At 46.6% G+C, this 288,358-nt stretch overlaps 4 protein-coding genes across 8 annotated transcripts in view; 2 read left to right on the forward strand and 2 right to left on the reverse strand.

The window, feature by feature from the left end:
- The window catches only part of wdr4 (WD repeat domain 4), a 24,259-nt gene extending 15,260 nt beyond the window's left edge, over positions 1 to 8,999 (reverse strand). The window contains exons 1-4 of one of the 2 annotated variants that reach the window (XM_080182554.1): positions 8,819 to 8,999; positions 8,685 to 8,720; positions 7,738 to 7,881; positions 7,482 to 7,638 (exon numbers count right to left, since the gene is read on the reverse strand). In XM_080182554.1, coding sequence (XP_080038680.1) covers positions 7,482 to 7,638; positions 7,738 to 7,881; positions 8,685 to 8,720; positions 8,819 to 8,898 — 417 coding nt within the window. In that variant the 5' untranslated portion in view covers positions 8,899 to 8,999. The remainder of the gene's footprint in view (positions 1 to 7,481; positions 7,639 to 7,737; positions 7,882 to 8,684; positions 8,721 to 8,818) is intronic. The other variant, XM_080182555.1, reaches the window with a different exon arrangement.
- ndufv3 (NADH:ubiquinone oxidoreductase subunit V3) lies at positions 8,968 to 22,491 on the forward strand. Its single transcript, XM_080182553.1, has 4 exons — positions 8,968 to 9,062; positions 10,722 to 10,803; positions 16,152 to 17,243; positions 22,196 to 22,491. The coding sequence occupies exons 1-4, from the start codon at positions 9,018 to 9,020 to the stop codon at positions 22,375 to 22,377; spliced, it is 1,401 nt and encodes a 466-aa protein (XP_080038679.1). The 5' UTR covers positions 8,968 to 9,017; the 3' UTR covers positions 22,378 to 22,491.
- A 5,013-nt stretch (positions 22,492 to 27,504) lies between these two features.
- On the forward strand, positions 27,505 to 230,750 carry pknox1.1 (pbx/knotted 1 homeobox 1.1). Of its 2 annotated transcripts, XR_013885386.1 has the most exons (12): positions 27,505 to 27,583; positions 60,052 to 60,155; positions 82,790 to 82,923; positions 98,880 to 99,051; positions 100,624 to 100,794; positions 116,859 to 116,991; positions 129,746 to 129,840; positions 132,387 to 132,518; positions 193,936 to 194,012; positions 195,547 to 195,722; positions 219,426 to 220,658; positions 229,301 to 230,750. XR_013885386.1 is itself a non-coding variant. In XM_080182556.1 (11 exons), exons 2-11 carry the CDS (start codon positions 60,108 to 60,110, stop codon positions 219,635 to 219,637), a joined length of 1,350 nt encoding a protein of 449 aa, XP_080038682.1. In that variant the 5' UTR covers positions 27,505 to 27,583; positions 60,052 to 60,107; the 3' UTR covers positions 219,638 to 222,897. The 2 variants fall into 2 exon arrangements, 1 of the variants encoding a protein (XP_080038682.1); XM_080182556.1 differs by lacking the exon at positions 229,301 to 230,750 and having other exon boundaries at positions 219,426 to 222,897.
- Positions 230,751 to 241,990: 11,240 nt separating this feature from the next.
- On the reverse strand, positions 241,991 to 278,009 carry cbsa (cystathionine beta-synthase a). Of its 3 annotated transcripts, none has more exons than XM_080182546.1 (16): positions 277,952 to 278,009; positions 277,146 to 277,318; positions 273,724 to 273,830; positions 268,275 to 268,409; positions 268,113 to 268,192; positions 267,338 to 267,472; positions 266,660 to 266,729; positions 266,358 to 266,449; positions 264,989 to 265,114; positions 264,754 to 264,838; positions 262,951 to 263,056; positions 252,214 to 252,291; positions 251,387 to 251,521; positions 246,228 to 246,336; positions 243,294 to 243,378; positions 241,991 to 242,677 (listed from the first exon to the last, which is right to left on the reverse strand). In XM_080182546.1, exons 2-16 carry the CDS (start codon positions 277,310 to 277,312, stop codon positions 242,571 to 242,573), a joined length of 1,617 nt encoding a protein of 538 aa, XP_080038672.1. In that variant the 5' UTR covers positions 277,313 to 277,318; positions 277,952 to 278,009; the 3' UTR covers positions 241,991 to 242,570. The 3 variants fall into 3 exon arrangements, with proteins under 3 accessions (XP_080038672.1, XP_080038673.1, XP_080038674.1); XM_080182547.1 differs by lacking the exon at positions 241,991 to 242,677 and adding an exon at positions 245,426 to 245,486; XM_080182548.1 differs by lacking the exons at positions 241,991 to 242,677; positions 243,294 to 243,378; positions 246,228 to 246,336 and adding an exon at positions 246,337 to 246,451.
- Between the last annotated feature and the right edge of the window lie 10,349 nt (positions 278,010 to 288,358).

Genomic DNA, 288,358 nt, shown 5'->3' on the forward strand with positions numbered 1-288,358 from the left:
TAAACAACGGCGTAACATTAGCCGTTTTCCAATCCTCCGGCACTTCCCCGGAATCCAGCGACGTCTGGAAAATAACCACCAAGGCATCCACTATCACCTCCGCCATTTCTTTCAGAACCCTCGGATGCATTCCATCCAGTCCTGGGGACTTGTCCACAATCAGCCCCTCCAGTCTGTCGAGCACCGCCTCTCTAGTAACAGTAATGTCATTAAGACCCTCCAGTCCTAACTCCTCCATCCCATTTGACCTGCCAAAATGGACCACTAAAACGAAGAACAAAAACAGCCCGGGAAACAGGCCCTTCGGCCCAACGAGCCCATGCCGCTATCTCAACACCACCAGGCCCCCTCTCCACCCACGACCCCTGTCTAATGTTTTATGGCTATCCACATTGAGGGAAACTGATTTCGGGACAATTTATTCCTGCCAATCAGCCTAATAGCACATCTTTGGGGTGTGGGAGGAAACCGGAACACCTGGAGAAAACCCACACAAGCACGGGGAGAATGCGCAAACTCCCACAGACACCGGCCCAAATCCATGTGTCTGCACAGCAATCAGCGATAGTCACTGAGCTGTCGTCTTGCCCAGTATCTGGTCCAGTTTAGGCACACACTAACGACATGAAGCACTAGGCCAATCTCGAACAACCAAGAGCAGCCCCAGTACGACCTATCGCATGTATGCCCCTCGTTGGACACGAGGCGGACCGACTTAAAACCTGTGAATGAAAAGGGAAAAAAAAACATTATTATTATACCATATCCATTTACCTTACCAGGGACGCCCCAATGCTAATGACCCTTATTTAAAAGGATCTCCTATATCCACCCATCTCCATCCCACTCATGTGCCTGTCTAAGTTACTCTTAAACAACTCTAGCATGTTTGCCTCCACCACCTTACTTGGCAGAGTATTCCATACCCCCACTACCCTCTGTGTGAAAAACCTCCCTCTAATATCTGTGTTGTACCTCTCCCCCCTCACCTTAAGCCCATGGCCCCTTGTCCTACGTGTCTCTATCATAGGAAATAGCTTACCTCTGTTTACTCTATCTATACGCTTCATAATCTTATATACCTCTATTAGATCCCCCTCAGTTGTCGTCTTTCAAGGGAAAAGAGCCCCAATTTCTTCAATTTTTCCTCATACCCCAGTCCTTCCATACCAGGCAACATCCTGGTAAACCTCCTCTGCACTCTCTCCAGAGTCTCCACGTCCTTCCGGTAGTAAGGCGACCAGAACTGGACGCAGTACTCCAAATGCGGCCTAACCAATGTTCTGTACAACTGCAACATTAGACTTCAGCTCTTATATTCTATACCCCTTCCTAGAAAGGCTAACATACCATAGGCTTTCATCACCACACTCTCCACTTGCACTGCCACCTTCAAAGACTTGTGCACTTGCACCCCCAGGTCTCGCTGCGATTCTATACTCCTTACGGGCTTACCCTTTACCATATAACTCCCTCCTACATTATTCCGGCCAAAATGCATCACCTCACATTTATCTGGATTAAACTCCATTTGCCACGTATCTGCCCTATCAATATCCCGCTGTATTGCCAGACACTGCTCCTCACTGCCCGCCAATCCAGCCATCTTGGTGTCATCAGCAAATTTGCTAATCACACCACCTACTCCTTCTTCCAAATCATCTATATACACTACAAAGAGAAGAGGTCCCAGTACCGAGCCCTGCGGCACACCACTAGTGACAGACGTCCAGCTAGAAAAGGACCCCTCCACTACTACTCTGACTCTTCTTTGCAAGCCAGTTCTCTACCCATCTAGATACCTGACCACATATCCCATGAGCTTTAATCTTCTGAACCAACCTACCATGAGGGACTTTGTCAAACGCCTTACTGAAATCCATATAGACGACATCAATGGCTCGTCCTTCATTGACCGTTTTTGTCACCTCCTCAAAGAATTCTACCAGATTCGTAAGGCAAGACTTCCCCTTTACAAAGCCATGCTGCGTATCCTTAATCAGAACGCAACACTCTTAAGTGCTCATACATCCTATCCCTAAGAATCCACTCCATCAACTTACCTACCACTGACGTTAAGCTCACCGGCCTATAGTTACCTGGGCTATCCCTCCTACCCTTTTTAAACAACGGTACCACGTTCGCTATCCTCCAGTCCTCTGGGACCTCACCTGTGTCCAAAGGAGAGACAAAGATTTGCGTCAGAAGCCCAGCAATCTCATCCCTCGCCTCTCTAAGCAGACTCGGATAAATGCAATCAGGCCCCGGAGATTTATCGGTTTTAATGCCAGCTAAAAGCCCTAACACTTCTTCTCTCGTAATCGATAGATCTTTCAATTGGTCTACCGCTCCCTCAATGACCGTACCAGACATCAAGCCCCTCTCCTTCGTGAGTACCGACGCAAAGTATTCATTCAGGATCTCCCCCATTCCCTCTGCCTCTAAGCACAATTCCCCACATCTGTTCCTGAGAGGACCGATTTTACCCCTAGCCACCCTTTTGTTCTTAAGATAGGAGTAAAACGCCTTTGGATTCTCCCTAACCCTACCTACCAAAGCCATCTCATGCCCCCTCTTTGCTCTCCTAACTCCCCATTTGAGATCCCTCCTAGTCTCTCTGTATTCCTCCAACGCTCTCTCCGTTCCCAGTTGCTTAGACCTGACATACGCCTCTCGTTTCTTCCTAACCAGGTCTTCTATATCTCTAGTAATCCACGGTTCCCTAATCCACCTTTCCCATCCTTCCTCCTAACCGGCACATGCCTTTCCTGCACCCATTCCAGTTTTCCCTTGAAAGACTCCCACATGTCTAACGTGGTCTTGCCTTCCAACAGCCTATCCCAGTCAGTATCCCTAAGCTCCTGCCTAATCCGGCTGTATCTAGCCTTCCCCCAATTTAGCACCCTCCCCTTAGGACAGCTCTCATCTTTTTCCATTCGTATCCTAAAGTAGACAGAGTTGTGGTCACTATTAACATAAGAACATAAGAAATAGGAGCAGGAGTAGGCCATCTAGCCCTTCGAGCCTGCCCCGCCATTCAATAAGATCATGGCTGATCTGTTGTGGCTCAGTTCCACTTTCCCGCCCTCTCCCCATAACCCTTAATCCCCTCTCTTATCAAGAACCCATCAACCCGCTTCTTAAAAATATTTAGCGAGGCAGCCTCCACCACTTCAACGGGCAGAGAATTCCAGAGATTCACCACCCTTTGAGTGAAGAAGTTCCTCCTCAACTCCGTTCTAAACCGCCTCCCCTTTATCTTGAGGCTGTGCCCCCTAGTCCTACTGTCTTTTTTGAGCGGGAAGAGTCTCTCCACCTCTATCCTATCCATCCCATTCATCATCTTATACGTCTCAATGAGATCTCCCCTCATTCTTCTAAACTCTAACGAGTACAAGCCTAGTTTATTCAGCCTCTCCTCATAGCTCAATCCCCTCAACTCCGGTATCAGCCTAGTAAACCTCCTCTGCACCCCCTCCAGGGCCAAAATATCCTTGCGCAGGTGTGGCGCCCAAAACTGCACACAGTACTCCAGCTGCGGCCTCACCAATGCCCTATACAGCTGCAGCAAGACCTCCCTACTTTTATATTCAATCCCCCTCGCTATGAAGGCCAGCATCCCATTCGCCTTCCTGACCACCTGCTGCACCTGCAAGCTGGGTTTTTGCGACTCATGCACAAGGACCCCGAGGTCCCTCTGCACCGTCGCCTGCTGCAGTTTTTCGCCACGTAAGTAATAGTCCTTCCTACCATTCTTCCTACCAAAGTGGACCACCTCACACTTGCCAACATTAAATTCCATTTGCCATTTCCTGGCCCATTCGCCCAGCCTATCTAGATCCTTCTGCAGACTCTCCACACCCTCCGCACAATTTGCCGTTCCCCCAATCTTGGTGTCATCAGCAAATTTCGACACCCTGCACTCGGTTTCCTCCTCCAGATCATCTATATAAATGGTAAATAGCTGAGGCCCCAGCACCGACCCCTGGGGCACCCCACTAGTCACCAACCGCCAATCCGAATAGCACCCATTGACCCCCACTCTCTGCCTCCTATTTGACAACCAATCCTCTATCCACGCTAACACCCTACCCCCAACTCCATGTCCCACATTAACCACATGTTCACCTACCGCAACCTCAACCACCTGACCCGGCTCATTTCCCAGAACTAAATCCAGTATAGCCCCCTCTCTAGTCTGGCTATCTACATACTGTTACAAGGATCCTTCCAATACACATCTTACGAATTCCTCCCCATCCGACCCCCCCAGCTCTAGGCACCTTCCAATCCACCCCAGGGAGATTAAAATCTCCCACTACAACAACCCTGTTCTTCCTACACTTATCCAAAACGTCCCTACATATACCCTCTTCCACTGCCCGTGGGCTATCGGGCGGCCTATAGTACACTCCTAGCATAGTAATGGCCCCCTTCCTATTCCTCAACTCCACCGACAGAGACTCAATTCCCAACCCCTCCATGTTATCCTCCCTCTGCACTGCTGTGATCTGCTCCCGAACTATGAGCGCCACTCCCCCTCCTCTTTTCATCCCTCCCCTATCACGCCTAAAACACTTATACCCTGGAATATTTAGCTGCCAGTCCTACCCCTCCTTTAACCACGTCTCTGTCACTGCCACCGCATCTAAATTCCTCGCGAACATCAAGGCCCTAAGTTCATCCGACTTTCCCGTCACACTCCTCGCATTAAAACAGATGCACCGAAGACCCTCAGGCCCACTCAGATCCTCCTTCTCCTGGGAGATTTTCCTATCATCTAGACTTACTCTGACCTCCAACTCACTCCCACTACCAGTGCCTGAGCTGTCTCTCTCCTCCCCACCCCCCCTCCATATTAGTTTAAACCCTGCCAAAACACTCCAGCCAGCCTCCCAGCTAAAATATGTGTACCCTTCCCATTTAAGTGTTCCCTATCCCTCTTATACAAGTGCCCTTCCTTTGCAAAGACTTCCCAATGGTCAACAAAACTAAAACCCTCTGTCCTGCACCAATCCCTTAGCCACGCATTCAGCTGTAGGATCTCGTTATTTTTATCCCTGCTATTGCTGGGCACTGGCAGCAGCCCAGAGATCGCCACCCTGGAGGCCCTACACTTCAGCCTGGCTCCCAACTCCCTGAACTGCCTACGTATTTCCCCCCTACTCTTCCTTCCTACGTCCTTCTCACCTGCGTGTATAATTACATCTGCCTGGGCCCCTTGGCCATTGAAGATTCCCTCTACCCTCTCCGACACATCCTGTACCCCTGCTCCAGGGAGGCAGACTACCATCCTGGAGTCCGGCTTTTGCCCACAGAACCGCCTATCAATTCCTTTAACCCTCCCGTCCCCCACCACTATCTCACATCCAGCCCCCTTCCTTCCCTCTGAGGCATTTTCCTCTTCCCCTCGTGCCCTTTCCACCTCAGTTGGTGCCTTACCCCTGCTATCTTGAGAGACTACCCCTGGTGTAGCCTTTGGAACATTACTCCTCTTCTTTTTCCCCTTCCTAACTGTAACCCACCCATCCCACCTCCTTGACTCTGGGATCCCCTCCTGAATCTGGTTTCTATTCATTAGCACCTCATTTTCCCTCACTAAAAATAAATCCCCCAGCCTCAGCTCCAGTTGCCTGACCTGGGCCCTCAAACGCTGCAACTCCAGACATTTGGTGCAGATGTGGACTCTCTGGAGATGCTGTGTCTCCAGGAACTCCCACATATTACACCTTACACAGCTGACTCACCTCCCCAAGTACCCTGCCATTTATTTGACCACCCTTAAGACCTATGGACACAGTTAGAAAAATTTGACCAGTATCTCACCTTGCCTAAGCCTGCTCTCGCCTAAGCCCTGTGAGCCAAAGCCCTTGCAGTACTCACTCAGCACCCACCTCACTCCGCTGCCCGCTCCCTATGCTGCCCGCTGTCTATTGTGGCCTTGTTTTTGTACTCCCGCGCTCCCTTCCCGACTGCCCTTGAGCCTAGGCCCCGCTACGGAAAGCGCAAAAGGAAAAAAAAACGCACGACCCAGCAATGCAATTGAAAAAAAAAGTACACTCGCAGTTTACACTCACCAGCCACCAGTACACTGCTCCGGAGAACAATGAGCTACACATTTATCCAGGTTGAAGTCCATCTGCCACTTCTCCACCCAGTCTTGCATTCTATGTTCTTGGATTGCCCCACAAGAGGAAGCATTCTCTCTACACCTGCTTTGTCAATACATTTTATCATCTGATATACCTGTCTGTGCTCTCCTCTCGCGGTGGTACAATGGTTAGCACTGCTGCCTCACAATGCCAGGGACCCAGATTCAATTCCTCGGGTCACTGTCTGTGCAGAGTCTGAACATTATCCCAGCGTCTGTACGGGTTTCCTCCGGGTGCCCCAATTTCCTTCCACAGTCCAAAAATGTGCGGGTTAGATGGATTGGTCATGCTAAATTGCCCCTTAGTGTCAGGGTGACTCGTGGGGTAAATATTTGGAATTATGAGGATAGGGCAGGCTTGTTGTCGATGCAGGCTCGATGGGCCAAATGGTCTCATTCTGCACTTTAGGGATTCTACAATTCACATTCTTCCAAACCCTAGACAGTATAGACCTAAACTGCCCAATCTCCCTTCAAAAAACTTTGTAATTAACCTAGTGAACTTTCTCTGAATGGCCTCCAAAAACACTACATTCTTCCTCAAATAAGACTGTTCCAGATGCAGTCTCAGTAATGCCTTGTACAGTTGCAGCAACACCTACTTATTTTTACATTCTATTCATTTTGCTATAAATGCCAAGATTCCATTTACTTTGTCTGACATTCCTCGTTAGTTGTTGTTCCTGATTTAGTGTCACCACCATTTCTGTGTTCCCCCACTATTAACTCCCCAGTCTCAGCCTCCCAGGGGACCAACATTCACTGGAGCTACTCTCGATATATCTGGGACAGAGCTAAGTGGTTTGTGGATAACAAAGGGCTGGAATGTTATTGATACTGAGCAGGGATGTGGAGCTGAGGCTTTGATCAGATCAACCATGATGATGTTGAATGGCAGGGGGAGGGTAGGGTTCGAGGGGCCAAGTGGCCTCTTACTGTTCCTAACTTTTATGTTTGTGTGTGTTGAAAGCAAATCTTGGACACAGCGCTCATTTCCCTCCCTTTCTCCTCTGCCACCATCTACCTACCCTGAACTCTCCAGGCTGACTTTGCAGTTCAAATTTCAAGGTGGGATGGTCATTGAGTGAAATCCCGCAGGTATATTCACTCCCGCCGCAGTAAGAGTGACTGTGGATTTATGTAGGCCTGGGCGCGGGGTCAATGTACACAGTGTTGTGTAGGATTTAAAATCCTGGCATGATGATGCTGTGCCAAGAATCACGTCGATTACGGGCCCCAAACAAACTCGATCAGCAGATAGCGTGAGTGGAATTCCCTGATTTTCCAGAGCAGTGCACGCTCCTCAGATCCACCCCTCCCCACACCTTACCACAGCAAGCAACATAGAGAGGTGTCCAAGTCGGAGCTGCCCTGGACTGTGTGGCTCGCTGATGGAGAAGCTATAAACATCCCCAGATTTATCAGCCAACAGGATCTGGTCCTCTGCTCCTGTGATGGTCAAAGAGGTGGAACGCCGCAGCGCAGAGCTGTAGTGAGAGGACAAGAGCAATCAGAAAAACCATGGGGGCAGGAATCTGACAGAAAGAGATAGAAAAGGAGATCCATCTGTTTATTGTGTCACATACCGCACACTGAGACACTCCCAGGGTCTGGTACGAAACAGCAGCAGCTGCTTGTTGTCAGCAGTCACAGCAACATAGGATCCTGAGGGGGAAAAGGTAAAAGCCACAATACCATTGTTTCCCATGTCAGCTGAAGATTCTTCCTGACTGAAACACAAAGAATTGCCTCAGGTTACATCGCAGACAGGGAAGCACAGGAATGATCCACAGAATAACACTCACACACACACAGGCTGCCCAACGTAGCCCACACCTACATTATCCACCCATTACATTGCTGCTTATGGGATGTTGCCGTGTGCAAATTGACTCATGTCCCCTACATTACAACGCCTCCCTGGGCACCCCCCCCCAAACACCTCCCTGGGCATCCCCCCCCCCCCCCCTCCCCGGGCGTCCCCCCCACCCTCCCCCCCCCCCTTCCCCGGGCGTCCCCCCCACCCTCCCCCCCCCCCCTTCCCCGGGCGTCCCCCCCACCCTCCCCCCCCCCCTTCCCCGGGCGTCCCCCCCACCCTCCCCCCCCCCCTTCCCCGGGCGTCCCCCCCACCCTCCCCCCCCCCCCTTCCCCGGGCGTCCCCCCCCACCCTCCCCCCCCCTTCCCCGGGCGTCCCCCCCACCCCGGGCATCCCCCACCGGGCACCCCCCCGGGCACCCCCCCCCCCTCCCCGGGCATCCCCCCAACCCCCCCTCCCCGGGCATCCCCCACCAGGCATCCCCCCCCCCCCCCGGGCACCCCCCCCCACACCCCCCCACCCCCGCGCATCCCCCCCCCACCCCCCCCGGGCATCCCCCCAACCCCCCCCCCCCGGGCATCCCCCCAACCCCCCCCCCCTCCCCGGGCATCCCCCCAACCCCCCCCCCCTCCCCGGGCATCCCCCCCCCCCAACACCCCCCCCTCCAGACATGGGCCTCTCCCCGGCTGTTACGGACAATGTGAGCTGAGATATTACCTCTCACTCCGAGTACAATCATAAACAAAGGGCTCCCTGTGGAAAGAGAAAAAAACCTCAGCAAAGAATAAACTCAGATCCTCTCACCCTGCCTCCACCCCTCCCCCCGTTTCCTCTCTCACTCTGTCCCTCACCCTCCGTCCCTCAGGTTAATTCCTGCCAGTCGCGGTCCGCCGCTCACAAACACCAGCGAGCCCGCGCGGCCCAGCGCCATCTTGCCCACTTTACTTCCGGGGTTACAACCTCTGACCCTCCGGGTTCTGGATCTTCAGGTCCCCCGGGTATTTCCGGTATCTGGTGCCCCCATTACTGGTGTCCGGGTTGCTCGGGAAGATGGCGGTGTTGCTGCGGGCGCTCGGAGTCCGCGGCCTGCGGCAGGTACCGAGCCGGGGGGAGGGTGTCCGCGGGAGGACATTCGGCCCGTCCGTTTCGTGCTGGACAGTTTCTGGCTGGGATTTCTGTCAGTGAGCGGGTTTATTTAACATCACAACATCAAAGTGTGGGATCTTGCTACGCAGTGACCAAGTGCCCCACCTCCTGTTGACCTTTTGACCTTGGGGGCGGGGTCTTGATGTTTTGGTCGGTCTGCAGGAGGCTGGGCCTTGATTGGAATGTTCTGGAATTCCAGCCCCGAGTCCTGACATCCATTAGAATAAGAGAGCAGCTGCTTCCCAGAGCAAAGTGACAGCTCAGGCTCACTGATCCCAATTTCAACATGTTTGTTAATACAAGTTATGTGGTTTCAGTTGTTTGTGGTTTTTGAGACTTTAAAGAGCTAAGGACGGTTGATTAACTTGTATCTTTTTTCAACAGGAGAAACGTTTTCAGGAATAACCTTTTTCCAAGTTTTTTTAAAAGACATCCCACTTAATTTGTTCGAGAAAGTGTTAGTTGATCAAAGGGGATAGGAATAATATAATTTGGCATGGTGGTGGATGGAAGGAGAGTTGAATGTAGAGGTTTATAGTGTATGGGTGGAGGGGTATGAGGTAGGATGACTGGGGCTGAAGACTGAAGATAGGGTGAGAGATGGAGGGCCTTTATTTTAGCTAAGACAAGGTCCCATAAAGCTAGGGTGGGCCTACCTCCATACCCTGCAGCTCCTGTGGCTGCCTCCAAATTTCTTCCTGGGTCCACTTATTTTTTTACAGGATGTAAGCATTGCTGGCAAGATGAACATTTGTTGCCTTTCCATATAATTCACTATCTCTCTGACAGAGCGTCCATCCCAGGTCTACCCTGCCCCATCCCAGTACTCCATGCATTTACCCCACTAATTCCTCTAACCTACACATCTTGGGACATTAAGGGTCAATTTAGCATAGCCAGTCCACCTAAACTGCACATCTTTGAACTGTAAGAGGAAACTAGAGCACCCAGGGGAAACCCACACAGACACAGGGAGAACGTGCAAACTCCACACAATCACGCAAAGCTAGAATCAAACACGGGTCCCTGGTGGTGAAAGCAGCAGTGCTAACCACTGTGCTGTCTTAATTGCCCTTGAACTGAGTGGTTCAATAGACTTTCAGAGGGCAGTTGAGAGTCAAGCACATTGCTGTGGCTCTGGAATTACATGTAGGCCAGACCAGGAAAGGACAACAGATTTCTTTCCCTAAAGGACGTTTGTGAACCAGATGGGTTTTTACGACCATCGACAATGGTTTCGTGGTCATCGGTACTGAGACTAGCTTTTAATTCCAGATTCATTAATTGAATTCAAATTCCACTGGCTGCTGTGATGGGATTTGAACAGGGGTCCCCAGAGCATTACCCTGGTTCTCTGGATTCAAGTCCTGTGACATTATCACAATGCCACCATCTGACTTGACTCTAGTCTGCACCCCCCCCCCCCCCCCCCCGCAATGAAGATTCCTTTGTTGCGAGTGTTTATCTTGAGGTGAGTAGGTTAAGCCAGTAATTTTCCTGACTTCACCAACCCAGCTTGAGAATGGAAATCCTGGCCGAGTCTCTCGTTTCAGCAATATAGACTATATTTTAACATTCAGGAAATATTTGATTATTTTGGATTCTCAGGTGTTAATGGAGCGATCGGAGCTTCAAGCAGTGACTCTCACCACCAAAGCAACAGAGCCACAGAAGAAGAAGAAAGTGAAGGGTAAGGGATATTAATATTATTCCTAACCAGTGTCTGTTGCTTCATACTAGATACTTATCTAACTTCCTGGAATAAATAAACAGCTAAAATATTTCCCTTTCCCCTCACAGTAAGCTGACGACATTACATTCACTGACCTCCATTTAGATTCTGCAGGGTCACTCAGCTCCTGACCTCATTACAGCCTTGGTTCAAACATGGATAAAAGAGCTGAATTCCAGAGGTGAGGTGAGAGTGACAGCCCCTAACATCAAGGCTGCATTAGACCCAGTGTAGCATCAAGGAGCCCGAGTGAAACTGGAATCAATGAATATCAGGAGGCAAACTCTCCACTGGTTTGAGTAATACCTGGCACGAAGGAAGATGGTTGTGGTGTGGAGGGTCAGTCATCTCAGTTCCACGACATCACTTCAGGAGTTCCTCAGCATTAGTGTCCGAGGCCCAACCATCTCCAGCTGCTTCATCAATGACCTTCCCTCCGTCGTAAGCTCAGACGTGGGGATGTTCGCCAATGATTGCACAATGTTCAGCACCACTCGCGACGACTCAGATATTGAAGCAGTCCATGTCCAAATGCAACAAGATCTGGACAATATCCAGGCTTGGGCTGACAAGTGACAAGTAACATTCACACCACACAAATGCCAGGCAGTGACTCTCACCAATGAGAGAAAATCTAACCATTGCTTTTTGATACTCAATGGCATTAATATCGCTGAATCCCCCATATCAACATCCTGGGAGTTACCATTGACCAGAAACTCAACTGGACTCATAAGTATTGTGGCTACACTTGCAGATCAGAAGCTGGGAATCCTGTGGCAAGTAATTCACTTCCTGACTTCCCAAAGCCTGTCCACCATCTACAAGGCACAAGTCAGGAGTGGGATGGAATACTCCCCTAGAAGCTCGACACCATCCAGGATAAAGCAGCCCTCTTGAATGGCACCCCTTCCACAAACATCCACTTTCTCCACCACTGACACAGTGCCAGCAGTGTGTACCGTCTACAACATGCATTGCAGAAACTTACCAAGGTTCCTTAGGCACCTCCTTCCAAACTCTCAATCTCTACCATCATGAAGGATAAAGGGCAGTAGATACCTGGGAACACCACCACCTGGAAGTTCCCCTCCAAGCCACTCGCTGTCCTGACTTGGAAATATATCACTGTTCCTTCACTATCACTGGGTCAAAATCCTGAAAGTCTCTCCCTGACAGCACTGTGGGTGTACCTACACCTCAGAGATTGCAGTGGCTCAAGAGGGCAGCTCGCCACTATCTCTTCAAGGGCAATTAGGGATAGACAATAAATGCTGACCTAGCCAGTGACACCTACATCCCATGAAAGAAGTGTGTGTCTATGTGTCTGTCTTGTGAATGTATGTGTGTTTGTGAAGCATGGGGTGGGTGTGTGTAGTTTGTGTGTGCATGTGTTTGAGTATATTTGTGTGCATATGAGTGCGTGTATGTATACATGTGCACGTGAATGCCTATGGGTATGTGTGTCCGTCTGTGTTTTTGTATGCCTAAGTGTGTCTGTATTTGTGTGTGTGCCTCTCTGCGTGTCTGTATGTGTGTGACTGCCTGTCTGTGGATGCGTGTGTCTTAGATTTGATTTATTGTCACGTTCAGTGAAAAGTATTGTTTCTTGCGCACTATACAGACAGAGCATACTGTTCATAGAGAAGGACACAAGAGAGTGAAGAATGTAGTGTCAGTCATAGTCCCACATACCTGCTCTTTCTCTGTAAACCTGACAGATCTTCATTCTGAAAACCCTTTGAAAATTACTGATGGAATTAGCTTCTGTCACCTTCTCAGTTTGCCTGTTCCAATCCCAACAATTCTGAGTGAAAAATTCTCTCTCCTTCTCTCCAGATCTTTTTCCAGTGATTTCTGATCCATATTCTCTAGTTATTGACTCACTCCCCAGAGTGAAGAGTTTTTCTTTATTTACTCCGTAGAATCTATAAAGTGCAGAAGGAGGCCATTCAACCCATCGAGCCCACACTGACTCTCCAAAAGAACATCTTACCCAGGCCCTCTCCTCCACCCTATCCCCATAACCCTGCGTAGTTACTGTGGCTAGTCCACCCAATATGCACATCTTTGGACTGTGGGAGGAAACCAGAACCTCCGAATTTGATTTATTGTTGTCACATGTGCTGGGATACAGTGAAAAGTATTATTTCTTGAGTGCTATATAGACAAAGCTGACTGTTCGTAGAGTACATAGGGGACAAGGAAAGGCATAGGTGCAGAATGTAGTCTTACAATTACAGATAGGATGTAGAGAAAGATCAACTTGATATATGGTAAGTCCATTCAAAGTCATAGAGATTTACAGCATGGAAACAGGCCTTTCAGCCCAACTTGTCTATGCCGTTTCTTTTTTAACCATAAGCTAGTCCCAATTACCCACATTTGGCCCATATCCCTCTATACCAATCTTACCCATGTAACTGTCTAAACACTTTTTAAAAAACAAAATTGTACCCACTTCTACTACTACCTCTGGCAGCTTGTTCCAGACACTCACCACTGTGGAAAAAATTACCCCTCTGGACTTTTGTATCCCTCCCCTCTCACCTTAAACCTATGCCCTCTAGTTTTAGACTCCCCTACCTTTGGGAAAAGATATTGATTATCTAGCTGATCCATGTCCATCATCATTTTATAGACCTCTATAAAATCACCCGTCACCCTCCTACGCTCAAAGGAAAAAGTTCCAGTCTATCCAGTCTCTCCTTATAACTCAATCCATCAAGTCCCGGTAGCATCCTAGTAAATCTTTCCTGTATTCTGTAATATCATTTCTATAGTAGAAATACTGTAAACGGTATGGCCTTACCCATGTGTGGCCTTAACTTCAACAAGACATCCCAACAAAGTTCTGATCAATGAAACCAAGCGTGCCAAATGCCTTCTTCACCACTCAGTCCACTTATGACTCCACTTTGTTCTGTAACTCTCCCCAGTGCTCTAGCATTAACTGAGTAAGTCCTGCCCTGGTTCGATTGACCCAAATGCATCACCATCCCATTTGTCTGAATTAAACTCCATGTGCCATTCGTCAGTCTACTGTCCAATTGATCAAGATCCCGTTGCAATCCGAGGTAACTTTCTTCACTGTCCACTATGCCACCAATCTTAGTGTCATCAGCAAGCTTACTAACTTGTGCAGACTAAATCCTCATCCCAATTATTAATATTAATGACAAATAACAATGGACTCAGCACCGATTCCTGAGCACACTGCTGGTCACAGGCCTCCAGTTTGAAAAACAACGCTCTGCCTTCTGTCGTCAAGCCAATTTTGAGTCGACTTGGCTATCTCATCCTGGATTCTGTGAGATTTAACCTTATGCAACAGCCTATCGTGCGGTACCTGGTCAAAGACTTGCTAAAGTCCATGTAGACAACATCAACTGCACAGTCCTCATCTACCTTCTTGGTTACCCCTTCAAAAAACTCAATCAAATTTGTAAGACATGACCTTTCACTCTCTAAGCCATGCTGATTGTCCCTAATCAGTCCTTGTTTCTTTAAATGCCTTTAGCTCCTGTCTCTCAAAATGCCTTCCAACAATTTATCCACCACAGATGTGAGGCTCACTGGCCTGTAGTTCCCAGGCTTTTCCCTACAGCCCTTTTTAAACAAAAGCACAACACTTGCCACCCTCCAATCTTCAGGCACCTCACCTGTGGCTATCGATGATTCAAATATCTCTGCTAGGAGACCTGCAATTTCCTCCCCTAGCCTCGGATACACTTCTTCAAGTCCCAGGGATTTATCTACCTTGATGCGCTTCAAGACTTCCAGCGCCTCCTTCTCTTATATGTACACTCTTCAAGACATCACTATTTATTTCCCCAAGTTCCCTAGCATTCATATGAGAAATATTCACTTAGGATTTCACCCATCTCTTGTGGATCTGCAAACAGATGACCTTGTTGATCCTTAAGAGGCCGTACTCTCTCCCTTGTTACTCTTTTGCCCTTTATGCATTTGGAGAAATACATACAGGTCTGATAGCAGCAGGGAAGAAACTGTTCTTGAGTCGGTTGGTGGAAGCCTGTGCAGACGGGGAGAATTTGTGTGAATCTTGCACACTGTCACCAAGGCTGAAATTGGACCCAGGTGCTTGGTGCTGTGAGACAACAGAGCCAACCACTGTGCCGTCCCAATTCTGTCATCATTTTAAAATTGAAAAGCTCCATTATCAGATAGCTCTTGACCATCTCTGTTCCAAGGAGAACAATTCAAACTTTTCCATTCTTTCCTATAATTGCAGTCCCTCATTCCTGATAACATCCCGCAAACCATCACTCTTGTTGTATTCACGCTTTTACATTTTTCCTCAATTGTGGCGCGCAGAAGTTTCCACAAGACACTAGCTGAAGCCTAACTAATGATTTATAAAAGTTTAGTGTGTTCTCTTAGATTCTATTCTATTTACAACCCAGGAAACACATTTACTGCTTTAGCCACCTTATTAACCTGTCGTCCACCGACAGATGTGTGTCCCTGGATATCACTGACGTTAATAGTAGAATGCCCTTATTCAATCTCCCAAAGGGCAGCACGTTACACACAACCTCATTCACGTGCATCATCCTCTATACAGCTCACCATCCTGTCTGTGACATTCTGAAGGTTGGAACAATTCACTATCTATTACATGTTCTAATGCTGCTCTCCACATCCGAGTCTAGTCTCTTTCCAGACACTGCAAAGAGCTAGGAGACCAAACTGACTTATGGAGAAATATCATTGCAAAGCACCGTCCGCTCTGACAAACAACACCACCATCAAGCTTTGCTTCTGCTGCTGAACAGATTCTTGCTGTTTAACCACCACATTCCTCTGCAATCAATTGCTTTAACCTTCTGCTAAACCTCCTGTACAGCTCTTTGTCGAGTACCTTTCCTCTCTCCTCCTTCTCTGCCTGCCTTCAAAATCTGTGTCCCCCTCCCACATCCTTTCCCCATCCCCCTCCCACACACACCCGCACTTCCTCCACATCCCCTGCCCGCTCCCCTCGCCCTTGCCCTTTCTATCTCCCCCTTTCCTCTCTCTTCCCCTCTCCGTTATTCAGAGTTTGAATTCCAGTTTCTTTGGGATTCACTGGAGGAATGGATGCAGCTCTTGCTCCATGATTCCACAAGGGAATTCTCCACTCTGTCATTTTACACTGCCCGAAAAGTTGAGAAGACAGAATTGTCCCAGTTTGCGTTTTGCTGATATAGCAAAGCTATGGTGGCTGCAGTAGATTGAGTGGGTTTGCTTAGCAGTGAAATGTCAGTGGTGCGTGCTCACCTTGTCCTTCACTGTGTCTGTCACAGGCGCTGAGATCCTGAACAAAGATTCTCCAACTGCAGAGATAACCAGCACACAACGAGCAAACCTCTTATCCAAGAAAACACAGCTGCTTTTCCCCACCAAAGCTCTTGGCCCAATCCCATTATCGGGAGAGACACTCAGCTCCACACAAAACACTATGGAAGATGGTGAGTCATCAGTGGCAGCCAGTCACACAGATGCCAGCAGAGACTCTGTGGCCAAGATACCAGTTAGTGCTGAGGAAGAGGCTGACTCCAGCTCGGACTCCAGCTCAGACTCCAGCTCAGACTCAGATGAAGAAAGTGTGGCTGAAAATGATGGACAGTCTTCTGCTGAATTGCCAAAGTGTGCTCCTGTCCGCTCCAGCACCGACAGAGCTACTGAGCGTGATCCTGTCCGCTCCAGCACCGACAGAGCTACTGAGCGTGATCCTGTCCGCTCCAGCACCGACAGAGCTACTGAGCGTGATCCTGTCCGCTCCAGCACCGACAGAGCTACTGAGCGTGATCCTGTCCGCTCCAGCACCGACAGAGCTACTGAGCGTGATCCTGTCCGCTCCAGCACCGACAGAGCTACTGAGCGTGATCCTGTCCGCTCCAGCACCGACAGAGCTACTGAGCGTGATCCTGTCCGCTCCAGCACCGACAGAGCTACTGAGCGTGATCCTGTCCGCTCCAGCACCGACAGAGCTACTGAGCGTGATCCTGTCCGCTCCAGCACCGACAGAGCTACTGAGTGGATAAGTGATAGCAACAAGGAGCCAGGGGGAGAGTCACAGGAGTTCTCTGTAGAAATCAAAGCACCCGTCTCCAAGGACTCGACTTGCACGGGGTGGAGTAGTGGGGAGGAGAGAACGCAGAGGAAGCAAGTATGGTCAAGCAGCCAAGCCTGTACTGGAGTCAAAGCCACAGCAACAGAATCTGGAGCAGGTTCTGTCCCAATAACCAAATCCATAACTCCAGAACCCACAGCAAGTAGCCCCCTGAGAGAATGGGTGCTGCCAGCGCAGAGTGAAATGTCAGAACGACAGCACCAGGCAGCTAAGGAGGGAACTCCAGAAGCTACTCCCCCACCACTGGCAGAGACACCACTGGGTACTCAACTCCTTCCATCACCTGAATGTGCTTTATTTATTGCAGTCAGGGAAGACTGAGGGCAGCATCCAAAACTGAGCATTCTCAGTATGGAGCGATTAAGAAAGCACTTCACACAAGCTTTGAAAATACTGGGAGGAAAAGCACTGGCTTCTCCAACCCACCACCCACAGCCTACACTGTGGTCTGCAAAGCCCCTCTCTGTGGGCCCCACAGTAATTGTTGAAAATGCTGTTGAGAAGGCTCAGTATGTTCATAGGGGGTTAATGGGTGCTATTCGGATTGGCGGATGGTGACTAGTGGAGTGCCCCAGGGGTCGGTGCTGGGGCCTCAGCTATTTACCATTTATATAGATGATCTGGAGGAGGGAACCGAGTGTATGGTGTCGAAATTTGCTGATGACACCAAGATTGGTGGAACGGCAAATTGCGTGGAGGGTGTGGAGAGTCTGCAGAAGGATCTAGATAGGCTGGGCGAATGGGCCAGGAAATGGCAAATGGAATTTAATGTTGGCAAGTGCGAGGTGGTCCACTTTGGTAGGAATAATGGTAGGAAGGACTATTACTTACATGGTGAAAAACTGCAGCAGGCAACGGTGCAGAAGGACCTTGGGGTCCTTGTGCATGAGTCGCAAAAACCCAGCCAGCAGGTGGTCAGGAAGGCGAATAGGATGCTGGCCTTCATAGCGAGGGGGATTGAATATAAAAGTAGGGAGGTCTTGCTGCGGCTGTATAGGGCATTGGTGAGGCCGCAGCTGGAGTACTGTGTGCAGTTTTGGGTGCCGTACTTACGCAAGGATATTTTGGCCTTGGAGGGAGTGCAGAGGAGGTTTACTAGGCTGATGCCGGAGTTGGGGGGGTTGAGCTATGAGGAGAGGCTGAATAAACTAGGCTTGTACTCGTTAGAGTTTAGAAGAATGAGGGGAGATCTCATTGAGACGTATAAGATGATGAATGGGATGGATAGGATAGAGGTGGAGAGACTCTTCCCGCTCAGAAAGTACAGTAGGACTAGGGGGCACAGCCTCAAGATAAAGGGGGACGGACGGTTTAGAACGGAGTTGAGGAGGAACTTCTTCACTCAAAGGGTGGTGAATCTCTGGAATTCTCTGCCCGTTGAAGTGGTGGAGGCTGCCTCGCTAAATATTTTTAAGACGCGGGTTGATGGGTTTTTGATAAGCGAGGGGATTAAGGGTTATGGGGAGAGGGCGGGAATGTGGAACTGAGCCACGACAGATCAGCCATGATCTTATTGAATGGCGGGGCAGGCTCGAAGGGCTAGATGGCCTACTCCTGCTCCTATTTCTTATGTTCTTATGAATCTATACAGTGCCAAAGGAGGCCATTCAGCCCACTGAGTCTGCACTGGCTCTCTGAAAGCACATTCTACCTAGCCCCACTCACCTGTCTTACCACTGTAACCTGAACATTCTTTCTTTTCATATAACAATTCATCTTCCTTCCTAATATCTCAATTGAAGCTTTCTCCACCACTCTCTGAGGAAGTTTATTCCCTCTGGGTGAAAACTATTCTCCTCCCAGCACCTTTCCTCCTTTTGCCCATTATTTTGAATTTGTGACCTCCTAAGATTTTGAGCTCTGAGTGGGAACAGTTTCTCATTTTCTACCCTGTCCCGTCGCTTCAGGGTCTTCAGTACCTCATATCAAATCTCCTTTCAGACTTCTTCTCTCCAAAGAAAACAATTTATCTCCGGTCTATTCTCATAGCTACAGTTCATTATCCCTAGAATTTCTGTGATTCTTCTCTGTAATCGCTCCAATGATTTCACAGTTTTCTTCAAGTACCCAGAACTGGACATAGTCTCCTCATGAGGCCTAACTAATGTCTTATACAAGTTCAACATGACCCCCTACCTCTTGTATTTCATGCTCCTATTAATAAAGCCTAAGGTACTATATGCTTAATTAATTGCTCTCTTGGTATGCCCTAACTTCAGTAATTATGTACATACACACCAAGGTCCCTGTGTTCCTGCACCTTCTTTAGAGTTTCTCCATTAGTTTTATATTGTCTTATCCATGTGCTTCCTGCCAAAATGAATCACCTCACACTTCCCTGCATTGAACAGTATCTGCCACCTGTCTGCCCAATCCATCAACATGTCTATCTCTTACCCATCTGTCTGCCCAATTACTTTGTCTGAACAGAGAAAATTACAGCACAGGAACAGGTCCTTCAGCTCTCTAAACCTGCCTCAACCATGCTGCCTCTCTGAACTAAAACCCCCTACCCTTTGGGGACCATATCCCTCTATTCCCATCCTATTCATGTATTTGTCATGATGCCCCTTAAAAGTCACTACCGTATCTGCTTCCATTACCTCCCCTGGCAACGAGTTCCAAGCACCCACTATGTGTAAGAAAAAAACTGCCTCGTACATCTCCTTAAACCTTTCCCGTCGCACCTTAAACCTGTGCCCCCTAGTAATTGACTCTTCCACCCTTGGAAAAAGCTTCTGACTATCCACTCTGTCCATGCCCCTCATAATCTTGTAGACTTCTATCGGGTCAGCCCTCAACCTCCGTTGTTCCAGTGAGAACAAACCAAGTGTCTCCAGCCTCTCCTCATAGCTAGTGCCCTCCATACCAGGCAACATCCTGGTAAAGTAGGGAGGTCTTGCTGCAGCTGTATAGGGCATTGGTGAGGCCGCAGCTGGAGTACTGTGTGCAGTTTTGGGCGCCGCACCTGCGCAAAGATATTTTGGCCTTGGAGGGAGTGCAGAGGAGGTTTACTAGGCTGATACTGGAGTTGAGGGGGTTGAGCTATGAGGAGAGGCTGAATAAACTAGGCTTGTACTCGTTAGAGTTTAGAAGAATGAGGGGAGATCTCATTGAGACGTATAAGATGATGAATGGGATGGATAGGATAGAGGTGGAAAGACTCTTCCCGTCAAAAAAGACAGTAGGACTAGGGGGCACAGCCTCAAGATAAAAGGGGGGCGGTTTAGAACGGAGTTGAGGAGGAACTTCTTCACTCAAAGGGTGGTGAATCTCTGGAATTCTCTGCCCGTTGAAGTGGTGGAGGCTGCCTCGCTAAATATTTTTAAGACGCGGGTTGATGGGTTTTTGATAGGAGAGGGGATTAAGGGTTATGGGGAGAGGGCGGGAAAGTGGAACTGAGCAGCGACAGATCAGCCATGATCTTATTGAATGGCGGGGCAGGCTCGAAGGGCTGGATGTCCTACTCCTGCTCCTATTTCTTATGTTCTTATGTTCTAAATCTTTTCTGTACCCTCTCCAAAGCCTCCACATCCTTCTGGTAGTGTGGAGACCATAATTGAACACTATATTCTAAGTGCAGCCTAACTAAAGCTGTAACATGACTTGCCAATTTTTAAACTCAGTGCCCCAGCCGATGAAGGCAAGCATGCTGTATGCCGTCTTGACTATCTTCTCCACCTGCATTGCCACTTTCAGTGACCTGTGTACCCAGATCCCTCTGCCTATCAATACTCTTAAGGCTTCTGCCATTTACTGTATATTTCCTATCTGTATTAGACCTTCCAAAATGCATTACCTCACATTTGTCCAGATTAAACTCCATCCATCATCTCTCCACCCAAGTCTCCAACTGATCTATATCCTGCTGTATCCTCTGATGGTCCTCATCGCTATCTGCAAATCCACCAACCTTTGTGTCATCTGCAAACTTACTAATCAATCCAGTTACATTTTCCTCCAACTCATTTATATATATTACAAACAGCAAAGGTCCCAGCACTGATCCCTGAGGAATGCCACTTGTCACAGCCCTCCATTCAGAAACACACCCTTCCACTGCTACCCTCTGTCTTCTTTGACCGAGCCAGTTCTGTATCCACCTTCCAGCTCACCTCTGATCCCATGCAACTTCACCTTCTGCACCAGTCTGACGTGAGGGATCTTGTCAGAGGCCTTACTGAAGTCCACGTAGACAACATCCACTGCCCTACCCTCATCAATCATCTTCGTCACTTCCTCGAAAAACTCAATCAAGTTTGTGAGACACAACCCCCCCTTCACAAAACCATGTTGCCTCTCAGTAATACGTCCACTTATTTCCAAGTGGGAATAAATCCTGTCTCGAAGAATCCTCTCCAATAATTTCCTTCCCACTGATGAAAGGCTCACTGGCCTGTAATTACCTGGATTATTCTTTGGAGATATCTGCAAGCATCAGCTCCTCCAATCACAGCCTATTTTTCTCCCGTGTTTGCTGCTGATAGGCTCACTATTGAGTGCTAGAGTGAAACAAGGTTTGATTGGAGGAGCATTGGACACTGCGTATGGGGAGAGCAAGAGTTGCGCAAGCCCCACCCCCGCCAAACTTTTCAGCCACTTTCACCTGGCAGCCCAGCCCAGCTGCGACCATCCACCCCTCTGGCTCTTCCTGCATATCCCCCACCACCCCCATACCCCCTGGCTCACCCTGCATTCCCCACTCCCCAGTCCCTCCAGCTCTTCCTGCTGTCCCCTGTAAGTTTTGAAGAGGATATGAGGAGAGTTGGACAGGTTAAACAGATGCTGGAAACCAGATTAATCTTGCTTCCTAATGAACCAAATACAGCTGCTTTCATATTGTACAGAGCGTGTTTATCCTGTTTCAGACTTGATGTAGAATTTAAATTTAAACAATCATTTTAGTTAAATGTGAATGCAAACTAGAGTGGAATCACTCCCCAATCTCCCAGCTGCTTGCTTGGGAAAGTTACATTCTGCTCGTATGCTGTTCAATTGCGGAAGGTGGTGCACGGTGTACTTCCAGCTACATTTCCAGTTGGACACATGCATCATTCCTGAGCAGAATTGTGGTGACTCAGGCCCAGTTATGAGATGAAACATGAGATCCAGAAGATTGGACCGTCCGGGAAGCGGGATCGTCGAGGAAGTGGGATCGTACGGGAAGCGGGGATTCTTGGTGTCTGGTGAATAATTGTCTTCTGTTTTGTGCAGAGCCAATGGGAATGCCTGTGGAGTCTGTCAAGGAATCTGCTGAGGAAGTGTTGGACACGTCCACCTACAAGAACACCCAGCATCATGATTATACCCCACTAACCTTCATCGATCTGGACATGGAGATGGCAAAGTACCGGTTACCTCAGCCCTCTTCAGGAAGGCTGTCTCCTCGACACTGAGTCCTCACAACCTGTGATCAGATGGCCCCTCAAATAGACAATAAAATAGATGGAACATGAGGTTGAGATAAACGTAAATAAAAGTCTTCTGTTCAAATATCTGCTTAATATCAACATCCTTCCTCCTGGTTCACTTCTTTGTAACACATTGCTGACTGAGTCTAAATGGCTGTCACTGGAAAATGGGCAAATTCTTCCTTCCCTCAGCGAGGGGGATTGTGTGGAATTGCCGTCACCAGGACACAGCTCTCAGCACTGGGGTTGATTTCTGGAGCTAGAATAGGTTAATATTACAATGACAGTGTTGGTAATGGGGACACAATTGAGTCAGCACAATCCTGTGTTTGCAGCCTCACCATCAGGCCTGAAGTGTTTCTTTGCTGAATAAAACTGAAGTTAAAAGCAAAATACTGCAAATGCTGGTGTTAAAGACCAGATCAGAAATTCTGAGGTATTTTGTGAAGTTAGCCTAGTCCCTAACTTTTACGTTTGATTTTGGCATTGGAATGAGCATAAGGTGTTTCACTGCAAATATGATTCAAGTGACCCCTATGGAACGCTTGATCAAAATGAACTTCATTTAAGAACTCAGTTTGAATATAACAAAAAAAATTAGTATCGCTTTCACTAATTAAACATAACAAAAGTATAATTCTTAACAGCTAGCTATCTCTGTTGTTCCAATTTAGCAGTATCCTCCAGTGACATTGGTTTATGGCATCATGGTGGTTAGCACTGTTGCCTCACAGCGCCAGGGACCTGGGTTCATTTCCGGCTTCGGGACAGTGTGTGGAATTTGTACACTCTCCCTGTGTCTGTGTGGGTTTCCTCAAAACAACAGCATTCTGCATTAGTTCAAGTCAAAACAAATAGCATCAACGCAGATCAGTTTTGTTGCTGCAGTGACAATACAGTGCTTCTGGATCCAGACATGATGGTTCCAATAAAATGGAACTGACAATTAAACACATTCAGCACAGAAACATGACTAAAATACATTTCTTAAAGGCACAGTATCGGCACACGAGCCATCTGAAATAAAAAAGTGCTGGGAAAAATATCAGGTCAGAAAACATTTTTATTCATTAAAGGGACATGGGTGCGACTGGCTGGGCCAGCATTTATTGTCCATCCCTAATTACCCTTGAGAAGATAGTGCTGAGCTGCCTTCTCTAACTGAGCTTTCGGAGCGCTGTTCCATCATCACCTGATGAAGGAGCAGCACTCTAAAAGCTTGTGCTACCAAATAAACCTGTTGGGCTTTAACCTCGTGTTGTGAGACGTCTTACTGGAATTAATCAAGAACAGTCAGCATGGTCTGGTTACGGGGCAGTCATATCTGACTAACTTAATCGAGTTTTTCAAAGAGATGACAGGTATATAGACACAAACAATGCTTATTTGGACTCCAGCAAGGCTTTTGACAAGATGCCACATGGGACTCTGAAAAGCCCATGTGTCCAGGGAAATTTGGCAATTTTGATCCAGAATTGCTGTGTATTTGGGATGGAGGACTGTGTCCAGTGGGGTCCCACCAGGATCAGTGAAGGGAGCCCTGCTGTTTGTGCTTTATATAAATGAATTAGACTCGAATGTAGCAGGGTTGCTCACTGAGGTTACAAATGATGCGAAAATTGGTTGCGTGGTAAATAGATTGTCACATGAAGATTTTTTAAAATCATTTGCGGGACATGGGTGTCACTGGATGACCAGTATTTATTGCCCATCTCTAGAGAGTCAACCACATTACTGTGGCTCTGGAATCACATGGAGGCCAGACTGGGTAAGGACGGCTGATTTCTTCCCTAAAAGATATTAGGACTCTGCCCAAGTCTCCAACTAATCTACATCCTGCTGTATCCTCTGATAGTCCTCATGACTATCTGCAAGATGGGTTTTTCTGATAATTGACAATGGCTTCATGTCATCGGTAGATTCTTAATTCGAGATTTCAAATTCCACCATCTGCCGTGGCGGGACTCAAACCGAGTCCCCAGAACATTAGCTGAGTTTCTGGATTAATAGTCCAGCGATAATACCACTCGGCCATTGCTTCCCCTAGACCAGCTGATCAGACTGGTGAATCAATGGTAAATGGGATTCAATCCGGATCAGTGCGAGGCGATGCACTTGGGCAGGACAAAGAAGACAAGGGAATACAGGATGAACAGCAGGCCTCTGGGAGGCACTGAGGATCAGGGGGACCCTGGCATGCAGATACACTGGCTCCTTAAGATGGCAGGACAGGTGGATAAAGTGGTTAAGAAGGCATGTGGTTTACTTGCCTTTATTAACAGAGGCATAGAGTTTAAGAGCAGGAAGGTTTTGCTGGCACTGTACAAAATGTTGGTTAGGCCACAGCTACAGCACTGTGTGCAGTTCTGGAATCCATATTATAGGAAGGATATGATAGCACAGGAAAGGGTACAGAGGAGATTTACCAGGATGTTGCCTGGATTGGGGAGTTTTATAGAAATTGGTACACTGGGGTTGTTTTCAAGAACAAAATAAAGAACAAAGAAAATTACAACACAGGTCCTCCAATCCTGCACTGACCGTGCTACCAACTGAACTAAAACCCCCTACCCTTCAAGGGACCATATCCCTCCCTTCCCATCCTATTAGAACATAGAAAAACTACAGCACAAACAGGCCCCTCAGCCCACAAGTTGCGCCAATCATATCTCTACCTACTAGGCTTACCTATAACCCTCAATCCTATTAAATCCCATGTACTCATCCAAAAGTCTCTTAAAAGACCCTATCGAATCCGTCTCCACCACCACTGCCGGCAGCCAATTCCACTCACCCACCACCCTCTGAGTGAAAAACTTACCCCTGAGATCTCCTCTGTACCTACTCCTCAGCACCTTAAACATGTGTCCTCTTGTAGCAACCATTTCAGCCCTGGGAAAAAGCCTCTGAGAATCCACCTGATCTATACCTCTGAACATTTTATAAACCTCTATCAGGTCACCTCTCATCCTTCGTCTCTCCAAGGAAAGAAGACCGAGCTCCCTCAACCTACCCTCATAAGGCATGCCACCCAATCCAGGCAACATCCTTGTAAATCTCCTCTGCACCCTTTCTATGACTTCCACATCCTTCCTGTAATGAGGTGACTATTCATGTATTTGTCAAGCTACCTCTGAAAAGTCACTATCGTATCTGCTTCCACTACTTCCCCGGCAGCAGGTTCTAAGCACAAACCACAGTCTGTAAAAAAATCTGCCTCGTACATCTCCTTTAAACCTCGCCCCTTACACCTATGCTCCCTAGTAATTGACTCTTCCACCCTGGGAAAAAGCTTCTGACTATCCACTCTGTCCATGCCTCTCATAATCTTCTATCAGGTTGCCCCTCAACCTCTGTCATTTCTGTGAGAACCCCCAAGTTTTTCCAACCTCTCCACATAGCTAATGCCCTCCATTCCAGGAAACATCCTGGTAAATCTTTTCTGTACCCTCTCCAAAGCCTCCACATCCTTCTGGTAGTGAGGCAGCTAGAATTGAACACAATATTCCAAGTTTCTATAAAATGGTAACACGACTTGCCAATGTTTAAAATCAATACTCCGGCTGATGAAGGCAAACATGCCGTATGCTTTCTTGACTATCTCCTCCACTTGCATTGCCACTTTCAGTGACCTGTGTACCTATACACCCAGATCCCTTTGCCTATCAATACTCTTAAGGCTTCTGCCATTTACTGTATATTTTCTATCTGTGTTAGAGCTTCCAAAATGCATCACCTCACATATGTCCGGATTAAACTCCATCTGCCATCTCTCTGCCCAAGTCTCCAACTGATCTATATCCTGCTGTATCCTCTGATGTTCCTCATCGCTATCCGTAAACCCACCAATCTTTGTGATATCCACAAAGTTACTAATCAAACCAGTTTCATTTTCATAAGAACATAAGAAATAGGAGTAGGCCATCTATCCCTTCGAGCCTGCCCCGCCATTCAATAAGATCATGGCTGATCTGTTGTGGCTCAGTTCCACATTCCCGCCCTCTCCCCATAACCCTTAATCCCCTCTCTTATCAAAAACCCATCAACCCGCGTCTTAAAAATATTTAGCGAGGTAGCCTCCACCACTTCAATGGGCAGAGAATTCCAGAGATTCACCACCCTTTGAGTGAAGGAGTTCGTCCTCAACTCCGTTCTAAACCGCCCCCCCTTTATCTTGAGGCTGTGCCCCCTAGTCCTACTGTACTTTCTGAGCGGGAAGAGTCTCTCCACCTCTATCCTATCCATCCCACTCATCATCTTATACGTCTCAATGAGATATCCCCTCATTCTTCTAAACTCTAACGAGCACAAGCCTAGTTTATGGGATGCTGGCCTTCATCGCGAGGGGGATTGAATATAAAAGTAGGGAGGTCTTGCTGCAGCTGTATAGGGCATTGGTGAGGCCGCAGCTGGAGTACTGTGTGCAGTTTTGGGCGCTGCACCTGCGCAAAGATATTTTGGCCTTGGAGGGAGTGCAGAGGAGGTTTACTAGGCTGATACCAGAGTTGAGGGGGTTGAGCTATGAGGAGAGGCTGAATAAACTAGGCTAAACTACTCCTATTTCTTATGTTATTCAGCCTCTCCTCATAGTTCAACCCCCTCAACTCCGGTATCAGCCTAGTAAACCTCCTCTGCACTCCCTCCAAGGCCAAAATATCCTTGCGTAAGTACGGCGACCAAAACTGCACACAGTACTCCAAATCATTTATATATATTACAAACAGCAAAGATCCCAGCACTGATCCCTGAGGAAAACCACTTGTCACAGCCCTCCATTCAGAAACACACCCTTCCACTGCTACCCTCTGTCTCCTTTGACCGAGCCAGTTCTGTATCCACTTTGCCAGCTCACCTCTGATCCCCTGCAACTTCACCTTCTGTACCAGTCTGCCATGAGGGACCTTGTCAAAGGCCTTACTGAAGTCCATGTAGACAACATCCACCGCCCTACCCTCATCAATCAAGCACCTCCCCTCCCCCCCGCGGCTCTGTGCCCCCTCCCCGGGCCCCGCTCTCTGCCGGCGGGCAGTCCAGGTGGGCAGGGTCTGATCGTGCGTCATGAATATTCAACAGGCCGCGTGCCGTGCGTCATGCATATGGAGCCGGGTGCGTGCTGTGCGTGGTGACGCAGGCCGCTCACTGGGGCTGATTGCAGCAGCGGCTTGTCAGTCTGATGAAGATTGGCATTCAGGTAAGCTGTCACTCAGCGCCCGCGGCCGGCCCCGCTCCCCGCCGACCGCCCGCCCGCCGACCGGCCCGCTCACCGGCCCGCCACACAGGCGGCCAGCACAGCGCGCTCCGCCTGCCCTCAGCACCGCGCCCACTCCTCCCCGCCGAGGGAGCAGCCGCTGGCGGCCCGGGGCCGGGCCGGGGCCTTTCCCTTTGTTTAGCCGCCTGCGGATGGTGGAGGGCGCGCCCCCGACTCACGCTTGAACGCGCCCCCGCCTGTTGGCAATCGGGACCGCGCGGGGAGGGGGTGGGGTCGTGCGCGCGCTCCTGTCCCGCTTCCTGATTGGCTGGAAAATGGCGCAATCCGACAATGGCGCCGAGGCGGGCGGGAGGCATTTGGTTTAATGGCGACGGAGGGCCCGCCCGCACCAACCAACCCGTCCCGCCCCGCCCGCAGCAATCAACCCGTCCCATTCCCGTCCGCTCCTACCAGCCCGCCCCGCTCCCGCCCGCACCAACCAGCCCGCTCCCGCCCCGCCCGCACCAACCAGCCCGCCCCGCTCCCGCCCGCACCAACCAGCCCGCCCCGCTCCCGCCCGCACCAACCAGCCCGCCCCGCTCCCGCCCGCACCAGCCAGCCCGCCCCGCTCCCGCCCGCACCAACCAGCCCGCCCCGCTCCCGCCCGCACCAACCAGCCCGCCCCGCTCCCGCCCGCACCAACCAGCCCGCCCCGCTCCCGCCCGCACCAGCCAGCGCGCCCCGCTCCCGCCCGCACCAGCCAGCGCGCCCCGCTCCCGCCCGCACCAGCCAGCGCGCCCTGTTCCCGCCCCGGCCCCGGCCCGCTGACCCTCCCGGGTCAGTGAAAGGGGCAGTGAGTCGGGCTGATGGTGCCAGCCTCAGTGGCTGCTTTACCTGGGCAGCTGGAAACCTGATCCTGCAGTCAGAGAGCAGTTCCTGCACTGACCTTTCAGCCAGGGTGATCCAGGTCACAACAAGAGAATTGGTGTATATCAAAGCCTTCATAATCCACATGGATTTGGAGACAGTTTAATCAACCTTCATTAATTGACGTGCGATCTGAAAGAGTAGATAAAGGCGACTGCAATTAATGTAGTTTATAGCAACTTCAAGAAGAAGAGACTCATGAGAAAGCTCAAGGTGTGCAATAGTTAAGCCAAGAAACTGAACAGATTAAAAGATGAATTCAAAACACAAACACAGTAGCAATTGAGACATTACTTATTCTGGCAGAAAGCAGTGTAAGAAGTCTCACAACACCAGGTTAAAGTCCAACAGGTTTATTTGGTAGCAAACGCCAGTAGCTACCACTTACTGTGTTTACCTCAGTCCAGCACCAGCATCTCCACATGCGGAAGCGGTGTCACAGAATTGTTATGGCACAGAAGGGTAGGCATTTGGCTTATGTGCATGCAGCAACAAATATCCATTGACCATGACTCTCTGTTCCCTGTTATCCAGCAAGTTTTGTACCATTTTGCTATTGTCCCATTTATTCCATCAGCTATAAAATTTACAGATGATACAAAACTAGGAAGCATTGTAAACTGAAGAGGACAGTGTAGAACTTTGAAAGGCCATAGACAAGTTGGAGGAAAGGGCAGATATCTAGCAAACAAAGTTTATCATCTGTAAACTTTGAAGTTGTACCCTACGCACCAAGTTCTGAATTATTAACATATATGAGGAAAATCAAGTGTCCCAGTACTAACCCATCAGTAGGTTCCACAATATGCCTTTGGTGGGCCCAAGTGGAAGACATTGCAGGGCATTCATGTTTGTATAAAAACAATTTTTGGGACCTGTGCTAAATTCTTCCCCCACCTGGTAAGGAACCCATCAGAGAAGGCCTAGGATAATTTCATACAGTAACATTGATTTAAACAATGGGGGGAGGGGAGATTTTCTACCGTGAGGACAGGAATGGAGTGGGTGGAGAATCAAGCAGGAGTCCCAAAATGGTTTTTATGCCAACGGAATTTCCTCACTCGATTGACCAGCTGAGGGGGGAGTGGATGGACTCATTCAGAACCTACCCTGCCAGCATAATATCATGGGACCACCCCCTTGATTTATTTTAAAAATTGCGAGAAAAGCCAACAGTGAGCTCCACCCAGCTTTCCCCACCGAATTTGACACATGATCAAAATAAAGCAACATTGTGCCCTATATTACTATCTCCTTTACTCTGACCCCATCTTTTAACTTATTTTTTACTCTATTGCTATCTGTCGTTCCAAATATTTTGCATCCCTTTTTAACTCTAGTACTAATCTCCTGGTTTCCAACTCATGTTGCATTAGTTTAAACTCTCCCAGCAGCACTGACAAAACATCTTAGTGCCAGCGATCCAGCTTGTGTGAGTCCCATCTTCCCTGGAGCCTATCCCAAGAATATAAACCCATCCTACTAGAAAGATGTGGAGGCTTTGGATGGTACAGGAGAGATTTGCTAGGATGTTGCCTGGTTTGGAGGTATCTAACTTAGCTATGAGGAAAGATCGGATAAACTTGGTTTGTTCTCACTGGAATGACAGAGGTTGAGTGGTGATAGAGGTCTATAAGATTAAGTGGCATGGACAGAGTAGATAGTCAGATGCTCTTTCCTAGGGTAGAAAAGTACGAGGGGACATAGGTTTAAGGTGCATGGGGAAAAGTTTAGAGGAGATGTGCGAGGCAAGATTTTTGCACAAAAAGTGGTGAATGCCTGGAACACACTTCCCGGGGAGGTGGTGGGAGCAGGTATGATAGTGGCATTTAAGGGGCCACAAGATGAATATGCGAATAGGATGGGAATGGATGGATCCGGACTCCATAAGTGCATATCTTTTATGGTTTTAGTTTAGGCAGGCGTCATGATCAGCACAGGCTTGGAGGGCCAAAGGGCACTAAGTCATGATTGTTCGGAGAGTTGGTGCAGACATGATGGGCCAAATGGCCTCTTTCTACATCATGATAATTCTGTGAGTGATTGTGTGAGTGTTGAATGGCAGGTTAAATTTAGCTCAGAATTCAAGTTGTTAGAGGAGCATAGAGGTCAGTTCGAGTTCAGGAACAGGGATGGACTGTTGCAATTATACAGGGCTTTGGTGAGGCCACACCTAGAATATTCTTCTCTGAGGAAGGATGTTCTTGCTCTCAAGGGAGTGCAGCAAAGGTTTACCAGGCTGATTCCGGGGATGGTGGGACTGATGTAGGAGGAGAGATTGACTAGGTTAGGATTGTTTTCACTAGAGTTCAGACAAATGAGGGGGGACCTCATAGAGACTCATAAAATTCTAATAGGTCTAGACAGGGTCGATGCAGAGAAGATGTTCTCGATGGTGGGGGGAGTCCAGAACCAGGGGTCGCAGTCTGAGGATTCAGGGTAGACCATTTAGGATGGAAGTGAGGAGACATTTCTTCACCCAGAGAGTGGTGAGCCTGTGGAATTCATTCCCACAGGAAATAGTTGATGCCAAAACATTGAATGTATTCAATAGGTGGCTGGATATGGCTCTTGTGGCGATTGGGATCAAAGGTTATGGGGAGAAAGCAGGATCAGGCTATTGAGTTGGATGATCAGCCATGATCGTAATGAATGGCGGAGCAGGGCCGAATGGCCTCCTCCTGCTTCTACCTTCTTTGTTTCTATTATTCCCTGGAAAAGAGGAAAACAACTGGGTTGGAGGAGCAAAGCAACCAGTGAATACAGTTGCACAAATGGTGAAAGTTGTGATACAGGTCAGTAAGTGCAATCCGTGTACTGGGTTTTATTGCTAACAGAATATGAAAAGTGAGGTATTGTTAAATTCATATAGAACTTTAGTTAGATGCCACTTGTAGTAATGGCTGCAATTCTGCTGGAATATCCAATGTACAAAATAGATCATAAAAAAAGATGTAGGAGTGAGCCTTTCAAGCAATTGAACCTGCTCTACCATGGAATAAGATCCTTGCTGATCTGATTGTGACTTGACCTTCACTCTCCTGCCCATCCCACCTCATTACCCTTGACTTCCTTGTAGATCAAAAATCCATCTAACTCAGCCTTGAATTTATTCAATCACCCACCTTCCACTGCTCTCTTGGGATGAGATTCAACAGACTTAACAGTTCTCTGCGAGAAGAAATTCTTCAAGCCTTAAATGGGAAATCCTTATTCTTAAACTGTGCTCACTAGTTTTAGATTCTTCCTCAAGAGGAAACATCCTCCTAGCATTCACCCCTCAGAATCTGATGTGTTTAACTTAGATTACCTCTCATTCTTCCAGCTCCAATGAATATAGGGCCACACTGCTCAAGCTTTCCTCATAACACAGCCCCATCATCCCAGGAATTAGTCCAGTGAACCTTCTCTGAACTGCTTCCAATACAAGTATATCTTCCCTTAAATAGGGAGACCAAAATTGTGGACAGGATCCAAGGTGTCATCTTACCAATGCCCTGCACATTTGTGGAAAGACTTTGTACAGAAATTGCATCTGGGCAATTGGTAATGGAAAGTAAGGTATGGCGGGTGAATCTGAAGGCTCTTGACAAGGTCAATGCGGGAGAATCTAGAATTAGGGGGCCACTGTTTAAAAATAAGGGACTGCCCATTTAAAACTATGAGAAATTTCTTCTCTTAGGGCCGTGAGTCTTTGGAACTGTCATCCTGAAAAGGCGGTGGATGCAGAATCATTGAATATATTTTTAAGGTTGAGTGGATAGATTCTTGTTAAGGAGTGATAGGTTATGAGGGGAGTGGGGGTTGAAGATTTGAGGTTACTGTCAGATCAGCATGGTCTTATTAAATAGTCGACTAGGCATGAGAGGCCGAATGGCCTACTCCTTTTTCTTGTTCATATAAGCAAGTCTAGCTTTTAATTTCAGATTTATTAATTGGATTGAAATTCCACAACCAGCTGTCGTAGTGGGATTTGAACTTGTGCTGCTAGAGTATTTGCACAGGCCTTTGGATTACTAGCCCAGTGGTATTACTGCTACACCGCTGCATCTCTTTGTTGTTGCATTTAATTTCCCTGCAAGTCAATTATCTGTTGGTTTGAGTGCATTTTTGTAATACAAAGGCAGAGCCACGAGACATTCCACGGAAACAAAACTGTAGAGATACATAAGAACATAAGAAATAGGAGCAGGAGTAGGCCATCTAGCCCTTCAAGCCTGCCCTGCCATTCAACAAGATCATGGCTGATCCGTCGTGGCTCAGTTCCACATTCCCACCCTCTCCCCATAACCCTTAATCCCCTCTCTTATCAAAAACCCATCAACCCGCGTCTTAAAAATATTTAGCGAGGCAGCCTCCACCACTTCAACGGGCAGAGAATTCCAGAGATTCACCACCCTTTGAGTGAAGAAGTTCCTCCTCAACTCCGTTCTAAACCGCCCCCCCTTTATCTTGAGGCTGTGCCCCCTGGTCCTACTGTCCTTTCTGAGCGGAAAGAGTCTCTCCACCTCTATCCTATCCATCCCATTCATCATCTTATACGTCTCAATGAGATCTCCCCTCATTCTTCTAAACTCTAACGAGTACAAGCCTAGTTTATTCAGCCTCTCCTCATAGCTCAACCCCCTCAACTCCGGTATCAGCCTAGTAAACCTCCTCTGCACTCCCTCCAAGGCCAAAATATCCTTGCGTAAGTGCGGCGACCAAAACTGCACACAGTACTCCAGCTGTGGCCTCACCAATGCCCTATACAGCTGCAGCAAGACCTCCCTACTTTTATATTCAATCCCCCTCGCTATGAAGGCCAGCATCCCATTCGCCTTCCTGACCACCTGCTGCACCTGCAGGCTGGGTTTTTGCGACTCATGCACAAGGACCCCAAGGTCCCTCTGCACTGTCGCCTGCTGCAGTTTTTCGCCACGTAAGTAATCGTCCTTCCTACTATTATTCCTACCAAAGTGGACCACCTCGCAGTTGCCAACGTTAAATTCCATTTGCCAGTTCCTGGCCCATTCGCCCAGCCTATCTAGATCCTTCTGCAGACTCTCCACACCCTCCGCGCAATTTGCCGTTCCACCAATGTTGGTGTCATCAGCAAATTTTGACACCCTACACTCGGTTCCCTCCTCCAGATCATCTATATAAATGGTAAATAGCTGAGGCCCCAGCACCGACCCCTGGGGCACTCCACTAGTCACCAACCGCCAATCCGAATAGCACCCATTAACCCCCACTCTTTGCCTCCTATTTGACAACCAATCCTCTATCCACGCTAACACCCTACCCCCAACTCCATGCCCCCGACCTTCTGCAATAACCTCTTGTGAGGTACCTTGTCAAACGCCTTCTGAAAATCAAGAAAGACCACATCCACTGGCTGTCCTCTATCCACTGCCCTAGACACATCCTCATAGAACTCCAGTAAATTTGTTGCAGTGATGGTCAAACCACTCCCAGAGTAACATTACTGCTAAATGGGCCAGTTATTGTTTAATTGCTGAAGGAAAGCTGTGAATGGCCAGAGGTAGCTACAAATAAATATACTCAATCACAGAATGGTTACAAAATACAGAAGGAGGCCTTTTGCCTTATCACAGTTGTGCTGACTCCCTGAAGAAACAATTTGCCTAGTGTTATTCCCTGCCTTCTCCCCAGAGCCCTGCACACTTTTTTCAGATAATCTAATTCCCTCATGAATGCATTGATATGACCCCTCCTCCACTACACTTCCAGGCAGTGCATTCCAAATCCTAGCTCTGTGAAAAAGCTCTTCCTTCCCAATGCTGCTTTTGCCAATCACCTTAAATCTGTCTCTTCTGGATCTCAATACTTTTGATTTATTACTGTCACATGTATTAGTATACAATGGAAGGTATTGTTTCCTGTGCGCTATACAGACAAAGCATTGATTTCATAGAGAAGGAAAGGAGAGGGTGCAGAATGTCGTGTTACACTCAGCTAGGATATAAAGAAAGATCAACTTAAAATGAAGTAGGTCCATTGAAACATCTGATGGCAGCAGGGAAGAAGCTGCTCTGGAATCATTTGAAATGTGATCTCAGACTTTCATATCTTTTTCCTGATGGAAGAAGGTGGAAGAGAGAATGTCCGGGGTACGTGGGGTTCTTGATTATGCTGGTTGCTTTTCCGAGGCAGTGGAAAGTGTTGACAGTGCCAATGGGCGGGAGGCTGGATGGGATGGACTGGGCACCTTTCATGACCCTTTGTAGTTTTTTGAAGTCTTGGGCAGAGCAGAAGCCACACCAAGCTGTGATACAACCAGAAAAATGCTTTCTATGGTGTTTCTGTAAAAGTTAGTGAGCTACTGATGGGAACACTTTCTCTGCATCTACCCTGGTGCATCTTGATCCCTCCTGATTTGAACAGCTGTATCTAATCTCTCAACTTCTCCAGGGAAAACTGTCCCAACTTCTCCAGTCTACGTAACTGATGTTTCTCATCCCTGGCACCATTCCTGTGACTTTTATCTCTAATGCCTTCACATCCTTCTTAATGTGTGGCACCTGCAACTGTTTGCAGTACTCCAGCTGAGGCTGAGCTGGTACCTTGTACAAATTCAACATAACCACCTTGCCCTTGTACCCCATGGGGGCGAATCTCCCAGCTCTCTGCATCTGGCGCTGATCCCACCGATAGCAAGTGGGAATAAAAATTTGTTTTGCGACCGGTGCAAAAAAGTTTACAAGCACGGTGGTTAGCACTGCTACCTCACATTGCCAGGACCCGGGTTCGATTCCAGCTTAGGGTCACTGTCTGTGTGGAGTTTGCATGTTTTTCCCGTGTCGGGTGGGTTTCCTCCGGGTGCTCTGGTTTCTTCCCACAGTCTGAAGATGTGCAGATTAGTGGATTAGCCATGCTAAATTGCCCCTTAGTGTTAGGGGGCTAGCAGGCTAAATATATAGGGTTAAGACTTGGGTGGGATTGTTGACAGTGTGGGTTTGATGAACTGAATGGTCTCTTACACTGTAGGGGATTCTGTCATCCCAGATCCTTTCTGGTGTGTGAACCAGATCATGCAGGAAAGGGCACATGGCTAATTAGCATGAGATTGTTTGGATTTCACTCTTATTAGTGAGTTTGGCATGCAGTCGTTTTCCTCCTTGCCGGAATGTTCCCACCTCGGGCGGGAGGTCACACTGGCACAAATCAGTGGAGACCTGGTGCAGTGATTACACTGGGGAGTTCTAGGGGCCATTGAAGCCCTGGGTGGTTGGGGTTATGGCCAGGCAGTGACCATCGGACATTCAGGGATGGGAGGGGGGGATCTGTGATTATTTATCCGCACATTCCACAAACTTATTTATGTCCTTTTTGAAGTTCTATGTTATTCTTTACAGTTCACAATACTTCCAAGTTTTATATCATCTGCAAATTTTGAAATTGTGCTACATATCGCACAGTTAAGGTTATCAATATTGTTTGTAAGAGCATGAGTCCTAACCCCCACTCCTGAGACCTCCACCACAAACTTCCTTCCACTCCAAAAAACATCCATCAACAATTTCCTGGTTGCTATTACTGCAAACGTTGTCTGAGTTTTCAGGTGAGCCAAAATGTTGGAGAGTTTTCCTCTTGAGCTGCTGCTGAAGTTGGGTGAAAAGGAAAATAAATCCTAATGTTCTGTAGCACTTTTCATGGCTTCTAGACTTCGCAAAGTACTTTACAGCTAATAGTTCACACAGGGTCCAAAGACCAATTATCTCAAGCCTTTAATTATAGCATACAATTTACTTTATAAATATGGAAATAGTGAATAGAAGCTTCTCTTTGACTTGTCCAACTGAAAAGAATTTTGTATTTCACACAATTTTGATTAGCATTAATACATGCGTACAAGAACTCTGTTGGTTTATACTGGGTGATGAAGTGTAAACCTGTCCCACTTTGCTTCTCTGAACTACAAAGGCAATAACAGGAGTGCGAATGATTCTCATTAATGAGATTTAACGACTGTCCAATCCATGGGAAGGAAGCAGATTTTTCTCAAGATGCTGAAAGCATGAAATGGGAAATCCATCTGATGCTGTGCGCTAGTTAAAGGGCTCCCTGCTGTAAAGAAAGGGCTTGCATATATACAATGCCTTTCCTGCTCAGCGGACAACTCAGAGCGCTTCACAGTGAAATACTTTTGAAGTATATTCACTGTTTTGACAAACCTGATAGTCAAATTGCACACAGCAAGCTCCCACATTTTCAGCAATATGTTAATAACAAACATACCAAATAACAACAGAAGTGGGCCATTCAGCCCCTCAAACCTGCTCCATCATTCAGTAAGATCTTAGCTAATCTGTTTATGTTTTGAATTCTATTTTCCCATCTATCCTTGATAACCGCTGATTTCCTTGCCTGATAAGTATCTACTTCCACCTTCAAAATATTCCTGCTTCCATCACCTGAGACAGAACGTCCCAAAGTCTCACAACCCTCAGAAAAAAATTCTCAACTCTGTCTGGAAAGGGCGACCCCTAATTTTAAAACAATACTTCATATTTCTGGACTTATCCACAAGGAGGAAACATTCTTTCCACGTCCACCTTGTCAGGACCGTTCAGGGTCTTATATACCTTAATCATATCACTCCTCACTCTTCACACACCAATGTAAAGAAGGCCCAGTCTGTTCAACCTTGCCTCACAATACCAAGTTAAAGTCTAACAGGGTTATTTTGTAGCATAAGCTACAAGCTTTCGGAGCACTGCTCCTTCATCAGGTGAGTGGGAGTTCTGTTCACAAACAGGGCATAGAAAGACACAAATTCAATTTACAAAATAATGGTTGGAATGCGAGTCTTTACAGGTAATCAAGTCTTAAAGGTACAGACAGTGTGAGTGACGAAGCGTTAACCACAGTTTAAAGAGATGTGTATTGTCTCCAGCCGGGACAGTTAGTGAGATTTTGCAAGCCCAAGCAAGTCATGGGGGTTACAGATAATGTGACATGAACCCAAGATCCCGGGTGAGGCCGTCCTCACGTGTGCGGAACATGGCTATCAGTCTCTGCTCAGTGACTCTGCATTGTCGTATGTCGTGAAGGCCACCTATGCTGACCCAAAGATCAGAATCTGAATGCCCATGACTGCTGAAGTGTTCCCCAGCAGGAAGACAGCACTCATGCCTGGTGATTGTTGAGCAGTGTTCATTCATCCGTTGTAGCGTCTGCATGGTCTCCGCAATATACCATGCCTCGGGACATCCTTTCCTGCAACGTATCAGGTAGGCAACATTGGCTGAGTTGCAAGAGTATGTACCGTGTACCTGGTGGATGGTGTTCTGACATGAGATGATGGCATCCATGCCGATGATCCGGCACGTTATCACAGGGTTGTGCGATGACGTGGTCACTGTTGTCCTATGGACATCCCCTACCGACAAGCCCTCTGTATACAGAGGATCTGCTCAAGTGAGGAGGATCGCAACAGCCACCTCCAGATGCTGAATGATGCCCTTGTGAAAACAGGATATGGCGCTCGACTCATTGATCAATAGTTCCGATGCGCCACAGCAAAAATCCACACCGACCTCCTCAGAAGACAAACACGGGACATGGTGGACAGCGTACCCTTTGTTGTCCAGTGCTTCCCTGGAGCAGAGAAGCTACAACATCTTCTCCAGAACCTTCAACATGTCGTCGATGAAGATGAACATCTGGCCAAGGCCATCCCCACACCCCCACTTCTTGCCTTCAAACAACCGCACAACCTCAAACAGACCATTGTCCACAGCAAACTACCCAGCCAAATTGACAGCCGAGTTCCACACACATGAGGACGGCCGCAACCAGGATCTTGGGCTCATGTCACACTATCTGTAACTCCCATGACTTTCTTAGGCTTCCAAAATCTCACTAACTGCCCTGGCTGGAGACAGTACACATCTCTTAAACTTGTACTTAACCCTCTCTCCACTCACATTGTCTGTCTGTACCTTTAAGACTTGATTACCTGTAAAGACTCGCACTCCAACCATTATTTTGTAAATTGAGTTTGTGTCTTTATTTGCCCTGTTTGTGAACAGAACTCCCACTCACCTGATGAAGGAGCAACACTCTGAAAGCTTGTGGCTTGTGAAACCAAATAAACCTATTGGACGTTAATCTGGTGTTGAGATTTCTTACTGTGCTTACCCCAGTCCAATGCCAGCATCTCCACATCATGGCAAGCTTTCCTCATCTGACAGCCTGCTCATTCCAGGTATCAATCTGGTAAATCTCTGAACCACCTCTACTGTGGATCCAGGGTGAGGTAGCCAATTGGATATAAAATTGGCTTGAAGACAGAATGTGGTTGTAGAGGGTTGGCTTTCAACTGGAGGCCTGTGACCAGCAATGTGCCTCAGGGATTGGTGCTGAGTCCACTGTTACTTATTATTTGTTGGTGATTTGGATAAGAATTTAGGAGGCACGGTTAGTAAATTTGCAGATGACACCAAGATTGGTGGCATAGCGGACAGTGAAGAAGGTTATCCAAGATTGCAATGGGATCTTGATCAATTCGGCCAGTGAGCTGACGAAAGGCAAATGGAGTTTAATTTAGATAAATGTGAGGTGATGCATTTTGGTAGTTCGAATCAGGGCAGGACCCACTCGGAGTGCTGTACGGTATTGGGGAGAATTATAGAACAAAGAGATCAAGGGGTATATGTTCATAGCTCCTTGAAAGTGGAGTCACAGGTGGATAGGGTAGTGAAGAAGGCATTTGTTTCATTGGTCAGAACATTGAATCCAGGAGTTGAGACGTCTTGTTGAAGTTGTACAAGACATTGGTAAGGCCACACTTGGAATACTGTGTGCAGTTCTGGTCACCGTATTATAGAAAGGATATTATTAGACTAGAAAGAGTGCAGAAAAGATTTACTAGGATGCTACCAGAACTTGATGGTTTAACTTATAAGGAGAGGCTGGATAGACTGGGACTATTTTCCCCTGGAGTGTAGAAGGCTCAGGGGTGATCTTATTGAAGTTTATAAAATAATGAGGGGCACAGATCAGATAGATAGTCATATCTTTTCCCAAAGGTAGGGTAGTTTAAAACTAGAGGGCATAGTTTAAGGTGAGAGGGGAAAGATACAAAAGTGTCCAGAGGGGCAATTTTTTTACAGAGGATGGTGAGTGTCTGGAACAAACTGTCACAGGTAGTAGAGGTGAGTTCAATTTTGCCTTTTAAAAAGCACTTCGATATTTACATGGTAAGATGGGTATAGAGGGATATGGGCCAACGCAGGCAATTGGGACTAGCTTAGTGGGAAAAACTGGGTAGCATGGACAAGTTGGGCCAAAGAGTCTGTTTCCAGGCTGTAAATCTCTTAATGATCCTTCCTGAAGTAAGGAGACCAAAGCTACACAGTATTCAAGATGTGGCGCCACCAATGCTTTGTATAAGTGAAGGATAACGTCCTAACTTTTATAAAAGCAAACAACTGCGGATATGGAATCTAAAATAAAAGTATAAAAGTCATCCTATTTTCTGTTGTCTTCAGCTCTGATGCAGGATCATCTAGGCTCAATGTTAGATTTGTTCTCTCTCCACAGATGCAGTCAGATCAGCTGACATTTTCCAGCATTTTCTGTTTTTGATCCTTTTATGTTCAATTCTTCTCCTAATAAAGATGTGGAGCTACCAGTGTTGCATTGGGGTAGACAAGGTAAGAAGTCTCACAACAACAGGTTAAACCTAACAGGTGAGTCACCTGATGAAGGAACAGCGCTCTGAAAGCTCATGATTCCAAATAAAGAACTTTAACGTGATGTTGTGCGACTTCTTACTGTTTCAGATAAAGGTTAGCATTCCATTGGCCTCTTTGAATACTTGCTGTATCTGCATACTAACTTTTTGTATTTATGCACTGGAACACCAATATCCCTCTGCACCTCAGAATTTTGCAGTTCTCCCTTTAAGTAATTTCCTGATGAAGGGGCAGTGCTTCAAAATCTTGTGCGACCAAAAAAACCTGTTGGACTTTAACCTAGTGTTGTAAGACTTCTTACTGTGCCAGCCCCAGTTCAACACCAGTATCGCTACGTTATGTCACAGTCATAGCTAGGGTGTAGAGAAAGATCAACTTACTGCAAGGTGGGTCCATTCAAAAGGCTGACAGTAGCAGGGAAGAAGCTGTACTTGAGTCGGTTGGTACGTGACCTTAGATTTTTGTATCTTTTTCCCAATGGAAGAAGTTGGAAGCGAGAATGTCTGGGGTATGTGGGGTCCTTAATTATGCTGGTTGCTTTGCCAAGGCAGCGGGAAGTGTAGATGGAGTCAGTGGATGGGAGGCTGATTTGTGAGATGGGACTGGGCTACATTCATGATCCTTTGTAGTTCCTTGCGGTCTTGGGCAGAGCAGGAGACACACCAAGCTGTGATACAACCAGAAGGAAGGCTTTCTGTGGTGCAGCTGTAAAAATTGGTGAGAGTCATAGTTGACATACCAAATTTACTTAGACTTTTGAGAAAGTCGAGGCATTGGTGGCCTTTCTTAACTATAGTGTTGGCATGGCGGGTACCAGGACAGGTTGTTGGTGATCTGGACACTTGAAAACTTGAAGCTCTCGACCCTTCCTACTTTGTCCCCATTGATGAAGACAGGGGCATGTTCTCCTTTATGTTTCCTGAAGTCAGTGACAATCTCCTTCATTTTGCTGACATTGAGGGAGAGATTGTTGTTGCTGCAACAATTCACCAGATTTTCTATCTCATTCCTGTACTCTGTCTTGTCATTGTTTGAGATCCGACCCAGTATAGTGGTGTTGTCAGCAAACTTGAAAATCGATTTGGAGTGGAATTTGGCCAGTCATTGGTGTATAAGAAATATAATTGGGGGCTGAGAACACAGCCTTGTAGGGCACCGGTGTTGAGGATGATCATGGAGAAGGTGTTGTTGCCTTTCCTTATTGACTGTGATCTGTGGGTTGAGAAGTTCAGGATCCAGTCGCAGAGGGAGTATTTAGTGCCTTAATGACGTTATGTGGATGGACAGGAAGGAGTTACTGAGCCTGGCCTGGCATTGCAAGCTGGGGTCTGAATTTAAAACCTACAGAGTTGAAAAGAGCAGAGAACTGAATGACCCTGGCTATCAGTCAGTACAGTTATTTAGGCTGTGCCTGAGGAAGTCAACTAGATCCTTTCTGTTTATCGTAGAAACATTGGCCAGCTTCCCATCTGAATCTAATCATTTTTGTGAATAGAAAAAATGAAACTGAAAACGGACAGCAATTGACCAAGTGGCAGGAGTGGAACATTCCTCACAGGGTATGATCAGGCTGTGTAACCCGCGGGCGTTTGGCAATGTGGCACAAAATGTGGGTTCGGAATACTCGAGACGTGGCCCCAGCACAGAATTTCATGACACCTCACCAGGTTGCTGGAGTTTGGGAATCACACTTTGTCTTTTCTATGTTAACCAATTTGTCAATCTACTTCAAAAACTGAACAAGTGCTCATCCAGGTACTTTTTAAAGGATGTGAGGCAACCCGCCTCTACCTCTGTCCCAAAGCGCATTCCGGACTGTCACCATCCTCTAGGTAAAAACATTTTTCCTCACATCCCAAGTAAATCTCCTGCCCCTCGCCTTGAACTTGTGTCCCCTCATGACTGACGCTTCAGTGAGTAAAGCTGCTCCATATCCACCCTGTCCTTGCCCCTCATAATCTTGTACATCTCAATCAGGTTGCCTCTCAGTCTTCTATGTTGCAATGAAAGCAACCCAAAACTATCCAACCTCTTCCATCCCAAACAACATCCTGGTGAATCTCTACTGTAATCACATCATTCTGATAACGTGGCAACCAGAACTAGACACAGTACTCTAGCTGCGGCCTCACCAAAGTTCTGTACAACTCCAACATGAGTTCTTTGCATTTGTAATTGTCTTGATTGATAAAGACCAGTGACCCATATGCCTTTTTCACTGCCCTACCAACATACCCTTCTGTCTTCAAAGATCCATGGACAAACACACCAAGGTTTCTTTGTTCCACAGAACTTTTTAGTGTGATGCTGTTCATTGAATAGTTCTTGACATTGACATTGTTCTTGATAAGAGAGGGGATTAAGGGTTATGGGGAGAGGGCGGGAAAGTGGAACTGAGCCACAACAGATCAGCCATGATCTTATTGAATGGCGGGGCAGGCTCGAAGGGCTAGATGGCCTACTCCTGCTCCTATTTCTTATGTTCTTATGTTCTTATGAATATTTCCTTGTCAAATTATTCCTTCCAAAATGTATCACCTCACAATTTTCAGGGTTAAATTCCATCTGCCATTTATCTGCCCATTTGATCATCCTGTTTATTTCTTCTTGTAGGCCAAGACACTCCGTCTCACTCTTAACCACGCAGCCCATGTGAATTCACCCCATGTGAATTTATCTTCTTTACAAGTCTCCCATTTGGACCCTGTCAGAGGCTTTGATCAAATCCATATAAATTACATCAAATGCACCACCTTTATCTACACACCTAGACACTGCCTTAAAAAATTCTATCAAATTTGTTCGGCATGACTGCGCACTGACAAAGCCATGCTGACTATCCCTGATCAAACCTTGCCTCTCCAAGTGGAGATAGATTCAGTCTTTCAGAAGTTTCTCCCAATAGTTTCCCTACCACTGACATGGGACTCACTGGTCCATAGTTCCCTCGTTTATCTCTACAACCCTTTTTAAATAGCGGAACCACATTAACTGTTTTCCATTCATCTGGTACCTCCCCTGTGATGTGGAGATGCTGGTGTTGGACTGGGGTAAACACAGTAAGAAGTCTCACAACACCAGGTTAAAGTCCAACAGGTTTATTTGGTAGCAAAAGCCACTAGCTTTCGGAGCACTGCTCCTTTGTCGGGCAAGTGGGATTTCAGTTCACAAACAGGGCATATAAAGACACAAACTCGGTTTACAATTTAACAGTTGGAATGCGAGTCTTTACAGGTAATCAAGTCTTAAAGGTACAGCCAGTGTGAGTGGAGAGAGGGTTAAGCACAGGTTAAAGAGATGTGTATTGTCTCCAGACAGGACAATTAGTGAGATTTTGCAAGCCCAGGCAAGTTGTGGGGGTTACAGATAGTGTGACATCAACCCAATATCCCGGTTGAAGCCGAGCTCATACATGTGGAACTTGGCTATCCGTCTCTGCTCAGCGACTCTGCATTGTCGTGTGTCGTAACCCTCTCTCCACTCACATTGTGCCCTGTTTGTGAACTGAAATCCCACTCACCTGATAAAGGAGCAGCGAGCATTCCAAAAGCTTGTGGCTTTTGCTCCCAAATAAATCTGTTGGACTTTAACCTGGTGTTGTGAGACTTCTTACTGTGTTTACCTCCCTGTGGTCAGAGAGGAATGAAAAATTTGTGTCAGGGCCCCTGCAGTATCCTTCCTTGCCTCCCACAGCAACCTGGGACACAATTCATCTGGACTGGAGATTTGTCCACTTCTAAGGCTACCAATACTTTGTACTTCCCTATGTCAATTTTCTCAAGAACCTCACAGTCTCTCCCTGAATTCCATACCTTCATTCTCATTCTCTTGGGTGAAGACAGATGTCTTTGGTGCAGCATGATGGCACAGTGGTTAGCACTGTTGCCTTACAGCGCCAGGGACCCAGGTCCAATTCCCAGCTTGGGTCACTGTCTTTGTAGAGTTTGCCTGTTTTCCCAGTGTCTGTGTGGATTTTGTCCGGGTGCTCTGGTTTCCTCCCACAATCCAAAGATGTGCAGGTCAGTTGAATTGGCCGTGCTAAATTCTCCTCAGTGGACCAGGGGCTGGAGCGTGGCGACTAGGGGATTTTCAGTGACTTCTTTGCAGTATTAATGTAAGCCTACTTGTGACTAATAAATAAACTTTAACTTTATATGAAGTATTTGTTCAACACTCTCCCAATGCCCTTTGGTTTCACCCACAGATTGCCCCCTTTCTCCTGCTCTTCTAGGTGTTGCTGACTGTCTCTCGGTCATAGAGTCATAGAGGTTTACAGCATAGAAACAGGCCCTTCAGCCCAACTTGTTCATGCGGCTCTTTTTTTAAAATCCCGTAAGCTAATCCCAATTGTCTGCATTTGGTCCATATCTCTCTATACCCATTGTACCCATGTAACTATCTAAACGCTTTTTAAAAGGTAAAATTGTATCTGCCTCTGCTACTACCTCTGGCAGCTTGTTCCAGACACTTACCAGACTCTGTGTGAAAAAATTGCCCCTCTGGACCCTTTTGTATCTCTTTCCCCTCTCCCCCTTTGAACCTACGCCCGCTAGCTTTTGGCTCCCCTACCTTTGGGAAAAGATATTGACTATCTAGCTGATCTGTGCCCCTCATTATTTTATAGACCTCTATAAGATCACCCCTCAGCCTCCTACTCTCCAGAGAAAAAAGTCCCAGTCTACCCAGCCTCTCCTTATAACTCAATCCATCAAGTCCTGGGAGCATCCAAGTAAATCTTTTCTGCACACTTTCTAGTTTAGTAATATCCTTTCTATAAGAGGGTGACCAGAATTGCACACAGTATTCCAAGTGTGGCCTTACCAATGTGTTGTACAACTTCAACAAAACATCCCAACTTCTGTATTCAATCTTTAGGTTATGGTTATCTAAATGTCCTTTTACAACTTCCTTAATGATGGAGTCTGGCATTTTCCCAATAACAGATGTTAGTCTAACTTGCATTTATTTTCCTGCATTCTGCCTCTTTCCCTTCTTGGATAGAAGTGTTACTCTTGTGATTTTATTTCTTTTTCATTTGTGGAACATGGGTATCATTGGCTGGTCAACATATTTTGTCCATCCCTTGCTACCCATTTCAATAAGAAATTAGTGATTAGGTATAGCTCTTGGGACTAAAGGGACCAAGAGATATCAAGAGGGGGAGCAGGGGGTTAGGCTATTGAATTTGATGATCGAAAGGAATGGCAGAGCAGGCTCGAAGGGCCGAATGGCCTGCTCCTGCTTCTTTTTTCTATGATAGTCAACCACGTTGCTGTGATTCTGGAGTCACATGTAGGCCAGACCAGGTAAGAATGGCAGACTGCTTTCCCTAAAAGGCACTAGTGAACCAGATGGGGTTTTTACAATAATTGACGATGGTTTTCTGGTCATCAGTAGATCCTTAATTCCAGATCTTTTTTTGGGATCATTCCAGAATCTTGGGAATTTTGGATGATTACAAACAATCCATTCACTATTCATGCAGTAGCCACTTCCTTTAAGACTGTAGCTGACTGACCAGCTTGTCAAGGGGACTTGTGAGCCTTTAGTTCCATTAGTTTTCCCAGTACTTTTTTTCTGGTAATACGGTTAAAGTTAAAGTTTATTTGTTAGTCACAAGTAGGCTTACATTAATACTGCAATGAAGTTACTGTGAAAATCCCCTAGTCGCCATACTCTGGTGCCTGTTCGGTTACACTGAGGGAGAATTTAGCATGGCCAATGCACCTAACCAACACGTCTTTTGGACAATGGGAGAAAATCGGAGCACCCGGAGGAAGCCCATGCAGACACGGGGAGAATGTGCAGACTCCACACAGATAGTGACCAAAGCCGGGAATCGAACCTGGGTCCCTGGCGTTATGAGACAGCAGTGCTAACCACTGTGTCACCATGCTGTCGGTTTTAAGAAAGAAAGATACAAAATAATTGTTTAACATTTCTGTCCTTTCTTTGTTTCTCATTATTAATTCTCCAGTCTTGCTCTGTAAAGGACGAATACTCACCGTCACTTTTTTATATGCTTGTACAAGCTTTCCATGCCTGTTTTTATATTTCTAGCTTGTGTTTTCTTGTACTCCAATTTTTCTCTTTTTTAAAGTCAACTTTGTTCATTTCTAAACTTGCCCAATTTTCTGAGCACGATTCTTTGCAGCATCATACACCTTTTCTTTCAATTTGGTCTCATCTTTAACTTTCTTAGTTAGCCATAGAACATAGAATATTACAGCGCAGAACAGGCCCTTCGGCCCACGATGTTGTGCTGACCAATTAAAAAGCAATGACCTTCTAATCTAAACCAATCCCTTTCCATCCATAAACCTATCCACAGATCTCTTAAACGCCCCCAAACTAGGCGCATTTACAACTGCAGCAGGCAGGGCATTCCAATCCCTCATCACCCTCTGGGTAAAGAACCTACCTCTGACATCCGTCCTATATCTACCACCCCTTAATTTAAAGCTATGCCCCCTCATGCTAGCTTTCTCCATCCGAGGGAAAAGGCTATCACTGTCCACCCTATCTAAACCTCTAATCATCTTATATGTTTCAATAAGGTCCCCTCTTAGCTGCCTTCTTTCTAACGATGCAGCCATGGATGGTGCATCCTTGTGGTAGAGTCTTTTTGACTTATTGTCCTATCATCACCCAGTGTACTGAGAGAATCAATAAAAATGGAATGAAGAGGTTGACAATTGAGGCAAAGCTTAAATTCCTTCCCAGTCCCAAAGAGTGGAGAAAGCTCGAGGAGCTTACATTAACACTGAGTCTGCTTATTTTCAGCAAACCCACAGCCTACCTTCTATATTTTGAAATATTCATCCATCTCAGAACTTATTCAGTTCCTGTTTTAATGATTGTAGGAATAGATGTTCAACAAATTTCAATAATCTCATTGGGGAATGAAGAGAAATATTTCCTTGTATTTCCTCTGCCTTTTCTGAATTTATAATTACCCGTTTTATTGCTCCTATTATATAAATACAGAGCTGGCAACCTTTCAATCAGTGTAATTCAGCCAGCCAATAAGATTGTAAAATCCTGCTATTGCAGCATCCAATTGTTTGAGTGCATGTGTGTAAAGTACGAAGTATGGGTAGTGAACTACCCATAAATAGCCACATGGAAATAGAACATAGAACACTATAGCACAAACAGGCTCTTCGGCCCACAAGTTGAGCTGATCATATCCCTACCTACCAGGCCTATCTATAATCTTAATCCCTTTAAATCCCATGTACTCATCCAGAAGTCTGTTAAAAGACCCCAACGACTTCGCCTCCAACACCACTGACGGCAGCCAACTCCACTCACTCGCCACCCTCTGAGTGAAAAACTTACCCCTGACATCTCCTCTGTATCTACTCCCCAGCACCTTAAACCTGTGTCCTCTCATAACGACCATTTCAGCCCTGGGAAATAGCCTCTGAGAATCCACCCTATCTCTACTTCTCAACATCTTATAAACCTCTATCAGGTCGCCTCTCATCCTTCGTCTCTCCAGGGAGAAAAGACCTAGCTCCCCCAACCTATCCTCATAAGGCATGCCTCCCAATCCAGGCAACATCCTTGTAAATCTCCTCTGCACCCTCTCAGTAGCTTCCACATCCTTCTTGTAGTGAGGCGACCAGAACTGCACACAGTACTCCAAGTGGGGTCTGACAAGGGTCTTACAAAGTTGCAGCATTATCTCCCGACTTCTAACTCAGTCCCTCGATTAATGAAGGCCAGTACACCATACGCCTTCTTGACCACATTCTCCATCTATGAAGCCGATTTAAGAGTCCTATGGACCTGGACCCCAAGGTCCTTCTGATCCTCTACACTGCTAAGAGTCCTACCCTTGATATTATACTCCTTCATCTCTTTAGACCTGCCAAAATGGACCACTACACATTTATCCGTGTTGAAGTCCATCTGCCACTTCTCCGCCCAGTCTTGCATCCTATCTATATCTTGTTGCAACTTCTGACGTCCCTCCAGACTATCCACAACACCACCAACCTTCGTGTCATCAGCAAACTTACCAACCCATCCCTCCACTTCCTCATCCAGGTCATTTATGAAAATGACAAACAGCAAGGGTCCGAGAACAGATCCCTGGAGCACTCCACTGGTGACCGAACTCCATGCAGAAAAAGACCCATCCACAGCCACTCTCTGCCTTCTGTGGGCAAGTATTATTTCTAAGTATTATTTAAGAATAGGAACCAGAGTAGACTATAGGATCCTTTGAGCCTGCTTTGCCATTCAATATCGTGGTGGCTGATTTTTTTGCTTCAACTCACAGGCTCTCCATAACCCTTGATTCCTAAAGAAATAAAGCCTTGGATATTTTATGAGCAATTACAACTCTCTGGGGTAGACGATTCATGATCCTCGGAGTCAGAATCTTTCTTATCTCAGTCTTAAAGCATTGATCCGTTTCTCCTGAAACTGTTGCACTATAAACATAGAAGATAGGCTTAGGAGGAGGCCATTCAGCCCTTCGAGCCTGCTCCGCCATTCATTACAACCATGGCTGATTATCAACTGAATAGCCTAATCCTGCTTTTCCCCATAACCTTTGATTCTATTTGCCCCAAGTGCTATATCTAGCCACTTCATTCAAACATTCAATGTTTTGGCATCAACTACTTCCTGTGGTAATGAATTCCACAGGCTCAACACTCTTTGGGTGAAGAAATCTCTCCTCACCTCTGTGCTGAATAGTCTACCCTGAATCCTCAGATTGTGACCCCTGGATCTGGACTCCCCCACCATCGGGAACATCCTCCCTTCATCTACCTGGTCTAGTCCTGTTAGAATTTTATAAGACTCTATGAGATTCCCCCCCACCTCAATGGCTGGTGAAAACAGTGAAAACAATCCTAACCTCATAGAGTCACAGATCCATAGAGGTTTACAGCATGGAAACAGGCCCTTTGGCCCAACTTGTCCATGCTGCCCCTTTTTCTTAAAAGTCCTAAACTAATCCCAATTGCCTGCATTTGACCCATATCCCTCTATACCCATCGTACCCATGTAACTATCTAAATGCTTCTTAAAAGACAAAATTGTACCCACCTCTACTACTACCCCTGGCGGCTTGTTCCAGTCACTCACCACCCTCTGAAACTTTTTTTATCTCTCCCCTCGCACCTTAAATTTATGCCCTCTAGTTTTAGACTCCCCTACCTTTGGGAAAAGATATTGACTATCTAACTACCTAATGCTCCTCATTATTTTATAGACCTCTATAAGGTTACCCCTCAGCCTCCTACGCTCCAGAGAAAAAAGTTCTAGTCTATTCAGCCTCTCCTTATAACTCAATCCATCAAGTCCTGGTAGTGTCCGAGTAAATCTTTTCTGTACTTTTGCTAGTCTAATAATATCCTTTCTATAATAGGGTGACCAGAATTGCACACAGTATTACAAGTGTGGCCTTCCTAATGTCTTGTACAACTTCAACAAGACGTCCCAACTCCTGTATTCAGTGTTCTGACTGATGAAACCAGGCATGCTGAATGCCTTCTTCACCACTCTGTCCACCTGTGACTTCACCTGCAAGGAGCTATGAACCTGTACACCTAGATCTCCTTGTTCTGTAAGTCTACCCGGTGCCCTACCATTAACAGAGTAAGTCCTGTCCTGGTTCAGTCTACCAAAATGCATTACCTCGCATTTGTCTAAATTGAACTCTATCTGCCATTCGTCAGCCCACTGGCCCAATTGATCAAGGTCCTGCTGCAATTGGAGATAACCTTCCTCACTGTCCACTATGCCACCAATCTTGGTGTTATCTGCAAACTTACTAACCATGCCTCCTATATTCTCATCCAAATCATTAATATAAATGACAAATAACATTGAGCCCAGCACTGATCCCTGAGACACACTGCTGATCACAGGCTTCCCATTCGAAAAACAACTCTCTACAACCACCCTCTGGCTTCTGTCAAGAAGCCAATTTTGTATCCATTTAGATACCTCACCCAGGATCCCATGAACTTTAACCTTATGCAACAATCTACCATGCAGTACCTTGTCAAAGGCCTGGCTAAAGTTCTTGTAGACAACATCAACTGCACTGTCCTCATCTACCTTCTTGGTTACCCCTTCAAAAAACTCAATTAAATTTGTGAGACATGATTTGCAGTCACAAAGCCATGCTGACTGTCCCTAATCAGTCCTTGCATCTCTAAATGCCTGTAGATCCTGTCTCTCAAAATACCTTCCAACAATTTACCCACCACAGATGTGAGGCTCACTGGCCTGTAGTTCCCAGGCTTTTCCCTGCAGCCCTTTTTAAACAGAGCACAACGTTTGCTGCTGTCCAATCTTCAGGCACCTCACCCGTGAACTATCGATGATTCAGATATCTCGGCTAGAGGATCCGCAATTTCCTCCCTAGCTTCCCACAACGTCCTGGGATTTACCTCATCAGGTCCCACAAATTTATTTACCTTGACGCATAAGAACATAGGAAATAGGAGCAGGAGTAGGCCATCTAGCCCTTCGAGCCTGCCCCGCTATTCAATAAGATCATGGCTGATCTGAAGTGGATCAGTTCCACTTTCCCGATTTCTCCCCATAACCCTTAATTTCCTTGTCTATCAGAAACCTATCTACCCATGACTTAAATATATTTAGCGAGGTAGCCTCCACCATTTCAACGGGCAGAGAATTCCAGAGATTCACCACCCTTTGAAGAAGTTCCTCCTCAACTCTGATCTAAACTGCTCCCCCCCGCTTATTTTGAGGCTGTGCCCTCTAGTCCTGCTATCCTTTGTAAGCGGGAAGAATCTCTCTACCTCTACCCTATCCATCCCTTTCATTATCTTATATGTCTCTAAGATCCTTTTAAGACGCACTTTAAGACTTCCAGCATTTCTTTCTCTGTAATATGTACATTCCTCAAGACATCAATATTTATTTCTCCAAGTTCCCTAACATCCATGCTTTTCTCAACAGTAAGTACTAATGAGAAATATTCATTTAGGATCTCACCCATCTCTTGTGGATCCACACATAGATGACCTTGTTGATCCTTAAAAGGCAGTACTCCTTTCTATAATAGGGTGACCAGAACTGTGCACAGTATTCCAAGTGTGGCCTTACCAATGTCTTGTACAACTTCAACAACGCGTCCCAACTCCTATGTTCAAAGTTCTGACCAATGAAACCAAGCAAGCTGAATGCCTTCTTCACCATTCTGTCCACCAGTGACTCCACTTTCAAGGAGCTATGAACCTGGACCCCTAGATCTCTTTGTAACTCTCCCCAACGTCCTACCATTAACTGAGTAAGTCCTGCCCTGGTTCAGTCTACCAAAATGCATCACCTAACATTGTCTAAATTAAACTCCATCTGCCATTCATCAGCCACTGACCCAATTGATCAGGATCCCATTGCAATTGGATATAACCTTCCTCACTGTCCACTATGTCACCAATCTTGGTGTGATTTGCAAACTTACTAACCATGCCTCCTGTATTCTCATCCAAATCATTAATTCAAATGACAAATAACAGTGGGGCCAGCGCTGATCCCTGAGACACACCACTGATCACAGGCTTCCAGTTTGAAAAACAACTCTCTACAACCACCCTCTGGCTTCTGTCAAGCCAATTTTTGAATCCATTTAGCTACCTCACCCTGGATCCCGTGAGATTTAATCTACCCTGTGGTACATTGTCAAAGGTTTTCCTTAAGTCCATGTAGACAACATCAACTGCATTGCCCTCATCTACCTTCTTGGCTACCCTCTTCAAAAAAACTCAATCAAATTTGTGAAACATGGTTTTCCACTCAAAGCCATGTCAATCTATCCTGATACATCAGTCCCACCATGCTAGGAATCAGCCTGGTAAACCTTCTCTGCACTCTTTCTCGAGCAGGAACATCCTTCCTCAGAAAAGGAGACCAAAATCCATACAATACTCTAGGTGTGGCTTCACTAAGACCCTGTATAGCTGTAACAACACATCCCTGCTCCTGTACTCAGAACCTCTCACAATGAAGGCCAACATCCCATTTGCCTTCTTTATCACCTGCTGCACCTGCATGCTTACCTTTAGTGGCTGGTGCACAAGGACACCCAGGTCCCTCTGCACACTCCCCTCTCCCAATTTACAGCCATTTAGGTATTCTGCCTTTTGTTTTTGCTTCCAAAGTGAATAACCTCACATTTATCCAAATTATACTGCATCTGCCATTGATTAGCCCACTCACCCAACCTGTCCAGATCATTCTGAAAGAGTATCATCTGCAAACTTTGAGATATCACATTTTGTTCCCTCATCCAAATCATTAATATATATTGTGAATAGCTGGGGTCCCAGCACCGATCCCTGTGGCATCCCACTAGTTACTGCCTGCCAATCTGAAAAGCACCCATTAATTCCTACTCTTTGTTTCCTCTCTGCCAACCAGTTTTCTATCCATCGCAGTACGCTTCCCCCAATCCCGTGTGCTTTAATCTTGCACGATAATCTCTTGTGTGGGACTTTGTCAAACACTTTCTGAAAGTCCATATGTATCACATCTACTGGGTCTGTCTTGTCAACTCTACTCGTTACATCTTCAAAAAATTCCAGCAGATTTGTCAAGCATGTTTTCCCCTTCATAAATCCATGCTGACTCTGTCTGATCCTCCCACTGCTTTCTAAATGCTCTGCTATAAAGTCCTTAATGATGGATTTGAGAATTTTCCTCACTAATGACGTTAAGCTTACTGGTCAAAAATTCCCTGTTTTCTCTCTACCTCCCTTTTTGAATATTGGAGTGACATTCGCTACCCTCCAATCTGCAGGGACTGTTCCAGAGTCTATAGAATCCTGGAAGATGACCACCAATGCATTCACTATTTCTAGAGCCACTTCCCTCAGTACTGTGGGATCTAGATTATCAGACCCTGGGGATTTATCCGTCTTCAATCCCATCAACTTCCCCAGCACCATTTCTCTACTAATATTGATCTCCCTCAGTTCTTCCCTCTCACTAAATCTTGCATTGTCCAACATTTCTGGCATCTGATTTGTGTCCTCTTTTGTGAAGAGAGAACCAAAGTATGTTTTCAGTTGCTCGACCATTTCTTTGCCCTCCATTATACGTTCCCCTATTTCTGTCTGTAGGGGGACCTACATTTGTCTTCACCAATCTCTTTCTCTTCATGTATCTATAGAAACTCAGCGTCAGTCTTTATGTTCCTTACAAGCTGACTTTCATACTGTATTTTCCCATGTTCTAGATTCCATAATCTGGAGAAACAATCTCTCTCCAATCAAAACTGCAAGCAGTTTTCCAGGTGTGGTCTCACCCTGTACAATTACAGCAGGAGTTCTTATACTCCAGCCTCCTTACAATACAGATCAACACTTCATTTACCTTCCTGTTGTGGAGAAAGAATCTGATCCAAGCTGATAAGAACCTCACTAACTGCACTTTACCTTTACTACAGGGAATCTGTGAAACATTACTGAAAGAAAAGACATTGGATAGGCAATGGTAGGCATTTAACGATCGAATAGGTGAACTCCAGACGCTGTTTATTTCTGTTTGGCGCAAGAGTAATAAGGGAATTGTGGCCAAACCATGGCTTACAAGGGAAACTAGAAATAGTATCAGATTTAAGGAACAAGCAGACAAATTGGCAAGAAAAAGCAATAGGCCTGACAGGGATTGGGAACAGTTTAAAATTCAACAAAGTAGGACCAAGGGATTGATTAAACAGAGGAAAATAGAGTATGAAAGTAAACTCGTGGTGAGTATAAAAACTGACAGTAAAAGTTTCTGTAGATATGTAAAAAGAAAAGGATTGACAAAAATGATTGTGGACCCCTACAGTCAGTAACAGTAAAATTCATAACGGGGAATAAAGAAATGGCTGAGAAATTAAGTTCACACTTTGCTTCAGTCGTCACAAAGGAAGACATGAATAATGTACCAGAAGTTCTGAGAGAAACCAGTTTTAACGAGGAGCTGAAGGAACTCAGCATTAGTTTTGGGGAACCTATGGGATTGAAGGTGAATTAATCTCCAGTTCCTGAATTTTCATCCCAGAGTACTTAAGGAAGTGGATCTGGAAATACTAGATCCATCAGTGGTTATTTTCCAAAATTCTTTGGACGCTGGAATAGTTCCTACAGATTGGAGGGCAGCTGATGTAAGCCCGCTATTCAAAAAGAGAGGTAGAAAGAAAACAGGGAACTATAGACCAGTGAGCCTAACGTCGGTACTGGGGAAATTGCTGGAATCTATTATCAAGGATTTCATAATTCGGCATTTGGAAAGCAGTGGGATAATCAGACAGCATAGGTTTACGAAAGGGAAATCATGCTTGTTGAATCAATTAGAATTCTTTGAGAATGCAACTAGTAGAGATGTACAACGAGAACTAATGGATGTGGTTTATTTAGACTTTCAGAAGGTCTCACAGAACACATCTGTTCTGTGAGACCTTCTGAAGTTTTATATAAACTTCATGTAAAGTTAAAGCACATGGGATTGCAGGTAATGTCTTCAGATGGATAGAAGCTGTTAGCAGTCAGGAAGCAAAGAGTTGGCATAAATGGGGCTTTCCTGATCAGCAGTCAGTGACTGGTGGGGTTCTGCAGGGATCTGTGCTGGGACCCCAACTGTTCACATTATATATTAATGATTGGAGGAGGGAACTAAATGTATTATCTCCAAATTTGCAGATGATACAAAGTTGGGTGGAAGGGTGAGCTGTGAGGAGGATGCAGAGTTGCTTCAGTGTGATTTGGACAGGCTGAGTGTGTGGGTATCTGCATGGCAGATGCAGTATAATGTAGATAAATATGAGGTTATCCACTTCGGTAGCAATAGCGGAAGACAGATTAGTACTTGAATGGGTGTAAATTGAGAGAGATGGATATTCAGCGAGACCTTGGTGCCCTTGTGCATTACTTGCTGAAGGTATGAGGGGCATGGACAGAGTGGACAGTCAGAAGCTTTTTCCCAGGATGAAGAGTCAATTACTAGGGGGCATAAATTTAAGCTGCAAGGGGCAAGGTTTAAAGGAGAAGTACAAGGCAAATTTTTTACTCAGAGGATGATGGGTGCCTGGGACTCGCTGCTGGGGAGGTAGTGGAAGCAGATACAATATAGTGATTTTTAAGGGATGCCCAGACAAATACATAAATAGAATGGGAATAGAGGGATATGGTCCCCAAAAGGGTAGGGGGTTTTAGTTCAGTTGGGCAGCATGGTCGGTGCAGGCTTGAAGGGCCGAAGGGCCTGTTCCTGTGCTGTAATTTTCTTTGTCCTTTGTAAGCATGCTGGTACAGAAGGCAGTAAAGAAGGCAAATAGTATGTTGGTCTTCATAGCAAGAGGATTTGAGTACAGGAATACAATTGTATAGGTGGTTTGTGAGGCCACACCTGGAATATTGTGTGCAGTTTTGGTATCTGAGGAAGAATGTCCTTGCTATAGAGGGAGTACAGCAAAGGTTTACCAGGCTGAACCCTGGGATGACAGGTCTGTCATATGAGGAGAGACTAAGCTGGTTAGAAATGTATTCACTGGAGTTTAGAAGAATGCGAGGGGGGAATCTCACGGAAACTTATAAAACTCTAACAGGATTAGACAGGGTAGATTCAGAAAGAATGTTCCCGATGGTGAGAATCCCACAGATTCATCAGTTTCTGAGTGAAGAAAGTTCTCCTCTCCTCAGTCCTAAATGGCCTATCACAGATCTTGAGACCATATCCCGTTGTTCTGGATCTCTTGAGCAAAGGGAAACCTCTTGCCCAGCCCCGTCTGAATGTTATTTGTTTCAATTAAAGGCCCCTTTCCAGTCAACCCAGTCTCCTCATATAAGGTAATTCTGCCATTCTAGGAATCAATCTAGTGAACATTTGCTGTGTTCCCTCTATGACAAGTATATCTTTTCTTGTATGAAGAGACCAAAACTGCATGCCATCCTCCAGATGTGGTCTCACCAAGTCGCTGTATAGCTGCATTAAGACATCCTCCCTCCTGTGCTCGAACTTTCTTGCAATCAAGGCCAACATACCATTTGCCTTCTGATTTGCTTGCAGTACTGCAGGCTTGCTTTCAGTGACTGATGCACTTGGCTTCACTAATCTTTTTCTTTTTATATACTTAAAGCAGCTTTTACGGTTTCCTTTTATGTTCTTTGCAAGTTTACTGTCATACTCTATTTTCCCCTCTTAATCAATCTCTTGGTTCTCCTTTGCTGAATTCTAATCTGCCCCCAATTCTCACTCAGGCATGCAACTTTTTCAAACAACTTTATATGACTCCTCTGGCTCTAATACTATCCTTAATTTCTTTTGTTCACTGTGGTTGGACTACTTTTCTTGCTGTGTTTTTTTCACCAGAAAGGAATGTATAATTGTTGCAATGCATACATTCATAGAATCGCTACAGTGCAGAAGGAGACCATTGGGCCCATCAAGTCTGTACTGACCACAATCCCACCCAAGTCCTATCCCCATAATCCCATGTATTTATCCTGCTAATCCCTGTCACTAAGGGGCAATTTAGCATGGCCAGTCCACCTAACCTGCGCATCTTTGGACTATGGGAGTAAACTGGAGCACCCAGCGGAAACTCACGCAGACACTGGGAAAATGTGCAAACTTCACACTATCCATACTTGAGATAGTGACCCAAGGCTGGAATTGAACCTGGGTCCCAGGCGTTATGAGGCAGCCGTACTAACCACTGTGCCACCGTGCTGCGCTTTCTTAAATGTTAGCCATTGCCTATCCACCTTCATGCCTTTTAATGAAGTTCCCACTCTATCCTAGCCAACTCACCCCTCATCCTTTCTAACTTGACTCAATGTGTTTAGATTTAGGACCCTAGTTTCAGATTGGACAATTTCACTTTCCATCCTGATGAAGAATTCTACCATGTTATGTTCACTGTTCCCTAAAGGACTCGGCACAAGATTATTAATTAACCCTTTCTCTTTGCACAATACCAAATTTAGGATAGCATGTTATCTAGTTGGTTCCTCAAAGTACTGGTCATAGAATCATAGAGTTTTACAGCACAGAAATAGACCCTTCAGTCTATTGTGCCTGCATCAGCTGAAAAGCACCAGGTCAAAAAAAATCTCATATACACTTTGGGACTTCATCCACCACAGTATTGCTGGTTTGATTTGCCCAACTTATTTGTAGCTGAAAGTCACCCATGATTACTGTAGCACCTAGCTACAAGCACGTCTAATTAAAGCATCTTTAATTTCCTGTTTAATATCATCCCCAACCTACTCATTCGCCTTCGGATTCCAACAACTGTGAAGAAGCTTCACATCATCCAGGGCAAAGCAGCCCACTTGATTGCTGCCCTTTCCACAATCCACCACCAGTGAACACTGGCAATTGTGTATACATCTATAAAATGCACTACAGGAAGTCACAAAGGTTCCTTAGGCAGCACATTCCAAATTCAAAACCACTACCATCTAGAAGGACAAGAGCAGCAGATACCTGGGAACACCAACATCTGAAATTCCCCTCAATTAGGTCAGGTTTGGAATATAGCATTAAAATTCTGGTTGCCACACTAGAAGGATGTGGAGGCTTTGGAGAGGGTACAGAAAAGATTTACCAGGATGTTGCCTGGTGTGGAGGGCATTAGCTGTGAGGAGAGATTGGAGATACTTGGTTTGTTCTCACTGGAATAACAGAGGTTGAGGGGCGACCTGATAGAAGTCTACAAAATTATGAGCGGCATGGACAGAGTGGATAATAAGCTTTTTCTCCAGAGTGGTATAGGTTTAAGGTGCGAGGGGCAAGGTTTAAAGGAGACATATGAGGCAAGTTTTTTATACAGTGTAGTGGGTGCCTGGAACTCACTGCCGGGGGAGATAGTGGAAGCAGATACGATAGTGAGTTTTAAGGGGTGTCTTGATAAATACATGAATAGGATGGGAATAGAAGGATATAGTCCCCTGGAAGAGTTAGGGGTTTTAGTTCAGTCGGGCAGCACGGTCAGTGCAGGCTTGGAGGGCCGAAGGGCCTGTTCCTGCACTGTAATTTTCTTTGATCCAAATCACACACCATCCTGACTTGGAAATATATCATCATTCCTTCTCTGTGAGTGAGCCACAATTCTGGAACTCTCTCCCTAACAGCAAGATGCATGTACCTACACCTCAGGGACTATAGTGGTTCAAGAAGACATCCCACCACTGCCTTCTAGAGGGCAGTTAGGGATGGGCATTAAATACTGGCCTAGCCAGTGATGCCCACATCTCATGATGATAAAAGAATTTAAAATTTTGCCTTCTCATTCATTTCCTCATTTGCCCATTATCTTTGGAGATTTGTGGATAAGCAAACCTCTGATTCCGTACGCTTATCAGTATTTTCCCACTTGTTGCGCATACCCTTATCTTATTTCTGTTCCCCAAATGCATTATCTCACACTTCTTCCTTTTAAATAGTTCTTCTTTCTTTGTTGTTTTTACACAGCATTGATGAACTCCAAAGTCTATTCTGCTGAAATCCAAATTCTTTATTAGTCATAGAGGTTTACAGTATGGAAACAGGCCCTTTGGCCCAACTTGTCCATGCTGCCTTTTTTTTTGAAACTCCTGAACTAATCCCAATTGCCCGCGTTTGGCCCATATCCCTCTATATCCATGTAACGATCTAAAAGCTTTTTAAAAGACAAAATTGTACCCACCTCCACTCCTATTTCTGGCAGCTTGTTCCAGACACTTACCACCCTCTGTGAAAAAAATTGCCCCTCTGGACACTTCTGTATCTCTCTCCTCTCACCTTAAACCTACGCCCTCTAGTTTTAGATCCCCTACCTTTGGGAAAAGATATTGACTATCTAGCTGATCTGTGCCCCTCATTATTTTATAGGTCTCTGTAAGATCACCCCTCAGCCTCCTACTCTCCAGAGAAAAAAGTCCCAGTCTATCCAGCCTCTCCTTATAACTCAATCCATCAAGTCCTGGTAGCATCCTAGTAAATCTTTTCTGCACTCTTTCTAGTTTAATAATGTCCTTTCTATAATAGGGGGACCAGAACTGCCCACAGTTTGCTTTTATAATCTGCAAACAATTGTTTTTATAATCTGTTCTGTGCTAATTTTAATTATAAAAGTTAATAATGCAACCATAAATAACCCCCAAATGCTCCTATATATCAATCTAACTATTTAATCCAGTCTCATTAATTAGAATTAAATCCATTATTTGCTCCTCTCTGGGGGTTTCATTGCAAGCTATTTAAGAAATGATTCTTTAAGTATTTCAATCAAGCTCCTCAAAAATAAATTGTTCCTATAATAAATCTGCGTGTGACAGGGTTTACAACTTCGACCTTGGCTCTAATGTTTGGGTCACCTCTGCAGCCATATAACCCCTCTATTTTATTCTCTGGGGTTATCTAGTGACAAATTCATAACATTAAGACTTTCCTTTCATATGCTTTCAGACTCTGCCAGTTCCTAACTTACTTTCCACAGTAATATATAAAAAAAAGTAATAAACTGTGCCTCTACATTGTCACTTTTGTAAGTTAGTGATGGCATTGTGCATTTCTGAGCCTTCTCTCGCTACCCCACTTCCCACCGAGCACCATTCCGTTAGGGAATGTGTTTGCTCTTGCAGTGCTTTGAGTATTTTTGTAGGGGTACGAAATGTACTGGTTTAATGCTTTTGAACAATGGTTCACAGGGCTACAGAGTGGATGAGAATGTGATTTGTAGAATATGGGCAAAGACAGAATTCTGGCTCTATGCCCTTTGTCAGAATATACTGGTTGTCATGGAAAATTAAAGGAAAAAAGCAAAAAAGTATGAACTGTTTCTAAAATCACTGTCTCACCTTTCTGTAATTTCAGGATCACCATCTTCCTTCCTTCATGATGCAAACATCGCTCTGGCTTTCTTTAGAACCATGATGGCAACGCAGCCAATTACCCTCGATTCCTACCCGGAGCAGCCGGTAAGACAGCTGTAATGTAATACCTTTGTAACCGAGGCTGTCAGCTTCTACTAGTACTTTCTCAACAGCCGAGACAAGGTGAGAGGAATTGCTGAGTACAACTATATGAGGGAGCAGGGTACAGCAAACAGTGGCACTGTGATGGGAGTGACAGTGTGAGGGAACCGAACTAACATCAGTACCGATATAGTCAGTAACACAGGGTGCTGGAGGGAGAGGGGTTACTGAGTGACAGTGTGAGGGAGCTGGATTAACATCAGTACAGATACAGTCAGTAACACAGGGTGCTGGGGGGAGAGGGGTTACTGAGTGACAGTGTGAGAGAGCTGGATTAACATCAGTACAGATACAGTCAGTAACACAGGGTGCTGGGGGGAGAGGGGTTACTGAGTGACAATGTGAGAGAGCTGGATTAACATCAGTACAGATACAGTCAGTAACACAGGGTGCTGTAGGGAGAGGGGTTACTGAGTGACAGTGTGAGGGAGCTGGATTAACATCAGTACAGATACAGTCAGTAACACAGGGTGCTGGGGGGAGAGGGTTACTGAGTGACAGTGTGAGGGAGCTGGATTAACATCTGTACAGATACAGTCAGTAACACAGGGTGCTGGGGGAGAGGGGTTACTGAGTGACAGTGTGAGGGAGCTGGATTAACATCTGTACAGATACAGTCAGTAACACAGGGTGCTGGGGGGAGAGGGGTTACTGAGTGACAGTGTGAGAGAGCTGGATTAACATCAGTACAGATACAGTCAGTAACACAGGGTGCTGGGGGGAGAGGGTTACTGAGTGACAGTGTGAGGGAGCTGGATTAACATCTGTACAGATACAGTCAGTAACACAGGGTGCTGGGGGGAGAGGGGTTACTGAGTGACAGTGTGAGGGAGCTGGATTAACATCAGTACAGATACAGTCAGTAACACAGGGTGCTGGAGGGAGAGGGGTTACTGAGTGACAGTGTGAGGGAGCTGAGTTAACATTGATGATGATACCGTTCAAAGTCAAGATGATATGTGATTTCGAGGGCAACTTGAATTCAGTGGTGTTCCCATATGTCTGCTGCCTTTGTCATTGTAGGTGGGAGATTTTGTGAGTATAGAATTAGCCTTGGTGAGTTGCTGCAGTCCAACTTGCATCTGATACACACTGCTGCCACTATGTGTCAATGATTGAGGGAGTTGCTGTTTGCGATCGTAGATTGGTGCCAATCAACTGGGGTTGCTTTGTCCTGGATGATGTTGAGCTTAAGCGCACAGGTACAGCAGGTAGTAAAGAAGGCAAATGGTATGTTGGCCTTCATAGCAAGAGGATTTGAGTATAGGGACAGGGATGTTTTGCTGCAATTGTAACATGCGTTGGTGAGGCCACAACTGGGATATTGTGTTTAATTTTGGTGTCCTTAAATGAGGAAGGAAATCCTTGCTATAGAGGGAGTGGAGCGAAGATTTACCAGGCTGATTCCTGGGATGGCATGTCTGTCAAATGGGGGGAAACTATATTGGTTAGGATTATATTCACTGGAGTTTAGAAGAGTGAGAGGGGATCTCATGGAAACTTATAAAATTCTAACAGGATTAAACAGGGTTGATTCAGAAAGAATATTGCTGATGGTGGGGTCGCCAGAACTAGATTTCATAATTTGAAGATAAGGGGCAAACGGTTTAGAACTGAGGTGAGGAAAAATTTCTCCACCAGGAGAGTCATAAATGTGTGCAATTCACTAACACAGAAGGTAGTTGAGGCCAAAATATGTGATTTCAAAAAGAAATTGAATATGGCTCTTGGGAGTACAGGGACCAAGGGATATGGGGGGAAGGGTGGATCAGGATATTGAATGTGATGATCGGCCATGATCATAATGAATAGCGGAGCAGGCTCAAAGGGCCGAATGGCCTGCTCCTGCTTCTGTTTTCTATGTTTTTATATTAAGAAATTGCTCATATTTCATATGAGTTAATTCTTGAGGTATAAAAGCAGAAGTTTTGAAACACAAGTAAACAGCAAATGTGGTTTGGGGCATTTGATGACATTGATATCAAGTTTGTTTTTTTCTGATGTTAAATGACAGCTAAATCATTTCCTCTGAAAAAGGTCGATGTCAGTGGCTAAATGATTGCTTTTGAGCACAATTGATGTCAAAATGAGTGCAAATGAATGCTGTTGAAAACAAAATGGTGTCAACATTTTCAGGTTAGGATTCTTTGACTCCAGCTCCCTTGCAGTGAAGGCTAGCATAAGACCACAAGACATAGGATCAGAAGTAGGCCATTCGATCCATCCAGTCTGCTCCTCCATTCAATGAAATCATAACTGATCTAATATGATTACCCTCAACTCCACTTTCCTGCCTTATCCCCATAACCCTCGATTCCCTTGCTGATTAAAAATCTATCTATTTCAGCCTTGAACCAATGACTCAGCCTCCACAGCCCTCTGCGGAAAAGAATTCCACAGATTCACTTCCCCCTGAGAAAAGAAATTCCCCCTGATCTCTGTCTTAAATGTGCGACCCTTCACTTGTGAGATTGTGCCCCCTGGTCCTAGACTGTCCCGCAGGCAAAGTAACCTCTTAGTATCTTCCTGTGTCAAGCCGTCCTGAGAACCCAGTAGTATTGAGAGAGGCTGAAGAACAACAGGAGGAAGCTCTACCTGAGGATCCTATATGTCTCAATAAAGTTGCCTCTCGTTCCTCCAATCTCCAGTGGGTACAATCTAATCAACCTCTCCTCATAAGAAAATCCCTTCATATCCAGGATCAACCTGGTGCACGCCTCTGGACTGCCTCCAATGCCAGTTTAACTTTCCTTAGGTAAGGAGGTCAAAGCTGTTTACAGTATTCCAGGTGTAGCCCATCTAGTGTCTTATATAGTTTTAACTTCCCTATTTTAATACTCCGTTCTCTTTGAAATAAAGGCCAACGTTCCATTTGCCTTCCATATTACCTGCTGAACTTTGCACACTAGCTTTTTGTGGTTTATGTGTGAGGACCCCCTAATCCCTCGGTGCTGCAGCTTTAGAACCATAGAAAATTTACAGCTCAGAAACAGGCCTTTTGGCCCTTCTTGTCTGTGCCAAACCATTTTTTGCCTAGTCCCACTGACCTGCACTTGGACCCTATCTCTCCACACCCCTCTCATCCATGAACCCATCCAAGTTTTTCTTAAATGTTAAAAGAGACCCTGCATTTACTTTATCCGGCAGCTCATTCCACACTCCCACCACTCTCTGCTTGAAGAAGCCCCCCCCTAATATTCCCTTTAAACGTTTCTCCATTCACCCTTTACCCATGCCCTCTGGTTTTTTTCTCCCCTAGCCTCTGTGGGAAAAGCCTTCTTGCATTCACTCTATCTATACCCATCAAAATCTTATACACCTCTATCAAATCTCCCCTCATTCTTCTACACTGCAGGGAATAAAGCCCTAACCTATTCAATCTATCTCTGTAACTCAGCTTCTCAAGTCCCGGCAACATCCTTGTGAACCTTCTCTGCACTCTTTCAACCTTATTTACATCCTTTCTGCAGTTTTTCTTCATTTAAATACTATTCAGTCCCATTATTTTTCTTACCAATGTGCATAATGTCTTGCACTGTATTCCATCACTTTACCTGCCTATTATCCCTCTGTGTCGTCCTCACTAATTGCCTACCCACTATTTGTGTGTCATTTGCAATTTTGGCAAATAGTAAATTCACTTCCCTCATCCAATTCATTAATAAATATTGTAAATAATTGTGACCTCAGAACTGGTCTCACTGGTTACAGTTTGCCATCCTGAAAATGCCTCTTCTCTAATCTCTGTCTTATTAGTTAGCCAATCCTCTAACCATGCTAATATACCATCCCCAACACCATGAGCTCTGATCTTATTAAGTAACCTTATCAAACGTATTTTAGAAATCCAAGTATACCTACCTACTGAACAAAGAACAATACAGCACAGGAACAGGCCCTTCGGCCCTCCAAGGCTGCGCCGCTCATGAGCCCAGCTAGACCATTCGTTTGTATCTCTCTATTCATGTGGCTATCTAGATAAGTCTTAAACGATCCCAGCGTGTCTTCCTCTACCACCTTGCTTGGCAGTGCATTCCAGGCCCCCGCCACCCTTTGTGTAAAATACGTTCCTCTGACATCTGTGTTGAACCTTGCCCCTCTTACCTTGAACTTGTGACCCCTTGTGTTTGTCACCTCCGACCTGGGAAAAAGCTTCCCACTGTTCACCCTATCTGTGCCCTTCATAATTTTATACACCTCTGTTAGATCACCCCTCATCCTCCTCCTTTCCAGGGAGAACAACCCCAGTTTACCCAATCTCTCCTCATAGCTAAGACCCTCCATACCAGGCAACATTCTGGTAAACCTTTTAGAACATAGAAAACTACAGCACAAACAGGCCCTTCGGCCCACAAGTTGCACTGATCATATCCCTACCTATGAGGCCTATCTATCACCCTCAATCTCATTAAATCCCATGCACTCATCCAGAAGTCTCTTAAAAGACCCCAACGAGTTCGCCTCTACCACCACCAACGGCAGCCGATTCCACTCACTCACCACCCCTCTGAGTGAAAAACGTACCCCTGACATCTCCTCTGTACCTACTCCCCAGCACCTTAAACCTGTGCCCTCTCGTAGCGACCATTTCAGCCCTGGGAAATAGCCTCTGAGAATCCACCTGACCTATACCTCTCAACATCTTATACACTTCTATTAGGTCACCTCTCATCCTTTGTCTCTCCAGGGAGAAAAGACCTAGCTCCCTCAACCTATCCTCATAAGGCATGTCACCCAATCCAGGCAACATCCTTGTAAATCTCCTCTGCACCCTTTCAATAGCTTCCACATCTTTCTTGTAATGAACATAAGAACATAAGAAATAGGAGCAGGAGTAGGCCATCTAGCCCTTCAAGCCTGCCCCGCCATTCAGTAAGATCATGGCTGATCTGTCGTGGCTCAGTTCCACATTCCTGCCCTCTCCCCATAACCCTTAATCCCCTCTCTTATCAAAAACCCATCAACCCGCGTCTTAAAAATATTTAGTGTGGTAGCCTCCACCATTTCAACGGGCAGAGAATTCCAGAGATTCACCACCCTTTGAGTGAAGAAGTTCCTCCTCAACTCCGTTCTAAACCGCCCCCCCCTTATCTTGAGGCTGTGCCCCCTAGTCCTACTATCCTTTCTGAGCGTCAGGTGAGCAGAACTGCACACAGTACTCCAAGTGGGGTCTGACTAGGGTCTTACAAAGCTGCAGCATTATCTCCCGACTCCTAAACTCAATCCCTCGATTAATGAAGGCCAGTACACCATACGCCTTCTTGATCACATCCACATTGGCGAGGCCGATTTAAGAGTCTTATGGACCCGGACCCTAAGGTCCTTCTGATCCTTGACACTGCTAAGAGTCTTACCCTTGATATTATACTCCTTCATCCCATTGGATCTTTTCTGTACTCTCTCCAAAGCATCCATGTCCTTCTGGTTGTGTGGCAACCAGAACTGGACGCAGTATTCCAAATGTAGCCTAACCAACGCTCTATATAGCTGCAACATTATATGCCAACTTTTATACTCTATGCCCCATCCAATAAAGGCAAACATGCCATTTGCCTTCTTCACCACCCTCTCCACCTGTGCTGCCAACTTTAAGGATCTGCGGACTTGCACACACAGGTCCCTCTGTGCATCTATACTCTTGAATGGTTCTGCCATTTATTGTATAGCTCCCCCCCACCTTAGATCTACTGAAATGCATCACTTCACATTTATCTGGATTAAATTCCAGCTGCCATTTCTCCGCCCATTTTCCCAGCCTATCTGTATCCTACTGGTTCCCCTTCATCTACCCTGCTCGTTACCACCTCAAAGAATTCTAATAAATTTGTCAGCTATGATTTCCCTTTGGTCAAACTATGCTGACTCTGCTTGATTATATGATGTATTTCTAAATACCCTGCTTTTACCTCCTTTATAATGGACTCTAATATTTTGACAGTGATAGATTTTAAGCTCACTGGCTGATTTCTGTCTTGCTTCCTTTTGGAATAATTGTGTTGTTACTTCGACAGTTATTGAATCTTCCGGGACTTTTCCAGAATTTAAGAATTCTTGGAAAGTTACTACCAGTGCATCCGCTATCTCTGTAGTGACTTGCTTTAATATCCTAGGATGCAACCCATCCGGTCCAGAGGACTTATCAGCCTTTCGTCCCGCTAGTTTCTCTAATACCTCTGCTCTAGTGATAGTTATTGTATTTTATTTCCTCGCTGTTTTTGCCTCTTGATTATTTAGTATTTTTGGAACGTCTTCAGTGTCTTCCACCATGAAGATTATTTGTTTAACTCCCCTGTCATTTCCTGGTTCCCCATTATTATTTCCCCAGTTGTGTCCTCTAACGGGCCTCTCTCTTCCATTTTATATATTTAAAGAAACACTTGTTGTCTATTTTTATAATATTTGCTAGTTTGCCCTCATTGTTTATCTTTTCCTGCTTTATTATTTTTTTGGGTATCCTTTGTTGGATTTTAAAACTTTCCCAATCCTCTAATCTTTGCCACGTTGAACATTTTTTCTTTCATTTTAATACTATCCTTTACTTCCTTGGTTAATCATGGTTGACACGTTCCCTTCCTCACTGAAATATATCTTTGTTGTGAGTCATGAATTATTTCTGCCTGCACCAACAACAACTCCACCCTAGCTCTATCTCATAACCCCACGTATTTACCCTTCTAATCTCCCTGACACCATGGAATAATTGAGCATAACCAACTAACCTAATCCGCACATCTTTGGAGTGTGGGAGGAATCCAGACCACCTGGAGGAAACCCACGCAAACAGAAAGAGAATGTGCAAACTCCACACAGACAGTTACCAGAGGCCGGAATTGAACCTGGATCCTGGGTGAGCACTTGAAATGCCATAGCATAGATGGCCAAGGACCAAGTGCTGGAAAATGGGGTTAGAATAGATAGGTTCTTGGTTGCTGGTGCTGTTCGGAAGGACTAATTGCCTCTTGGAATGCTGGAAAACTTTATGATTCTATGGGCGAAATCTTCCCAACAAAATGCGAAGCGGGTGATCTTGTGAAAAAATCAAAGTCCAGAATGAGCATGAAAACGGGTGAGTCTCTGATTTGTTTTTTCGACGAGTCCAATTCTGGTATCTTATACACTTCGTGCAGAAAAAAAGCCTTGAAATCTGCTTCTTGCCACTAAGGGTAGGAGGCAGAGCCTAAATTGCCTGAAAACCAGCCAATAACAGCCTAGAGCACAATTGTGCTTGTGCAGTTCTCTCTGCTCTGAGCAGCAGAGAAACCTGTCAAGACCTGTGCAGCTTTCAGCTGGCATCCGTGGCCCAAACCTCGAAACCCCACCCCTGTGGAGGTCTGTGACTAATCACGACCCCCCCCACCGGCCCTGACTGGTTTTCCCCCCTTTCCCCTCACTGATCTCAAACGCAGAGTGGCAGTGGACGCCCAAGGGGCATCACCTACTTTGCCCCTGACCTCCTGGGAGACCTCAATGGTCTCTGGTTCTACCAGCGAGGCCACCACGTCTGGTCCCTGTTAGTGGGGAGCAGCTGTAATTCTCACCGGTAAAGAACCTGGTGGGTTCTTGATGGGCACTGCCTGATGGGCCATCCCCCTGAAGACCTGGGGGCTTCAATGGCCTCTGATTCTCCCTGGCATTGCCATGGTGTCTGGTCCCTGCCACTGCAGAGCTGTAGTGATTCGAGGGGAGAAGCAGCTGTGTGGGACCAAGTAAATCCTTTTTAACTTCTGTTAGTTTTATGTTCATAGGCATTGTGCCCTCCCTGGACATGAAGCTGTTCTCACTGGCAAAACATGACCGGGAGGATACAGAATGGGTGTGAGACCGATTTCCCCCTGCATGCTATCTTCCCGGTTCACCTCGCTGATTGACCAGAGCAGCGAGCCGGTAAGATCATGTCTGTAACTCAAAGAGCTTTATATCCACTGAAATACTTAATCGCTGTTGTAGGAAATGCAATAGCACATTTGTGAATAGCAAGCTCCCACAAACAGCATTGGGCAGATAACCTGCTGATTGAGGGATGAATATTAGCCAGAACACAGGGAGAAGATCCTTGCTGCTCTTCAAAATGCTGCTATAAGATCTTTTACATTTGCCTGAAAGAGGAGGTGTTGATTTAACACCTTGTCCAAAATATGGTACTGTCAGTAGTGCGGCACTCCCTCAGTGTTGACCCTCTGACAGTGCGGCACTCCCTCAGTACTGAACCTCTGACAGTGCGGCACTCCCTCAGTACTGAACCTCTGACAGTGCGGCACTCCCTCGGCACTGACCCTCTGACAGTGCGGCACTCCCTCGGCACTGACCCTCTGACAGTGCGGCACTCCCTCAGCACTGACCCTCTGACAGTGCGGCACTCCCTCAGCACTGACCCTCTGACAGTGCGGCACTCCCTCAGCACTGACCCTCTGACAGTGCGGCACTCCCTCAGCACTGACCCTCTGACAGTGCGGCACTCCCTCAGCACTGACCCTCTGACAGTGCGGCACTCCCTCAGCACTGACCCTCTGACAGTGCGGCACTCCCTTAGCACTGACCCTCTGACAGTATGGCACTCCCTCGGCACTGACCCTCTGACAGTGCGGCGCTCTCTCAGTACTGACCCTCTGACAGTGCGGTGCTCCCTCAGTACTGACCCTCTGACAGTGCGGCACTCCCTCAGCACTGACTCTCTGACAGTGCGGCGCTTCCTCAGCACTGACCCTCTGACAGTGCGGCGCTCCCTCAGTACTGACCCTCTGACAGTGCGGCACTCCCTCAGCACTGACCCTCTGACAGTGCGGCACTCCCTCAGTACTGACCCTCTGACAGTGCAGCGCTCCCTCAGTGCTGACCCTCTGACAGTGCGGCACTCCCTCAGCACTGACTCTCTGACAGTGCGGTGCTCCCTCAGTACTGACCCTCTGACAGTGCGGTGCTCCCTCAGTACTGACCCTCTGACAGTGCGGCACTCCCTCAGCACTGACTCTCTGACAGTGTGGCACTCCTCAGCACTGACCCTCTGACAGTGCTGCACTCCCTCAGTACTGACCCTCTGACAGTGCGGCACTCCCTCAGTACTGACCCTCTGACAGTGTGGCACTCCCGCAGTACTGACCCTCTGACAGTGTGGCACTCTCTCGGCACTGACTCTCTGACAGTGTGGCATTCCCTCAGTCCTGCTTTGGAATATTAATGATCACATCTGTGCTCTAGTCCTGGAATGGGATTTAAGCTCACAGGTTCAACTAAGCCCGTACTGACAAATAGTGCAAGAGAGCCTGAGAGACTGCTTGGTCCCGATTGTGAGTGCTGCTTTTGGACATCAGGACTGGCATTTATCTCTCCTTCTGTCCCCTCCAATCCATTTGGAATATGCAGCCTGTATTGAATAATTTCAGCCATTTACTTGAATTACAGTAGATAGTCATGGCAGCAGAATTTTGCCATAGGGTGTACAAAGTATGTATCAAAAAGTCATTACAGAGTTGTAAATGTATTTTCATACAACTATTCATTGTTCCTGCCTGTGAGAGGAGCAATGACGACTTTGCTTGCCATATTACAGGCAGTCAGCTGTTGCTGCTCAGTCTAGGGTCTAGATATATTGTCCGAGTACTCCCAAGAGGTTAGCAATGCTTTAACTTGGAGTGTGGAGCTATGCTGTGAACAGGCAACATATTTCAAAGGTTGGTGTTGTCATCTTATAGTTCAACTTAAAGTAATGCTGGAACTTTAGTATTGGCAGCATTTGGCTGGACAAAAATATGGTTATTGAGTTCCAAGGGGAAAGTATGTGTATTTTTAGAAGAAAGTATTTTTAGTCCTTGTTTGGTCTTTACGTAGAATTGTGAATAAGTTCCCAAACGCTTTGTGACCCAATTGTTTGTTCATAATAAGCTTGACTTTTGAAAGTGAATAAAATGTAGCTTAACTTGCAAAGGTTAGATTGGTTTAACTCCATTTTCCTTTGAAAGATTAGGAAATTGAGTAGAAACCTGTTTGTAGTTGAAATGTGAATATTCAACAATTTTTGAATAATATTGTGAAATCTCTGTGCAGCTATTTTTACCTTAGCAAATAGAGCCTTCTATCTTCAAGAGATAGTTTGGGTGCAACCAAGAGCTTATTGACAATAAGACTTTTCTAGTCACTTTAAGAGCAGAATGTTTCAGGTGATAGTCAGATGCTGACTGTTACGTGAAGAGAGATCAAAGCAGAGTTGACGAGATTCTCACATTACGCTTAGATTTGCACTGTGTCCAGTTGCATACTGCAGGCCCCATATAATGATTGCTTGAAGCAGGGTTCTGATGGTGCTTCTATTGTATTGTACATTGTCAGTATTCATTGCCACTCTTAGTACATCCCTGATTTGGTTGCAGATCTCGTTGGAATTGCTGTCTTGTTTTAACAAGTTGAATTAAGGAGGAAATGCAAAGAATCCATTTGAAGCTGAGGAATTGGGATACATGTAGTTGCATTGAGGCAGACAGTCAGGTTGGACAACTCCCTCAGTCGCCTGCTGCCTAGACCTGTAGATGACACAGTTTGCCAGGCCCAGAGGCAGGTTCACGAGAAGGTCCTCCTCCTTCCCTGTCCCCTCCACACCAGATGCCCATAGATAAGGAGCGTGAGACAGCAGTGCAAACAAAACATCAATAGAAGTTTTTTGAGAAAACTGAAAAGGGCATTCAGGTTATAACACAGAACATTGACAGGGTCCGCAGACTCCACAAGGTTACAAAATGGGCATGTTTAGGAGATTGTGAACCACCTTAATCTTTTGTTGTACAGGACTGCTGCGTGCACCATGCTGCGGCTCAGGTCCCCACGATAGGCTTCAATCAGGGAGTTCATTTACCCCATATCTCTGGACTCCCCCACCATCGGGAACATTCTTTCTGAATCTACCCTGTCTAACCCTGTTAGAATTTTATAAGTTTCTATGAGATCCCTCTCACTCTTCTAAACTCCAGTGAATATAATCCTAACCGACTTAGTGTCTCCTCATATGACAGACCTGCCATCCCAGGAATCAATCTAAGGACCAAGGCGTTGATTAAGAAGGGGAAAATACAGTTCAAAAGTAAGCCTGCGGGGAACAAAAAGATTGACACTAAGAGTCTCTGTAGGTATGTGAAGAGAAAGAGGTTGGTGAAGACAAATGTAGGTCCCCTAGAGGTGGAAACGGGGGAATGTATAATAGGGGACAAGGAAATGGCTGCGCAACTGAATATATACTTCGGTTCTGTCTTCACAAAAGACGACACAAATCAGATGCCAGAAATGTTGGACAATGCAAGATTTAGTGAGCGTGAAGAACTGAGGGAGATCAATATTAGTAGAGAAATGGTGCTGGGAAAGCTGGTGGGATTGGGGGCAGATAAATCCCCGGGGCCTGATAATCTAGATCTCACAGTACTGAAGGAAGTGGCTCTAGAAATAGTGGATGCATTGGTGGTCATCTTCCAGGATTCTATAGACTCTGGAACAGTCCCTGCAGATTGGAGGGTAGTGAATGTCACTCCAATATTCAAAAAGGGAGGTAGAGAGAAAACAGGGAATTTTTGACCAGTAAGCTTAACGTCATTAGTGAGGAAAATTCTCAAATCCATCATTAAGGACTTTATAGCAGAGCATTTAGAAAGCAGTGGGAGGATCAGACAGAGTCAGCATGGATTTATGAAGGGGAAAACATGCTTGACAAATCTGCTGGAATTCTTTGAAGATGTAACGAGTAGAGTTGACAAGGGAGAACCAATAGGTGTGCAGCAGGCGACGGTGCAGAGGGACCTCGGGGTCCTTGTGCATGAGTCGCAAAAACCCAGCTTGCAGGTGCAGCAGGTGGTCAGGAAGGCGAATGGAATGCTGGCCTTCATAGCGAGGGGGATTGAATATAAAAGTAGGGAGGTCTTGCTGCAGCTGTATAGGGCATTGGTGAGGCCGCAGCTGGAGTACTGTGTGCAGTTTTGGGCGCCGCACCTGCGCAAGGATATTTTGGCCCTGGAGGGAGTGCAGAGGAGGTTTACTAGGCTGATACCAGAGTTGAGGGGATTGAGCTATGAGGAGAGGCTGAATAAACTAGGCTTGTACTCGTTAGAGTTTAGAAGAATGAGGGGAGATCTCATTGAGACGTATAAGATGATGAATGGGATGGATAGGATAGAGGTGGAGAGACTCTTCCCGCTCAAAAAAGACAGTAGGACTAGGGGGCACAGCCTCAAGATAAAGGGGAGGCGGTTTAGAACGGAGTTGAGGAGGAACTTCTTCACTCAAAGGGTGGTGAATCTCTGGAATTCTCTGCCCGTTGAAGTAGTGGAGGCTGCCTCGCTAAGTATTTTTAAGAAGCGGGTTGATGGGTTCTTGATAAGAGAGGGGATTAAGGGTTATGGGGAGAGAGCGGGAAAGTGGAACTGAGCCACAACAGATCAGCCATGATCTTATTGAATGGCGGGGCAGGCTCGAAGGGCTAGATGGCCTACTCCTGCTCCTATTTCTTATGTTCTTATGTTCTTATGTATATTTGGACTTCTGAAAAATGTTTTAGACCTGATAGAAATCTACAAGATGAGAGGCATGGACAGAGTGGATAGTCAGAAGCTTTTTCCCAGGGTGGAAGAGTCAATTACTAGGGGGCTCAGGTTTAAGATGCTAGGGGCAAATTTTAAAAGAGATGTACAAGGCAGATTTTTTACACAGAGAGGAATGGGTGCCTGGAACTCGTTGCCGGGGGAGATAGTGGAAGCGGATACAGTAGTGACTTTTAAGGGGCATTTTGACAAGTACATGAATGAGATGGGAATAGAAGGATATGGTCCCCTGAAGTGTAGGGGGTTTTAGTCAAGTCAGGCAGCGTGGTTGGTGCAGGCTTGGAGGGCCAAAGGGCCTGTTCCTGTGCTGTAATTTTCTTTGTTCTCTTTTGTTCTTTGTTTGATAAAGTCCCACATGAGAGATTATCATACAAGATTAAAGTATATGGGATTGGGGGTCGTGTATTGAGATGGATAGAAAACTGAATGGCAGAGAGGAAACAAAGAGTAAGAACAACAACAAACAAAGAACAATACAGCACAGGAAACAGGCCCTTCGGCCCTCCAAGCATGTGCCGCTCAAGCGTCCAACTAGACTATTCGTTTGTACCCTCCATTCCCAGTCTGTTAATCTAGATAAGTCTTAAACGATCCCAGCGTGTCCGCCTCTACCACCCTGCTTGGCAGCACATTCCAGGCCCCACCACCCTCTGTAAAATATATCCCCCGACATCTGTGTTGAACCTTGCCCCCCCCACCTTGAACTTGTGACCCGTCTTGTTCGTCACCTCCGACCTGGGAAAAGGTTTCTCACTGTTCACCCTATCTATACCCCTCATAATTTTGTACACCTCTATTAGGTCGCCCCTCATCCTCCATCTTTCCAGGGAGAACAATCCCAGTTTACCCAATCTCTCCTCATAGCTAAGACCCACCATACCAGGCAACATCCTGGTAAACCTCCTCTGCACTCTCTCCAAAGCCTCCACGTCCTTCTGGTAGTGTGGTGACCGGAACTGGAAGCAGTATTCCAAATGTGGCCTAACCAACGCTCTATATAGCTGCAATATCATATGCCAACTTTATACTCTTATGCCCCATCCAATAGAGGCAAGCATGCCATATGCCTTCTTCACCACCCTCTCCACCTGTGCTGCCACCTTTAAGGATCTGTGGACTTGCACACCCAGATCCCTCTGTGTGTCTATACTCCTGATGGTTCTGCCATTTATTGTATAGCTCCCCACTACATTAGATCTACCAAAATGCATTGCTTCGCTTTTATCTGGATTAAATTCCATCTGCCATTTCTCCACCCAATTTTCCAGCCTTTCTATATCCTGCTGTATTCTCTGACAATGTTCATCATTATCAGCAACTCCAGCAATCTTTGTGTCATCCGCAAACTTACTGACCACACCAGCTACATCTTCTTCCAAATTATTTATATATATCACAAACAGCAGAGGTCCCAGTACAGAGCCCTGCGGAACACCACTAGTCACAGACCTCCAACCGGAAGAAGACACCTCCACTGCTACCCTCTGTTTTCTATGGCCAAGCAAGTTCTCCACCCATTTAGCTGGCTCACCTTTTATCCTGTGAGATTTAACCTTTTGTACCAACCTGCCATGAGGGACCTTGTCAAACGTTTTACTAAAATCCATATAGACGACATCCACGGCCCTCCCCTTGTCAATCGTCTTTGTCACCTCCTCAAAAAACTCAACCAAATTTGTGAGGCATGATCTCCCTCGTACAAAACCATGCTGTCTATCGCTAATGAGATTATTCAGGTCTAAATGTGCATGTATCTTATCTAAGAAACTTCTCCAAGAATAGCAACTGTACAGGGCACTGGTGAGGCCTCATCTGGAGTACTGTGTGCAGTTTTGGTCGCCGCACTTACGCAAGGATATTTTGGCCTTGGAGAGAGTGCAGAGGAGGTTTTAGTAGGCTGATACCGGAGTTGAGGGGGTTGAACTATGAGGAGAGGCTGAATAAACTAGGCTTGTACTCGTTAGAGTTTAGAAGAATGAGGGGAGATCTCATTGAGACATATAAGATGATGAATGGGATGGATAGGATAGAGGTGGAGAGGCTCTTCCCGCTCAGAAAGGACAGTAGGACTAGAGGGCACAGCCTCAAGATAAGGCGGGGGGGGGGGGGCGCAGTTTAGAACGGAGTTGAGGAGGAACTTCTTCACTCAAAGGGTGGTGAATCTCTGGAATTCTCTGCCCGTTGAAGTGGTGGAGGCTGCCTCGCTAAATATATTTAAGACGCGGGTTGATACATTTTTGATAGGCAAGGGGATTAAGGGTTATGGGGAGAGGGCAGGAAAGTGGAACTGAGCAACGACAGATCAGCCATGATCTTATTGAGTGGCGGGGCAGGCTCGAAGGGCTAGATGGCCTACTCCTGCTCCCATTTCTTATGTTCTTACGTTCTTATTTCCCTACCACGGACGTCAAGCTCACCAGCCTACAATTATCCAGGTTATCCTTACTATCCTTAAATAATGGGACCATGTTTGCTATCCTCCAATCCTCTGGGACCTTACCTGTGTCCAGTGAAGAAACAAAGATTTCTGTTAGAGGCCCAGCAATTTCATCTCTTGTCTCCCTGAGCAGTCTAGGATAGATGCCATCAGGCCCTGGGGATTTGTCTGTCTTAATGTTTCCCATAAAACCTAACACTTTCTACCTTGTAATTGAGATTTTTTCTAACGGGTCAACACATCCCTCTGAGAACTACCAGTCAACATGTCCCTCTCCTTTGTGAATACTGATGCAAAGTATTCATTTAGGATCTCACCTACTTCCTTGGGTTCTAAGCATAATTCTTCTCCTTTGTCCCTGAGAGATCAGATTCTTTCCCTGACAACTCTCTTGTTCCTAACTTATGTATAAAGTGCCTTAAGATTCACCTTAATCCTGTCTGCCAAGGTCATTTCGTGAGCCTTTTTTGCCCTTCTAACTCCCTGTTTGAGTTCTTTTCTACTTTCTCAGTATTCCTTCAGTGCTCCATCTGTTTTTAGCTGCCTGGGTGCTTTCCAAATTGACAGGCAGTAACTAGTGGGGCTGCCACAGGGAACGGTGCTGGGACCCCAGCTATTCACAATATATATTAATGATTTGGATGAGGGAACAAAATGTAACATCTCAAAGTTTGCAGATGATACCAAGTTGGGTGGGAGGGTGAACTGTGACGAGGATGTAGAGATCCTTCAGAATGATCTGGACAGGTTGGGTCCAGATGCAGTATAATTTGGATAAGTGTGAGGTTATTCACTTTGGAAGCAAAAACAAGAAGGTAGATTACTACCTGAATGGCTGTAAATTGGGAGAGGGGAGTGTGCAGAGGGACCTGGGTGTCCTTGTGCACCAGTCACTGAAGGTAAGCATGCAGGTGCAGCAGGAGGTAAAGAAGGCAAATGGGATGCTGGCCTTCATTGCGAGAGGTTTCAAGTACAGGAGCTGGGATGTGTTGTTACAATTATACAGGGCCTTGGTGAGGCCATACCTAGAGTATTGTGTGCAGTTTTGGTCTCCTTTTCTGAGGAAGGATGTTCTTGCTTTTAAGGGAGTGCAGTGAAGGTTTACCAGGCTGATTCCGAGAATGGCGGGACTGAGGTATGAGGAGAGGTTGACGAGGTTAGGAATGTTTTCGCTGGGGTTCAGATGAATGAGTGAGGTCTAATAGAGACTTACAAAATTCTAACAGGATTAGACAGGATAGATGCAGAAAGGATGTTCCTGATGGCAGGGGTCACAGTCTGAGGATTCAGGGTAGACCATTAAGGATGGAGGTGAGGAGACATTTCTTCGCTCAAAGAGTGTTGAGCCTGTGGAATTCATTACCACAGGATGTAGTTGATGCCAAAATATTGAATGTATTCAAGAGGTGGCTGGATATAACACTTGGCGCGAATGGGATCAAAGGTTATGGGGAGAAAGTGGGTTTAGGCTATTGAGTTGGATGAATGATAGAGCAGGCGCGAAGGGCCAGATGACCTTCTCCTGCTCCTGTCTCCAAGTTTTCAATGTAAATCTTTGTTATATTCCCTCTATAGCAAGGACATCCTTCCTCTGATAAGGACACCAGAACTGCACACAATACTCCAGGTGTGGCCTTACCAACACCCTGTACAATTGCAGCAAAACATCCCTCACCCTATACTCAAATCCTCTCGCTTTGAAGACCAGCATACCATTTGCCCTCTTTACTGCCTGCTGTATCTGTGCGCTTTCTTTCAGCGACTGATGCACGAGGACTCCAAGGTCTCATTGAGTATCCACCTCTCTGTTTACACCCATTCATGTAATAATCTGCCTTCCTATTATTGCTATCAAAGTGGATAACCTCTCATTTCTCCACATTATACTGCATCTGCCATGCAGATGCCCACACACTCAGCCTGTCCAAATCACACTGAAGCATCTCCACATCCTCCTCACAGCTCACCCTCCCACCCAACTTTGTATCATCTGCAGATTTGGAGATAATACATTTAATTCCGTCTTCCAATCATTAATATATAATGTGAACAGTTAGGGTCCTAGCACAGATCCCTGCAGAACCCCACCAGTCACTGACTGCTGATCAGAAAAGACCCATTTATGTCAACTCTTTGCTTTCTACCTGCTAACATCCTTTCTGTCCATCTGAAGACATTACCTGCAATCCTATGTGCTTTAACTTTACATAGTAATCTGTTATGTGAGACCTTGTCTGAAAGTCTAAATAAACCACATCCACTGGTTCTCCTCGGCAGCTGGAGTACTGTGAGCAGTTTTGGTCGCCGCACTTACGCAAGGATATTTTGGCCTTGGAGGGAGTGCAGAGGAGGTTTACTAGGCTGATACCGGAGTTGAGGGGGTTGAGCTATGAGGAGAGGCTGAATAAACTAGGCTTGTACACGTTAGAGTTTAGAAGAATGAGGGGAGATCTCATTGAGACATATAAGATGATGAATGGGATGGATAGGATAGAGGTGGAGAGACTCTTCCCGCTCAGAAAGGACAGTAGGACTAGGGGGCACAGCCTCAAGATAAAGGGGGGGCGGTTTAGAACGGAGTTGAGGAGGAACTTGTTCACTCAAAGGGTGGTGAATCTCTGGAATTCTCTGCCCGTTGAAGTGGTGGAGGCTGCCTCGCTAAATATTTTTAAGACGCGGGTTGATGGGTTTTTGATAAGAGAGGGGATTAAGGGTTATGGGGAGAGGGCGGGAATGTGGAACTGAGCCACGACAGATCAGCCATGATCTTATTGAATGGCGGGGCAGGCTCGAAGGGCTAGATGGCCTACTCCTGCTCCTATTTCTTATGTTCTTATGTAACTCTATTGGTTACATCCTCAAAGAATTCCAGTAGATTCGTCAAGCATGATTTCCCTTTTGTAAATCCATGCTGACTTTGTCTGATTATATCATTGCCTTCCAAATGCTGAGTTATGAAATCCTTGATTAAAAAGTTAAAGTTATTATTTATTAAACCCCCGAGTGGCCACAGTTCAGCATCTGTTCGGGTGCACTGAGGGGCACGGTGGCACAGTGGTGAGCACTGCTACCTCACAGCACCAGAGACCCTGGTTCAATTCCCAGCTTAGATCACTGTCTGGGCGGTGTCTGCATATTCTCGCCATGTCTGTGTGGGTTTCCTCCGGGAGCTCCGGTTTCCTCCCACAGTTCAAAGATGTGCATGTTAGGTGGATTGGCCGTGCTAAATTCTCCCTCAGTGTACCCAAACAGGTGCTGGAGTGTATTGACTATGGGATTTTCACAGTAACCTCATTGCAGTGTGAATATAAACCTACTTATGACTAATAAATATACTTTACTTTAATGCACCTAACCAGCATGCATTTCAGACTGTGGGGGGAAACCAGAGCACCCTGAGGAAACCCAAGCAGAAATGAGGAAAATGTGTGGATTCCACACAGACAGTGACCCAAGCCAGGAATTGAACCCAGGTCCCTGGCGCTGAGGCAGCAGTGCTAACCACTGTGCCGCCCAATAATAATAATAAACTCTAGCAACTTCCCCAGTACCAACTTTAGGCTCACTGCTCTATAGTTCCCTGCTTCCTGTCTACCTCCCTTTTTGAATACTGGGCTTACATTAGCTACTCTCCGATCTGTAGGAACCAATCCAGAGTTAAAAGAATCTTGGAAAATAACCACTAATGGATCTTCTATTTCCAGGGCCACTTCCTTAAGTACCCTGGGATGAAGATTTTTAAGTGCTGGAGGTTTATCCACCTTCAATCCCATCAATTTCCCCCAAACCATTTCTCTACTAATGCTGATTTCCTTTAGCTCCTCACTGAAACATGTTTTTTGCAGAACTTCTGGTACATTATTCATGTCTTCCTTTGTGAAGACTGATGCAAAGAATGAATTTCATTCCTCAGCTATTTCATTATTCCTCATTATGAGTTTTCCTGCTTCTGATTGTAAAAGGCCTACAGTCTTTTTTGACAATCTTTTTCTCTTTACATACCCGTAGAAATTTTTACAGTCAGTTTTTTAATGTTCCCCATCAGTTTACTTTCATAGTCTATTTTTCCCTTCTTAACCAATCCCTTGGTCTTCCATTGCTGAATTTTAAACTGCTCCCAATCCTCAGGCCTATTGCTTTTTCTTACCAGGGCTTCTTCTTGAACCAGATACTATTTCTAGTTTCCCTTGTCAGCCATGGTTTGGCCACAATTCCCTTACCACTCTTGCACCAAGCAGGAATTAAAAACTCCTGGAGTTTGCTGATTCGTTCTTTAAATGCCTGCCAATGCCTGTCCACTGTCTTTCCTTTCAGTAATGTTTCCCAGTCCATCTTGGCCAGTTTATGCCTCATAGTTATCTTTACTGAGATTCAGGACTCTGATTTCAGGATCAACTACATCATTATTCACCTTGACAAAGAATTCTACCATATTATGGTCACTCATCCCCAAGGATTCTCTCAGAACTAGATTGCCAACTAATCCTTTCTCATTGCACAACACCGAGTCCAAGATAGCCTGTTCCCTTGCTGGTTCCTCAGTGTATTACTCCAGAAAACCATCCTGTATGCACTCCAGAAATCCCCCCTCTATTGTACTGTGACTAATTTGATTCACCCAATCTATATGCAGATCAGAGTCTCCCATAACCACAGATAGTGCTTTATCACATTCATCTCTGATTTCCTGTTTAATGCTTCCATTTCTGAGGGCATTTGAGAATCAACCACATTGTGGTTCTGGAGTCACATGTAAGCTATGCCAGATAAGGATGCAGATTTCCTTCCCTAAAGAACATTGGTGCCCCAGATAGTTTTCTTGGATAATGAACAATGGCTCAATGGTCACCATTATACATTTTAACTTTTTTTTTATTGAATTCGAATTTCACTATCCACCGTATTGGGATTTGAACCCAGGTCCCTAGAGCATTGCCCTGGGTCTCTGGTTCCCTCAATAAGTGATTACAACACTGCCTCATTATTAATTATTATGCAATATAGGTTATACAAATAGATTCAATGTTTGAATACTTTTCCACTGGAGCTGATGACATGAAGAATTGTAATAAATATTGATTGATTGTTTGCAGTGATTCATGTGATATAAATGAGGGACCCAGATTTAAAATAATCAGAAATTAAATTCAGGGAGAGATTTGAAAAAGAGCACTTGAAAGTATAGGTGGGGAGTGCTGTGTCACTAGCCATCGTTGAAGCAGAATTCAAAAAAATGTTCCTTAAAAAGATGGAAATAAAAATTTATCAAAGGGAGTGGGAAGTTCTTTGGAAATTGGGGTTGGTGCACACTACTTTCCAATATGGGCAGACTGCTTATGGGCCAGGCACTGAAACAGGTCGCCCTTTTAAGCACAAGTGGTGCCTAGCCCAAGACAGAAAGTATAAGATATTTATACAGCCTTCTGGAAAAGGGCTCAGCTGATTTAACTAGGAATGTGATGCTCCCTATCCGCAGGTGGAGGATTCCTACAATTTGCTTTGGGTTAATTGAACTATGGAAGGTTAAAATGAGCCAGAGTTCTCAGTCTTGGTTACTCTCTAGTGAGCACTACTAGAAAGAGAGTATGAATAAACACTGGTGAGAGCAGATTTGAATTTGATTGTGAAAATCTCTGTGATCAGTAGACTTACTGTAGGCATACTGTGATTAGTAGGGGGCAGCACTCTTCTTGTTCACTGCTAAGCACTAAGAAAATTACAGCACAGGAACAGGCCCTTCGGCCCTCCAAGCCTGCACCGACCATGCTGCCAAACTTAACTAAAACCCCTGGTTCTTCTGGGGACCATATCCCTCTATTCCCATCTCCTTCATGTACTTGTCAAGACGCCCTTTAAAAGTCACTACCATATCCACTTCCACTACCTCCCCCGGCAACGAGTTCCCGGTGCCCACTGCTTTCTGTGTAAAAAATTTGCCTCGTACATCTCCTTTAACCCTTGCCCCTCGCACTTTAAACCTGTGCCCCCTAGTAATTGACTCTTCCAGCCTGGGGAAAAGCTTCTGACTATCCACTCTGTCCATGCCCCTTGTAATCTTGTAGACTTCTGTCAGGTCGCCCCTCAACCTCTGTCACTCCAGTGAGAACAAACCAAGTTTCTCCAACCTCTCCTCATAGCTAATGCCCTCCATACCAGGCAACATCCTGGTAAATCTTTTCTGTACCCTCTCCAAAGCTTTCACATCCTTCTGGTAGTGTGGCGACCAGAATTGAACACTATATTCTAAGTGTGGCCTAACTAAGGTCCTATAAAGCATCAACATGATTGCCAATTTTTAAACTCAATACCCCAGCTGCTGCCTCAAAGCACCAGGGACTCGGGTTCGATACCTGGCTTGGGATCCTGTCTGTGTGGTGTCTGATGTGGGTGTGCCGGCGTTGGACTGGGGTAAACACAGTAAGAAGTCTGACAACGCCAGGTTTTAGTCCAACCGATTTATTTGATAGTAAACTCACAAGCTTTCGAGGGGACTGCCTCTTCGTCAAGTGAATGGAGAGTTCTGGCCTCGGACAGAGCATATAAAGCACAGACAGTTTAGATCAGTAATCAGTAATCTCTAAACTGTATGTGCTTTATATGCTCTGTCCGAGGCCAGAACTCACCATTCACCTGACGAAGAGGCAATCCCCTCGAAAGCTTGTGAGTTTACTATCAAATAAATCGGTTGGACTGAAACCTGGTGTTGTCAGACTTTTTACTGTGTGTGGTGTCTGCTCATTCTCCCCGTGTTTATTCCGGGTGCTTCGGTTTTCTCCCACATTGTGATAGACGTGCTATTTACGTGCATTAACTGTGCTAAATCCTCTCTCAGTGTACACAAACGGGTGCTGGAGTGTGGTGACTCAGGGATTTTCACAGTAACTTCATTGCAATGTTGATGTAAGCCTATTTGGGACACTAATAAATAAACTTTAAAAAAAACTTTAAAATAAGCTGCTGAAATTATCTAGTCTGACATGGAGAATAAGCAATTGAGAAAAGTACATCCAGCAGTATGTACCTGAGTTTGTACTCTAATAAGGGTCAGTGCTCCCACTGAATTAGCAGGAACAAACTGAACGAAGGAATCACATTCAATTATGCCATGGTTTTCTGGTACTTGTCAGGCATCTGGCTTTCAGATATTTAAAATTTACTAATGTCACAAGTGCCATTCAGTGAGATAATGGTTGATTTGAATCTTGACTCCATTTACCCACCTTATTTGCTTGATCCATGATGTTATGTACTCAAGTGAATGCAAGCCTCATCTTTGCAATCTGTCATCCTTTTTCAAAACAACCCTTCAGACCTGGGATAATATTTAACCTGTAATTTGGTTCTCATCATTCAGGATTGTAAACTCGGGAGTGATGGGTTTGGGAGACCTGAAACAGGCATTGGTGCAGGGAAACTCAACAGCTGGGTCAAGAAACTAAAGTTACTGATCTGAACCACTGTTAGCAGCTGATGATGCTGTAAAGTTGTCTCTTATTCAGATTTGTCATTTGGTTTGTGAGGTGTTGAAAGGGAAACTGAACTGCTGTGTTTGATCTCTGTATTTCCAGATGCCAGTCATACCCCAGATGTCCAGCAACACTGAAGCAGGTCCAAGCTGCACCAAGACTGATCCTGATGCCTCGAGCCCTGTTCCTGCTGAATCTCAGACCTCTATGGAAGCCGATAAAGGAGCAATTTACAGGTAGAGCTGCACCAAATCATCCTGCACTTTGGCAACAGTTGCATCATTCAAATCTAAAAATAACTGCCAGTGTTGGAAAAATGGGCTAGTAGGTAGCTAAAAAACTGAATTAATAGTGACAAATAAAACCTTCATCAGCTGAAAAGTTGCCAGCTCTACCAGTCTGTATAGAGACTAAAACACTTTATTTTCACTGATGGATCAACTGTGTATTTCCAGCATTTTCTGTATTCATTTATATCATGCTGGAAAGACATATCATTTTAAATGTACAAAGAACAACACAGCACAGGAAACAGGCCCTTCAGCCCCACAAACCCATGCCGCCATTTTAACATTGTGAGTTCCCTCTTCTACCTATTACCTTTGTCTACGCCTATTGGACTCCACAATAAAGGATCCATAACTAGATTGAGGGACGTCTAATTTAGGGACAATTTGTTAACACCAATCAGCCTAAGAGCACGTTTTTGGGATGTGGGAGGAAACTGGAGCACCCGGAGAAAACCCACGCAAGCACGGGGCGAATGTGCAAACCCCCACAGACACTGGCCCAAATCCATGTATTTGCACAGCAAACAGTGAGAGTCACTGAGCTGTCGTGTTGCCCGTCAGTTGGTCCAGTTTAAGCGTACACTAACGACGTGAAGCACTAGGCAACTCTCGAAGCAACATCCAAGAGCAGCCCTCGCACGACCCACCGCCTGTATGCCCCTTGTTGGACAACAAGGCGGACCGAATCACCTGTGGATTAAAAAAAAGACAAAAATCAACATGCACAACTTATACAGACATTCACGGAATCCCCAGAAGCTCAAACGTAAGACAAGTGAGCCACAAAATATGTTGGACGGCCCATAGGAATCACTTGATTCCCAGGAACGTCCTAAGGCTCTTGATCCTTATTTAGAACAATCTTTTGTATCCTTCCATCTCTAGTCCGCTCATGTGCCTAGTAAGTAAGCCTTAAACAACTCTAGCGTGCCTGCCTCCACCATCCTACTTGGCAGTGCATTCCAGGCCCCCACAACCCTCTGTGTGAAAAACGTCCCTCTAACATCTGAATTATACCTCGCACCCTCACCCTAAGCCCGTGGCCTCTCGTAATTTTTGTATCCAACCTGGGAAAAATCTTACCACTGTTCACTCTATCTGTACCCTCCATAATCTTATGTACCTCTATTAGATCTCCCCTCATTCTCCGTCTTTCTAAGGAGAACAGCCTCAATTTGCCCAATCTGTCTTCATAGCTCAGTCCTTCCATACCAGGCAGCATCCTGGTAAACCTCCTCTACACTCTTTCCAGGGTCTCCATGTCCTTCTGGTAGTAAGGCGACCAGAACTGTACGCAGTACTCCAAATGCGGTCTAACCAACGTTCTATACAGCTGCAACATCAGACTCCAGCTTTTATACTCTATACCCCTTCCTATAAAGGCTAGCATACCATAAGCCTTCGCCACCTTCTCCACCTGTACTGCCACCTTCAAGGACTTGTGCACTTGCACCCCCAGGTCCCTCTGCGTTTCTATACTCTTAACAGTCGTACCATTTATCGTATAACTCCCCCCTACATTATGTCTTCCAAAATGCATCACCTTGCATTTATCTGGATTAAATTCCATCTGCCATTTCTCTGCCCAATGTACCAGCCAGTCTATATCCTGCTGTATTGCCTGACACTGCTCATCACTATCAGCAAGTCCAGCCATCTTCGTGTCATCTGCAAACTTGCTGATCACACCACGTACTCCCTCTTCCAAGTCATTTATGTATATTACAAATAGCAAAGGTCTCAGTACTGAGCCCTGCGGCACACCACTAGTGACAGACCTCCAGCTAGAAAAAGACCTTTCCACTACTACCCTCTGCCTCCTGTTACCAAGTCAATTCTCAATCCATCTAGACACCTGTCCCTGTATCCCATGAGCCTTAACCTTTTCCATCAACCTACCATGAGGGACTTTGTTAAACGCCTTACTGAAATCCATATAGACGACATCCACGGCTTGTCCTTTGTCGACCGTTTTTGTCACTTCCTCAAAACATTCTGCCAGATTTGTAAGGCACTACCTCCCCTTTACAAAGCCATGTTTCCTGTCACTAATTAGATTGCCGTGTTCTAAATGCGTATACATCCTATCTCATAAGAATCCTTGCTAACAACTTCCCTACCACTGACGTCAAACTCACCGGCCTATAATTACCCTTTTTAAACAACGGTGCCACGTTTGCTATCTTCCAGTCCTCTGGGACCTCACCTGTGTCCAAAGAAGAGACAATTGTAGTTACAATTGACTTAAGACGTATCAATCAACTCAAACATCTGAGTAACTGTGGTATTCTAAAAAACAAACGTGACGGGAATTTAATGTGGAATTTAACCAGGAATGATACAATTCTACAATGAGAGCGACAAGAGGCAGAATTACACAGTCCCCTGCCAGTAGGTTTGCGGGAGGTGGGGGGTAGCATTCTGTGTGTATCCTGCCCGCTGCCTACCCACTCACCCTCAGTGTGTGTATCCTGCCACTGCCTACCCACTCACCCTCAGTGTGTGTATCCTGCCCACTGCCTACCCACTCACCCTCAGTGTGTGTATCCTGCCACTGCCTACCCACTCACCCTCAGTGTGTGTGTCCTGCCCACTGCCTACCCACTCACCCTCAGTGTGTGTGTCCTGCCCACTGCCTACCCACTCACCCTCAGTGTGTGTGTCCTGCCCACTGCCTACCCACTCACCCTCAGTGTGTGTGTCCTGCCCACTGCCTACCCACTCACCCTCAGTGTGTGTATCCTGCCACTGCCTACCCACTCACCCTCAGTCTGATTGTCCTGCCCACTGCCTACCCACTCACCCTCAGTGTGTGTATCCTGCCCGCTGCCTACCCACTCATCCTTACTGTGTGTGTCCTTCCATAAGACATAGGAGCAGAATTAGGCCACTCGGCCCATCGAGTCTGCTCTGCCATTCAATCATAGGCATAGAACAATACAGGCCCTTCAGCCCTCGATGTTGTGTCGAGTTTTGTCTGAAACCAGGATCAAGCTATCCCACTCCCTATCATTCTGGAGTGCTCCATGTGCCTATCTAATAACCGCTTGAAAGTTCCTAAAGTGTCCGACTCCACTATCAGGAGGCAGTGTATTCCACACCCCAACCACTCTCTGAGTAAAGAATCTACCTCAGACATCCCTCCTATATCTCCCACCATGAACCTTATAGTTATGCCCCCTAGTAACAGCTACATCCACTTGAGGAAATAGTCTCTGCACGTCCACTCTTTCTATCCCCCTCATTATCTTATAAACCTCTATTAAGTCGCCTCTCTTCCTCCTCCGCTCCAAAGAGAAAAGCCCCAGCTCCCTCAACCTTTCCTCATAAGACCTACCCTCCAAACCAGGCAGCATCCTGGTAAATCTCCTCTGCACTCTCTCCAATGCTTCCACATCCTTCTTATAGTGAGGTAACCAGAACTGAACACAATATTCCAAATGTGGTCTCACCAAGGTCCTGTACAGTTGCAGCATAACCCCACGGCTCTTAAACTCAAACCCCCTGTTAATAAACACTAACACACTATAGACCTTCTTCACAGCTCTATCCATTTGAATGGCAACCTTCACAGGTCTGTGGATATGAACCCTAAGATCTCTCTGTTCCTCCACATTCCTCAGAACCCGCCGTTGACCCTGTAATCTGCATTCAAATTTGTCCTACCAAAATGAATCACCTTGCACTTATCAGGATTAAACTCCATCTGCCACTTTTCAGCCTAGCTCTGCATCCTATCAATGTCTCTTTGCAGCCTGCAAGAGCCCTCCACCTCATCCACTACTCCACCAATCTTGGTGTCATCAGCAAATTTACTAACCATCCTTCAGCCCCCCTACTCCAAGCCATTGATAAAAATCTCAAATAACAGAGGACCCAGCACTGATCCCTGTGGTACACCGCTGGTAACTGGCCTCTAGTCTGAAAATTTTCCATCCACCGCCACCCTCTGTCTTCTGTGAGATATGATGTGGAGATGCCAGCGTTGGACTGGGATAAATACAGTCAGAAGTCTGACTTATCACACTTCTTTCTGTGAGATAGCCAGTTACTTATCCAATCGGCCAAATTTCCCTCTATCCCACACCTCCTTACTTTTTTCATGAGCCTATCATGGGGAACCTTATCAAACACCTTACTAAAATCTATGTATACGACATCAACTGCTCTACCTTCATCTACACACTTAGTTACCTCCTCAAAGAATTCAATCAGATTTGTGAGGCAAAACTTACCCTTCACGAATCCGTGCTGACTATCCTGGATTAAGCGGCATCTTTCCAAATGGTCATAAATCCTATCCCTCAGGACCTTTTCCATTAACTTACTGAAGTAAGACTGACTGGCCTATAATTACCAGGGTCGTTCCTATTTCCTTTCTTGAAGAGAGGTACAACATTCACCACTCTCCAGTCCTCTGGCACTATCTCCGTGAACAGTGAGGACCCAAAGATCAAAGCCAAAGACTCTGCAATCTCCTCCCTGGGCTCCCAAAGTATCCTAGGATGTATCCCATCTGGCCCAGGGGACTTATCCACCCATAGGTTTTTCAAAATTGCTAATACATCTTCCCTCAGAACATCTACCTCCTCCAGCCTATCAACCTGTATCACACTCTCATCCTCAAAAACATGGCCCCTGTCCTTGGTGAACACTGAAGAAAAGTATTCATTCAACGCCTCTCCTACTTTTTCTGACTCCATGCACAAGTTCCCATTACTATCCTTGACTGGCCCTAACCTCACCCTGGTCATACTTTTATTTCTCACATATTTCTCATATTATTTCTCCTGGCTGATATTTTTCTCATCCCCATTCTCCTGCCTTTTCCCCATAATCCCTGATCTCCTTATTAATCAAGAACCTATCTAACTCTGTCTTAAAAACACGCAATGACCTAGCATCCGCAGCCTTCTGCTGCAAAGAGTTCCACAGATTCACCACTCTCTGGCTGAAGAAATTCCTCCTCATCTCTGTTTTAAAGGATCAACCCTTTAGCCTGAAGTTGTGCCCTCTGGTTCTAGTATTTCCTACTATCTGGAAACATCCTTCAGGCCTTGCAGTACCCTGTAAGTTTCAGTAAGATCCTCTCTCATCCTTCTAAACTCCAATGAGTTCATGAATCCCACTGCCTATCCACCCACCCTCAGTGTGCGTGCGTCCTTTCTGCTGCTGACCCATCTGCCCTCACCTGAGTTGAGACCCTTAAGTGAACACTTAATCAGCCTGGTAAACCTTCGCTGTCCTCCCTCGAGAGCAAGAACATCCTTCCTCAGAAAAGGAGACCAAAACTGTACACAATACTCTAGGTGTGGCCTCACCAAGGCCCTGTATAATTGCAGCAACACATCCCTGCTCCTGTACTCGAAACCTCTCACAATGAAGGCCAACATACCATTTGCCTTCTTTACCACCTGCTGCACCTGCATGCTTACCTTCAGTGACTGGTGCACAAGGACACCCAGGTCCCTCTGCACACTCCCCTCTCCCAATTTACAGCCATTCAGGTAGTAATCTACCTTCTTGTTTTTGCTTCCAAAGTGAATAACCTCACATTTATCCAAATTATACTGCATCTGGACCCAACCTGTCCAGATCATTCTGAAGGATCTCTGCATCCTCGTCACATTTTGTTCCCTCATCCAAATCATTAATATATATTGTGAATAGCTGGCGTCCCAGCACTGATCCCTGTGGCACCCCACTGCCAATCTTAAAAGCACCCACTAATTCCTGCTCTTTGTTTCCTCTCTGCCAACCAGTTTTCTATTCATCTCAATACAATCCTCCTAATCCCATGTGCTTTAATATTACACAATAGTGTCTTGTGCGGGACTTTGTCAAACACTTTCTGAAAGTCCATATGTATCACATTGACTGGCTCCCCCTTTCAACTCTACTCGTTACACCTTCAAAAAATTCCAGCAGATTTGTCAAGCATGATTTCCTCTTCATAAATCCACGCTGACTCTGTCTGATCCTGTCACTGCTTTCTAAATGCTCTGCTATAAAGTCCTTGATAATGGATTTGAGAATTTTCCCCACTAACGATGTTTCTTGAGTAAGAAGACCAAAACTATTACAGGACTGCAGGTGTGGTCTCACCATGAGCCTATGCAATTCGAGCAAAACACCCCTAGTATTACAGAGTGAAAGACTTTTATGGCATAAAAAGAGGCCCTTCAGGCCATCGTGTTTGTATTGGCTCTCAAACACCAGTCTATTCTAATCCCATTTTCCAGCACTTAATCCACAGCCTTTTATACTACAAAATGCTTCTTAAATGTTGTGAGGGTTCCCACCATACCATCCTTTCAGACAGTGAGTCCCAGATTCCCACCATCCTCTGAGTGAAAAAGCTTTTCCTCAAATCTCCTCTAAGTCTGCTGCCCCTTAACTTAAATCAATGTACTCTGGTTATTGACTGCTTTACTTAGATGGAATTGTTTCTTCCTATCTACCTTATCAATGTGATTCATAATTTTCTACACTTTGATCAGGTCTCCCCTCAGCCTTCTCTGCTGTACGGATAACAACCCAAGCCTATCCTAACTCCAGCCTCTCCAGCCCCTCTTCATAGCTGAAATACTCCAGCCCAGGCAGTATCCTGGTGAATCTCCTCTGCACCCTCTCTAGTGCAATCACATCCTTTCTATAGTGTGGTGGCCAGAGCTGCACCCAGTTGTGACTTAACAAGTGTTTTAAATGGTTCCACCATTACCTCCCTGCTCTTGTATTCTATATCACGGCTAGTAAAGGCAAGTATCCCATGTGCCTTCTTAACCACTTTATCTCCCTGTCCTGCTGCCTTCAGGGATCTATGGACATGCACCCCAAGGTCCCTCTGGTCCTTTGTGCTTTCTAGCATCCTCCCATTCATTGTGTATTCCCTTACCTGGCTAGTCTCCCAAAATGCGTCACCTCACACTTTCCAGGGTTAAATTCCATTTGTTACTGTTCTGTCCATCTGACCAGCCCGTCTATATCATCCTGTAAACCAAGCCTTTCCTCCTCGTTATTTACCACACTATCAATTTTCATGTCATCTGCATCTTAAAGTTTAAAATTTATTTTTATTAGTCACAAGTAAGGCTTACATTAACATTGCAATGAAATTACTGTGAAGTTGTCCTAGTCGCCACAGTCCGACGCCTGTTTGGGTCGATGCACCTAACCAGCACGTCTATCAGAATGTGGGAGGAAACCAGAGCACCCAGAGGAAACCCGTGCAGACACAGGGAGAACGTGCAAACTCCAACAGGCAGTGACCCAAGCCGGGAATTGAACTTGGGTCCCTGACACTGAGACAGCAGTACTAACCACTGTGCCACCGTGCCACCCCATAACCTCACATTCATGCCTAGATCATTAATGTACATCTCAAACAGCAAAGGTTCCAGCACCGATTTGAGGTACTTCACTGGATTCCATTCCCTTGCAATAAATGTCAACATTCTATTTGTTTTGCTAATCATTTGCTGTAACTGCACGATTCATGTACTGGGAAACCCAGATCCATCTGTACCTCAAAGGGTCTGCGGTCTCTTTCCACTTAAATACTTCCTGTCAAAGTGATCAAGTTCATATTTTCCCACTATTACTCCATCTGACAAATTCTTGCTGACTCACCTATCCTATTTTTTATCCCTTTGCTTCTTTACGACCTCTTCAACTTAATTTGCTACTTATTTTTGCGACATTGGCAAACCTAGCTGCCATACATTCAGTCCCAGCATCCAAGTTTTTTTATTCGTATATGGGACAGGGCGTTGCTGGCTGGCCAGCATTTCTTGCCTATCTCTAGTTGCCCTTGAACTGAGTGGCTTGCAAGACCATTCCAGAGGGCAGTTGAGAGTCAACCACTTTGCTGTGGCAATGGAGGCCAGACCAGGTAAGGACAGCAGATTTCCTTCCCTAAAGGGCATTAGTGAGCCAGATGGGTTTTTCTGACAATCAGCAACGGTTTCCTGATCATCAATAGATTTTTAATTCCAGATACTTTTTATTGAATTTAAATTCCACTATCTGCTGTGACAGGATTTGATCCCAGGTCCCCAGAACACTTGCTGGGGCGCTGGATTAATAGATCATAGTAATACCACTAGGCCGCTGCCTCCTCTAAGTCATTGATATAAATTGTAAATAGTTGAGGACCCAGAACTGATCCCACGAATAAACAGCCTGCCGGCCGAAAGATGCCCCATTCCTGTTAGCTAACTAATCCTCTATCCATACCAATATGTCACCCCTTCATCATGAGCTCTTATTTTGTGCAGTAACCTTTGGAGTGTCAAATATCTCTTGGAAATCTAAGTACACCATATCCCCTTCATCTATGTTGCTTCTTATGTCTTTAAAGAACTCATAACAATGAATTCCACCTCCAGTTTCAGTCAACTGACCTACGTTGGCAAGACGAATTTCGCTCAGGGCTGCACTGTCAATGTTGTATCTTGCAAGCTCTCTGGCAACTAAGGCTGTTCTTCTCTCTGGTCTGTTTATTGTAGGGTTGTCCCAAAGTGTGCGCACATTCCAAGTCCCAATGGTGAGCGGTGTCACCTTGTATTTTGTTTTGTGTGTTCGACCGCAAGATGGGATCCCCACCAGCTGCGGTAAACTGGCCAGGGTGTAGTGAAGTAGGCAATGTTTAGGGCACCTTTTCTAGCCCCTTCCTCATTCTACAGAGGTGAGCAATGAGTTCCTGAAGAAGCTGCTCAGCTGCCCAGGTAGACACCGAGTTCCACTGCTGCTTCAGTCAGCGGAAAATGACCCTTAGACCTGAGCTGCCTGCATGCAGGTCCGTGACTACAGTTCCCAGTGTATCCACACCTGCTGCTTCATCACTCACCCATCGCCACAGGACTTCAAGGGTTGAACAGGACAGTGATGATGATGATGATGGTGTCGAAACTAGCGCTTGATTTGAATTAAAGTGAGAGAGAGTTGCGCAGCATAAGCCTCACTCTCTCTTTTGCCAGTTCCCATCTAGATCCAGTGGCAAGACAAGAGTCAAGACGGCTGGAGATGGGACTAGGCACAGTGGATGACGGGGACGTCTTCTGTGTTTTGTCCCGCTCTTTGCGTTCCATGGCACTTACAGAGACCGCCTTCTTGACCGTTGGACCTTCCATTGGTTTCGTCCGCTCAATCCGCCGGACTCTGTCTTCACATGCTGGGATAGACATCTCCCTATCTCACCGAGGGTTGAGACCCGTCGGCTACCCTCACTTGGTTTAGAATCATAGAAAAACTACAGCACAAACAGGCCCTTCAGCCCACAAGTTGCACCAATCATATCTCTCCCTACTAGGTTTACCTATAGCCCTCAATCCTATTAAGTCCCATGTACTCATTCAGAAGTCTCTTAAAAGAGCGTAACGAATTTGCCTCCACCACCACCAACGGCAGCCGATTGCACTCACCCACCACCCTCTGAGTGAAAAACTTATCCCTGACATCTCCTCTATACCTACTCCCCAGCACCTTAAACCTGTGTCCTCTTGTGGCAGCCATTTCAGCCCTGGGGAAAAGCCTCTGAGATTCCACTCGATCAATACCTCTCATCATCTTATAGACCTCTATCAGTCCCCTCTCATCCGACGTCTCTCCAAGGAGAAAAGACCAAGCTCTCTCAACCTATCCTCATAAGGCATACTCCCCAATCCAGGCAACATCCTTGTAAATCTCCTCTGTACCCTTTCTATGGCTTCCACATCCTTCCTGTAATGAGGCGACCAGAACTGAGCACCGTGCTCCAAGTGAGGTTTGACCAGGGTCTTATAAAGCTGCAGCATTATCTCCTGACTCCTACAATCAGTTCCTCAATTGATGAAGGCCAGTACACCATACGCCTTCTTAACCACAGCTTCAATTTGAGTGTCCTATGAACCCGGACCCCAAGATCCTTCTGATCTTCCACACTGCTAACAGTCTTACCCTTAATATAATATTCCTTCATCCCATTGGGACCTGCCAAAATGGACCACTACACATTTATCTGGGTTGAAGTCCATCTGCCACTTCTCCACCCAGTCTTGCATCCTATCTATGTCATGCTGCAATTTCTGACATCCCTCCAGACTATCCACAACACCTCCAACCTTGGCAAACTCACCAACCCATCCCTCCACTTCCTCATCCAGGTCATTTATAATAATCGCAAACAGCAAGGGCCCAGAACAGATCCCTGGGGCACTCCACTAGTGACTGACCTCCATGCAGAAAAAGGCCTATCTACAATCGCTCTCTGCCTTCTGGATCCACAAAGCAACGTCCTCTTGGATCCCATGCCCCTCACTTTCTCAATAAGCCTTGCATGGGGGACCTTATCGAATGCCTTGCTGAAGTCCAGATAAACCTCATCCACTGCTCTTCCTTCATCAGTGTGTTTAGTCACATTTTCAAAAAACTCAACCAGGCTCATATGGCACAATCTGCCTTTAACAAAGCCGTGCTGACTACTTCTGATCATATTATATTTCTCTAAATGTTCATAAATCCTGTCTCTCAGGATCTTTTTCATTAACTTACCAACTACTGAGGTTAGACTTGTTGGTCGATAATTTCCTGGGATATCTCTATTCCTTTTCTTGAATAGAGGAACCACATCCGCAATCCTCCAGAACCTCTCCCGTCTCCATCGATAACACAAAGATCATCGCCAGAGGCTCTGCAATCTCTTCCCTCACCTCCCACAGTAAAGTGGGGTACATCTCATCCGGTCCCGGCGACTTATCTATCTTGATGCTATTCAAAAGCTCCAACACATCCTCTTTCTTGATGTCAACATACTCAAGCTTTTCAGTCCACTGCAAGCCTGCACTATAACCACCAAGATCTTTTTCCACCATGAATACCAAAGTAAAGTATTCATTGAACACCTCTGCTATTTCTACTGGTTCTATACAAACTTTCCCACCATCACATTTGATAGTTCCTATTCCTTCACATCTCATCCTTTTCTTCTTCACATATTTGTAGAACACCTTAGGGTTTTCCTTAATCTTACCTGCCAAGGCCTTCTCATGACCTCTTCTCATGAACCTTCCACACACCTGACGAAGGAACAGCGTTCCGAAAGCTTGTGAGATAACTATCAAATAAACTGGTTGGACTTTAACCTAGTGTTGTGAGACTTCTTACTGTGTTTACAGGGGAGGTCATAGTGGATTGGAGAATAGCCTATGTTGTTCCTTTGTTTAAGAAGGGTAGCAAGAATAATCCAGGTAATTACAGGCCGGTGAGCCTTACATCAGTGGTAAGGAAGTTATTGGAGAGGATTCTTCGAGGCAGGATTTATTCCCACTTGGACGTAGTGAGAGGCAACATGGTTTTGTGAAGGGCCTCTCAAACTTGATTGAGTTTTTCGACGAAGTGACAAAGGTGATTGATGAGAGTAGGGCAGTGGATGTTGTCTACATGGACTTCAGTAAGGCCTTTGACAAGGTCCCTCATGGCAGACTGGTACAGAAGGTGAAGTTGCAGGGGATCAGAGGTGAGTTGGCAAGGTGGATACAAAACTGGCTCGGTCAAAGAAGACAGAGGGTAGCAGTGGAAGGGTGTGTTTCTGAATGGAGGACAGTGACAAGTGGTGTTCCTCAGGGATCAGTGCTGGGACCTTCGCTTTTTGTAATATTTTTAATGATTTGAAGGAAAATATAACTGGTTTGATTAGTAAATTTGGGGACCACGGTGGATTGATTGGTGGATTTACGGATAGCGATGAGGACCATCAAAGGATACAGCAGGATACAGATTAGTTGGAGACTTGGGCGGAGAGATAGCAGTTGGAATTTAATTCAGACAAATGTGAGGTAATGCATTTTGGAAGCTCTAATACAGATAGAAAATATACAGTAAATGGCAGAACCCTTCGGAGTATTGATAGGCAAAGGGATCTGGGTGTACATGTACACAGGTCACTGAAAGTGGCAATGCAGAGGGAGAAGTTAGTTAAGGCATATGGCATGCTTGCCTTTATCAGCCGGGGCACTGAGTTTAAAAATTGGCAAGTCATGTTGCAGCTTTATAGAACCTTAGTCAGGCCGCACTTGGAATATAGTGTTCAATTCTGGTCGCCACACTACCAGAAGGATGTGGAGGCTTTGGAGGGGGTACAGAAAAGATTTCCCAGGATGTTGCCTGGTATGGAGGGCATTAGCTATGAGGAGAGGTTGGAGAAACTTGGTTTGTTCTCACTGGAACGACGGAGGTTGAGGGGAGACCTGATAGAAGTCTACAAGATGATGAGAGGCATGGACACAGTGGATAGTCAGAAGCTTTTTCCCAGGGTGGAAGAGTCAATTGTGAGGGGGCACAGGTTTAAGGTGGGAGAGGCAAGGTTTAAAGGAGATGTACGAGGCAAGTTTTTTACACAGAGGGTGGTGCGTGCCTGAAACTCGTTGCCAGGGAGTCGTGGAAGCAGAAACAATAGTGACTTTTAAGGGGCGTCTTGACAAGCACATGAATGAGATGGGAGTAGAGGGACATGGTCCCTGGAAGGGTAGGGGGTTTTAGTTAAGTCTGGCAGCATGATCGGTTCAGGCTTGGAGGGCCGAAGGGCCTGTTCCTGTGCTGTAGGTATCTTGTGATTAACTCACAAGAAAATTCCAGCACAGGTCTACCCCTGGGGAGACCCTCATGACACGTTCATGTCTGTGTGAACCTCTTGTATGTTACGGCAGTGTGGTGTCAATATACACTGCAGAGGTGTCAATATCTGACATGGGTGTGCGTTATTAATATTTAAATACATTCAAATCAATGCAAAACAGCTTTTTGCTGGTATGGTTGTGAGGCTGATGACATTGTCAGTGAGGGACAGGAATGATCTGAAATCACGCTCTCCCTGGCGAGAATTGTGTCTTGTGAATCTTCAGCCCCCCGCCGGCATCACATTGACAGTGAACGCGGGCTCAACATCTGGAGTGTTGCGTATAGTCTTGGTCTCCTTGTTTAAGGAATGCTGTAAATGCATTAAGAGCTGTTCAGAGATGGTTTACTAGACTAAAATCTGGAGGAACATTGGACAGGCTAGGCTTGTATCTGCTGGAGTTTACAGGAGTAAGGGGTGACTTGATGAAAACATACAAGATGTGAATGTAGGGGTCTGATCAGTAAGTTCACAGATGACTTGGAAATTGTGGTAAATAATGAGGAGGAAAGGCTTGGTTTACAGGATGATATAGACGGGCTGGTCAGATGGACAGAACAGTAACAAATGGAATTTAACCCTGGAAAGTGTGAGGTGACGCATTTTGGGGGACTAGCCAGGTAAGGGAATACACAATGAATGGGAGGATGCTAGAAAGCACAAAGGACCAGAGGGACCTTGAGGTTCATGTCCATAGATCCCTGAAGGCAGCAGGACAGGGAGATAAAGTGGTTAAGAAGGCACCTGGGATGCTTCATTGTTTTGCTATTAATCCAGAAACTCAGCTAATGTTCTGGGGACTCGGATTCGAATCCCGCCACGGTAGATGGTGGAATTTGAATTCAGTTTCAATCGGTTCAAAAAAAATCTGTAATTAAGAATCTGTTGATGACCATGAAACCATTGTTGATTATCGGAAAAGCCCATCTAGTTGACTAATGTCCTTTAGGGAAGGAAATCTGCGTTTGTACCTGGCCTGGCCTACATGTGACTCCAGAGCCACAGCAATGTGGTTGACTCTCAACTGCTCTCAGGCAACTACAGTGAAAATCCCCTAGTCGCCACACTCCGGCACCTGTTCGAGCATACTGAGGGTGAATTCAGCATGGCCCATACATCTGATCAGTACGTCTTTCAGGACTGGGAGGAAACCAGAGCACCCGAAGGAAACGCATGCAGAACTGGGAGAACGTGCAAACTCTGCACAGACAGTGACACAAGCTGGAAATCGAACCTGAGTCCCAGGCATTGAGAGGGCATTGAGAGGGCTGTATAGGGCATTGGTGAGGCCGCAGCTGGAGTACTGTGTGCAGTTTTGGGCGCCGCACCTGCGCAAGGATATTTTGGCCTTGGAGGGAGTGCAGAGGAGGTTTACTAGGCTGATACCGGAGTTGAGGGGGTTGAGCTATGAGGAGAGGCTGAATAAACTAGGCTTGTACTCGTTAGAGTTTAGAAGAATGAGGGGAGATCTCATTGAGACGTATAAGATGATGAATGGGATGGATAGGATAGAGGTGGAAAGACTCTTCCCGCTCAAAAAAGACAGTAGGACTAGGGGGCACAGCCTCAAGATAAAGGGGGGGCAGTTCAGAACGGAGTTGAGGAGGAACTTCTTCACTCAAAGGGTGGTGAATCTCTGGAATTCTCTGCCCGTTGAAGTGGTGGAGGCTGCCTCGCTAAATATTTTTAAGAAGCGGGTTGATGGGTTTTTGATAAGAGAGGGGATTAAGGGTTATGGGGAGAGGGCGGGAAAGTGGAACTGAGCCACGACAGATCAGCCATGATCTTATTGAATGGCGGGGCAGGCTCGAAGGGCCAGATGGCCTACTCCTGCTCCTATTTCTTATGTTCTTATGTTCTTATGAGAGACAACAATACTACCCTCTATGCCGCTGTTAGGCCACAGTTAGAGTACTGTGTGCAGTTCTGGTCACCACGCTATGAGAAGGATGAGATTACACTGGAAAGGCTGCAGAGAAGATTTACCAGGATGCTACCTGGGCTGGAGTGTTGCAGATACGAAGAGGGACTGGTTAGGCTGGAGCTGTTTATTTTAGAGCAGAGGAGGCTATGTTGAGGATCTGATCGAAGTGCAAAAGAATGAGGGTCATGAATTGGGAGAAACTTTTCCACCTTAGTAAAGGGGTTACTAACCAGGGGACAGGCTCTGAAGGTAAGAGACAGGAGATTTAGAGGGGATTTGAGGAAAAGCTTGAGGGAATCTGGAACACTCTGCCTGAAAGGATGGTAGAGGCTGGAACCCTTACAACATTTAAGAAGCATTTACACAAGCACTTGAAACGCCTCAGCACACACGGCTGTGGAGCAAGTGCTGGAAAATGAGATTAGAATAAATAGATGTTAGATGGCCAGCACAGACACGGTGGACTGAAGGGTGCCTCTTTGTGCTGTAAATCTCTATAACACTATGACTAACATCCTAAGGGGTCCGTGTGGATATGGAGAGGATGTTTCCTATTGTGGGAAAATCCAGAATTAGAGATCACTGTTTAAAAATAAAGGGCCACCCACTTAAGACCGAGATGAGAATTGTTTTAGAACCATGGAATCCCTAGAGTGCAGAAAGAGGCCGTTCAGCCCATCAAGTTTACACCAACCCTCAAAGAGCATCCCACTGAGGCTGCCCCCTCTGCCTTATTCCCATAACCCCAAGGATTTATCATGGCTAATCCGCTTAACCTACACATCTTCGGATTGTGGGAGGAAACCCATGCAGACACGGAGAGAACGCGTAAACTCCACATGGCCATTCACCCAAGGCTGATACTCCTGTGAGGCAGCAGTGCTAACCACTGTGTTGCCATGCCACCCATCAGTGTTGTGAGTCTTTGAAACTCTGTGCCTTAAAAGGTGGTGGAAGTCGAATCATATTCAAAGCTAGAGAGGTCCTTGGTAAGCAAGGGGCTGAAAGGTTACTGGGGTGGGCAGGAATGTGGGGTTGCAGTTAAAACCAAATGGGCCATAATCTTTTTGAATGGTGAAGCAGGCCTGAGGGGCCGAATGACCTTCTCCTAATTTGTATATTTGTACAATTGGAGAAGTCTTCCATTTCTCAGCCCTTGTTTCCTTTTTGTGAAGAACACAGAACATCCCAAAAAATGGTAAAATTATATGTTGGTGATTACATTAAATGTTATTTGTCCAGAGCATTGCCTCAGGGTTTCAGTATTGAGAGAGTGTGAAAGTTTGTAACAGACCGATGTTTATAATGTCCTGTATTTGTTTGCAGACATCCTCTATTTCCACTCTTGGCTCTCCTGTTTGAGAAATGTGAGCAGTCGACCCAAGGCTCTGAGTGCATCACCTCAGCAAGCTTCGATGTAGACATTGAAAACTTTGTTCGCAAACAGGAAAAGGAAGGGAAACCATTTTTCAGTGAAGATCCAGAAATTGATAACTTGGTGGGTTGTGATGTATTTGGAGCTACCTGTGCATAGCCTGGGCCTCCATGGGAGTCCATACCTTCGATGTTGTACTTATTGCTCTCTTCAGAAACCTTCCCAATGCTTCACTTTTAAGTAATTGACAGGTGCTGTGCCTTAAGGGACAGGTTAATTAACAGGTTAATGTGGTGGTTTTCAAATTCTGTTGGTTGTTTGCAAGATATTGTATTCACAACAATGATAGCAGGCAGACATGGTAGTTTGAAGCTATCCACCGTTTGTTCAGGGAAGTGGACTTTATTGGACTTCTTAATGCACACCATAAGTGCAATTAATTATAAAAATGATGCTTTTGTTAAAACTAAAGGCCACAAATAGATAGCTACTTTTGGTTAATCCTGTCTATGGCCCTGCCTTCAGTATGCTGGTGCTAAATCTGTCAGGTTCTAAATGGGCTGAGTGGCGCTCCTGCTTACATATAACAGACATTTGTGATTAAATGGAGAGAGAGGTGCATTACTTGCATTAGGGAACTGGTTTCCTTGTTGACACGACAGAGTCTAGAATGAATAAGAATGATTATGTTTTCAATTTACAATGTTCACTATTAATGTAATCAGAATATTTGTTCAGACAGAAGCCATAGAACCATAGAAAAATTATGGTGCAGAAAGAGGCCATTCAACCCATTGTCTTTGCATTGGCCAAAAAAGAGGAAAAAAGAAACAAGCTGCTGGGGGTATAGATGAGGTAGATAGTTAACATCTTTCCCCAAAGGTAGGGGAGTCTAAAACTAGAAGGCATGGGTTAAGGTGAGTGGCAAGAGAAATAAAAGGGTCCAGAGGAGCAGTTTTTTCACACAGAGGGTGGTCAGTGTCTAGAGCAACCTGCCAGAAACAGTAGTAGAGGCAGGTACAATTTTATCTTTTAAAAAGCGTTTAGACAGTTACAAGGGTGAGATGAATAGATGGATATGGGCCAAATGCAGGCAATTGGGACTATCTTAGTAGTAAAAACTGGTTGGCATGGACAAGTTGGGCTGAAGGGCCTGTTTCCATGCTGTAAACCTCTATGAGCTGCTCATTTTAATCCTGTTTTCCAGCACCCATTCCATAACTTTGCAGATTCCAGCACTTCAGATGTAGATCCAAGTGCCTTTTACAGGAGTTGAGAGTCTCCTCCTCAGCCACCAATTTAGGCAGTGAATTCTCGACACCCACCACCCTCTAGGTGAAAAAGATTTTCCTCATGTCCCCTCTAAACCTTTTACTAATCACCTGAAATTTGTGCCGAATGGCAATTGACCTCTCGGCCAAGGGAAATAAGTCTTTCCATGTCTACTTTATCTAGGCATTTGAATTTTTTCACACGTCAATTAGAAACAGACTCTCCTTAGTCTGTAGAGGTATGAATACAATCGCTAACTTCTGTCTGTTGGATATGATTGCAAGTATTGTAGCTGTTATTTACTCTTATTTTGTCCCGGTTACTGTAAGGAGTTCACAGACATTTACATGAACTTTGATTAATTAGCTCAGGTTTATGGTACTATCTGCTATTTACTTCATCTTTCGTTTTTGCATTATGTAGATGGTGAAAGCAATCCAAGTATTGCGTATTCATCTTTTGGAGCTGGAGAAGGTTAATGATCTGTGCAAAGATTTTTGCAACCGTTACATTGCTTGTCTGAAGACTAAAATGAACAGTGAAAACCTGCTGAGTAGTGATCCAAGTGGTCCTTATGCATCTGTTCAGACACAGGTAAGGAACGGTGTCCCCTCTATAAAGTGTCTCATCCTCCCCTGGCACTATCCACCATGGACAGAATTTTACCGTTATGTCCACCTGAGGTTTGTACAGTCCCGCCTGAGGTCAATGGAGAATGCTGTTCTCCGGGCCTCACTGTCCCCAGAATTGGGGCTGGCGTGCTGGTAAAATTCCGGCACATTAGTTTGCTAACTTCAGGTTTTAAATTCTACAAGTATCTAATTTTCTGACAATATGAGAAAATGATTGTTCAGGAAACTGATGCAAGTACTGCAGGAACGTTAATTGAGGTATATAATATTAAACTTGAAGGTAAGAAGAAACTTGTAATGGTTTTATATTCAGTAATTGAGCTGTGGCTTACTGTTCCCACAGACTGTTTCAATGGCTTTGGAAATCTCTGGGTTGTTTTAGAATCACAGAATCCTCACAGTGCAGAAGGAGGCCATTTAGCTCATCGAGTCTATACCAACCACAATCCACCCAGGCTCCATTCCCGTAATCCCACACATTTGCCCTTCTAATCCCCCTGATATTAGGGTCAATTCAGCATGGCCAATCCATCTAACTCGCACATCTTTGAACTGTGGGAGGAAACCGGAGCACCTGGAGGAAACTCACGTAGGTACAGGGAGAATGTGCAAACTCCACACAGTCAATGACCCAAAGCCGGAATTGAACCCGGGTCCTTGGTGCTGTGAGTCGGCAGTGCTAACCACTGTGCTCCCTTGCTGCTCAACTTTAGATGAACTTTTTTCCCATAACTTTTTTCTCAAATATTTGACAGAATGTCATGAGGTTGTAATAATTTCCACCATTAACAGCTGGTAGAAAAGCCTCATGGTAATAGTTCAGAATATAATTCCATCCTCCCAGATATATTTAGCAATATGAGGTATAGTACCTCAAAACCGACTGCCCAAAAACCACTCATGTTTTATAAGCAGATTATGCAAGAATACTCCATGAAGACAACACATAATTAAAAGTTTAAAAATTTGAACATTGAGCCCCCAAAAGATTTGTGGTATTGTTAGTTTTGGTTAATTAATTAAGCACAAATCCACAATAAAAGGCAGAATTTCAAATGTGTCAGAGCAGAATGAGAAACAAAATCAGTGCAGTATTGCATGCCTCTTGTTTCCCGCACTCAGAGATGTTGGATGAGAATTTTTAAATTAAGGCATTTTTGTATTTGAAGCATAGGTCAGTGAGCACGGGGTAATGGGTGAATTAATTAGGAGATGGCAGCAGAGGTTTGGATGAGCTCACGTGTAGAACGAGTTGAAGATGGGAGGGCAGACAGCTGGACCTGGAAGTAGTGAAGCTGTGGATGAGAGTTCCAGCTGAGGCAGAGATTGGAGTTGGATGAGGTTACAGAGGTGATAGTAGCAATCAGACAAATTCAGTTCCTTCTCTTCAGACTAGAGTTTCTGTCAGCTCAGCTGTCTCCAAGAGCCCCAGCTAACAATGCATCTGAGAAACTCCTGCAATGTTAGGACCATTAGAGTTTGTCAAGTAAAATGTGGCAATTCAGCCCTTTTGTTTGTGAAATCCAGGAAATTATAGGCCAGTAAGTTTGACGTTGGTGGTGGGCACGTTATTGGAAGGTGTGATAAGAGATAGGATCTACAAATATTTGGATGGACAGGGACTTATTAGGGAGAGTCAACATGGCTTTGTGTGTGGTAGGTCATGTTTAACCAATCTATTAGAGTTTTTCGAGGAGGTTACCAGGAAAGTGAATGAAGGGAAGGCGGTGGATGTTGTCTACATGGACTTCAGCAAGGCCTTTGATAAGGTCCGCATGGGAGGTTAGTTAGGAAGGTTCAGTCGGTAAGTATACATGGAGACGTAGTAAATTGGATTAGACACTGGCTCAATGGAAGAAGCCAGAGACTGGTAGCGGAGGAACATAAGAACATAAGAAATAGGAGCAGGAGTAGGCCAACTAGCCCTTCGAGCCTGCCCCGCCATTCAATAAGATCATGGCTGATCTGTCGTGGCTCAGTTCCACATTCCCGCCCTCTCCCCATAACCCTTAATCCCCTCTCTTATCAAAAACCCATCAACCCACGTCTTAAAAATATTTAGCGAGGCAGCCTCCACCACTTCAACGGGCAGAGAATTCCAGAGATTCACCACCCTTTGAGTGAAGAAGTTCCTCCTCAACTCCGTTCCAAACTGCCCCCCCTTTATCTTGAGGCTGTGCCCCCATTTCTCTCTGAGTGGAGGCCTGTGACTAGTGGAGTGCTGCAGGGGTCCGTGTTGGGTCCGTTGTTGTGTGTCATCTATATCAATGATCTGGATGATAATGTGGTAAATTGGATCAGCAAATTTGTTGATGATACAAAGATTGGAGGTGTAGTGGACAGTGAGGAAGGTTTTCAAAGCTTGCAGAGGGGCTTGGACCAACTAGAAAAACGGGCTGAAAAATGGTAAATGGAATTTAATGCAGACAAATGTGAGGTATTGCACTTCGGAAGAACAAACTAAAGTACAATGTACAGGGTAAATGGTAGGACTCTGCAGAGTGCAGTTGAACAGAGGGATCTGGGAATACAGGTACAGAATTCCCTAAAAGTGACGTCACAGGTGGATAGGATCATAGAATATAGAACATAGAACATTACAGCGCAGTACAGGCCCTTCGGTCCTTGATGTTGCGCCAATCAGTGGAACCAATCTAATGACCCTCTAACCTAAACTATTCCAATATTATCCATATGCCTATCCAATAACCATTTGAATGCCCTTAAAGTTGGTGAGTCCACTACTGCTGCAGGCAGGGCATTCCACGCCCTTACTACCCTCTGAGTAAAGAGTGCTTTTGGTACATTGGCCTTTATAAATCAGAGTATCGAGTATAAAAGTTGGAGTGTTATGGTAAGGTTGTATAAGACATTGGTGAGGCTGAATTTAGAGTATTGTGTACAGTTTTGGTCACCTAGTTACAGGAAGGATGTGAATAAGGTTGAAAGAGTGCAGAGAAGGTTCACGAGGATGTTGCTGGGACTTGAAAAGCTGAGTTACAGAGAGAGATTGAATAGGTTAGGACTTTATTCCCTGGAGCTTAGAAGAATGAGGGGAGATTTGATAGAGGTGTATAAGATTTTGATGGGTATAGATAGAATGAATGCAAGCAGGCTTTTTCCACTGAGGCTAGGGGAGAAAAAAACCAGAGGGCATGGGTTAAGGGTGAAAGGAGAAACGTTTAAAGGGACTATGAGGGGGGGCCTCTTCACGCAGAGAGTGGTGGGAGTGTGGAATGAGCTACCAGATAAAGCGGTAAATGTGGAGTCACTTTTAACATTTAAGAAAAACTTGGACAGGTACATGGATGAGAGGGGTGTGGAGGGATATGGTCCGAGTGCAGGTCAGTGGGACTAGGCAAAAAATGGTTCGGCACAGACAAGAAGGGCAAGAGGCCTGTTTCTGAGCTGTAATTTTCTATGGTTCTGGAAGTTTGTTTGAGCAATTGGAAAACAAATCCACTCTGTCTCCGTGATCCTGGGGCCTGGATTTTGTGTCCGCGAATGGTGATTGGGGTGCAAATCATGAGAACCAAAAAATGGGAATCTCGCCATGAAATCTCATTCTCAGATTTTCCCCGCAAGTGACATAACAAGGTTCCCATCCAGAATGATCTAATATTAAAGGGCTTCCCTGCCAACATGACACCATGATGGCAAAGTTTACAGCAGTTTTTTTGAAATGGGAACCAGTCAAAGGGAACCCGCTGGGGAAGCAGAGGTAAGTACAGTCCTGGGGGAGAGGGACATGCCCAGGCAGCGTGCTGGCATTGCCCTGGCACTATTGCAGTGCCCCCTCAGAAACCCCTCGGGGGAGCTCTATTTGGGGGTGGTTGGCCCATATCCATGGCAGGGGGAGGTGAGGAAGGGTGTCTCAGTGGGTGGGGTTCTTGGTGTGTGTGAAGGTGTATTCCTATTTTTATTGCAGCTCGAGTCTTTAAAGAACATAAGAACATAAGAAATAGGAGCAGGAGTAGGCCATCCAGCCCTTCGAGCCTGCCCCGCCATTCAATAAGATCATGGCTGATCTGTCGCTGCTCAGTTCCACTTTCCCGCCCTCTCCCCATAACCCTTAATCCCCTCTCCTATCAAAAACCCATCAATCCGCGTCTTAAAAATATTTAGCGAGGCAGCCTCCACCACTTCAACGGGCAGAGAATTCCAGAGATTCACCACCCTTTGAGTGAAGAAGTTCCTCCTCAACTCCGTTCTAAACCGCCCTCCTTTTATCTTGAGGCTGTGCCCCCTAGTCCTACTGTCTTTTTTGAGCGGGAAGAGTCTTTCCACCTCTATCCTATCCATCCCATTCATCATCTTGTACGTCTCAATGAGATCTCCCCTCATTCTTCTAAACTCTAACGAGTACAAGCCCAGTTTATTCAGCCTCTCCTCATAGCTCAACCCCCTCAACTCCGGTATCAGCCTAGTAAACCTCCTCTGCACTCCCTCCAAGGCCAAAATATCTTTGCGCAGGTGCGGCGCCCAAAACTGCACACAGTACTCCAGCTGCGGCCTAACCAATGTTCTATACAGCTGCAGCAAGACCTCCCTACTTTTATATTCAATCCCCCTCGCTATGAAGGCCAGCATCCCATTCGCCTTCCTGACCACCTGCTGCACCTGCAAGCTGGGTTTTTGCGACTCATGCACAAGGACCCCGAGGTCCCTCTGCACCGTCGCCTGCTGCAGTTTTTTGCTTCCTACCATTCTTCCTACCAAAGTGGACCACCTCACACTTGCCAACATTAAATTCCATTTGCCATTTCCTGGCCCATTCGCCCAGCCTCTCTAGATCCTTCTGCAGACTCTCCACACCCTCCGCACAATTTGCCGTTCCCCCAATCTTGGTGTCATCAGCAAATTTCGACACCATACACTCGGTTCCCTCCTCCAGATCATCTATATAAATGGTAAAAAGCTGAGGCCCCAGCACCGACCCCTGGGGCACTCCAGTAGTCACCATCCGCCAATCCGAATAGCACCCGTTGACCCCCACTCTCTGCCTCCTATTTGACAACCAATCCTCTATCCACGCTAACACCCTACCCCCAACTCCATGTCCCTCGACCTTCTGCAATAACCTCTTGTGAGGTACTTTGTCAAACGCCTTCTGAAAATCTAGAAAGACCACATCCACCGGCTCTCCTCTATCCACCGCCCTAGACACATCCTCATAGAACTCCAGTAAATTTGTCAGACACGACTTCCCTTTAATGAAACCGTGCTGCGTCTGCTCTATCAAGCAATTCCCTTCAAGATGCCTCGCAATTTCCTCCTTAATGACGGATTCTAACATTTTACCTACCACAGACGTTAAACTAACCGGCCTATAATTCCCCGCCTTTTGCCTGGCACCCTTCTTAAACAACGGCGTAACATTAGCCGTTTTCCAATCATCCGGCACTTCCCCGGAATCCAGCGACGTTTGGAAAATAACCACCAAGGCATCCACTATCACCTCCGCCATTTCTTTCAGAACCCTCGGATGCATTCCATCCGGTCCTGGGGACTTGCCCACAATTAGCCCCTCCAGTCTGTCGAGCACCGCCTCTCTAGTAACAGTAATGTCATTAAGACCCTCCAGTCCTACCACCTTTCCATCGCTAACACCCGGCAAATTATTCACGTCCTCCTCCGTGAAGACAGAAACAAAAAAGTTATTCAATACATTAGCCATATCCCCATCCCCTACCACTAGGTCCCCTTTCTCATCCTCTAAAGGACCAACATTCACCCTAGCCAGCCTATTCCTTTTTATATATTTATAAAAACTCTCGCTATCCTTTTTTATATTAAGCGCTAGCCCAGCTTCATAGTTTCTCCTACCCTTCTTTATCAACTTCTTTGTCAATCTTTGTTGACATTTAAACCTCTCCCAATCCTCTTCTCGCCCACTACTCTTACCTACTCTAAATTCCTCCGCTTTTAGTTTAACACTTTCCTTCACCTCCTTCGTTATCCATGGCTTATTACCTCTCCTCCTACTATCCTTTTTGACCATCGGAATAAATTTCCGCTGAGCACCAAGAAAGATCTCCTTAAAGATCCTCCACTGCTCCTCAACAGACAATTTACAGGGAATCAAGTCTTTACAGGTACAGACAATGCGAGTGGAGAGAAAGTAAAGGCGTTGGAGGACTTTCTTAACTATAGCGTCCACATAGAGAGATCAGGACAAATTATTGGTGATCCGGACGCATAAAAATTTGAAGCTCCTGACCATTTAATGGCTTTAAATTAAGGGGGGGTAGCTACAGGACGGATGTCAGGGGTAGGTTCTTTACCCAGCGGGTGGTGAGGGATTGGAATGCCCTGCCTGCTGCAGTTGTAAATGCGTCTAGTTTGGGGGCGTTTAAGAGATCTCTGGATAGGTTTATGGACGAAAAGGGATTGGTATAGGCTAGTGGGTCATTGTTTTTGTAACTGGTCGGCGCAACATCGTGGGCCGAAGGGCCTGTTCTGCGCTGTAATGTTCTATGTTCTATGTTCTATTTCTACTTCATGCCCGTTGATGTAGACAGGGCATGTTCTCCTCTACGCTTCCTGAAGTTGATGACAATCTCCTTTGCTTTGTTGACATTGAGGGAGAGATTATTGTTGCCGCACCAGTTCACCAGGTTCTCTATCTCATTCCTGTACTCTGTCTCGTTATTGAGATCCGACCCACAATGATGATGTCATCAGCAAACTTGAAAATCGAGTTGGAGGGGAATTTGGCCAGACAGGCAAAAGTGTATAAGGAGTATAGTAGGGGGCTGAGAACACAGCCTTGTGGGGCACCGGTGTTGAGGATGATCGTGGAGGAAGTGATGTTGCCTGTCCTTACTGATTGTGATCTGTGAGTTAGGAAATCTAGGATCCAGTTGCAGAGGGAGCAACCGAGACCCAGGCCGCGAAGTTCGGAGATGAGTCTCGCAGGAATAATGATGTTGAACACTGAGCTGTAGTCGATGATTAGGAGTCTGGCAGAGGTGTCTTTGTTATCTAGGTGCTCCAGGGTTGAGGGTAGGGCCAGGGAGGTGGCGACTCCGTGGACCTGTTGCGGTGATAGGTGAACTGTAGTGGATCCAGGCAATTTACTCCAGACTGAGACAAAGTGATGCATTTTGGAAGATCAAATTCAAGTGTGAATTATGCAGTAAATAGCAGAATCCTTAAGAATGTTAGCGTACACTCCACAGATCTCTTAAAGGGTGGCACGGTGGCACAATGGTTAGCAGTGCTGACTCACAGAGCTAGGGACCCGGGTTCTAATTTCCCTGCTTGGATCACTATATGAAGTTTGCACCGTCTCCCTGTGTCTGCATGGGTTTCCGCCGTGTGCTCTGGTTCCCTCCCACAGTCCAAAGATATGCAGGTTAGGTGGACTGGCCATGCTAAATTGCCGCTTAGTGTCGGGAGATTAAAAGAGTAAGTACATAGGGCTGTGGGAATAGGGCCCTGGTGGGATTCTTGTCGGTGCAGGCTCAATGAACTGAATGGCCTCCTCCTGCATTGTAGGGATTCTATGAAAAAAGTGGCAACACTGGTGGATAGAATGGTCCAGAAGGCATACAGCATGCTTGCCTTCATCGGCCAGGAGATCGAGTAAAGTTGGCAAGTTATGTTACATAGAACATAGAACATAGAACACTACAGCACAAACAGGCCCTTCGGCCCACGAGTTGTGCCGATCACATCAACACCTACCAACCTACAGACCTATCTATAACCCTCAATCTCATTAAACCCCATATACTCATCCAGAAGTCTTTTAAAAGACCCCAGCGAGTTCGCCTCCACCACCACTGACGGCAGCCGATTCCATTCACTCACCACCCTCTGAGTGAAAAACTTACCCCTAACATCACTTCTGAACCTCCCTCCCCGCACCTTAAATCTGTGTCCTCTCGTAGCAACCATTTCAACCTGGGGAAATAGCCTCTGAGAATCCACCCTATCTATTCCTCTCAACATTTTGTAAACTTCTATTAGGTCGCCTCTCAACCTTCGTCTCTCCAGGGAAAAGAGTCCCAGCTCCCTCAACCTAACTTCATAAGGCATGCCTCCCAGTCCAGGCAACATCCTTGTAAATCTCCTCTGTACCCTCTCAATAGCTTCTACAGCTGTATAAAACTTTAGTTAGGCTGCATTTGGAGTATTGCGTGCAGTTCTGGTTGCCACAATACCAGAAGGACAGGGGTGTGTTGGAGAGGATGCAAAGAAGGTTCACCAGAATGTTGCTTGGTGTGGAGGGTTTTAGGTAGTTTAGTTTATTTATTTATTAGTCACAAGTAGACTTACATTAACAGTGCAATGAAGTTAATTGTGAAAATCCTCCTGTCGCCACACTCTGGCACCTGTTCCAGAGAGAGAATTTAGCCTGGCTAGTGCACCTAATCTGCACACCTTTGGTCTGTGGGAGGAAATCGGGGCAGCTGGAGAAAACCCATGCAGACATGGGGAGAATGTGCAAACTCCACACAGACAATAACCAAGTTGAGAATCGAACCTGGGTCCCTGGCGCTGTGAGACAGTACTAACCACTGTGCCACCATGCCGCCCCCTGCATGAGAAGAAGTTGGATAAATTTGGATTGTTTTCACTGGAAAGACGGAGGCTGAGGGGAGACCTGATAGAGGTCTACAAAATTATGAGAGACATAGTCAGGGCGGATAGTCAGAGGCTTTTTCCCAGGGTGGAAGTGTCAATTACAGGGGGCACAGGTTTAAGGTGAGAGGGGGAAAGTTTAAGGGAGATGTGCGGGGGATGTTTTTCACACAGAGGATGGTGGGTACCTGGAACATGCTGCTGGAGGAGGTGGTGGAAGCAGACACATTAGCAACGTTCAGGGTGTATCTTGATAGACACATGAACAGGAGGCAAACAAAAAGATAGAAACCGTGTATTGGCACCGGCTTGGTGGGCTGAAAGTTCTGTTCCTGTGCTGTATTGTTTTTTATAACTGCTTAAGGGCAAGTCATGTTTGTTCTAAGAAATGTTTCCTTGGGTAAAAAGTCATGCAATAAGCAATAATTTAGGTCTAGCCACTTTAGTAGCAATAATAGGAAGGCAGATTTTTACTTGAATGGGTGTAAATTGAGTGAGGTGGATACTCAGCAAGACGTTAGAGCTCTTATGTATCAGTTGCTGAAATAAGCACGCAGGTACAGCAGGCAGTAAAGAAGGCAAATGGTATGTTGGCCTACAGAACGAGAGGATTTGAGTTTAGGGATTGGAACATGTTGCTGCAATTGTATAGGGCATTGGTAAGGCCACACCTGGGGTATTGTGTGCAGTTTTGGTGTCCTTATCTGAGGAAGGATGTCCTTGCTATAGTTGTCGGCTTTTTGGTTTAGTTGTTCGTCCATCATCGTCGATGAGGACTTTGACACCATTAGTCTTTTTGAGGCTGGTTGCGGTGTGTCCGAAGATGACTGATCAGGCCAGTTCAGGCACGGAAAGTCCTGGCACATATTGGACAGATGTGTAGACACTGTAGTTGTTGCGCTGGTGGCTCTGGACTTGCGCAGCTCACGCTTAAGTTATGCTTCAGCAATACATCTGGCTTCGTGAGCTTGACAGCCTTTGTGGATGAGGCAGCACCAGGTAGGGCGGTTTTGTGCCAGTGTTTCCCAGGTGATCGTGTCTATGTCCAGCGACTTCAGGGAGGCTTTGAGTGTGTCTGTGAAATGTTTCTTCTGCCCTCCATGCGAGTGTCTTCCAGCAGAGAGTTCCCCAAAAAGGAGCTGCTTGGGTATGCGCTCGTCTGACATGACCTGCTCACTGGGCCTGTGCTCTCATCAGCAGCGTGTGGACTAATTGTAGACTTGCTCTAGAGAGAACTTCAGTGTCTGGTACTTTGTCTTGCCATCAATTCTGCGAAGACAAGTCATGTGGAAATGATTGCGCTGTCTTGCATGCCTTCGATACATACAGGCATACAGGAGGGTAGTGAGTACTGCGGCGCTGTAGACCTTCAGTTTTGTTGCTGGGCTGATTCCTCGACGTTCCCAAACAGAAAGCAGAACTTGCCTTTGCCATCCTGCAGTTAACTTCTGTATCAATAGTCACTGCTTGGAAGAGGGTGCTGCCAAGATAAGTGAACTGGTCCACTGCCTGTAGTTTCTGCCCTGTGATTGTGATTATGGGTTCTGTGTACGGTGCATGAGGAACAGGCTGGTGCATGACTTCGGTCTTTTTAATGTTGATAGTGAGTCCAAAGTTGTCACAAGCCATGGAAAATTTGTCCATACTGACTTGCATCTCTCGCTCTGAGCCAGCATACAGGGCGCAGTCATCGGCAAAGAGGAAATCTCTCAGAACAGTCTCCTTCACTTTGGTAATAGCTTGAAGTCTCCTCAGGTTGAAAAGCTTCCGATCCACTCTGTACTTGAGGCTGATTCCAGCAACACTGTCCTGGAAGGCATCATTCAGCATGGCAGTAAACATCATGCTGAACTGTGTGGGTGCGAGCACACAGCCCTGTTTGACGCCATTGGTGACTGGGAATGCCTCAGAGGATTCTCCGCCATCCAGTACTCTGGCCATCATGGAACTGGCGTACCATCTGAGTGAATTTGGGAGGGCAGCCGAACTTTGACATGATCCTCCACAGGCCTTGTCAGCTTACAGTGTCGAAGGCTTTCGCAAGGTGAACAAACCTTGCTATAGAGGGAGTACAGTGAAGGTTTACCAGGCTGCTTCCTGGGATGGCAGGTCTGTTATATGAGGAAAGACTAAGTTGGTTAGAATTATATTCGGTGGAGTTTAGAAGAGTGAGAGGGGATCTCATAGAAACTTATGAAGATCTAAAAGGGTAGATGCAGAAAGAATCTAGTCTTTCTAGAAAGTCATAGTTTGAGGATAAGGGGTAAACCTTTTAGAACTGAGATGAGGAGGAATTTCTTCACCCAGAGGGTGGCAAATGTGTGGAATTCATTCCCACAGAATGTAGTTGAGGCCAAAACATTGTCTGATTTCATGAAAGCATTAGATATAGCTCTTGGGGCCAAAGGGATCAAGGTATATGGGGGGAAGGAGGGATCACGAAATTGAATTTAATGATCAGCCATGATCAAGATGAATGGTGGAGCAGGCTTGAAGGGCCGAATGGCTTGCTCCTGCTTCTAGTTTTTATCTGTGCTAATAAATCTTCATTTCTAAATGGTCATCAATTGGATCCCAAATATTGGATGAAGTGTTTGTTCAAATCTAACATCAGACCAACTGTCAAATAACAGTAAAATGCTGCAGTGCTGGAAGCGTCTGTTGGATATGAACAGATGCTGGAGAGGAACAGAGTTACTTTGAGTCCGATATGACCTTTAATGGCACCATTATCACCCCTTTGCCTCAGCTCTGTGATGTCTTTGTCAATCTCTGCATGGTTCTGACCTCTCCCTGACCTTGCATTCTGTCCCACTCCTCCAAGTATACAATTCATTACATTACCCTCTTGAATACTGTAGTTGCATCATATGGACTCAACGTTAGTTCCGCTTCTGTCTCCAGAGATGCTGTCAGACTGACTGAGTTTATCCAGCATCTTCTGTTTTTATAAAAGACAGAGAGTAGCCATTGGAAGGGTGTTTTTCTGTAACTAGTGGTGTTCCGCAGGGATCAGTGCTGGGATCTCTGCTGTTTGTAATATACATAAATGACTTGGAAGAAAACGTAGCTGGTCTGATTAGCAAGTTTGTGGATGATACTAAGATTGGCAGAGTTGCGGATAGTGATGAAGATTGTCAGAGATTACAGCAGGATATAGATAGGTTGGAAAATTGGGCAGAGAAATGGCAGATGGAATTTAATCCAGACAAATGCAAGGTGATGCATTTTGGTAGATCCAGTTCAGGTGCGAGCTATAAAATAAATGGCAGAACCATTAGAAGCAAAGACACACAGAGAGATCTGGGAGTACAGGTCCACAGATCCTTAAAAGTGGCAGCACAGGTGGAAAAGGTGGTGAAGAAGGCATATGGCATGCTTGTCTTCATTGGCTGGGGCATTGAGTATATAAATTGGCAAATGATGTTACAGCTATATAGAACATTGGTTCGGCCACATTTGGAATACTGTGTCCAATTCTGGTCACCACACTACCTGAAGGGTGTGGAGGCTTTGGAGAGAGTGCAGAAAAGGTTTACCAGGATGTTGCCTGGTATGGGGGGGTATTAGCTATGAAGAGAGATTGGGTAAACTGGGGTTGTTCTCCCTGGAAAGACGGAGAATGAGGTGAGACCTGACAGAAGTTTATAAAATTATGAGAGGTAAAGATAGGGTGAACAGTTGGAAGTTTTTTCCCAGGGCAAAAATGACAATCACAAAAGGGGCATAAGTTCAAAGTAAGGGAGGCAAAGTTCAGTGGAGATGTGCAGGGGAAGTTTTTTACACAGATGTTGTTGAGAGCCTGGAGTGCACTGCCAAGTGATGAGGTTGAGGCAGTTACATTAGCCACATTTAAGACTTACCTTGATAGACACAGGAACAGAAGTGGAATACAGAGATACAGGCGGTTGGTTTAGACAGGTAGGTGTGATCGGTACAGGCTTGGAGAGCCGAAGGGTCTGTTCCTGTGCTGTACTGTTCATTGTTCGCTCCTCAGTTTATTCTTTTGTCTCTTCTTAAATAGAGATGCTAATTTCCCGGCACACGTCACTAGAGCTTGTAGTTTAAGGGGTACCTCTCCATATCAAATGTGGCTAATCGGGGACACCCCCACTTGCTGCATGTCATCAGCCTATCAGCAGGATTTACAGGCTGATAATCAACCTGTTAGGCCACATTATGAATGCATCTTCTGTAGCCCTTAAGTGGGACTCAAATCCAGAGCTTCTAGCTCAGGGGTAGGGACATTGCCACAAGATTTCCACTAATAGCTGCAGTGTGAGAGAAATCACTTGCTTTTCTTTTAGCTGAAGCTGTTTAATAACCTGGTGAGTACAGGGAAGAGATAGAAGATCCAGCATTACTACATTCACAAAACTTAAAACAAACTTTGCGTAAGCCTTTAACTCTGAATACTTAATTACAGAGCACAAATTTGGGTTTTCCTTAGATACTACCCTGGCTCACTTCGAAATTAATATCCAAGTGGTTTGAACATCTTTTATTGATGCTTTGTCATAAGACCCTATTTTTGTTTTACAATACTGTGATCTGAAAAGGGAGGGATAACTTTAACATTTTGCCCAAGGCATATATTCCAGCAGACAAAGTTTGATATAAATTATTAAACTGTACGAAGGTTCACCAGGATGTCTTGAGGGTGTTGACTACGAGGAGAGGTTGAATAAACTAGGATTGTTTTCACTGGAAAGATGGAGGCTGAGGGGAGACCTGATGGAGAGCTGCAAAATTATGAGAGGCATAAACAGGGTGGATAGTCAGAGGCTTTTCCCAAGGTGGAAGTGTCAATTACAAGGGGGCACAGGTTCAAGATGAGAGGGGGAAAGTTTAAGGGAGATGTGCAGTGGAATGTTTTCATGCAGAGAATGGTGGGTGTCTGGAACGCACTGCCAGAGGTGGCAGTGGAAGCAGGTACATTAGCAACATTTAAGAGGCATCTGGATGGGTACATGAATAGAGGAATACGGACAGAGTAAGAGCAGGGTTTTTTTTTAGTTTAGTTAGGGCATCATGATCGGCACAGACTTAGAAGGCTGAAGGGCCTGTTTCTGTGCTGTACTTTTCTTCATTCTTTGTTTAATTTTAGAACATGTGAACTTGTAAAGCAACAATTTTGATTGGATTCATTTGATTCGATCACTGCCATTTATCCTTATTGAATAATAATTAACATTTCCTGTTGTCTCCATCATTGGGTCATTTTGAAGATAATAATTGCTACATGTTATTGGCAGTGAACTTGGCTGAACTGTGAGAGCAGTGAGTGTGGATACACTAGAATGTCAAATTAGCTCTCAGTGTGGACAGTACATTGCTTCAGTGAGGAAACCTGTTCTTCACCCATATTTCCCAGCCCTACACTCCTGTGAATTTCAACCTTTCAACTGAGTTTATCTCTGAAGTCAAATTTTTAACATCATGCCTAGATCTCCTGTGGGAGCATCTGTATGCACTGCAGCAATTTGCCCAGGCTTATAGAGTCTTAGAGGTTTACAGCATGGAAACAGGCCCTTCGGCCCAACTTGTCCATACAGTCCTTTTTTATAAACTCCTAAGCTAGTCCCAATTGCCTACCTTTGGTCCATATTCCTCTATACTCATCTTACCCATGTAACTGTCTAAACGCTTTTTAAAAGATAAAATTATATCTGCCTCTACTACTACCTCTGGCAGCTTGTTCCAGACACTTACCACCCTCTGTGAAAGAATTGCCCCTTTGGACACTTCTGTATCTCTCCCCTCTCACCTTAAACCTATGCCTCTAGTTTTAGACTCCCCTATCTTTGGGAAAAGGTATTGACTATCAAGCTGATCTGTGCCCCTCATTATTTTATAGATCTCTATAAGATCACCCCTCAGCCTTCTAGACTCCAGAGTAAAAAGTCCCAGTCTATCCAGCCTGTCCTTATAACTCAATCCATCAAGTCCTGGTAGCATCCAAGTAAATTTTTTCTGCACTCTCTCTAGTTTAACAATATCCTTTCTATAATAGGGTGACCAGAATTGTACACAGTATTTCAAGTGTGTCCTTACCAATGTCTTGTACAACTTCAACAAGGCTTCCCAACTCCTGTATCCAATGTTCTGATCGATGAAACCAAGCATGCCAAATGCCTTCTTCACTACTCTATTCACCTGTGACTCCACTTTCAAGGAGCTATGAACATGTACCCCTAGATCTCTTTGTTCTGTAACTCTCCCCAAGGCCCTACCATTAATTAAGTCCTGCCCTGGTTCAGCCTACCAAAATGCATCATCTCGCATTTATCTAAATTAAACTCCAGCTGCCGTTCGTCAGCTCACTGGCCCAAATGATCATGATCCCATTGCAGTCAGAGATAATTTTCTTCACTGTCTGCTATCCCACCAATCTTGATGTCATCTGCAAACTTACAAACCATGCCCCCGATATTCTCATCCAAATCATTGATATAAATGACAAAAAACAGTGGACCCAGCACCGATCGCTGGCCATAGGCCTCCAGTTTGAAAAGCAACTCTCTACAATCACCCTCTGGCTTTTGTCATCAAACCAATTTTGTATCCATTTAGCTACCTCAAGTTAGATCCCATGAGATTTAACCACATGCAACAATCTACCATGCAGTACCTTGTCAAAGGCCTTGCTAAAGTCAATGTAGACAACATCAACTGCACTGCCCTCATCTACCTTCTTGGTTACCCCTTCAAAAAACTCAATTAAATTTGTGAGAAATGATTTTCAACTCACAAAGCCATGCTGACTGTCGCTAATCAGTCCTTGTGTCTCTAAATGCCTGAGGATCCTCTCTCTCAAAATACTTCCCAACAACTTACCCACCACAGATGTGAGGCTCACTGGACTGCAGTTCCCAGGCTTTTCCCTGCAGCCCTTTTTAAACAAAGGCACAACATTTGCCACCCTCTAATCTTCAGACACCTCACCTGTGACTTTTGATGATTCAAATATCTCAGCTGGGGACCTGTAATTTCCTCCCTAGCCTCCCACAATGTCCTGGGGTACACTTCATCAGCAACACCTTCCAAATCCACAAACTGCCACCTAAAAAGGCAAGAGCAGCAGGTACCTGGGAACACCGCCACCTGGAAGTTCCCCTTCAACTCACTCACCATCCTGATTTTGCTAGGTCAAAATCCTGGAACCCTCTCCTTAACAGCACTGTGGATGTACCTACACAGTGTGAACTGCAGTGGTTCAAGAAAGCAGTTCACCACCACCTCCTCAAGAGCAATTAGGGATAAGCAATAAATATTGGCTTATCCAGCAATGCTGTCGTCTCACAAACATTTTTTTTTAAAGTGCTAGAAATCCCAAACCAGAAAGACCAGTTAGTTATTGACATTTTAAGATTCGAAAACAAAATTAATGACTTTTTATTTAATGCACTTTTCTTTTGCTATAATGTTTTCCACCAGCTTCCTGTTCAGAACACAACCATCACCACCTTACCTGGCACCATCAGTCCTCAGGGAATTGTAGTTCCTGCCTCGGCTTTGCAGCAGGGAAATGTCACAGTGACGACAGTAAACCCTACTCAAGTTGTAACAGGTATGTGAGTCATTATAGACAGGTAGCTCATGAAGCATGAGTTCAAATGCCACCAACATAAATCTGCTTGTCCAACATCCACTAGGAATCAGTGCCATTCCTCTCTCTGACCCCTGTCAGAGGCTGATCCAGACTGTTTGGAACCTTGGTGTCTAATTCACCCTAAGCTGAGCATCTCATTCCATATCCTTTCCCATCACTAAGACTGCCCACCTCCACCCCTGTAATATCATCCATCTGTGATTTGTGCCCCTGCCTCATCTCAAGTGCTGCTGAAGCCTCATCCATGCCTTTGTTACCCTCAGACGTGATGATTCTAATGGTCACCCATCTTCCCCATCTGTAATTTCAACTCATTCAAGCATCTTCTAACTGTCTCCTAATTCACACTAAGATCTGTTCACTCATCACCCCATGCTCACTGTCTACACTGACACCCAGCCCAAACAACTCCTTGTTTTCAAATTCCTCCATGACCTTTCACTTTCCCCATCTCTGTAACCTCCTCCAAACACACAGCCTTCTAGGATACTTGGGCTAAATTTTACGGGATGCCAGCTAATAACTCAGGGCAGAGGATGTGTGGATGGGAAGCTGGCCAATCCCAGTGACTGTCCCACACTAATACAGGGAGGACAGGATGTCCATGCATTAGAGAGATGCCTTATGGAGTTACTGGCCAATCAGGTGACCATAAGATCATAACAAGTAGGAACAGGAGTAGGCCATTCAGCCCTTCAAGCCTGCTCTGTTGGTTAATAAGATCATGAATGATCTAGCATTCACTAAGTCCCCTTTCCTTCTTTCTCTGTCCATAATCCTTAATTCCCCTACCGATTTTAAAAACTTAACGATCTTGGCCTTGGAAATGTTCAAGGACTCAGCTTCCATAGCTTCCAGGGCAAAGAATTTCCAAGATTCACCATACATCGAAAGAATAGCAGACTGAAAAGATTGAGTTTGTGGATATTAAGAAAGAGGATGTGTTGGAACTTTTAAATTCTATCAAGATCGATAAGTTGCCGGGACCGGATGGGATGTACCCCAGGTTACTGTGGGAGGTGAGGGAAGTGATTGTAGAGCCTCTGGCGATGATCTTTGCATCGTCGATGGAGATGGGAGAGGTTCCGGAGGATTGCAGATGTGGTTCCTATTTTCAAGAAAGGGAACAGGGATAGCCCGGGAAATTACCAACTGGTGAGTCTGACCTCAGTGGTTGGTAAGTTGATGGAGAGGATTCTGAGGGACAAGATTTATGAGCATTTAGAGAAGTTTAGAATGATCAGGAATAGTCAGCACGGCTTTGTCAAGGGCAGGTCATGCCTTACGAGCCTAGTTGAGTTCTTTGAAAATGTGACTGAACACATTGACGAAGGAAGAGCGGTGGACGTGGTTTATATGGACTTCGCAAGGCGTTTGATAAGGCCCCCCATGCAAGACTTCTTGAGAAGGTGAGAGGGCATGGGATCGAAGGGGCTTTGGCCTTGTGGATCCAGAACTGGCTTGCCTGCAGAAGGCAGAGAGTGGTTGTGGCTGGGACTTTTTCTGCATGGAGGCCGGTCACCAGTGGAGTGCTTCAGGGATCTGTTCTAGGACCTTTGCTGTTTGTCATTTTCATAAATGACTTAGATGAGGAAGTAGAGGGATGGGTTAGTAAGTTCGCCGATGATACGAAGGTTGGTGGTGTTGTGGATAGTCTGGAGGGATATCAGAAGTTGCAGCGTGACATAGATAGGATGCAAGACTGGGCGGAGAAGTGGCAGATGGACTTCAACACGGATAAATGTGTAGTGGTCCATTTTGGCAGGACCAACAGGATGCAGGAGAACAATATCAAGGGTAGGAGTAGTAGCTGGGTTGAAGAGCAGAAGAACCGTGGGATCTGGGTCCATAGGACTCTTAAATCGGCCTCGCAGGTGGAGGATGTGATCAAGAAGGCGTATGGTGTACTGGCCTTCATTAATCGAGGGATTGAGTTTAGGAGTCAGGAGGTAATGCTGCAACTTTATAGGACCCTTGTCAGACCCCATTTGGAGTACTGTGCTCAGTTCTGGTCGCCTCACTACAGGAAGGATGTGGAAGCTATTGAGAGGGTGCAGAGGAGATTTACAAGGATGTTGCCTGGATTGGGAGGCATGCCTTATGAAGATAGGTTGAGGGAGCTGGGACTCTTCTCCCTGGAGAGACGAAGGTTGAGAGGCGACCTGATAGAGGTTTATAAAATGTTGAGAGGAATAGATAGGGTGGATTCTCGGAGGCTATTTCCCAGGGCTGAAATGGTTGCTACGAGAGGATACAGGTTTAAGGTGCTGGGAAGCAAGTACAGAGGAGATGTTAGGGGAAAGTTTTTCACTCAGAGGGTGGTGAGTGAGGGGAATCGGCTGCCGTCAGTGGTGGTGGAGGCAAACTCACTGGGGTCTTTTAAAAGACTTCTGGATGAGTATATGGGATTTAATGGGATTGGAAGTTACAGACAGTTCTATGGCTTGGTAGGTATAGATGTGATCGGCACAACTTGTGGACTGAAGGGCCTGTTTGTGCTGTAGTGTTCTACGTTCTACATTTCATCTGATCCATCTGAATCCGTCTGAAGTGAGCACCCCCTTATTGTGCGACTCTGCCGTCTGGCCCTACACGCTCCCATCAGTTGGAACATCATCCCAACATTTACCTTTAAGAATCTTGTAGGTTTCAGTCATATCACCTCTGATTCTTCTGATCACCAAAGGTTACAGAGCCAGGCTTTTTAATCTTTCCTCATATGGCAGCCCCTCCATACCCAGGATCAGCCCAATAAACCTCTGCTGTACTGCCTCCAATCATATCTTTCCTTAAATAAAGGGACCAGAACTGTACCCAATTTCCTAAATGTGGCCCCACTGGTATCTTGTCCAGTTGCAGCAACAATGTCTTTATTTTTATACCCCAGCCTCTTTGAAATAAAAGCCAGCATTCCATTTCCCTTCCCTATTACCTTCTACACCTGTGTGGTACGCTAGCTTTCTGGGTTCCACGAACAAGGAACCTCAAATCCTTCACTTAACCTGTCAATATCTTTTTCTATCCTTCTTACAACCTGCCTTCCCACCCACCTTGGTACCATCTGCAAATTTGACCACAATACACTCTGTCCCTTCCTCCAAATTATTAATATCCATTGTGAAAAGCTGCAGTCCCAGCACTGATTCCAGTGGCACTCCACTGGTTATTGCTCTCTAACCTGAGAAAGACTCCCTTAACAATACTCACGCAAACCAGCCTCCCATCCATTGACTCTGTTTACACTTCACACTGTCTCGGAAAAGCACCCAGTATAATTAAGGTCTACATGCACCCTGGACATTCTCTCTTCCACCTTCTTCCTTCGGGGAAAAAGATACAAAAGTCTGAGGTCATGTACCAATTAACTCAAGAACAGCTTCTTCCCTGCTGCTGTCAGACTTTTAAATAGATGTACCTTGCAGTAAGTTGATCTTTCTCTATACCCTAGCTATGACTGTAACACTACATCCTGCACTCTCTCCTTCTCTATGAACGGTATGCTTTATCTTTATAGTGCGCAAGATACAATGCTTTCACTATATGTTAATACATGTGACAGTAATAAATCAAATCAAAAATACTCCCTGCTTTCTGTTAATTAGCCAGTCCTCTATCCAAGTCAGAATAAAACCTCTCAACACCATGAGTTCCTTTCTTGTGTAGTAGCCTTTTGTGTGACACCTGATCATCTAATTACACTGTGTAGTTGTAGCATCGCCACTGGGAGTGGTGGCCACTCCTGGGATTACAGGCTGGTCCACCACACTGTGGAACCCAGGTAAGTGTGGGGTGAGTGTGAGGGTCTCACACTGACAACCTGCTCTGGCAAAAGGAGAGGGAAGACAATCTCTCAGGTTTAAAGGAGCATAACCTTTGGGGAGGAGATGGGGGGAGGTGATAGTGATGCTGTTCACCCAATGGGCCTAGGGGAACCAATGGGCCCAGGCACCCAATGGGCCAAAGGGAGGTTCCCCCACCCTTGCCTGACATCAACTGGCACAGCTGAATTCATGACATGGAGATGCCAGTGTTGGACTGGGGTAATCACAATAAGAAGTCTCACAACATCAGGTTAAAGTCCAACAGGTTTATTTGTAGCAAACGCCACTAGCTTTCAGAACTGACTGTTCTTTGTACAAAGAACCCCCAGCTTTTGTTGCAACACTATGGACTTCCTACAGAAACTCAGCACACCTAGAGCAGTTGAACTAGGGACACTCCTTGTCACAATGGATGTCTTGGCGCTGTACACCAGCATCCCCCATGACGATGGCATTGCTGCAACTGCCTCAGTACTCAACGCCGACAACTGCCAGTTTCCAGATGCAAATTTTACAACTCATCCGCTTCATCCTGGACCACAATATCTTCACCTTCTACAACCAGTTCTTCATTCAGACACATGGAACAGCCATGGGGACTAAATTTGCACTTCAATGTGCCAATATCTTCATGCACAGTTTGAACAAGACTCCTTCATTGCACAGGACCTTCAACCGATGCTATGCACTAGATACATCGATGACATTTTCTCCCTTTGGACTCATTGTGAACAATCACTGAAACAACGATATGGTGACATCAACAAGTTCCATCCCACATCAGACTCACCATGGACTATTCTCTGGAATCGGTTACATTTTTGTACACATGATCTCCATTAAGGACAGTCATCTCAGCACCTCACTGCACCACAAGCCCACGGATAACCTCATGATGCTCCACTTCTCCAGCTTCCACCCTAAACATGTTAAAGAAGCCATCCCCTATAGACAAGCTCTCTGTATACACAGGATCTGCTTAGATGAGGAGGATCGCAACAGACACGTCCAGATGCTGAAAGATGCCTTTATAAGAACAGGATATGGCGCTCGACTCATCAATCGATAGTTTCGACGCGCCACAGCAAAAAACCCCACTGACCTCCTCAGAAGACAATCACGGGACACAGTGGACAGAGTACCCTTCGTCGTCCAGTGCTTCCCTGGAACAGAGAGGCTACGACATCTTCTCCAGAGCCTTCAACATGTCATTGATGAAGACGAACATCTCGCCAAGGCCATTCCCACACCCCCACTTCTTGCCTTCAAACAACCGCACAACCTCAAACAGACCATTGTCCGCAGCAAGCTACCCAGCCTTCAGGAGAACAGTGACCACAACACCACACAACCCTGCCACAGCAACCTCTGCAAGACATGCTGGATCATTCACATGGATGCCATCATCTCACGTGAGAACACCATCCACCAGGTACACGGTACATACTCTTGCAACTCAACTAACGTTGTCTACCTGATACACTGTAGGAAAGGATGTCCCGAAGCATGGTACATTGGGGAGACCATGCAGATGCTACACTCGACAATCACCAGGCAAGACTGTTCCCTTCCTGTTGGCGAACACTTTAGCGGTCACGGGCATTGGGCCTCTGATCTTCGGGTAAGCGTTCTCCAAGGCGGCCTTCACAACACACGACAGTGCAGAGTCACTGAGCAGAGACTGATCGCCAAGTTCCGCGCACATGAGGACGGCCTCAACCGGGATCTTGGGTTCATGTCACACTATCTGTAACCCCCATGACTTGCCTGGGCTTGAAAATCTCACTAACTGTCCTGTCTGGAAACAGTACACATCTCTTTAACCTGTGCTTAGTGCTCTCTCCACTCACATTGTCTGTACCTTTAAGACTTGATTAGCTATAAAGACTCACATTCCAATTATTTTTCATGTAAATTGAGTTTGTGTCTTTATATGCCCTGTTTCTGATCAGAGCTCCCACCCAGCTGACGAAGGAACAGCCAGTTCTGAAAGCTAGTGGTGTTTGCTACAAATAAACCTGTTGGACTTTAATCTGGTGTTATGAGCCTTCTTACAGCTGAATTCACCAGACCTACCAAATGGCATGGATCTCTCCCCAACACGGCACGGATCAAGCCCCCTGGCCAGCTAACGACCTCTGTAGGCCCACGAATCCAGAGACTTCCCCACCAGTGGAGAAGGATATTATCTAGTTCTGCCATTTGTAGCCGTGCCTTCATCTATCCAGGCCTGAAGCTCTGGAATTTCCTCCCAAAATCTCTCTGTCTCTCATTCCTTCTTTAAAACAGTCCTGAAAGCCTAGCTATTGGTTGTCTGACCCAGTATGTCCTAATGTGGCTTGGTGCCAAACTTTGGACATCAAATACTGCCTTCTTGATATTTTCAGAACAAGGGGAGCATTACGTGGATATTGTATTGAAAGGTTTTGATATGACTGCAGGATTTGAAAGAGACCATTTGAACTTGTGCAGTGAGGTCTGAATCTTTATTTTTCTGTTCAAATGTTTTACAATCTATAAAATTATACACATTTAAAATTACAACCCAAAGTTTTAAGCAGTGCAAATGTTACAAGTCAGAAACAAAAGTATAAAGTCCTGGATTCTTCTTTCAGTCAGAAAGCTGTTGCCAAAGTAGAATGTGGGTCCTGTTGAGGAATATCTTTACCTTTCTGATTCAGGCTTTCTTCCACACATTTAAGCTTTTAGGCTTTCTTTAATATGTGGCCGTACAGTTCCAGCCTGTTTTTATTATTTCTCTTAATCTAACTTCTATACTACACATTAAACCTAATAACCTTGACCAAAGAAAATCTACCGTCTGACTTACCCAGAGTAATGCCAAGTGAAGATATAGTGGTAGATGTCTTGGGTCTACAAACATGAGGAGGAGGTTATTCAGCCTTTAAGCCCATTCTGCTGATCATGGGTGTAACTCAACTACCAAACTTTGATTCATCTCCCTTGATATCCTACCCAGTAATTACCTGTTTCTGTCTGCCTATCAATCTATTTATTTATCAATCAATCTATCTAGCTTCATTTTAAAGATTCCACTTGACACCCAGCCTTTTGGAGGAGCAGATTCCAGACTTCCAATCCCCTTTGTGTGAAGAAGTGCGTTCTAATTTCACTCCTAGATTACTTATTTCTAATTTTAACTTGTGTTCTCTTCTATCTCATTTCCCATCTCTGTTCAATACCTCGATTAGATTTTAAAATGTAAAAGAAAATGTGGAAAATTTCAACAGGTCTGGCAACGTTAGTGGAAAGCAATCCCACAACACCAGCTTAGGGTCCAACTAGTTTATTTGTAGCAAAGGCCGCAAGCTTTCGGAACACGCTGTACCTTCGTCAGGTGGCTGGGAGTTCTGATTACAAACAGGGCACAAAGACACAGACTCAATTTACATAAGAACATAAGAAATAGGAGCAGGAGTAGGCCATCCAGCCCTTTGAGCCTGCCCCGCCATTCAATAAGATCATGGCTGATCTGAAGTGGATCAGTTCCACTTTCCCACTTTCTCCCCATAACCCTTAATTCCCTTGTCTATCAGAAATCTATTTACCCGTGACTTAAATATATTTAGCAAGGTACATGCATAATGATTGGACTGTGAGTCTTCATAGCTAATCACACATCTCCACAGCATTAGTGGAGTCATAGAGATACAGGTTTACAGCATGAAACAGGCCCTTCAGCCCAACTTGTCCATGCCGTCTTTTTTTTTCAAATCCCTAAGCTAATCCCAATTGCCCGCATTTGGCCCATATCCCTCTATACCCAGTGTACCCATGTAACTAACTAAATGCTTTTTAAAAGACAGAATTGTATCCGCCTCTACAAGTACCTCGAGTAGCTAGTCCCAGGCACTCACCATCCTCTGTGAAAAAATTGCCCCTCTGGACACTTCTGTATCTCTCCCCTCTCACCTTAAACCAATGCCCTCTAGTTTTAGACTCCCCTACCTTTGGGAAAAGGTATTGACTATCTAGCTGATCTGTGCCCCTTATTATGTTATAGACCTCTATAAGATCATCCCTCAGCCTCCTACGATATAGAGAAAAAAGTCCCAGTCTATCCAGCCTCTCCTTATAACTCAATCCATCAAGTCCCAGTATCCTAGTAAATCTTTTCTGCACTCTTTTTATTTTAATATCCTTTCTATAATAGGGTGACCAGAATTACACACAGTATTCCAAGTGTGGCCTTACTAATGCTTGTGCAATAACAATAAGACATCCCAACTCCTGTATTCAATGGTCTGACTGATGAAACTAAGCATGCCGAATACCTTCTTCACCACTCTGTCTACCTGTGACTCCACTTTCAAGGAGCTATGAACCTGTACCCCTAGATCTCTTTGTTCTGTAACTCTCCCCAACACCCTACCATTAACTGAGTAAGTCCTGCCCTGGTTCAACCTATCAAAATGCATCACGTCGCATTTGTTTGACTTAAACTCCATCTGCCATTTGTCAGCTCACTGGCCCAATTGATCAAGATTCTGCTGCAATTGGAGATAACTTTCATCACTGTCCACTATGTCACCCATCCTGGAAGGCAGGCAGCCCTGGCAGACCACCCCCTCCCCCCAATCAGACCCCCCCCAGGAGGCAGGCCCCCCTCGGTAGAGCACACTGCCAACCTACCTCGATTGTTGGTTTCCTTCCACCATCCTTCTGACCTGCAGTCCTTCGCGAGCCTGCAGCACCTTCCTGGCCTTCCACTGGCATCTGCCAGAGGAGGGGGGCGGGCTCAGATGGATCTCTGGTTGGGGGGGTGGGGGAAGTGAGGATAGGGGGGAGGTTGGACTTGGGAGAATCTTGCAAATTGAAAATAATGTAGCATCTTCTTTGTGCTGCCTAATTATCTCTGGGAAAGGTAATTAGTGAGCAATTAGTAACCTGTATGATACATTTGTGGTCTGTAACTGGATTGTTGATGTCCCTGTAGCCATGAGGCAGGTGCTCAAATGTTCAGTTATGTGGTGAACTTGGAAGGTTTGTCCCTTTGATGGAACTTGGTTGGAAATAAGATTCAAGGAGATTACTAAATCTGGGAAATCAACCAAAGTGAAAAGAAGTTTGTATTGGCAACTCTTCTCTCACATTCCATGGCAGATGTGCCCTTACTTTTGAATGTGATTTGCATGGGCAACGTTGGGTGCAGCTCATCTGCCTTTGGCTCCTTTCTTGCATCTTGTTTTCATCTGAACATTGCACAGGATTAGAGGAATTCCCTTTGGAAGATCATGGGCAATGTTAGGTGCAGCTAATCTGCCTCTGGAGCAGCCTTGGATCCTTTCTTTCATAGAAAATCATAGAAACCCTACAGTACAGAAAGAGGCCATTCGGCCCATCAAGCCTGCACTGACCACAATCCCGACCAGGCCCTACCCTCATATCCCTACATATTTTACCCACTAATCCCTCTAACCTACACACCTCAAGACACTAAAGGGCAATTTAGCATGGCCAATCAACCTAACCCACACATCTTTGGACTGTGGGAGGAAACTGGAATACCCAGAGGAAACCCACGCAGACACGAGGAGAATGTGCAAACTCCACACAGACAGTGACCCAAGCCAGGAATTGAACCCAGGTCCCTAGAGCTGTGAAGCAGCGGTACTAACCACTGTGCTACCGTGCCGCCCAAAATATATATTTCAAAATATATATCCCCCAGCCATATTTTGGAATATTTTCCCAAATTTTTGACTGTCAGGTTTTTAGTTCCTGCGATTATAATTTTGACATGATCTTCCAAAGGGAATTCCTCTAATTCTGTGCAATGTTCAGATGAAAACAAGATGCAAGAAAGGAGCCAAAGGCAGATGAGCTGCACCCAACGTTGCCCATGCAAATCACATTCAAAAGTAAGGGCACATCTGCCATGGAATGTGAGAGAAGAGTTGCCAATACAAACTTCTTTTCACTTTGGTTGATTTCCCAGATTTAGTAATCTCCTTGAATCTTATTTCCAACCAAGTTCCATCATAGGGACAAACCTTCCAAGTTCACCACATAACTGAACATTTGAGCACCTGCCTCATGGCTACAGGGACATCAACAATCCAGTTACAGACCACAAATGTATCATACAGGTTACTAATTGCTCACTAATTACCTTTCCCAGAGATAATTAGGCAGCACAAAGAAGATGCTACATTATTTTCAGTTTGCAAGATTCTCCCAAGTCCATCTGCTCCCCCCCCAGCAACCAGAGATCCAGCTTAGCCCTCCCCCCTCATCCGGCAGACCCATGCGGAAGGCCAGGAAGGTTCTGCAGGCTCTCGAAGGACTGCAGATTGGAAGGATGGTGGAGGGAGAGCAGTGATTGAGGTAGGTTGGGGGTGTGCTCTGCTGAGGGGGACCTACCTCCTGGGGTGGGGGGTGTCCTGTCTCCCAGTGGGGTCTGATCCATGGGGGGTGGATCTGCTGAGGGGGGCCTGCCTCGCAGAGAGGTCTGATCCAGGGGTGGGGGGTGGCGGGTCTGCTGAGGGGGGCCTGCATCCCACGAGGGTCTGATCCGGGGCGGGGGGGTACGGTTCTGCTGGGGTGGTTAGTGGTGGGTCTGTGAAGGATGTTCGAGAAGAATGGGCTTCGGCGTTTCCCCTGCGGATTAAAAATCGGCTTCGGATTTTTATTCCGCAGGTTGCTTACAGCACGGATCCGGAACAGACCAGAAGACGGTAAAGTGGGATTTGGCGGTACAGTTGGGCGCGCGGTTCATTAAATCGATTTAAATGCTGCTAATGCATGTAAATCAATGGGCCGCCCGATTCAGGCATGGACCCGATCCGCGCCCAAATCTGGTGTCGGTAAAGTTGCGATCTGCTCGGATTCAGCTGCAAATCGTGTTAAAGGCCCGACACCCAAATTTACTGTGATTTCACGCCCAAAAACTTGGGCCCTTAGTGTCATCTGCAAACTTACTAACCATACCCCCGATATTCTCATCCAAATCATTAATATAAATGACAAATAACAGTGGGCCCAGCACTGATCCCTGAGGCACACCGCTGGTCACAGGCCTCCAGTTTGAAAAACAACTCCCTACAACCACCCTCTGGCATCTGTCAAGAAGCCAATTTTGTATCCATTTAGATACCTCACCCAGGATCCCATGAGTTTTAACTTTATGCAACAACGTACCGTGCGGTACCTTGTCAAAGGCCTTGTTAGAGTCCATGTAGACAACATCAACTGCACTGCCCTCATCTACCTTCTTGTTTACCCCTTCTAAAAACTCAATTAAATTTGTGAGACGTGATTTTCCACTCACAAAGCCATGCTGACTGTCCCTAATCAGTCCTTACATCTCTAAATGCCTGTAGATTCTGTCTCTCAAAATACCTTCCAACAATTTACCCACCACAGATGTGAGGCTCACTGGCCTGTAGTTCCCAGGCTTTTCCCTGCAGCCCTTTTTAAACAAAGGCACAACATTTGCTGCTGTCCAATCTTCAGGCACCTCACCCGTGACTTTTAAAGATTTAAATATCTCGGCTAGGGGACACGCAATTCCCTCCTTAGCTTCCCACAATCTCCTGGGATACACTTCATCAGTCCTGGGGATTTATCTACCTTAATGCACTTTAAGACTTCCAGCACCTCCCTCTCTGTACTATGTACATTCCTCAAGACATCACTGTTTATTTCCCCAAATTCTCTAACATCCATGCCTTTCTCAACAGTAAATACTGATGAGAAATATTCATTTAGGATCTCACCCATCTCTTGTGGATCCGCACATAGATGACCTTGTTGACCCTTAAGAGGCCATAGTCTCTCCCTTGTTACTCTCCTGCCCTTTATCTATTTGTAGAAGCTCTTTGGATTCTTCTTTGCCTTATCAAGAGAGAAACAGAGTTAACATTTCGAGTTTATATGACTGCTAGAGTTCTGAAACTGCAGCATTTTAGTTTACTCTGATTAAGATTTCCCTTTTACCTTCTGAATTCAGGGGAATGCAAGCCTAATCAAAAAACGTCTTCATAATATAACCCTGTTTTTCCTGGTATCATAATGATAATCTCTGCTGCATCCTTTTGAAAGCCAATATTAGCTTCTAGAAGTGTGCTGCCCACTGTGTTTGAGATGGGGTTTGAACAAAAATTTGGATAATTTTCCTCCCAATTGTATTCTAGCTCTTGGAAATGAAATCAAACATTCCGTTACTTTTATTGAAGATGTTTTGTGCCTGTTGGCCAACTTTTAATGACCTATGTATTTGCTAACCTCCGCATGTCTGGTATAGACAGCAGTAAAATTAAGAGATATAGGTCAGACTACTGTAGTGTTGCAGCATGCTAGCACTTTCTGTGTTATACTCTCGTCCTTGTTAAATAGGACATCATCTGGTCTTCCATCACCCAAAGTGAAAAGTAAAGTCAGAACACATACATGAGGCAACATGAGATCTGACGAAGGGTCATCCAAACTCAACGTTGGCTCTACTCTCTCTTTTCAGATGCTGTCGGTTCTGCTGAGATTTTCCAGTATTTTCTGTTTTTGTTTAAAAGAATGAAATTTGGTGGGACAAAGTCTTTCACTTCCTTTGTACCACTTATTTCTTTATACCACTAGAACCCTGCCATTTTCCTAACCAATCCAATATTCTGAGCACAGGCTAGAACCCATGAAGAATTCTTGCAGCCTGCCATCTCAGATTTGGATAGCTTGGTGCCACTGCTTCCATGTTGAAGTGTTTGTAGGGTTTGGTCTCCCTTAGACACACTGTTAATCTGTTTATATTTTCTCTTGTTTCTAATATTAAATACCTGCAGTTGTGGGTTATTTGTGCATTGCTAATGATTTTGTAAATTGAGGTTATGTACAACAGAAAGATATTTGTAACTTACTCTGTTCCCTTCATTCAATAGGTGGTGGAGCAGTTTATCAGCCTGTTACTGTGGTTACGCCTCAAGGCCAGGTAGTGACACAAACACATGGCACTATACGTATCCAGAATGCTCAGGTATGTTGTACAAGTGCAGCATAATGAGAGGGAGTTTGTCCCTCCCATGAGTAACAGTGTCATAAAGCAACATGTGGAAATTATGGAATGGCATTTAATAGCTGTGTACCAACTCAGCTTCAGGACTGTTAACTCTTTAGAGCTCTAACTCAAGAACAAAGTAAATATGACACACAGCTAAATAAAAATATTTCACACCACAGCCTGCACTGTAAAGACTGGTTATACTCTCAATCCAGTGAACAGTCACACTGGTCCCTTAGAAACTGAAGAAATGATCATTGAGAATGAGGAAATGGCAGCGGCATTGAACAATTATTTTATATCTGCCTTCACTGTAGAAGATACAAGTTTCAGACCAGAAATAGATGATAATCTTGAGGCTAAAAAGTGAGGCAATTAATATCAACAGAGATAACATATTGGAGAAGATTATGGTCAAAAATCCAACAGATCCCAGGACCAGATGACCTGCAGCCAAAGGTTCTAAAAGACATTGCTGCAGAGGTAATGGATGTGTTGGCTATGAGTTTCCAAAAAATCCTCAGTTTTGGGAATAGCCCATTAGACTGGAAATTGCCAAATGTTCCATCGCTGTTTTCTCTCTTCCTCCTTTCTTAAAAAGTGAACTAAAGGCCAGTTAAGCTAGCATCAATGGTTGGAAAAAAGCTAGGATCTATTAATAAGGAAATCTTAACAATGCATCTAGAAAAACATAGCTTGATCAGAATAAGTCCTGTTTGACAAATTTATTAAGATTTTTTTAAGGATGTTAATTGAAGGGTAGATAAAGGGGAACCAATAGACGTAGTATACCAAAAGATATTCAATAAAATGCCACAAAGTGGTTAACAGGCAGGATAAGGGCTCCTGGAGTTGGGGTAATATATTAGTATGGATAGAGGATTGGTTAATGGATAGAACACAAGAGAGTGGGCATTAACTGGGCTGTCTCAAGCTGTTGGTAGTGAATGGGGGAGTGTCACAGGAATCAATGCTTGGTCCTCAAGATAGTTACAATCTGTAACATAAGAACATAAGAAATAGGAGCAGGAGTAGGCCATCTAGCCCTTCGAGCCTGCCCTGCCATTCAATAAGATCATGGCTGATCTGTCGTGGCTCAGTTCCACATTCCCGCCCTCTCCCCATAACCCTTAATCCCCTCTCTTATCAAAAACCCATCAACCCGCGTCTTAAAAATATTTAGTGAGGTAGCCTCCACCACTTCAACGGGCAGAGAATTCCAGAGATTCACCACCCTTTGAGTGAAGAAGTTCCTCCTCAACTCCGTTCTATTAATGTGTATTAATGACTTGGATGAAAAGACACAGAGTAGAACATAGAACGCTACAGCACAAACAGGCCCTTTGGCCCACAAGTTGCGCCGATCATATCCATACCTACCAGGCCATAGAACTATCTGTAACTCCCAATTCCATTAAATCCCATGTGCTCATCCAGAAGTCTTTTAAAAGACCCCAGCGAGTTCACCTCTACCACCACCGACGGCAGCCGACTCCACTCACTCACCACCCTCTGAGTGAAAAACTTACCCCTAACATCTCCTCTGTACTTGCTTCCCAGCACCTTAAACCTGTGTCCTTCCGTAGCAACCATTTCAGCCCTGGGAAATAGCCTCCGAGAATCCACCCTATCTATTCCTCTTAACATTTTATAAACCTCTATCAGGTCGCCTCTCAACCTTTGTCTCTCCAGGGAGAAGAGACCCAGCTCCCTCAACCTATCTTCATAAGGCATGCCTCCCAATCCAGGCAACATCCTTGTAAATCTCCTCTGCACCCTCTCAATAGCTTCCACATCCTTCCTGTAGCGAGGCAACCAGAACTGCGCACAGTACTCCAAGTGGGTAATGTAACAGTTTGCTGATTATATAAAACTAGCTGGAATGGTAAGCTATGGGGAGGACATAGGCTGCAAAGAGATATATTTATTCTTTCATGGAATGTGGAAACCTCTGACAAGGCTGGTATTTGTTGCTCTATTAAGATTATTGTGGGTCTGAAGTCACATGTAGGCCAGACCAGGTAAGGACAGCTGATTTCCTAAAGGGTATTAATGAACCAGATTTTTTTTTCAATACACAATGATAGTTGTCATGATCACCATTACTGAGAGTAGCTTTCAATTCCAGATTTTAATAAATTGAATTTAAATTCCACCAGCTACCACAGTAGGATTTGAACCCCTGTCCCCAGAACATTATTAAATATTATCAAATAAATAGGTTGGACTAAAACCTGGTGTTGTCAGACTTTTTACTGTGTTTACGCCAGTCCAACGCCGGCATACCCACATCATGCCCAGAACATTAGCCAGGGCCTCTGAATTACTGGTCCAGTGATAATACATGGTCAGCAGTGGGTTAATGCTGTTTGTCTTTGAGTTGGAGAATCAGGCAGGATATGTGAGATGAACTTGGGCCAGTGGTGGGCTCTCTGTTTGTATAAAGAATAGCCTCTGAGTGAGGATCTATATCCACCTTTCTATCAATGGATCTTTGACACAAAACATTTGTTTTTAATCAGCTTCAACTGCAGTTAAATCAAGATGTGAATGTCTTGCATCAAGACAGTGAGAATTCTCCAAAAAATAAACGTGGAGTCTTGCCAAAGCAAGCTACTAATATCATGAGGTCCTGGCTGTTCCAGCACATTGCGGTGAGTATCACATGTCATGCTGTTTAGCTGTGGGTGACAGCTGCAAGAAGACTCCTGCTTTAAATTTGTTACGCTCATTTGGACAGAATCTTTTTTATTTTCTGTGTTCATTTTTTTTTGTGGTCGGGTTTGACATTCAATATTATCAAACTGCTCACATGGTAAACATTTCCAGTTGCATGTCTAATTGTGGACAGAGTCACATGTTTAATTCAGTGACTATTCCATTGCTTGTCAAGTTCAATGTGGTTCCGTAGGCACAGACTGATTGGCAAGGTTTAATTTTAGGTGTTTAAAAATAATGAAAACTGTTCTAGCCTGTCTGTGTGCACATGCACACACACCGCGCAGCACATGCGCATGTGTGCACACTGCGCAGATGTACGCGCGCATGCCATGCAGACGCACACGTATGTGTGCCCACGCACGCGCGCACACACACACATATCATGCACACATACGCAAACACATGTTGCCAATACTGATTGGATCCTATTTAGGATGTTTTGTGACCTTCTGCCTCTAAATGTTGTATTGGTCCTTTCACAATCAGTTGATAAAAGTGACCATATCACCCATACCTGAAATGGCTCTGTCTGTCCCATTCAAGGCTATGGGCCAAATGCTGACAAGTGGAATTAGATGGGCAGGTCATGACCTTTCGTGCATTGGTGCAGACTCAATGGGCCAAAGGGCCTTGTCTGCACTGTAGAGTCATAGAGATTTACAGCGTGGAAACAGGCCCTTTGGCCCAACTTGTCCATGCCGCCCTTTTTTCAAAACTCCTAAGCTAGCCCCAATTCCCTGCATTTGGCCCATATCCCTCTATACCCATGTAACTATCTAAATACTTTTTAAAAGATAAAACTGTACCCGCCTCCACTACCACCTCTGGCAGCTTGTTCCAGACACTCACCTGTTTTGTGCCCCAGGCTGCATTACAATCCAGCAAGACTGAAATGGGAGGAGGGCGTTACTCCCAGCCTCCTACAGAAGTGGCCAGGAGATTCATTTGAAATTTTAGAGCACCAGGATAAACCACGAGTCTCGGCAGCCAGAGGCAGTGGAGCAGCCTGAGACAGTGGTACAACCCACAGGTCTGAGTTCCACATCCATACCATCTCCCTATGAACACCTGGGTGGGGAATGGTAGAAACTGAAATGAATGTGGAAGCTGCAAGACCTCAGGTTTCATTTTCACATCAAAATCATATTGACTAAAATTCTGCTGGAACGTATTCCTCATAGCGCAACTAATCAACTTCACAAAGTCCTGTGCAAACACACCTGGAATCACTGGGAGCAGATCTGGGCACCATACTTTAGGAAGGATATATTGGCTTTGGAGGGAGAACAGCGTAGATTTATCAGAATGAAACCTGGACACCAAGGGTTACCTTATGAGGCAAGCTTACACAAACTGGGGTTAAATTCCCTGGAATTCAGAAAGTTTAGGGTGATTTGATCAAAGATTACAAGATAGGAAGGAGAGCAGATGGGGTAGACTGGGAGAAACTATTAGTGCTAATTGCCCCTAGGGACAGAGAGCATGGACTAAAATTTGAAGTAGGTACACCAGGCGCAAACTGAGTGCATACAAAGGTTTGTGACATTTGGAACTCTTTTCTGCAAGTGGCAGCTGATGCAAAATCAATGGTTAATTTTTAAAACTGTGATTACATTTTTTTTTATCCAAAGAGATTAAGAGATAGGAAGCAGAGGCAAGTCAGCCATGATCTCACTTAATGGGGGAACAGACTTCAGGTCGACTCCTGTTCCTATGTAATCTGATATTGTGTACCACAGATTGGTGAGCAGGCAGGAGAGAATAAATAAGTGAACGGGAATGAGGGAGAGCACAAAGGAGTGGGGAGAGAGAAGAGGGGAGAGAGAGGGAAAGGGGAGGGAGACAGAGGGAGCTATGGGAAGGCAGCGGGGGAGAGAGAGGGAGGTAGACAGGAGGAGGGTGGGTGAGAGCAGTGGGAAAGTCAGGGAGGAGAGAGAGAAGAGGGAAAAGGTGGAGGAGAGGTAAACAGGGGAGAGCTGAGACTGAAAGGGAGAGGAGGGCTGAAAGTGAAAGGGATTGGTGGGGAAGAGATATTTGAGTGGGGGAGGAATAAGAAGGCAGCGGGGATGTAGAGATATAATGGTTAGGGAGGGAGAGAGTGAAATAAATGAGGGGAGAGACAGAGGAGCAGGAAATGAGTAAAAAACGGGAGAGGAGAGTGAGGGGGAGGAAGTTCAAAGGGAAAAGGATGGGGAGAAAGGAAGTAGGAGAGCAAGATGCAGAGGCGAGTAGGAGAGGAGGGGGTAAATGGGGAGGCACGATGAGGGGGAAGAGAGAGCAGAAGGTGAAAAAGATAGAGGAGCTGAGAGAAAGTAATGAGGGGAGACAGTGAGAGACAGAAGAGGTTCAGTGTGAGAGAGGAGGGGATAAAGAGGCGGATGGCAAGAGAGAGGCAGGGGACAGAAAGAGAGAGCGCGGTGCAGAGGAAGAGAGGCAAGCGGGTGGAGAGAGGATAGTATCAACAAAGGAGGGAGATATAGAAAGGGGGGAGAGAAAGAGGAGGGAGAAGCAGGAGAGGGAAGGGAGGAAGGAGAGGAGTGAGAATGAGGGAGATTGGAGAGAGGAGAGAGTGTGGAGTAGGGACAATGTAGGAAGGAAACAGGGATAATAGTGGAAGGGATGAATGGGAATAGTGAAGAGAACGGTGAGGGAGTGATGTGGAGGAGAAGGAGAGAGGAGGGGAGAGGGAGAGATGCAGAGAGAGAGAGAGAGAGACAGGTGGAATAGAGAGTGAAAGTTGGAGAAGTGAGACAGGAAGGGGCAGAGGGAGAATCGAGATGAGGGGAGAGTTGGAGGAGGGAGGGGTGGAGAGGGAGATCTAGGGAGAAAGAGGATATGGAGAGGGACAGTGAAGGAAGTGGGGTTTGCTGAGGAGGATGGCAGAAGAAAGTGTGGAGAAAGAAGGGTTGAAGGGAGAGGAGAGGGTGAGAGACAGGAAAGGGGGTAGAGTGTTAGAGGACCTGAGAGATGGGGGGATGGAGGGGGAGAGAGCGAGGTTGGGGAGGGCCAGTGTTCATAACTGAATTTGAGCATTTTTTGATGGCAGTAAGAAACAACAGATAATCATTAAAACTTCAATCTGAAACTTTGTACAGGACACTGGTTACTTGGATGAGTCATCTGACAATTCCAATACCTGATTCTATGGAGATAAAGGCAGATTTGAAAATACATGAGAAATTCGTCCAGTATTGAACATAGAACCATAGAAAATTACAGCTCAGAAACAGGCCTTTTGGCCCTTCTTGTCTGTGCCGAACCATTTTTTGCCTAGTCCCACTGACCTGCACTCGGACCATATCCCTCCACACCCCTCTCATCCATGTACCTGTCCAAGTTTTTCTTAAATGTTAAAAGTGACCCCGCATTTACCACTTTATCCAGCAGCTCATTCCACACTCCCACCACTCTCTGCGTGAAGAAGTCCCCCCCTCTAATATTCCCTTTAAACGTTTCTCCTTTCAACCTTAACCCATGCCCTCTAGTTTTTTTCTCCTCTAGCCTCAGTGGAAAAAGCCTGCTTGCATTCACTCTATCTATACCCCTCAAAATCTTATACACCTCTATCAAATCTCCCCTCATTCTTCTACACTCCAGGGAATAAAGTCCTAACCTATTCAATCTCTCTCTGTAACTCAGCTTCTCAAGTCCTGGCAACATCCTTGTGAACCTTCTCTGCACTCTTTCAATCTTATTTACATCCTTCCTGTAACTAGGTGACCAAAACTGTACACAATTTGGCCTCACCAATGTCTTATATAACCTTACCATAACACTCCAACTTTTATACTCGACACTCCAATTTATAAAGGCCACTGTACCAAAAGCACTCTTTACGACCCTATCCACCTGTGACGTCACTTTTAGGGAATTCTGTACCTGTATTCCCAGATCCCTCTGTTCAACTGCACTCTGCAGAGTCCTACCATTTACCCTGTACATTCTACTTTGGTTTGTCCTTCCAAAGTGCAATACCTCACATTTGTCTGCATTAAATTCCATTTACCATTTTTCAGCCCATTTTTTTAGTTGGTCCAAGCCCCTCTGCAAGCTTTGAAAACCTTCCTCACTGTCCACTACACCTCCAATCTTTGTATCATCAGCAAATTTGCAGATCCAATTTACCACATTATCATCCAGATCATTGATATAGATGACAAACAACAATGGACCCAACACCGATCCCTGCAGCACTCCACTAGTCACAGGCCTCCACTCAGAGAAGCAACCCTCCAGAACCACTCTCCGGCTACTTCCATTGAGCCAGTGTCTAATCCAATTTACAACCTCCCCATGTATACCTACCGACTGAACCTTCCTAACTAACTTCCCATGAGGGACCTTATCAAAGGCCTTGCTAAAATCCAGGTAGACAACATCCACCGCCTTTCCTTCATCCACTTTCCTGGTAATCTCCTCGAAAAACTGTAATAGATTGGTCAAACATGACCTACCATGCACAAAGCCGTGTTGACACTCCCTAATAAGTCCCAGTCTATCCAAATATTTGTAGATTCTAACCCTTATCACACCTTCCAATAACTTGCCCACCACCGACGTCAAACTTACGGGCCTATGATTTCCCAGATTTCTTTTGGAACCTTTTTTAAACAATGGAACAACATGAGCCACCCTCCAATCATCTGACACCTCCCCCATGCATACTGACATTTTAAATATGTCTGCCAGGGCCCCTGCAAGTTCACTACTAGCCTCCCTCAAGGTCCGTGGGAATGCACTGTCCGTATCTGGGGATTTATCCACTCTGATTTGCCTCAAGAAGCCAGCACCTCCTCCTCTTTAATCTGTAAATGTTCCATGACCTCCCTACCTGTTTGACCTAGTTCCGTACACTCCATGCCCATTTCCTCAGTAAATACGGATACAAAAAACCCATTTAGTATCTCCCTTATCTCTTTTGGTTCCATACACAGTCTACCACTCTGGTCTTCAAGAGGACCAATTTTATCCCTCACTATCCTTTTGCTCCTAACATACCTATAGAAGCTCTTTGGATTTTCCTTCACTTTGTCTGCCAAAGCAACCTCATGTCTTCTTTTAACCCTCCTGATTTCCCTCTTAAGTAGCTTCTTGCACTTTTTATACTCTTCGAGCATCTGATCTGTAGTCTTGGTGGCAAAACTTTGAAAGTGCCAGAGTTAAAGAAGAAGCCTGAGCAAATAAGAGCAGCAACTGTGTTAACAGTGTTGGGGAGAGTGGGCTGCAAACTTTACTGTACCCTGGACCTCACTGATGATCAGTAAAGCCAGCCTTGTGAAATTTTGGAGGCCTTAAGGACCTCCCTTCAGCCCTGTACTAATGTTACCTATGAATGCTATGTGTTCAATATCAGAGCTCAGGAAGATGGGGAGAACATTGATGAGTATGTGACTGCATTGAGATGTCTAGCTGAATCATGCATTTGAGCAACTGATAGATGATCTGATCAGAGATAGGATAGTCTTGGGAACAAGAGAACAGTTTGAAACTGAGCATGTACCTTGGGGTTTGGTGAGTGAGAGAGTTTAAAGTATTATTATGTTCCTGAAAAATCTAGTCTTGTCTGTAATTAGTAGGGAACTCAAAATACTGCATAACTGAGAAAGCTTCTGCCAGACTTTGGCAAGGAAAACACACTTTACTGCGAGAACTGAGCTAACTAGCTTAAAAATAAGGGATCACTTATTTAAGATAAGATATGAGGAAAAAACAGTTTTCTCTTGAGAGTCATGAGTATGTGGACCTCTTCCTCAAAAAGCAGTGGAAGCAGAATTTTTGAATATTTTTAAGGCAGAGGTAGATAGAGTTATGTATTTGAGTAGATGATGCGGCTGCTGCTGTAAGAGTCTAGATATGTGTTTAGTTGTGATGTCAACAGTTGCTTTTAGTCAGTCTAGCCCAAACCTTTGGACAGTGAACAGCTTCTCAGTAAAGCTGCCTTATTGACTGCAACCAATCCATGTGCTCTTTTTAATTCATTTGGAGGACATGGGCCTCACAGGCTGGCCAGCATTTTTTGTCCACCCCTATTTGCCTGGGGCAGTTGAGACTCAGGGTGGCCCAGTGGTTAGCACTGCTGTCTTGCAGCGCCAGAAACCTGGGTTCGATTCCTGGCTTTGGGCACTGTCTGTGCGGAGAATGCACATTCTGTGACTGCATGAGTTTCCTCCGGGTGCTCCGGTTTCCTCCCACAGTTTGAAAGACTTGCTGGTTAGGTGCTTTGGCTGTGCTAAATTTCCCTCAATGTGCCCAAACAGTTGCCAGAGTGTGGTAACTAGGGGATTTTCACAGTAACTACATTGCAGTTAATGTAAGCCTACTGTGACACTAATAAATAAAACTTAAACTGCATTGCTGAAGCTCTGGAGCCACGTGTAGGCCAGAGCAGGGAAGGACGGCAAATTTCCCACCCTAAAGGACATCAGATAGATTCTTATGATAATCGACAATGATTTCATGGTCATCAGTACATTGCTTTTTAAAATTGAAATTCCACCATCTGCCATAGCAGGATTCGAACATGGATCCCCAGGACATTTGCTGAGTTTCTGGATTGATAGTCTAGTAATTATACTTGACTATCATTGCCTCCCTACAAACCATTGGAGAAATCATAGAATCCCTTCAGTGCAGAAGGAGGCCATTCAGCCCATCGGGTCTGCGCCAACGACAATCCCACCCCAGGTCCTATCCCCACAAATCCACATATTTACCCCACTAATCCCTCTAACCAACATATCCCAGGACACTATGGTCAATTTAGCATGGCTAATCAACCTAACCTGCACATCTTTGGTCTGTGGGAGGAAACCAGAGCATCCAGAGGAAACCCACGCAGACACAGGGAGAATGTGCGAACTCCACACAGACAGTGACCGAAGCTGGAAATCGAACCCGGGTCCCTGGAGCTGTGAAGCAGCAGTGCTAGCCACTGTGCTGCCCGCACTTTCCTTTTATCCTCACAAGTGCAACATATACAACAGGATAAAAAGAAAATTGGCAATGCGGATGGGATAAAAATTCACTTCAGCAAAACTAAATTGGTGCTGCAGTTGCACATTGTTGCGGGGGGGAGCGGTGTCAGTCTCCTTTGAATGCTTTCAATGATTAGCAGGATCAGTAGCCGATCAGCTATCATACCCATCTTCAGAACGGGTCAATGGTGGGACAGAAAGGAAGTTCCCAACCAAAAAGTAAAATCAGGGCAATCCACAGAGTTCGGGATACAGAGCTCACCACATGCCTAATTTAAGAAAGGCATGAAGGTAGGATGAAAAATACATCTTCCTTGGATTGCATTGAAATCTAAAGCCAACTGTTGTATTGGCTCACACTGAAAAATAAAACTAGACCATTTGTTATTAAGGAAAACCCCTGGAAAAATTTACTGCACAGATCATGGTACTCAGAAAAAATGGCAGGAATGTTTGGTGCAAAAACGTTTCCAAGGTAGTTCCAGATCGAGGCAACTTCTTACAAGCTGTGCCCAGCGTACCTCTTAATTCTATCTTTTATTCTCGTTAACGCTACATTCTGCACTCTTTCATTTCCTTTTCTATGTACGGTATGCTTTGTATAGCACGCAAGAAATAATACTTTTCACTGTATGCTAATACATGAGATAATAATAATTCAAATCAAATTGGCTCATTGAGGAAGAATTTGAGAACTGGCAGTCTTATGTTCAACAATTTTATCATTACAAACTGGCAAATAAGATTCCAGTGGATATTGTAGTCCCTGCCTTTCTTTGTACCACTGGTAGCAAAACTTTCAATTTATTCTAAGGTCTGGTTCATCCTGAGAAACCCTGTAACAAAACATACCAAGAATTAACTAAGACACTGGAGGACCGTTATTCACCCAAACTCTTCATTATAGCAGAATGTTTTCAGTTCCATAAGTGAAAATAGCTCAATTTGTGGCAAACCTAAAGCACCTGGTGGATCATTGTGAATTTGGTGAATCTCTGCAAGATACAATAAGCGATCAGCTGATTTGTGAGCTGAGGAATGAAGTTGTACAAAGAACAAAGAAAAGTACAGGACAGGAATAGGCCCTTAGGCCCTTCAAGCCTATGCCAATCACGATAACCTGACTAACCTAAAAAAGACCATCTGCCTTTACTCAGTCCGTATCCCTCTATTCCCTCCCTATTCATGTATTCATCCAGAAGCATCTTAAATCTTGCTAATGTGCCTGCTTTCACCACCTCCTCTGGCAGTGTGTTCCAGGCCCCCACTACTCTCTGTATGAAAAACTTGTCCCCACATCTCCCTTAAACTTTCCTTTCTCATCTTGAGCCTGTGCCCCCTTGTAATTGACACTTCCACCCTGGGAAAAAGCCTCTGACTATCCGCCCTGTCTCCGCCTCTCATAATTTTGTAGACCTCTATCAGGTCTCCCCTCAGCCTTCCAGTGAAAACAATACTGTTTTATTTAACCTCTCCTCATAGCTAACACCCTCAAGAGCAGGCAGCATCCTCGTGAGCCTTGTTTGCACTCTGTTCAAGGCTTCCATATCCTTCTGGTGGTGACCAGAACTGCACATAATACTCCAGATGCGGCCTTGCCAAGGTTTTATATAGCTGCAACATGATTTGCCAACTCTTGTACTCAATCTTTCTTAATCACCTTGGCCACCTGTGTTGCCACTTTAGGGAACTGCGGACCTGCACGCCCAGATCCCTCTGTATGTTAATGTTCCTAAGGGTTCTGCCATTTACAGTATAATTCACACCTAAATTTGATCCTCCAAAATGCATCACCTCACATTTGTCCGGAGAGATTTAATCATGCAGTTTGGGTGGATTTAAACTATAAGGCCGGGGGTTGGGATCCAAAGTGGTAGGACAGCAAGTGAGCAGAGGTGGAAGTCAACAGATTAAATAGTCAGTTGAAAAACAATGTTGCAGGAGGGAGGAAATATAAAAAGACAAAGTGTGTGCTGAAATCTGGAATAAGCATTAGAGTTAAGGTTCATTGGTATCAGGAATCTGCAAATAAGGACGGAGAGAAAGAAAGACCAATCAAAAAGACTTATTTAAAAACTTTATACCTAAATGCACAAAGGATTTGAAGCGAAGTTGATGAGCTGACTGCACAAATAGTGGCTAATGGGCATGACCCTGTGGGGATTACTGAAACGTGGTTACAAGAGAACCAGGACTGGGAGTTGAATAATCAAGAATATTCAGTGTTTCGGAAGGACAGACGACAAGGAGCCGGAGGTGAAGTTGTTCCATTGGTTAAGGATGACAGCAAGGCTGCATTCAGAAATTATATTGGCATTGGAGACCAAAATGTTGAGTCAGACTGGGTAGAAATAAGAAGCAAGGAAAAGAACACATTGCTAGGAATAATTTACTTTAAGAACAAAGAAAATTACAAAATACGATCAGGCCCTTCGGCCCCTCCAAGCCTGCACTGACCATGCTGCTCGACTTAACTAAAACCCTCTACCCTGCCAGGGACCATTTCCATCTCATTCGCGTACTTGTCAAGATGCCCCTTAAAAGTCACTACCTCCACCAGCAACGAGTTCCAGGTACCCACCACTTGCTGTGTAAAAAACTCTGCCTTGTACGTCTCTTTTAACCCTTGCTCCTCACACCTTAAACCTGTGCTCCCTAGTAATTGACTCTTCCAGCCTGGGAAAAAGTTTCTGACTGTCCACTCTGTCCATGCCCCTCATAATCTTGTAGACTTCTATCAGGTCTCCCCTCAATCTCCATCACTCCAGTGAGAACAAACCAAGTTTCTCCAACCTCTCCTCATAGCTAATGCCCTCCATACCAGGCAACATCCTGGGAAATCTTTTCTGTACCCTCTCCAAAGCCTCCACATCCTTCTGGTAGTGTGGCGACCAGAATTGAACACTATATTCCAAGTGCGGCCTGACTAAGGTTCTATAAAGCTGCAACATGACTTGCCAATAATACCCCGGCCGATGAAGGCAAGCATGCCGTATGCCTTCTTGACTACCTTCTCCACCTGTATTGCCACTTGTCACAGCCCTCCATTCAGAAACACACCCTTCCACTGCTACCCTGAGTCTTCTTTGACCGAGCCAGTTTTGTATCTACCTTGCCAACTCACCTCTGATCCATGCGATTTCACCTTCTGCACCAGTCTGCCATGAGAGACCTTGTCAGAGGCCTTACTGAAGTCCATGTAGACAACATCCACTGCCCCACCCTCATCAATCATCATCATCACTTCCTCGAAAAACTTGATCAAGTTCGTGAGACACAACCTCCCCTTCACAAAACCATGTTGCCTCTATTTAATACGTTGACTTATTTCCAAGTGAGAATAAATCCTGTCTCAAAAAATCCTCTCCAATAATTTCCCTACCACTGATGTAAGGCTCACTGGCCTGTAATTACCTGGAGTATTCTTGCTACCCTTCTTAAACAAAGGAACAACAATGGCTATTCTCCAATCCTCTGGGATCTCCCCTGTAGAGATGCCGGCGTTGGACTGGGGTAAACACAGTTAGAAGTCTCACAACACCAGGTTAGAGTCCAACAGGTTTATTTGGTAGCGCAAGCCACTAGCTTTCGGAGCGCTGCTCCTTCTTCAGGTGAGTGGGTGTTCTGTTCACAAAAGTAAAGACACAACTCAATTTACAAAATAATGGTTGGATAATGATCCTTTGCCAGAGTCATCATCCACCAAGTCCTTCTCTTTGATGAATACTGACGTGAAGTACTCATTTCATTCCTCGCCCATTTCCTCATGCTCCATGCATAGGTTCCCTTGTCCTTGAGTGGGCCAAACTTCTCCCTGGCTACCCTCTTGCTCTTTATATATGTATAAAAAGCCTTGGGATTTTCCTTAATCCTGCTGGCCAATGATTTTTCATGGCCCCCTTTAGTCCTTCTTACTCCTTGCTTAAGTTTCTTTCTATTTTCCTTGTATTCCACACTTGCTTTCTGTGTTCCCAGCTTCCTAGCTTTGACAAATGCTTCCTTTTTCTCTTTGACTAGGTCCACAATATGTCTCTAAAAGTAGCCCAATATCTAGCCCTAGAAGTAGGGCTTAGTATAAATCAGGAAATGAAGAGGGCTTGTGAAAAGGGCACAGCAGTGATTGGAGGTGACATTACCATGCAGATTGACTGGAGTAACCAACTTGGTATGGGTAGCCTTGATGAAGGGTTCATGGAGTGTATGAGGGACTCTTTCTTATAGCAGCATGTAATGGAGCCAAACGGAGAACTGGCTACTTTAATCTGGTGTTATCCAATGAGAAAGGATTGATTAAAGGTTGATTTAGTTAAGGATCCAGTTGGAAGGAGTGATCACAGCATGATAGAATTTCAAATTCAGATTAGAAGTGAGAAGACAGAATCACACTCGAGTTGGACAAGGGTAATTGTGCAGGCCCCAGGAAAGACTGGTCCAGGTGGACTGGGAAGGATTATTAAAGGGGAAGTTGGGAGAAGAACAGTGACAGTTGTTTAGGGAGTTGTTAAAGACATTTCAACTAAGCTTCATTCCTGAGAGGAAGAGGAATTGTAAAAGGGTGAAAACTCATCATGGCTTATAAAGGAAATCAAGGATAACATAAGGGGCAAAAACGAGAGCATATAATATTGCAAAAGTTAGCAGCATGGAAGATTGGGAGAACTTCAGATGTCAACAAAAAGTGACTAAATACGATATCTAAAATGCTAAAATGGACTGTGAAAGGAAGCGAGCTGAAAATATAAACATTGACCCCAAAAGTATCTAGAAGTATATAAAGAGGAAGAGAATAGTGAGAGTAGATCCCCTCAGAGGATGCAAATGGTGGAATAATAATGGGAAACTCTGAGATGGCAGAGGCACTAAACCAATACTTTGTCTCTGTCTTCACAATAGAAGATAATTCTTTCCCAAAAACTGCAGTTAATACAGTGGAACTTGGTGAAATTATCAAAACCAGGGAGAAGGTACTCCGTAAACTGAAGGGTTTAAAAATAGATAAATCCCCGGGATCTGATGGCCTACACCCTACGGTGATAAAGGAGGCAACAGGAGAGACAGTGGATGCATTAGTTATGACATTCCAAATTTTTCTAGATTCCAGGAAGGTTCTGTATGACATCTTTATTTAAGAATGGAGAGAGGCAAAAAGTGAGAAACTGCAGACTAATCAGCTTGACCTCTATGGTGGGAAAGTTGCTGGAGTCGATCATTAAGGGGCAGGTGACTGAAAATCTGGAAAAGTAAAGCTCAATTCACCAGCACGGTCTTATGAGGGACAAGTCTTGTTTGACAAACCTGCTGAGGGTTCTTTGAGATGTAATCAGCAAGATAGGTAACGGGGATCCTATGGATGTGATCTACCTAGACTTCCAGAAGGCATTTGATAAGGTGCCACACAAGAGATTGATCCAGAAGGTTAGATCCCAAAGAATTGGGGGTAAAGTAGTGGCTTGAATTGAGGATTGGCTGACTGATTGAAAGCAGAGTGGGTTGGGATAAATGGGTCCTTTTCCAGTTGGCGATCTGTAACTAGTGGGGTCCCATTGGGTTCAGTTCTTGGACCACAACTATTCCCAATCTCTATCAATGATCTACAAGCAGGGACAGAGTATGACATAGTAAAATGTGCTGATGACACAAAATTAGGTGGGAAAGCATGCTGTAATGAGGAGATAAAAGTTTACAAAGAGATATTGACAGGCGAGGGGAATGGGCCAGAATCTGGCCTATGGAGTTTAATGTGCTTAAATGTGAGATTATCCATTTTGGCAAGAACAATAAAAGGGTAAATTGCTATTTAAATAGAAAGCAGATTCAAAAGACATCTGTGCAGAGGGATCTGGGTGTCCTTGTGCATGAGTCTCAGTAAGTGATATGCAGGTGCAGAATGTTATAAGGAAGGCAAATGGAATCTTGGCATTTATTGCAAAGGGTCTAGAGTATAAAAGTAGAGAAATTTTGTTACAATTGTGTAAGGCATAGGTGAGACCACACTTGGAGTACTGTGTTCAGTTTTGGTCACCTTCTTTGAGGAACAATGTGGTGTCACTGGAAGTGGTTCAGAAGAGGTTCACTAGATTGATTCCAGGTTTGAAGGGGCTGTTGTATGGGGAGCAGTTGAGTAGCTTGGGCTTGTACTCGCTGAAGTACAGAAGACTGCGGGGGGATTTGATTGAGGTATATAAAATACACAATGGGATTGATAAAGTAAATGTTAACCAAATGTTCCCCCTTCTAGAACAGTCCAGGACAAGAGGTCATAGTTTTAGAGGAAGAGAGGGGAGGTTCAAGACAGAGATAAGAGTAGCTTCTTCTCAGAGGGTTGTGAATCTATGGAACTCATTGCCCCAGAATACAGTGAATGCAGAATCAATCACTGGATTCAAGAAAGAGATAGATAAATATTTCATCAAAAGTGAGATAAAGGACTGTGGGGAAAAGCAGGGAAGTGGAGTTAGGATGAGATGGAGATCAGCCATGATCATATAGTATGACAGAGCTCAATGGGGCTAAATTGTCCACGCTCGCTCCTAAATCCTATGTTCCTAAACTCCATCTGCCATTTCTCCCCAAGTCTCCAATCTATCTTTATCCTGTTATATCCTCTGACAATCCCCAGCACTATCAACAACTCCACCAATCTTCGTGTCATCCACAAACTTACTAATCAGACCACCCACATTTTCCTGCAGATCATTTATATATATTACAAACGACAGAGGTCCCAGCACTAATCCCTGCGGAACACCACCAGTTACAGATCTCCATTCTGAAAAACACCTTCCACAGCTACTCATTGTCTTCTATAACCAAGTAAAAAGTCTGACAACACCAGGTTTTAGTCCAACCTATTTATTTGATAAAAGTGAGTATATTATCAAATAAATAGGTTGGACTAAAACCTGGTGTTGTCAGACTTTTTACTGTGTTTACGCCAGTCCAACGCCGGCATACCCACATCATGACTTCTATAACCAAGCCAGTTCAGTATCAATCCACTCAGCCCACCCTGAATCCCATGTGATTTTAATTTTTGTACCAGTCTGCCATGTGGGACCTTGTCAAACGCCTTACTAAAATCCAAATAAACTACATATTAACTACATCCACAGCCCTTCCCTCATCAACTATCTTTTCTTCAAAAAACTCTATCAAGTTGGTGAGACATGACTGTGGGCGGCACAGTAGCACAGTGGTTAGCACTGCTGCTTCACAGCTCCAGGGACCTGTGTTCGATTCCTGGCTCGGGTCATTGTCTGTGTGGAGTTTGCACATTCTCCTTGTGTCTGCGTGGGTTTCCTCCAGGTGCTCCAGTTTCCTCCCACAATCCAAAGATGTGCAGGTTAGGTTGATTGGTCATGCTAAAATTGCCCCTTAGTGTCCTGAGATGTGTGGGTTAGAGGGATGAGTGGGTAAAATATATAGGGATGAGGGGTAGGGCCTGGGTGGGATTGTGGTCGGTACAGACTCGATGGGCCAAATGGCCTATTTCTGTACTGTCGGGTTTCTGTGATTTCCCTGTATAAAACCATGCTGCCAGTCACTAACTAATTCATTTTCTTCCAAGTGTGCATTGATGCTGTCCCTCAGTATCTTCTCCACTACAGAAATCAGGCTCACTGGTCTATAATTTCCTAGATTATCCCTGCCTCTTTACTTAAAATGAGGGAGCAACATTGGTTACAGAGGGGATTGCTTACTGAACAAAATTTAAGTCTTGAGAAGATAAAAGTTGAATTGGAATGCTGTGAACAAGTTAGTAATTCTCAAACAGACCTGCAAAGCATCTCAGTAGTGCATTTGAGGACAAACGTGCAGTTCCATAAAAGGAGTTCAGGTGACACCCAAGATAAAGCAAAACAGCTTATTAAAGAGTCTCAAGACAAGAACAGTATCCCATGCCATATGTCGAATGTGAATTTCAGAAATAACCGTGAGTTGTGGAAGATGCTGCAAATGGTTTTAAAAGGGAGGATAATAGCAATGCATCCAAAGTAAAGACATATATTTCCAGAAAACTCAAGTTGGCAGTACAGGCTGGATGTTTGTTGTGGGGGATGAGGATAAATAGTTTCTCCAAACTTGCAACAAAAAGAATTGAAGCAATTGCATGAAGGAAATCTAGGTATAATTTGAATGAAAACTTGTGAGAAGCTACATTTGGTGGCCTGGACACGATGCCCAGATCAGGGAACAAGCAGGACTGCACCAGTAATGTGCACAGGTAAGGAACACCGACATTGTTTCCATTACATATGTGCGAGTGGCCTAAAATGCCTTGGGAATATTTGCACATAGACTTTGCATGTCCACACAAAGGGTACATGTTCCAAGTGACCAGAGGTGAACAACTGCAGAATGAACCGTTAACGAGCTCAATTAGATTTTTGTCAGATTTGGGAAATGAGAACACATTGTGGTAATGGACCACAATTGACAGCTCAGAGATTTGAAGACTATCTAAAGAAGTGTGGTGTATAACATGCAAAATCAGCACCATCTCACCTTTGATGAATGGATTAGCCAAAAGGTTTGTTCAGTCCTTGAAGCGAGCACTGAAAGCCTCTTAAAGACCAGGGTTTATTAAGTTGACACCTAAACAGTTACTTTGCGATGTATTACAATGCCACACTCTCAACCACTTGAGTTCCCCAGCTTTACTACTACTGAAGAGAAAGCTGAGAACTGCCTTCTGAGATCTACTCTTGCCACAGGCTGAGAACTGCCTTCTGAGATCTACTCTTGCCACAGGAGACTTCTGACATAGTAGAACACAGTAAGAAGTCTCACAACACCAGGTTAAAGTCCAACAAGTTTATTTGGTAGTAAAAGCCACTAGCTTTTGGAGTACTGGCAGCCAGTGCTCCGAAAGCTAATGGCTTTTGCTACCAAATAAACCTGCTGGACTTCAACCTGATGTTGTGAGACTTCTTACTGTGTTAACCCAGTCCAACGTCGGCATCTCCACATCATAGTAGAACACAATCAGCAATAAGAGGTTGCATTGATGTTGATGCCTTTTCTAGTCAAATAATCCATCAAAAAGTTCACTGTCGAGCTCACACAATGAGAATACCCAGCAGGGATGAGTTAGCCTCCGGATAACTAGAGTCAGAGAAGAGGAGGTAATTCTGAAAGAAGCCTGTTTTGACAAGGGGAGCAGGTTTTGGCATGCAGCTACTTTACCAATGAGAAGTGGGTTCCTGTAACTCTATTGGCTCAAACTGGCCCTATATCCAATACAGTATCAACTGAAGATGAGTTGGTGTGGAAACAACACAGATCAATTTTTACCTGCAGGCATCAACATGCCAGCCCAGTATGTGCCAGAATTATCTCAGGATGTACTGCCATCCATATCACCAGAATTTGTGAAGAATCTTTTGCTGCTACTAGGCTTTCTTCTGCATAAGAGACTGTTACACCTCCCAGGGTAGAGACATCCTTTGAAAATCCTGGGAGTACTTCGGAGTGGGGAAGCACAGTGGTTAGCCTCGCAGCCCAGGGGCCCGGGTTCAATTTCCGGCTTGGGTCACTGTGTGGAGTCTGCACGTTCTCCACGTGTCTCCGTGGGTTTCTTCCATGTGCTCCAGTTTCCTCCCGTAGACCAAAAGACAGGCTGGTTAGGAACATTGACTGTGCTAAATTCTCCATCGGTGTACCCAGACAGGCACCGGAGTGTGGCCACTAGGGGATTTTCACAGTAAATTCACTGCAGTGTTAATGTAAGCCTACTTGTGACTAATGAATAAACCTTAAAAAGATAGAGAACAACTAAATCCCTGAAGTACGCGGGCAACCAGTGCATAATAGAAACCCGGTCTTTTCTGTTAACTATTACTGTGTAATGATTCATTGCCTGCCCTTATATCAGTGTTTTTATGGCTATATTAAAGTATATTGGTCATTTGTTGCTAAGGGACCTTAAGAGGCAAAGGGGGAGAGATGTTATATATTGGGTAGATATTGTGCTGCAGCTTCACGGGTGGGATTTTCCAGCCATGCATGCCCCACGACTGGAAATTGTTGCCTGAGGTTAATGGATGTTTGCATGATCTGTCCCCACCCACTACGATTCCCATGGTGGGCGCAACAGCAAAATTCCGCCCAGAGAGTCTAGTTGTGATGTTATCAGCTGCTTGGTGGGCTTTTAGTCAGTCTAGCCCAAACCTTTGTACAGTGATCAACTTCTCAATAAACTGGACTTGCTGACTACAACAAGCCCACGTGCTACGATTCCATTTTCTTTTATTTTCACAAATGAAACATAGGTAAGTTCTTGATAACAGTGGGGTGCCAGAGATAGGTCAAATGTGGATCTGAAGTTACAGTCAGATCAGCTATGATCTTATTAAATGGGAGATCAAGCTTGAGGGTTGAGTTGCTGACTCCTCCTAATTTGTATGTTTGCATGTAAAAACAAAGAACAATACAGCACAGGAACAGGCCCTTTCGCCTTCCAAATCTGCACCAATCACATTGTCCTATCTAGACCAGCCATCTCTATTCCCTGCCTGTTCATGTGTCTATTCAGATATGGCTAACCTATCTGCCTCAACCATCTCACTTGGCAGTGCATTCCAGGCCCCCACCATCCTCCATGTAAACAGACTTCCCTCGCACATCTCCACTGAACCTTTCCTCCCCTTATCTTTAACTTATGCCCCCTTGTGATTATCATTTTTGCCCTCGGAAAAAGCTTCCAACTGTTCACCCTATCTATACCTCTCATAAGAACATAAGAAATAGGAGCAGGAGTAGGCCATCTGGCCCTTCGAGCCTGCCCCGCCATTCAATAAGATCATGGCTGATCTGTCGTGGCTCAGTTCCACATTCCCGCCCTCTCCCCATAATCCTTAATCCCCTCGCTTATCAAAAACCCATCAACCCGTATCTTAAAAATATTTAGAGAGGCAGCCTCCACCACTTCAACGGGCAGAGAATTCCAGAGATTCACCACCCTTTGAGTGAAGAAGTTCCTCCTCAACTCTGTTCTAAACCGCCCCCCCCTTTATCTTGAGGCTGTGCCCCCTAGTCCTACTGTCCTTTCTGAGCGGGAAGAGTCTCTCCACCTCTATCCTATCCATCCCATTCATCATCTTATACGTCTCAATGAGATCTCCCCTCATTCTTCTAAACTCTAACGAGTACAAGCCTAGTTTATTCAGCCTCTCCTCGTAGCTCAACCCCCTCAACTCCGGTATCAGCCTAGTAAACCTCCTCTGCACTCCCTCCAAGACCAAAATATCCTTGCGTAAGTACGGCGACCAAAACTGCACACAGTACTCCAGCTGCAGCCTCACCAATGCCCTATACAGCTGCAGCAAGACCTCCCTACTTTTATATTCAATCCCCCTCGCTATGAAGGCCAGCATCCCATTAACCTTCCTGACCACGTGCTGCACCTGCAGGCTGGGTTTTTGCGACTCATGTACAAGGACCCCAAGGTCCCTCTGCACCGTTGCCTGCTGCAGTTTTTCGCCACGTAAGTAATAGTTCTTCCTACCATTATTCCTCCCAAAGTGGACCACCTCGCACTTGCCAACATTAAATTCCATTTGCCAGTTCCTGGCCCATTTGCCCAGCCTATCTAGATCCTTCTGCAGACTCTCCACACCCTCCGCGCAATTTGCCGTTCCACCAATCTTGGTGTCATCAGCAAATTTCGACACCATACACTCGGTTCCCTCCTCCAGATCATCTATATAAATGGTAAATAGCTGAGGCCCCAGCACCGACGCCTGGGGCACTCCACTAGTCACCAACCGCCAATCCGAATAGCACCCATTAACCCCCACTCTCTGCCTCCTCCTATTTGACAACCAATCCTCTATCCACACTAACACCCTACCCCCAACTCCATGCCCCCGTACCTTCTGCAATAACCTCTTGTGAAGTACCTTGTCAAACGCCTTCTGAAAATCAAGAAAGACCACATCCACCGGCTATAATTTTATAAACTTCTTTCAGTCGCCCCTCAGCCTCCGTCTTTCCAAGGAGAACAATCCCAGTTTATTCAGTGTCTCCTCATAGCTAATACCCTCCATACTAGGCAGCATCCTGGTAAACCTTTTCTGTACTCTCTCCAAAGCCTCCACGTCCTGGTAGTGTGGGGACCAGAATTGGACACAGCATTCCAAATGTGACCTAACCAACATTTTATATAACTGTAACATAATTTGCCAACTTTTATACTCGACACCTTGTCTGATGAAGACAAGAATGCCATATGATTTCTTCATCACTGTTTCCACCTGTGCTGCCACTTATAAGGATCTGTGGACCTGTACTCCCAGATCTCTCTGTGTGTCTTTGCTCCTAATTGCTCTGCCATTTATTTTATAGCTCTGACTTGAATTGGATTTACCAAAAGCAGAGAGGCCATGTTGGAGCTGTATAGAACTTTGGTGAGGCCACAGCTAGAGTACTATGTGCAGTTCTCGTCACCACATTATAGGAAGGATGTGAATGACTGGAGGGAGTGCAGAGGAGATTCACCAGGATGCTGCCTGGGATGGAATTTTTAAGTTATAAAGAGAGGTTGGGTAGGTTTGGGATGTTGTCTCTGGAGCAGAGAAGACTGAGGGACGACCTGATTGAGGTGTACAAGATTGAGAGACATGGACAGAGTGAATAAGGAGCAGCTGATTCCTTTAATTGAAGAGTCAGTTACGAGGGGATACAAGTTAAAAGTGAGGTCAGGAGATTTAGGGGGGAATTTGAGGAAAAGTGTCTTTGCTCAGAGGGTGTTGATGGTCTGGAATGTACTGCCTGGGAGGGCAGTGGGAGTGGGATGCCTCACATCCTTCAAAAAGTATCTGGATGAGTACTTGGCATGTCATAACATTGAAAGCTATGCGCCAGGTGCTGGCAAGTGGGATTAGGTGGGCAAGTCAGGGCATTTCATGTGTTGGTACAGACTCAATGGGCCGAAAGGCCTCTTTTGCACTATGGTATTCTGTGATACCAAAATCTATCACTTTGCATTTCTCCAGATTAAGTTCCATCTGCCATTTCTCCACCCAATTTTCCAGCCTATCTATATCCTGCTGTAATCTCTGACAATCTTCATCACTATCCGCAACTCCATCAATCTTAGTATCATCTGCAAACTTGCTAATCAGACCAACTACGTTTTCTTCCAAGTCATTTATATATATTACAAACAGCAGAGATCCCAGCACTGATCCCTGTGGAACACTACTAGTTACAGACCTCCATTCAGAAAAACACCCTTCCACTGCTACCCTCTGGCCTCTATGAACAAGCCAATTCTGAATCCATCTAGCTAGTCCACCCTTGATTCTGTGTGATTTAACCTTTTGTACCAACCTGCCATGAGGGACCTTGTCAAATGTTTTACTAAAGTCCATGTAGACAACACCCACAGCCCTTCCCTCGTCAATCATTTTTGTCACTTTCTCAAAAAACTCAATGAAATTAGTGAGACCTGACCTCCCTCGTACAAAACCACGCTGTCTGTCACTAACAAGACCATTCAATTCCAAATGTGTATCGATCCTATCTCTAAGAATCTTCCCCAACAATTTCACTATCACTGATGTCAAGCTCACTGGCCTATAATTACACTGGTTATCCTTGCTACCCTTAAATAACGGGACAACATTGATTCTCCTCCATTCCCCTGGGACTTCACCTGTGGCCAATGAGGAAACAAAGATTTCTGTCACAGGCCCAGCAATTTTATCTCTTGTCTCCCTCAGTTATCTGGGATAGATGCCATCTGGCCCTGGGGACTTGTCTACCCTAATGCTTTTTAATATACCCAATACTTCCTCCCCAGTAATGATGACTGCTTTAGAGGGTTTACACACCCTTCCGAGTCACCGATGATCAATCAATGTGTCACTCTCCATTGTGAATACTGATGCAAAACACTCATTAAGAACCTCACCCATTTCCTTTGGTTCTGCACATAATTTCCCTCCTTTGTCTTTGAGTGGAACAACTTTTTCTCTAGCTACCATCTTGTTCCTAAAATGCGTTGGAATTCTCCTTAATCCTGCCTGCCAAGGATGTTTTGTGACCCCTTTTGCCCTCCTAACTCCCTGTTTGAGCTCTTTTCTACTTTCCCTGTATTCTTCAAATGCTAAATCTGTTTTTAGTTGCCTACACCTCATGTATGCATCCTCTTTCTTTTTGACCAGACTTGCAATTTCCCTGGCCATCCACGGTTCCAGAATCCTGCCTTTCCATTCTTTCCTTTTCACAGGCACATGCCTGTCCTGTACTCCAAACGATTGTTCCTTAAAAAACTCCCACATGCCAAAAATGGATTTGCCCTCAAACAGCCTCTCCCAAACAACAGCCTTCAAATCCTGCCTAATCTGGTTGTAGTTAGCCTTCCTCCAGTTTAGCACCTTAACCCTAGGGCAACACTTATACTTTTCCATGAGTACCCGAAAACTTACGGAATTATGGACACTGTTCGCCACATGCAACTTTGATGACCTGACCGGGCTCACTCCCTAGTGCCAGGTCCAATTTGGCCCGCTCTCTAATATAACTGTCTACATATTGTTCCAACAAACCTTCCTGCACACACTTAATAAATTCCTCCGCATCCGAACCCTTAGCCCTAAAGGATTTCTGGTCAATATGAAAAAAATGAGAGTCTTCCACCACAACAACCCTATTATTTCTACATCTAAGGTGTTCTACAAATATGTGAAGAGTAAAAGGATGAGATGTGAAGGAATAGGAACTATCAAATGTGACAGTGGGAAAGTTTGTATAGAACCAGTAGAAATAGCAGAGGTACTCAATGAATACTTTACTTCAGTATTCACAGTGGAAAAGGACCTTGGTGGTTATAGTACAGGCTTGCAGCAGACTAAAAAGCTTGAGTATGTTGACATTAAGAAAGAGGAGGTGTTGGAGCTTTTGAATAGCATCAAGATAGATAAGATCCCAGGACCGGATGGGATGTACCCCAGGTTACTGTGGGAGGTGAGGGAAGTGATTGCAGAGCCTCCAGCGATGATCTTTGCGTCATCATTGGAGACGGGAGAGGTTCTGGAGGAGTGGAGGATTGTGAATAAGGTTCCTCTATTCAAGAAAGGCAATAGAAATAGCCCAGGAAATTATCGACTGGTGAGTCTAACCTCAGTAGTTGGTAAGTTGATGGAAAAGATCCTGAGAGACAGGATTTATGAACATTTAGAGAAGTATAGTATGATCAAAAGTAGTCAGCATGGCTTTGTTAAAGGCAGATTGTGCCTTACGAGCCTAGTTGAGTTTTTTGAAAATGTGACTAAACACATTGGCAAAGGAAGAGCAGTGGATGTGGTTTGTATGGACTTCAGCAAGGCATTCAATAAGGTCCCCCATGCAAGACTTATTGAGAAAGTGAGGGGGCATGGGATCCAAGGGGATGTTGCTTTGTGGATCCAGAACTGGCTTGCCTGCAGAAGGCAGAGAGTGGTTGTAGATGGGTCTTTTTCTGCATGGAGGTCGGTCACCAATGGAGTGCCCCAGGGATCTGTTCTGGGATCCTTGCTGTTTGTGATTTTTATAAATGACCTGGATGAGGAAGTAGAGGGATGGGTTGGTAAGTTTGCCGATGACACAAAGGTTGGTGGTGTTGTAGATAGTTTGGAGGGATGTCAAAAGTTGCAGCGAGACATAGGTAGGATGCAAGACTGGGTGGAGAAGTGGCAGATAGACTTCAACCCGGATAAGTGTGTGGTGGTTCATTTTGGCAGGCCCAATGGGATGAAGGAATATAATATTAAGGCTCTTAGCAGTGTGGAAGGTCAGAAGGATCTTGGGGTCCAGGTTCATAGGACTCTCAAATCAGCTTCGCAGGTAGAGGATGTGGTTAAGAAGCCGTATGGTGTACTTCATCAATTGAGGAACTGAGTTTAGGAGTCGGGAGATAATCCTGCAGCTTTATAAGACTCTGGTCAGACCCCACTTGGAGTACTGTGCTCAGTTCAGGTCGCCTCATTACAGGAGGGATGTGGAAGCTATTGAAAGGGTACAGAGGAGATTTACAAGGATGTTGCCTGGATTGGGTGGCATGCCTTATGAAGATAGGTTGAGGGAGCTAGGTCTTTTTTCCTTAGAGAGACGAAGGATGAGAGGGGACGTGATAGAGGTGTATAAGATGATGAGAGGTATTGATTGAGTGGAATCTCAGAGGCTTTTTCCCAGGGCTGAAATGGCTGCCACAAAAGGGCACAGGTTTAAGGTGCTGGGGAGCAGGTACAGAGGAGATGTCGGGGTAAGTTTTTCACTCAGAGGGTGGTGGGTGAGTGCAATCGGCTGCCATCGGTGGTGGTGGAGGCAGGTTCGATAGGGTCTTTTAAGAGACTTCTAGATGAGTACATGGGACTTAATAGGATTGAGGGTTATAGGTAGTAGGTAGAGATATGATCGGTGCAACTTGTGGGCCGAAGGGCCTGTTTGTGCTGTAGTTTTTCTATGATTCTATGATCTGTCCAAAATCTATTAAGTATCCATTCTTCAACTTGCTGTGGCTGTTGGGAGGCCTGTAGTACGTAGTGATTGCTGAGTACTACATATAAGATATTAAACATATAAGATGATTAGAGGTTTAGATAGGGTGGATGGTGATAGCCTGTTTCCTCGGATGGAGAAAGCTAGCACGAGGGGGCATGGCTTTAAATTAAGGGGGGGTAGTTATAGGACGGATGTCAGGGGCAGGTTCTTTACCCAGAGGGTGGTGAGGGACTGGAATGCCCTGCCTGCTGCAGTTGTAAATGCGCCTAGTTTGGGGGCGTTTAAGAGATTGGTGGATAGGTTTATGGACGAAAAGGGATTGGTTTAGATTAGTGGGTCAATGTTTTTTTTTAAAAATAAGACTGGTCGGCGCAACATTGTGGGCCGAAGGGCCTGTTCCGCGCTGTAATGTTCTATGTTCTATGTTCTATGTACTACAGCCATCATAGCGACTGCCCCTTCCTGTTTCTGAGCTCTACCCACAGTGCCTGCAAGATTTTTCCAACGTGTCCTCTCTCTGTACAGCTGTGATATGTTCTGTAACCAGTATTGCAACTCCACCCACCTCACCTAAAACACCTATAACCCAGAACATTTAACTGCCAGTCCTGTCCCTCTTTTAACCAAGTCTTCGTTATCACAACCACATCCATGTTCCGAGCATGAACAAAGGCTCTGTATATCCTTCTTGCATTGAAGCAGATGCATGCCAGACCTCCCCCAGCCTGCTCTTCCTCTTAGTTAGCCTGGCTTCAGTCCCATGCTCATTCCCAGTCTCTACACTTGCTGGCCTACTGTTCTGATTCTCAGCCCCCTGCCACATTAGTTTAAACCCCACCATGAGAATCATAGAATCCTTTAATGCAGAAGGAGGCCATTCATCCCATCAACCACAATTCCACCCAGGCCCTATCCCCATAACCCTATACATTTACTCTAGCTAGCCCCACTGTCACTAATGGTCAATTTAGCATGGCCAATCCACCTAACCCATACATCTTTGGACTGGGAGGAAATTGGAGCACATAGAACATAGAACACTACAGTACAAACAGGCCCTTCGGCCCACAAGTTGCGCCAATCATATCTACCAGGCCTATGTATAACCCTCAATCCCGTTAAATCCCATTGGCTGGATTGGCAGGCAGTGAGGAGCAGTGTCTGGCAATACAACAGGATATTGATAGGCTGGTGTGTTGGGCAGATATATGGCAAATGGAGTTTAATCCGGATAAATGTGAGGTGATGCATTTTGGCGGGAATAATGTAGGGGGGAGTTATATGATAAAGGGTAAGCCTATAAAGAGTATAGAAACGCAGCGAGACCCTGGGGGTGCAAGTGCACAAGTCTTTGAAAGTGGCAGTACAAGTGGAGAAGGTTGTGAAGAAAGTCTATGGTATGTTAGCCTTTATAGGAAGGGGTATAGAATATAAGAGCTGGTGTCTGATGTTGCAGTTGTATAGAACGTTGGTTAGGCTGCATTTAGAGTACTGCGTCCAGTTCTGGTCGCCTTACTACTGGAAGGATGCGGAGACTCTGGAGAGAGTGCAGAGGATGTTTACCAGGATGTTGCCTGATATGGAAAGACTGGGGTATGAGGAAAGATTGAGCAAACTGGGGCTGTTTTCCCTTGAAAGACGGTGACTGAGGGGGGGATCTAATAGAGGTATATAAGATTATGAAGGGTATAGATAGAGTAAACAGAGGTAAGCTATTTCCTACGTTAAAGACACACAGTACGAGGGGCCACGGGCTTAAGGTGAGGGAGGAGAGGTATAACACAGATATTAGAGGGAGATTTTTCACACAGAGGGTAGTGGGGGCATGGAATGCTCTGCCAAGTAAGGTGGTGGAAGCAGGCACGCTGGATTTGTTTAAGAGTTACATAGACAGGCACATGAGTGGGTTGGGGATGGGTGGATATAGGAGATTGTTCTAAATAAGGTTCATTAGCATTGGGGCGTCCCTGGTAATGTAAAAGGATGTGGTATGATAATAATGTTTTTCTCTTTTAATTCACAGGTTTTAAGTCGGTCCGCCTTGTTGTCCAACGAGGGGCATACACGCGATGGGTCGTACTTGGGCTGCTCTTGAATGTTCAAGATTGGCCTAGTGCTTCATGTCATTAGTGTGTGCCTAAACTGGACCAGATACTGGGCAAGACGACAGCTCAGTGACTATAGCTGATTGCTGTGCAGACACATGGATTTGGGCCGGTGTCTGTGGGAGTTTGCGCATTCTCCCCGTGCTTGCGTGGGTTTTCTCCGGGTGCTCCGGTTTCCTCCCACACCCCAAAGATGTGCTGTTAGGCTGATTGGCAGGAATAAATTGTCCCTAAATTAGTTTCCCTCAATCTGGATGGCCATAAAACATTAGACAGGGGTCGTGGGTGGAGGGGGGGACTGGTAATGTTAAAATGGCGGCGCGGGCTCGTTGGGCTGAAGGGCCTGTTTCCCGGGCTGTTTTTGTTCTTTGTTCTTTGTACTCGTCCAGAAGTCTCTTAAAAGACCCCAGCGAGTTCGCCTCTACCACCACCAACGGCAGCCGATTCCACTCACTCACCACCCTCTGAGTGAAAAACTTACCCCTGACATCTCCTTCGTACCTGCTCCCCAGCACCTTAAACCTGTGTTCTCTCGTAGCGACCATTTCAGCCCTGGGAAGTAGCCACCGAGAATCTACCCTATCTATTCCTCTCAATATGTTATAAACCTCTATCAGGTCACCTCTCATCCTTTGTCTCTCCAGGGAGAAGAGACCTAGCTCAACTTATCTTCATAAGGCATGCCTCCCAATCCAGGTAACATCCTTGTAAATCTCCTCTGCACCCTTTCAATAGCTTCCACATCTTTCTTGTAATGAGGCGACCAGAACTGCGCACAGTACTCCAAGTGGGGTCTGACAAGGGTCTTATAAAGTTGCAGCATTATCTCCTGACTCCTAAACTCAATCCCTCAATTAATGAAGGCCAGTACACCATACGCCTTCTTGACCACATCCTCTACCTGCAAGGCCGATTTAAGAGTCCTATGGACCCAGACCCCAAGGTCCTTCTGATCCTCTACACTACTTAGAGTCCTACCCTTGATATTATACTCCTTCATCCCATTGGACCTGCCAAAATGGACCACTACACATTTATCCGCGTTGAAGTCCATCTGCCACTTCTTGCCCACCTGGCGGAGAAGTGCTCCAGCACCTGGAGGAAACCCACGCAGACAGTGACCCAAGGCAGGAATCGAACCTGGGTCCATGGCGCTGTGAGGCAGTAGTGCTAACCACTGTGCCAGCATGCTACCCAAACGTGCAGAGCACATCTACAATGTGAAGAGAGACTTTCTCTCAAGAAAATTATTGAAGTGATCAGTCAGCAGCTGCAGAGAACTGATGGGAGAATGGATAAAACTTTGCATTCTGCTAAGAGGCATTTAAGTATTCCAAACACAAAAAGATGAGGAGAAGGAAGAACTATTTGCAGAAGGGTTGATAAGAAGAACAAAGCCAGAATATTACATGTGACTATTGCAGAGGGCAGCACACAAAAGAAAAAGAAAAATAGAAACAAGAAGCAGGAGGAGGCCATTCGGCCCTTTGACCTGCTCCACCATTCATTTTGATCATGGCTGATCATCGAATTCAATATCCTGATTTTCTCCCCCATATCCCTCGATCCCTTTAGTCCCCAAGCTATAGCTAATTTCTTCTTGAAATTACACAATGTTTCGGCCTCAGTTACATTCTGTGGTAGTGAATTCCACACCTTCACCACCTTCTGGGGGGAGGAATCTCTGCTCACCTCAGTTCTAAATATATTTCCACTGTGGGCAAAGCAATGCTGTAAATACATGAAGCTGCATCATTTTGCATGCAAGTGTTGTGCTGGGAAAAAAAAGCAAGCCAATAATGCTGGTTATTGGAGAGTCATTGGACAATGAACCTGATGAATTGCTCTACACCCTAGACCAGATTGGCACCTAAATGCTCAAGGGAAACAATGATTTATGACCATAGGAATAATGACTACAGAAGGAGAGCATCAAGTTAACGTGAAGAGTCAGAATCGGTGCCACCTGCACAGCATCATGAGCTTCTCAGACCTGAATGAAGCTGCTCAAGATAATGACCCAAAAATGATAGCGTGGAACTGTGCTCACCCCAAGAGGGCAGCCTAACCTGAGAGTCAAATGCAATGGGAAGAAAGAAGATTTACACATCAAGATAGTGGACGCTAAACAAAACCCCTTGTCTCAGCTGAAATCAGTCAAATGCTTGGATTGGTAAACCTCTAGGTTCAGTAAGAAGTCTACAACACCAGGTTAAAGTCCAACAAGTTTATTTTGCAGCACAAGCTTTCAGAGTTTCAGGCTGCTGCAATTTACAAGATGATGATTGGAATGCGATTCTTTATAGGTAATTAAGTCTTAAAGGTACCGACAATGCGAGTGGAGATAGCATTAAGCACAGTTTGAAGTGATGTGTATTGTCTCCAGCCAGGACAGTTAGTGAGATTTTGCAAGCCCAGGCAAGTTGTGGGGGTTACAGATAGTGTGACATGAACCCAAGATCCCGGTTGAGACCGTGCTCTTGTGCGGAACTTGGCTATCAATCTCTGCTCAGCGATTCTACGTTGTGTGTTGTGAAGGCCGCATTGGAGATTGCTTACCTAAAGATCAGAGGCCGAATGCCCGTGACCGCTGAAGTGTTCGCCAACGGGAAGGGTACACTCTTGTCCAGTGGTTGTTGAGCGGTGTTCATTCATCCGTTGTCGTAGTGTCTGCATGGTCTCCCCAATGTACCATGCCTCGGGAAATCCTTTCCTGCAGCGTATCAGGTAGACAGCATTGGCTGACTTGCAAGAATATGTACCGTGTATCCGGTGGATGGTGTTCTCATGTGAGATGATGTCATCCGTGCTGATGATCTGGCATGTCTTGCAGAGGTTGCTGTGGCAGGGTTATGTGGTGTTATAGTTGCTGTTCTCCTGAAGGCTGGGTATCCTCTGTATCTCATCGCTATCCGCAAATCCACCAACCTTTGTGTCGTCCGCAAGCTTACTAATCAATCCAGTTACATAGAACACTACAGCACAAACAGGCCCTTCGGCCCACAAGTTGTGCCGATCACATCTATACCTACCAAGCCATAGAACTATCTATAACTCCCAATGCCATTAGATCCCATATACTCATCCAGAAGTCTTTTAAAAGACCCCAGCGAGTTCGCCTCCACCACCACCGACTGCAGCCGATTCCACTCACTCACTACCCTCTGAGTGAAAAACTTTCCCCTAACATCTCCTCTGTACTTGCTCCCCAGCACCTTAAACCTGTGTCCCCTCATAGCGACCATTTCAGCCCTGGGAAATAGCCTCCAAGAATCCACCCTATCTATTCCTGTCAACATTTTATAAACCCCTATCAGGTCGCCTCTCAACCTTCGTCTCTCCAGGGAGAAGAGACCCAGCTCCCTCAACCTATCTTCATAAGGCATGCCTCCCAATCCAGGCAACATCCTTGTAAATCTCCTCTGCACCCTGTCAATAACTTCCACATCCTTCCTGTAGTGAGGCGACCAGAACTGCGCACAGTACTCCAAATGGGGTCTGACAAGGGTCCTATAAAGTTGCAGCATTATCCCCTGACTCCTAAACTCAATCCCTCGATTAATGAAGGCCAGTACACCATATGCCTTCTTGACCACATCCTCCACCTGCGAGGCCAATTTAAGAGTCCTCTGGACCCAGACCCCCAAGACCCTTCTGCTCTTCAACCCAGCTAAGACTCCTACCCTTGATATTGTACTCCTGCAAGCCGTTGGTCCTGCCAAAATGGATCACTACACATTTATCTGCGTTGAAGTCCATCTGCCACTTCTCCGCCCAGTCTTGCATCCTATCTGTGTCACGCTTCAACTTCTGACATCCCTAAAGACTATCCACAACACCACCAACCTTCGTATCGTTGGCGAACTTACTAACCCATCCCTCCACTTCCTCATCTAGGTCATTTATGAAAATGACAAACAGCAAGGGTCCTAGAACAGATCCCTGGGGCACTCCACTGGTGACCAACCTCCATGCAGAAAAAGTCCCATCCACAACCACTCTCTGCCTTCTGCAGGCAAGCCAGAACTCAACTAGGCTCGTAAGGCACGACCTGCCCTTGACAAAGCCGGGCTGACTATTCCTGATCATTCTAAACTTCTCTAAATGCTCATAAATCTTGCCCCTCAGAATCCTGTCCAATAACTTACCAACCACTGAGGTCAGACTCACCGGTCGGTAATTTCCCGGGCTGTCCCTCTTCCCTTTCTTGAAAATAGGAACCACACCCGCAATCCTCCAAAAGCTCTCCCGTCTCCATTAACGATGCAAAGATCATCGCCAGGGGCTAAGCAATCACTTCCCTCACCTCCCACAGTGACCTGGGGTACATCCCATCCGGTCCCGGCGACTTATCTATCTTGATAGAATTTAAAAGTTCCAACACATCTTCTCTCTTAATATCCACATACTCAATCTTTTCAGACTGCCGCAAACCTGTAGTACAACCTCCCAGATCACTTTCCACTGTGAATACTGAGGCAAAGTACTCATTAAGCACCTCTGCCATTTCTTCCGGTTCCACACAGACTTTTCCCCCTTCACCTTTTATAGGTCCTATCCCTTCTCTTCTCATCCTTTTACTTTTCACATATTTGTAGAAGGCCTTGGGATTCTCCTTAATCTTACCTGCCAAGGCCTTCTCATGACCCCTTCTGGCTCTCCTAATTTCCTTTTTAAGCTCCTTTCTACAAGCCTTATACTCCTCTAGATCCTTAACATCTCCTAGCTCTCTGAACCTTTTATACATCTTTCCTTTCTTCCTGACTAGGTTCACCACAACCTTCGTGCACCACGGTTCCCGCGCCCTACCAAAACCTCCTTGTCTCATCGGAACGTTGTCATGCAGAGCTCCAGTCAAACATTCCTTGAAAGTCCGCCACCTTCCTTCTGTACTTTTCCCCAAGAAAACCTCCTTCCAGTTTATTCGTCCAATTGTCTGCCTGATGTCATCATATTTCCCCTTACCCCAGACAAATATCTTCCTAGCCTGCTGATCCTATCTCTTTCCAATGCTATCGTGAAGGAGATAGAATTATGATCTCCATCCCCAAGATGCTCTCCTACTGAGAGATCTGACACCTGTCCTGGTTCGTTAGCCAGCACCAGGTCAAGTACAGCCTCTCCTCTCGTAGACTTATCCACGTACTGTGTCAGGAAACCCTCCTGAACACACCTAACAAACTCCTCCCCATCCAAACCCCTTACCCTAGGGATGTTCCAGTTGATGTTTGGGAAATTAAAGTCTCCCATCACGACAACTCTGTTATTACTACATCTCTCTAGGACCTGTTTCCCTATCTGCACCTCAACTTCCCTGTTACTATTGGGCGGCCTATAGAAAACACCCAGCAAAGTTATCGACTCTTTGCTGTTCCTAACTTCCACCCACAGAGACTCCGTAGACAGTCCCTCCACGGCATCCTCCTTCTCTACAGCCATGACACTGTCCCTAATCAACAGTGCCACTCCGCCACCTCTTTTGCCCCCCTCCCTGTCCTTCCTGAAGCATCTGAATCTCAGCACCTGGAGTACCCAGTCCTGTCCCTGAGACATCCAAGTCTCTGTAATGGTCACCACATCACATTCCCAAGCAGCAATCCACGCCCTAAGCTCATCTACTTTGTTCACTACGCTCCAGGCGTTAAAATAGACACACCTCAGCCCCTCGGTCTGGGCTCTTCCCTTCTCCCTCACCCGTCAAACCTCCCTCTCATCCTGTCTACAGTCCTTCCCTACCCGGGAGCTAACCTCCTCACTCTCAGTCTCCTTATCTCTGTTCCCTCCCTCCAATCTTTCTAGTTTAAAGCCCCCCGAGTAGCCCTAGCCAATCTTCCCACCAAGATATTGGTACCCCTGGGATTCAAGTGCCACCCGTCTTTACTGAACAGGTCACACCTGCCCCTAAAGAGGTCCCAATGATCCACGAACCGGAATCCCTGCCCCCTGCTCCAGTCCCTCAGCTACGCATTCACCCTCCATCTCATTCCATTCCTGTTCTCATTCTCCCATGGCGCAGGCAGCAATCCTGAGATTACTACCTTCGCGTTCCTCTTTCTCAGCTGTCTACCTAATTCCCTATAATCCCTTTTCATGACCCCTTCCCTCTTCCTGCCTATGTCAGCGGTACCTATGTGATCCACAACCTCCAGCTCCTCACCCTCCCCTTTCAGGATGTCTGGGATGCGTCCAGAGACATCCCGGATCCCAGCACCAGGGAGGCAAACCACCATCCATGACTCCCGTCTGTGTCCGCAAAAACGCCTGTGTGATCCCCTCACTGTGGAGTCCCCTATTAACACTGCCTTGCTGCTCTTTTTCTTACTTTTTTGAAGTACTGGGTCAGGCTCAGCTCCAGAGACCTGGCCATCGCTTCCTGTCCAGGTGAGCTGTCCCCCCCAGCAGTACTCAGGCAAGAGTACTTATTTTGAAGGGGGACATCCACCGGCATGCTCTCCATCACATGAGCTTTCCCCTTCCTAACCATTACCTGCTGCCTTCTTCCCGTTGCCCCGGTGTGACCACTTGCCAGTAGCTCCTGTCAATTACCTCCTCATTCTCTCTAATGAGACGAAGGTCCTCGAGCTGCAGTTCCAGTTCCTTAATCTAGTCCCTCCAAATCATTTCTATATATTACAAACAGCAAATGTTACATTTTCCTCCAAATCATTTATATATATTACAAACAGCAAAGGTCCCAGCAGTGATCCCTGAGGAACTCCACTTGTCACAGCCCTCCATTCAGAAACACACCCTTCCACTGCTACCCTCTGTCTTCTTTGACTGAGACAGTTTTGTATCCACCTTCCAGCTCACCTCTGATCCTGTGCGACCACCTTCTGTACCAGTCTGCCATGAGGGACCTAGTCAAAGGCTTTACTGAAGTCCATGTAGACAACATCCACTGCCCTACCCTCATCAATCATCTTCGTCACTTCCTCGAAAAACTCAATCAAGTTAATAAGACACGACCTCTCCTTCACAAAACCATGTTGCCTCTCACTAATACGTCCACTCATTTCCAAGAGGAAATAAATCCTGCCTTGAAGAATCCTCTCCAATAATTTCCCTACCACTAATATAAGGCTCATCAGCCTGTAATTATCTGGATTATTCTTGCTACCCTTCTTAAACAAAGGAACAACATTGGCTATTCTCCAATCCTCTGGGACCTCCCCTGTAACCAGTGAGGATACAAAGATTTCTCTCAAGGCCCCAGCAATTTCCTCCCTTGCCTCTCTCAGTATTCTGGGGTATATCCCTCAGACCCTGGGAACTTGTCTTCCTTAATGTTTCTCAAGAACTCCAATACCTCCTCCTTTTTGATCTCAACATGACTCAAACTATCTACACATCCTTTCCCAGACTGATCATCCCACCAAGTCCTTCTCTTTGGTGAATACTGACGCTAAGTACTCATTTAATACCTTGCCCATTTCCTCTGGCTCCACACATAGATTCCCTCCCTTGTCCTTGAGTGGGCCAACCCTCTTGCTGTTTATATATGTATGAAAAGCCTTGAGATTTTCCTTAATCCTGCTGACCAATGCGTTTTCCTGACCCCATTTAGCCCTCCGTTCTCCTTGCTTAAGTTTCTTTCTACTTTCCTTGTATTCCACACTTGCTTTGCCTCCTAGCTTTGACAAATGCTTCCTTTTTCTCTTTGACTAGGCTCACAATATCTCTCGTTATCCAAGGTTTCCAAAACTTGCCATACTTATCCTTCATCCTTACAGGAATGTGCTGGTCCTGAATCCCTGTCAATTTACACTTAAAATCCTTCCACATGCCAGATGTTGATTTGCCCTCAAACATCTGCCCCCAATCTACATTCTTCAGTTCCTGCCGAATATTTTTGTAATTAGCCTTCCCCCAATTTAACACCTTAACTTGAAGACTACACTTATTTTTATCCATCAGTACCTTAAAGCTTACTTTGGCAATTTTACATATTGTTGGGTAGATGCCAGTGTTGTAACTATACTGGAAGAGCTTGGCTAGGGGAGCAGCAAGTTCTGGAGCACAAACAGTACTATTGCTGGAATATTGTTAGGACCCGTTGCCTTTGCAGTATCCTATGCATTAACTATGAGGAGAGATTAGAATAACTTGGTTTGTTTTCACTAGAGTGACGGAGGTTGAGGTGTGCAGAGAATGCTGAAAGTCTGCAGAGGGTTATGAATAGTATTAGCGAATGGGCAGTGCTCTGGCAAATGGAGTACAACGTTAGTAAATGTGAGGTAGGAATATTCCATTTTGGTAGGAATAACAGTAAAGTGGGCTATTATTTAAATGGTAAAAAATTGCAGCATGCTGCTGTGCAGAGGGACCTGGGTGTCCTTGTGCATGAATCACAAAATGTTGGTTTGCAGATGCAGCAGGTAATTAAGAAGGCAAATGGAATTTTGTCCTTCATTGCTAGAGGGATGGAGTTTAAAAACAGTGAGGTTATGTTACAGCTGTATAAGGTGCTGGTGAGGCCACACCTGGAGTACTGTGTACAGTTTTGGTCTCCTTATTTGAGAACGGATACACTGGTACTGGAGAGGGGACAGAGGAGATTCACGAGGTTGATTCCAGAGTTGAGAGGGTTGGCTTATGAGGAGAGACTGAGTAGACTGGGACTATACTCATTGGAATTCAGAAGAATGAACATAGAACATAGAACACTACAGCACAAACAGGCCCTGCGGCCCACGAGTTGCGCCGATCACATCAACACCTACCAACCTACAGACTTATCTATAACCCTCAATCTCATTAAACCCCATATACTCATCCAGAAGTCTTTTAAAAGACCCCAGCGAGTTCGCCTCCACCACCACTGACGGCAGCCGATTCCATTCACTCACCACCCTCTGAGTGAAAAACTTACCCCTAACATCACTTCTGAACTTCCCTCCCTGCACCTTAAATCTGTGTCCTCTCGTAGCAACCATTTCAACCCGGGGAAATAGCCTCTGAGAGTCCACCCTATCTATTCCTCTCAACATTTTGTAAACTTCTATCAGGTTGCCTCTCAACCTTCGTCTCTCCAGGGAAAAGAGTCCCAGCTCCCTCAACCTAACTTCATAAGGCATGCCTCCCAGTCCAGGCAACATCCTTGTAAATCTCCTCTGTACCCTCTCAATAGCTTCTACATCTTTCCTATAGTGAGGCGACCAGAACTGCGCACAATACTCTAAATGAGGCCTGACAAGGGTCTTATAAAGTTGCAGCATTACCTCCCGACTCCTAAACTCAATCCGTCGATTAATGAAGGCCAGTACACCATACGCCTTCTTGACCACCTCCTCCACCTGCGAGGCCGATTTAAGAGTCCTGTGGACCCGGACCCCAAGATCCTTCTGCTCTTCAACACTACTCAGACTTCTGCCCTTGATAGTGTACTCGTTCATCCCGTTGGTTCTGCCAAAATGGACGACTACACATTTATCCGCGTTGAAGTCCATCTGCCACTTCTCCGCCCAGTCCTGCATCCTATCTATGTCCTGCTGCAACTTTTGCCATCCTTCCAGACCATCCACAACACCACCGACCTTAGTGTCATCAGCGAACTTACTTACCCATCCCTCCACTTCCTCATCCAGGTCATTTATGAAAATGACAAACAACAAGGGTCCCAGAACAGATCCTTGAGGCACTCCGCTGGTGACTGACCTCCATTCAGAAAAAGCCCCATCCACAACCACTCTCTGCCTTCTGCAGGCAAGCCAGTTCTGAATCCACAAGGCCAAAGGCCCTTGGATCCTCTCACCTTCTCAAGAAGTCTTGCATGGGGGACCTTATCAAACGCCTTGCTGAAGTCCATGTACACAACGTCCATGGCACTTCCTTCGTCAATGTGTTCAGTCACATTATCGAAGAACTCAACTAGGCTTGTAAGGCACGACCTGCCCTTGACAAATCCACGCTGACTATTCCTGATCATGTCAAACCTCTCCAAATGTTCGTAAATCTTGTCCCTCAGAAGCCTCTCCATCAGCTTACCAACCACTGAGGTCAGACTCACCGGTCGGTAATTTCCCGGGCTATCTCTGTTCCCTTTCTTGAAAATAGGAACTACATCCGCAATCTTCCAATCCTCCGGAACCTCTCCCGTCTCCATTGACGACGCAAAGATCATCGCCAGGGGCTCTGCAATCTCTTCCCTCGCCTCCCACAGTGTCCTGGGGTACATCCCATCTGGTCCAGGCGACTTATCTACCTTGATAGAATTCAAAAGTTCCAACACATCCTCCTCCTTAATATTCACGTACTCAATCTTTTCCATCTGCTGCAAATCCATAACAAAATCTCCCAGATCAGCTTCCACTGTGAATACTGAGGCGAAGTACTCGTTAAGCACCTCTGCCATTTCTTCTGGTTCCACACAAACCTTTCCCCCCTCACCTTTTATAGGTCCTATCCCTTCTCTTCTTATCCTTTTACCTTTCACATATTTATAGAAGGCCTTGGGATTCTCCTTAATCTTACCCGCCAAGGTCTTCTCATGACCCCTTCTGGCTCTCCTAATTTCCCTTTTAAGTTCCTTCCTACAGTCCTTATACTCCTCAAGATCTTTAACCTCTCCTAATTCCCTGAACCTCTTGTACACCTTCCTTTTCCTCCTGACTAGGTTCAACACAGCCTTTGTGCACCACGGTTCCCGCGACCTACCAAAACCCCCTTGTCTCATCGGAACGTTGTCATTCAGAGCTCCAGACACACATTCCTTGAATATCTGCCACCTTCCTTCGGTACTTTTCCCTAAGAACGCCTCCTTCCAGTTTATTTGTCCAAGTAACTTCCTGACTTCTTCGTATCTCCCCTTACCCCAGACAAACACCTTCCTAGCCTGCCTGATCCTATCTCGTTCCAATGCAATTGTGAAGGAGATAGAATTATGGTCACCATTTCCAAGATGCTCTCCTACCAAAAGATCCATCACCTGCCCTGGTTCAGGGAGGATGAAGGAGGATCTTTTCAAAAAATATAAGATTATGAAGGGAATAGATAAGATAGAAGCAGGGAGATTGTTTCCACTGGTGGGTGAAACTAGAACCAGGGGCATGGCCCTTAATTTTTTTTTGTTCACCATGGTTGGAGTGCTTTTCTTGCTGTGTTTTTTCACCAGAAAGGAATGTATAACTGTTGGAATGCATACATTCATAGAATGATAGAATCCCTACAGTGCAGAAGAGGGCCGTTCAGTCCATCAAGTCGGCACCAACCTGGCCCTGTCCCCATAACCCTATTTATTTACCCTGCTAACACCCTGATACTAAGGAGCAGTTTAAGATGGTCGTTCAGCTGAACCCATAAATCTTTGGAGTGTGGGAGGAAACCGGAGCAGCTGGAGGAAACCCATGCAGACACGAGGAGAATTTGCAAACTCCACACTAGACAATGACCCAAACCAGGAATCGAGCTCGGGCCCCTGGCACTGTGAGACAACAGTGCTAAACACTGTGCCATTGTGCCACCCCAAGTGGGGTGTTACACCACTGGACACAGGCTTCCAGTCACAGAGACAACCTACGACCATTACCCTTCCTGCCAATAAGCCAATGCAATCAGGGCATTGCCAAATTGCCCTGAATCCCTGGGCTCTTTGCTTCTTCACCAGTTTCCCATGCGGAACCTGAGTGAACCTGGTGAAACCCAAACTGGGTGACAGACGGCAGGTTATTGCTGTGTAAAGTGCCACTTTATTGCACTGTTGATGACCCCTTCCATCACTTCACTGATGATTGAGAGTAGACTGATTGGAGTGGTAATTGGTCGGATTGTATTTGTCCTGTTTTTTGTGTACAGGACATACCTGGACAATTTTCTACATTGTTGGGTCAAAGTCAGTGTTGTAACTGTACTGGAAAAGTTTGGCGAGGGGAGCTGTAAGTGCTGGAGCACAAGTCTTCAGTACTATCGCCAGAATATTTTTAGGACCCATTGCCTTTGCTGCATCCAGTGCTTTTGGCCATTTGTTGATATATGAAGAGTGAATCGAAAGCTTCAGTATTGTCTATTTCACTGATGTGCTGGGCGTAAATTGTGCACAATTTACGAGATGCTGCAGCTTGGCAAGGCTCCTTCAACAGCATCTTCCAAACCCACAACCACTACCATCTAGAAGGACAAGGGCAGCAGATACTTGGAAATATCACCAGCTGCAAGTTCCCATCCAAGCCACACACCATCCCGACTCGGCAATATATCATCATTCCTTCATTGTCACTGGGTCAAAATCCTGGAACTCCCTAACAGCACTATGGGTGTATCTACACTTCAGGAACTGCAGCAGTTCAAGAAGGCAGCTCACCACTACCTTCTCAGGGGCAATTAGGGATGAGCAATAAATGCCTGAAAGCACACTTCAGTCATTGTGTCATTCCTGATATTATGATGAATGATAAATGATTGAGAAATTCAGCATTAACATTGAGAAATTCAACATTAGCAGTATCCCACGTCAAATGGAATAACTGAGGAGGAAGTGAAAATTGTCAAAGTGACCATCAAAAACACAAGTAGATCCGGCACAGATGTGTTCAAAGCAATCCTGGCTGTTCTGATTTTAACCTCAACTCCCCCCCCCATTCCTGCCAACCCCGATAGCCTTTCACTCCTTATTACTCAAGAGACTATCGAGCTCTGCCATAAAAATATTCAAAAACTCTGATGCTGCCTTTTAAGGAAGAATTCCAAAGACTCCCAAAAGCTTTTCCTGTTATTTGATGGGGAATGACTAGGGGGACACAGATTTCAGATTCTGGGCAAGAATTGCAGAGAGAGATGTGAGGAAGAGCTTAATTACACAGTGAGTGATAATGACCTGGAGCACACTGCCTACAAGATTGAGACCATCAATAGTTTCAAATGAAAATAGGATGGACACTTGAAGGAAATAAAACTGCAGGACCGTGGGAATTGTTTTCACAATTTACTTAGGTGATCTGGAGTTGGGGAGTGTGTAGTGTGTCAAAGTTCACGGATGACACTATAGTGAGTGATAGAGCAAAGTGTGCAGAGGCCACTGAAAGTCTGCAGAGGGATTTAGATAGTAAAGCATGAAGACGATTGGAAAAGCAAATTGCGTGGAGGGTGTGGAAAGTCTGCAGAGAGATCTGGATAGGCTGAGCGAGTGGGCGAGGACCTGGCAGGTGGAGTATAATGTTAGCAAGTGCGAGGTTATCCACTTTGTTAGAAATAATAGTAGGAGGGATTATTATTTAAAAGGCGAAAAGCTGCAGCGTGCTACGGTGCAGAGGGACCTGGGGGTCCTTGTGCACGAATCGCAAAATCCCAGTCTGCAAGTGCGGCAGGTGATCAAGAAGGCGAATGGAATGTTGGCCTTTATAGCGAGGGGGATAGAATATAAAAGCAGGGAGGTCTTGCTGCAACTGTACAGGGCACTGGTGAGGCCACAGCTGGAGTAGTGTGTGCAGTTTTGGTCGCCGCACTTGCGGAAGGATATATTGGCCTTGGAGGGAGTGCAGAGGAGGTTCACTAGGCTGATACCGGAGTTGAGGAGGCTAGCCTATGAAGAGAGACAAAATAGACTGAGTCTGTACTCGTTAGAGTTTAGAAGGCTGAGGGGGGATCTTATAGAGACGTATAAGACAATGAAGGGGATGGATAGGGTAGAGGTAGAGAGATTCTTCCTGCTTAGAAAGGATAGCAGGACTAGAGGACACAGCCTCAAGATAAGGGGGGGGGGGCACAGTTTTGATCGGAGTTGAGGAGGAACTTCTTCACTCAAAGGGTGGTGAATCTCTGGAATTCTCTGCCCATTGAAGTGGTGGAGGCTACCTCGCTAAGTACATTTAAGTCACGGGTAGGTAGATTTCTGATAGACAAGGGAATTAAGGGTTATGGGGAGAAAGTGGGAAAGTGGAACTGATCCACTTCAGATTAGCCATGATCTTATTGAATGGCGGAGCAGGCTTGAAGGGCTAGATGGCCTACTCCTGCTCCTATTTCTTATGTTCTTATGTTCTTAAAGCGAGTGAGCAATGGTCTTCCAGATGGAGTACAAGTTGGTAAATGTGAGGTCATCCATTTTGGTTAGAATAACAGCAAAATGGATTACTATTTAAATGGTAAAAAATTGCAGCATGCTGCTGTGCAGAGGGACCTGGGTGTCCTTGTGGAAGAATCACAAGGAGTTGGTTTGCAGGTGCAGCAGGTAATTAAAAAGGCAAATGGAATTTTGTCCTTCATTGCTGGAGGGATGGAGTTTAAAAACAGTGAGATTATTTTGCAGCTGTGCTGGTGAGGCCACACCTGGAGTACTTGTAGAGTTTTGGTCTCCTTACTTGAGAAAGGATATACTGGCACTGGAGGGAGTGCAGAGGAGATTCGCAAGGCACCGCATGGTAGGTTGTTGCATAAAGTTAAATCTCACAGGATCCAAGGTGAGGTATATAAATGGATGCAAAATTGGCATGTTGACAGAAGCCAGAGAGTGATTGTAGAGAGTTGTTTTTCAAAACTGGAGGCCTGTGATCAGCGGTGTGCCTCAGGGATCACTGCTGGGCCCACTGTTATTTGTCATTTATATTAATGATTTGGATGAGAATATAGGAGGCATGGTTAGTAAGTTTGCAGATGACACCAAGATTGGAGGCATAGTGGACAGTGAAGAAAGTTATCTCCAATTGCAACAGGATCTTGATCAATTGGGCCAGTGAGCTGACAAATGGCAGGTGGAGTTTAATTTAGACAAATGTGAGGTGATGCATTTTGATAGATTGAACCAGGGCAGGACTTACTCAGTTAATGGCAGGGCGCTAGGGAGAGTTACAGAACAAAGAGATCTAGGAGTACATGTTCATAGCTCCTTGAAAGTGGAGCCACAGGTGGACAGAGTGGTGAAGAAGGCATTCGGCATGCTTGGTTTCATTGGTCAGAACATTGAATACAGGAGTTGGGATGTCTTGTTGAAGTTGTACAAGACATTGGTAAGGCCACACTTGGAATACTGTGTGCAATCCTGGTCACCCTATTATAGAAAGGATATTATTAAACTAGAAAGAGTGCGGAAAGATTTACTAGGATGCTACTGGGACTTGATGGATTGAGTTGTAAGGAGAGGCTGAATGGACTGGGACATTTTTCCTCTGGAGGTAGGAGTCTGAAGTGTGACCTTATAGAGGTCTATAAAATAATGAGGGACATAGACAATGTAGATAGTCAATATCTTTTCCCAAAGGTAGGGGAGTCTAAGACTAGAGGGGATATGTTTAAAGTGAAAGGAGAGAGATACAAAAGTGTCCAGAGCGGCAATTTTTTACACTGAGGGTGGTGAGTGTCTGCAACAAGCTGCCAGAGATAGTAGTAGAGGTGGGTACAATTTTATCTTTTAAAAAGCATTTAGACAGTTACATGGGTGCGATAGGTATGGAGGGATATGGACCAAATGTGGGCAATTGGGATTAGCTTAGGGGTTTTAAAAAAAAGGGCAGCATGGACAAGTTGGGCCGAAGGGTCTGTTTCCATGCTGTAAATCTCTATGACTCTATGACTAGGTTAGTTCCAAGTTGAGAGGGGGCTTAGGAGGAGAGACTGAGCAGACTTGGACTATATTCATTGGAATTTAGAAGTATGAAGGGGGATCTTATCGAAACATGTAGCTAGGAGGGGGCATGAGATGTAGCTGTTACTAGGGGACATAACTATAAGGTTCATGGTGGGAGATATAGGAGGGATGTCCGAGGTAGATACTTCACTCAGCAAGTGGTTGGGGTGTGGAATGCACTGCCTGCTGTGATCGTGGAGTCGGACACTTTAGGAACTTTCAAGCGGTTATTGGATAGGCACATGGAGCACTCCAGAATTATAGGGAGGGGATAGCCTGATCTTGGGATTGGACATAGCACAACATTGAGGACCAAAAGGCCTGTACTGTGCTGTAATGTTCTATGTTCTATGTTTCATCCAGTGCTTTTGGCCACTTGTTGATATATGAAGAGTGAATCGAAAGCTTCAGCCTTGTCTATTTCACTGATGTGCTGGGTTCCCCCATCACTGAGGATGGGGATATTTGTGGAGCCTCCTCCCCCAGTCCACCACCATTCACAGCTGGATGTGGCAGGACTGCAGAGCTAATCTGTTGGTTGAGGGATTGCTTAGCTCTGTCCATTGCTTTGTGCTTATTCTGTTTGGCATGCAATTCTGCATTGTAGCTTCACCAGATTAACACCACTTTTAGGTATGCTTGATGTTGTTCCTGACATGCCCTCCTGCACGCCCTACTGAACGAGGGTTGGTCCCCTGATTTGGTTGTTATGGTAAAGTGTGGAATATGCCAGGCCATGAGGTTACAGATTGTAGTTGCTTGCACTTGCTGATGGTCCACATTGTAGCCTTCCATTGTTTGCTGGAGCAGACAAATGAAGGAGCAGAGGGACAGATAAGAAATTACCTGTTTTAAAAACCTGTTTAAATAAGTTTAAAGCACTTTGTAGTAAGAACTAACCTTGTAGAACTGTTTAAATCATTTAAAAGCATTACCGCTTTAAGAATTCTGAGAGAGTGGTTAGAAGGGAGTGTGGGCCAGCAGGCTTTAAATCAGCGCCAGTTTTAAAAGGAGGCCTGGTGTAGACAGCGGGCAGCGTCGGAGCGGGCAGCGGAGTGAGTGGGAAGCAGAGTGAGCTATTAGGGCTTAAGATCATAAAGAGCTTGAGAGAAAAGGGGCCAGGTAAGTTCGTGTGGAAATTTTCGTGAATAATGGAGGGGCATGTGATGTGTTGTTTCTGTATGATGTGGGAACTGGTGGACCCCAGGGTCCTTCCCAGTGACCATGTCTGCAGTAAGTGCAGGTTGCTGGAGGAGCTGCAGCTCAAGGTAGATGAGCTGGCCTCTGAGCTACAGACACTGAGGCTCATCAAGAGGAGAGAGGGTGCCATTGTCAATGGGGTGCAAGTGACATCCACCCCCCCTGGACTGGCTAAATCTAAGGGTCTGGAACAAGAGGGGGCTGCTGAGAGGAGGAAGGGGGGTGAGGAGAGGAGGCCTCAGCCTCTCAATCTGCATAACAGGTTTGAGGTTCTAGCTTCCAGTCTGGATGAGGACGAGGGAGGTGAGGTCGGTGAGCAAACTGCACACGGTACAGTGATGCAGCAGGACATAGGCAAAGAGAAGGTGAAAAGGAACGTAGTTGTAATTGGGGATAGTGGGGTGAAGGGTATTGACACTGTCCTTTGTCACAATGACAAAGTGCACAGAAGGGTGTGTTGTCTGCCTGGGTCCGGGATGTCGCAGCTGGGCTGCAGAGGAACCTGGAGTGGGAGGGTGAGAATCCGGTCGTTGTGGTACATGTGGGTGCCGACGACGTAGGCAAAATGCAAACAGAGGATCTGGGGAGGGAGTATGAAAAGCTGGGAATGGAATTAAAAAGTAGAACCGACAAGGTGGTTATCTCTGGGCTACTGCCTGAACCGAGTGCAGACGGGCGTAAGGTTGACAGGATTAAGGAAGTGAATGGGTGGCTCAGGGATTGGTGTGGGAGGAATGGATTTGAATTTATGGGGCATTGGCATCAGTATTGGGGTAGGTGGGACCTGATCGGGCGGGATGGGGTGGGTCTGAACCGTGCTGGGACCAGAGTCCTGGCGAATCGAGTAAAGAGGATTGTAGACAGGGCTTTAAACTAATTAGTGGGGGGGAGGGTGCAAGGGTAGGTGACATTAAGAGGCCTAAAGTTATGGAGAGGGTACGGGTAAGGGAAGAGGCCAAGGATGTCCCAATAATAAAGGGAGTAGGGGGCGTGAGTATGGTTGGTGGCGTTCTGGCAAATAGGGTCCAGGTGAGGGCTGGGATGAAGGCACTTTATCTGAATGCGCGAAGCAGTCGGAATAAAATGGATGAGCTGGTGGCGCAGATCGGCACAAATGGATATGATCTGGTGGCCATTACAGAGACGTGGCTGCAAGGTGACAGGGACTGGGAGCTGAATGTCCAGGGGTATCAAGTGTTTAGGAAGGATAGGCGGGAGGGAAAAGGGGGGGGGCGTAGCTCTGCTGATTAAGGATAGCATCAGGGTGGTAGCAAGGGATGATATTGGAGCCAAGGAGCAGAAAGTGGAATCGTTGTGGGTAGAGATTAGGAACAGCAAAGGGAGGAAGATGCTGGTGGGTGTCGTCTATAGGCCCCCAAATAATGATCTGGAGGTGGGGCGGGCTGTTAGCGCGCAATTAATTGCGGCGTGCAGGAATGGGACGGCCGTAATTATGGGGGATTTCAATCTGCATATTGATTGGTCGACCCATGTTGGACGCGGTGGGCTCGAGGAGGAGTTCTTGGAATGCTGCCGGGATAGTTTCCTTGAACAGTGTGTGTTGGAGCCGACGAGGGAGCGAGCTGTCTTGGATCTGGTGTTATGTAATGAGGCGGGTAGAATCAGGGACCTTGCGGTGAAGGATCCTCTTGGGGAGAGTGATCATTGTATGGTGGAGTTTCTGGTGCAGATGGAGGAGGACAAAGTGGGTTCCCGGACATGTGTCCTTTGTTTGAACAGGGGAGTACGGTAGGATGAGAGAGGAATTGGCGAATGTGGACTGGGGGAGCGCGTTGGAAGGTAGGTCTGCTGAGGAGCAGTGGAGGATCTTTAAGGAGATCTTTCTTGGTGCTCAGCAGAAATTTATTCCGATGGTCAAAAAGGACCGTAGGAGGAGAGGTAATAAGCCATGGATAACGAAGGAGGTGAAGGAAAGTGTTAAATTAAAAGCGGAGGAATTTAGAGTAGCTAAGAGTAGTGGGCGGGAAGAGGATTGGGAGAGGTTTAAATGTCAACAAAGATTGACAAAGAAATTGATGAAGAAGGGTAGGAGAAACTATGAAGCTGGGCTAGCACTTAATATAAAAAAGGACAGCAAGAGTTTTTATAAGTATATAAAAAGGAAGAGGCTGGCTAGGGTGAACGTTGGACCCTTAGAGGATGAGAAGGGGGACTTAGTGGTAGGGGATGGGGAAATGGCTGAGGTCTTGAATAACTTTTTTGTTTCGATCTTCACGGAGGAGGACGTGAATAATTTGCCAGGTGTTAGCGATGGAAAGGTGGTACGACTGGAGGGTCTCGATGACATTACTGTTACTAGAGAGGCGGTGCTCGACAGACTGGAGGGACTGATTGTGGACAAGTCCCCAGGACCGGATGGAATGCATCCGAGGGTTCTGAAAGAAATGGCGGAGGTGATAGTGGATGCCTTGGTGGTTATTTTCCAGACGTCGCTGGATTCCGGGGAAGTGCCAGAAGATTGGAAAGCGGCTAATGTTACGCCGTTGTTTAAGAAGGGTGCCAGGCAAAAGGCGGGGAATTATAGGCCGGTTAGTTTAACGTCTGTTGTAGATAAAATGTTAGAATCCGTCATCAAGGAGGAAATAGCGAGGCATCTTGAGGGGAATTGCTTGATAGAGCAGACGCAGCACGGTTTCGTTAAGGGGAAGTCATGTCTGACGAATTTACTGGAGTTCTATGAGGATGTGTCTAGGGCGGTGGATAGAGGAGAGCCGGTGGATGTGGTCTTTCTTGATTTTCAGAAGGCGTTTGACAAGGTACCTCACAAGAGGTTATTGCAGAAGGTCAGGGGACATGAAGTTGGGGGTAGGGTGTTAGCGTGGATAGAGGACTGGTTGTCAAATAGGAGGCAGAGAGTGGGGGTCAATGGGTGCTATTCGGATTGGCGGTTGGTGACTACTGGAGTGCCTCAGGGGTCGGTGCTGGGGCCTCAGCTATTTACCATTTATATAGATGATCTGGAGGAGGGAACCGAGTGTATGGTGTCAAAATTTGCTGATGACACCAAGATTGGTGGAATGGCAAATTGTGCGGAGGGTGTGGAGAGTCTGCAGAAGGATCTAGATAGGCTGGGCGAATGGGCCAGGAAATGGCAAATGGAATTTAATGTTGGCAAGTGCGAGGTGGTCCACTTTGGTAGGAATAATGGTAGGAAGGATTATTACTTACGTGGAGAAAAACTGCAGCAGGCGACGGTGCAGAGGGACCTCGGGGTCCTTGTGCATGAGTCGCAAAAACCCACCTTGCAGGTGCAGCAGGTGGTCAGGAAGGCGAATGGGATGCTGGCCTTCATAGCGAGGGGGATTGAATATAAAAGTAGGGAGGTCTTGCTGTGGCTGTATAGGGCATTGTTGAGGCTGCAGCTGGAATACTGTGTGCAGTTTTGGTTGCCGTACTTACGCAAGGATATTTTGGCCTTGGAGGGAGTGCAGAGGAGGTTTACTGGGCTGATACCAGAGTTGAGGGGGTTGAGCTATGAGGAGAGGCTGAATAAACTAGGCTTGTACTCGTTAGAGTTTAGAAGAATGAGGGGAGACCTCATTGAGACATATAAGATGATGAATGGGATGGATAGGATAGAGGTGGAGAGACTCTTCCCACTCAGAAAGGACAGTAGGACTAGGGCGCACAGCCTGAAGATAAAGGGGGGACGGTTTAGAACGGAGTTGAGGAAGAACTTCTTCACTCAAAGGGTGGTGAATCTCTGGAATTCTCTGCCCGTTGAAGTGGTGGAGGCTACCTCGCTAAATATTTTTAAGACGCGGGTTGATGGGTTTTTGATAAGAGGGGGGATTAAGGGTTATGGGGAGAGGGCGGGAAAGTGGAACTGAGTCACGACAGATCAGCCATGATCTTATTGAATGGCGGGGCAGGCTTGAGGGGCTAGATGGCCTACTCCTGCTCCTATTTCTTATGTTCTTATGGTTGCCCAGTCTTGATTTGCTAGATCTGTTGGAAGTCTATCCCATTTAGCATGGTAGTAGTGCCACACAACACAATGGAGGTATTCTCAGTGTGAAGATGGGACTTTGTCTCCATAAGGACTGTGCGGTAGTCACTCTGACAGATACTGTCATGGACAGATGTATCTGAGGCAGACACGGTGTTGAGGATGAGGTCAAGTATGTTTTTCCCTCTTATTGATTCCCTCTCTTTGCTGCAGTCCCAGTCTAGCAGCTTTTTCCTTCAGGACTCAGTCAGCTTGGTGTGGTGGTACTGCTGAGCCACTCTTGGGGGTGGGCTAGTCATATAAATATTGTGGCAACAAGAGCAAGTCAGAAGCTGAGAATTCTCTGGTGAGTAATGCACCTCCTGACGCCCCAAATCCTGTCCATCGTCTACAAGGCACAAGTCAGGAGCATGATGTAATACTCGCCACTTACCTGGATGGGTGCAGCTGCAACAACACTCAAGAAGCTCAACCCCATCCAGGACAAAGCAGTCACCTTGATCAGCACCCATCCACCACCTTAAACATACACTCCCTCTACCACCAACATACATTGTGCACAATTTACGAGATGCTGCAGCTTGGCAAGGCTCCTTCAACAGCATCTTCCAAACCCACAACCACTACCATCTAGAAGGACAAGGGCAGCAGATACTTGGAAATATCACCAGCTGCAAGTTCCCATCCAAGCCACACACCATCCCGACTCGGCAATATATCATCATTCCTTCATTGTCACTGGGTCAAAGTCCTGGAACTCCCTAACAGCACTATGGGTGTATCTACACTTCAGGAACTGCAGCAGTTCAAGAAGGCAGCTCACCACTACCTTCTCAGGGGCAATTAGGGATGAGCAATAAATGCCTGAAAGCACACTTCAGTCATTGTGTCATTCCTGATATTATGATGAATGATTAATGATTGAGAAATTCAGCATTAGCAGTATCTCACGTCAAATGGAATAACTGAGGAGGAAGTGAAAATTGTCAAAGTGACCATCAAAAACACAAGTAGATCCGGCACAGATGTGTTCAAAGCAATCCTGGCTGTTCTGATTTTAACCTCAACTCCCCCCCCATTCCTGCCAACCCCGATAGCCTTTCACTCCTTATTACTCAAGAGACTATCGAGCTCTGCCATAAAAATATTCAAAAACTCTGATGCTGCCTTTTAAGGAAGAATTCCAAAGACTCCCAAAAGCTTTCCCCATTATTTGATGGGGCAACAATTACAGAGGCCGCAAATTTCAGATTGTGGGCAAGAGTTGCAGAGGGATGTGAGGAAGAGCTTAATTACACAGTGAGTGATAACGACCTAGAACACACTGCCTGTGAGATTGAGACAATCAATAGTTTCAAATGAAAATAGGATGGACACTTGAAGGAAATAAAACTGCAGGACTATGAGGATTTTTTTTGCAATTTACAATGATGAATTGGAGTTGGGGACAAAAAAGTTCACAGATGACACTACAATGAGTGATAGAGGAAAGTGTGCAGAGAACACTGAACATCTGCAGAGGGATATAGATAGTCTAAGGAAGTGGGTAGTGGTCTGGCAGATGGAATACAATGTTGGTAAATGTGAGGGAGGAATATTCTATTTTGGTAGGAATAACAGCAAAATGAACTATTATTTAAATGGTAAAAAATTGCAGCATGCTGCTGTGCAGAGGGAGCTGGGTGTCCTTGTGCATGAATTGCAAAAAGTTAGTTTGAAGGTGCAACAAGTAATTAAGAAGGCAAATGGAATTTTGTTCTTCATTGCTAGAGGGATAGAGTTTAAAAACAGTGAGATTATGTTGCAGCTGTATAAGGTGCTGGAGAGGCCACACTTGGAGTACTGTGTATAGTTTTGATCTCCTTACTTTAGGAAGGATATACTGGCGCTGGAAGGAGTACAGAGGAGATTCACTGAGTTGATTCTGGAGTTAAGAGGGTTGGGTTATGAGGAGAGCCTGAGTAGACTGGGGCTATACTCTTTGGAATTTAGAAGAATGAAGGGGAACATTATCAAAACATGTAAGATTATGAAGGGAATAGATAAGCTAGAAGCAGGGAAGTTGTTTCCACTGGCGGGTGAAACTATCACTAGGGGGCATAGCACTTAATTTTTTTTGTTCACTGTGGTTGGACTGCTTTTCTTGCTGTGTTTTTTTCACAGGAAGGGATGTATACATGCATTCATAGAATGATAGAATCCCTACAGTGCAGAAGGGGGCCATCGGCTCATCAAGTCGACGCCGACCTGGCCCTATCCCCAGAACCCTACTTATTTTCCCTGCTAACACTCTGATACTAAGGGGCAGTTTAAGATGGTCAATCAACCGAACCCACACATTTTTAGAGTGCAGGAGGAAACTGGAGCACCTGGAGGAAACCCATGCAGACATGAGGAGAACGTGCAAACTTCACACAGACAGTGACCCAAACTGGGAATCGAACTCGAAACAGAAGTGCACCCCAAGTGGGGTGTTACTGGACACAGGCTTCCAGATACAGAGACAACCTACGACCATCACCCTTCCTGCCACTAAGCCAATTTTGAATCCAATTTGCCAAATTGCCCCGAATCCCATGGGCTCTTAGCTCCTTCACCAGTTTCCCATGCAGAACCTGAGTGAACCTGGTGAAACCCAAACTGGGCGTCAGACGGCAGGTTATTGCTGTGTAAAGTGCCACTTCATTGCACTGTCGATGACCCCTTCCATCACTTCACTGATGATTGAGAGTAGACTGATTGGGCAGTAATTGGCCAGGTTGGGTTTGTCCTGCTTTTTGTGTACAGTACATACCTGGGCAATTTTCCCAGGATAGATGCCAGTGTTGTAACTGTACTGGAAGAGTTTGGCGAGGGGAGCTGTAATTTCTGGAGCACAGGTCTTCAGTACTATCGGCAGAATATTGTTAGGACCCATTGCCTTTGCAGCATCCAGTGCTTTTGGCCATTTGTTGATATATGAAGAGTGAATCAAAAGCTTCAGCCTTGTCTATTTCACTGATGTGCTGGGCTCCTGCATCACTGAGGATGGGGATATTTGTGGAGCCTCCTCCCCCAGTCCACCACCATTCACAGCTGGCTGTGGCAGGACTGCAGAGCTAATCTGTTGGTTGAGGGATTGCTTAGCTCTGTCCATTGCTTTGTGCTTATTACAAAACAAAGAACAACCCAGCACGGGAAACAGGCCCTTCGGCCCAACAAGCCCGCCCCGCCATTTCAACAGTGCATTTTCCTACACCTACCCTGCCCCGTGTGTATGTGAATGGTACCCCTAATGTAGCCAGATTCAGGGGAGAATAGTGTAGGGTCAATTTGGTACACCAATCAGCCTAAGAGCACATCTTTGGGGTGAGGGAGGAAACCGGAGCACCCGGAGGAAACCCACGCAACCACAGGGAGAATGCGCAAACTCCCACAGACACAGGCCCAAATCCATGTATCTGCACAGCTAGCAGTGATAGTCACTGAGCTGTGGTGGTGCCCGTCTGCTGGTCCAGTATTAAGCACACACAACGACACGAAGTACTAGGCCACTCTCGAAACCTCCAAGAGCAGCCCACGCACAACCCACCGTGTGCATGCCCCTCATTTGACAACAAGGTGGACCGACACCTGTGGATTAAAAGAGACAAAACATTAACGTGATATTACATTTCCGGTGTCGTCCCGAGGCTCTGACCCTTTTTAATACCGTTTTCTATAACCCTCCATCCCTGTTTCACTCATGTGCCTATCTAAGTAAACCTTAAACAAGTCCAACGTGCCTGCCTCCACCACCTTACTTGGTAGCGCATTCCATACCCCCACGACCCTCTGCGTGAAAAACCTTCCTCTAGTATCCAAATTATACTTCTCCCCCCTCACCCTTAGATCGTGACCTCTTGTAATAGTTGTCCCCAATCTAGGGAAAAGCCTGCCACTATTGACTCTATTTATTCCCTTCATCATTTTATACACCTCGATCAGATCCCCCCTTAATCTCCGTCTTTCTAAGGAGAAGAGCCTCAGTTTTTCCAATCTTTCCTCGTAACTCAGTCCTTCCATACCAGGCAGCATCCTGGTAAACCTCCTCTGCACTCTCTCCAGGGTCTCCACGTCCTTCCGGTAGTAAGGTGACCAGAACTGGACGCAGTACTCCAAATGCGGTCTGACCAACGTTCTGTACAACAGAAGCATTAGACGACAGCTCTTATACTCTATACCCCTTCCTATAAAGGCTAGCATTCCATAAGCTTTCTTCACAACCTTCTCTACCTGTGTTGACACCTTCAGAGACTTGTGCACTTGCACTCCCAGGTCCCTCTGCATTTCTATACTCTTAATCGGTCTACCTTTTATCATATAACTCCTCCCTGCATTATTCCTTCCAAAATGCATCACCTCGCATTTGTCAGGATTAAATTCCATCTGACATCTATCTGCCCAGTATACCAACCTATCTATATTTTACTGTGTCACCTGACAATCCGCGTCAGTATCCGCCAAACCTGCCATCTTGGTGTCATCTGCAAACTTGCTGATCACACCATGTACGCCCTCTTCCAAGTCGTTTATATGTATTACAAAGAGAAGAGGTCCCAGTACTGAGCCCTGCGGCACACCACTGGTGACTGACCTCCAGCCAGAAAAGGACCCTTCCAGCACTACTCTCTGTCTCCTGTTGCCCAGCCAGTTTTCAATCCATCTAGCTACCTGTCCTTGTATCCCATGTGCCTTAACTTTTTCTACCAGCCTACCGTGAGGGACTTTGTCAAACGCCTTACTAAAATCCATATAGACTATTATTCTGTTTGGCATGCAAGTAATTCTGCGTTGTAGCTTCACCAGGTTAACACTTCACTTTTAGGTATGCTTGATGTTGTTCCTGACATGCCCTCCTGCACTCTCTATTGAAATAGGATTGATCCCCTGGTTTGGCTGTTATGGTAAATTGTGAGATATGCCGAACCATGAGATTACAGATTGCGATTGAGTTCAATTCTGCACTTGCTGATGGTCCACATTGTCTTATGGTTGCCCAGTCTTGATTTGCTAGATCTGTTGGAAGTCTATCCCATTTAGCATGGTAGTGGTGCCACACAACACAATGGAGGTATTCTCAGTGTGAAGATGGGACTTTGTCTCCATAAGGACTGTGCGGTAGTCACTCTGACAGATACTGTCATGGACAGATGTATCTGAGGCAGACACGGTGTTGAGGATGAGGTCAAGTATGTTTTTCCCTCTTATTGATTCCCTCTCTTTGCTGCAGTCCCAGTCTAGCAGCTTTTTCCTTCAGGACTCAGTCAGCTTGGTGTGGTGGTACTGCTGAGCCACTCTTGGGGGTGGGCTAGTCATATAAATATTGTGGTAACAAGAGCAAGTCAGAAGCTGAGAATTCTCTGGTGAGTAATGCACCTCCTGACGCCCCAAATCCTGTCCATCGTCTACAAGGCACAAGTCAGGAGCATGATGTAATACTCGCCACTTACCTGGATGGGTGCAGCTGCAACAACACTCAAGAAGCTCAACCCCATCCAGGACAAAGCAGTCACCTTGATCAGCACCCATCCACCACCTTAAACATACACTCCCTCTACCACCAACATACATTGTGCACAATTTACGAGATGCTGCAGCTTGGCAAGGCTCCTTCAACAGCATCTTCCAAACCCACAACCACTACCATCTAGAAGGACAAGGGCAACAGATACTTGGAAATATCACCAGCTGCAAGTTCCTATCCAAGCCACACACCATCCCAACTTGGCAATATATCATCATTCCTTCATTGTCACTGGGTCAAAATCCTGGAACTCCCTAACAGCACTATGGGTGTATCTACACTTCAGGAACTGCAGCAGTTCAAGAAGGCAGCTCACCACTACCTTCTCAGGGGCAATTAGGGATGAGCAATAAATGCCTGAAAGCACACTTCAGTCATTGTGTCATTCCTGATATTATGATTAATGATTGAGAAATTCAGCATTAACATTGAGAAATTCAACATTAGCAGTATCCCACGTCAAATGGAATAACTGAGGAGGAAGTGAAAATTGTCGAAGTGACCATCAAAAACACAAGCAGATCCGGCACAGATGTGTTCAAAGCAATCCTGGCTGTTCTGATTTTAACCTCAACTCCCCCCCCCCATTCCTGCCAACCCCGATAGCCTTTCACCCCTTATTACTCAAGAGACTATACATAAAAATGTTCGAAAACTCAGCTCCTGCTTTTAAGGAAGAATTCCAAAGACTCTCAAAAACTTCTCCCGTTATTTGATGGGGAATGAATAGGGGGGGACACAGATTTCAGATTCTGGACAAGAATTGCAGAGAGAGATGTGAGGAAGAGCTTACTTACACAGCGAGTGATAATGACCTGGAGCACACTGCCTACAAGATAGAGACAATCAATAATTTCGGATGAAAATAGGACAGACAGTTGAAGGAAATAAAATTACAGGATTATGAGGATGTTTTTATGTAATTTACATCGATGATTTGGAGTTGGGGATCGAGTGTAGTGTCTCAAAGTTCTCAGATGACACTACAGTGAGCGGCAGAGCAAAATGTGCAGAGAACACTGAACATCTGCAGAGAGATGTGGATAGTTTAAACGAGCGGTCAGTCGTTTGGCAGATGAAGTACAATATTGGTAAATGTGAACAAAAGAACAAAGAACGATACAGCACAGTAAATAGGCCCTTCAGCCCTCCAAGCCTGCACCACTCATGCTTCCAACTGGACCATTCGTTTGTATCCCTCTGTTCCCAGTCTGTTCATGTGGCTATCCAGATAAGTCTTAAACAATCCCAGCGTGTCCGCCTCCACCACCTTGCTTGGCAGTGCATTCCAGGCCCCCACCACCCTGCTCTTTCTACCTACGTCATTTGCACCAAGGTGGACAATGACATCTGTCTGATTACCCTCCCCTTTTAACATGTTTCCTACCTGCTCAGAGACATCCAGTACCCTGGCCCCAGGGAGGCAGACTACCATCCTGGAGTCTCGTTCACGCCCACAGAACCGCCTGTCTGTGTCTCTAACCATCGCATCACCCTATTGCTCTCCTAGTCTCCCTCTTTCCCTTCTGAGCCACAGAGCCCGACTCTGTGCCAGTGACCTGGTCACCATCGCTCACCCCTGGAGGGTCATTTTACCACCACCACCACCCCCCCCCCCCCACAAAAAACCCCCACAGTATTCAAAACAGTATCCTTATTTTGGAGGGGGACAACCACAAGGGATCCCTTCACTGCCTGCTCATTCCCCTCCCCTCCCCTCTCCCATCTGTCACCCAGCCCTTGAGGGAGACAGCCACTGGGGTACTCTGTGGTAGGTGACTTTTACCCTTCCTAACCGTGACCCACGTGTCTTCCTCCCATGGCTTTGGTGTGACCACCTGTCTGTAACTTCTCTCTATTAATTTCTCATTCTCTCTGACTAAACTAAGGTCATCGAGCCGCAGCTCCAGTTCCCTAACACGGTCCCTCAGGAGCTGCAGGCTAAGCGACGCCAGGAACTCCCACATCCAACACCTTAAGCAACAAACTGGTCTCTCACTCATACTTACCCCTTCCTTTAAAGTTCTGGAAGAACAAAGAACAGAACCTGCCCTGCCTCTGCCTGTTTATGCCGAAGCACGTTGAGCCAAAGCCCTCTCAGCCTTCAGTCTGCTCCCTCTCACTCCATTGCCCGCTGCCAACGCTGCTCGCTATATAGTGCGGCCTTCCTTTTATACCTCGCGTGCCCTACCCAGCTCACCCTGCGATTTACTTCCACTTTACAGTTAAACTGCTTGTAAAAAGAAAAAGCCCATGAGGTAGGAATATTCCATTTTGATTGGAATAATAGCAAAATGGACTATTATTTAAATGCTAAAAAATTGCAGCATGCTGCTGTGCAGAGGGATCTGGGTGTCCTTGTGCATGAATCGCAAAATGTTGGTTTGAAGGTGCAGCAAGTAATTAAGAAGGCAAATGGAATTTTGTCCTTCATTGCTAGAGGGATGGAGTTTAAAAACAGCGAGGTTATGTTGCAGTTTTGGTCTCCTGACTTTAGAAAGTGTGTACTGGCACTGGAGGGAGTACAGAGAAGATTCACTAAGTTGAGAGGGTGGCTTATGAGGAGAGACTGAGTAGACTTGCATAATGCATAAGAACTAGGAGCAGGAGTAGGCCACCTGGCCCCTCAGGCCTGCTCCACCATTCAGTAAGATCATGGCTGATCTTTTCATGGACTCAGCTCCACTTACCCGCCTGCTCACCATAACCCTTAATTCCTTTACTGTTCAAAAATTTATCTATCCTTGCCTTAAAAATATTCAATGAGGGAGCCTCAACTGGGCAGGGAATTCCACAGATTCACAACCCTTTGTGTGAAGAAGTTTCTCCTCAACTCAGTCCTAAATCTGCTCCCTGTTATTTTGAGGCCATGCCCCGTAGTTCTAGTTTCACCCACCAGTGAAAATAACTTCCCTACTTCTATCTTGTCTATTCCCTTCATAATCTTATATGTTCCTATAAGATCTCCCTTCATTCTTCTGAATTCCAATGAGTATAGCCCCAGTCTACTCAGTCTCTCCTCATAATCCAACCCTCTCAACTCCGGAATCAACCTAGTGAATCTCCTCTGCACCCCGTCTTATTGAAACATATAAGATTATGAAGGGAATAGATAAGATAGACCAAGGAAGTTGTTTCCACATCAGGTGAAACCAGAACTAGGGGAATGCCTTCAAAATAAGGAGAACAGATTTAGGACTGAGTTGAGGAGGAACTTCTCCACACAAAGGGTTGTGAATCTGTGGAATTCCCTGCCCAGTTGAGGCTCCCTCATTGAATGTTTTTAAGGCAAGGATAGATAAATTTTTGAACAGTAAAGGAATTAAAGGTTATAGTGAGCGGGCGGGTAAGTGGAGCTGAGTCCACGAAAAGATCAGCCATGATCTTATTGAATGGGGGAGCAGGCTCGAGGGGCCAGATGGCCGACTCCTGCTCCTAGTTCTTATATTCTTATAAGGATAGAGTAACGAATGGGACTGATAGATTATTCTCTAGAGAGCTGGCATTACCCGATGGATTTATCCTTGACCGGACCCTGAAAGTTTGGTAAGATTTGGTTAGGGATAATTTTGTGTAAAGTAGAAAAGGTTTGACTCTTGCTTGGAGAATGAAGCCACATAATTCCCTGGATTTTAACAACAAAAATGAAGTTTACTATTCAAGATCAGAAAGATAAAACAATTTATAATATTTATCTTATACTCCAATATTCAGGGTTAATATGTGAATTAACAGGTAAACTGTGGTCAGACACACCACATGGTACACTGAATGGTAGATGTGATTAAGATTGAGTGCATGGATTTCTCCCAGCACACCCAGGTACCACTGTGTGTCAACCAATCTCAGTGAACATGGGGCAAATGTTAAGAGTCAATTATTAGGGATGTAATAACTGAGCACGTGAAAAGCAGTGGCAGGAGGGGTCCAAGTCAACATGGATTCACTAAAGGGAAATCGTGCTTGACAAATCTTCTGGAATTTTTTGAGGATATGACCAGTAGAGTGGACAAGGCTGAACCAGTTCATGTTGTGTATATCTGGACTTTCAAAAGGCTTTTGACAAGGTCCCACACAAGAAATTAATGAGCAAAATTAAAGCTCATGGTATTGGGGGTAAAGTATTGACATGGATAGAGAACTGGTTGGCAGACAGGAAAAAGTCTGACAACACCAGGTTTAAGTCCAACCGATTTATTTGATAGTAAACTCACAAGCTTTCGGGGTTTTAGGACTTGAACAGCAGGCTAGGTGTAAAGATTTGCATTCTAATCAGTAATCTGTAAACTGTTTGTGCTTTATATGCTCTGTCTGAGGCCAGAACTCTCCATTCACCTGACGAAGGGACAAACCCCGAAAGCTTGTGAGTTTACTATCAAATAAATCGGTTGGACTAAAACCTGGTGTTGTCAGACTTTTTACTGTGTTTACCCCAGTCCAACGCCGGCATCTCCACATCATGGCAGACGGGAAGCAGGGAGTCCTTTTCAGAATGGCAGGCAGTGACCAGTGGGGTCTCACAGGGTTCAGAGCTGAACCTCCAGCTATTCACAATTTACATTAATGATTTGGATGAAGGAATTGAATGCAATATTTCCAAATTTGCAGACGACACTAAGCTGGATGATGGTGTGTACTATGAGGAGGATGTTAAGAGGCTGCAGGGTGATTTGGACAGCCTGGCTGAGTGGGCAAATACTTGGAAAATGCAATATAATGTAGGTAAATGTGAGGTCATCCACTTTGGTGGCAAAAACAGGAAGGAAGGTTATTATCTGAATGGTGGCGGTTTAAGAAAAGGGGAAGTGTAAGTAACCTAGGTGTCATGGTGGAACAGTCGCTGAAGGTTGGCATGTAGGTGCAGCAGGTGGTGAGGAAAGCTAATGGCATACTGGCCTTCACAGCAAAAGGATTTGAAAATCGGAGTAAGGATGTCTTGCTGCAGTTACACAGGGCCTTGGTGAGGCCACACCCTGAGTATTGTGTGCAGTTTTGGTCTCCTAGTCTGAGGAAGGACATTCTTGCTGTTGAGGAGTGCAGCGAAGGTTCACCAGACTGATTCCTGGAATGGCAGGACTGACATATGAAGAGAGACTGGATTGATTGAGCTTGTACTCACTGGAATTTAGAAGAACGAGAGGGGATCTCATAGAAACATTTAATAACTGGAGGGGCTAGATGTGGAAAGAATGTTCCCGATGTTGGGGAAGTGCAGAGCCAGGGGTCACGGTCTAAGAATAAGGAGTAAACCATTCAGGTCTGAGATGAGGAAGAACCTCTTCACTCAGAGAATTCTGAACCTGTGGAATTCTCTACCACAGAAAGCTGTTGGGGCCAGTTTGTTAGATATGTTCAAGAGGGAACTGGACATGGCCCTTGTGGCTAAAGGGATCAAGGGATATGGAAATAAAGCAGGAGTGGGATAGCAAGATCAACCACCATCATATTGAATGGCTCGAAGAGCTGAATGGCCTACTCCTGCACCTATTTTCTATGTTTCTAACATCTGTTTGTCTTTCACAAGGGATTCCTAGTCTTCACCTCAAAAAATCACACCTCAAAATTCTCTCCATAAGTCTTGCCAACTCTGATGGCATCAACAATATCATCCATGCAAGTTTTCAGTTTTGCTTCTTGACATTCTGTTCCTCTGGATTCCCAAGTATGTACTTTGGCAGCAACTCACAAGAACAATTTCGGCCCTTCAGCCTCAACAAGCAGAATACCACTGTCAGAGGTACCTTCACCCCAGTGGTCTTCAGTATGGAGTCACCAACTTTTTTGCTGCCTTCTTGGAACTTTGGATCTCACCTTGAGCCCTCTTTGACTACCAAAGTTTCCCCAGAGCTCCCGCTTGAATACTGGACTTCCCCTGAGCCTTTTTTGATTACCAGAGATTCCTGAGACCTCTTCATTTACCTGGGCTTCCTGGAGCCTGTTTTGCTTATTAGGGCTTCTTCTGGGCCCTCTTTGATTACCTCTTCGCCGATGACTGCGCCCTGTATGCTGGCTCAGAGCCAGAGATGCAAGTCAGTACGGACGAATTTTCCACGGTTTGTGACAACTTTGGACTCACCATCAACATTAAAAAGACCGAATCATGCTCCAGCCTGTTCCTCATGCACCGTACACAGAACCCATAATCACAATCAAAGGGCAGAAACTACAAGCAGTGGACCAGTTCACTTATCTTGGCAGCACCCCCCTCCAAGCAGTGACTATTGATACAGAAGCTGACTGCGGAATGGCAAAGGCAAGTTCTGCTTTCGGTAGACCGTGCTCCACTGTATGGGAACATCGAGGAATCAGCCCAGCAACAAAACTGAAGGCCTAAAGCGCCGCAGTACTCATGACCCTCCTGTATGCCTGTATGTATCGAAGGCATGCAAGACAGCGCAATCATTTCCACATGACTCGTCTTCGCGGAATTTTATGCATCAGATGGCAAGACAAAGTACCAGACACTGAAGTTCTCTCTAGAGCAAGTCTACCATCAGTCCACACGCTGCTGATGAGAGCGCAGGCCCAGTGGGCAGGTCATATCATCCATATGTCAGACGAACGCATACCCAAGCAGCTCCTTTTTGGGGAACTCTCTGCTAGAATGCTAGAATCCATCATCAAAGAAGAAATAGCGAGGCACCTAGAAAAGAATGGTTTAATCAAGCAGACGCAGCATGGATTTGTTAAGGGGAAGTCGTGTTTGACGAATTTATTGGATTTCTATGAGGATATGACTCGTGCGGTAGACAGAGGGAAACCAGCGAATGTGGTGTTTTTAGATTTCCAAAAGGCGTTTGATAAAGTGCCTCACAAAAGGTTGCTACAGAAGGTTAGGGTGCATGGAGGTGGGGGTAAGGTGTTAGCATGAATAGAGGATTGGCTGTCTAATAGGAAGCTTAGATTTGGTATCAGTGGGTGCTATTCTAATTGGCAGTTGGTGACTAGTGGAGTGCCGCAGGGATCGGTGCTGGGGCCTCAACTGTTTACCATTTATATAGATGATCTGGAGGAGGGGGCTGAGTGTAGGGTGACGAAATTTGCTGATGAGACGAAGATGAGTGGAAAAGCAAATTGCATGGAGGGTGTAGAAAGTCTGCAGAGAGATCTGGATAGGCTGAGCGAGTGGGCGAGGACCTGGCAGATGGAGTATAATGTTAGCAAGTGTGAGGTTATCCACTTTGGCAGAAATAATAGTAGGAGGGATTATTATTTAAAAGGCGAAAAGCTGCAGCGTGCTACGGTGCAGAGGGACCTGGGGGTCCTTGTGCACGAATTGCAAAAACCCAGTCTGCAGGTGCAGCAGGTGATCAAGAAGGCGAATGGAATGTTGGCCTTTATAGCGAGGGGGATAGAATATAAAAGCAGGGAGGTCTTGCTGCAACTGTACAGGGCACTGGTGAGGCCACAGCTGGAGTACTGTGTGCAGTTTTGGTCCCCGCACGCGCAAGGATATTTTGGCCTTGGAGGGAGTGCAGAGGAGGTTCACTAGGCTGATACCAGAGATGAGGGGGTTGGCCTATGAAGAGAGACTGAATAGACTGGGTCTGCACTCGTTGGAGTTTAGAAGGCTGAGGGGGGATCTTATAGAGACGTATAAGATAATGAAGGGGATAGATAGGGTAGAGGTAGAGAGATTCTTCCTGCTTAGAAAGGACAGCAGGACTAGAGGGCACAGCCTCAAGATAAGCAGGGGGGCAGTTTAGAACGGAGTTGAGGAGGAACTTCTTCACTCAAAGGGTGGTGAATCTCTGGAATTCTCTGCCCGTTGAAGTGGTGGAGGTTACCTTGCTAAATATATTTAAGTCACGGGTAGATAGGTTTTTGACAGACAAGGGAATTAAGGATTATGGGGAGAGGGCGGGAAAGTGGAACTGATCCACTTCAGATCAGCCATGATCTTATTGAATGGCGGGGCAGGCTCAAAGGGCTAGATGGCCTACTCCTGCTCCTATTTCTTATGTTCTTATGGAAGACGCTCGCATGAAGGGCAGAAGAAACATTTCAAAGACACACTCAAAGCCTCCCTGAAGTCGCTGGACATAGACACGACCACCTGGGAAACGCTGGCACAAAACCGCCCTACCTGGCGCTGCCTCATCCACAAAGGCTAACAAGCTCGCGAAGCAAGATGTATTGCTGAAGCACAACTTAAGCACGAGCTGCACAAGTCCAGAGCCACCAGCGCAACAACTACAGTGTCTACACATGTCTGTCCAATATGTGCCAGGACATTCTGTGCCCGAATTGGCCTGATCAGTCATCTTCGGACACACCGCAACCAGCCTCAAAACGACTAATGGTGTTGAGATCCTCTTTGATTACCAGGGCTCCCTATGAGCTTCCCTTGAATAGCAGGGCTTCTCCCAAAACCTCTTTGATCACTTGAGCTTCCCGGAGACTCTTAGATTAATAATGTGTCCCTCTCAGCCCTCTTCAATCACCAGGTGTTCCCCTGAGCCCTGTTCGATTACCAGTGCTTTTCCTGTAACCCCTTCAATCACTTGTGTTTCCTCGCTGTCCTCTTCAAATACTAAGGTTTCCCCGAACCCTCTTCGATCACCAGGACTGCCCCTGAGCCCTCGTCGATTACCAGGGCTTCCCCTAGCCCTCTTCAATCATCCGGACTCCCGCCAAGTCCTCTGCAATTACCAGAACTTCCTCGGCCGTCTTCAATTTCCAGGTACTCTCCCGAGACTCCTTTGATTACCAGGGCTTTACTCGAGACCTCTTAGATCACTTTGGCTTCTTCCAAGCCGGTTTTGATTGCCAAGACTTCTCTGAGCTTATGCTGAACCCTCTTCGATTACCAACCTTCTTCGCTTAAAATCTGCTAACTGCAGCCCTTTACCTTCTTTTTAACTTAATTGGGACCTTTTCCTGTCCCCTGTCTGGACCCCCTGTTTTGGGACCTCTCCCTGTCCCGTACCTGGAACACTTGTCTTCAATGGCACACTGCTCCAGTCATGTGACAGATGTTTGTGCTGTTTTTCTTTTACGCCCAGGCATTCTGGACTCGCCCTTGGCCAGAGTACTTAAAAGATACAGATCTGCGCAGCTGTAGCCATTCCCATTCTGCTTCAGCGTGTAAACCCCAAAGTCTGTCAGCACTTGGAATTCCCAAATTCTGCCCTGGATGAGAAACTAAGTCTGGCTTTCATAACATGCTGAATGGCCTCCTTCTGTGCACTAATGACTTTGGTTATATTAACGGTGATGTATAGATACAAGGTGTTATTGTTGGTGTTGTGTATCAGTTGTCCTGCTTTGTGTGTTCCATGTATTCAATCATACAGAGCAAATATGTCTTGTGAAGACAGAGTTTTAGAGTTTAAAGTGTTGATTCAAGATAGTAATATTTATAAAAGCTGATTTTAATCAGACTCTAGATGGTTGAATTAAAAATCGGCTTTTGTTTCGCCGCGCAAGTTTGCAATTGTTACCGAAACATTTTTCTTGTACCTGTGGCGTGTAGCAGAGCTGCCCATAACTCAACGGCTCTTTCCTGTTCGCAGCATCCTTACCCTACAGAAGATGAGAAAAGGCAAATAGCAGGTCAAACTAACCTCACCCTTCTCCAGGTCAACAACTGGTGAGTGACTATTACCTTCACTTCTCTGAGCTCCATTGTGTAGATATTAATTAAACATGCACACTTCTTGATGTGATTACAAATCATTGCAAGCATGGATTTATTAACAGAGTTTTACGATTACCATACTCGAGAACGAGAGTATGACCCCCAGGAGGCAGACAGCTGACTGAAGGTAGAGGGGGAACCATGCCGGGAAATGAGTAACTGGATGAAGGAAGGTCCCTGGTGGGGAGAGAGGTAGAACGGCGAAATGGGACAGTGGAGGGGATAGTGCAGATTGCTGGGGGGGTGGGAATGCGGTCGGGGTAGAGCAGGAGTTGTGGCAGGGGCTGGGGCAGGATGGGGGGGGCAAGGTAGTGTGCCAGAACTAGTGTGATGGGCCAGGTGTTGGGAGAATTGGGCAATTCTGTGTAGCAGGAAACCAAGAGATTGAGAGCTGTTTAAAAATTCAGGCCCTGAACGTTTTCTCACTGGAAGAATGAAGGTTAAGATCAGATTCAGTAACATTGCTCATTTACTCTCACCATCAAGAAAGTGATGGGAAGCGGGTGGGAGATGGTAAAACGGGGGAGGGATAGGATGTGGGCAGAGGCACATAAATACTGTGTCTACAAGATCCTTTTAAATCTGTGTCCCCTGATTATTGATCCCTCTACTAAGGGGAAAAGTTTCTCCATCTAAAAGGCACGAGTCTGGAGTGTTGTAACTTGTCTGGATGGGTGCAGCTCCAACAACATTCAAGAAGCTTAATACCATCCAGGACAAAGCAGCGCTCTCAGTTGGCAGCCATCCACCATCTTCAACATTCACTCCCTCCACCTCGACACACAGTAGCAGCTGTGTGTTCCATCTAGCAGATGCACTGCAGTAGCTTGTCAAAGCTCCTTATTCAACACCTTCCAAACCCATAACGACTACCATTTAGAATGACAGGAGAAGCCAATAGCTGGGGACACCATCACTTGGAGGTCCCCCCACTGAGCCAGTCACCGTCCTGACTTGGTAATATATTGCCTTCCCTTTACAATCGCTCAGTCAAAATCCTGGAACTCCCTCTCTAACAGCGCTCTGGATGTACCTACACCCCATTGACTACAGTGGTTCATGAAGGTGGCACACAACCAACTTTGAGGGCAACTGGGGATGGACAGTAAATGCTGGTCTAACCGGCGATGTCTGCGTCCAATAAAAGAATAAAAAGAAATGGAGCTGGAGAAATTTGAAGTGGAAGTTGTACAGTTGGGTAATATTGTCAACCTACCAGGGTGGGTATATTAGCAACTGGGGCATAGTGAGGGTGTGAAATATGGACGAGGCAAACTGATTTTTATGGAGAGCAGCAAGTGGGAGACGTGGAAGGAGAGCATTATAATGGTTGAAGTTGGGATGTTGGGTATTGATGAGGGTTCCAGTGATGCAGAGGTAGGCAATGACGTGAAGCCCTGGACAATCTTGATAACGGATATATTCTCCCGATCTGACACCATTACTTCTATAAAGTTATGCTGAGCTGCTTCATATTCGACCACAGGTTCATCAATGCTCGACGGCGGATTTTGCAGCCTATGCTCGATGCTAGTAACCCCGACACGCCACCCAAGGCCAAGAAGATCAAGACACAGAGTCGGCCAGTGCAGCGATTCTGGCCAGATTCCATTGCTGCTGGAGTGGCTCAGCAACATGTAACCAGTATTACTGTGTCAGACAGTAAGTCATACAACTGCAACAACTTGTGTTTAAATAGCACCTTTAATGTAACAAATAGCTGAATGTTCTTCTCAGACTGGGATAAAGCAAAAATTGATACTGGGCCACACAACATGGGTAAAAAAAAGCTTTTTGATTTGATTTGATTTATTATTGTTACATGTATTAGTGTACGTATCAACGAAAAGTATTGCTTCTTGCACTCTACAGACAAAGCATAGCCAAACCGTACATAGAGAAGGAAGGGAGAGAGTGCAGAATGCAGTTTTACAGTCATAGCTAGGGTGTAGAGAAAGATCAGCTTAACGCAAGTTAAGTCCATTCAAAAGTCTGATTGTAGCAGGGAAGAAGTTGCACTTGAGTCAGTTGGTATGTGTCCTCAGTCTCTTGTGTTAAATTAAAAGCGGAGGCGTTTAGAGTAGCTAAGAGTAGTGGGCGAGATGAGGATTGGGAGAGGTTTAAATGTCAACAAAGATTGACAAAGAAGTTGATAAAGAAGGGTAGGAGAAACTATGAAGCTGGGCTAGCGCTTAATATAAAAAAGGATAGCAAGAGTTTTTATAAATATATAAAAAGGAAGAGGCTGGCTAGGGTGAACGTTGGACCCTTAGAGGATGAGAGGGGGGACTTAGTGGTAGGGGATGGGGAAATGGCTGAGGTCTTGAATAACTTCTTTGTTTCTGTCTTCACGGAGGAGGGCGTGAATAATTTGCCGGGTGTTGGCGATGGAAAGGTGGTAGGACTGGAGGGTCTTAATGACATTATTGTATCTAGAGAGGCAGTACTCGACAGACTGGAGGGACTGATTGTGGACAAGTCCCCAGGACCGGATGGAATGCATCCGAGGGTTCTGAAAGAAATGGCGGAGGTGGTAGTGGATGCCTTGGTGGTTATTTTCCAAACGTCGCTGGATTCCGGGGAAGTGCCGGAAGATTGGAAAGCGGCTAATGTTACGCCGTTGTTTAAGAAGGGTGCCAGGCAAAAGGCAGGGAATTATAGGCCGGTTAGTTTAACGTCTGTTGTAGGTAAAATGTTAGAATCCGTCATCAAGGAGGAAATAGCGAGGCATCTTGAGGGGGATTGCTTGATAGAGCAGACACAGCACGGTTTTGTTAAGGGGAAGTTGTGTCTGACAAATTTATTGGAGTTCTATGAGGATGTGTCTAGGGCGGTGGATAGAGGAGAGCCGGTGGATGTAGTCTTTCTTGATTTTCAGAAGGCATTTGATAAGGTACCTCACAAGAGGTTATTGCAGAAGGTAAGGGGGCATGGAGTTGGGGGTAGGGTGTTAGCGTGGATAGAGGATTGGTTGTCAAATAGGAGGCAGAGAGTGGGGGTTAATGGGTGCTATTTGGATTGGCGGTTGGTGACTAGTGGAGTGCCCCAGGGGTCGGTGCTGGGGCCTCAGCTATTTACCATTTATATAGATGATCTGGAGGAGGGAACCGAGTGTAGGGTGTCGAAATTTGCTGATGACACCAAGATTGGTGGAACGGCAAATTGTGCGGAGGGTGTGGAGAGTCTGCAGAAGGATCTAGATAGGCTGGGCAAATGGGCCAGGAACTGGCAAATGGAATTTAATGTTGGTAAGTGCGAGGTGGTCCACTTTGGTAGGAATAATGGTAGGAAGGACTATTACGTGGCGAAAAACTGCAGCAGGCGACGGTGCAGAGGGACCTCGGGGTCCTTGTGCATGAGTCGCAAAAACCCAGCCTGCAGGTGCAGCAGGTGGTCAGGAAGGCGAATGGAATGCTGGCCTTCATCGTGAGGGGGATTGAATATAAAAGTAGGGAGGTCTTGCTGCAGCTGTATAGGGCATTGGTGAGGCCGCAGCTGGAGTACTGTGTGCAGTTTTGGTTGCCATACTTACGCAAGGATATTTTGGCCTTGGAGGGAGTGCAGAGGAGGTTTACTGGGCTGATACCAGAGTTGAGGGGGTTGAGCTATGAGGAGAGGCTGAATAAACTAGGCTTGTACTCGTTAGAGTTTAGAAGAATGAGGGGAGATCTCATTGAGACATATAAAATGATGAATGGGATGGATAGGATAGAGGTGGAGAGACTCTTCCCGCTCAGAAAGGACAGTAAGACTAGAGGGCACAGCCTCAAGATAAAGGGGGGGGGTGCAGTTTAGAACGGAGTTGAGGAGGAACTTCTTCACTCAAAGGGTGGTGAATCTCTGGAATTCTCTGCCCGTTGAAGTGGTGGAGGCTACCTCGCTAAATATTTTTAAGATGCGGATTGATGGGTTTTTGATAAGCGAGGGGATTAAGGGAGAGGGCAGGAGTGTGGAACTGAGCCACGACAGATCAGCCATGATCTTATTGAATGGCGGGGCAGGCTCGAAGGGCTAGATGGCCTACTCCTGCTCCTATTTCTTATGTTCTTATGTTCTTGTATCTTTTCTTGACGGAAGAAGGTGGAAGAGAGAATGTCCGGGGTACTTGGGGTCCTTGATTACGTTGGCTGCTTTTCCGAGGCAGCGGGAAGTGTAGATACAGTCAATGAACAAAGAACAAAGAAAATTACAGCACAGGAACAGGCCCTTTGGCCCTCCAAGCCTGCACCGACCATGCTGCCTGACTGAACTAAAACCCCCTACCCTTCCTGGGACCATATCCCTCCATTCCCATTCTATTCATGTATTTGTCAAGGTGTCCCTTAAAAGTCACTATCGTATCTGCTTCCATTACATGCCCTGGCAGCGAGTTCCAGGCGCCCACCATACACTGTGTAAAAAACTTGCCTCGTATATCCCCTTTAAACCTTATCCCTCGCACTTTAAACCTGTGCCCCCTAGTAATTGACTCTTCCACCCTGGGAAAAAGCTTCTGACTATCCACTCTGTCCATGCCCCTCATAATCTTGCAGGCTTCCATCAGGTCTCTCCTCAACCTCTGTCACTCCAGTGAAAACAAACCAAGTTTCTCCAACCTCTCCTCATAGCTAATGCCCTCCATACCAAGCAACATCCTGGTAAATCTTTTCTGTACCCCCTCCAAAGCCTCCACATCCTTCTGGTAGTGTGACAACCAGAATTGAAAACTATATTCCAAGTGCGGCCTAACTAAAGTTCTATAAAGCATCAACATGACTTCCTAATTTTTAAATTCAGTACCCTGGCTGATGAAGGCAAGCGTGCCGTTTGCCATCTTGACTATCTTCTCCACCTGCATTGCCACTTTCAGTGACCTGTGTACCTGTACACCCAGATCCCTCTGCCTATCAATACTCTGAAGAGTTTTGCCATTTCCTGTATATTTTCTATCTGTTTTTGATCTTCCAAAATGTATTACCTCACATTTGTCTGGATTAAACTCCATCTGCCATCTCTCTACCCAAGTCTCCAACTGATCTATATCCTGCTGTATCCTCTGATGGTCCTCATCATGATTGGCAAATCCACCAACCTTTGTGTTGTCCACAAACTTACTAATCAATCCAGTTACATTTTCCTCCAAATCATTTATATATATTACAAACAGCAAAGATCCCAACACTGATCCCTGAGGAACAACACTTGTCACAGCCCTCCATTCAGAAACACACCCTTCCACTGCTACCCTCTGTCTTCTTTGACCGAGCCAGTTCTGTATCCACCTTCCAGCTCACCTCTGATCCCATGCAACTTCACCTTCTGTACCAGTCTGCCCTGAGGGACCTTATCAAAGGCCTTACTGAAGTGGATGAGACTAATAGGGAAAACGCTGGAAAATCTCAGCAGGTCTGGAAACATCTGTAAAGAGAGGAAAGAGCTGACGTTTTGAGTCCAGATGGCCTTTTGTCAAATCTGGCAGTTAGCTGCCAGACAAGCTGAGATTTTCCAGCGTTTTCTCTTTTGGTTTTGGATGCCAGCATCTACAGTAATTTGCTTTTGTTTTAGTCAATGGGTGGGAGGCCGGTTTGATGATGGACTGGGCTACGTTCACGATTTTTTGTACTTCCTTGCAGTTTTGGACAGAGTAGGATCCATACCAAACTGTGATGCAAGCAGAAAGAATGCTTTCTATTGTGCATCTGTAAAAGTTGATGAGAGCCGTAGTGGACATACCAAATTTCCTTAGCCTCCTAAGAAAGTAGAGGCGGATAGTTTTTAAGGCGAATGACAGGAGGAAAGAGAGGTAGAACAGCAGTGAGATGTAGGGATAGAATTTCGGAGCTTAACACGCAGACAACTGAAGGCACAGAAACCAATAGCGAACTGATTAAAGTCAAAGATGTTCAAGAGACCAAAATTAGTTGAGCGTAGATATCTCAGAGGGTTACATGGAAATAAACATAGAAAATAGAAGCACAAGTAGGCTATTCGGCCCTTCAAACCTGGTCTGCTATCCTGATTCCCCCCTTCCCCCCATATCTCTTGATCTCTTTAGTCCCAAGAGCTCTATCGAATTCCGTTTTGAAATCAGACATTTTGGCTCAGCTATCTCCTGCAGTAGTGAATTCCACACGTTCACCAACCTCTGGGGAAAGAAATTGCTTCTCCCTACAGTCCTAAAAGCTTTACCCTTATCCTCAAACTATGACCCCTAGTTCTGGACTCCCCCACCATTGGGAACATTAGAACATAGAACACTACAGCACAAACAGGCCCTTCGGCCCACAAGTTGCGCCGATCACATCTATACCTATCAAGCCATAGAACTATCTGTAACTTCCAATGCCATTAGATCCCATGTACTCATCCAGAAGTCTTTTAAAAGACCCCAGCGAGTTCGCCTCCACCACCACCGATAGCAGCTGATTCCACTCACTCACCACCCTCTGAGTGAAAAACTTACCCCTGACATCTCCTCTGTACTTGCTTCCCAGCACCTTAACCCTGTGTCCTCTCGTAGCAACCATTTCAGCCCTGGGAAATAGCCTCCAAGAATCCACCCTATCTATTCCTCTCAACATTTTATAAACCTCCATCAGGTCACCTCTCAATCTTCGTCTCTCCAGGGAGAAGAGACCCAGCTCCCTCAACCTACCTTCATAAGGCATGCCTCCCAATCCAGGCAACATCCTTGTAAATCTCCTCTGCACCCTCTCAATAGCTTCCACGTCCTTCCTATAGTGAGGCGACCAGAACTGCGCACAGTACTCCAAGTGGGGTCTGACAAGGGTCCTATAAAGTTGCAGCAGTACCTCCCAACTCCTAAACTCAATCCCTCGATTAATGAAGGCCAGTACACCATATGCCTTCTTGACCACATCCTCCACCTGCGAGGCCGATTTAAGAGTCCTATGGACCCGGACCCCAAGATCCTTCTGCTCTTCAACACAGCTAAGACTCCTACCCTTGATATTGTACTCCTGCATCCCATTGGTCCTGCCAAAATGGACACTACACATTTATCTGCGTTGAAGTCCATCTGCCACTTCTCCGCCCAGTCTTGCATCTTATCTATGTCACGCTGCAACTTCTGACATCCCTCCAGACTATCCACAACACCACCAACCTTCGTATCGTTAGCGAACTTACTAACCCATCCCTCCACTTCCTCATCCAGGTCATTTATGAAAATGACAAACAGCAAGGGTCCTAGAACAGATCCCTGGGGCACTCCACTGGTGACCGATCTCCATGCAGAAAAAGACCCATCCACAGCCACTTTCTGCCTTCTGCAGGCAAGCCAGTTCTGGATCCACAAGGCCAAAGCCCATTTGGTCCCGGCGACTTATCTATCTTGATAGAATTTAAAAGTTCCAACACATCCTCTTCCTTAACATCCACATACTCAATCTTTTCAGTCTGCCGCAAACCTGTAGTACAACCTCCCAGATCACTTTCCACCGTGAATACCGAGGCAAAGTACTCATTAAGCACCTCTGCCATTTCTTCTGGTTCCACACAGACTTTTCCCCCTTCACCTTTTATAGGTCCTATCCCTTCTCTTCTCATCCTTTTACCTTTCACATTTTTGTAGAAGGCCTTGGGATTCTCCTTAATCTTACCTGCCAAGGCCTTCTCATGACCCCTTCTGGCTCTCCTAATTTCCTTTTTAAGCTCCTTTCTACAAGCCTTATACTCCTCTAGATCCTTAACATCTCCTAGCTCTCTGAACCTTTTATACACCTTTCCTTTCTTCCTGACTAGGTTCACCACAACCTCCGTGCACCACGGTTCCCGCGCCCTACCAAAACCTCCTTGTCTCATCGGAATGTTATCGTGCAGAGCTCCAGTCAAACATTCCTTGAAAATCCGCCACCTTCCTTCAGTACTTTTCCCCAAGAACGCCTCCTTCCAGTTTATTCGTCCAATTGTCTGCCTGATGTCATCATATTTCCCCTTACTCCAGACAAACACCTTCCTAGCCTGCTGATCCTATCTCTTTCCAATGCAATTGTGAAGGAGATAGAATTATGATCTCCATCCCCGAGATGCTGTCCAACCGAGAGATCCGACACCTGTCCTGGTTCATTAGCCAGCACCAGGTCAAGTACAGCCTCTCCTCTCGTAGGCTTATCCACGTACTGTGTCAGGAAACCTTCCTGAACACACCTAACAAACTCCTCCCCATCCAAACCCCTTACCCTAGGGATGTTCCAGTTGATGTTTGGGAAATTAAAGTCTCCCATCACGACAACTCTGTTATTACTACATCTCTCTAGGATCTGTTTCCCTATCTGCTCCTCAACTTCCCTGTCACAATTGGGCGGCCTATAGAAAACACCCAGCAAAGTTATCGACTCTTTGCTGTTCCTAACTTCCACCCACAGAGACTATGTAGACAGTCCCTCCACGGCATCCTCCTTCTCTGCAGCCGTGACACTGTCCCTGATCAACAGTGCCACTTCGCCACCTCTTTTGCCCCCCCTCCCTGTCCTTCCTGAAGCATCTGAATCCCAGCACCTGGAGTACCCAGTCCTGTCCCTGAGACATCCAAGTCTCTGTAATGGCCACCACATCACATTCCCAAGCAGCAATCCACGCCCTAAGCTCATCTACTTTGTTCACTACACTCCAGGCGTTAAAATAGACACACCTCAGACCCTCGGTCTGGACACTTCCCTTTTCCATCACCCGTCTAACCTCCCACTAATCCTGTCTACTGTCCTTCCCTACCTGGGAGCTAACCTCCTCACTCTCAGTCTCCTCATCTCTGTTCCCTCCCCCCAATCTTTCTAGTTTAAAGCCCCCCGAGTAGCCCTAGCCAATCTTCCCACCAAGATATTGGTACCCCTGGGATTCAAGTGCCACCCGCCTTTACTGAACACCTGCCCCTAAAGAGGTCCCAATGATCCAGGAACCGGAATCCCTGCCCCCTGCTCCAGTCCCTCAGCCAAGCATTCACCCTCCACCTCATTCCATTCCTGTTCTCATTCTCCCACGGCGCAGGCAGCAATCCTGAGATTACTACCTTCACGTTCCTCTTTCTCAGCTGTCTACCTAATTCCCTATAATCCCTTTTCATGACTGCTTCCCTCTTCCTGCCTATGTCAACGGTATCTATGTGATCCACAACCTCCGGCTCCTCACCCTCCCCTTTCAGGATGTCTGGGATGCGTCCAGAGACATCCCAGATCCCAGCTCCAGGGAGACAAACCACCATCCATGACTCCCGTCTGCGTCCGCAAAAGCGCCTGTCTGATCCCCTCACTATGGAGTCCCCTATTAACACTGCCTTGCTGCTCTTTTTCTTACTTTTTTGAAGTACTGGGTCAGGCTCAGCTCCAGAAACCTGGCCATCGCTTCCTGCCCAGGTGAGCTACTCCTGCTCCTATTTCTTATGTTCTTTGTTTTCTATGGCCAAGCCAATTCTCCACCCATCTAACTAGTTCACTTTTGATCCCATGAGATTTAACCTTTTGCACCAGCCTGCCATGAGGGACTTTGTCAAACGTTTTACTAAAATCCATATAGACGACATCCACGGTCCTTCCCTCGTCAATCATTTTTGTCACCTCCTCAAAAAACCCAGCTAAATTTGTGAGGCTTGACCTCCCTCGTACAAAACCATGTTGTCTGTCGCTGATGAGATTATTCAGTTCTAAATGTGTATAGATCATGTCTCTAGGAAAGCATTTGGCATGCTTGGTTTCATTAGTCAGAATATTGAGTACAGGAGGTGGGACGTCTTGTTGTAGTTGTACAAGACATTGGTAAGGCCACACTTGGAATACTGTGTACAGTTCTGGTCACCCTATTATGAAAAGGATATTATTAAACTAGAAAAAGTGCAGAAAAGATTTACTAGGATGCTTCCGGGACTTGATGGATTGAGTTATATGGAGAGGCTGAATCGACTGGGACTTTTTTCTCTGGAGTGTAGGAGGCTGAGGGGTGATCTTATCGAGGTCTATAAAATAATGAGGGGCACAGATCAGCTAGATAGTCAATATCTTTTCCCAAAGGGAGGGGAGTCTAAAACTAGAGTGCATAGGTTTAAGGTGAGAGAGGAGAGATACAAAAGTGTGCAGGTCTTTTCACACAGAGGGTGGTGAGTGTCTGGAACAAGCTGCCAGAGGTAGTAGTAGAGGTGGGTACAATTTGTCTTTTAAAAAGCATTTAGATAGTTACATGGGTATGATGGGTATAGAGGGATATATGGGCCAAATGTGGGCAATTGTGATTAGCTTAGGGATTAGCTTAGGGTTTGGCAGATGGAGTATAATGTTAGCAAGTGTGAGGTTATCCACTTTGGCAGGAATAATAGTAGGAGGGATTATTATTTAAAGGACGAAAAGCTGCAGCATGCTACGGTGCAGTGGGACCTGAGGGTCCTTGTGCATGAGTCGCAAAAACCCAGTCTGCAGGTACAGCAGGTGATCAAGAAGGCGAATGGGACGCTGGCCTTTATAGTGAGGGGGATAGAATATAAAAGCAGGGAGGTCTTGCTGCAACTGTGCAGGGCACTGGTGAGGCCGCAGCTGGAGTACTGTGTGCAGTTTTGGTCGCCGCACTTACGCAAGGATATTTTGGCCTTGGAGGGAGTGCAGAGGAGGTTCACTAGGCTGATACTGGAGATGAGGGGGTTGGCCTATGAAGAGAGACTGAATAGACTGGGTCTGTACTCGTTGGAGTTTAGAAGGATGAGGGGGGATCTTATAGAGATGTATAAGGTAATGAAGGGGATGGATAGGGTAGAGGTAGAGAGATTCTTCCCGCTTAGAAAGGATAGCAGGACTAGAGGGCACAGCCTCAAGATAAGGGGGGAGCAGTTTAGAACGGAGTTGAGGAGGAACTTCTTCACTCAAAGGATGGTGAATCTCTGGAATCCTCTGCCCGTTGAAGTGGTGGAGGCTGCCTCGCTAAATATTTTTAAGTCACGGGTAGATAGGTTTTTGACAGACAGGGGAATTAAGGGTTATGGGGAGAAAGCGGGAAAGTGGAACTGAGCCACTTCAGATCAGCCATGATCTTATTGAATGGCGGGGCAGGCTTGAAGGGCTAGATGGCCTACTCCTGCTCCTATTTCTTATGTTCTTATGAAAAGAAAGGGTGGCATGGACAGGTTGGGCTGAAGGGCCTGTTTCCATGTTGTAAGCCTCTATGACTCACCAACGCCCTGTATTGAAGATAGAATACCTGACACTAACATGCTGCCCTCATCTACCTTTTGCAGGAGTTCATCTCCACCCAGAGCAATCCCATGCTGACACGGGGAGAATGTGCAGACTTTGTACAGACAGTGACCCAAGCCGGGAATCAAACCCGGGTCCCTGGCGCTGTGAGGCAGCAGTGCCAACCACTGTGCCACTGTGCCCCGGGAATTGAACCCGGGTCCCTGGCACTGTGAGACAGCAGTGCTAACCACTGTGTCACCATGTGTCAGACAGTAGAGGGAAGTTGTGTGTGGAACCGGAGGAGATTGGAGAGGCGTTGAACCAATATTTCTCTTTGGTGTTCACGCAAGGGGACATGAATGTAGCTGAGGAGGACACTGGGGTGCAGGGGTGTAAAATAGATAGTATTGCAGTTGATACGGGGGATGTGCTGGATATTTTAGAGGGTTTGAAAATAGATAAGTCCCCTGGTCCGGATGGGATTTACCCTAGGATTCTCTGGGAGGCAAGAGAGGTGATTGCGGAGCCTCTGGCTCTGATCTTCAGGTCGTCGTTGGTCTCTGGTATAGTACCGGAAGATTGGAGGACAGCAAATGTTGTCCCATTGTTTAAGAAGGGGAGAAGAGACTTCCCTGGGAATTATAGACCGGTGAGTCTTACTTCTGTGGTGGGTAAGGTTTTGGAAAGGATTATTAGAGACAGGATTTATAGTTATTTGGAGAGTAATGAATTGATTAGAGACAGTCAGCATGGTTTTGTAGCAGGTAGGTCGTGCCTTACTAACCTTATCGAGTTCTTTGAGAAAGTGACCAAAGAGGTGGATAGGGGTAAGGCAGTTGACGTGGTGTATATGGATTTTAGTAAGGCGTTTGATAAGGTTCACCATGGTAGGCTTCTGCAGAAAATGCAGATGTATGGGATTGGGGGTGATCTAGGTAATTGGATCAGGAATTGGCTAGCAGATAGGAGACAGAGGGTGGTGGTTGATGGTAAATATTCGTCATGGAGTTCGGTTACGAGTGGTGTGCCTCAGGGATCTGTTTTGGGGCCACTGCTGTTTGTAATTTTTATTAATGATCTGGATGAGGGTATAGTTGGGTGGATTAGTAAGTTTGCTGATGACACCAAAGTTGGAGGTGTGGTAGATTGTGAGGAAGGGTGTCATAGTTTGCAGGGTGACTTAGAAAGGTTGCAGAGCTGGGCCGCGAGGTGGCGGATGGAGTTTAATGTGGAGAAGTGTGAGGTAATTCACTTTGGTAGGAATAACAGATGTGTTGAGTATAGGGCTAACGGGAGGACTTTGAATAGTGTGGAGGAGCAGAGGGATCTAGGTGTATGTGTACATAGATCCCTGAAAGTTGGGAATCAAGTAGATAAGGTTGTTAAGAAGGCATACAGTGTCTTGGCGTTTATTGGTAGGGGGATTGTATTTAGGAGTCGCAGCGTTATGTTGCAACTGTACACAACTCTGGTGCGGCCGCACTTGGAGTATTGTGTGCAGTTCTGGTCCCCACATTACAGGAAGGATGTAGAGGCTTTGGAGAGGGTGCAGAGGAGGTTTACCAGGATGTTGCCTGGTATGGAGGGGAGATCCTATGAGGAGAGACTGAGAGATTTGGGGTTGTTTTCGCTGGAAAGAAGGCGGCTAAGAGGGGACCTTATTGAAACATATAAGATGATTAGAGGTTTAGATAGGGTGGATAGTGATAGCCTTTTTCCTAGGATGGATAAAGCTAGCACGAGGGGGCACGGCTTTAAATTAAGGGGGGGGTAGTTATAGGACTGATGTCAGGGGTAGGTTCTTTACCCAGAGGGTGGTGAGGGACTGGAATGCCCTGCCAGCTGCAGTTGTAAATGCGCCTAGTTTGGGGGCGTTTAAGAGATCTGTGGATAGGTTTATGGACGAAATGGGATTGGTTTAGATTAGTGGGTTAGTGTTGTTTTTTTTTAAAAGCTGGTCGGCGCAACATCGTGGGCCGAAGGGCCTGTTCTGCGCTGTAATGTTCTATGTTCTATGCCCCCAGGATTCGAACATGGGTCCCTGGCACTGTGAGGCAGCAGTGTTAACCCACTGTGCCACTGTGCCCCTGGGAATTGAACCCGGGTCTCTGGAGCTGTGAGACAGCAGTGCCAACCACTGTGCCACTGTGCCCCTGGGAATTGAACCCGGGTCCCTGGCTCTGTGAGACAGCAGTGCTAACCACTGTGTCACCATGCCCCCGGGGATCGAACCTGGGTCCCTGGCACTGTGAGGCAGCAGTGTTAACCCACTGTGTCACCGTGCCCCCGGGAATCGAACATGGGTCCCTGGCGCTGTGAGGCAGCAGTGTTAACCCACTGTGCCACTGTGCCCCTGGGAATTGAACCCGGGTCTCTGGAGCTGTGAGACAGCAGTGCCAACCACTGTGCCACTGGGAATTGAACCCGGGTCCCTGGCTCTGTGAGACAGCAGTGCTAACCACTGTGTCACCATGCCCCCGGGGATCGAACCTGGGTCCCTGGCACTGTGAGGCAGCAGTGTTAACCCACTGTACCCCCGTGCCCCCCGGGAATCGAACCCGGGTCCCTGGCGCTGTGAGACAGCAGTGCTAACCCACTGTGTCACTGTGCCCCCGGGAATCGAACCCGGGTCCCTGGTGCTGTGAGACAGCAGTGCTAACCCACTGTGTCACTGTGCACCTGGGAATCGAGCCTGGGTCCCTGGTGCTGTGAGGCAGCAGTGCTAACCCACTGTGTCACCGTGCCCCCGGGAATCGAACCCGGGTCCCTGGTGTTGTGAGGCAGCAGTGCCAACCACTGTGCCACCGTGCCCCTGGGAATTGAACCCGGGTCTCTGGCACTGTGAGGCAGCAGTGCCAACGACTCTGCCGCTGGGAATTGAACCCGGATCCCTGGGGCTGTGAGGCAGCAGTGCTAACCCACTGTGTCACCGTGCCCCCGGGAATCGAACCCGGGTCCCTGGCGCTGTGAGGCAGCAGTGCTAACCCACTGTGTCACCGTGCCCCCGGGGACCGAACCCGGGTCCCTGGTGCTGTGAGGCAGCAGTGCTAACCAGTGTGCCACCATGCTGCTCGTTGGTTCCTTTGGGTTGGCAACTTGTAACTAAGGGAATGTCGCAGGATCGATGCTGGAGCCTCAACTGTTTACAATCAATATTCATAACTTGGGGGTGAAGGGCCGGAATGTATGATTGCTAACTTTGCTGATGACACAAAGCTAGGAAATTAAATTGAGGCTTACTAGGTTCAGTTTACTCTCCTTATTTAAGAAAGGATATACAAGTACTAAAAGCAATTCAGACAAGGTTCAGTCAACTGGTTCTTGAAGTGAATAGGTTTATTTTAAGAGGAAAGACTGGATAGATTAGGTTGTATCTATTGGAGTTGAGAATGAGAGGGGATCTTATAAAAACATTTCAGATTCCAAGGGGACTTTGCTAGGTGGTTGCTGACTGGATGTTTCTCTGTAACAAAGTGACTAGAGGGACAGTTTAAAAGTAAGGCAGTCTGAATGTTTTTCTCTTGAGAGTGGTTAGTCTGTTGAATTCTCTTTTCCAGAGGGCAGTGGAGGCAGGGTTCTTGAATATTTGAAAGATTAAGTCAGATAGATTCTTGATTGACAAGGGTGTCAAGGTTATGGGGGATAGACAGCCAAGTTAAATTGAGGCCACAATCAGATGAGCCATGATCTTACCAAATGGCAGAGAGACTTGAAGGGCCAAATGGCCTACTCCCACTCCTAATTTGTAGGTGCATATGTTCATATAATCAAATGGGTTTTCCTCTACTCTTGGTTCCCTCACCACCTGCCACAGTTCTAATCCAGCAGCTCTGTCCTTCAGGACTCAACCAGCTCACTCAGTGGTGATGCTACAAAGGCAATTGTGGATAGACATTGAAGTTCTTCACTCAGAGAACATACTGTGTCCTTTCCACCCTCAGTCCTCCTTCCGAGTGATGTTCAACGTGGAGCATACTGATTCATTCATTTGGGAGGGCTGGTGGTAGGTGGAAATCAGCAGGAGATTTCCTTGACCATGTTTGATTTGATGTCTGACATACGAAGGAACAATGATAGAGAAATTTGGGCCATTGATTCAGTCAGTATGGCTGTGTCAGTCTGTTACTTGACTAATCTGTGGGACAGCTCCTGAAATGTTGGCACAACTTCCTGTTACTCAGATTTGATTGGGCAAAGTATGGCCTTGTCATTTTGGCACCTAGTTTGATGCTGGGTGGTCTGTCTGTTTAATTTTTATTTGACCTTTCTGTAATAAGTTTGATTCAACAGGATAGCTTGCTTGACCATTTCAGAGAGACAGAGGAAGTTTTGAGAGAAACACGTTTTAGTGAGGAGCTGAAGAAAATCAGCATTAATAGAGAAATGGTTTTGGGGAAATTGATGGGATTGAAAGTGGATAAATCCCCAGATCCTGATAATCTTCATCCCAGAGTGGGCTGAAGATGATCAGGAAGTGGCCGTGGAAATAGTAAATCCATTGACGGGAAATCATGCTTGACAAATCGTTCTACAAGTCTGTGAAGAGCAAAAGGATGAGGTGAAGGAATAGGACTTATCAGATGTGACGGTGGGAAAGTTTGTATAGAACCAGTAGAAATAGCAGAGGTGTTCAATTCTTCTCCGGAGCAGTGTTCTGGTGGCTGGTGAGTCTGAACTGCGAGTGTAATTGCAGTTGTAAATGCGCCTAGTTTGGGGGCGTTTAAGAGGTCTGTGGATAGGTTTATGGACGAAAAGGGATTGGTTTAGGTTAGTGGGTCATTGTTGTTTTTTTTTAACTGGTCGGCGCAACATCGTAGGCCGAAGGGCCTGTTCTGCGCTGTAATGTTCTATGTTCTATGTTCTATGTACTATTATTTTCAATTGTATTGCCGGTTCGCGGGGTTTTTTTGTAGTTTGCGCTTTCCGTAGCGGGGCCTAGGCTCAAGGGCAGTCGGGAAGGGAGCGCGGGAGTACAAAAACAAGGCCACAATAGACAGCGGGCAGCATCGGGAATGGGCAGCGGAGTGAGGTGGGTGCTGAGTGAGTACTGCAAGGGCTTTGGCTCACAGGGCTTAGGCGAGAGCAGGCTTAGGCAAGGTGAGATACTGGTCAAATTTTTCTAACTGTGTCCATAGGTCTAAGGGTGGTCAAATAAATGGCAGGGTACTTGGGGAGGTGAGTCAGCTGTGTAAGGTGTAATATGTGGGAGTCCCTGGAGACACAGCATCTCCAGAGAGTCCACATCTGCACCAAATGTCTGGAGTTGCAGCGTTTGAGGGCCCAGGTCAGGCAACTGGAGCTGAGGCTGGGGGATTTATTTTTAGTGAGGGAAAATGAGGCACTAATGAATAGGAACCACATTCAGGAGGGGATCCCAGAGTCAAGGAGGGGGGATGGGTGGGTTACAGTTAGGAAGGGGAAAAAGAAGAGGAGTAATATTCCAAAGGCTACCCTGGGGTAGTCTCTCAAGATAGCAGGGGTAAGGCACCAACTGAGGTGGAAAGGGCACGAGGGGAAGAGGAAAATGCCTCAGAGGGAAGGAAGGGGGTTGGATGTGAGATAGTGGTGGGGGACGGGAGGGTTAAAGGAATTGATAGGCGGTTCTGTGGGCAAAAGCGGGACTCCAGGATGGTAGTCTGCCTCCCTGGAGCAGGGGTACAGGATGTGTCGGAGAGGGTAGAGGGAATCTTGAACGGCCAAGGGGCCCAGGCAGATGTAATTATACACGCAGGTGAGAAGGACGTAGGAAGGAAGAGTAGGGGGGAAATACGTAGGCAGTTCAGGGAGTTGGGAGCCAGGCTGAAGTGTAGGGCCTCCAGGGTGGCGATCTCTGGGCTGCTGCCAGTGCCCAGCAATAGCAGGGATAAAAATAACGAGATCCTACAGCTGAATGTGTGGCTGAGGGATTGGTGCAGGACAGAGGGTTTTAGTTTTGTCGACCATTGGGAAATGTTTGCGAAGGAAGGGCACTTGTATATGTGGGATAGGGAACATTTAAATGGAAAGGGCACAAATATTTTAGCTGGGAGGCTGGCTGGAGTGTTTCGGCAGGGTTTGAACTAATATGGAGGGGGGGTGGGGAGGAGAGAGACAGCTCAGGCTCTGGGAGTGGGAGTGAGTTGGAGGTCAGGTTATGTCTAGATGATAGGAAAATCTCCCAGGAGAAGGAGGATCTGAGTGGGCCTGAGGGTCTTCGGTGCATCTGTTTTAATGCGAGGAGTGTGACGGGAAAGTCGGATGAACTTAGGGCCTTGATGTTCGCGAGGAATTTAGATGCGGTGGCAGTGACAGAGACATGGTTAAAGGAGGGGTAGGACTGGCAGCTAAATATTCCAGGGTATAAGTGTTTTAGGCGTGATAAGGGAGGGTTGAAAAGAGGAGGGGGAGTGGCGCTCATAGTTCGGGAGCAGATCACAGCGGTGCAGAGGGAGGATAACATGGAGGGGTTGGGAATTGAGTCTCTGTCGGTGGAGTTGAGGAATAGGAAGGGGGCCATTACTATGCTAGGAGTGTACTATAGGCCGCCCGATAGCCCACGGGCAGTGGAAGAGGGTATATGTAGGGACATTTTGGACAAGTGTAGGAAGAACAGGGTTGTTGTAGTGGGAGATTTTAATCTCCCTGGGGTGGATTGGAAGGTGCCTAGAGCTGGGGGGTCGGACAGGGAGGAATTCGTAAGATGTGTATTGGAAGGATCCTTGTAACAGTATGTAGATAGCCAGACTAGAGTGGGGGCTATACTGGATTTAGTTCTGGGAAATGAGCCGGGTCAGGTGGTTGAGGTTGCGGTAGGTGAACATGTGGCTAATAGTGACCACAACTCCGTCTACTTTAGGATACGAATGGAAAAAGATGATTGCTGTCCTAAGGGGAGGGTGCTAAATTGGGGGAAGGCTAGATACAGCCGGATTAGGCAGGAGCTTAGGGAAACCGGTGAGTCTGACCTCAGTGGTTGGTGAGCTGATGGAGAGGCTTCTGAGGGACAAGATTTACGAGCATTTGGAGAGGTTTGACATGATCAGAAATAGTCAGCATGGTTTTGTCAAGAGCAGGTCGTGCCTTACGAGCCTAGTTGAGTTCTTCGAAAATGTGACTGAACACATTGACGAAGGAAGTGCAGTGGACGTGGTGTACATGGACTTCAGCAAGGCGTTTGATAAGGTCCCCCATGCAAGACTTCTTGAGAAGGTGAGAGGGCATGGGATCCAAGGGCCTTTGGCCTTGTGGACCCAGAACTGGCTTGCCTGCAGAAGGCAGAGAGTGGTTATGGATGGGTCTTTTTCGGCATGGAGGTCAGTCACCAGTGGAGTGCCCCAGGGATCTGTTCTGGGACCCTTGCTGTTTGTCATTTTCATAAATGACCTAGATGAGGAAGTGGAGGGATGGGTAAGTAAGTTCGCTGATGACACGAAGGTCGGTGGTGTTGTGGATGGTCTGGAAGGATGTCAAAAGTTGCAGCAGGACATAAATAAGATGCAGGACTGGGCGGAGAAGTGGCAGATGGACTTCAATGCAGATAAATGTGTAGTTGTCCATTTTGGCAGAACCAATGGGATGATCGAGTGCACTATCAAGGGCAGGAGTCTTAGCTGTGTTGAAGAGCAGAAGGATCTTGGGGTCCAGGTCCACAGGACTCTTAAATCGGCCACGCAGGTGGAGGATGTGGTTAAGAAGGCGTATGGTGTACTGGCCTTCATTAATCGAGGGATTGAGTTTAGGAATCGGGAGGTAATGCTGCAACTTTATAAGACCCTTGTCAGGCCTCATTTGGAGTACTGTGCGCAGTTCTGGTCGCCTCACTATAGGAAAGACGTAGAAGCTATTGAAAGGGTACAGAGGAGATTTACAAGGATGTTGCCTGGATTGGGAGGCATGCCTTATGAAGTTAGGTTGAGGGAGCTGGGACTCTTTTCCCTGGAGAGACGAAGGTTGAGAGGCGACCTGATAGAGGTTTATAAAATGTTGAGAGGAGTAGATAAGGTGGATTCTCAGAGGCTATTTCCCCGGGTTGAAATGGTCGCTACGAGAGGACACAGATTTAAGGTGAGGGGAGGCAAGTACAGAAGTGATGTTAGGGGTAAGTTTTTCACTCAGAGGGTGGTGAGTGAATGGAATCGGCTGCCGTCAGTGGTGGTGGAGGCAAACTCGCTGGGGTCTTTTAAAAGACTTCTGGATGAGTATATGGGATTTAATGGGATTCGGGGTTATAGATAGGTCTATAGATTGGTAGGTGTTGATGTGATCGGCGCAACTCGTGGGCCGCAGGGCCTGTTTGTGCTGTAGTGTTCTATGTTCTATGAAACAGACTGGGATAGGCTGTTGGAGGGCAAGACCACATTAGGCATGTGGGAGTCTTTCAAGGGAAAACTGGAATGGGTGCAGGAAAGGCATGTGCCGGTTAGGAGGAAGGATGGGAAAGGTAGGATTAGAGAGCTGTGGATTACTAGAGATATAGAAGACCGGTTGGAAAGAAACGAGAGGCGTATGTCAGATCTAAGCAGTTGGGAACGGAGAGAGCGTTGGAGGAATACAGAGAGTGTAGGAGGGATCTCAAAAGGGGAGTTAGGAGAGCAAAAAGGGGGCATGAGATGGCTTTGGCAGGTAGGATTAAGGAGAATCCAAAGGCGTTTTACTCCTATTTTAGGAGCAAAAGGGTGGCTAGGGGTAAAATCGGTCCTCTCAGGGACAGACAAGGGGAATTGTCCTTAGAGGCTGACGGAATGGGGGTGATCCTGAATGAATACTTTGCGTCGGTATTCACGAAGGAGAGGGGCGTGATGTCTGGTATGGTCATCGAGGGAGCGGTAGACCAGTTGAAAGATCTATTGATTACGAGGGAAGAAGTGTTTGGGCTTTTAGGTAGCATTAAAACCGATAAATCTCCGGGGCCCAATTGCATTTATCCTAGGCTGCTTAGGGAGGCGTGAGATGAGATTGCTGGGCCTCTAACGCAAATCTTGGTCTCTTCTTTGGACACAGGTGAGGTCCCAGAGGACTGGAGGGTAGAGAACGTGGTACCGTTGTTTAAAAAGGGTAGGAGGGATAGCCCAGGTAACTATAGGCCGGTGAGTTTAACGTCAGTGGTAGGCAAGTTGATGGAGAGGATTCTCCATGAGCACTTAGAGCGTTGCGATCTGATTAAGGATACACAGCATGTCTTTGTAAAGAGGAGATCTTGCCTTACAAATCTGGTAGAATTTTTTGAGGAGGTGACAAAAACGGTTGGCGAAGGACGAGCCGTTGATGTCGTCTATATGGATTTCAGTAAGGCGTTTGACAAAGTCCCTCATGGTATGTTGGTAGAGAAGATTAAAGCTCATGGGATATGTGGCCAGGTATCTAGATGGGTAGAAAACTGGCTTGCAAAGAGGAGTCAGAGAGTAGTAGTGGAGGGGTCCATTTCTAGCTGGAGCAAGGCGTTTGATAAGGTCCCCCATGCAAGACTTCTTGAGAAGGTGAGAGGGCATGGGATCCAGGGGGCTTTGGCCTTGTGGATCCAGAACTGGCTTGCCTGCAAAAGGCAGAGAGTGGTTGTGGATGGGTCTTTTTCTGCATGGAGATCGGTCACCAGTGGAGTGCTCCAGGGATCTGTTCTAGGACCCTTGCTGTTTGTCATTTTCATAAATGACCTGGATGAGGAAGTAGAGGGATGGGTTAGTAAATTCGCAGACGATACGAAGGTGGGTGGTGTTGTGGATGGTCTGGAGGGATGTCAGAAGTTGCAGCGAGACGTAGATAGGGTGCAAGACTGGGCGGAGAAGTGGCAGAAATGTGTAGTGTCCATTTTGGCAGGACCAATGGGATGAAGGAATACAATATCAAGGGTAGGAGTCTTAGCTGTGTTGAAGAGCAGAGGGATCTTGGGGTCCGGGTCCATAGGACTCTTAAATCGGCCTTGCAGGTGGAGGATGTGGTCAAGAAGGCGTATGGTGTACTGGCCTTCATTAATCGAGGGATTGAGTTTAGGAGTCGGGAGGTAATGCTGCAACTTTATAGGACCCTTGTCAGACCCCACTTGGAGTGCTGTGTGCAGTTCTGGTTGCCTCACTATAGGAAGGACGTGGAAGCTATTGAAAGGGTGCAGAGGAGATTTAAAAGGATGTTGCCTGGATTGGGAGGCATGCCTTATGAAGATAGTTTGAGGGAGCTGGGACTCTTCTCCCTGGAGAGGCGAAGGTTCAGAGGTGACCTGATAGAGGTTTATAAGATATTGAGAGGAATAGATAGGGTGGATTCTCGGAGGTTATTTCCCAGGGCTGAAGTGGTCGCTACGAGAGGACACGGGTTTAAGGTGCTGGGAAGCAAGTAGAGAGGAGATGTTAGGGGTAAGTTGTTCACTCAGAGGGTGGTGAGTGAATGGAATTGGCTGCCGTCGGTGGTGGTGGAGGCGAACTCGCTGGGGTCTTTTAAAAGACTTCTGGATGAGTATATGGGATCTAATGGGATTGGGGGTTATAGATAAGTCTATGGCTTAGTAGGTATACAAGTGATCGGCGCAACTAGTGGGCCGAAGGGCCTGTTTGTGCTGTAGTGTTCTATGTTCTAGGTCTGTCACTAGTGGTGTGCCGCAGGGCTCGGTACTGGGACCTCTTCTCTTTGTAGTGTATATAAATGATTTGGAAGAGGGAGTAGGTGGTGTGATCAGCAAATTTGCTGATGACATCAAGATGGCTGGATTGGCGGGCAGTGAGGAGCAGTGTCTGGCAATACAGCGGGATATTGATAGGCTGTTGTATTGGGCAGATACTTGGCAAATGGAGTTTAATCCGGATAAATGTGAGGTGATGCATTTTGGCTGGAATAATGTAGGGGGGAGTTATATGATAAAGGGTAAGCCCATAAGGAATATAGAATCGCAGTGAGACCTGGGGGTGCAAGTGCACAAGTCTTTGAAGGTGGCAGTGCAAGTGGAGAGTGTGGTGAAGAAAGCCTATGGTATGTCAGCCTTTATAGGAAGGGGTATAGAGTATAACAGCTGGAGTCTAATGTTGCAGTTGTACAGAACGTTGGTTAGGCCGCATTTAGAGTACTGCATCCAGTTCTGGTCGCCTTACTATCGGAAGGACGTGGAGACTCTGGAGAGAGTGCAGAGGAGGTTTACCAGGATGTTGCCTGGTATGGAAGGACTGGGGTATGAGGAAAGATTGAATAAATTGGGGCTCTTTTCCCTTGAAAGATGGCGACTGAGGGGGGATCTAATAGAGGTATATAAGATTATGAAGGGTATAGATAGAGTAAACAGAGGTAAGCTAATTCCTACGATGGAGACACACAGGACAAGGGGCCATGGACTTAGGGTGAGGGGGGAGAGGTATAACACAGATATTAGAGGGAGGTTTTTCACACAGAGGGTAGTGGGGGTATGGAATGCTCTGCCAAGTAAGGTGGTGGAGGCAAACACGCTAGAGTTGTTTAAGAGTAACTTAGACAGGCACATGACTGGGTTGGGGATGGGTGGATATAGGAGATCCTTTTAAATAAGGGTCATTAGCATTGGGGGTCCCTGGTAAGGTAAATGGATATGGTATAATAATAATTTTTTTTTCTCTTTTTCATTCACAGGTTGTAAGTCGGTCCGCCTTGTGTCCAACGAGGGGCATACACGTGATGTGTCGTACTGGGGCTGCTCTTGGTTGTTCGAGATTGGCCTAGTGCTTCATGTCGTTAGTGTGTGCTTAAACTGGACCAGATACTGGGCAAGATGACAGCTCAGTGACTATCACTGATTGCTGTGCAGACACATGGATTTGGGCTGGTGTCTGTGGGAGTTTGCGCATTCTCCCCGTGCTTGCGTGGGTTTTCTCCGGGTGCTCCGGTTTCCTCCCACACCCCAAAGATGTGCTGTTAGGCTGATTGGCAGTAATAAATTGTCCCTAAATTAGTTTCCCTCAATGTGGATGGCCATAAAACATTGGATAAGGGTCATGGGTGGAGGGGGGGACTAGCGTTGTTAAGATGGTGGCGCGGGCTCGTTGGGCCGTAGGGCCTGTTTCCCGGGCTGTTTTTGTTCTTGGTTCTTTGTTCAATGAATACTTCAGTTTTCACAGTGGAAAAGCATCTTGGTGGTTGTAGTGCAGGCTTGCAGTGGACTGAAAAGCTTGAGTATGTAGTCATTTAGAGAAGTATAGTATGATCAAAGTAGTCAGCATGGCTTTGTTAAAGGCAGATCGTGCCTTACGAGCCTGGTTGAGTTTTTTGAAAATGTGACTAAACACATTGATGAAGGAAGAGCAGTAGATGTGGTGTAGATGCACTTTAGCAAGGCGTTCGATAAGGTCCCCCATGCAAGACTTATTGAGAAAGTGAGTGGGCATGTGATCCAAGGGGACATTGCTTTGTGGGTTCAGAACTGGCTTGGCCACAGAAGGCAAAGAGTGGTTGTGGATGGGTCATATTCTGCATGGAGGTCAGTCACCCGTGGAGTGCCCCAGGGATCTGTTCTGGGACCCTCACTCTGTGATTTTTATAAAATGACCTGGATGAGGAAGTGGAGGGATGGGTTGGGAAGTTTGCTGATGACACAAAGGTTGGGGGTGTTGTGGATAGTGTGGAGGGATGTCAGAAGTTGCAGCGAGACACTGATAGGATGCAAGACTGGGCAGAGAAGTGGCAGATGGACTTCAACCTGGATAAGTGTGAAGTGGTTCATTTTGGCAGGTCAAATTGGATGAAGGAATATAATATTAAGGGTAAGACTCTTGGCAGTGTGGAAGATCAGAAGGATCTTGGGGTCTGGGTTCATAGGACTCTCAAATCAGCTTCGCAGGTTGAAGCTCTGGTCGAGAAGGCGTATGGTGTACTGGCCTTCATCAATCGAGGGATTGAGTTTAGGATTCGGGAGATAATGCTGCAGCTTTGTAAGACCCTGGTCAGACCCCACTTGGAGCACTGTGCTCAGTTCTGATCCCCTCATTACAGGAAGGATGTGGAAGCCATAGAAAGGGTGCAGAGGAGATTTACAAGGATGTTGCCTGGATTGGGGAGCATGCATTATGAGGATAGGTTGAGAGAGCTTGGTCTTTTCTCCTTGGAGAGATGAAGGATGAGGGGGGACTGATAGAGATGTATAAGATGATGAGAGGTATTGTTTGAGTGGATTCTCAGAGGCTGTTTCCCAGGTCTGAAATGGCTGCCACAAGAGGACACAGGTTTAAGGTGCTGGGGAGTAGGTGGAGAGGAGATGTCAGGGGTAAGTTTTTCACTCAGAGGGTGGTGAGTGAGTAGAATAAGCTGCCATCGGCGGTGGCGGAGGCAAAGTTGATAGGGTCTTTTAAGAGACTTCTGGATGAGTACATGGGACTTAATAAGATAGAGGGTTATAGGTAAGCTTAGTAGGTAGGGATATGTTCGGTGCAACTTGTGGGTCGAAGGGCCTGTTTTTCTATGTTCTACGTTCTAAATCGATTAGAATTCTTTGAGGATGTAACCAGTAGAGTTGATCGAGGAGAACCAGTGAGTGTTGTTTATTTAGACTTTCAGAAGGCTTTTGACAAGACCACACATAGCAGACTACTATGTAAAGGTAAAGTGTGTGGGATTGCAGGTCATGTCTTGAGATGGTTAGAAAGCTGGTTGCCAGATAGGAAGCAAAGATTTGGCGTAAATGGATCTTTTCCTGATTGGCAGTCAGTGTCAGTGAGGTTCCGCAGGGACCTGCGCTCGGACCCCAACTGTTGACATTATATATTAATGATTTGGAAGGGGAACTGAATGGATTATCTCCAAATCTGCAGAAGATATAAAGTTGGGGCTAAAGGGATCAAGGGACCTTGGGGGGGGGTGGGGGGGGGGGTAGAGAATCGGGATATTGAATTTGATGATCAGCCATGATCAAAATGAATGGTGGAGCAGGCTCGAAAGGCCGAATGGCCTACTCCTGCTTCTAGTTTCTATGTAACTATTGTGGGTCAGGAGTCACATGTAGGCCAGACAGGGTAATAATGGCAGGTTCCCTTAGCTGCAAGACCTTAGTGAATTTGATGAGTTTTTAGAACAATCCAGTAGTTGTATCATCATCATTACTGCAAAGATTTGCATCTCTGGAGCATCAGTCCAGGCCCCTGTAACATTATCACTGTGCTATTGTTCTCTTATTTGCTCGCAGTATGGGGTCCTTATTTCCCCCTAAGCCCAATGAACTCCCCACATTTTGTTTGAGACAATCTGCCTTGCTGTTAATGTGTAAATTAAATGGCCCTTGGTTCCTCTGTAGGTGCAATGGTTTCAATATCAAGTCCGGTGAATGTGAACGTAGACAGTCTGCAGTCTTTATCATCTGATGGAGCAACACTGGCTGTACAGCAGGTCATGATGGCTGGACAGAGCGGAGAAGATTCTGGCAACAGTGTCGAAGAAGATGACAGCGATCTTTCCGCAACAAACATTAGTGGCCTGGCCTTAGACAACAGCGACTCACTGCAATAGACCCAACACAGAGACAAACTGTGAGAAACGGAAGGAGGACTGGCCATGCATTTTTATTCTTTGCACTCACAGTGCATTTTATTTCTGATGTATTTTATACATAGGTAGGAGAGCGCACTTTTCTATCTCACCTTGTATTGAATGAATGGAGCTTTAAATATTCTCACATTGAACTAGCTGTTTTAATGTGGACAGACAGTAACTTTGTTTCACCAGATCGATGTTCAGACTGACGCAGAAGTGTTTCAACTTCATGTGCAGTGGGTCTGTTTTATCCACTCAGAAATAACTGGCCATAATTTAAAGGAGATTTGCAATAACTCTTTACCTAGTTGTCCAACTGACAAAAACAAATTATTGGATCAAATCCTGCTTTTTGTTTTTAGTTGATGAATTTTGTCATCAGCAACATTTTGCAGCTAGCGTCAAGATTAGTTTTATTAAACTATGGGTTTCAGGACAGACTGAAGCCTAACTTCAGATGGGCATAGAAACATTTTGTGTCAGACAGGATGGATATTTGCAAGTTCCCACTGGGAGTGTTAGGTGGAGAGGTGTTCTGGTCAGAGTCTAATGCTAAGCAGCTGTAAACATTGTCCATGTTATACAATAATGATAAGCTATATCGTTAATCCATTTTCTCCCATTGTCCTGGGTTAGTACAGGAGTGGATTGAGCAATCTTCAGCTGTCAGGCTGATGTCCCCGCTCTTGTGCAGCTTCAGATGAAGCAAAAAGCCGATGAGTTCCATTCCCTCCATTACTTTCCTACTGCCAGGACGCGAAACAACTGAGGCTCCTCAATCCCTGTAGCTAATGGAGGGGACGGATGGATCAGTTCTGTATTAATGGAAGCTACAACAGGCCTGTTGTGTTGGTGATATTATAGAGTGAATACTGTACAATAAGCAGGTGTACCACATCCCTGAACTGTCTGAGGAAAACCACTACACATACAGAAGAAGGATCTCGAGCCGTTTCCAGGAGGCACATGTGCTGTGATCATTGCCAATGAGACCAGGGTAAGAGAGCAGCATTTTCACACATTTTTATTCTAGTCTGCTCCCCTCCAATTCAGTGCATTTCTTTGACCAGCTCTGTAATCTTAAGATTCTGTCATTAGTAAATATAATGTAAACTTTAGAGATGTTAAACACCATCCCATTAAGTGCTATACTATCACAGTGAAATGTCATATATTTCAGATAGTAATCAGCTCCTTATTCTTTACCATCTGTTTTCACTCCTTTCAATCTTGAAGACTTTGTCTTACTTCATGAGTGTAGCTTCTGCCCATCTTTACATGAATCTGGGTAGATAAAGTTCAGAAGGCTGCCAGCTGTACAGACCCAACTCTAGCTCAGGGCACCGAGGCCAGACCATTTCTAAGCTGGCGCTGTAGGTTAACAGGGTAGATTGGTGGGGGAATTGAAGATGTGGATCTCCTGGTTCAGTACCAGCAGAGTACATGTACCTACTCAGTGAGCAAGGGCATATTTTACTAAAGTCATTATCTGTTTCATTGAACAGAACAGAAAGTCGTATCATTTAAAATTATATTCTTGATATGATAGTATAAACAAACTGCTTTGTTCACTGCTTTGTAACAGGCAAAGTCTGTGTAGCAGTCAGGTGTGTGCGTGTGTGCACATGTGCGTGCATATGCGTGTGCACATATGTGTACGCTTGTGCGTGAGTGTGTGTGTGTGTATGCACACGTGTGTGTGTGAATGTGCGTGCATTCAATGCTCTGTAATACATCACATATGAGTGCTCAGCTGTGGGCCTCCTCGAGAGCTTCTGGCACCAGGGCATAGCACCTTACCAAAATCCGAGAAACCTAGTGTATTAGCATCCAGAATAATATTACAAAACACCTGCTAAAATCATAAAAAAGCACAATAACTTTGCTTCCAGTTTAAACGTTGTGGATGTTCTGGATAAGGGAGCTTTGAACAGTAAAGATTACCGATTCTGAGCAGTGAACAGATAGACTGAAGCGGAATTAAATGCACTAAATGCACCCTTAAGAAGGTTAAGAAGCTTTTAGAACTCTTGACAGAGGGTAATAGGTATGGAAAATGTTTAATTAATTAGTTTAGACCTTCTCTTGTACCTTTTTTGTGAAGTTAATTCAGCACTAGTTGAGAAACAGCTGAGTGCAGCTGCTTGTTACCAGGTGATAACCTTGCTTGCCTGAGGAGCCTGCAGAGAGGGAGGGAAGGGAAAAGCTCAGTTTTGGGGAATGTTTGTGAATCTTTTTGGTTGTGTGCTTCCCTGTCACAAATATAATCCATCACTTGTTAAGAAAGGACACACTTTAGCAAAGCTGCAGCCAGTTTTCAGTTTTGTTCTCACTGTCCACCCTACATTTGACAGGATGATGGTCCCCATTTTTCTAAGTGAATGAGCGCGGTACTTGTTAATTCCATACTTTGTATTTATATGGGCATGTTACCCAAACAGTGGAAGCTGACTGTTTAGGGTCCCTTGGTATATCTCCAAATAAAATAGTGATAATTATGTAGTCTGATCTGGAGTGAATGAAAGGGGTGTGTTACAGGGTTATTCGGCAAACAGAACAAAGAAACATGACGGACTTCAATTCCTGTGGAAAGGTGAGAAGTGGCCTTTGTTAGTAAAGTTTAATGTTAAAGAGGATTAAATAATTTGCTTCACCAGACTGTACAGTTGGTAAATTGATTAGTGTGAATGAATACTTTGGGTGTGTTTATTTAGGTCAGCTAATTGTATTTCCTCGTGACCTGCTGCTTGTTTCTTTACACAACAATAAAGAGGCCAGCTAGAGAAAGCAGCTTTGAGATTTCACAGCACCTTGTAACCTGCTGGTTTGGTGATTTGTATTTACTGTGAGTCAAAAGATTTCAGATTTGAATTGTGTGCAATCCAGTGCTGCTTGAATTTTTAGATTGACTAAAACCTGGTGCTGAACATTGGGTAATGTTGATTCAAACACCTAAAATCCCGGAATAAGAATTCTGCTTATTTCTGTGCTGCTCGAAGGAATTGTGCCCTACACAGCAAGGAAGTTTCACAACGGAACAGCCTCACACAGCAACAGGGACAGGGACACGAACAGGAACAGAGACAGGGACAGGGACACGGACAGGAACAGAGGCAGGGACACGGACAGGAACAGAGGCAGGGACACGGACAGGGACAGGAACAGGGACACGGACAGGAACACGGACAGGAACACGGACAGGGACACGGACAAGGACAGGGACACGGACAGGAACACGGACAGGGACACGGACAGGGACACAGACAGGAACAGGGACAGGAACAGGGACACGGACAGGGACACGGACAGGGACACGGACAAGGACACGGACAGGGACAGGAACACGGACAGGGACACGGACAGGGACAGGAACACGGACAGGGACAGGAACAGAGACAGGGACACAGACAGGGACACGGACAGGAACACGGACAGGGACACGGACAGGGACACGGACAGGGACAGGAACAGAGACAGGGACACAGACAGGGACACGGACAGGGACAGGAACACGGACAGGGACAGGGACACAGACAGGGACACGGACAGGGACACGGACAGGGACAGGAACAGAGACAGGGACACAGACAGGGACACGGACAGGGACAGGAACAGGGACACGGACAGGAACACGGACAGGGACACGGACAAGGACAGGGACACGGACAGAGACAGGAACACGGACAGGGACATGGACAGGGACAGGAACACGGACAGGGACATGGACAGGGACACGGACAGAGACAGGGACACGGACAGGGACTGGAACAGGGACACGGACAGGGACAGGAACACGAACAGGGACATGGACAGGGACACGGACAGGGACACGGACAGAGACAGGGACACGGACAGGGACACGGACAGGAATACGGACAGGGACACGGACAGAGACAGGAACAGAAACAGGGACAGAGACAGGAACAGGGACAGAGACAGGGACAGCGACACGGACAGGGACACAGACAGGGACAGCGACACGGACAGGAACAGGGACAGTGACACAGACAGGGACAGGAACAGTGACATGGACAGAGACAGGGACAGGGACAGCAATGGCAGCAGCAGAGACAGGAACAATTTCACAGTTAGACACTGGTCAAAGTGACTCTTCATTCTTGTTCAACATTGGCACAGAACTGAAAACCCCCATCCTCTGACACCTCCCCGACACCTAACCCCAACACCCCCTCAACACCCCCTGACACCCAACCTCAATATCACACCACCCCCCCCCCCGGCACCCCTTCAATGCAGGCCCCGGCACCTCCCTTGACACCCCCTCATCCCCCAACATCTCCCTAGACATTCCCTCGGCACCACCTCAACACAGCCCCGATATCCCCCCCCCACTGACATTACCTCTGGCATCACCTCCGATGTCCCCTCTGACACCTCCCCCTGACACCCATACACCTAGCCCTCCCCCAGCACATACACAACTACAACATCCCCCCCCACCCCCAGAGCAGCATTGTACTCAGTGGTCTGTTACTGATGATCAGACTGATTTCCCAAGCAGATCACCCCCAGTGGAGAATCTGAGGATTTGTAGGAAGAAAATATATGTGTATATTTTTAACTTGTTTCATATGTAAAGTTGCCATCTTTAAGGAATGAATGAAGGAGAATGGATGGGAAAGGGAAGGTGGGAGAGGGAGGGGCAAGTGTGGGGATGTTTGTGGGGGCTTGAGAGGACAAGGGCAATGAGGGCAGGAGGGAGGCAAGGGGATTGAAGAGAGCAATGGAGTAGGTGATGAGAGGAGGATGAAGAGTAGAAGGAGCGAGGAGAGGGTTTGCAAGGAGGGAGGGAAAGTGTGGATGAAGGTATAGGATGCAAGGGAGACTGGAAGAGAGGGCATGTTCGGTGAGTTCTAGATTTCCCTACGTTGTGACAATAATTGCACATTTATTCCCTGAGCCCTTCTGATTTAGAATGTGTGGATTTGTTGAATTATTTATTTTTGCTAAAATTGGGATCAGCACAAAGCTGACCCTTGAATAGAGCCCGAATCTTCTCTCTCCACGATTTACTAATCGCCATGTCTCACATTGAAATCAGAGTAAACACTTCCAGTTAATGAGCCAAACAAGAAAATATTCAGTGAGCCCCACACTCGCAGCACAGGAAGAGACCAGATCATTGAGTAGTTAGAAGATTATAATCGGTGCTTGCTCTGAGACCAAGAAGGATTAACCCATACTTGCTGCATTATTTTGTGCTGATAAACGTGTGTGTATAGTATGAAAGTGGAAGTGGAGCGGAAATGATGAAGGTGGGATCTGGATTGATTCCAGGCTCTGTATTGGTGGGCTGAGCTGGACTGCGATTCTCAGCAAAAGACAGGAGTGAATCAAAGAAAAATCAGGGAGGTGTGAAACCCTTGGAAGAGAGTGTAGCATGAGAACAGGAGAGAAATTGAGACCTTCATTTCAATTCTGTATGCATGTCACTGATCTAAAATCTTAATTAAACCTGAGTTAAACCGAATCATATTTCCAAGGAGAAAGGGTGGCATGTTGGCACAGTGGTTAGCACTGCTGCCTCACCACGCCAGGAATCTGGGTTCAATTCCAGCCTCAGCTATCTGTGTGGAATCTGCACATTCTCCCCGTGTCTGTGTTGGTTTCCTCCGGGTGCTCCAGTTTCGTCCCACACTCCAAAGATGTGCGGACTAGTTTGAATGGGCTACTAAATTAGTATTAGGGGAATTAGCTGGGTAATTATGTGCATTTATGGGGATAGGGCCTCGGGTGGGATTGTTATCAGTTCAGGCTTATAAGAACATAAGAAATAGGAGCAGGAGTAGGCCAACTAGCCCTTCGAGCCTGCCCCGCCATTCAATAAGATCATGGCTGATCTGTCGTGGCTCAGTTCCACATTCCCGCCCTCTCCCCATAACCCTTAATCCCCTCTCTTATCAAAAACCCATCAACCCACGTCTTAAAAATATTTAGTGAGGCAGCCTCCACCACTTCAACGGGCAGAGAATTCCAGAGATTCACCACCCTTTGAGTGAAGAAGTTCCTCCTCAACTCCGTTCTAAACCGCCCCCCCTTTATCTTGAGGCTGTGCCCCCTAGTCCTACTATGGGCCGAATGTCTCCTTTTGCACTGCAGGAATTCAGGTTTCCAAGTAGTTAAATCATTAGCACACAGCAAGAGACAGAGATTCTATCACAGATATTGGATCATATATCAATCAATCCATACCTGATCAGTCAAATATTCCACCTCCTATATATGTTGAAGGAGAGACTCTGGAATATGTTGAACACTTTCCATACCATGGCAGCCTCCTCTCTCAAAAGGCCACCAGTGATTTAAGAGATCCAACTTCAGATCTTCTAGAGTTACAGCTGCCTACAAACTGCGGCAGTGAGTCTTTGACAACAAAGAACTCTGCAAGTCAACAAAAGGCCTATTCTGATCAGTTGTTGTCATCAGACTTCTGTGCTGTTGTGAAACCTGCACTGTTTACCAACGACATATATGATGCTAAAGAAATTCCATCAGCAATACCTCTGCTGCATCCTCCAGACACCTGCCAAACAAACACTAATGTCCTTAACCCAGATTCACAGAATTCAGGCAAAACTCCTCCAAAATCAACTACGATGGGCTGAAACTGACCTGGTGACCAAAACCCAGCTCCCCGCCAGGTACTGTTTGCTCAATTTTCAGATGGGCAACGTTCCAGCGGAGGACAAAGAAAACCTGTCAAAGACACTCTGAAATCTGTTTGAAGTGTGACAGTGCTGACATTAATGACTACCAATTGTTCAAAATGACCACAACTTGTCCATCAAGCTGTATCACACTTTGAGACCCAGCACCCTTAACAATGGGGTAGAGAGGCACCAGAGAAGGATAGAACATGCAGCATATCCTGCACTCAGGATCCCACTGCCTTGGGGGAACATCCTGCCCCGTGTACACACAGATCCACAGGTGGGAGAACATCCTGCCCTGTGTACATACAGATCCGCAGGTGGGGGAACTCCCTGCCCCGTGTACACACAGATCCACAGGTGGGGGAACATCCTGCCCCATGTACACACAGATCCACAGGTGAGGGAACATCCTGTCCCATGTACACACAGATCCACAGGTGGGGGAACATCCTGCCCCGTGTACACACAGATCCACAGGTGAGGGAACATCCTGCCCCGTGTACACACAGATCCACAGGTGAGGGAACATCCTGCCCCGTGTACACACAGATCCACAGGTGGGGGAACATCCTGCCCCGTGTACACACAGATCCACAGGTGGGGGAACTCCCTGCCCTGTGTACACACAGATTCACAGGTGGGGGAACTCCCTGCCCCGTGTACACACAGATCCAAAGGTGAGGGAACATCCTGCCCCATGTACACACAGATCCACAGGTGTGGGAACATCCTGCCCCGTGTACACACAGATCCGCAGGTGAGGGAACATCCTGCCCCATGTACACACAGATTCACAGGTGGGGGAACATCCTGCCCCATGTACACACAGCTCCACAGGTGGGGGAACTCCCTGCCCCGTGTACACACAAATCCACAGGTGGGGGAACATCCTGCCCCGTGTACACACAGATCCACAGGTGAGGGAACATCGTGCCCCATGTACACACAGATCCACAGGTGAGGGAACATCCTGCCCCGTGTACACACAGATCCACAGGTGGGGGAACATCCTGCCCCCGTGTACACACAGATCCACAGGTGAGGGAACATCCTGCCCCGTGTACACACAGATCCACAGGTGAGGGTACATCCTGCCCCGTGCACACACAGATCCACAGGTGAGGGAACATCCTGCCCCGTGTACACACAGATCCACAGGTGGGGGAACATCCTGCCCCGTGTACACACAGATCCACAGGTGAGGGAACATCCTGCCCCGTGTACACACAGATCCACAGGTGAGGGAACATCCTGCCCCGTGTACACACAGATCCACAGGTGAGGGAACTCCCTGCCCCGTGTACACACAGATCCACAGGTGAGGGAACATCCTGCCCCGTGTACACACAGATCCACAGGTGGGGGAACTCCCTGCCCCGTGTACACACAGATCCACAGGTGAGGGAACATCCTGCCCCGTGTACACACAGATCCACAGGTGAGGGAACATCCTGCCCTGTGTACACACAGATCCACAGGTGGGGGAACATCCTGCCCCATGTACACACAGATCCACAGGTGAGGGAACATCCTGCCCTGTGTACACACAGATCCACAGGTGGGGGAACATCCTGCCCCGTGTACGCACAGATCCACAGGTGGAGAATTGACCTGTTCAGTCGCATGAAAATCTGTGTCTAACGTTCAATACATCATCCTCAAATTGAGTGACAACCAACGATGCTTGGATCTGACGCACCTCGCACACCAATTGGCCTAGGTGAAGGGGTGTGTTTAGATATCTCTGAATGTAATTTCCTTTGTAGAAGTAAGAATTTAAGATGTAAAGTCATCATGTAAAGTTGTGATTCAGACCTAGTGGGCTGAGTTAGTCAGTCTTGCTCAGGGCTTCACTGGACTAAGGAAGGGCAAAAGTGAACTCATGTACCCACTACAAATTACTGAGCAGTGACATATTAGAATGAGAGGGTATATAGCAATTGGAGGAGCAGACTTAGCAGTGATTACCTCTGAATGTGGAGCAACTTATTACTGCACACACAAAAGTAGCTGTCCCTTTAAGACATGGAACTGTGTGGCACTGAAGCAATGTTAAAGGAATTGCACCGTGTGACAAATGGGCTGTGCACAGCAAAGGGTAATTGGAGGGAATATTGGTGATGATTCTCACGGTTCAATAGCCTGATATGACAAATGTGCCAGCAGCTTCACACAATTTTTTTTATTTCAAAAATATATCTTATTCATAAAAATCTCAATTAATCCATTGCAAACCTACATGTCTATACATTGCAAACAGTGCAGAATAAAAAGCAGCTTCACACAAATGGGTAAAGAAACATATCAAAGGCAGTGACTCAGGTGACATCTGCACCTTGGAAACTACAGTCAGTAACAGGAGTTTTCAGCTCTTTCTCAGCCTCATTCCTCCTCTGACCTCGGCCTTTTGGCTAAGATGAAGTGTAGTATGGACATGCTGTGCTTGGTTGAAGTCATTAGGTTACATTTTAGCTTCATTTGAAGCAATTTTTTAAAGCGGCATCTCGGCCTTTTGGCTAAGATGTAAATGAGATCAAGCCTTGGAAGAGGAGCTATACCTACTCCAATCAGCTTGGATCATGTAGATCAAGCCCAAGACAGGAAGTGAGAGCCCTGTCGTGTCAGCTTGGATTGGGAATGTCTCAACTTGGGACTGTGAATTGGACTTGAATTGGAATAAAATCAAAGGCTGATAGGAGCCCATTCTGCCCAAACTGTGACCAAATTCCACTAATAAGAGCTTGATTATACTGTTCCTTGAGAGACAGAAATATGTGCTTGAACATTCTTTGGGCATCAGAACAAGTTCACCAGATCTTTGCTATATTTAGTGCAGTATAGATTCTGACATTGCTTCATGCAGAGCTTTGATGTATGTGAGTATTCCTATGCGCAATAATATGTTTAAATATTGCAGAAAGTTCTGAAATTTTCTGTCTGATTTGTTTTACTTTACTGCCCTTAGGTCAATGTTATCAACAGAAAGTGTTGCAATCTGTGAATGGAGTGTTTGTCTGTCCATGTCCTGTTCTTAATATGGTCATCAGAGAGTGGCCTCAGCAACTTGTGCGTATACACAGGGTATATTTAATCAGCGCTGTGTGCTCGGGGATTTTCCACTTGCATCAGATGTTGCAGTTCACAAAAATAATCAGTTCATTGTCTTGTGTCACTCAAGGTACAGACTGTTCAGTAGAAAAGGGATTTTTAAATTCCACATGAAATGACCAATTGATCAGTTTCCTAAGGGACTATCGGAAAAGCATTTAATCAAAAGAGCTTCTGATTTCCATTTTCAAAGAAAAATGGACAAAATCATAGAATACCTTTCCCCAAATCCTGGAATCCTGTGAAACGAAATGGACAATAAGCAAATTATTGGGAATTGAAACAAAAATCTCCACCAATGCAGTTTACCGGTCAGTTTTGTCTATATGAATGCTTTTGTTTTTTCCCTCGATTACCCTTTCCCTGGATGTGTTCCTCTTTCAATTCTGAGAAACTTTCTTTCTGTCAGTTGGCTCCTCTCTGGATAGAGACTGTTCACTTGCTCAGTCTGTCTACTGTTTCTGTTTTTAGTAACACTTGATTTATTCAGGCCCTAAATCAGTCAAACAGAAAATGCTGGCTATACTCAGCAGGTCTGGCATCACCAGAGACTGAAACAGAATTAGGCTGGATTTAACGGAGACAATGACAGTCTCGTTGGCTGGCTGGAGAGTCACTGAGAGCTTCAAGTCATCTCTTAGGGAAGGCACATGGTATCAAATGCCAATCAGGCACATAACTGAACCCTAGGGGGGCAGAAATCCAGGCCACTGAGAGCTGCCAACCAATCAAAACTACAACACCAACCAGATGCCCAGGATCATCGCTGGATTCCAGACCATAGGTCAGTGATGGCAAGTGTAAGGGAACATTAAGAGGTGTCAGGGGAGAGGAGGGGGAGCAGGGTTGGCAGCAGGAGCCGTGGGTAGTTCTTAGGTACTCCTTCCTGATGCCAGGACTCCTGATTAAGCACTGTGTGTCTTTGAACTAGGGACTGCTCCTGCCTAGGAACCTGCTAGTAATCCCAACATGTTGAATACCAGTGGTGGTGAGATGAGGCCCTTAATTGGGCATTAATTGCCCACGTAAGAGCTTCATTTGGCAGTGGTAAAGGAGGGAAGGTGTTGCGATCATCACCTACCTGCCTGTTAAGTGCCCCATCCCCCAACAAACCAGTTACCGAGACATTAAATTCCATCAAGTATTTCAGATCAATTACCTTTCATCATAACCTTGCTTTTGTCCTAAATAATAGTCTTGAACATAAAGCAGAAACGTGCAGGATTAGGAGGAAGCAAAAAGTGTGAAATTAATTGAATGGCTTTTTGAAAGAAGCAGCACATGTGCAAATTAGAACAGTTTCTAAATGTGTCTCTGTGATGTGAGATCATTTAATATAGGGGCAGCCCCAATGCTGCACTGTGCAAAATCTGCTTTGAGTTTGTTTCCATCTGCTAAATTCAGACATTTATTAAAGTAACATTGCCTCCTTAGTTTCACAGGCCTTCTCATTCATAACATTCACCTCTGAGTACCCTGACTCCACGGGCACAACTTGCAGATTCAGTTGGTGCTTAGTGAAACTTCCCTCTTCCCAGATTCTACCCAGTCCCAGAATCCCTGCTTCGTTGTTACCTCCAGACTTCCCAGACTCTCACCTCTTCCCTTCCCCAAACTCTATGCCCCTCCTTTATCAAGACTTCATGCTCATTCTCTCCTCAACATTCTCTGTTCCTCATTACCACTGGAATATCTCCATTTTCATCCCTAAAATCTTAATATCCTTCCTTCCCCAGACAGGTGTAACCCTGTAAAGGTAAATATATCCAGTACTCCCCCCACTTATACTTCCCATGCCTGTCCATACAAGCATCTTTTTATGAATTGTGCTTGAGTTGGGGAATTTCCTTTGGATAAAATTGTATTTTTGTATGGAGGTAATTGTATTTACTATAAAGAATTTATTAAAAAGAATAATTCTGTGTTGAGTTTCCTGCATGTGTTAGCTTTGAAGAGCCAGTGTGAGAGCTTTGGACATTACACTGTGCTCAATAGAACCAGAGCTTTGCATCTTTAGCTGTAACATCACATTTTATTCTAGTCTCTTTTGCAACAAAAAATATATAAAAATAAAACTTTTTTAACTTTTGAAGTAAATCTGGAGACAATGTGTTGTGGCATAAGTGTGTGTTAAATGTGAAACATGAAGTGTTGATGTTTCTGATCTTTGGAATGAAGATTGATATTGCTGAGTCTCTGATTGATGTCCTTTGTCTGATAGATTCCAACTTCTGAAATCATCCTTTTGGTTACCACTGCCTCTTGCTCTCAGCTCAGTATTGGCCTCTAATTCCTTTCAGCATGATATTCAAGAATGACGGCTTTCACAGCAGTCTCACCCACTATCAGTGTTTTCACTCGTTTTATAGATGATGCTTACAGCTGTATTTTTATAAATACCTTTAATGTGGTTAAACATCCAAAGGAGCGCTGACCCTTTAAAATTTAACCCTGAGCGTGTGGAAGGAGATACCAGATCATCTTGTCAGAGATAAGAATGGGAGTCCTCCTTCCCTCCTTGATCCCTTGAGACCAAAATTCAACTTCAGCCTTAATAAATTCAATGATGATGCATCTGCAACTCTCTGGGATAGAGAATTTCAATGATTCACAATCCTTTGAGTGAAGAAATTTCTTCTATCTCAATTCTAAATGATAAACCTTTGTATCCTGAGACTGTGGGTGGGATTTTCCACTCACATTCCTTCTGAGACCAGAAATTGCTGCCAAATTTTCTGTCTTGCAATGTGTGGGACTGGAACATTTACCCCCATGTTCTAGATTCCCCATGAAATGGAGATGCCGGCGTTGGACTGGGGTAAACACAGTAAGAAGTCTCACAACACCAGGTTAAAGTCCAACAGGTTTATTTGGTAGCAAAAGCCATTCGCTTTCAAAGCGCTGCTCCTTCATCAGGTGAGTGGGAGTTGTGTTCACAAACAGGGCAAATAAAGACACAAACTCAATTTACAAAATAATGGTTGGAATGCGAGTTTTTACAGGTAATCAAGTCTCAAAGGTGAGACAGTGGGAGTGGAGAGAGCATTAAGCACAGGTTAAAGAGATGTGTATTGTCTCCAGACAGGACAGTTAGATTTTGCAAGCCCAGGCAAGTCATGGGGGTTACAGATAGTGTGACATGAACCCAAGATCCCAGTTGAGGCTGCCCTCATGTGTGCGGAACTTGGCTATCAGTTTCTGCTCAGCAACTCTGCGCTGTCATGCGTTGTGAAGGCCACCTTGAAGAACGTTTACCCAAAGATCAGAGGCCGAATGCCCGTGACCATTGAAGTGTTCTCTTCCAACAGGAAGAGAACACTCTTACTTGGTGATGGTTAAGAGGTAGATTCCCCAGCCAGGGGAATAAAGCTTTGTGACAACCCAGAACAAAATATGTACAGCACAGGAACAGGTCCTTTGGCCCATCAAGCATGTGCTGATCATGATGTCCAAACAAAACTTTTAAAAAAAACCTTCTGCCTTTACTCAGTCCATATTCCCTCGATTCCCTCTCTATTCACGTACCCGTCCAGATGCCTCTTAAATGTTGTTAATGTGCCTGTTTCCACCATCTCCAATAGTATCCATCACTCTCTGTGTGAAAAACTTCTCCCACACATCACCCCCACCTCTCACTTTGAACCTGTGCCCCCTGTAATTTACACTTCCACCCTGGGAAAAAGCCTCTGATTAGCCACCCTGTCTCTGCCTCTCATAATTTTGTAGACCTCTATCAGGTCTCCTCTCAGCCTCCATCTTTCCAGTGAAAACAATCCTAGTTTATTCAACCTCTCCTCATAGCCAACATCCTCAAGACTAGGCAACATCCTGGTGCACCTTCTTTGCACTCCAAAGCTGCCACATCCCTCAGGTAGTGTGATGACCAGAGCTGCACACATTAGTCCAAATGCAGCCCAACCAAGATTTTATAAAGCTGCAACATGACTTTCCAACTCTTGTACTCAATGCCCTGGCTGATGAAAGCATGCATGCCACCTGCCTTCTCAATCACCTTGGCCACCTGTGTTGCCACTTTTAGGGAACTGTGGACCTGCACACCCAGATCCCTCTGTATGTTAATGTTATAAAGTCATAGAGGTTTGCAGCATGGAAACAGACCCTTCAGCCCAACTTGTCCATGCCCTGCTGGTTATTCTTTTAAACCCCTAAGCTAATCCCAATTATCCGCATTTGGCCCATATCCCCCTATACCCATGTAACTATCTAAATGCTTTTTAAAAGATAAAATTGGACCTGCATCTACTACTACCTCTGGCAGCTTGTTCCAGACACTCACCACCTTCTATAGAACCACAGAACATTACAGCACAGAAACAGGCCTTTTGGCTCTTCTTGTCTGTGCCAAACCATTTTTTGCCTAGTCCCACTGACCTGCACCTGGACCATATCCCTCCACACCCCTCTCCTCCATGTACTTGTCCAAGTTTAAAAGTGAGCCCACATCCACCACTTTATTGGCAGCTCATTCCACACTCCCACCATTCTCTGTGTGAAGAAGCCCCCCCCCCCACGCACCCAATATTCCCTTTAAACTTTTCACTCTTAACCCATGTCCTCTAGTTTTTTTCTCCCCTAGCATCAGTGGAAAAAGCCTGCTTGCATTCACTCTATCTATACCCATCAAAATCTTATACACCTCTATCAAATCTCCCCTCATTCTTCTATGCTCCAGGGAATAAAGTCCTAACCTATTCAACCTTTCTCTGTAACTCAGTTTCTCAAGTCCGGCAACATCTTTGTAAACCTTCTCTGCACTCTTTCAACCTTACTAATATCCTTCCTGTAATTAGGTGACCAAAACCGCACACAATACTCTAAATTTGGCCTCACCAATGTCTTATACAACCTCACCATAACATTCCAACTCTGATACTCAATACTTTGATTTATAAAGGCCAGTGTTCCAAAAGCACTCTTTATGACCCTATCTACGTGATGCCACTTTTAGGGAATTCTGTACCTGTATTCCCAGATCGCTCTGTTGTACTGCAATCTTCAGTGTCCTACCATTTACCTTGTATGTTCTACCTTGGTTTGTCCTTCCAAAGTGCAATACCTCACACTTGTCTGCATTAAACTCCATCTGCCATTTTTCAGCCCAAATACCTCTTCAAGCTTTGAAAACCTTCCTCACTGTCCACTACACCTCCAATCTTTGTATCATCAGCAAATTTGCTGATCCAATTCACCACATTATCATCCAGATCATTGATATAGATGACAAACAACAATGGGCCCAACACTGATCCCTGTGGCACACCACTAGTCATAGACCTGCACTCAGAAAAGCAATCCTCCACAACCACTCTCTGGCTTCTTCCATTGAACACAGTAAAAAGTCTGACAACACCAGGTTTTAGTCCAACCTATTTATTTGATAATATACTCGCAAGCCATTTGCGAGTATATTATCAAATAGGTTGGACTAAAACCTGGTGTTGTCAGACTTTTTACTGTGTTTACGCCAGTCCAACGCCGGCATACCCACATCATTCTTCCATTGAGCCAGTGTCTAATCCAGTTTACTACTTCTCCATATATACCTAGAGGCTGAACCTTCCAAACTAACCTCCCATGCGTGAGCTTGTTAAAGGCCTTGCTGAAGTCCATGTAGACAACATCCACCGCCTTCCCTTCATCCACTTTCCTGGTAACCTCCTCGAAAAACTCCAATAGATTGGTTAAACATGACCTACCACACACAAAGCCATGTTGACTCTCCCTAATAAGTCCCTGTCCATCCAAGTATTTGTAGATCCGATCTCTTAGTACTCCTTCCAATAATTTACCTACTACTGACATCAAGCTTACCAGCCTATAATTTCCCAGATTACTTTTTCAGCCTTTTTTAAACAACAGAACAACATGAGCTATCCTCCAATCATCCGGCACCTTACCCGTGGATACCGACATTTTAAATGTATCTGCCAGGGCCCCTGTAATTTCAACATTAGTCTCCTTCAGGGACCGTGGGAATACTCTGTCCGGTCCTGGGGATTTATCTACTCTGATTTGCCTCAAGACAGCAAGCACCTCCTCCCCTTTAATCAGTAAAGGTTCCATGACCTCCCTACTTGTTTGCCTTATTTCCATAGACTCCAAGCCAGTTTCCTTAGTAAATACGGATGCAAAAAACCCATTTACTGTGTCCCCCGTTGCCGACCACTCTGATCTTCAAGAGGACCAATTTTATCCCTTACTATCCTGCTCTTAACATACCTGTAGAAACTCTTAGGATTATCCTTCACCTTGACTGCCAAAGCAACCTCATGTACAAAGAACAAAATCAGCCCGGGAAACAGGTCCTACGGCCCAACGAGCCCGCGCCGCCATCTTAACACCACCAGTCCCCCCCTCCACCCATGACCCTTATCCAATGTTTTATGGCATTCCACATTGAGGGAAACTGATTTCGGGACAATTTATTCCTGCCAATCAGCCTAATAGCACATCTTTGGGGTGTGGGAGGAAACCGGAGCACCCGGAGAAAACCCACGAAAGCACAGGGAGAATGCGCAAACTCCCACAGACACTGGCCCAAATCCATGTGTCTGCACAGCAATCAGCTATAGTCACTGAGCTGTCGTCTTGCCCAGTATCTGGTCCAGTTTAGGCACATACTAACAACATGAAGCACTAGGCCAATCTCGAACAACCAAGAGCAGCCCAAGTACGACACATCGCGTGTATGCCCCTCGTTGGACACGAGGCGGACCGACTTATAACCTGTGAATGAAAAAGAGAAAAAAAACATTATTATTATACCATATCCATTTACCTTACCAGGGACTCCCAATGCTAATGAACCTTATTTAAAACAATCTCCTATATCCACCCATCCCCAACCCACTCATGTGCCTGTCTAAGTTACTCTTAAACAACTCTAGCGTGTTTGCCTCCACCACCTTACTTGGCAGAGCATTCCATACCCCCACTACCCTCTGTGTGAAAAACCTCCCTCTAATACCTGTGTTATTCCTCTCCCCCCTCACCTTAAGCCCATGACCCCTTGTCCTGTGTGTCTCTATCATAGGAAATAGCTTACCTCTGTTTACTCTATCTATACCCTTCATAATCTTATATACCTCTATTAGATCCCCCCTCAGTCGCCGTCTTTCAAGGGAAAAGAGCCCCAATCCCTCTATACCAGGCAACATCCTGGTAAACCTCCTCTGCACTCTCTCCAGAGTCTCCACGTCCTTCCGGTAGTAAGGCGACCAGAACTGGACGCAGTACTCTAAATGCGGCCTAACCAACATTCTGTACAACTGCAACATTAGACTCCAGCTCTTATATTCTATACCCCTTTCTATAAAGGCTAACATACCATAGGCTTTCTTCACCACACTCTCCACTTGCACTGCCACCTTCAAAGACTTGTGCACTTGCACCGCCAGGTCTCACTGCGATTCTATACTCCTTACGGGCTTACCCTTTACCATATAACTCCCCCCTACATTATTCCGGCCAAAATGCATCACCTCACATTTATCCGGATTAAACTCCATTTGCCATGTATCTGCCCAATACACCAGCCTATCAATATCCCGCTGTATTGCCAGACACTGCTCCTCACCGCTCGCCAATCCAGCCATCTTGGTGTCATCAGCAAATTTGCTGATCACACCACCTACTCCATCTTCCAAATCATTTACATACACTACAAAGAGAAGAGGTCCCAGTACTGAGCCCTGCGGCACACCACTAGTGACAGACCTCCAGCTAGAAAAGGACCCCTCCACTATTACTCTCTGACTCTTTGCAAGCCAGTTCTCTACCCATCTAGATACCTGACCACATATCCCATGAGCTTTAATCTTCTGAACCAACCTACCATGAGGGACTTTGTCAAACGCCTTACTGAAATCCATATAGACGACATCAATGGCTCGTCCTTCATCGACCGTTTTTGTCACCTCCTCAAAGAATGCTGCCAGATTCGTAAAGCAAGACTTCCCCTTTACAAAGCCATGCTGCGAATCCTTAATCAGATTGCAACGCTCTAAGTGCTCATACATCCTATCCCTAAGAATCCTCTCCATCGACTTACCTACCACTGACGTTAAGCTCACTGGCCTATAGTTACCTGGGCTATCCCTCCTACCCTTTTTAAACAACGGTACCACGTTCACTATGTCGTCTTTTAACTCTCGTGATTTCCTTCTTAAGTAGTTTCTTGCACTTTTTATACTCCTCAAGCATCTTATTTGTTCCCTGATGCTGAAACATGTCATACATCTCTCTCTTCCTCTTTATCAGAGTTCCAATATCCCTCGAGAACCAAGGTTCCTTATTCTTATTCACTTTGCCTTTAATCCTGACAAGAACATACAAACTCTGCACTCAAAATTTCTCCTTTGACGGCCTCCCACTTACCAATCACATCCTTGCCAGAAAAACAGCCTGTCCCAATCCACGCTTTTTAGATTGTTTCTCATTTCTTCAAATTTGGCCTTTTTCCAGTTCAGAAACTCAACCCGAGGACCAGATCTATCTTTATCCATGATCAAGTTGAAACTAATGGCGTTATGATCACTGGAACCAAGGTGTTCCCATTTAAATACTGATGAGAAATATTCATTTAGGATCTCACCCATCTCTTGTGGATCTGCACATAGATCCTTAAGAGGTCCCACTCTCTCCCTTGTTACTCTTTTGCCCTTTATGTATTTGTAGAAGCTCTTTGGATTTTCCTTTGCCTTATCTGCCAAATCAATTTTGTGTCCACTTTTTTCCCTCCTGATTTCTCTCTTAGCTCTACTCCTACACCCCTATACTCTTCAAGAGATTCACTTGATTCCAGCTGCCTGTGCATGTCATGTGCCTTTTTCTTCTTCCTGACCAGGCTCTCAATATCCCGAGTCATCACCAGCCTTGCCCTTCACTCTGTAAGGAATGTGTTTACCCTGAACCCTGGTTAGAACATAGAAAAACTACAGCACAAACAGGCCCTTTCCCTAATCAAAAATGCAACTCTCCCTCCTGTTCTATCTTTCTTATAGCATCTGTACCCTGGAACATTGAGCTGTCGGTCCTGACCCTCCCTCAGCCATGTTTCAGTAATTGCTATAATAGCCCAGTCCCACAAGTTGCACCAAATATCTCTACCTACTAGGCTTACCTATAACCCTCAATCCTACTAAGTCCCATGGACTCACCCAGAAGTCTCTTTTGAAAGAGACACTTTTGAAAGCATGCCACTTACCGATGTCCATTTTCCTTGTCACAGACTCCCCCAATTAACTTTTGAAAGTTCCTGCCTGATAGCATCAAAATTGGCCTTGTCCCCATTTAGAATTTTAACTCTTGGGCCAGACTTATCATTCTCCATAGATATCTTAAAACTAATAGAATTATGGTCACTGGTCCCAAAGTGATCCCTCACTAACACTTCTGTCACCTGCCCTTCCTTATTTCCCAAGAGGAGGTCAAGAGGAGGTACAGAGGAAGCTCCTCTGTACCTCATTTAAGACCCTAGTTTTGGACTTCACCACATCACTTTTAAATTTAACATGAAATTAAGAACATAAGAAATAGGAGCAGGAGTAGGCCATCTAGCCCTTCGAGCCTGCCCCGCCATTCAATAAGATCATGGCTGATCTGTCGTGGATCAGTTCCACTTTCCCGCTTTCTCCCCATAACCCTTAATTCCCTTCTCTGTCAAAAACCTATCTACCCGTGACTTAAATATATTTAACGAGGTAGCCTCCACCAGTTCAACGGGCAGAGAATTCCAGAGATTCATCACACTTTGAGTGAAGAAGTTCCTCCTCAACTCCATTCTAAACTGCCCTCCCCTTATCTTGAGGCTGTGCCCTCTAGTCCTGCTGTCCTTTCTGAGCAGGAAGAATCTCTCTACCTCTACCCTATCCATCCCTTTCATTATCTTATACATCTCTATAAGATCCCTCCTCAGCCTTCTAAACTCCAATGAGTACAGACCCAGTCTATTTAGTCTCTCTTCATCCAACCCCCTCATCTCCGGTATCAGCCTAGTGAACCTCCTCTGCACTCCCTCCAAGGGCAAAATATCCTTGCGCAAGTGCGGCGACCAAAACTGCACACAGTACTCCAGCTGCGGCCTCACCAGTGCCCTGTACAGTTGCAGCAAGACCTCCCTACTTTTATATTCCATACCCCGCAGTATGATCACGCTTCCTAAAGATTCCCAATTATTAATTACCCAAGAAAGATCTCACAGCCTGAAACTGAGGTGTTTGCCCAGCATATCATTCTAACAAAATCTCAGGTCCATTCCATGAACTCGCACTCCAAATTATATTTGCTAACTTGGTTTGTGAAGTCTGAATGAAGATTAAAGCCCCAATTGATTACTGAATCAGCCTTGGTATATTACCTCCAATTTCCTGATTTATTCTCTATTGAATACTATGATTTCTATTAGCAGATTTAGGAATTATTCTCATTACTGCCCCCTCATTATTTCTTAGCTCCACATTCTGATTCTCTGCACTAAAATCCTTTTTCACTGTCTTTATTCTCTCCTTTAGAATCAGGACAACCCCATACTTTGCCATTTAGCCTTTCTTTTCTAGATTATATTTACTTCTCAGCCCTGGAACCTAGGCTTGGCGATGACCACTGGATTAAACCCATGTCTACAATTTCACAATTAATTAATTTACCATGGTACAAATTAAATGTCCATTCGCATTTACTGGCTTTAATTTTAACCTTTCACTATTTTACCCAAAGGCAGTTTTAGTTATGAATATTACAGTTTTTAAACTCTGGCCCTTCCTAGCACAACCTACTTAATTATACAGCAGCACAGTAGTTAGAGCTGCTGCCTCAGTGCCAGGGAACTGGGCTCAGTTCCAGTCTTGGGTCACTGGGAGAACATGCAAATTCCGCAGTGTCTGGGTAGCCATTGGTGGAATGGCAAATTGCGCGGAGGGTGTGGAGAGTCTGCAGAAGGATCTAGATAGGCTGGGCGAATGGGCCAGGAAATGGCAAATGGAATTTAATGTTGGCAAGTGCGAGGTGGTCCACTTTGGTAGGAATAATGGTAGGAAGGATTATTACTTACGTGGCGAAAAACTGCAGCAGGCGACGGTGCAGAGGGACCTCGGGGTCCTTGTGCATGAGTCGCAAAAACCCAGCTAGCAGGTGGTCAGGAAGGCGAATGGGATGCTGGCCTTCATAGCGAGGGGGATTGAATATAAAAGTAGGGAGGTCTTGCTGCGGCTGTATAGGGCATTGGTGAGGCTGCAGCTGGAGTACTGTGTGCAGTTTTGGTCGCCGTACTTACGCAAGGATATTTTGGCCTTGGAGGGAGTGCAGAGGAGGTTTACTAGGCTGATACCGGAGTTGAGGGGGTTGAGCTATGAGGAGAGGCTGAATAAACTAGGCTTGTACTCGTTAAGAGTTTAGAAGAATGAGGGGAGATCTCATTGAGACGTATAAGATGATGAATGGGATGGATAGGATAGAGGTGGAGAGGCTCTTCCCGCTCAGAAAGGACAGTAGGACTAGAGGGCACAGCCTCAAGATTAAGGGGGGGGGGGGGGTGGTTTAGAACAGAGTTGAGGAGGAACTTCTTCACTCAAAGGGTAGTGAATCTCTAGAATTCTCTGCCCGTTGAGGTGGTGGAGGCTGCCTCGCTAAATATTTTTAAGACGCGGGTTGATGAGTTTTTGATGAGAGGGGATTAAGGGTTATGGGGAGAGGGTGGGAATGTGGAACTGAGACACGACAGAGCAGCCATGATCTTATTGAATGGCGGGGCAGGTTTGAAGGGCTAGATGGCCTACTCCTGCTCCTATTTCTTACGTTCTCATAGCCAAAGTGATGAAGGTGGCATACGGCTTGCTTGCCTTCACCAGCCAGGTCACTGAGTGCAAGAGTTGGGAAATCATGTTGCCATATATAAAACTTTGGTTAGGCCGCATTTGGAGTATTGTGTACAGTTCTGGTCACCACACTACCAGAAGAACATGGAAGCTTTGGGGAGAGTGCAAAGGTGATTCACCAGGATGTTGCCTGGTCTCGAGGGTGTTGACTATGAGGAGAGGTTGAATAAATTAGGATTGTTTTTACTGGAAAGACAGAGGGTGTGGGGAGACCTGATAGAGATCTACAAAATTGAGGCAGAGACAGGATGGATAGTCAGAGGCTTTTTCCCCAGGGTGGAAGTGTCAATTACAAGGGGGCACAGGTTCAAGGTAAGGGGGCAAGTTTAAAGGGAGATGTATGGGGGAAGTTTTTCATGCAGAATGTGACAGGTGATACCATCCAAGGGCAGGAGATTTTTAATTTAGTTGGGGCATCATGATCAGCACAAGTTTGGAGGACTGAAGGGCCTGTTCCTGTCTTGTATTTTTCTAATTCACGTTCCTGAGGCAGAATATCCCAAACTCCGAGGAAGCAGCTCCAAAAAAGGGACATTTTACCATGGAGAGAATACACTGTTCAATGTCTTATCGTCCCCTTAATTTGAGCAGTGTCTAGCCTGTTCCTCCCACCCCAGTAAGTGCAGTCAACCAAGAAAGTATCAGTCGACAAGTGAAAAGAGAAACCCTTTATTAAAACAATCACAGGAATCTGTTAATATTTCAATTGACCTTAATATACAGAATTAGTAATCACTCATTGAAAAAAATTGTGCTGATATGCCAGAAGTGTCACAGAATAGCATTGATACATTCAAAAGAAACTCAATAAACATGAACTAGGAATAATGTTGTAAATAAGTGGAGATAAATTAGAGAGGAGTCTTGTGTGGAACATAAAAACCAGCAAGAACGATGGAACAAATAGCCTTTTCTGTCATACAGCAGATAAGAACATAACTCAGAGCAGGGGTGGGCCATCTGACCCCTGGAGCCTGCTCCGCCATTCGATAAGATCGTGACTGCTGTGAATTGATTCAATGTATAACAAAAGCAAAGACTTTCTTATCACAAAAGGCCATTTTGGAATCTAATGGAGTTTCAGCCTTTCGAGAAGTGCCAAGGATCAGCAAGGTTGCATGTAGCCCCCAACCCACAAGCACAGCAATTAACTAACTGGTGCAGAATAATAGGCCAGTTCAGGGGCTTCTCTGCTCCACACCATGTCTGAAGGGTGCATGGAGTGACCGCCCCTCACTGCGAAATACCAATCTTCTTCTGAGTGATGAAACTGAGCAGGTCGATGACTGTGATAATGCCAGTTACTGTCTGCTTCTTACAGCAAGAACCATCAGGCAAAGCTGAAAAAAAATTGTAAAGAGTTGGAGGCAAATGTGGTAGAGAGGAGAACAACAATCTCTGGGGCTCAGGGTAGACCAATGGGGTAGGTTTGGAGAGAATCAGGAGAGAGATGGCAAATTGGGCAACTCCTCCAAAAGAACCACATCTGATGCAGTTAGAATATGGAGTGTCCGACTCATTCAGGAGTCATATTGGACTTGAAATGTTAACACAGTTTCTCTCCACAGAAGCTGCCAGATGTGATAAGTTTATCCAGAGTTCTTTTTTATTTCAGATTTCCAACATTTGCAGTGTTTTATTTTTATTCAATTTGCCTTCCTAATTACTTGCTGTATCTGCACACTGGTTTGTGATTCCTCTGTACGGCTACATTCTGCAGTCTCTCCATTTAAATAAGTTTCTGCTTTCCTATTCTCAACCAACTTGGAGGAAACCATCATTGAATCTCAGTGCAAAGCTGGGAGACAGTTATCTTCCATTTATGCTTTACTCTAACATGGAAAATCATTCTGTGGCATCCAATCCTGATTCAAAATGAACACTGCAGTGAAACAGGATTGAGAAATCAATCAGATTTTGGACATTGCCTGGAGGAGTTTGATTGAAATTACTTACAGTGATCCTGCTCATTTATCATCAGAGCAAAAGAACTGGTTTCCAGGATAGCAGACAGCAGTCCCAACTCATCACTGCCCTTAACCTAAACAGAAAATTCCATCCATTATACACAAGTATCCAGGGAATCAAACAGCCCTAAAAACAACTTCCCCAGACGGCAGGGAATTTCACAACTGATGCCAATGAACCACACTGAGTGATCAGTGTCAGAGACAGCAAGCTTAATGGATCTGCTGATTCACTCGCCAGTAACCATACACCAGCACCAAGCAAAAGGAGCAACCCAAACTTCCCAATCCTATCAGCAGAGGTTAAAACCCACAGAATAAATAGTCTCAGACACACCATACATTCTGCATTGTTTGATGGGGACAGTGTAGAGGGAGTTTTACTCTATTTAACCCCGTGCTGTACCTGTCCTGGGAGTGTTTGATGGGGACAGTGTAGAGGGGGCTTTACTCTGTATCTAACCCCGTGCTGTACCTGTCCTGGGAGTGTTTGATGGGGACAGTGTAGAGGGAGCTTTACTCTGTATCTAACCCCGTGCTGTACCTGTCCTGGGAATGTTTGATGGGGACAGCATAGAGGGGGCTTTACTCTGTATCTAACCCCATACTGTACCTGTCCTGGGAGTGTCTGATGGGGGGGGACAGTGTAGAGGGAGCTTTACTCTGTATCTAACCCCGTGCTGTACCTGTCCTGGGAGTGTTTGATGGGGACAGTGTAGAGGGAGCTTTACTCTGTATCTAACCCTGTGCTGTACCTGTCCTGGGAGTGTTTGATGGGGACAGTGTAGAGGGAGCTTTACTCTGTATCTAACCCCGTGCTGTACCTGTCCTGGGAGTGTTTGATGGGGACAGTGTAGAGGGAGCTTTACTCTGTATCTAACCCCGTGCTGTACCTGTCCTGGGAGTGTTTGATGGGGACAGTGTAGAGGGGGCTTTACTCTGTATCTAACCCCGTGCTGTACCTGTCCTGGGAGTGTTTGATGGGGACAGTGTAGAGGGAGCTTTACTCTGTATCTAACCCTGTGCTGTACCTGTCCTGGGAGTGTTTGATGGGGACAGTGTAGAGGGAGCTTTACTCTGTATCTAACCCCGTGCTGTACCTGTCCTGGGAGTGTTTGATGGGGACAGTGTAGAGGGAGCTTTACTCTGTATCTAACCCTGTGCTGTACCTGTCCTGGGAGTGTTTGATGGGGACAGTGTAGAGGGAGCTTTACTCTGTATCTAACCCTGTGCTGTACCTGTCCTAGGAGTGTTTGATGGGGGACAGTGTAGAGGGAGCTTTACTCTGTATCTAACCCTGTGCTGTACCTGTCCTGGGAGTGTTTGATGGGGACAGTGTGGAGGGAGCTTTACTCTGTATCTAACCCCGTGCTGTACCTGTCCTGGGAGTGTTTGATGGGGACAGTGTAGAGGGAGCTTTACTCTGTATCTAACCCTGTGCTGTACCTGTCCTGGGAGTGTTTGATGGGGGGACAGTGTAGAGGGAGCTTTACTCTGTATCTAACCCTGTGCTATACCTGTCCTGGGAGTGTTTGATGGGGACAGTGTAGAGGGAGCTTTACTCTGTATCTAACCCTGTGCTGTACCTGTCCTGGGAGTGTTTGATGGGGGACAGTGTAGAGGGAGCTTTGCTCTGTATCTAACCCTGTGCTGTACCTGTCCTGGGAGTGTTTGATGGGGGGACAGTGTAGAGGGAGCTTTACTCTGTATCTAACCCCGTGCTGTACCTGTCCTGGGAATGTTTGATGGGGACAGTGTAGAGGGAGCTTTACTCTGTATCTAACCCCGTGCTGTACCTGTCCTGGGAGTGTTTGATGGGGACAGTGTAGAGGGAGCTTTACTCTGTATCTAACCCCGTGCTGTACCTGTCCTGGGAGTGTTTGATGGGGGGACAGTGTAGAGGGAGCTTTACTCTGTATCTAACCCCGTGCTGTACCTGTCCTGGGAGTGTTTGATGGGGACAGTGTAGAGGGGGCTTTACTCTGTATCTAACCCTGTGCTGTACCTGTCCTGGGAATGTTTGATGGGGACAGTGTAGAGGGGGCTTTACTCTGTACCTGACCCATCCCCACCACTCATTCCCAGTAAACATTGCCACCCCACCCTCCGGTTCGTTCCTACCGATGGGAAGAGCTCTCTGGCTGTTCAGCATGTCCAGCACCAGATGTCGCAAGGTTGCCACCTAATAACAAAGAACCACCCATAATGATGACACAAAACTGGGAAATGCAGCAAACAATGAGGAGGATAGTAACTTCAGGAGCAGACAGACTGGTGAAAATAGGTAGACGTGGTCAAAGCAGAAAGTGCAGTGATTTAATTTGTTGGGAAAATTGAGAAAGACTCTATAAAATAAAGGGTACACCTTGAAAAGGGATTTTATCTGTCATAAGTCATTGAAGATGGCAGGACAGATTAAGAAAGCAGTTAATAAAGCAAAGGGGATCCCAAAGCAAAGGAATGATCTTTGGTTTGGGAGGTGGAGTAAGGCATCAACTTTGAGGGAGTTGAGAGAACGCATAGGGGCTGGAGAAGGTGCGATTTCTCTGCTTCAGAGCAGAATCAGGATAGACATTTGACAGATGTTCTGAATCAGGAAGGGGTTTTGCCAGAGTGAGAGACAGGACAAGAATGTTTACTGGACAATTCAGCGACAACGAGGAAATATCTTTTAACAATGCACACAGCACATTAGAATGATCTGTAACTCACTGCCTCATTGGGCAGTAGACACACATTCCAAAGTAAATTTCAGGAGAATTGGATAAATACTTGAAGGGAAAATTTGCAGGGCTCTCAGGGGCGGGAGAGGGTGAAGGAGAAGGGACTGATTGGAGAACTCTTTCAAAGAACCTGCACGATGCTGTAAGATTGAGATTCAAACAATCCCCCAGGCCTGCATCAACAGAATGAGGACTATTACCTTCGCAAACTGCTTACACAGAACCTCAGTGACTGGATCTGCTTGTTTCACCTCTGTAGCCAGGAGAGAGCTGAGCATTTGATTCAGAGAGACAACTCCCAGGAGCTGCCTGAAATACAAATGAAACAATACTGACTTTTTACAGCATCTTCCCATGATCAACCAAACAGCTCTGCCAACCACAGAAGTGAGGAGGTGTTGTAGGTGGGGTGGGTCCAGTTTAACTGGAAGTGAACAAACAGAAACAAGGGGCAGGATTAGTGTGGATGAAGGTTCAATCTCACCTTCCTGAAAATAAACCATGAGAATATCAAATATCAGGACAGAGCAAATGATTTGAACAAAGGAACAGTTAGACCAGAATATGTGATTGTACAGATTTAACTGTGTGTAAATTCACAAGGAGGAAGAGGTTCAAATTCATGGAACAAAGTAAATGACGGTGAATACTTGGGAAATCAGAAAAACAGAAAATTGTGTATTGACTCAGCAGGTTTGGCAGTCCCTGTGCAGAGAGAAAGAGTTAATGTTTCAGCTTGACCACGAATCAGAACTTGGGTGTGATTAGTTCTGATGAAAAAGGATCAACAACCTGAAATATTAACTTTGTTTCTCTCACCACAGATGCTGCCAGGCCTGATGACACTATTGTAGTGGGTCGGATCTCAAAACAATGATGAGACAGAGTACAGGAATGAGATAGAGAATCTGGTGAACTGATGCGGCAACAATAACCTCTCCCTCAGTGTCAACAAATAAGATTGTCATCAACTTCAGAAAGCGTGCCCCTGTCTACATCAAAGAGGACAAAATAGAAAGGGTCAAGAGCTTCAGGTTTTTAGGTGTCCAGATCGCCAACATTCTATCCTGGTCCCTCCATGCCAACACTATAGTTAAGAGAGCCCACCAATGCCTCTACTTTAAGGAAATTTGGCACATCAGCTACAACTCTCATGAACGTTTACAGATGCACCATAGAAAGCATTCTTTCTGGTTGTATCACAGCTTGGTATGGGCTTCTGCTCTACCCAAGGCCACAAGAAACTACAAAAAGGTGGTGAATGTAGCCCAATCCATCTCGCAAACCAGCCTCCCATCCATTGACTCTATCTACACTTCCCACTGCCCTGGGAAAAGCAGCCAGCATAATTAAAGATCCCACGCACCCCAGACATTCTCTCTTCCACCTTCTTCCATCGGGAAAAAGATCCAATCCATTTCCTTGAGCACAGTAGAAGTAGGAAGGAACTTAAATGTGAAATTAGGAGGGCTAAAAGAGGCCATGAAAGTCTTTAGCAAACAGGGTCAAGAAGAATCCCAAGGCTTTTTATACATATATTAGGAGCAAAAGGGTAGCAAAAGAAAGAGTGGGCCCACTCAAGGACAGCGGAGGGAAGTTATGCATGAACTAACAGGAAGTGCGGTTTTCATTGAATCTCTATAGTACAGGAGGCCATTCAGCCTTTCAAGTCTGTATCAACCACAATCCCACCCACACCCTATTCCTGTAACCCCACACATTTATCCTGCTAATCCCACTGATACTAAGATCCAATGACCAATCAACCTAACCTGCACATCTTTGGACTGTGGAAGGAAACCAGAGGAAGATCCTGTCTCACCAACTTGACAGAATTTTTTGAAGAGGTGACAAAGATAATTGATGAAGGAAGGACTGTGGATGTCGTTTATCTGGATTTTAGTACGGCGTTTGACAAGGTCCCACATGGCAGACTGGTACAAAAACTAAACTCACTTGGGATTCGGAGTGGGCTGGCTAGATGGATACTGAACTGACTTGGTTAAAGAAGACAGAGTAGTGGTGGAAGGGTGTTTTTCAGAATGGAGATCTGTAGCTAGTGGTATTCCTCAGGGATCAGTGCTGGGACCTCTGTTGTTTGTAATATATATAAATGATCTGAGGAAAATGTGAGGGGTCTGATTAGTAAGTTTGTGGATGACACGAAGATTGGTGGAATTGCTGATAGTGCCGGGGATTATCAGAGGATATCAATAGATTGGAGACTTGGGCACAGAAATGGCAGATGGAGTTTAATCCGGACAAATGTGAGGTGATGCATTTTGGAGGATCAAATTTAGGTGTGAATTATACTGTAAATGGCAGAACCCTTCGGAACATTAACATACAGAGGGATCTGGGCGTGCAGGTCCACAGTTCCCTAAAAGTGGCAACACAGGTGGCCAAGGTGATTAAGAAGGCATACAGCATGCTTACCTTCATTTGCCAACTCTTGTACTCAGTGCCAATCATGTTGTAGTTTTATAAAACCTTGGTTAGGCCGCATTTGGAGTATTGTGTGCAGTTCTGGTCACCACACTATCAGAAGGACATGGAAGCTTTGGCGAGAGTGCAAAGGAGGTTAATCAGGATGTTGCCAGGTCTCGAGGTGTTGGCTATGAGGAGAGGTTGAATAATAGTGGATACCTTAGTAATTATTTACCAAACCTCGCTGGATTCCGGGGAAGTGCTGGAAGATTGGAAAACGGCTAATGTTACGCCACTGTTTAAAAAAAGTAGTAGACAAAAGGTAGGGAATTATAGGCCAGTTAGTTTAACATCTGTAGTTGAAAAAATGCTTGAATTCGTCAAAGAAGAAATAGCGAGGCACCTGGAAAGGAATGGTTTGATCGAGCAGACGCAGCACGGATTCGTTAAGGGGAAGTCGTGTTTGACAAATTTATTGGATTTCTATGAGGATGTGACTAGTGCGGTGGACGGAGGGGAACCGGTGGATGTGGTGTTTTTAGATTTCCAAAAGGTGTTTGATAAGGTGCCTCATAAAAGGTTGCTTCAGAAGGTCAGGGGGCATGGAGTTGGGGGTAAGGTGTTAGCGTGGATAGAGGATTGGTTGTCTATAGGAAGCAGAGAGTTGGTATCAATGGGTGCTATTCTGATTGGCAGTTGGTGACTAGTGGAGTGCCGCAGGGATCGGTGCTGGGGCCTCAGCTATTTACCATTTATATAGATGATCCGGAGGAGGGAGCTGAGTGTAGGGTGTTGAAATTTGCTGATGACACGAAGATGAGTGGAAAAGCAAATTGCATGGAGGGTGTGGAAAGTCTGCAGAGAGATCTGGATAGGCTGAGTGAGTGGGCGAGGACCTGGCAGATGGAGTATAATGTTAGCAAGTGTGAGGTTATCCACTTTGGCAGAAATAATAGTAGAAGGGATTATTATTTAAAAGGCAAAAAGCTACAGCATGCTACGGTGCAGAGGGACCTGGGGGTCCTTGTGCACGAGTCGCAAAAACCCAGCCTACAGGTGCAGCAGGTGATCAAGAAGGTGAATGGGATGTTGGCCTTTACAGCGAGGGGGATAGAATATAAAAGCAGGGAGGTCTTGCTGCAACTGTACAGGGCACTGGTGAGGCCACAGCTGGAGTACTGTGTGCAGTTTTGGTCGCCGCACTTGCGGAAGGATATATTGGCCTTGGAGGGAGTGCAGAGGAGGTTCACTCGGCTGATACCAGAGATGAGGGGGTTGGCCCATGAAGAGAGACTAAATAGACTGGGTCTATACTCTGAGTTTAGAAGGATGAGGGGGGATCTTTGAGACATAAGATAATGAAGGAGATGGATAGGGTAGAGGTAGAGAGATTCTTCCCTGCTTAGAAAGGACAACAGGACTAGAGGGCACAGCCTCAAGATAACGGGGGGGGGGGGGGGTGCAGTTTAGAACGGAGTTGAGGAGGAACTTCTTCACTCAAAGGGTGGTGAATCTCTGGAATTCTCTGCTCATTGAAGTAGTGAAGGCTACCTTGCTAAATATATTTAAGTCACGGGTAGATAGATTTCTGATAGACAGGGGAATTAAGGGTTATGGGGAGAAAGCGGGAAAGTGGAACTGATCCACTTCAGAACAGCCATGATCTCATTGAATGGCGGGGCAGGCTCGAAGGGCTAGATGGCCTACTCCTGCTCCTATTTCTTATGTTGTTATGTTCTTAAACTAGGATTGTTTTCACTGGAAAGACGGAGGCTGAGGGGAGACCTGATAGAGGTCTACAAAATTATGAGAGAGACAGACAGGGTGGATAGTCAGAGGATTTTCCCAGGGTGGAAGTGTCAATTTCAAGGAGACACAGGTTCAAGGTGAGAGGGGGAAAGTTTAAGGGAGATGTACGGGAGTAGTTTTTCCACGCAGAGAATGGTGGGTGTGTGGAACATGTTGTCAGAGGAAGTGGTGGAAGCAGGCACATTAGCAATACTTGAGAGACAGCTGGATGGGTACATGAATAGGGAGGAAATAGAGGGATACGGACCGAGTAAGGGCGGAAGGGTTTTTTAGTTTAGTTAGGGCATCAGGATCAGCGCGGGCTTGGAGGGCTGAAGGGCCTGTTCCTGTGCTTTGCTTTCTGGGGTTTTCATAAGTAATAAGTAAGGCATATTATTGAGAGAAAGAGGAGGCCATTCAGCCCTTAGAGGCTGCTCCATCCTTAATTATAATCACAGCTGATCAGCCAATTCAACAGCCTGATTCCTCCTCACCATCCTTGGACCCCTTCACTCCAAGAGCCATATCCAGCCGCCTCTTGAATACATTCAATGTTTTGGCATCACCTATTTCCTGTGGGAATGAATTCCACAGGATCACCACTCTCTGGGTGAAGAAATGTCTCCTCATCTCCATCCTAAATGGTCTACCCTGAATCCTCAGACTGTGACCCCTGGTTCTGGTCTCCCCCACCATCAGGAACATCCTCCCTGCATCAACCCTGTCTAGTCCCGTTAGAATTTTATAAGTTAGTATGGGGTCCCCCATCGCGTCTGAACTTCAGCAAAAACAATCCTAACCTGGTCAATTTCTCCTCATACATCATCCCACCATCCCCGGAATCAGCCTGGTAAACCTTCACTGCACTCCCTCGAGAGCAAGAACATCCTTCCTTGGAAAAGGAGACCAAAACTGTACACAATACTCTAGGTGTGGCCTCACCAAGACCCTGTATAATTATAACAACACACCCCAGCTCCTGTACTCGTTCACATAATCATCTGCCTTCTTGTTTTTGCTAAAGTGGATACCAAAAAAAGATTTTCATCAGAAAAATAAACATGGGAGAGAGAGTGTGGCAGTGGGATGAGCTGTGTGTTTGGTACAAGGCTATTAGAGTATTAGAGTTCTCAGGATCACTTACCCCCCATCACTGACCACTGGAGCCTGGTCATAACCTTTCTCACGGAGAATCTCGATGGCTGTCTGACAGGAAACAGTTGGCAGCACAGTGAGAGGCGGCATAATATTCAACTCTTCAACCTGGCACTTCCACCACCTACAGACAGGAAAAAATACCAGCTTACCCAATTCCCAGTGTGTGTGGGACCCGTACCCCAGTGAGAGTCAGTGTGTGTGGGAGCCGTACCCCAGTGAGAGTCAGTGTGTGTGGGACCCGTACCCCAGTGAGAGTCAGTGTGTGTGACCCGTACCCCAGTGAGAGTCAGTGTGTGTGGGACCCGTACCCCAGTGAGAGTCAGTGTGTGTGGGACCCGTACCCCAGTGAGAGTCAGTGTGTGTGGGACCCGTACCCCAGTGAGAGTCAGTGTGTGTGGGACCCGTACCCCAGTGAGAGTCAGTGTGTGTGGGACCCGTACCCCAGTGAGAGTCAGTGTGTGTGGGACCCGTACCCCAGTGAGAGTCAGTGTGTGTGACCCGTACCCCAGTGAGAGTCAGTGTGTGTGTGACCCGTACCCCAGTGAGAGTCAGTGTGTGTGGGACCCGTACCCCAGTGAGAGTCAGTGTGTGTGTGGGACCCGTACCCCAGTGAGAGTCGGTGTGTGGGAGCCGTACCCCAGTGAGAGTCAGTGTGTGTGGGAGCCGTACCCCAGTGAGAGTCAGTGTGTGTGTGTGTGTGTGTGTGTGTGTGTGTGGGAGCCGTACCCCAGTGAGAGTCAGTGTGTGTGTGTGTGTGTGTGTGTGTGTGTGTGGGAGCCGTACCCCAGTGAGAGTCAGTAATAATATTCTTACCAGGGTTTCTTGCTGTGGTTCTTGGTATTCACTTGGAAACCTTTCTGCATCATCCATTTATCACTGAGGAACTTGGTCCTGGAGAAACAAAGGTCAACAAAGGTCAGCAGGGAGTCGCTATAAGCACACCCGACCCCACGGACAGGGGCAGCACAGTGAGAAGGGCTCATGGGCTGATCCAAAAAGGTGAGATCACAGGGGATTGGGGGTTGAGTACTGGATTGGATTGAGGATTGGCTGACTGTCAGAAAGCGGAGGGTCAGGATAAATGGCCTTATCTAGAACATAGTACACGGAACAGTACAGCACAGTACAGGCCCTTCAGCCCTCAATGTTGTGCCAAGCTATGTCCAATCCCAAGATCAAGCTATCCCACTCCCTATCATTCTGGAGTGCTCCATGTTCCTATCCAATAACCGCTTGAAAGTTCCTAAAGTGTCCGACTCCACTATCACAGCAGGCAGTGAATTCCACACCCCACCATAGCAATTGCATTCACTGCAGTAATTCTAACATAACCTAATTTATCATACAAGCAAGGAAAATTGCTGATCTTACATTACAGATTGCATCTTCCATAACAATTTAAAGGGAGGTAGAAGGAAACCATCAAATAGCAAAGGGAGACTTAACCACCTCCCAGCTCAAAAATTTGGTATTCTCGTTCATCGAAACGAGAAAATGGTGTCTGCTATGGACCCGACTGGCTGGAGAAATTTTTTGGTATGATTTATTGTCACATGTATTAGTATCCAATGAAAAGTATTGTTTCTTGCGCGCTATACAGACAAAACATATCATTCATAGAGAAGGAAATGAGAAAGTGCAGAATGTAGTGTTACAGTCATAGCTAGCGTGTAGAGAAAAATCAACTTAGTGTGAGGTACATAGAACATAGAACATTACAGCGCAGAACAGGCCCTTCGGCCCACGATGTTGCGCCGACCAGTTTAAAAAAAAAACAACAATGACCCACTAACCTAAACCAATCCCTTTTCGTCCATAAACCTATCCACAGACCTCTTAAACGCCCCCAAACTAGGCGCATTTACAACTGCAGCAGACAGGGCATTCCAATCCCTCACCACCCTCTGGGTAAAGAACCTACCCCTGACATCTGTCCTATAACTACCCCCCCTTAGTTTAAAGCCATGCCCCCTCATGCTAGATTTTTCCATCAGAGGAAAAAGGCTATCACTATCCACCCTATCTAAACCTCTAATCATCTTATATGTTTCAATAAGATCCCCTCTTAGCCGCCTTCTTTCCAGCAAAAACAACCCCAAATCCCTCAGCCTCTCCTCATAGGATCTCCCCTCCATACCAGGCAACATCCTGGTAAACCTCCTCTGCACCCTCTCCAAAGCCTCCACATCCTTCCTGTAATGTGGGGACCAGAACTGCACACAATACTCCAAGTGCGGCTGCACCAGAGTTGTGTACAGTTGCAACATAACGCTGCGACTCCTAAATTCAATCCCCCTACCAATAAACGCCAAGACACTGTATGCCTTCTTAACAACCTTATCTACTTGATTCCCAACTTTCAGGGATCTATGTACACATACACCTAGATCCCTCTGCTCCTCCACACTATTCAAAGTCTTCCCGTTAGCCCTATACTCAACACATCTGTTATTCCTACCAAAGTGAATTACCTCACATTTCTCTGCATTAAACTCCATCCGCCACCTCTCGGCCCAGCTCTGCAACCTGTCTAAGTCTTCCTGCAAACTATGACACCCTTCCTCACAATCTACCACACCTCCATTCAAAACTGTGACAGCAGCAGGGATGAGTTGGTTGGTACGTGACCTCAGACTTTTGTATCTTTTTCCCGATAGAAGAAGGTGGAAGAGAGAACGTCCGGGCTGTGCAGAGTTCTTGATTATGCTGGCTGCTTTTCCAAGGCAGCGGGAAGTGTGGTCAGAGTCAATGGATGGGAGTTTGGTTTGCGTGATGGACTGGGCTGTGATACAGCCAGATAGAATGTTTTCTATGATGCATCTGTAAAAGTTCGAGAGTCATAGCGGACATGCCAAATTTCCTACATAACTAATGGGGTGCCACAGGGGTCAGACCTCAGATCACAACTTGTTTACAATTTCTATAAATAATCCACAAGCAGGTTCAGAGTGACATTGGAAATTTTGCAGATGATATTAAAATAGGTGGGAGGGCAGGCAGTGAAGAGGATCTGGGGAGAGAGTATGAAAAGCTGGGAATGGAATTAAAAAGTAGAACCGACAAGGTGGTTATCTCTGGGCTACTGCCTGAACCGAGTGCAGACGGGCGTAAGGTTGACAGGATTAAGGAAGTGAATGGGTGGCTCAGGGATTGGTGTGGGAGGAATGGGTTTGAATTTATGGGGCATTGGCACCAGTATTGGGGTAGGGGGGACCTGTTCAGGTGGGATGGGGTTGGTCTGAACCGTGCTGGGACCGGAGTGCTGGCGAATCGAGTAAATAGGACTGTAGATAGGGCTTTAAACTAATTAGTGGGGGGGAAGGTGCAAGGGTAGGTGACATTACAGGGTCTAAAGTAAAGGAGAGGGTACAGGTAAGGGTAGAGGCCGAGGATGTCCCAATAATGATTGTTCCTGAGGAGCAGCATCGAGAGGCAGCGATTTTTGGGCGTGTGAGGAGGCAGCACGAAAGGTACATTTTCTGTTTATATTTTTTAACTTTTTATTTCTAGTTTAAAGTCGCGAGTATCGGCAGATTTTTTTAAAATTAGTTAGAAACCGGAAGTCGTCACTAGGACGCTTACCGGTAGTTGTAGTTTTTTTTTCTCGTGCCCCTAACCCTATAAATTAGTGCAGAGGGGATACCCGATCCTCTACACTGGTAGAGAATCCCACCCTCCCACCTCCTCTAACCTAATTATAAGCGTGTGGGAAGATTTTTTAAATATTTTTTCTTGTTTTTTTTTCCTGCTGGTAATTGTTTCAGGGATGGCAGTTCAGGCAGTAAGCTGCATCTCCTGTGGGATGTATGTGGTGAGGGAATCTAGTAGTGTTTCAGGTGATTTTACCTGTAGGAAGTGTGTTCGATTGCAGCTTCTGGAGGAGCGTGTAAAGGAGCTGGAGGTGGAATTAGAGGAACGCCGCATAATTCGGGAGGCGGAAGCGGACATCGATAGGAGTTATAAGGAGATAGTCACTCCTAGAAATGAGTCTTGGGTCACTGCCAGGAAGAGGGGAAAGAAGCAATTGGGGGGACAATCCCCTGGGGCTGTTCCCCTCCAAAATAGGTTTTCTGTCCTGGAGGCTACAGTTGAGGAGGAATCAACTGGGGATAGCCAAAGGGAGCAGGTCTCTGGAGGTGAGCCTGTTGTAAAAGCTCAGGTGGTTAGGGGATGTAAAAGATTGGGCCTCATGATTGGGGACTCCACAATTAGAGGGACGGATAGGAGAGTCAGAGGTAATGGTAGGGACTCAGGGCTGGTGTGTTGCCTACCAGGGGCTGGGGTCCGGGATGTGTCAGAGAGGATATTCAAGACTCTCAGGGGAGAGGGAGATCAACCCCAAGTTATAATTCATGTGGGGACACATGACATAGGGAGGTTAAGGGAAGGGGATATTAAGCAGAGATTTATGGAGTTGGGGTGGAAACTAAAGGCCAAGTCAGACAGAGTGGTTATCTCCGGACTCTTGCCTGTGCCACGGGATAGTGTAGAGAGGAATAGAGAGAGGGAAAGTTTGAACTCGTGGCTGAAGGGATGGTGCAGGAGGGAGGGGTTCAGGTACTTGAGCAATTGGGGCTCATTCTGGGGAAGGTGGGACCTCTATATGAGGGATGGTCTGCACCTGAATCAGAGGGGGACCAATATCCTGGGGGGTAAATTTGCTAAGGCAATGCAGGGGGATTTAAACTGATTCGGAGGGGGGGTGGGATCCTGAGTAGAAGGGGTGAAAGTGAGGGGGGCAGAGATGGGGACTGCAATGCACAGCATTGTGGGGGTGGGGTGGAGCGGAGCAGGGTTTGAAATGCGTGTACTTTAATGCGAGTATTCACAATAAAGTGGATGAACTTGCAGCGTGGATCAGTACCTGGGACTTTGATGTTGTGGCCATTTCAGAGACATGGATAGAGCAGGGGCAGGAATGGTTGTTGCAGGTCCCGGGGTTCAAATGCTTTAGTCGGAGTAGAGAAGGAGGTAGAAGGGGGGGAGGGGTAGCATTACTGGTCAAGGACTGTATCACAGTGTCAGAGAGGAAGTTTGATGAGGACTTGTCTGTTGAGGTAGTATGGGCGGAGATTAGAAATAGGAGAGGGGAGGTCACCCTGTTGGGAGTCTTTTATAGACCTCCTAAAAGTTCTAGAGAGGTTGAGGAAAGGATTGCAGAGACGATCCTGGTTAGGAGTGAAAGTAATAGGGTAATTGTTATGGGGGACTTTAACTTTACTAATATTGATTGGAATTGCTATAGCTCTAGCTCGTTAGAGGGGTCAGTGTTTGTACAAAGCGTGCAGGAAGGTTTTTTGACTCAGTATGTAGATAGGCCAACTAGAGGTGAGGCTATATTGGATTTGGTGCTGGGAAATGAGCCAGACCAGGTGCTAGACTTGGAAGTTGGTGTGCATTTTGGTGATAGTGACCACAATTCGGTTACGTTCACCTTAGTGATGGAAAGGGATAGGCATGAACCTCGGGTCAGTAGTTTTAGCTGGGGGAAGGGTAATTATGAGGCTATTAGGAGAGAATTAGGAAGCATAGGTTGGACTAGGAGATTACAGGGACTGGGAACGTCTGAAATGTGGAGTTTTTTCAAGGAGCAGCTACTGCGAGTCCGTGATAGGTATGTCCCTGTCAGGCATGGAGGAATTGGTAGATCTAGGGAACCGTGGTGCACCCAAAAAAGTTGATTCGTTGGTTAAAAAGAAAAAGGAGGCTTATGTTTGGATGAGGCTTGAGGGCTCAGGTAGTGCACTAGAAAGCTCTAAATTGGCTAGGAGGGAGTTGAAGAGTGAGTTAAGAAGGGCTAAAAGAGGACATGAGAAGACTTTGGCTGATAGGATCAAGGAGAATCCTAAGGCGTTCTATAGGTATGTCAAGAACAGAAGGTTGGTTAGGGCAAGATTAGGGCCAGTTACAGACAGTAGAGGGAAGTTGTGTGTGGAACCGGAAGAGATTGGTGAGGCATTGAACCAATATTTCTCTTCGGTGTTCATGCAGGGGGACATGAATGTAGCTGAGGAGAACACTAGGTTGCAGGGGTGTAAAATAGACAGTGTTGCAGTTGATACCGGGGATGTGCTGGATATTCTCGAGGGTTTGAAAATAGATAAGTCCCCTGGTCCGGATGGGATTTACCCTAGGTTTCTCTGGGAGGCAAGAGAGGCAATTGCGGAGCCTCTGGCTCTGATCTTCAGGTCGTCGTTGGTCTCAGGTGTAGTACCGGAAGATTGGAGGATAGCGAATGTTGTCCCATTGTTTAAGAAGGGGAACAGAGACTTCCCCGGGAATTATAGACCGGTGAGTCTCACTTCTGTTGTGGGCAAGGTTTTAGAAAAAATTATTAGGGATAGGATTTATAGTTATTTGGAGGGTAATGAATTGATTGGAGATAGTCAGCATGGTTTTGTAGCGGGTAGGTCGTGCCTTACTAACCTTATTGAGTTTTTTGAGAAAGTGACCAAAGAGGTGGATGGGGGTAAGGCAGTTGACGTGGTGTATATGGATTTTAGTAAGGCGTTTGATAAGGTTCACCATGGTAGGCTTCTGCAGAAAATGCAGATGTATGGGATTGAGGGTAGTCTAGGAAATTGGATCAGGAATTGGCTAGCAGATAGGAGACAGAGGGTGGTGGTTGATGGTAAATATTCGTCATGGAGTTCGGTTACGAGTGGTGTGCCTCAGGGATCTGTTTTGGGGCCACTGCTGTTTGTAATTTTTATTAATGATCTGGATGAGGGTATAGTTGGGTGGATTAGTAAATTTGCTGATGACACCAAAGTCGGAGGTGTGGTAGATTGTGAGGAAGGGTGTCATAGTTTGCAGGGAGACTTAGACAGGTTGCAGAGCTGGGCCGAGAGGTGGAGGATGGAGTTTAATGCGGAGAAGTGTGAGGTAATTCACTTTGGTAGGAATAACAGATGTGTTGAGTATAGGGCTAACGGGAGGACTTTGAATAGTGTGGATGAACAGAGGGATCTAGGTGTATGTGTACATAGATCCCTGAAAGTTGGGAATCAAGTAGATAAGGTTGTTAAGAAGGCATACGGTGTCTTGGCGTTTACTGGTAGGGGGATTGAATTTAGGAGTCGCAGCGTCATGTTGCAACTGTACACAACTCTGGTGCGGCCGCACTTGGAGTACTGTGTGCAGTTCTGGTCCCCACATTACAGGAAGGATGTGGAGGCTTTGGAGAGGGTGCAGAGGAGGTTTACCAGGATGTTGCCTGGTATGGAGGGGAGGTCCTATGAGGAGAGGCTGAGGGATTTGGGGTTGTTTTCGTTAGAAAGAAGGCGGCTACGAGGGGACCTTATTGAAACATATAAGATGATTAGAGGTTTAGATAGGGTGGATAGTAATAGCCTTTTTCCTCGGATGGAGAAAGCTAGCACGAGGGGGCATACCTTTAAATTAAGGGGTGGTAGTTATAGGACGGATGTCAGGGGTAGGTTCTTTACCCAGAGGGTGGTGAGGGATTGGAATGCCCTGCCTGCTGCAGTTGTAAATGCGCCTAGTTTGGGGGCGTTTAAGAGATCCGTGGATAGGTTTATGGACGAAAAGGGATTGGTTTAGGTTAGAGGGTCATTGTTTTTTAACTGGTCGGCGCAACATCGTGGGCCGAAGGGCCTGTTCTGCGCTGTAATGTTCTATGTTCTATAATAAAGGGAGTAGGGGGCGTGAGTATGGTTGGTGGCGTTCTGGCAAATAGGGTCCAGGTGAAGGCTGGGATGAAAGCACTTTATCTGAATGCACGAAGCATTCGGAATAAAGTGGATGAGCTGGTGGCGCAGATCGACACAAATGGATACGATCTGGTGGCCATTACAGAGACGTGGCTGCAAGGTGACAGGGACTGGGAGCTGAATGTCCAGGGGTATCAAGTGTTTAGGAAGGATAGGCGGGAGGGAAAAGGGGGGGGTGTAGCTCTGCTGATTAAGGATAGCATCACGGTGGTAGCAAGGGATGATATTGGAGCCAAGGAGCAGAAAGTGGAATCGTTGTGGGTAGAGATTAGGAGCAGCAAAGGGGGGAAGACGCTGGTGGGTGTCGTCTATAGGCCCCCGAATAATGATCTGGAGGTGGGGTGGGCTGTTAACGCGCAAATAAGTGCGGCGTGCAGGAATGGGACGGCCGTAATTATGGGGGATTTCAATCTGCATATTGATTGGTCGACCCATGTTGGACGCGGGGGGCTCGAGGAGGAGTTCTTGGAATGCTGCCGGGATAGTTTCCTTGAACAGTGTGTGTTGGAGCCGACGAGGGAGCGAGCTGTCTTGGATCTGGTGTTATGTAATGAGGCGGGTAGAATTAGGGACCTTGCGGTGAAGGATCCTCTTGGGAAGAGTGATCATTGTACGGTGGAGTTTCTGGTGCAGATGGAGGAGGAGAAAGTGGGTTCCCGGACACGTGTCCTTTGTTTGAATAGAGGGGAGTACGGTAGGATGAGAGAAGAATTGGCGAATGTGGACTGGGGGAGCGCGTTGGAAGGTAGGTCTGCTGAGGAGCAGTGGAGGATCTTTAAGGAGATCTTTCTTGGTGCTCAGCAGAAATTTATTCCGATGGTCAAAAAGGACCGTAGGAGGAGAGGTAATAAGCCGTGGATAACGAAGGAGGTGAAGGAAAGTGTTAAATTAAAAGCGGATGCGTTTAGAGTAGCTAAGAGTAGTGGGCGAGAAGAGGATTGGGAGAGGTTTAAATGTCAACAAAGAATGACAAAGAAGTTGATAAAGAAGGGTAGGAGAAACTATGAAGCTGAGCTAGCGCTTAATATAAAAAAGGATAGCAAGAGTTTTTATAAATATATAAAAAGGAAGAGGCTGGCTAGGGTGAACGTTGGACCCTTAGAGGATGAGAGGGGGTACTTAGTGGTAGGGGATGGGGAAATGGCTGAGGTATTGAATAACTTTTTTGTTTCGGTCTTCACGGAGGAAGACGTGAATAATTTGCCGGGTGTTAGCGATGGAAAGGTGGTAGGACTGGAGGGTCTCAATGACATTACTGTTACTAGAGAGGCGGTGCTCGACAGACTGGAGGGACTGATTGTGGACAAGTCCCCAGGACCGGATGGAATGCATCCGAGGGTTCTGAAGGACATGGCGGAGGTGATAGTGGATGGCTTGGTGATTATTTTCCAAACGTCGCTGGATTCCGGGGAAGTGCCGGAAGATTGGAAAGCAGCTAATGTTACGCTGTTGTTTAAGAAGGGTGCCAGGCAAAAGGCAGGGAATTATAGGCCAGTTAGTTTAACGTCTGTTGTAGATAAAATGTTAGAATCTGTCATCAAGGAGAAAATAGTGAGGCATCTTGAGGAGAATTGTTTGGTAGAGCAGATGCAGCACAGTTTCGTTAAGGGGAAGTCGTGTCTGACGCATTTATTGGAGTTCTATGAGGATGTGTCTAGGGCGGTGGATAGAGGAGAGCCGGTGGATGTGGTCTTTCTAGATTTTCAGAAGGCGTTTGATAAGGTGTCACACAAGAGGTTATTGCAGAAGGTAAGGGGGCATGGAGTTGGGGGTAGGGTGTTAGCGTGGATAGAGGATTGGATGTCAAATAGGAGGCAAAGAGTGGGGGTTAATGGGTGCTATTTGGATTGGCGGTTGGTGACTAGTGGAGTGCCCCAGGGGTCGGTGCTGGGGCCTCAGCTATTTACCATTTATATAGATGATCTGGAGGAGGGAACCGAGTGTATGGTGTCAAAATTTGCTGATGACACCGAGATTGGTGGAATGGCAAATTGTGCGGAGGGTGTGGAGAGTCTGCAGAAGGATCTAGATAGGCTGGGTGAATGGGCCAGGAACTGGCAAATGGAATTTAATGTTGGCAAGTGCGAGGTGGTCCACTTTGGTAGGAATAATGGTAGGAAGGACTATTACTTACGTGGCAAAAAACTGTAGCATGCGACGGTGCAGAGGGACCTCAGGGTCCTTGTGCATGAGTCGCAAAAACCCAGCCTGCAGGTGCAGCAGGTGGTCAGGAAGGCGAATGGGATGCTGGCCTTCATAGTGAGGGGGATTGAATATAAAAGTAGGGAGGTCTTGCTGCGGCTGTATAGGGCATTGGTGAGGCCGCAGCTGGAGTACTGTGTGCAGTTTTGGTCACCGCACTTACGCAAGGATATTTTGGCCTTGGAGGGAGTGCAGAGGAGGTTTACTAGGCTGATTCCAGAGTTGAGGGGGTTGAACTATGAGGAGAGGCTGAATAAACTAGGCTTGTACTCGTTAGAGTTTAGAAGAATGAGGGGAGATCTCATTGAGACGTATAAGATGTTGAATGGGATGGATAGGATAGAGGTGGAGAGGCTCTTCCCGCTCAGAAAGGACAGTAGGACGAGAAGGCACAGCCTCAAGATAAAGGGGGGACGGTTTAGAATGGAGTTGAGGAAGAACTTCTTCACTCAAAGGGTGGTGAATCTCTGGAATTCTCTGCCCGTTGAAGTGGTGGAGGCTGCCTCGCTAAATATTTTTAAGACGCGGGTTGATGGGTTTTTGATAAGAGAGGGGATTAAGGGTTATGGGGAGAGGGCGGGAATGTGGAACTGAGCAGCGACAGATCAGCCATGATCTTATTGAATGGCGGGGCAGGCTCGAGGGGCTAAATGGCCTACTCCTGCTCCTATTTCTTATGTTCTTATATAAAGATTTTACAGATAGATATAGATAGGCTAGGAGAATGGGCCAAAATGTGGCAGATGGAGTTTAATGTGGATAAGTGTGAGGTTGTCCAGCAGAAAGGCAAATTATTACCTAAATGGGAAGCAGATTCAAAATGTGTCCGGACAGAGGGATCTGGGTGTATGTGTTCATGAATTGCAGAGAGTTGGTATGCAGGTACAGCATGTAATAAAAACGGTAAATATGACACTGGCATTTATTGCAAAGGCACTGGAGTGTAAAAGAGGAGAAGTGTTGTGATTGTACAGGGTGTTGGTGAGACCACACCTGGAATATTGTGCCCAGTTTTGGTCTCCTTATTTGGGGAAGGATGTGGTGGCATTGGGAGCAGTTCAGAGGGAGCTCACCAGATTGATCCTGAGGATGTACGAGGAGAGATTAAACAGTTTGGGCTTGTAATCACTGGAGTTTAGAAGGATGAGAGGGGATCTGTTTGAGATCTACAAAATTTTAAAAGACATTGATAAAGTGACTACAGACCAAATGTTTCCTTTTATGGGGCAATCTCAAACAAGAGGTCACAGGGATAGGCTGAGAGGCAGTAGATTTAAAACTGAGATGAGGAGCAACTGCTTCTTGCACAGGGTGGTGAATTTGTGGAACTCGCTGCCCCTTGGCACGGTGGAGTCAGAATCATTGAATGGTTTCAGGAAGTAGATACATTTTTTATAAAAGGGATAAGGAGATATGGGGAACAGGCGGCGAGGTGGGGGAGGGGTGGCTGGGTGGATGGGGGCGGTGAGGGAGGGGGAGACCAGGGAGAGATCACCCATGATCTGATTGAACGGCAGAACAGTCTCGAAGGGCTGAGTTTGCTGATTTCTGCTCCTAATGTTTCTATGTGTGGGGTTGAGTGTCGGGTCCATGCTGTGGGCAGAGTGGCACTTACATATAGTTACGGACCGAATCTGGGAGAACGACCACACAGCGTTGACCTTCCTTCAGATGCTGGGCAGCCTTGAGAGCGATGGAAACGGCACTTCCCGAACTTCCACCTAGTAATACAGTTCCACAAATCAGATCCAGCCCCCCACTCACTGCTTCCCCCCCCCCATCCACCCAGCATCCCCCCCCACCTCACCCCCCTCCTATCCACCCAGACCCCCCTCCCTCACCGTCCCCCCTCATCCACCCAGACCCCCCTCCCTCACCGCCCCCCTCCTATCCACCCAGACCCCCCTCATCCACCCAGACCCCCCTCCCTCACCGCCCCCCTCCTATCCACCCAGACCCCCCTCCCTCACCGCCCCCCTCCTATCCACACAGACCCCCCTCCCTCACCGTCCCCCCTCCTATCCACCCAGACCCCCCTCATCCACCCAGACCCCCCTCCCTCACCACCCCCTCCCATCCACCCAGACCCCCCTCCCTCACCGCCCCCCTCCTATCCACACAGACCCCCCTCCCTCACCGTCCCCCCTCCTATCCACCCAGACCCCCCTCCCTCACCGCCCCCCTCCTATCCACACAGACCCCCCTCCCATCCGCCCAGACCTCCCTCCCTCACCGTCCCCCCTCCTATCCACCCAGACCCCCCTCCCTCACCGCCCCCCTCCTATCCACACAGACCCCCCTCCCTCACCGTCCCCCCTCCTATCCACACAGACCCCCCTCCCATCCACCCAGACCCCCCTCCCTCACCGTCCCCCCTCATCCACCCAGACCCCCCTCCCTCACCGTCCCCCCTCCCATCCGCCCAGACCCCCCTCCCTCACCGCCCCCCTCCTATCCGCCCAGACCCCCCTCCCTCACCGCCCCCCTCCCATCCGCCCAGACCCCCCTCCCTCACCTCCCCCCTCCTATCCACACAGACCCCCCTCCCATCCACCCAGACCCCCCTCCCTCACCGTCCCCCCTCATCCACCCAGACCCCCCTCCCTCACCGTCCCCCCTCCCATCCGCCCAGACCCCCCTCCCTCACCGCCCCCCTCCTATCCGCCCAGACCCCCCTCCCTCACCGCCCCCCTCCCATCCGCCCAGACCCCCCTCCCTCACCGTCCCCCCTCCCATCCGCCCAGACCCCCCTCCCTCACCGTCCCCCCTCATCCACCCAGACCCCCCTATCCACCCAGACCCCCCTCCCTCACCGCCCCCCTCCTATCCACACAGACCCCCCTCCCATCCGCCCAGACCCCCCTCCCTCACCACCCCCTTCCTATCCACCCAGACCCCCCTCCCTCACCGCCCCCCTCCTATCCGCCCAGACCCCCCTCCCTCACCACCCCCTTCCTATCCACCCAGACCCCCCTCCCTCACCGCCCCCCTCCTATCCACACAGACCCCCCTATCCACCCAGACCCCCCTCCCTCACCGCCCCCCTCCTATCCACACAGACCCCCCTCCCATCCGCCCAGACCCCCCTCCCTCACCACCCCCTCCCATCCACCCAGACCCCCCTCCCTCACCGCCCCCCTCCTATCCACACAGACCCCCCTCCCATCCGCCCAGACCCCCCTCCCTCACCACCCCCTCCTATCCGCCCAGACCCCCCTCCCTCACCACCCCCTTCCTATCCACCCAGACCCCCCTCCCTCACCGTCCCCCCTCCTATCCACCCAGACCCCCCTCCCTCACTGCCCCCCTCCTATCCACCCAGCACCCCTCCCCCAGCACCCCTCTCATTCCCCCAACCCACAACCCCCCTCCCATCCTCTCCCCTCCCCACCACACTCTCTCCTCCCCAATATCTCACCACAAAGTATCCCCTCCTCTTTGATCAGCTGACGAGCTATTTTAAATGAGTCTTCATCATTACTCTTGTACCATTTATCCACAACCTGCAATGATTAATAACAGTCAGACTCTGATATCACTACCATTCCCCCCCTACCCCACAACCCAGGGGTCACTGGGCAATGATCCAGAGCAGGAACTGAGATTTGTAAAGGATTGAGAAAGCTTAGTTTCAAGCGCTGAGGATTACTTACTGATCGATCCAAAACAGTTGGAATGAAATCATAGCCAATTCCTTCCACTTCATACGAACTGACACCTGATTGGTTGAGTTCTTCAGGTTCTGCCAGGATGGAACCTTCTGGATCAACTCCAATAATCTGAGGAGAGAAAACCATCAGTGTAAGACCCAAACCAACATCTGAACACACTGAATGACCCATGCAAATCTTCCCCAGTCTCAAACCCATCCCCTCTCAACATGCCCCGTTTATGGGTACATAATCACAATAGTTATTGATTAAAATTCCTCAAGTCTGAATTCAAACCCCTGCATAACAAAAGAAACCGTTTGTCTCAGACACAGAGAATGTGAAAGTTCTGGATTGCCCTTTAGGGAAAGAAATCTTCTATTTTGATGGAAGATGTGGATAAATGTGAGGTTATCCACTTTGATAGCAATAATAGGAATACAAATTATTATTTGAATGTATGTAAATTGAAAGAGATAGATACTCAATGAGACCCTGGTGCCCTCATGCATCAGTCGCTGAAAGTAAGCGCACAGGTACACCAGGCAGTAGAGAAAGCAGATGGTATGTTGGCCTTCATAGCAAGAGGATTTGAGTATAGGGATAGGGATGTTTTGCTGCAATTGTATAGGGTGGTGGTGAGAACACACCTGGAGTATTGTATGCAGTTTTGGTGTCCTTATCTGAGGAAGGATGTCCTTGCTATACAGGGAGTACAGCGAAGGTTTACCAGGCTGATTGTTGGAATGGCAGGTTTGTCATATGAGGAGAGACTACATCGGTTAGGATTATATTCACTGGAGTTTAGAAAAGTGAGAGGGGATCTGATAGAAACTTATAAAATTCTAACAGGGTTAGACAGGATAGATTCAGAAAGAATGTTCCCTCACTCCAGATGCCCCCACCCCCCACACTGCTCCCTCACCCTGGACGCCCCCACACCCCACTCTACTCCCTCAGACCATCACCATCCTCCCCCACACCCCTAACCCCTTCCCCCACCCAGCTCCCTCACCCCAAATTTATCCCCCCATGCCCCAAGACCTTCTCCCCTGCTCCCTCACTCCAAACCACCCTCTCCCATACCCTGACCCCTTTCCCCATCCTGCACCTTCACCCCAAACCACCCTCCCCCAACCCGCTCCTTGACCCCAAACTCTCTTCCACACCCCAAACCATCCTCCCCCACACCAAAACCCCTTCCCCCACCCAGCTCCCTTCACCCCAACCCCTTCCCCCACCCAGACACTCTACTCTCTCACCCCAAAACCACACCCCTCTGACCCTCCCCGCAAATCCTCCCTCCGACACTCACCCCAAAAATCACTAATACCCCCTCCCTGGCAGCTGGGACAGTCTCCGTCCTCCGTACCTGACAGCCAGGACACTGCTCCTTCAGTTTCCTGGCAATTCCGGTGATTGTTCCTCCAGTTCCGGCTCCCGCCACAAACATGTCAACTTTCCCTACAAAAGGCAACAAGAGGAATGGGATTGGACAGATAAACACCCACCCCTGCCCCACCCCCTGGATCCCCTGGCCTGCCCCACCCCCAGGGTCACCCACCCCTGCCCCACCCCCAGGGTCACCCACCCAACAGTCCTGGGATAACCCTCCCCACTCCCGGCAATCAACCCCCCCTCCCTCCCCCGCACTCCATAAAACAGAAGCCATACCAGCACACTGCCTGAGAATCTCTTCCGCGGTTTGGTCATAATGAGTCAGTGGGTTAGCAGGATTGCGATACTGGAAAGGAAGAGGTAAGTGTCAGACCCAGAGCTCAAATCTCCAAAATCACTCATCCCTTCCCCTGAAAACAGATAGTAACTCCAGAGAGAACATCCCACACCCCCATTCCTGCATTAACAAAGAAAAGTACAGCACAAGAACAGGCCCTTCGGCCCTCCAAACCCACACTGATCATGATGCCCCAACTAAACTGAAAAAACCCTCTGCCCTTACTCAGTGCCTATCCCTCTATTCCCTCCCTCTTCATGTATTCATACAGATGTCTCTTCAATGCTGCTAATGTTCCTGCGTCCACCACCACCTCTGGCAGTGTGTTCTAGCCACCCATCACTCTGAAAAACTTCCCCCACACGTCTCCCTTGAACTTTCCCCCCCTCACCTTGAACCTGTGCCCCCCTTATAACTGACACTCCTACCCTGGGGAAAAGCCTCTGACTATCCACTCTGCCTCTGCCTCATTGTTTGGGAGACCTCTCAGGTCTCCCGTCAGCCTCCATCTTTCCAGTGAGAGGCAAGTGATTGGATGAACTAGATTCTACATTAAAAAAGCCATTTAATGTCAGTGAGTGGCTGAAATTTACAGAGATGGAGATGATCGGATGTACCTGATCCAGGACGCAGGAATTTGGGATTTCACTCTTCAGTTTCCAGGCAACACCAACGTGAGACTCCGGGGAATCAAAGCTCGCTCCGTTTGGTGTTCGAACTATCTCTGCACCAAGAGCTTGTAACACATCAACCTTCACAGAACAAACAACAGCTCAACAAACCGAACAACATGGAGAGGAGCAAAACAACTGGAGGACAAGTGGCAGGCCAGATACAGAGGGGGCCTACGTTGTGGCAGAGACCGGATTGGAAAACAATTTCAGAATAAGAAGAATCAGATGAGGAGAAATGTTTACCTCAGAGGGTTGTTGGTGTTTGGACTTCTCTCGTAACAGAGAGCGTGACTCACTGTATATTCAACTGAGCATGATGGAGTGAAGCATTATGGGAGGTGCAGGGGGAGGTGGGGGGGGCGGTGAGGACACAGGGGCTAGACCCACAATTAGACAAGCAATAATGGAGCAGCAACTAACTTGAGGGGCCAAATGGCAACTGTCCTCCTCCCCTTGCTAACCACCTATTGGAGGGTTCACAGGAAGATTAACATGGAGAGTGAAACAGTTAACTGATGGAGGGAGTGAAGGAATATCGGTCGTGAATAACTACAGGGGCTTCAGGAGAAATAAGGGACAAGAGGCCCTGCTGGAGACAGTGTTAACACTGGCAAAAGCTCAAGCCGGGGTACGGGTCCCCCGGGCGCACACTGACCCTCGCCGGGGTACGGGTCCCCCGGGCGCACACTGACCCTCGCCGGGGTACGGCAGTTTTTACCTTCTCCGTGCTCATCTTCTCTGGAAGGACAATGATGCAACGATATCCTTTGACAGCAGCAGCCAGAGCCAGTCCAATCCCTGTGGTGAACACAGATTATTAGTGAGGTTGTACTGGTGTGAGGGAAGGACTCCCAGGTGAAAGGATAATGTGACAGAGTACCTGTGTTGCCAGAAGTAGGTTCAATGATGGTATCGCCTGGTTTCAGCTGTCCTGATTTCTCAGCATCTTCTACCATACGCAGAGCGATCCGATCTTTCACACTGCCACCAGCATTGAAATATTCACACTTTACCACTGGAAGACAATAAATCATCATCAATGCAGCAAGACTCATAACAGTTGATGTCGTCTATATGGATTTCAGTAAGGCGTTTGACAAAGTCCCTCATGGTAGGTTGGTAGAGAAGATTAAAGCTCATGGGATACGTGGCCAGGTATCTAGATGGATAGAGAACTGGCTTGCAAAGAGGAGTCAGAGAGTAGTAGTGGAGGGGTCCTTTTCTAGCTGGAGGTCTTGTGTCCAACGAGGGGCATACACACGATGGGTCGTACTGGGGCTGCTCTTGAATGTTCGAGATTGGCCTAGTGCTTCATGTCGTTAGTGTGTGCCTAAACTGGACCAGATGCTGGGCAAGACGACAGCTCAGTGACTATCGCTGATTGCTGTGCAGACACATGGATTTGGGCTGGTGTCTGTGGGAGTTTGCGCATTCTCCCCGTGCTTGCGTGGGTTTTCTCCGGGTTCTCCGGTTTCCCACACCCCAAAGGTGTGCTGTTAGGCTGATTGGCAGGAATAAATTGTCCCTAAATCAGTTTCCCTCAATCTGGATGGCCATAAAACATTAGACGTGGGTAGAGAGGTGGACTGGTGGTGTTGAGATGGCAGCGCGGGCTCGTTGGGCCGAAGGGCCTGTTTCCCGGGCTGTTTTTGTTCTTTGACCAGTGTGTGCTGAGGTCCAACAACAACAGGCAACAGTGCATGGGGATTTAAACCCACCTCCCTCACTGCGCGGGTAGGGAAGGGTCTGAGTCCCAAACCACTTACAGCCCCTGAATTCAAGCCCAGGGCTGCAGTTGAAGGTTATTAGCCCCAATACCCAAAGTTTGAGAGAACCATCCACAAAACCCAGTATGGAAACACAAGTTTGAGGTAGAGTTTTGATTTATTCTTTCATGGGACATGGGTGTCATTGGCTAGGCCAGTATTTATTGCCCATTTCTAGCTGCTCTTCAGAAGGGGGTGGGGAGCTTCCTTCTTGAATCGCTGCGGTCCATGAGGTGTAGGTACACCCACAGTGCTGTTAAGAGGGAGTTCCAGGATTTTGACCCAGTGACTGCAAAGGAATGGCGATATTTCCAAGTCAGGATGGTGAATGACTTGGAGTGGAAACCTACAGATGGTGGTGTTCCCAGGTGTCTGCTGCCCTTGTCCTTCTAGATGGAAGTGGTTGAGAGTTTGGAAGGTGTTGTTCAAGGAGCCTTGGGGAGTTCTTGCAGTAGATCCTGTAGATATGACATCGACAATACTGATGACAGTATTGATAACTTGAGTTCCAAAGCCATCTAGTTCTCTGATTTCCTTTAGGGAAGGAAATCTGCTGCCCTAACCTAGTCTGGCCTACATGTGAATCCAGCAATGTGGTTGATTCTCAACTGTGCTTGGACAACTAGGATGGGCAATAAACGCCGGCCAGCCAGTAATGCCTGTGTTCCACAAATAAATAAAACTTGCTGCTCCCCTAGCCAAGCTTTTCCAGTACAGTTACAACACTGGCATCTACCCAGCAATGTGGAAAATTACCCAGGTATGTCCTGTACACAAAAAGCAGGACAAATCCAACCGGCCAATTACCGCCCAGTCTACTCTCGATCATCAGTAAAGTGATGGAAGGGGTCATCGACAGCGCGATCCAGCAGCACCTGCTCAGCAATAACCTGCTCAGTGACACCCAGTTTGGGTTTCACCAGGGGGTCACTCAGCTCCTGACCTCATTACAGCCTTGGTTCAAACATGGATAAAAGAGCTGAATTCCAGAGGTGAGGTGAGAGTGACAGCCCCTAACATCAAGGCTGCATTAGACCCAGTGTGGCATCAAGGAACCCGAGTGAAACTGGAGTTAATGGGAATTGGGGCAAACTCTTGGCTGGTTGGAGTCACAGCCAGCACATAGGAGGATGGCTGTGGAGGGTCGGTCATCTCTGCAAGAGTCCGTCAGGGTTAGTGTCCTAGACCCAACCATCTTCAGCTGCTTCATCAATGACCTTCCCTCTGTGATAAGCTCAGACGTGGGGATGTTCGCCAATGATTGCACAATGTTCAGCACCACTCGCGACTCCTCAGATATTGAAGCAGTCCATGTCCTGGTCTTGCTGTATTTGAACAATATCCAGGCTTGGGCTGACAAATGACAAATAGCATTTCTGCCACACAAATGCCAGGCAATGACCATCTCTAAAATGTGAAACTAATGATTGGGAATGCCATTGAAATATCAAAGGGTGTCACTGAATCCCCACTATCAACACCTTACCACTGGCCAGAAATGGAGGGGAGCTGGGCTGGCCAAAAACAAAGTGGCTACAAGAGCAGGTCAGAGGCTGGGAATTCTGCAGGAGTAACTCACATCCTGACTCCCCAAGGCACAGATCAGGAGTGTAATAGAATTCCCTCCACTTGCCAGGATGGAGCACCTCCAAACACAACAACACATTGGCTTAATTCTGCTCCTTTTGGCCCATTTATTTGGCTCTGCCATTCAATGAGATCATGTCTTTCTCCATTTAAATAGTAATCATAGAACATAGAACATTACAGCGCAGAACAGGCCCTTCGGCCCACGATGTTGCGCCGACCAGTTTTTTAAAAAAAAACACTGACCCACTAATCTAAACCAATCCCTTTCCATCCATAAACCTATCCACGGATCTCTTAAACGCCCCCAAACTAGGCGCATTTACAACTGCAGCAGGCAGGGCATTCCAATCCCTCACCACCCTCTGGGTAAAGAACCTACCCCTGACATCTGTCCTATAACTACCCCCCCTTAATTTAAAGCCATGCCCCCTCGTGCTAGCTTTCTCCATCCGAGGAAACAGGCTATCACTATCCACCCTATCTAAACCTCTAATCATCTTATACGTTTCAATAAGGTCCCCTCTTAGCCTCCTTCTTTCCAGCGAAAACAACCCCAAATCCCTCAGTCTCTCCTCATAGGACCTCCCCTCCATACCAGGCAACATCCTGGTAAACCTCCTCTGCACCCTCTCCAAAGCCTCCACGTCCTTCCTGTAATGTGGGGACCAGAACTGCACACAATACTCCAAGTGCGGCCGCACCAGAGTTTTGTACAGTTGCATCATGACGCTGCGACTCCTAAATTCAATCCCCCTACCAATAAACGCCAAGACACCGTATGCCTTCTTAACAACCTTATCTACTTGATTCCCAACTTTCAGGGATCTATGTACACATACACCTAGATCCCTCTGCTCCTCCACACTATTCAGAGTCCTACCGTTAGCCCTATACTCACCACATCTGTTACTCCTACCGAAATGAATTACCTCACACTTCTCCGTATTAAACTCCATCCGCCACCTCGCGGCCCAGCTCTGCAACCTGTCTAAGTCACCCTGCAAACTATGACACCCTTCCTCACAATCTACCACACCTCCAACTTTGGTGTCATCAGCAAACTTACTAATCCACCCAACTATACCCTCATCCAGATCATTAATAAAAATTACAAACAGCAGTGGCCCCAAAACAGATCCCTGAGGCACACCACTCGTAACTGAACTCCATGACGAATATTTACCATCAACCACCACCCTCTGTCTCCTATCTGCTAGCTAATTCCTGATCCAATAATCAGCTCCATTTAAATAGTAATCAGCTCCTTTATCCTTCCTACCAAAGTGAATAACTTAAAGTTTTCCTGCATTGTATTCCATCTGCAAAGTTTTTGTCCACTGTCCTTATTTGTCTATACTGCTCTCCAGGTTCTTTGTATTATCCTCACCACTCAGCTTCCCATCTACTTCTGCGTCGTCCACAAACCTGGCAACAGTACATTCACTTCCCTTGTCCAAGTTATTAATATTTATTGTAAATAACTGTGGCTGCAGCACTGATCCCTGTGACACCCCACTAGTTACAGGTTGCCATTCTCAAAATGCCCCTCTTATCCCAACTCTCTTCCATTAGTTAACCAATCCTCTATCCATGCTAACACTCAAATAACTTGACAACATTCAGGATAAAGAACCCCTTTTGATTGGTACCCCATCTGCCACCTTAAACATTCAATCCCTCCACCGCCAATGCTCAGTAGCAGCTGTGGGTGCCATTTACAAGATGCACTTCAGAAACTCACCAAGGTTCCTTAGACAGCACCTTCCAAACCCACGACCACTTCCATCTAGAAAAGCAGGAGATACCTGGGAACGTCACCATCTGCAAATTCCCCTCCAAGCCACTCACCATCCTGACTTGGAAATATATCACCGTTCCTTCACTGTCACTGGGTCAAAATCCTGAACTCTTCGTCACAGCACAGTAGGTGTGCCTACACCAAGGACTGCAGCAATTCAAGAAGGCAGCTCACCACCACCTTAAGGGCAACTGGGGATGGGCAATAAATGCTGGCCAGCCAGCAACACCCACACCCTGTAAATGAAGAGAAAAATCTACTTACTGAGACTAGCTTTAAATCCAGAATTAATTGAATACAGAAACACCCTTCCACCTTGAATCTACCATTCAACAAGATGATCACTAACCTGATTGTGGCCTTTTTCCTGAAGGCTTTCCTCACATCCAGCATAATCAAGGACCCCCACACACCCTGGACATTCTCTCTTCCACTTTCTTTCATTGGGAGAAAGATACAAAAGCTTGGGGTCACGTACCAACTGACTCAAGAACAGCTTCCTCCCTGTTGCTGTCAGACTTTTGACTAGACTTACCTTGCACTAAGTTGATCTTTCTCTACACTCTAGCTATGACTATAACACTACATTCTGCACTCTCTCATTCCCTTCTCTATGAACGGTATGCTTTGTCCATGTAGCGCGCAAGAAACAATACTTTTCACTGTATGTTAATATACGTGACAATAATAAATCAAATCAAATCCTTCTATATCAGTTGGGGAATTTAAATTCAGCCACTAAATATAAAGCGAGTCTCAATAATGGTGACCATGAAACTATCATTCGTTATTATAAAATTCCATCTGGTTCACTAACATTCTTCAGGGAAGGAAATCTGCTGTCCTTACCCGGTCTGGCCTACATGTGGCTCCAGAGCCACAGCAACATGGTTGACTCTCAGCTGCTGAGTAAGAAACTCAGTTCAAGGGCAATAAATGTTGGCCCAGTGAAATTGCTCACATCTCAATGGATAAATAAAACCCATTTACCCAGCGAGACTTCACTCAACAGCTTTACCTAAGATAACTAAAAGCATGCCCAGTGTTGCAGGAACACCTTTACTTTGACACTTAAAGCCAACATCCCATTCACTTTGCTGCATAATAACTTCAATCCTTCACTGAGCAGATCCAGGTTTCTCAGAAGGGATCGATCTCTCACTGCAGATACTTACAGAGATCACACTTGAGACCGTAAGCACGAGCGATCTTGTTCACACAAACCAATGGGGTGTTTCCAATTTTGCCGAGAATATTGGGCAGGATGTCAGGAGTCGGTGACCTACAAGAAAAACGGACCAATCAGAAACAGCATTCACTAACTGTTACAGAATAGGAGGCCATTCAGCCTGCCACATCCTACTGCCCCTTTCTCCACCCAAAAATTCCCTGTCCTATTCCCAGGATCATCTCTCTGTGGGATGTCCTTCCTATTGTTGAGAATCATTACCACTCAATCTTTTAATAAAACTGGGTTTTGGGGACAGGACGTTCCAGTCACCAAGAGGATGGGAGTCATGGCAAAAACGATGGAGGGAGTGAGGGGCTGGGAAAGGCTGGACGAGCCAATCACATGTTGGCTATGAGCCAATTAGGAGGATTAGGGTGGAGGGAAAGGGACCAATCAGATTCTGCCACAAGTTTCAACATAATTGGACAAGGAAAAGTCAAGCCTCCAGCTCGAAATAAATCAGTCTAAAAATATCCAGAATACAGAGTGGCCAAATATACCTGCCAACTCTGCACACAGGGAGAGAATATACCTGCCAACTCCGCACACAGGGAGAGAATACACCTGCCAACTCCGCACACAGGGAGAGAATACACCTGCCAACTCCGCACACAGGGAGAGAATATACCTGCCAACTCCGCACACAGGGAGAGAGAGAGAATATACCTGCCAACTCCGCACACAGGGAGAGAATATACCTGCCAACTCCGCACACAGGGAGAGAATATACCTGCCAACTCCGCACACAGGGAGAGAGAGAGAATATACCTGCCAACTCCACACACAGGGAGAGAATATACCTGCCAACTCCACACACAGGGAGAGAATATACCTGCCAACTCCGCACACAGGGAGAGAGAGAGAATATACCTGCCAACTCCACACACAGGGAGAGAATATACCTGCCAACTCCACACACAGGGAGAGAATATACCTGCCAACTCCACACACAGGGAGAGAATACACCTGCCAACTCCACACACAGGGAGAGAGAGAGAATATACCTGCCAACTCCGCACACAGGGAGAGAGAGAGAATATACCTGCCAACTCCGCACACAGGGAGAGAGAGAGAATATACCTGCCAACTCCGCACACAGGGAGAGAGAGAGAATATACCTGCCAACTCCACACACAGGGAGAGAATACACCTGCCAACTCCACACACAGGGAGAGAGAGAGAATATACCTGCCAACTCCGCACACAGGGAGAGAGAGAGAATATACCTGCCAACTCCACACACAGGGAGAGAATACACCTGCCAACTCCACACACAGGGAGAGAGAGAGAATATACCTGCCAACTCCGCACACAGAGAGAGAGAGAGAATATACCTGCCAACTCCACACACAGGGAGAGAGAGAGAATATACCTGCCAACTCCACACACAGAGAGAGAGAGAGAATATACCTGCCAACTCCACACACGGGAGAGAGAGAGAATATACCTGCCAACTCCACACACAGGGAGAGAGAGAGAATATACCTGCCAACTCCACACACAGAGAGAGAGAGAGAATATACCTGCCAACTCCACACACGGGAGAGAGAGAGAATATACCTGCCAACTCCACACACAGAGAGAGAGAGAGAGAATATACCTGCCAACTCTGCACACAGAGAGAGAGAGAGAATATACCTGCCAACTCCACACACAGAGAGAGAGAGAGAATATACCTGCCAACTCCACACACGGGAGAGAGAGAGAATATACCTGCCAACTCCACACAGAGAGAGAGAGAGAGAGAATATACCTGCCAACTCCACACACAGAGAGAGAGAGAGAGAATATACCTGCCAACTCCACACACGGGAGAGAGAGAGAATATACCTGCCAACTCCGCACACAGAGAGAGAGAGAGAATATACCTGCCAACTCCACACACAGAGAGAGAGAGAGAGAATATACCTGCCAACTCCACACACGGGAGAGAGAGAGAATATACCTGCCAACTCCGCACACAGAGAGAGAGAGAGAATATACCTGCCAACTCCGCACACAGAGAGAGAGAGAGAATATACCTGCCAACTCCACACACAGGGAGAGAATATACCTGCCAACTCCACACACAGGGAGAGAATATACCTGCCAACTCCGCACACAGGGAGAGAGAGAGAATATACCTGCCAACTCCACACACAGGGAGAGAATATACCTGCCAACTCCACACACAGAGAGAGAGAGAGAATATACCTGCCAACTCCGCACACAGAGAGAGAGAGAGAATATACCTGCCAACTCCGCACACAGAGAGAGAGAGAGAATATACCTGCCAACTCCGCACACAGAGAGAGAGAGAGAATATACCTGCCAACTCCACACACACGGAGAGAATATACCTGCCAACTCCACACACGGGAGAGAGAGAGAATATACCTGCCAACTCCACACACAGAGAGAGAGAGAGAATATACCTGCCAACTCCGCACACAGAGAGAGAGAGAAACACACAGCCCAGAGTGACTCTCATTTTCACAAATTACACAATGTCCACACACACTGACTCTCCCTGGGGTGTGAGACCCCCCAACCCCACACACTGACTCTCCCTGGGTGTGAGTTCCTCCCCACCCCCACAGACTCTCCCTGGGGTGCGAGTCCCCCCCCCCACGCACACACTGACTCTCCCTGGGGTAAACACAGTAAGAAGTCTCACAACACCAGGTTGAAATCTAAAAGATTTGGTCGCACAAGCCACTATTTTTCAGAGTGCTGTTGCTTTGTCGGGCAAGTGGGAGTTCTGTTCACAAACAGGGCAAATAAAGACACAAACTCAATCTACAAAATAATGGTTGGAATGCGAGTCTTTACAGGTAATCAAGTCTTAAAGGTACAGACAGTGTGAGTGGAGATAGCAATAAGCACAGGTTAAAGAGATGTGTATTGTCTCCAGACAGGACAGTTAGTGAGATTTTGCAAGTCTAGGCAAGTCATGGGGGTTACAGATAGTGCGACATGAACCCAATATCCCGGGTGAGGCCATCCTCATGTGTGCAGAACTTGGCTATCAGTTTCCGCAAAATCTCACTAACTGCCCTGGCTGGAGACAATACACATCTCTTAAACTTGTACTTAACCCTCTCTCCACTCACATTGTCTGTCTGTACCTTTAAGACTTGATTACCTGTAAAGACTCGCACTCCAACCATTATTTTGTAAATTGAGTTTGTGTCTTTATTTGCCCTGTTTGTGAACAGAACTCCCACTCACCTGAAGAAGGAGCAACACTCTGAAAGCTAGTGGCTTGTGTAACCAAATAAACCTATTGGACGTTAATCTGGTGTTGTGAGACTTCTTACTGAGTTTACCCCAGTCCAATGCTGGCATCTCCACATCCCGTTGCCCTGGGGTACAGGGGTCACTCACAGAGACTGGTGGTTGTGGGGTGATTCGCTTTGTGGCTTTCCAAGATGCCAGGTACATTTACTCAGCAGGTCTGGTCTGATCCAGTCTCTTTCTGCTTTGTCCACTCCATTCATCATCTGGTGCGGAGATCCGTTCATCTCCTGTGTGTTCCTCTGTGGTGATTGCATCAGGTTCTGAGAGAGAAAAGCAGAGTTATTCTCAAACTGATTACAACTCAGCCCCTGGGAGGAACTGCAGCTAAACGCAGTGAATAATGTCAGGTATCGATGTTGAAGCCGGAGCCGGCCTCGCTGCTGGGACTGTCCCCGGACCGCAGCCTCTCACATTTCACCCCGAACCCAGACTCACCCGGAGGAGCCGCGACTCCCGCGGGGAAGGGACAGCTCGGCCGCGGCCACCGGAGGGGGGTTACAGATGGCGGGGGGGGTGGTGCCGCGGTGGGGGTACCGGGGTGCCCGGTTAGCGGTGCCAGGCTGCCCGGTCGGCAGTGCCAGGTTGGCGGTGCCAGGTTGCCGGTACCCGGTTGGCGGTGCCAGGTTGCCCGGTTGGCGGTGCCAGGTTGCCCGGTCGGCGGTGCCAGATTGGCGGTACCCGGTTGGCGGTGCCAGGTTGCCCGGTTGGCGGTACCCGGTTGGCGGTGCCAGGTTGCCCGGTTGGCGGTGCCAGGTTGCCCGGTCGGCGGTGCCAGGTTGGCGGTGCCAGGTTGGCGGTGCCCGGTTGGCGGTGCCAGGTTGCCCGGTTGGCGGTGCCAGGTTGCCCGGTTGGCGGTGCCAGGTTGGCGGTGCCCGGTTCCAGGTTGCCGCTACCTCTCTCTCTCTCGCTCCGGTTTCCCGATCCCGGATTCGCGGAATTTCCGTTTCTTTTGTAGCCAATTCGGCCCCGCCTTCCCTGGGAACCGCTCTGATTGGTGAATAGATTGTGACACATTCTCATTTAGCCAATCAGAAAGGTGGAATCAAAACACCGGAACCGCCCAGAAAACGGAAAATTCCAGAAAAAAACCAACTGGAAAAATAGGGAATTCCCAATAGAGAGAAAGGGACAGACACACCGGGACTGGGGGGGTACTGGACACACAGGGACTGGGGGGGGTACTGGACACACAGGGACTGGGGGGGGTACTGGACACACAGGGACTGGGGGGGGTACTGGACACACAGGGACTGGGGGGGGTACTGGACACACAGGGACTGGGGGGTACTGGACACACAGGGACTGGGGGGGGTACTGGACACACAGGGACTAGCGGTGGGGGGGTACTGGACACACAGGGACTGGGGGGGGTACTGGACACACAGGGACTAGGGGTGGGGGGGTACTGGACACACAGGGACTAGGGGTGGGGGGGTACTGGACACACAGGGACTGGGGGGGGTACTGGACACACAGGGACTGGGGGGGTACTGGACACACAGGGACTGGGGGTGGGGGGGTACTGGACACACAGGGACTAGGGGTGGGGGGGTACTGGACACACAGGGACTGGGGGGGGGGTACTGGACACACAGGGACTGGGGGGGGTACTCGACACACAGGGAGGGGGGGTACTCGACACACAGGGACTGGGGGTGGGGGGGTACTGGGCACACAGGGACTAGGGGTGGGGGGGTACTGGACACACAGGGACTGGGGGGGTACTGGACACACAGGGACTGGGGGGGTACTGGACACACAGGGAGGGGGGGTACTGGACACACAGGGACTGGGGGTGGGGGGGTACTGGACACACAGGGACTAGGGATGGGGGGGTACTGGACACAGGGACTAGGGGTGGGGGGGTACTGGACACACAGGGACTGGGGGGGGTACTGGACACACAGGGACTGGGGGGGGTACTGGACACACAGGGACTGGGGGGGTACTGGACACACAGGGACTGGGGGGGGGGTACTGGACACACAGGGACTAGGGGTGGGGGGGTACTGGACACAGAGAGACTGGGGGGGGTACTGGACACACAGGGACTGGGGGGGGTACTGGACACACAGGGACTGGGGGGGTACTGGACACACAGGGACTGGGGGGGGGGTACTGGACACACAGGGACTGGTGGGGGGTACTGGACACACAGGGACTGGGGGGGGTACTGGACACACAGGGACTGGGGGGGGGTACTGGACACACAGGGACTGGGGGGGGGTACTGGACACACAGGGAGGGGGGGTACTGGACACACAGGGACTGGGGGTGGGGGGGTACTGGACACACAGGGACTAGCGGTGGGGGGGTACTGGACACACAGGGACTGGGGGGGGTACTGGACACACAGGGACTGGGGGGGGTACTGGACACACAGGGACTGGGGGGTACTGGACACACAGGGACTGGGGGTGGGGGGGTTACTGGACACACAGGGACTGGGGGTGGGGGGGTACTGGACACACAGGGACTAGGGGTGGGGGGGTTACTGGACACACAGGGACTGGGCGTGGGGGGGTTACTGGACACACAGGGACAGTCAGGGTCATGGAATCTCAGCATCTTGTACAAGGTGTTTGTGAGGTGAGACCTCACCTGCAGCACTGAAAGACCAGAGAATCCCCATAGTGTAGAAGGAGGCTATTCGGCCCATTGAGCCTGCACTGATAATAATCCCACTCAGACCCCATCCTCATAATCCCACATATCGCCAGCTAATCCCTCTAACCTAGGCACCCCGGGATACTAAGGGGCAATTTAACATGGCCAATCCACCTGACCCACACATCTTTAGACAGTGGGAGGAAACCACACAGACACGGGGAGAATGTGCAAACTCACACAGACAGTGACCCAAGCTGGGAATCGAACCCGGGTCCCTGGCACTGTGAGACAGCAGAGGTAACCCATTGTGTCACTGTGCCCCCAGGGAATCGAACCCGGGTCCCTGGCGCTGTGAGGCAGCAGTGTTAACCCACTGTGTCACCGTGCCCCCGGGAATCGAACCCGGGTCCCTGGCGCTGTGAGGCAGCAGTGTTAACCCACTGTGTCACCATGCTGCTGGGAATCGAACCCGGGTCCCTGGCGCTGTGAGACAGCAGTGCTAACCCACTGTGTCACCATGCTGCTGGGAATCGAACCCGGGTCCCTGGCGCTGTGAGACAGCAGTGCTAACCTACTGTGTCACCATGCTGCTGGGAATCGAACCCGGGTCCCTGGCGCTGTGAGACAGCAGTGCTAACCCACTGTGTCACCATGCTGCTGGGAATCGAACCCGGGTCCCTGGCGCTGTGAGACAGCAGCACTAACCCACTGTGTCACCGTGCCCCCGGGGAATCGAACCCGGGTCCCTGGCGCTGTGAGACAGCAGTGTTAACCCACTGTGTCACCGTGCCCCTGGGAATCGAACCCGTGTCCCTGGCGCTGTGAGACAGCAGCGCTAACCCACTGTGTCACCGTGCCCCCGGGGAATCGAACCCGGGTCCCTGGCACTGTGAGACAGCAGTGTTAACCCACTGTGTCACCGTGCCCCCGGGAATCGAACCTGGGTCCCTGGCGCTGTGAGACAGCAGCGCTAACCCACTGTGTCACCGTGCCCCTGGGAATCGAACCCGGGTCCCTGGCACTGTGAGACAGCAGAGGTAACCCATTGTGTCACTGTGCCCCCAGGGAATCGAACCCGGGTCCCTGGCGCTGTGAGGCAGCAGTGTTAACCCACTGTGTCACCGTGCCCCCGGGAATCGAACCCGGGTCCCTGGCGCTGTGAGGCAGCAGTGTTAACCCACTGTGTCACCGTGCCCCCGGGAATCGAACCCGGGTCCCTGGCGCTGTGAGACAGCAGTGCTAACCTACTGTGTCACCATGCTGCTGGGAATCGAACCCGGGTCCCTGGCGCTGTGAGACAGCAGTGCTAACCCACTGTGTCACCATGCTGCTGGGAATCGAACCCGGGTCCCTGGCGCTGTGAGACAGCAGTGCTAACCTACTGTGTCACCATGCTGCTGGGAATCGAACCCGGGTCCCTGGCGCTGTGAGACAGCAGTGCTAACCCACTGTGTCACCATGCTGCTGGGAATCGAACCCGGGTCCCTGGCGCTGTGAGACAGCAGCACTAACCCACTGTGTCACCGTGCCCCCGGGGAATCGAACCCGGGTCCCTGGCGCTGTGAGACAGCAGTGTTAACCCACTGTGTCACCGTGCCCCTGGGAATCGAACCCGTGTCCCTGGCGCTGTGAGACAGCAGCGCTAACCCACTGTGTCACCGTGCCCCCGGGGAATCGAACCCGGGTCCCTGGCACTGTGAGACAGCAGTGTTAACCCACTGTGTCACCGTGCCCCCGGGAATCGAACCTGGGTCCCTGGCGCTGTGAGACAGCAGCGCTAACCCACTGTGTCACCGTGCCCCTGGGAATCGAACCCGGGTCCCTGGCGCTGTGAGACAGCAGTGCTAACCCACTGTGTCACCATGCTGCTGGGAATCGAACCCGTGTCCCTGGCACTGTGAGACAGCAGTGTTAACCCACTGTGTCACCGTGCCCCCGGGAATCGAACCCGGGTCCCTGGCACTGTGAGACAGCAGCGCTAACCCACTGTGTCACCGTGCCCCCGGGAATCGAACCCGGGTCCCTGGCGCTGTGAGACAGCAGCGCTAACCCACTGTGTCACCGTGCCACTGGGAATTGAACCCGGGACCCTGGCGCTGTGAGACAGCAGCGCTAACCCACTGTGTCACCATGCCCCCCCGGGAATCGAACCCGGGTCCCTGGCGCTGTGAGACAGCAGTGTTAACCCACTGTGTCACCGTGCCCCCGGGAATCGAACCCGGGTCCCTGGCTCTGTGAGACAGCAGTGCTAACCCACTGTGTCACCATGCCCCCCCGGGAATCGAACCCGGGTCCCTGGTGCTGTGAGACAGCAGTGCTAACCCACTGTGTCACCGTGCCCCCCCGGGAATCGAACCCGGGTCCCTGGCGCTGTGAGACAGCAGTGTTAACCCACTGTGTCACCGTGCCCCCGGGAATCGAACCCGGGTCCCTGGTGCTGTGAGACAGCAGTGTTAACCCACTGTGTCACCGTGCCCCCGGGGAATCGAACCCGGGTCCCTGGCGCTGTGAGACAGCAGTGCTAACCCACTGTGTCACCGCGCTCCCGGGAATCGAACCCGGGTCCCTGGCGCTGTGAGACAGCAGCGCTAACCCACTGTGTCACCGTGCCGCTGGGAATCGAACCCGGGTCCCTGGCGCTGTGAGACAGCAGCGCTAACCCACTGTGTCACCGTGCCACTGGGAATCGAACCCGGGTCCCTGACACTGTGAGACAGCAGTGCTAACCCACTGTGTCACCGTGTCCCCGGGAATCGAACCCGGGTCCCTGGCGCTGTGAGACAGCAGTGCTAACCCACTGTGTCACCGTGCCCCCGGGAATCGAACCCGGGTCCCTGGCGCTGTGAGACAGCAGTGCTAACCCACTGTGTCACCGTGCCCCCCGGGAATCGAACCCGGGTCCCTGGCGCTGTGAGACAGCAGTGCTAACCCACTGTGTCACTGTGCCCCCGGGAATCGAACCCGGGTCCCTGACACTGTGAGACAGCAGTGTTAACCCACTGTGTCACTGTGCCCCCGGGAATCGAACCCGGGTCCCTGGCGCTGTGAGACAGCAGTGCTAACCCACTGTGTCACCGTGCTGCCCCCTTGTGGAATTATCTACTGTTTCCAGCCTGCAGTTTTACATTTGATTTGTTTCCTGTTTACAAACTCCCACATTTCAGTGCTTCCCCTTTTCACTCAGTTGGGAACCTGAGATAGGTTTGCCACAAGGCAGCTCATTCTGCAACAACAAATAATAATGATATTATTTCATTGGAGTCAGTCAGAGAAGCTTCATGAGGGTGATTGGTATTGGAGAGGGTTTAAACTAATATAGTAAAAAGTCTGACAACACCAGGTTTTAGTCCAACCGATTTATTTGATAGTAAACGCACAAGCTTGGTGTTGTCAGACTTTTTACTGTGTTTACGCCAGTCCAACGCCGGCATACCCACATCATTAAACTAATATGCCAGGGGGATGGGACAAATGCACAGAGTCTGAGAAGGAGGGTGCAAGGACAAAAACAAAAGGTAGAAAAGGGAATAAGAAAAGTGATAGGCAGAGAAACCAAGGACAGAGTTCAAACAGGGTTATAGAGAAAACGGTGGAAAATCTCGGCAGGTCTGGCAGCATCTGTAAAGAGAGAAAAGAGTTGACGTTTCAAGTCCAGATGACCCTTTGTCAAAGCTAAAAAGCATAGGAAGTGGGAAATATTTATGCTGCGGGGTGAGGGAATGAAAGATGAGTCGTAGCCATAGAAACCAGTGGAAAACGTATAAGATGATGAATGGGATGGATAGGATAGAGGTGGAGAGACTCTTCCCGCTCAAAAAAGACAGTAGGACTAGGGGGCACAGCCTCAAGATAAAGGGGGGACGGTTTAGAACGGAGTTGAGGAGGAACTTCTTCACTCAAAGGGTGGTGAATCTCTGGAATTCTCTGCCCGTTGAAGTGGTGGAGGCTGCCTCGCTAAATATTTTTAAGACGCGGGTTGATGGGTTTTTGATAAGAGAGGGGATTAAGGGTTATGGGGAGAGGGCGGGAAAGTGGAACTGAGCCACGACAGATCAGCCATGATCTTATTGAATGGCGGGGCAGGCTCGAAGGGCTAGATGGCCTACTCCTGCTCCTATTTCTTATGTAAAAGACTGCTAATAACTACCCACAGAGAGAATAAACGATGCAAATGACCAAACGGCAGAGAAGCTGTAAGCTGTGACAGATGAACTTGTTGGGGTGGAGGTGGAGGGTGGTGGGGAGGGGCGGGGGGGGGGGGGGCGTGGTTGGAGATGGGTGGGAGAGAGATAAAATTTACAAAAAGGGGGGAAGGCGGAAGCAAAGTGGGAGCAAAAGGTAAGGAAACGAGTGAGAAAATGAGGGGGAGAAGAAAAAGAAGATAGATAATAAAGAAATAAAAAATAAAGAACAGAAAAAATATTAAATAAAATGAAAACAAAGGGGTGGAGGTGGCAAAGAGCTGCATCCGCAGTAAATTGCTTCTCATGGAGGTTTACAGCATGGAAACAGGTCTTTCAGCCCAACTTGTCCATGCCGTCCCTAAGCTAATCCCAATTGTCTGCATTTGACCCATATCCCTCTATACCCATTTTACCCATGTAACTATCTTAATGCTTTTTAAAAAACAACATTGTACCCACTTCTACTACTACCTCTAGCAGCTTGTTCTCACAGGATCCAGGGTCAGGTATCTATTTGGATACAAAATTAGAGAGTGATTGTAGAGAATTGTTTTTCAAACTGGACATGTGTGATCAGCAGTGTGTCTCAGGGATCAGTGCTGGGCCCACTGTTATTTGTCATTTATATTAATGATTTGGATGAGAATATAGGAGGCATGGTTAGTAAGTTTGCAGATGACACCAAGATTGGAGGCATAGTGGACAGTGAAGAAAGTTATCTCCAATTGCAACAGGATCTTGATCAATTGGGCCAGTGGGCTGACGAATGGCAGGTGGAGTTTAATTTAGATAAATGTGAGGTGATGCATTTTGATAGATTGAACCAGGGCAGGACTTACTCAGTTAATGGCAGGGCGTTAGGGAGAGTTACAGAACAAAGAGATCTAGGAGTACATGTTCATAGCTCCTTGAAAGTGGAGTCACAGGTGGACAGAGTGGTGAAGAAGGCATTCGGCATGCTTGGTTTCATTGGTCAGAACATTGAATACAGGAGTTGGGATGTCTTGTTGAAGTTGTACAAGACATTGGTAAGGCCACACTTGGAATACTGTGTGCAATTCTGGTCACCCTATTATAGAAAGGATATTATTAAACTAGAAAGAGTGCAGAAAAGATTTACTAGGATGTTACCAGGACTTGATGGATTGAGTTATAAGGTGAGGCTGAATAGACTGGGGCTTTTTTCTCTGGAGCGTAGGAGGCTGAGGGGTGATCTTATAGAGGTCTATAAAATAATGAGGAGCATTAGGTAGTTAGATAGTCAATATCTTTTCCCAAAGGTAGGGGAGTCTAAAACTATAGGGCATAGGTTTAAGGTGAGAGGGGGGAGATACAGAAGTGTCCAGAGGGACAATTGTTTCACACAGAGGGTGGTGAGTGTCTGGAACAAGCTGCCAGAGGTAGTAGTAGAGGCGGGTACAATTTTTTCTTTCAAAAAGCATTTAGACAGTTACATGGATAAGATGGGTATAGAGGGATATGGGCCAAATGCAGGCAATTGGGATTAGCTTAGCGGTTTTACAAAAAAAGGGCGGCATGGACAAGTTGGGCCGAAGGGTCTGTTTCCATGCTGTAAATTTCTACGACTGTATCCTTCAGGATGATCTGGACAGGTTGGGTGAGTGGGCAAATCAATGGCAGATGCAGTATAATTTGGATAAGTGTGAGGTTATTCACTTTGGAAGCAAAAACAAGAAGGTAGATTACATAGAACATAGAACATTACAGCGCAGAACAGGCCCTTCGGCCCACGATGTTGCGCCGACCAGTTACAAAAACAATGACCCACTAGCCTATACCAATCCCTTTTCGTCCATAAACCTATCCATGGATCTCTTAAACGCCCCCAAACTAGACGCATTTACAACTGCAGCAGGCAGGGCATTCCAATCCCTCACCACCCGCTGGGTAAAGAACCTACCCCTGACATCCGTCCTATAACTACCCCCCCTTAATTTAAAGCCATGCCCCCTCGTGCTAGCTTTCTCCATCCGAGGAAAAAGGCTATCACTATCCACCCTATCTAAACCTCTAATCATCTTATATGTTTCAATAAGATCCCCTCTTAGCCGCCTTCTTTCCAACGAAAACAACCCTAAATCCCTCAGTCTCTCCTCATAGGACCTCCCCACCATACCAGGCAACATCCTAGTAAACCTCCTCTGCACCCTCTCCAACGCCTCCACATCCTTCTTGTAATGCGGGGACCAGAACTGCACACAGTACTCCAAGTGCGGCCGCACTAGAGTAGTGTACAGTTGCAACATTACACTGCGACTCCTAAATTCAATCCCCCTACCAATAAACGCCAAGACACCGTACGCCTTCTTAACAACCTTATCTACTTGATTCCCAACTTTCAGGGATCTATGTACACACACACCTAGATCCCTCTGTTCATCCACACTATTCAAAGTCCTCCCGTTAGCCCTATACTCGACACATCTGTTGCTCCTACCAAAGTGAATTACCTCACACTTCTCCGCATTAAATTCCATCCGCCACCTCTCGGCCCAGCTCTGCAACCTATCTAAGTCTCCCTGCAGACTATGACACCCTTCCTCACTATCTACCACACCTCCAATTTTGGTGTCATCAGCAAATTTACTAATCCACCCAACTATACCCTCATCCAGATCATTAATAAAAATTACAAACAACAGTGGCCCCAAAACAGATCCCTGAGGCACACCACTCGTAACTGTACTCCATGATGAATATTTACCATTCACCACCACCCTCTGTCTCCTATCTGATAGCCAATTCCTGATCCAACTTCCTAGATTACCCTCAATCCCATACATCTGCATTTTCTGCAGAAGCCTACCATGGTGAACCTTATCGAACGCCTTACTAAAATCCATGTATACCACGTCAACTGCCTTGCCCCCATCCACCTCTTTGGTCACCTTCTCAAAAAACTCAATAAGGTTAGTAAGGCACGACCTACCCGCTACAAAACCATGCTGACTATTACTAATCAATTCATTACACTCCAAATAACTATAAATCCTATCCCTAATAATTTTTTCTAAAACCTTGCCCACAACAGAAGTAAGACTCACCGGTCTATAATTCCCGGCAAAGTCTCTGTTCCCCTTCTTAAACAATGGGACAACATTCGCTATCCTCCAATCCTCCGGGACTACACCAGAGACCAATGACGACCTGAAGATCTGAGCCAGAGGCTCTGCAATCACCTCTCTAGCCTCCCAGAGAATCCTAGGGTAGATCCCATCCGGACCAGGGGACTTATCTATTTTCAGCCCCTCAAGAATTTCCAGCACATCCCCTTTATCAACCGTAATACTGTCTATTTTACACCCCTGCAACCCAATGTCCTCCTCAGCTATATTCATGTCCCCCTGCGTGAACACCGAAGAGAAATATTGGTTCAATACTTCTCCAATCTCCTCCAGTTCCACACACAACTTCCCCCTGCTGTCTGTAACTGGCCCTAATCTTGCCCTGACCAACCTTCTGTTCTTGACATACCTATAGAACGCCTTAGGATTCTCCTTAATCCTATCAGCCAAAGTCTTCTCATGTCCTCTTTTAGCCCTTCTCAACTCACTCTTCAACTCCCTCCTAGCCAATCTAAAGCTTTCTAGTGCACTATCTGAGCCCTCCAATCTCATCCGAACATAAGCCTCCTTTTTCTTTTTAACCATCGACTCAACTCTTTTAGTGCACCACGGTTCCCTAGATCTACCAAATCCTCCATGCCTGACAGGGACATACCTATCAAGGACTCGCAGTAGCTGCTCCTTGAAAAAACTCCACATTTCAGACGTTCCCAGTCCCTGTAATCCCCAAATCCAATCCATGCTTCCTAATTCACTCCTGATAGCCTCATAATCGCCCTTACCCCAGCTAAAATTGCTGACCCGAGGTTCATGCCTATCTCTTCCCATCACTAAGGTGAACGTAACCGAATTGTGGTCACTATCACCAAAATGCACACCAACTTCCAAGTCTAGCACCTGGTCTGGCTCATTTCCCAGCACCAAATCCAATATAGCCTCACCTCTAGTTGGCCTGTCTACATACTGAGACAAAAAACCTTCCTGCACGCTTTGTACAAACACTGACCCCTCTAGCGAGCTAGAACTATAGCAACTGATTACTACCTGAATGGCTGTAAATTGGGAGAGGGGAGTGTGCAGAGGGACCTGGGTGTCCTTGTGCACCAGTCACTGAAGGTAAGCATGCAGGTGCAGCAGGAGGTAAAGAAGGCAGATGGTATGTTGGCCTTCATACTGAGTGGATTTGTGTATAAGAGCAGGGATGTGTTGCTGCAATTATACAGGGCCTTGGTGAAGCTACATTGGGAATATTGTGTGCAGTTTATCTGAGGAAGGATGTTTTTGCTATAGGGGGAGGACAGCGAAGGTTTACCAGGCTGATTCCTGGGATGGCAGATCCGATGTATGAGGAGAGATTGAGTTAGTTCGGATTGTTTAACTGGAGCTCAGAAGAACGAGGGGAGAATCTTATAGAAACCTA

The sequence above is a fragment of the Carcharhinus amblyrhynchos genome, unplaced genomic scaffold (assembly GCF_965287045.1).
Source record: "Carcharhinus amblyrhynchos unplaced genomic scaffold, sCarAmb.v2.hapA scaffold_65, whole genome shotgun sequence".
In the NCBI taxonomy this organism is placed as follows: Eukaryota; Metazoa; Chordata; class Chondrichthyes; order Carcharhiniformes; family Carcharhinidae; genus Carcharhinus; species Carcharhinus amblyrhynchos.

Excerpts from the sequence above, each read along its gene's own strand:
- ndufv3 (XM_080182553.1), top strand. The coding sequence starts at position 9,018 with ATGGCGGTGTTGCTGCGGGCGCTCGGAGTCCGCGGCCTGCGGCAG. Across the intron at positions 9,063-10,721 it reads GAGTCCGCGGCCTGCGGCAG|GTGTTAATGGAGCGATCGGA; the intron begins GTACCGAGCCGG and ends TTGGATTCTCAG. Across the intron at positions 17,244-22,195 it reads ACTGGCAGAGACACCACTGG|AGCCAATGGGAATGCCTGTG; the intron begins GTACTCAACTCC and ends TGTTTTGTGCAG.
- pknox1.1 (XM_080182556.1), top strand. The coding sequence starts at position 60,108 with ATGATGGCAACGCAGCCAATTACCCTCGATTCCTACCCGGAGCAGCCG. Across the intron at positions 82,924-98,879 it reads GATAAAGGAGCAATTTACAG|ACATCCTCTATTTCCACTCT; the intron begins GTAGAGCTGCAC and ends ATTTGTTTGCAG. Across the intron at positions 132,519-193,935 it reads GGCTGTTCCAGCACATTGCG|CATCCTTACCCTACAGAAGA; the intron begins GTGAGTATCACA and ends TCCTGTTCGCAG.
- cbsa (XM_080182546.1), bottom strand. The coding sequence starts at position 277,312 with ATGCAATCACCACAGAGGAACACACAGGAGATGAACGGATCTCCGCAC. Across the intron at positions 267,473-268,112 it reads AGAAGATGAGCACGGAGAAG|GTTGATGTGTTACAAGCTCT; the intron begins GTAAAAACTGCC and ends TGTTCTGTGAAG. Across the intron at positions 264,839-264,988 it reads CAACTGTTTTGGATCGATCA|GTTGTGGATAAATGGTACAA; the intron begins GTAAGTAATCCT and ends TAATCATTGCAG.